We start from the raw sequence: 285,783 nt of genomic DNA, 5'->3' as shown, positions 1-285,783 counted from the left end.
AACTTGCTCTGATGATAGACAGTTGTACCCTTTTCTCAGATTTGCATGATGGCTTCAGATTAAGATGGAACATACTTCCTTCAAAGGTAACTTCATTTGTACGTTCTTTCTCCCCAAACAATTTCCTCCCTTTTAAGTAATCCAGGCTGATTTTAAAAAGTCTCCTATGAGAATTAACTTGCGTGTGTTAGTTATCTTTTAGTAAACACGAAGTGTCACATGAATGTTTATCCTTTCAACAGTGCAGCATACATCTACCTGAAAATGAGAATGTAGAAGGTCATGTTGTATCTTCATCAGACCATAATTAAAATAGTATTAATAATGAAGACGTTTTAGTATTACAATTCTTAGAAGTTGAGTAATAATTCTGTGTAAGAAAATAATTAATGAATCCTTCTAATTCAATGTGCCTCTTTCCTAGGATCACTCTGAGGTGAGTTAAAATAACTTTGCATAAAAGGTTGCTTATATAAATGTATGCAGTCTATTATTTATTCATGTTTTATTGAAAGCTAGAAAATGTTGTGCATAAAAGTTTAGAGATGAAATGAACCTTTGGAATCACCTGGTATATTTTCTTTTTCTAAACTAGTGTATATCCATTGTAAAAATAGGGAGTTTATTATGACATTTCTATACATGCGTAGAATATACGTCGACAATTTTCATCCCCTCTATTACTTTCTTACCCCTCTCTCCTTCTACATCTGTACTTGTCTGTCCCCCTTTCCTTTCATGTCTTTTTTTTTTTTTTTTTGCGATACTGGGGGCCTTCACCTTGAGCCACTCCACCAGTCCTTTTTGTGAAGGGTTTTTACGATATAGGGTCTCACAAACTATTTGCCTGGGCTGGCTTCAAACTGCGAACTGTGGGCCTCCTGATCTCTGCCTCCTGAATAGCTAGGTTACAGAAGTGAGCCACCGCCGGCGCCAGCTCATGTCCTTTTTTCAACTCAGATTCCACATGTGAGAGAAAATCTGCCTTTGTAGAACTGTTTTATTTCACTTAGCATGATAGTTCTATCCATTTTCCTGCAATCGACACATCTTCCTTCTTTATGGCAGAGTAAAACTCGTTGTGTATCTATACCACATTTTCTTTATCCGTTCATCTGTTTATGGGCACCTAGGCTGATTCCATAATTTAGGTACTATGAATAGTGCTGTGATAAAACATGGGTGTGTAGGCACCTCTATAGTAAGCTGACTTTGATCCTTTGGGGTGTATACCCAGAAGTGGTATTGCTGAACCATATGGAAGTTCTATTTGTAATTTTTGAGGAACCTCCATACTGATTTCCATAGTGATTGCTGGGTAGCAACAGTGAATAAAAGTTCATTTTCCCCCAACAGTCACCTAGTACATTTTCTATCAACTAGTCTGTGATAGAAGCAAGACTAAAATTTAGTTCTTACAATTTCTAGATCTTTGCTCCTTTCATTGTACTGACTTCCTTACTGTTCCTATTTAAACTGTTTAATTTGTTCAGAAAATTAATAATTCACCAATACTTTTTAAAAGTTTTCATCTTTCAAGATGAATTCCTAAAGTATCACTAACTAACTTCTATGAGAAAGATCATTTCATAATGTGTATTATATATAATTTTTAAGGCTAAGAAGCAATTTCTCTCCATCAAGCATCAGTTAAGAATTCTCCCTAACAGGATATGTTCTGCTTTTTACCTCCAAAAGATTTTATTTTTCTTTTATGAATTTTGTAAACTTTTTCTTCCTTGATGACCATTTTGAAGCCCTATATAATCCAAGATTAAATTCTCAAACTCATTGTAGAAACAATAAATGTTCAGTTTTGGTAGTACATCTTTAAGGAAAATCTAAAGTTCTTTCTTTGTTTTTGTCTCATTCAGATCATAATAAATATTTCATTCCCAATCTAATGGATTTGGCTTGGAGGTACCTTATATAGCCATATTGTGATGTTAGGTTTGGTTTGTTTTAAAAATTTATAGCAGTTCCAAGCAGAAGTTAGATCTGTTCTCACAACTGCCAATACCGCAGGCCATTTTCTATAAACATCTTCTGAAAAAAAAAATCAAACACACATTACCCAAAGAACGAGAGATCTGGTTCTGATCTTAAGAGACATCAACTTTTGCTTGGCAAAGTGCAAGTGAGAGAAGAATTGATGAAGTCTGATCACTTATTCCAAGGAGTTCTGCCTGGGGATGAAAAGAATGGAAGGGGATGTCTCTGACATCACTTTTTTATTTAATACAAAACTTATTTCCCAACTGAGAAAGTAGAAGTAGTGCGAGAATCCATATAATCCAAAAGAAGATAAAGCATCATTTGTTTTGTCTTTCTTGTTTTAAAAACATAAACCCTTTGAGTTAAATATATACTTGCCATATGACCCAGCAATTCCACTTCTAGGTATTCATCCAAGAGAACTAAAAACATATGTCCACATAAAGATTTCTACATGGTTTTCATTTTATTCCTAAAATCTCTGAACTGGAACCAAACCAAATGCTCAATAGTAAAGAATAGTATAGGATACAATGGAAAATATTTAATAAAAAATGATCAAACTACTGTTGTGTAAAACAACACGAATGAATCTAAACACTATGCTGAGCAAAAGAAGCCAGAGATAAAAGAAGGAATAATGCATTACTCCATTTCCATGAAGTTCAGAGCAGGCAAAACTACCCTATGGGAGAAAAACATCAGAATAGTGGTTTTCAGGGGCACATAGGAGAGAAATGGACTGCAAAGGAGCATTTAGAGACTTTCGAGGTGCTGCTCTGTCTTGATTGGGCAAAGTAGGCGTATTAGTGTATGTCAGGGTATCTCAGCCTTGGCATCACTGACATTTTGGGATAGGTAATTCTTTCTTCTCCTGTGTATTATCAGATGTCTCCTCACTAGATGGATGCCAGTCATTTTCATCTGTCCCTTCTCTCAGTTGTGAGAACCCAAAATGTCTCCAGATATTGTCAAATGTTCCCTTAGAGGTAAAATCACCCTAGTTGAGAACCACTGATGTGGCTTATCAATCCTTATCAAAGTGCACACTGATTTATACATTCATTTTGTTATATGTAAGATAAATAAAAATAAGCCCTTTAGGGGGTACGAAAAGAGTAACTTTACAATGGAGAAATCTAACAAACGTGACCTCAGCTAGGTGATCAAGGTCAATATCAACAGTGATCAGTCACACTGATAGTATGTACCCTTGGTGTGATGTGATAGGAATGAGTCTTTACCTCTGTGGCCTTCCTCCCTCAAACACATAGCCTGATCTTGAGAAAAACAGACAAATTCCAGTAGGGGGGCATTCTACAAAATGTATGACTAGAGCTTTTCAAAACTGAAGGTCATGAAAGACAAGGCAAGTCTGAGAAATTGTCACAGTCAAGAGAAGCCTAAGGAGACATGGTGACTAAATGTAATGAGGTGTCCTGGACGGGATCCTGGGGCAGAAAAGGAGCATTAAGTAAAAACCAAAGAAAAGTGAATAAATTATATTCGCTTATAAGTTGTAACAAAAGTATTACACTACTATGGGGTGTTAATAGGGGAAATGGTATGGCGGTGTATGGGAATTCTCTGGTCTATGCAAGTTAGCTGAAGATCTAAAATTGTTTCTTTTTACTGAATTGGGTTAACACTACTCAGATCAGGCTTTAAGGTCATTTATGAGATCAAAAGAACGGGTGGATGACGATGACTGAATAAAATGCTTTTGTCATATTTGTGATTATCAGTAATAAAAAATAAAATGACAATTCAGGAGGTGATGGAGGAGGCTTATAAAGGTTCTTCTCCATGCTTATGGGCAGCCAAGAAAGAACAGACTTTGATAAGGCGAGGGATAGTTTCATCAAACATAAGGACTTCTTGTCAGCTGGGGCAAGAGAGTCGAAGGATGGGTTTCTAAACAAGGGGGATGTCACCATCCCAGAAGAATTTTAAGAGGAGAATTTGCAATGATCTCACCTAAATGGTGAGATGCTATAAGTTGGTGATCCTATAAGTAGGACACTGGATCACATGACTTCAAAAATGCTTTGTGCAACTCTAAGATTCCATGAAGAGTCTTCCTCTTCTCTATAGAATATCCTGCTTTCCAATTTTTACGAGGAACTTGGAGCTCTAACAGCTGCCATCTTTATTTTTGTTGTTTTGTGTAGATGTTGTTACAGCAATGCAGGCTGATCCTGCTTTTCTACATGTTCTCTTTCTTCCTGCAATTTCACAAGGTAGCCTTATGCCTAACTTGACTATCATGATACATAGAAAACTGCAGTTAACTTTGTTTGCATCTAACAGAGTTCAATAAAGTTGAGCAAGCGCAGCAACAGGGGTTAAAATTAACTCCAATTCATGGACGAGACACAGGAAGAGAAGCGAGATGATTTATAGCTACCTGCAACTGGAAGGGTAGTGAGTTGATGAGGCCAATGCCACAGGTCTTTAATTGATGATTCTACCATTTGTATAGAAACTGTGTGTAAATAAGAATGAATGGTTGGACACAGAGTTCAGTGTGTCTATGTGATCAAGTCACAGAAAAAGAGATGGAAAAAAAATCAATTCAATTCCCAGAGTTTTTGTTGCTCAGTCTCCAACTAGTTAAGAATGTTTTCTGTGTGGTGGTTTAATGAAGGCCTTCTCTTTATGACTCCGGTGGAGAAGCTTCTATAACAAACAATACAGTAACAACAGGGGCACAAACCTCTACCTAGCAATTATCTTCTGCTGGCATGTTCAGGTCAAATCTCTGAAGCAAGCGAGAAAACAATCATAAAAATGATCTGTATGCATTTGTGTGAACTTGGCTTCAGCATGTGCCACATTGCTCTAGCTCAGGTTGTATTCATGGTGCAGGTGCCAAAGGCCCTGTGTCTTCAGGTATCTCCCAGGTGACATGCCTGTGGTGAGTCACAGGGAGGATTATAATTTGCTTAGTTTGGCCCTGTTGTTAAGGTTACCACATAGACTGTTGACATGTGATGTTCAGAGGAGGTCGAGCAGCTTCACTGGCACCAGAAGCTTTGTGACACCTGCTAGTTAGAAGGAATCAAGTGGAGGCATTGGTTTCCTTTTACAGCCTGTGCAGTGAAAAGCAGGGTTGTGTATCAATTCCACCCTGCTCCTTCTACATAGATGCTGTGCTCATAGATGCAGATACAGAAAGGAATATCATCAAGCAGACATGATTTGGGATCCAGCAAAGTACTGAACTCCCAGGGCTTCAAACCACAGCAAATGAAGGATCTCTACTGTCGTGTAAGCCCGTGATCATATCTCTGGGACATGGATGGCTCTGCAGGGTCATATTCACTTTTTTAAAATTTCTGCCATGTGATCTCCAAAACTTTGTTATTTTCCTCAACAACGTTTCTGATTTTTTTCTTGATAAAAGCAATACATTAACCATAGAAGAAAATTGGGAAAATGCTTAAATTATAAAGTAGAAAATAACATTTCCCCATAAAACAATCCCTCAGAAATAACCACTGTTAATATTTGGTGCATTTCATGAAAACTTTTTGCAATATTTGTGTGTGTATTAAAACTTTGGATTAAATATGTAAAATTTTCTATCCTATCTTCATTCAACATCGAGTTTTTACCCTGCCATTGAAAAGTAATTGTAATGCATGGTGTTCTATAGCATAAGGTATGCTGTGTGAGGACATTGGAGACAAACATCCCAATTCCCATTCTGATTCCTCCAGTTTCCAGCTCTGGAATGGGCAAATGACCTCAGTTTCATCATTCATAAAATGGGTTTACCCTTAACTCCTTCATATAGTTTGTGTAAGGATTAAATGAGGTAATATTTACGGAGCTCTGATGTTGTTTCTATAGATAAGAGATGTGAAATATGTTAGCCAGTACTTCATCACTGCCCAGTTGTTGGAAATGGACTCTGTTTACAATGTTTGCACTATAATGTTCCATTTAATTCCTAGCAGTGGAACAAAAGGCGTAAACATTTTAAACATTGCTTCCAGTCTTTCTAGTCCCCACTAGATCTGTTTGCCCCTTGCACTGATGTTGCATAACTGTCACCGTCCATCTCTGCCAACGTGAGCATGATGTCTCAACTTTGGTGACTTTGCTAATGCAATAGGCAATAATGCTTGTCTCATTTCGATATGAATTTTGATGAATACTTAGTGACTTTGAATATTTTTTCACACATTTGTCTTCTTTCTGCCCATTAATCAACATATGCTACCAGGAACCACTTTCGTGCCAGGCTGTCTACTAGATATATGATGGGAACACACTTGGGTGAAGGAAGACACGGCCCAGTAGCTTGACTCACCGAGCGTTGAGGGTGTTCCCCACGTTAAGCACTGAGTGCTAAGTTGACGATACTGTTAAACAGTTTGGATTTTCTGGTTAATAATAAGCCTCCTGTGGCTAGGCTGAAGTCTGTTTTGGCAACTTCCTTATTTTGGTCACATTCTTCAGAGTTAGGGATGCTACACGGTAGGTCCTGGATGAGGAAACTGTTATGGTATGGATTTAAATTTCACATACATATATGCAACCAGGAGGAGTGGATGGATTTACTACGAAGGGCACAAAGAAGAGATAGCGAGTACCTACGAACATTTGGGTAATCACACGCTAAAACGAAAACCAAACAAGTTTATCTTGTGTAAGGCTCTTAGCTGGGCGCCGGTGGCTTACGTCTGTAATCTAGTTACTCAGGAAGCAGAGATCAGGAGGATTGAGGTTCCGGGGAAATAGTTAGCAAGATCCTATCTTGAAAAAACCCAACACAAAACAGCCGGTGGAGTGGCTGAAATGGTAGAGCGCCTGCCTAGCAAGTGTGAAGCCCTGAGTTCAAACCCCAGTACCGCAAAAAAAAAGCGCTGGTACACTTGAGCCAAATTAAGGAGGTATCTTTGAATTCTTAGATTGAAAAGCCTGTCCTCTCTTTAATAACTCAACTGTAGACCTCTTAGAGTAGCCACCCACCTACTGTCCACCGGGGTGTTTATATCTCCTTCTGGCACATTGACACCTTCCAAATTACCAGGGTATTATTTAACAATAGTTTCAACCATAGTACAAAATTAGAAAAAAAATGCCTAAATTACAAAGTAGAAAATAACAGTTCCCCGTGAACAACCCCTCAGAAATAACCACTGTTAATTTGGTGCATTTCATGAAAACTTTTTTCCAATGTGTGTGTATTACAAAATTTGAATTAAATATGCACAATCATTCAATGTTAAAATTTTAACCTGCCACTAAAAGTTAATTTTAATACATAATAGTCTATAGTGTAGGTATTCTGTATGAGTAAGTGTGTTGGAGTCAAACATATCCTAATTCTAGTCCTGATACCTCCAGTTTCTGGCTCTGTGAATGGACAAATGACCTGTTTCATCATCTGCAAAATGGGTATACTATTAGCTTTTTCATATCATTTATTTAAGGATTAAATGAGATATCTTCAAAGATCTCACACAGGAGGTACAAGAGGCTAGCTCACAGTTATTCTGCTATTTCATACATTTTTTTTTTGCAGTGCCTGGGTTGGAACCCAGGGCCTGGTGTATACTAGGCAGTTGCTCTACCATTAAGCTACACTCTCAGCCATTTCATATTTTTATTCAAATTCACAGCCAACAACAAATTTTCACACATATTAGTATAGTGATTCCGGAGATGTTGAAAGTTGGCACCCCAAATATATAGACACAATGCCTTGATGAGAAAAAGCTAACTTTCTTGCTTTGACAGTGTCTCAGAGAGGGGAAGGCAAGGTCAGAGTTTATTGATAACGATAAGTTTGGTTTAGGTTGGGTCTTTAGATGCAGGGGGATTGATTAGGATTGGGTGAGAATTACCATACAATAGTCCAGGATAGGTGAAAAGAGCAGCAAGGAGATTTTGAGATGAGGGAGTTTAGGATGAAAACTATTGATGTTTTCTATTCAAGAATTGATGGACCTTTCAGCAATCCTATAATCAATAATCAGTGCATTTGCTTAGGCATGACAGACCCACGAAAGTGAAACCATGCTAGTGGGGACAACGGAATAGCTAAGTTAATGCAGCTGAGAAAGCATTGTTTGAGTTCTCAGTGGCCAGTTTGAAGTGTGGGGGGTAGATGGTTTTGGTTCACAGAGGAAATATGGTCGTATATCTAGTTTATAAATGAGAAAATTGAGGCTCAGGAAGATTAAGTGACTTTCCAAGGTCAAACATCTAATTAGTTCTGAGGAGAGATCTAGTCTGGAGCCCCTTCTATCTTGTCCACTAAGAACTTGCCTTTGTGTGCTGTTCATCTTGCTCTTTGTCTCAAGTTGTTCTGGGTATTGATGAGTTGTTAGGGTAAGAACAAGTTTCAAATTAATTTTAAAGTTTAAGCCACACAGTCTCACTTGAACTGGTGATTAAATGCTTTGCTGAGAATGGGTTTGTCCAATACACCTAAGCACCCTCCACTCTAGGTTGTGGATGAAGAAAAGGGAATTGTGTTCATATTAGAAGACTGATGTGACAAATTAACTGTTCATATGACACTGGCTGTTGTACCAATAGTATGTAGGGAATATGGAAATCTTCCACTGCTTTTTCTGTACTTTTTAAAAGAAATAGGGATGCCTCTAAGTGGGAATAGGAAAGAGTCAAGAAGGAAGGGACAGAGAGTGGGAAAATTTGAAAGAATGGGTCTCTCTCTTTCTCCAGTGTACATCTGAATTTTCTTCAGTTCATCTCACCTACCTGGCCCCTTTGTCATCTCTTTTTAAATATTTTTTAAATTAGATTATATTCATTATATCTGCATTCCACCTCACCCATGTCTTATGTGCTGTTTCTGTGGCTATATCCCCCGAAGGTAAAATTCCCCCAGAGCAAAAGGGTTATACATAGGAATGTGATGTTGAGAAACTGGGAAAGAAATGTCTTTGTGGGAATTCAAGTCTTACTGGAGTAAATGATGGCTACTGATTATATTTTTTACAAGTCACTTCAGATGTAAGAGGTAGAGTCGCTGTTAGATCTCCATGCTAAGAGCACACACTAGGTGCTCAAAAATATTTGTTGAAAGATGAAATTAAGAAACAGGGGAATGCCTGCAAACATTATGCTTTTGAAGTCAACTCCAGGTGCCATTTTTGTTTTCGTAACCTTGGTCCCAGACTAGCCGATCAGCGCTCATGCTAATGTCAGCAGTATGTGAACCGGGTCACAGGTAGGTAAACGGTGAAAGACTTTGGTGCTGTCTTTGCTCTGCCACTGCCTCTGAGAGTGCCAAGTACTCATCCAGGTGTGGGTGGAGATGGGAAGGGAAGTAGAGGCCTGGGTGAGCAGCAGGGAATACTTTATTAGCATAGAATGGAAGGACAGCCATGAAGAGATGGGGGGTGACTTTGGGAAAGTGGGGCTAGCTTGATTGGAAACGGAATGGATTTTTAACAAGTTAGCTAGTTCTAAGCTTTTCTGTGAGATATGCTTTAACGTGAAATAACTTAAAATTAATCCCTGAAATCCCAGATCAGAGACTTAGGCACCAGGGCTCAGTTATAAACACATTGCAGGTAACACTTCTTGTTTTTAAAATTCATCTAAAGGTACTTGTAGAAATATTATATAGTTCATTCAAATGATGAGTCCCTCAAGCGATCTAACAAATATTTAAATTTTTTAACATCAGGATATTTTGTTTTGATATCTTTGTCCCAGAGACCTCCACGTAAATGCTGTACTAACAACAATTGCACTTGGTGTTGGCTGCATGGAAGAACAACTTACCAGTTGATTGTACTTCTGTTTATTTACCTGCTCAATAATTAGATCTCAGATCTAATTATTAATTTAAGGGCACAACACTCAGAATGTTAGTAAGTAAAAGTATCTGTTGAGTCTAGTTAATTTTAACAGTTATGGGGCACCAAATTAAATATGAAATGCAAATATATACAAAATGCAAATACATGAACAAACTGATAAAATTGCTAATTGCTTTGCCTTTCAAAAAAAGCTTCTGTGTGGCAAGTGTACATAAGAAAATATCACTACTAGTTACAAAATTTCTTTGTTCCAGGCTTGATGTAAACAGATTGGGGATAGAAACACATGAAAAAGGTGAATTCTTGGGGATAATGACTGTGATGAGCAGTCTCTGGTATTGTGTTTACATATAATTAAAAAGTAACCTATTTTCATTCCCTTTTTAAAAATACAGTTACAAGACTGACAGAATAATGAATGAAGGACCAGTAGAAATGATTTAAACTCTAGTTGGTAGTCTTGATATATTTGTGACAACACAAATAAGTAAAGTCCAAATAATTGTACTGTTGAGGAGTTTCCTGGCTACTTTATGTATGTACATGCGCATACATGTATATTACATACACATAAATTGTATATACATGAATTAATCTGCATCAATTTAGAATGAGGCTTTTGGTAGTTGTTTCGAGACCTTGCCATGACCATGTCCTTGTTTTACTTTTATCAAACAAACACCCCAGAGAATTACAAGTCAGTTTTGGAAATGAACCAAAGCTCAGAGTGATGATCAAGCAGGAGTGTTGGCTAATACGTTAGGTGTCAAAATACAGATTCAAAGATAATGTTAGATTGGAAGTAGGAAACAAAAGAACAAGATTAAAACTAACAGCGATAAATGCAAACTTCTCATTAAGGGTTCATAATTTACTTATGTGAATATAAAATAGAGGCGATATCAGAAGTTCTTAGGAAAACAACCTGGGAGATTTAATTGATTGCAAGCTTAATACAAACCAGCAAGTCTACAAAGCTGTCTAAAAGCTGTAATTCCTTTAGCTATATAAATTGCTGAGGGAGGAATGGCCTGTTCTCTCCTCCCTGCAGCCTGTATCGGGGAGGAGTACTGTTTTAGATTCATCAGATTCTGGGACATGATCGTACTACATTTCCAAGTGGGCACAGTCACTGTGTGTTAACAGGTCAGCAGTTGGGTGTGGCTGTCCTACTGCTCTCCCAGAAACATGGCTGAGGCCAAAAGGCTAAGTCTCTCTGTGAGACACTCTTCCTCTCTCTGCTTTCTCTGCCATCCACATGGCAGGAGCAATAAGCCAACTCACTCAAGGCCTACTCTCCTGCAGCATCTCCATCCAACTAACTTACCTTTCTTTTTTTCTTTTCCTTTTTATTGTTTTATAAGGATATATCCATTATACAGGGGGGATTCATTGTGATAATTCCAAATAGGCTTATATTGTACATTGGTTAGCTCACCCCCACTGTCTCTCTTTCTTTTTAACATGGGGTCAGAACATGGTAAGATCCCAAATTTGGAGATAAAGGAAACATTAGCAGGTCTCACAAACTACTCTGGGCTGAAGACATTTAGGCTAAGTAACCCAGGAAAAAGATTATGGTCCACGTGGCCCAGTCTGAATGTCAGTTATACTGAGAAAGCATTAAAGACTTACTTCATTTTTCCTTTCCCATTATTTGTGTGTGTGTGTGTTTGTATCACTTTCTCGAACCCTTCCAGGAAAAATGGCACTGTTTAGAGTGGGACATACATATTCTTAGGTTCCCGGGTCATAGTGTTAATTAAGAGCAGAGTCCCTTAATCCCTCCACTGCCTGTAACAGGTGGATTGAGAAGACAGCATGAAGATTAACATCTATTTATATTCTAGACATACGTTTTTGACACTATTGTGTTCCTCTATTTGGATGTCTCATAGGTACCTCAAAATTTAGTCTCAAAATTTGACATATATCTCTTCGTACCCTCTTCCCCTGACTCTGCACTCCTAACCCTAATTTATAGGTGCACTTCTGCAGTAGTTGAATATTCCCTGTTCATTGAAGACATCACCATCTACCTTATTGCTAGGCTCGTTGACCCTCCACATTCAGTTACTCACCAAATTCTGGCATAAGAAGCCTTTTGAACACATCTACCTTTGCTCTCATGTCATTTTCCATGGCTACATGTCACCTAGATGATTTTCAGTGATGACATATTTGCATTCTTGCTACAGTATGCTTGGCACACAGTTTCCGACTGACGATGGAAAATAGAGCTGTTTAGATGTGTAAATGTTTAATGGAGCAGGATGTTTGAAAGACAATAAATTCATTTTTGGTTGCTTCAGATATCAAGGAGGTCAATTTTAATTAACATGCGATAGAACTTAGATCAAGTCCAACTATGGAGTAAACAGTTTCATGAATCTTTTATCATCTTTGGGACAGTTCAAGAAGGGACTGGGTAGGCATCAGGAAAGGGTGTTATCTAAAGGGCTCTGGCTTTGCTAAAGTGTCAAACAAGTTGATTTCTAGGGTTCCTTTCTAGTATAAGATTAGATGATTTGCATATTAATTTTAGAGATTTACAGAAAACCCAAAGTATCAATAACATTTTTTTTTGACTGGTAGAGAGATAAGAGTAATTCTCTACTTATCTATTTTCTGTATTTTAAAAGTTTTCCCAAATAGAAGTATAATACTCTCAGACTAAGAAAAAAGCATTGTGAAGTAAACACAAAAGTGGTTTGTTTTTTGAAAGAATATTTTGATCTCATTTGAATGTAAGCATAACTTTTCTTTATATATCTCCAAGAAACAGTTTTGTTTTCATCTATATGTCAAATGTTAGTTTGCTCTAGGTTTGTCAGCACAAAACAGTGGCCTAAGCAAACTACAAGTTTAGGTCTCTTATGTAAAAGAAGTTTGGATGCAGGCAACTAGAGGTGGGATGGTTGCTCTACAATATACTCTTCTTGTTCAGCTGTGTGGCTTCAGTTCCCAAGGCCACTTCATGATCCAAAATGACCACTGAACACCAACATTACATACATATTCTGAACAGCAGGAAAGAAGAAAGTGAAGAATACGGGCATGCCTCCTCCATTTAAAATATTTTCCAGAAATACCAAACAACACTTCTATAGAAATCTCACTGGCAAGAACTTAGCCATAAAGCCATACCAAACTGCAAGGAATTCTGAGGGGTGGGAATCAAGGCTTTGTTTCTACTTAAGAAGAGAGGAATGGATATTTCAAGGCTAATAGCCATCCCTGTTACCTATCAACTGAAGGTAAGCATAATACAGAATCATTAAGGGAATGTCACTTGTCACAGCTTCTTTAGGAACATTCTATTGGGCTCCATTTATTTAGGTCACTCAGCAATTATTTACTACAAATGTGCTATTTGCATCATTTTTTTCTTTCAAAAGTGTATCTGGAGAGTGGTAGAGAGGGTGAATTCAAGTATGATATATTTGATATATTGTAAGAACTTTTGTAAATGCCACAATGTACCCCCGCCCAGCACAACAATTAAAAAAAAGAAAACAAAAATGCTAGTGAGGATGCGGGAAAAAGGAACCCTCATAGAGCATTGCTGGGAATGGTAACTAGTGCAACCACTATGGAAACCAGTGTGGAAGTTCCTCGAAAAACTAAAAATAGACTCTCCTTATGACTCTACCATAACACTTTTCAGCATATAGCTGAAGGAGTGTAAATCCATATGCAATAGAAATACTTGCACACCCATGTTCATTGCTGTTCTCTTCGCAATTGCCAAACTGTGGAATGAGCCAAGATGCCCAACAACTGAATAATAGATAAAGAAAATATGGTCTATGCATACCATGGAATATTCCTTGGCCATAAAGAAAAATGAAATTATGCCGTTTGCAGGAAAATGGATGGAATTGGAGGTCATGCCAAGCACGAGAAGCCAACCTCAGAAGGCCAAATAGCACATGTTCACACTCATTTGTGGAACCCAGACCTAAAGTAGTGATGGTGATGACGGTGATAATGGGACATAAATGCATATGGGGGGCTTTCCGGGGGGAATCAGCAGGAGAAGGAAGGAAAAAAGGAAAGGATACTGAGTGGTAAAGAGGATGGAAGTACACTTCTTGTGTACACGAACACAGCATAATGAAACTCACTAAACTCTGAGAGAGGTGGGAAGAGGGGAAAGAGAAAAGGGAATATGCTGGCGGGGTGGATTTGTTCAAGGTACACTGTTTGCATGGACGGAATTATCACAATGAAATTCCCTTATAGTATTAATGCATGATAAATCAAAAATAAAATTGAAAAAAATTTTAAAAGTTTTTTAAAAAGCGCATGTATACCTTTTCTGAGGGGTTGTAATGAGTATTAAGTGAGATGATGTGTGTAAAACACTTGGAAGAGTGTCTGATATATATTAAGTGCTCAATACATGTTGCTAGTCTGGTTAATATAACTATTTGTGAAAGAATACAATTGAGATTAAAGACACAGTTTCGGCCTTAGAAGAAGATATGAAATAACTGGCAGGGAAGATAGACATGAAATAACTTCTCCTCCAGATGGTATGGAAGAGAATGTATATTTTGTAAGAAGTTACAGACTGAAAAATTCCTTAACTTCTTTGTGTGTGTGTGTGTGTGAGAGAGAGAGAGAGAGAGAGAGAGAGAGAGAGAGAGAGAGAGAGAGAGAAAGAGAGAGAGAGAGAGAGATTATGGGGGAATAAATAAGTCATGAATACCTAGGGCTTTAGGTTTCACTATGACATCTTAATTTTCTCATTTGAGTGTTCATATAATTTAGTTACATCTCCTGGAGAAGTTAATCACGCCTCAGACTGGTAAGGGTCTTTCTGTTTCTTAAAAGTTCCAGGGCAGAGGCCACAGATGCCACAATTTTCTTTTGTGTCCATTTGTGAAATTATCAGTATTAGCTTTTTTAGGGTAAATGTTCATGGATTGAAGTACTTTTTTTCTTAGTTTAAGAATATGGTACCTACTTAAAATTGCACCAGTTGAGCAAACAACAACACAGGTAAGGATGAAAATGGATAACCTATTAGAACAGATATTGCCTGCTATTTTTTTTGAGAAGAGAAGTCTTTCCTAGCATTGCATTCTATTTTATGCAGTACATTTGCTAAGAGAATTCAAAAGAAGAGATCTGGCCCATTGTCCTTCATTCCAGCAGTATTGAAGGCCCAATTTCATCTTTTGAGGCTCTTAAGGAGCATACTACATAAAAAGGAATAGACTGCTTGCTATTCAACCATAGCTGGAATAGCAATACCAATCATTATACTGTTATCTATTTGAAAAATGTGGATTTTACTTGGAGATGGTATTTATTGAAGCCTGCAAGAAATCCGTTTTCTATCTACCTGGCAAGAGCAATTTGAAATGGAAAATTCAAGCTCAGAAATCCAGTTGAAATTTGACCTTCTCTATATTGCCATGGATTTTGGTATGATGATATATGCAGGGGTGGGGGTGGGGGTGTCCACTGGCTTCCAATCCCGTGCTGTGTTTGTCTCCTGCTGCACAATAGGGCAATCTAAGAGAAACCTTCTCCAGCTTTATTAAAATGGGGAGGGCGTGGGATACTGGGGCTGATGCACTTAAAATGCGCTTTGAAACATCATGGAAATTTTGCAAAAAGACTTTTTATGTAGCAACAATTCTATTGATAGAGTCAATGAGAGTTTTGTCTGTGCAAGGACTGCAGGATGGGACCCCAAGTCACATGCTTTCAAAATTATTCTCCCTTTGTTGGATATCACAAAGGATATTTTCCCATGAAAACAAGATCTTTTGTTTCTTATGAATTCATTCTAATTGTGAAGCTGGCTGATAGGGTTACTGCATGTTCTTGTCTCTTGCTGGCAGGTGGCCTGGAGGAGCTGGTGAAATGGGCCCAATCATCTATTAAGGCTTTTCCTGGTCTTAATGTCGTTCACTTCTCATTTAAAACCATAGTTCTTCATGTTCATTTCCAAAGGAATTAACAGTGAGGTCACAGAGATTGATTTGTTCCTGTTTGGCTTTAAAAGGTAGCAGGCAAGATATCCCTGCCTTTCTGGTTCCCCTACCTTTTGCACATGGGCATGGCTAACAAAAAAAAAAAAAACCCCATAGAGAATATAGGCAGGTAGTGAAAGTTGAGACAAAGTATAGCATCAGTTTTCAAAAGAACATATTACATACTTCATTGCCTGTGCTAGATTTTGTGCAGAAAATAAAACAGAGACAGTTCTGTCTTTTTGAGGACTCACACTGAAGCCAGCCACTGTGCTGTGGGAAAACATTTACCAGCAATTTGGCAAACATACGTGTAAATGAGCTGTAGAAGATCTGTGCTAAATACTGAGGATGCACTACAGGTAGGACCTATGCTCAGCCTTCAAGAAACTCATGCAGAAAATGCTATGTAACGATGTGGCAGTGCTCCAGCAAAAAGATGAATTTAAAGTGCAACAGGAACTCAGGTGAAACAAAATTCAGAGTGTAAACATGAAGGACTGCGGTCAAAAGTCCACAGTATGTTAAGCTGGGATAGGAAATACAGTTTTAAATTTTTTCCTGTGTGATCTGTTGTGGAAAGCTTTGGCCAGGCCTTTTGCAGTGGCATCTTTTGTAAGCTCAATGATACAGTAAGAAGTGGGAGGGTGCAAGCTGTGCGAGTTACTGGATGGGGACTGGGGATAGAGACTTCTCAAAATAATAATAGTAATCTGTGGACTTTGCCTCTCCCGTCTCCCCCCACCTTCTGGAGAGCAGCTGTGTGGAGCAAAGGAAGACGAGAGGAGGGGGCCTTGCCCACTTATTTTGTATCTTTGATCTTGAGGATATTCTTTGTGCCTTTTTTTTTTGTGGTACTGGAATTTGAACTCTGGGCCTCACACATTGCTAGGCAGGCTGTCTACTACTTGAGCCATGCTTCCAGTCCCATCTTTTGTTTGTTGCTTTCCCACAGCATAAATTATGATTTCTTAAATCTCAGAACATGAACTGGCCATTGAGGTCCAGCATAGCTCATCTTTGGTGGCTTTTAGGGGACAGGAAGGGCAAGATAGATTGCAGGCAGAGATGGACAATAGATGGTGTCATATTTGGAGGTAGAAAAGAGAACTTTGGTGAAGGATGGCTGTGAGTTGTTTCCTTGGTTAGAGAAGGTAGATTTCTCCTTTTCTAGTAGGGTTAAAGAAGGAAACTATGGTTCACAGGAGTGGGCAAGGAAAGGAAGAGTTCTTGGGCCAAGCTAGAGGTCAGGTGGAATATAAGGTTAAGGGCAGCAGGAACATTTGGGCCTCATTAAGACTGTTTGATTGCAAGTTATTCTAGGACAGAGATCCACCACTGTGAGGGAGACAGAGTGTACCACTCTGGGACCTAGTACAACAGCACAATGGCCATGGTCTTGCATCAGAAACTGGGACACCTTGTCTGATGTGTAACTATGTCCAAAGAAGAATAGGAAAGAGATCTGGCAGCGAAGGCAGGGCATGTGATTTTAATAATGATGGTGATGAAATAATCAGAGAAGAATTGTATTCAAAATAGTAAAGTCTGGATTGTAAAGAGAGAAAATTACTGCCTTATGTCCACTGAGCAGCTTTGATGGGAGATGGTCAAGGTCGTTGGATTGCATTAGCTGCTTGTTATACTGCTTCATCAGACTTCAGAAGGCCCAGGTTGCACACTCACCTGTAAATACACAAAAGCCAAATTCAGTGATTGGTGTGGTGAAAAGACACTTTTCTTTGTCCCTTGCTGGTTTGAAGAGGAAGTAATGCACTTGAATGACTCCCAAGCAGTCCCGCAGTCGAAAGGGACTTGAGCCTGAAAGAGCATCTTTAAGCATTCTCCTCCCCTGTTCATATTCCCTTCATTTTTCTGACTCTAAACATCTTTAAGAAAAGCACCTAAAAAATATAAAATAAAAGCAGCCAAGGGTAAAAGTCTGTCTTGAATGTTCTTTGTCAAAGCTGCAGGCGTTAAGTGAGCCAATGCCTCACAGAAAGAGCTCTTGCTTGCTCAAGTGTCTGAGGATTTTGCTCTGGACCATTTCTTTGAAAATTTCCTCAACACAACTATGATGTATTTTCTTTCTCTTACCTGACTGTAGCTGTTCCTGACCCTTATTTTTTCACTTGCTGGAGGCAGGAGCTCACAGACACATTTTCCTAATTTCAGCTGTTTGGATTGGATTACCATCCTCTTAAGTGGACTAATACAGATTTCACAAAAGACAGAACTACACAGACTTAATCAAGACTCCAAACTTCAGGGAACCACAACTCCTTATGAACCCCCCCCCCACTAATAAAAGGAAGGCTTGATCCTCAATTGCAAAGCCTACCAGGTAAGAAAGGACAACAGATCTTTCAAAAACGTGAATCTAGTAGTGGCTGGCATAAAATACGTCCTCAATTTTCTTTTTCTTTCTTTCTTTTTTTTGTGGTACTGGGAATTGAACCCAGGGACTTGTGCTTATTAGGCAAGTGTTCTACCACTTGAGTCACATTCCCAGTTTTAGGATTTTTTTTTTTTTTGGTAGTACTGGAGGTTGAACTAAGGACGTCGAGCTTGCTAGGCAGGCACTCTATCAGTTGAGCTACTCAGCAGCGGTTTTTGCATTGGTTATTTTTGAGATAAAGTCTTGCTTATTGCCCAGGGCCAGCCTGGACCTTGGTCCTCCTATTTGTGCTTCCTGGAGTAGCTGGAATGACAAGTACACACCACTATCTCCAGCCATTGATTGAGATAAGGGTCTCATAAACTTTTGGCCAGGGTTGGCCTTGAACCAGGATTCACACAATCTCTGCTTCCCAAGTAGCTAGAATTATAGGCCTGAGCCACTATATCCAGTTTTAAATTTGTTTTTGAGATAAGGTCTCACACTAACTTTGTTTGGGGTGGCCCTAACGGTGTTCCTCTGACCTTCACTTCCTGAGTAGTTGGGACCACAAATGTGCACCACCACGCCCAGTGATCCTCAACATTTGGCTGACTGGATGTACTATTAGCAAATGGCCTTTTAGACTGAAAATCCTGCAAACTCCCTGGTTGCTACAATACTACAGAAGACAACACAATAAAAGATTGAACTGACTTAATGTTGACACACCACTAGTTTGTGCTGTCAGTGGTGTGCTGGGGCTGACTCACACTGGCTCTTAAAGGCTGTTTGCTAAATTTTTTAGAGTAACTTGAAATTGGCAGTGGTGGGAGTATTTACACTGCAAAAAATAGCAAATGCTACAAATCAGATCTCATTTTTAAAGCATTTGCCAGCATACCACTGGTTTGACTGCATTCATGGAAACCACTAGCTAATGAAAAGGCTACAGGAAACAACATGGATGAATCTCACAGACATTATTCTGAATGAAAGAAGCCATGCATAAATTATCCCATACTGTGTGATTTTGTTTATATGAAGTTCTAGAAGTAGCAAACTAATCCATGGTGAAAAGAAAATCAGGATGGGGTTACCTCTAGTGGGGGAATTAACTGTGAAGGGGCATGAAGAATTCTCTGGGGTGGTAGAAATAGTCTATATCTTAATGTGGTTATCAGTTTCAAAGGTACGTGCATTTGTCAAAAGCTTACCTAATTGGTTACTTAAGATCTGTCCAGCTTACTGTATGCAAGTTTTACCTCAGACTTAAAAAAAACAACTGGAAGCAAGTATTGTACCCTACTTAGTAGGTTTGCTTTGTGTAATCATAAGGGTTAGCAAATTTGAAATTATTTGTGCATTCTAGGTTTAAGCAAATGAGTAAAATGTTAATGACAATATAAGCCAGGTTTCTCATTGTTGGAGAGAATAGTCCTTATGTAGAGAATGCAGGACAGAATGGACAGCATAGTAAAATAATTTAACTATATTACAAATGTATGAAACAGCTTTACTGAAAGTATGAACAGGTTTACAAGATAAGCCTGGAGCATCTTGGGGAAATGATTGGATTCTATGAGACAAAAGGCAAAAGGAACTCCACATAAGCACTGTATCCTTGGGGATCTGAATTAACAATTCTGATTCTAGTAGCCGTTTATACTAGAATTGAACAATTTACTAACTTGATGGTGGATGGTGGAAGCCAGATATCTCACTGTTGGAGTGGGAATCTACAGGAAACAAGGGGCTAGAAAGATTCATGTGGTAATGGATTGCAGTTGGAGACATCAGTATGAACACATGGTTAGCTTTACATACATATATATGCATATATATTCAGATGATTATCTATAGAAATGTACACTGGTTAATCTGCATGGAATTTCTGCACCCTGTCAGTGGAGGGGCTTGAAGCCATGATACTTCAGTCACAAAAGTGTACCTAGTACTAAGATCTTGGTTTCTAATAGAGTCCTCCAAAGATACAAAAAAATAAAAGAAAGGAGACAATGGCTCTCTAGGAGGGAGCAGAAAATATACAAGATGAGCCTGGAACATCTTGGAGTGCAAAAACAACAATGAAATGCTGAAAAGTGTCCCTTGATGGGAGTATGTCAAAGAGATAAGTGTGCCAAGCTGGAAAAATTTGAGCAACAAAATAAGTAACATTGATTAGAATCAAAAGTATAAAATATCCATGAGTCCATACTGATATAAATAAGTACTTGAGTGTGTAAGTAAATGGACTAGAAGAGACAAATCTTCTGTGCAGATGAATTCCAAATAACATATATAGGTACTCAGTCTTCACGGAGATGGAACAAAACTTTCACTTCCATAAGTATGTGCTGTACGTAATGTCTTCCTTCCAAAGAATACACTATAGAAAAGAGATGCCAGGGAGAGTAACTTTATAGTGAAGAAACCTGACAAACACAAATTCAACCAGGTAACCAACAGTGACCAGTCATGTTAGTATGTACCCTTGATGTGATGTGATGAGAATGACACTTCTTCTCTATGGTCTTCCCCCCAAATCCATAATTCAAGTCTAATCATGAGAAAGACATCAGACAAATTCCAGTAGAGGGACGTTCTCCAAAATACATAGTACTTTTCAAAACTGTCAAGGTTGTGAAAGGTAAGGCAAATCTGAGGAACTGTCATAGCCAAGAGTTGCTTAAAGAGACATGATGGCTTCATGTAGTGTGTTATCCTGAATGGGATCCTTGAATGAGAAAAGCAAGTCTGAATAAAGAATGGACCCAATTCATATTAACGTAACAAAAATGGCCCATTGACTATAACCACGCAATGTACCACACTAATGGAAGCCTTTAACAACAGGGAAAATTGGGTGTCGGGTATATGGGAACTCTATTATTTGCAACTCAGTAGCTAAAGTTTTTCTGTAAATCTGAAATAACTGTAAAAAATATAGAAGGTCTGTTTAAAAACCTAAAGCCCCCAGGTTTAGGTTGTTGGAAGTCAACAGCTCTGGGAGGGTAGAGGTCAGCGCAGCCTAGATGTGGGCATTTATACCCTGACTGCTGTAAATATGAATGACCAGGCCACTACTAAGGGCCCCTTTGGGGGATTTCATATCTCCCTTGTCATAATGGTCTTCTGTTGGGGAATTTGCACTCTGTACCTTGAACGAGCCAACATAGTGAGCTCTGATTAGAACCTGCACAGAGGCCTCAGGAGTGCTGGGAGTCCCACGAGACCACCCAGGCCACCTGAGGCAGAGTCTAGAGTGCCTGCCTGTGCCCAGCTCCGTGAACCCTTCAGGGAGCAGCTCCCATGTGTGTATGGGCCTATCCTTACTCCTCGGAGACATACAGATTCTGCTCCCCATCCTGCCTGGCTAGGCTGTTTTCTAGGGCTTTCATAAGGACCCAGTTTAGATGGGCCAAGAGGATCTGCTTTGATGGTTTCATTGTATCTTTCCAAATGACATGATCTGGCAATTTAAGCTGATAGAGTCCCCAAACTACGCAGCTGACAATATATCTTGACTCTGTAGACCCTCACCATGCTGCAGTTATAGCCTGGTTAAATTTGAATATCTAAACAGCAGCAGATGGTACCAATGACTCAGTTTGTAGGAAAATTGTGAATGAACAAGTGTCTATATTTGCACTCACAGGTATTTAAGAGTATCTCTGCTTATGACTGTCTGGTGGTGTTTTGGTCAAGACTTAGTGAATAGTTATCCACCCATGATTCCTAGAGAGCAAGCTGACTAACCTCAACATGGTCAGTATGCCTCAAAGCAGCCATAGTAAACACATGGGCAAGAGCATGTTCTATGGTACTGACCATATATGGTCACTAGTCATCGTATTTGAGAATGCCATGTTTCCAGATTGTTTCAAATTTCTCTTTTGAATTTTAAAACTGGGAGCCTGTTGAATCACAGCCAGAGGGTGAGGTGTTGGATGGCAGTTAATCTAGGCCAAGGACTTGATCCATTTTCTATATTAGTTTTGGAAAAAATACTGTTGAATTATGTGTTGGACCTGCATCAGACCAGTATAAACTAGAGTAATTAAGATAGAAAGAAAGTGATAAGCCAAGAACATTAGTACTCCGTTAGAGGAGTCCCCACCCATAGAGCTAGACAAAGACTCTTTGGAAAAATTTTTTCTCTCTCTTTTTTTGTCCAGTCCATCATGGTGAGTAGATATCATCAATAAAGCTTCATTCTTAACTGACTTTGCTCCAGGCTTTTGTATATGCACAAGTAAGACCAGAAAGAGTGCTGATAAGAGATGCCAGGCTCTGTACCTATTGATCTAAGATTGGGATTTACTGCTGCCTGGAAAGTTCTACCCAATTTCAGCTTCTACAGTGTACCCAGCTGAGGAAATGATAAATATCACTGTGCCATTGGGGCTGTCACTTTAGAGAGTGGCATGAATGATGATAAAAGACAAACACAAATTCCAGAAAAAACTTGGATTGGCTTTCCTGTCAACACTACTGAAATGGGAGATGGGAAACTATTGACAGAGAGCACTGAGTGTCCCTGATGTGATGTTATATAACAGTGACTATGCTGTGCAAAGGTACCTTTGACTATCTGAAGAAACAGGAATACATCCTTCTGCAGAACCTGCTTTTAGAAAAGATTCTTGTATTTTCCTTCCAAGGGAAACCAAAGCAGAGAGAGAATGGAATTTGAAAGTTTCACAGAAACTTTAGAACTCTAATCAGAAACTGTAAGATTATGTTTGGGAATTTCTCTGACTACTCTATCTTCCCCACTACTAGAAAGAGATGATTTCATTCTGGCTTTGAAAAAGCAGATGGGACTGTTTTTCTCTTCTAGTGACTGACTTTTTTTTTTATTCATTTATTCATGTGTGCATACATTATTTTGGGCCATTTCTCCCCCCTCCCCCTTGATTATTTGCTTTCCGTATTGCCTGAAGCAGTCAGGAATGCTAAATTGCCTTCAGGAGTGCAAATGGGTTATGTAAGTAACAAAGGCAAATGTACTTCAAGACACAGCACTAAAATATTCTTTTTATTAAATTAATTAATATATGTAAAGGGTTGAGAATGGTATCTGGAACATAGTAAGACTTAATAAGTGGTAGCTGTTACAACAGACACTACTTTTTTTGGTGTTACTGGATGTTGAACTCAGGGCCTTGCACTTGCTGGGCAGGCACTCTACCACTTGAGCCACAACCTCAGCCCTTTCTGCTTTAGTTTGTTTTTCAGATAGGGTCCCACACTTTTCCCAAGGTGGCCTCAAATGGCAGTTCTATCTCCACCTATCTAGTAGCTAGAATTACAGGCGTGTGCCATAGAGCAGACACTATTGACATCTTGCCCCATGTTCCTTGAGTACTGGGCTTCCTTAGCGTCTGTGCTCTAGGGCCTCCTTAGGTACTTGTGGAGGTTGTACTTCTTGGCAAGAGAGTGTAGATTTGCTGAGGGATTGAAGGGCCCCAGGAGCAACCCTTGACTGATAGAAATGGGAATTGATAGATAAATATCCCAGCTTCCATATCCTTAGGTGGGCCAATTCTGGGGCATGTTTTACAAGTTTCCTCAAGATCCCAATAGGAATAATAAGCTTCAGTTTCCCATAGAGGAAACCCATTCATGAAAGCACCCTTTTCTTGTCTTTTCTCACTTTTTAAATCCCACTTTCTCTACTCTCTCAATAACTTCCCATATGAACTGCCTGAATCTAAGTCCTTTCTCAGGATCTTTTTTCTGGGAAACCAGAACTAAGAAAATATTGTTGACATTAACCACTTCTGAGCATGGGCCTCTGAGCCATAAAAAGTCATGGCACAAAAATTCATTATTTATGGCTACATAATGACTTACCATGGGAAGATAAATAGATACATGTTAGTTTGGGGTTTTATAAAAATGACCACCAATTATTGAAGTAATAAGAAACAGGCTTTTGGGATTGTGACTAGCTAGAAACGAAAGAAAAATGTTCATATATATATATATATATATATATATATATATATATATATATATATATAGTAAAATGTAGGACGAAGCAGGGACCACATGGTAACATGTACAGCAACTCCTGTGCCTATGGGCCATAGGCTTTAGCATATTCCAACAGGAACAACAAAACATGGCCAGCATGCATGCCCGGTGTCCTGCATGAGTACACGGAGGGAAAAAAAGCTGTTCAAGGCTTTTAGTTCAGTGCAAATTCATTCATCTAAAGGAAAATGCCACCCTAAACATTTTTTACTTGCAAAACAATCTTCAAGCTATAGAGCAATTTATTTCACATGACATTTACAGAAAATCAACAGAAGTAGCTTTTATAATGTGTGAATCTACAAATTTCCTCACTGTGGTTATGCACTGAAATCTCTTGAGGTCTCTTCTGTGCTGCCCCTGGGAGAGAGCCGTTAGAGATGATTGTTTCTGTTCACATAAGTATCCTTTTCTCAATGGAAAATTTATATGATTCCCTACTGGGTCACCAGTGCTTTTTTCATCCCCGGGTCCACAAAGATACTCATTGATAAGCATGGCTACATTCTTCCTTCATGCTTTCATTGTCAACATTTCATATGATGCTCAAAACAAAGAAATTGAAAAAGGAAGTTAAAAAAAGGAAAACTGAAGTGGATTCAAGATGTATTAGTAGAATGTAATTTAACTGTTACAAAAATAATTTAAATATGGAAATAAGGATGAGCTCAATGTGATAATTATAACAAAATCCATGGGAATTTGATGAGAGCATTGGTACCCAACCTTAGGCACATCATGATTGCAAATGACCTTTTCTTCTTTCCAAGCATTCTCTTCAATATGTGGAGGGTGGGTTTTACCATATCAGCTGAGCTCAGGGGTAGCCTGGGCTCTTACTTAAAGAGATACAATCACAGCATTGACCCTTGAGCCTGGCCTGTTGCAAGTTACCATTTAATGCTGATAAAATGGTAAGCAATCATTTTCTACTGGCTTGCTCAGAAATAATCATTGTATTTAAATTTTTGGATTATTAATTTTTTCTAATTGAGTATACATCTTAGATCTGCAGGACTTCCAGGTTTTGAGTAAAGACACAATGATTGCCAAAATGAGGATAAGTTAAATAGAATAATGGGGTGAGCTTTCAGATGAGGAAGGCAGTCTTGGAAGAACAGAAGATGTGTGGTCAATGAAATATAAGCGAACCCAGGACTTGGTTGTTATTGCTATAGTTTGTCTACAGTAAGCAAGACATTTGGCTAATGTTTCAAGAAAGAAACCCACAAAGACATGTTTTTATTGAGACTCTGTTAGGTCAAAGATGGCAAAGAGCTTGCCAGATCCTTGCCCATCAGCTAAGCTTTCTGGTGTCATTAACAGTGCTTCATACAGAAAGCTACCCAAGAGCAAGTGAGCCTAGACTGCTTAAGGCTCCTTTTGAAGAGGTTGGCTGCAAGAATTTATGCAGAAACTTTTAAACTCCAGTTACAGAAAAACAATGTTTCTTGATAACTACAGTGGCCTTCTCAGCAGGGTGGGTCTCATTAAATCAAGGCTTCCCTTCTTTATTGTGGTAAATTCACATAAAAAATTCATCGTGTCAAACCAGGATTTCTTTTTTTTTTTCATTTTTCTTTTATTATTCATATGTGCATACAAGGCTTGGGTCATTTCTCCCCCCTGCCCCCACCCCCTCCCTTAGCACCCTCTCCACCCCCTCCCGCTCCCCCCCCTCAATACCCAGCAGAAACTATTTTGCCCTTATTTCTAATTTTGTTGTAGAGAGAGTATAAGCAATAATAGGAAGGAACAAGGGTTTTTGCTGGTTGAGATAAGGATAGCTATACAGGGCATTGACTCACATTGATTTCCTGTGCGTGGGTGTTACCTTCTAGGTTAATTCTTTTTGATCTCACCTTTTCTCTAGTACCTGTTCCCCTTTTCCTATTGGCCTCAGTTGCTTTAAGGTATCTGCTTTAGTTTGTCTGCGTTAAGGGCAACAAATGCTAGCTAGTTTTTTAGGTGTCTTACCTATCCTCACTCCTTACTTGTGTGCTCTCGCTTTTATCATGTGCTCATAGTCCAATCCCCTTGTTGTGTTTGCCCTTGATCTAATGTCCACATATGAGGGAGAACATACGATTTTTGGTCTTTTGGGCCAGGCTAACCTCACTCAGAATGATGTTCTCTAATTCCATCCATTTACCAGCGAATGATAACATTTCGTTCTTCTTCATGGCTGCATAGAATTCCATTGTGTATAGATACCACATTTTCTTAATCCATTCGTCAGTGGTGGGGCATCTTGGCTGTTTCCATAACTTGGCTATTGTGAATAGTGCTGCAATAAACATGGGTGTGCAGGTGCCTCTGGAGTAACCTGTGTCACAGTCATACTCTTTGGGTATATCCCCAAGAGTGGTATTACTGGATCAAATGGTAGATCCATGTCTAGCTTTTTAAGTAGCCTCCAAATTTTTTTCCAGAGTGGTTGTACTAGTCTACATTCCCACCAACAGTGTAAGAGGGTTCCTTTTTCCCCGCATCCTTGCCAACACCTGTTGTTGGTGGTGTTGTCAAACCAGGATTTCTTAATCTTTTTTTTTTGTGCCATTGATTCCTTTGTCAGTCTGATAAAATCTATGGACCTCTTCTCAGAATCATGTTTCCAAATGCATAAAATACAATGCATGGACTCTTAAAGGAAGTCAATTACTTTGGAATTTTGCTATCAAAAGTTTAAGAATTGAATACGTGAAAAAGTAATACATGTGCTTCTTAATGAATGCATTAACAGCTACATCTGGGGGGCAAGACTGACAAAATGACATCATTTAGAAGTAGTGATGAACACATGATATTTTGACTTAGCAGTGACAACTATAATATGAAATGAACATGTTTATGACTTCCCTTGGTGTTGAGGATCTCAGATACTGCTAATAATTCTATGATTTGTTGTCACGATTCATAATAGAAGCCAATACTAAATTTTAGAGATTAGTTTAAAAAAGTAGCATTTTTCGGGTTAATTTGGGAAGAAGACACTCTGCATAATAGAGGAAGGATGAAGGAGTTGGAGCCCAGAGTGGCTCAGCCAGGAAGGAGCAAGGCAAGACCAGTGCAACCGTAGTGGGCAAGAAGGTCTTGGGCCATTTAAAGGCAGTGATTTCTGCTCTAACTCACAAAGTTGCTCCTAGCATATGATGTCAGCCACCCACCTCCTGAATTCTTCAATAAATCCAGAATGTTCTAGAATGTACAGTAGAAGTGGACTTTCTGTGGCCCTTGAGGAAAGGTCTGTTTACGTCTTTGAGAGGTAAAGTGCAGGCATCAACCAGGCAGAAGCAAGATCCTGGAGAACCTTGCACCCTGACAAATCACTGAAGTCCTGGGGAAGACTTTGAACTTCTGCTGCATATAACCCAAGGAAGAGAAAGCCTAGATGATATTCAGTTATACTTGGTTTATATGGAGTAGGTGGGATTACAGGAGGTGGGAGACAGACCCAGTGAGACCACTGAGATGCACGGCTCTCTCTCCCTTCCTCCAGCTACCATCCGAAGTCTGGAGGGATCTGTTCAGCCATGGAGTGGACTTGTAGAAACTAGGATTCTAGCTAATTGAGACGCATCGTCTTGCCTGCTCTGCCCTATACAGAAGTCACCATTCTTCAGTGTCACCATATCTCAGATACTGGGTCTGAGAAAGATAGTAACACCATAAGCAGAGGACTGCCATGAGTAAGGTGGGGGGAGGTGCAGCGGTCCAAGCTTGCACTTTGGAGTCCGAGCTTCTGAGTTTGAACCCTGGCTATGCTACTTACCTTGGTCACATCCCTTCACCGCTGCAAGTAATAGTTCCCTCCTATGTAAAAAGGGGAAAGCAATTAATTACATGGATTCATAGGGCTTTGTGAGGATTAAGCCAATGAAGTGTGTAAAGTCTCGAGTATAGCTTGTGGTGCACAGTATTCAATAACGTAGCTCTCCTTGATGTTGTTATTATTATTATTATATTAAATTTTCCCTCATAAGAGAGATTAGTCTTAGTTTTATTAACATTTTAGTAAAAGGATCAGGTGTGGTGGTGTATTCTTGTCACCCTAGTTGCTCAGGAGGTGGAAATTGAGAGGATTGTGGTTCCAGGCCAGCCTAGGCAAAAAGTTAGCAAGACTCCATCTCAATAAAAACAACAACAAAAGCCAGGCATGGTAGCATGTCTCTGTCATCCCAGCTATGTGGGTAGCATAAGTAGGAGGATCACAGTCCAGGCCAGCCCAAGCAAAAACACGAGACCTTATCTCAAAAATAACCGAAATAAAAAGGGTTAAGTGTATAGCTCAAGTGGTAGAGTATCTGCCTAGCAAGTGCAAGGCCCTGAGTTCAAACTCCAGTACTGTCAACAAAAGTAGTAAAAAGCCCAGAACATCCTTACGTAAGGATTTTAAATGTTCACAGGGATACCATCACTCCACGTTCATGTAGACGCCATCATTTTCCGTCCTCATCCCTTTCTCCTCTTCACTACCCCTTGGAATAGCAAAGGTTAAACTTTTTTCCAGAGCAAAAGGTTTCTTGAGGAAATATCCTCATCCTTTGTCCCCCACTTTCTACCTCTGTAAACAGGTGTCCATGTGCACACACATGCACGCCCTTACACACATATGCACAAACGTGTGCATGTGTACACAGTCATATGTGCACACACGGTCTCTCCTTCCCTGCAGTAAGAGAATCAAATCCAGGCCTCCTGCCTGGATCTGCAGAACATTACTGCCAGGCTGGTCCATTAAATATCATTTGAAAGTCAATTTTATCCCAGAGCGGTAAGTAGTATGTGTGCTTATGTCTTCATCTACCTTAATTAGGAAAAGCAATTTGCTGCACATTTCTTTAAAAAAAGGAGAAAAAAAGCTGATCAAATTTGAGCTCCTGATAGATTGAAACACTGTGTATATTGTGGTGGTACAAAGATGTGAAACCACTTCCCACATCGAAATTATGGCTTGGTCTAAAAACAGTCCAGCCTTCTGACTTGCATGCTTTCTAAGTAACTTGTGCAATTGCCCATAATTATGGAAATAGGGGCTGTCTCCTGAAAGCTAACCCCTCCTTATTTTGTTCCTCCAACCCAGAATAGCATACTCCATTTTGAGTCTATCACTGGAGAGGTTTCCATCCCTTCATATTTTCTGTGATTCTGAATCATTAATCTCGAGACCATTTTACCACATCTCCTTTTGCCACAATGGTTGGCATGGCTGAGGAGCTACAACTCTGTTGAATGTGGGTCTCTGCTTTTCTCATGTGTTTCTTTTAACTAGGCCAGGGCAATTTTCACTCACATGGGTGCCTCTGATGTGAGTCCTCCTGATATGCAGGGGGGGTGCCCATGGCAACAGTGCTGGCACTCCGGTGGCTTTGGAGTGTCTGGAGGGCTGCAAGGACAATCCAGCTAGGAAGTCTTTGTACTAGAGCAACTACGGAGCCTCCTCTAGGGACACAAGCCCTATGAGAAGGCTGAGCTGAAGAGGAAGCAGCCAGGCCCAAGCAATGTGACCTGCTATGAGATCCTTGGGCCTTACGAGCCATGGTCATAACCACTCCAAAAGACTGCTGTGCAGCCTCTAACACATGTGTAGGTCCTGGTGAGAGCTGACCTATCATCCCTACCCCCCATACAAACCCTTCATTCCATTTGCCAGGCAGCAGCCAAATGCCTGTTTTCAAAGCATAAATCAGAACCCTCCTCTGCTTAAAATCCTTCTATGGTTTTCCACTCCCCTTGCCTGTAAGTGGACCCCCCCACTTCTGAGAGCCCCGAAGACCCTACCTAAGCAGATGCTGCCGGCTACTCCTCCCTCATCTTGGACTTCTCTCCCTCTTGCTGTGGATTTTCAGCCATGGGGTTTCATTTTCTTCTGAGCCGGGTCCATTCCCCACTTTCTGCCTATATACTTGCTATTCCTTCTGCCTTGAATCCTCTGTCCTGGAGGATAGCTTCTCATCCTCCAGATCTCAGCATAAATATCACCTTCACATTATTTTCCGAGCCCTCTGCCTGAAGTGACTGCCCTTCTCACATACATCCCAGGCTGCCATGACCTTGTCTTTACCCTCTTGATGATGGGATCTGCCTTTCTTCTCAGAAGAAGAGCCTTAGGCAAGGGTTTGGTGTAGGTTCATTTGTGCTAGAATACGGAATCCCTTTCAGTCTTACAGAATTAAAGGGGTTTGATAGCAGAATCCACCTTAGGTGAACATAGAAGGATGTCAGGGAGTGAAGGTCAAGGAGACAGAAGCTTGGAGGTAGGGAAAACAGCCCTGGTGACTGGAGCCTAAAGCAAAGGCCCACAATGGTTGGTTTTAGAAAGTTCTCAGGAAATCATGGCACATCTGGCTTCTATATTTCTTGAGAATAGTACCATCTTGACCACCTCTGACTTCTATCCTTCCAGCCTCACTCAGGTTCCTCTTACTAGCAAATTCTAACCTATAACAAGGCAGGTAAAATGGGTTAAAACTTGTGTTTAACTTTTCACTGTAGCTGTGCTAAGAGCAGAAATGAAGCTGAATGGATATGACGTGTCTGGCACAGGAATGCTGCTTGTCATCTTTATTTGTAGGTGTCACCTTGACTGGATTAAGGAATACCTGGAAATCTAGTAAAGCATTATTTTGGATGGGTCTGTGAGAGTGTTTCCAGAGGAGTGTAGTGTATGAATCTGAGTGTATGAGGTGGGGAAGTTCTGCCTTCAATGTAGGCAGCAGGCACTATCCAATCAGCAAGGGACCCAAAGAGAGCAAAAACAGAGAAAAGGCAAATGTGTCTATCCCCTAAGCTGGGACACACTCTCCTCTTTTGTCCTTAGACATCAGAACTCCAGGCACCCAGGGCTTTGGACTCTAATATTTATACCAGTGATCCCCTGATTCCTTAGGCCTTTGGCCTTGGATTGAGAGTTACAGCATCAGCTGGGCCGTTCTGGGGCCTTTGAACTTGGACTGTGCCACACTACTGGCATCCTAGGCTTTCAGTTTGCAGTTGATATATCATGGGACTTTTCAGCCTCCATAGTCATATAATCACACAAGTCAACTTCCTTAACGATCTCCTCTTCTCTCTCACGTTCTCTCTCTCTTTTTCCCAGGAGAACCCTGACTAATCCACTACCTGTCTCTTCATTTCTCTGGAGTACCATAGATAGCCCATAAGTGCTCATTGAGTGACTAACTCACAAAAGGACTGTAAGTAGTAACTAACAGAGTTATGTCATTGCATTTGGGAACCCAGAAGCACACAAATCACATTGCTATGGGACTCCCCTCTCATAGAGAGTATTTCAAAAATCTGAAAGACATTCTTTCCATTGTTCCATACAGCTGAGCTCTGCCAGAACCTCAAGGTTCTGGGCTTTAATGGCAGGACTCAGTAGAAACTAATAGAACAAATATGGTTCCCAGTGAGGGGTGACAGATAGATGCAGAGATATCTGATCAAACTCGTTCATGAGCATGTGTGAGACACCATTGGGCCTCCTAGAACTGCTATAGATAGAGGCAGGGGTGAGTGAAACATCTGCTGTTATTTGTGATATAAGCCCATCAGGACCTCTGGCTTGGCCAGGGAAAGCTCAAGTAATAACAATATCTGTGAGAAAATGTGGGGTGAACATAGCACCCAAGGATAGGGCACATTGCTTAAAAGTTTATAAACTGCTAGAATACGTTGGCTACCCATGGGATTCCATTAACTAGTGAGAAATTGTGCTGGCTAGGAGAAGGGAGGAGGGCATGAGTTTGTTTTTTAACAGTGTCATTCCTGCATCTATTGATAATGCAGTCATGGAAGACAGCATGAGTCCAGAGGCCTAGGGCCTGAAAGGAATCAAGTGGTGGAAAGATGAATTAGAATTTAAATCAACCAAGTAATCCAAAGCACGAGTGGTGTATAGGGAAGAGCATTAGAAGTCCCTGTACCTCTGTGCTGTAACTATGAGCCTGCTGAGGTAGGGAAATAGCTGATGGGATAGTTGAGTGCTATTCCATGAGTCCCATAATGGAAATAGATGGTGTCCCAGAAGTTATTCAGATAAGATGTTTATAAACAACTATGTAGTATACATGTAGTTTACCTCCAGCTTTTATTTGAGTCCTCCTGGGCATGAAGATTGCTCTTCCTCCACTTGAATATGCTATTTCTATGTTGATTCACTCAAAAAGTATTTATTGAGCCCTTACTGTGTGCCAAGCAAAGAGCTAAGCACTAAGAATGTAACAGGGAACAAAACAGAGCGAATTTTACATGTTTATCCCAAAGAAATGAAAGCATAGATCCATACAAAGACTTGTAAACACCTGTTCATAGCAGCTTTATTCATTATAGCAAAAAATGAGTAGGACAACCCAAATGTCCATCAACTGGAGAATGGATCACCTTAACTGTGGTGCATCCATAATGTGGGATACTACCTAGCAATGAAAAGGAACATTATTGATATGGATGAATCTCAAAAACTATCCTAAGTGAAAAAAGACAGACACAAGACTACTTACTATACGATTTCATTTATGGGACATCACCCTGGAAAAGGCAGTATTACAGGGGAATAAAGTGTTTGCCATTGGCTGTAGGGGATGAATGCAAAGGGGTACAGAGTAACTTTGGGAGCGTTTGGAAATGTTTTATATCCCGACTTATGGTAGGAGCTATATGACTGAATGCACTTCTCAAATTCATTGTACTCTACACTTTAAAAGGCTGAGTATTAAAGTATGTAAATTGTATGTCAAGAAATCTAACTTAAAAAAACCCAAATATATTTATGACTCTTTATATCAGACTCATTTTGTGCTGCACAGCACTTCCCATCTGCCCACTTCTAATTTCACCTGCACTTCGCATTTCAGTTCCAGGGGACAGTGGCCTCTAAACTCATGCTCGCTTCGTGCTCATGGCCCCTCTCTTCAAGTGCTCTGCACTTTTTCATTTTATGTTCTGAGGCTTTTCAACCACAGGCAAGTGCAGCCTAGATGAGAGGCTGCATTAACTCTCATAGGTAAGCTCACCAATACAGGCTGAAAATTCTAGAAGCCATTCTGTATTATTTTTAGGAGGTCTCAGTGGAACTGGATGGCTGTGACCCAAGTGGCAATTCATGGCATCACCTCCCCAAATAAACTACCTTCACTAGAGTGCTTGTCTCAGCTTCTGTTTTAAGGGGACCCAAACTGAAATATAATGTAATTTCAGATTATAGGAAAATAAATGAAGTAGAGGGGATTGAGAGATATGAGTGCTGCTGCAGATAAAATTCAGGAAAGATTTCAAAGAAATGGGAACCTCTGAATAGAAACCTGAATTCAGAAAAGGAATGAGCCATGTGGCTATTTAAGAGAAGAATATTTGGGGCTAAGGAAACAGTAAGCCTAAACATGGAACATTCTAGAAATAACAAAGAGTTCACTGAAGCTGGAGCACAGTGACCAAATGATTAGCCCCTAGAGGTAGTAGATCAAGATTATGTACGATCTCATGGCTGCAGAAAGGACATTGGACTTCTTTTTGAATGAGCCTGAAACCAACAGAGAATTTTGAACAGAAGAATAAAATGATCTGGCTTAGGTTTGTAAAAAGGCTTTTGTGTTGAGATGAGACTAGAGGGTCAATGGTAGAAGTATGGAGAACAGCCAGAGGAGATACTGCTGATAAATAATGGTGGTGCATGATACCATGGTGTTAGTGGTAATGTCTGCTGAGAAGTGGTTGGATTCTCTATTTTTTGGTGGTACTGGGGTTTGAACTCAGGGTCTCACACTTGCTAGGCAGGAGCTCAATCACTTGAGCCTCTCTGCCAGTCTGAAGTGGTTAGATTCTGAATATAGTTTGAGTTACAACTGATAGGATTTGCTGATGATTAAAATTTTGTAAAAGCAAGAATAAGGAGAGGATTGAGTGTTGACACCAAGATTTTAGTTTTGAGCAAGTTGAAGAATGGTGTTACTTATTACACTTCCTGGGGAAGACCCCAGGAAGAATAGGTTTGGGTGAGGGGAAACAAGACTTTGGTATAAGACATGTTAAGTTTGAAGAGCCTAATCCACATCCAAGTAGAGAGGTTGAGGAATCAATTGGATTTATGAGCCTGGAGGTCAGGAGAATTATCAAGAATAGAGAGATAGGCTGGGGATATAGTCCAGTGGAGTGTTTGCCTCGCATGCACAAAACCCTGGGTTCCAACCCCAGCACCACCAAAAAGTATATAACTTTGGGAAGGGTAGAAAACAGATGATATTTAAGGTTGTAAGATCCAAGACGAGTCTACCTGAGAAGTAAGTGTAGACAGAGAAGATATGTCAAAGGAGTGAGTGCTAGTTCATTCCAGCATGTAGGGGTCTGGAAGATGAGAGCTAGACAGCAAAGGAGACAGAGAAGGAATATCTACAAAGATAGGGGGAGGTTCCAAAAGCGTGGGTGTTTGCAAGGCCTAGAAAGAAAACGTCTCCAGAAGGAGACATGGTGCCAATGGGTCAAGTTATGGGATGTCTAAAAATTGCTCTTGAGCTTAATTGTGGAAGTCATTTGATGATCTTAATAGAGCAGCGTCAGTAGAATAGTGAGGACAAAAGCCTTATTAGAGTACTCAAGAGAGAGGAGGGAGAAAGTAGAAAGAGGAGGTAGAAATAACTTGAGTTTTGCTCTAAGTAGGAGATGGAGGAACAAGTCTACCTGGAAGGAGATATGAGGTCAAAGAAGATTTTTAGTCTTCTTTTTGTTTAGGTTCATGATAATAGAGGAAGTTTTGTGCTAGTGGGTATTTCTAGTAGGGTGGGCTAACTTAATAAGGCATAAGGAACAGGAGAGCTGCCTTGACTAGGTGGGAGAAAATGTGATCAGAGCACACTTTAGAAAAGAGCATGGACAGTTCATGATGCAACAGCAGAGAAGATGGAGTATATGCTTGTAGAGGCTGGGACTTTGGTGGGGGATGATGGAAGTTCTCATCTGATTACTTCTGTTTTTTTGGTGAAACAAAGAAGACCATCAGCTGAGAGTGAAGACAAGAAGGGGAGTGATGGAGATTTGAAGAGAGAAAAGAGGAAGCATAGACTGATCTACCTGAAATTTGTGGTCATAAGTTTAAAGCAAGACCAGTCACCATGGAGCCACCTCAGCTTCCTTGAGTGCAGGTGCCAAGAAAATGGAGAGATGGGTTTAAACAGCTCTGAGGTATGAAGGTAAAGAGTAGAGATGAGGGAGTTGAGGTGGTTGAAATGGTGGGAAATGGAATGACTGTTTTGATGAGAGCCAAGCCAGGTGGGGAGGGAAGAGAGGCTTACAAAGGGGACTAAAGTTAGTAGGACCAGTGAACAACAAGAGTCAGGAATTCTTGGGAGTTGGGGATTAAAGAGAGTGGTGTGGATTGGCAGGAGGTGGTAATAGAAAAGAAATATAAAATTGACATTATATTGGGGATTTCAGGTCTAGAGTGTGACCATTGGAGTGAATGGCTAAGGAAGGGCAGGGACCTACCACTCGTTGGAGAAGAAAAGGTCAAAGATCTGGGAAACTGGAGAGTTAGAAAGGCCCACTATGTTGGATATTAAAATTACTAGTAATTATGATAGTTATAGTGGTGGAGGAAGAAGTGAACCAGAAGTGAGAAGGGGTGACTGAGAGATGTATAAGTGGCAGCAACAAGGTATTTTGCATACTTGACCTGTGCTGTTGACTCTTTCAATATATGTAGTATTGTTTTTGTTCAACTGCTTCTCACCCTGCTCCTAACTATGCTAGGAAGTCATGGAAGGAAGGGACTATGCTATCATTTTGTAGCTAAGGTATACTTATTTCAGAGGTGTTGGTTACTAGATTGACAGAGAGACCATAACCCTCTTTCCTCAGTCCTTTTTCTAGAATTTCTAAAATGCCAAACAGTATTCAATTTTCTCAAAAAGTTAGAAACGGAGCTACTGCATGATCCAACAAACCCACTCTTGGGTATATATCCAAAGGAAATGAAATCAGTCTATCAAAGAGACATGCTCTCCCATGTTTATTGCAGTATTATTCACAATAGCCAAGATATGGACTCAACCTCCGTGTTCATCAGTAGATGAATGAAGGAAGCATAGTGTATATACCCAATAAAATACTGTTTGGCTATTTTAATAAAAGGAGATCCTGCCATTTGTGACAACATGGGTGACCCTGGAGGACATTATGTTAAGAGAAATAAGCCAGGCACAGAAAGACAAATACCATATGGTCATCCTCATATGTAGAATCTAGAGAAGTTGATCTCATAGAAGTTGAAAGTGGGATGGTTACAAGAGGCTGAGGTGTTTCAGGGGTGAGATATGTAATTATAGTTAATAGGAGGAATAAATTTCGAAAGATCTATTGTACAGCAAGGTGACTATAGTTAATGATGACATATCATTTTTTACAAATGTAAAAGGAGTAAATGTGTGCTCGCACCATGTAGTTGATAACTATGAGAGGCAATGCATTTGTCAATTAGCTAGATTGAACCATTCTGCAATGTATGTATACTTCAAAACGACATGTACACAATAAAATCATAGAATGCTATCTGTCAATTAAAAAATAAAATAAAAAACGGCAGATGTCTTTTTAGATCTACTTCAGTCCTTGTAGCAATCATGCTTCTAAAGATAACACGACCAAGTCAACTGCATGTTATCATTTATTTTCCATGTTCAATCAGTGCAAGTCTCCAAGTTAAAGCAAGTCTATGTAGCCAAGTCTACATAGTTATGGATGAAAATTTAGGCTTTAGTAAACTGTGAAGCAGTTGGCGTTGGTTCTGATGCTTTTCAACTTCACCATATGCAGATTGTATGTAGATTGTGGCACCTAGTTCCCCACTTTTAGATCTGATCATCGAGACACCTTGTTTCATTTCTGCTAGAACAGAGCTTTTCAAAATCAAGTCAACAAGAATGACAGGGGGAACCTTGCCAGTTGTTGATTCTAGGTCTTCATCCTGATTAATTAAACTAGAATCACTGAGGGCAAGGCCCAGAAAACAGTAGTTTTCAATGCTTATCAGGTATTTCCAGAGGACCAAGTTTGAGAAGCTGTGCACTAAAATGGAGATTTGAAAGGTTGGATCTATTCCAGGTGTTTTCATATTTTAACAGGGACCTGTTTTTTTAAAATTTTATTTCTTTCTTTTATTGTTTGTACATTTACTCACATGTGTATACATTGTTTGGGCCACCTCCCCTCCACCCATCACCCTCCCTGGCTTCCAGGCAGAACCTGTTCCACTCTCTTGTTCTCAGATTTTGTTGAAGAGAAAACATAAGTGATAATAAGAAAGACATAGCGTTTTTGCTAGTTTGAGATAACGATAGCTATTCAGAGAGATTCCTAGCATTGCTTCCATGCACATGTGTATTGCAACCCACACTGGTTCACCTCTGCCAGACCTCTTCACTACTTCCTCGTCCCCTTCCCATAGTGACCCATAGGGGTCACCCATAGAGGTCCCATAACAGGGACCTCTTTAATGGGACATCAATCTTAGGTCCAAAAGAATGGATCTCTAATGGGGACATTTGGGGCACCTGTCAAGATGCTATTAAGAAGCAGAGAGCTGATAAAGGTAGAAAAGGAGATGCACCAGATACAGTCAGATTTTAATGGTTCTCCCCACATGGTCATTTGGAGCAGCAGCACTGTACCTGGGAACACATTAGAAATGCAGATTCTTGGGCCTTGCCACAGACCTGTTGAATCAAACACTTTGGCGTGGGGTCCAATACTCTGTCTTCACAGATTGGCTATTTGAGTTTGTGTGATGCCGTTTCCCACGGGACCAAGCTTAGTAGAGATTGATCTTAATTTCTCTATGGATCCAATAGCTCCCAATGCCTGTCACCCTGGACGTGTTCTTAGTGCAACAGGTACCTTGTTCTGATCCTTACGCCAGGTTGTGTGGCAGCAACGGCGTCTGTGCTTTCTCTGACACCGCTCTGATAGGTAGTGAGACAAAGATGTTTGTACAGAGGATAGCTCTTGCTCTCCCACAAACACCCCCAACATCCCTACAGTGGGAGGTTACCCCATGTTTACTCTTAAAGCAGATCTAGGGCAATACACTTTGCCATGTCTATACGGCAAACCATTTGTTTTGATAAAGGAGAGTTGCCTTCTGATGGGCTTCATGAATGCTCACATGTTGGTTTAGATTTCATTGCCAAAAGCCACAGGCTAATAACTCCAAGGTATTGCCTGGGCTATATCACCATAGCTGTCCTTTCCTTAAGAATGCCACTAATTTAAACAGACACTTCAATAACATCAAAGTAGGAGCGTCCACCTCATGCAAAGTCACATATAGATGATTGGAAATTACTTCCCTCACTATCTCCTTCATTAGTCCAGGAAATAAGGGTTCAATTGAATTATACAGGAGTCTTACATTGGCTGTTGATTATTTTCAAACTCATTCTATTATTTAAAAGTAATAGAGATTGCACAGTTTTATATGATCTGATTTTTATTCAGATTTGAAAGTCATTCATATCAAATTAAAATTCCTTTGGGCCCTTTCAATGCCTTGAATTAAAGTTTATGATTTAATAACTAAAGGGTACAGTGGGAATGCGAACTGACTTTCTGAATCTTCAGTGATATAGAAATTTCCAGAAGATTCACGCTTTCTCCAAATTAATGTCCTCTGTTTAGCAGACAGCAGTGTTGGGGGGCAGGGGGATGGGGCAGAATCCAAGCTATGGGCCAAGATGCACAGGATTCTGGCTAAAATTTACTAAAAGAGAGTTAGTGCAAAGAAAAGAGCTAGAATTCTTGGTCATTGTCCTTGATGGACTTAGAAAAATAGAAGAGCAAAGAGAAAAAGATGTATAAAAGGCTGGTAGTATCAAGTAAGTCACAGTGAACACAAATTGATGTGCTAACATAAACAATGTCTAGTTGTGAGGCAAAGACCTTTCTCTTTCTTTTCCTTCCTTCCTCCCTGCTTCATCCCTGGGTCCCTCTTTTTCTCCTTCTTGCCTCCTTTCCTCTCTCCTCTCTTGCCTAATCTTTTATCAGTATAAAACTGTATAACTGAGAAAGTTAATTAAACCTCTCTTTTGTTCCCACAAACGTGGGAAGCACCATCCACTAGAGCTAGAGGGACCTCTGTTCTGGGTCCTGGGTCTTCAGACCCTTGCTGTTCACAGTGTGGTCCATGAGCCAGCAGCATCAACACCAGCATCACTGAGTAATGGGTGTTTGCTAAAAATGCAGACTCTTGAGTGCCCTTACAGGTTGAAGGAATCAGAATCTATATTTTAATAAGATTTCCGGTTGACTGCTGTGCACCTTAAAGTTTGAAAAGTACTGTTTTCGAGGCCCTTTCTTCTGGACCCACCACTCTCCCCAAAGCAAAATTAGGGATAATCAAGGGGATGTGGCCACTTACAGCTTACCCTTTTCCTAGAACAAACTTTGGATTCCTGACCCCTAAATTCCCTGCCCAAAGGTCCTGAGCCTGCTTTCAGAGCCTATAACTGACTGACTGTACAGCCAGCCTTCAGTCTTCTAGGCCTAAAGGGGTCCAGGTTTGGCTGTTTAGAGGACAGAGGCAGGGAGATCTGTGGAAGAAGCTTGTCTTGGCAGCTTAAAAATCTGCATACATGGGCCCCAAGGCTCCCTCAGCGTGGGATGGACCTGTGGGGGTTGAAGGAAGAAGAAATGGCTGAGTGCCAGCTCTCTGCTCCTTCTAATTCCAGCATGGAACTCCAGTGAGCCCCAAACTCTAAATTCACACCTGGCCTTCCAAGTTGTTATGACAGTTTGTTTGTCAAGATAGAAGGAAAGAGCCTTTTTTATTAAAACATTTGTTAGCTTGATATATAACTTTTAAACATTCAGACATATGGTATGTGGGCCTCTGTTTGTACTCTTGGCTTTGTCCTGCAGATGATCAGGGCCAGCCTGCTTGTGAGGAGACATCTGAGGTTCTCCTGCACAGCATGATCACCCTGTGTCTCCTGGAGACCCACGTTTGGAGTGGCGGACTGCCTAGGATTCTCCCTAAAGCTGCATTCCTTTGTGTGTTTGGAGACTCTTCCTAAACTACCTGGCTATTTAGGGGATTTCTTTTAGGATTTCCTTATAGGAGCTATTTGTTTATCCTTTAATTAAGCCTCCCTCTGGCTTTTCTCAATCTTTCCATATCACTTGCTTTGGGTCTAAGCTCATTCTACCCTAAGGACCAGCCCAGTGCAGGGTTACAGAGCCCAGGTCCTCTAACTTAGCACTCAGTGTCCTGGGCCCCACCTGTAAAATTGTGATTGGCTAAAAGCAAGGCTCAGGGATCTGCGTTTTTACCAAACACCCTGGTGATTCTGATGCTGGTGTGGTGCATGGAAAGCCACACTTGCAAAAATCTTACTCTGCAAAGAGGATGGCCTCCCAGTCCCTATGTGGCCTAGTTCTGTTTATAGCCTAGGTCATGAGTACCAATTATCTGTACACACACTGGTGACTCACAAGGTACTTGGAGCTCATGAAATCCTGTGCATTCATTTTAACTAACATTTATTAGGCATCACTCCCTCATGGAGGAATTAATGGGTGCTGGTAACCCGCCACAGTATAAGACACTACCCGGTCATGAAGACCTTGGACTCCCATCTATTTGCACTGTTAGGATTATCAATAATATAACTTAGGAATATCTATTTTTGTTCTGTGGGTAAAGTGCTGTGTTGGAGAGAAAATAGGCAAGACAGAGTACAGATGAATGATGTAATACATACTAGTGAAGGACAAGGCATCGAATGGACCTATAGTTACAAATATTCTAACAACCCCAACTGAAATTACAATAAATCCATTTTAATCAAAAGTCATCAATTTAGAGACTAGTTTAAAAATTTTTTAAGCTGACAAAAATGGAACTTCTGGCTCATGTGAAAGATTTTTTTTGATATTCAAGGAGCTATTACTAAGTCTATATACCCACAATTAAGTGATAATGAGAAAAATATCTATTACATTATACTATCTGAATAAAGGAAGAAAACTTCTTTTTGTTTCTGTTTAGTCTGGAATTACTCAACTTGATTATCTGTGCTATTCTTCAAATTCAGATTAATCTCTTGGCCTTAGCGTTCTTTGATATAGCTTGGGTGTGGAATTAGAGATGTAAGTGGTGTTCGTTTTGCTAAATTCTGTGTATAGCTTTTGAGGCCTAGTACTGGGGCAGACATCCCTGGACAGAGCATATAAAGTCCCTGGACACTGTTGTCAAGGATTCTCTCACACAGCTTACTGAGAAAGTTAGGAATCTCTGAGGAAGAGTTTGTTAATTAAGCACCTTTTAGTCATAAGGATTATTGATACCACTTTAAAGTATATTTGGGGAATGAATGAATGGAATAGCTTATTTTCTTTTAACACCATCATTGCACACATCAGTTCCCTGACTTCTGCCTCAGAAAAACAAACTGTGTTTGTGATTTATTATTAAAACTGGAGCCAATGATTAGGAACTCCTCCCAAGCTGAGCATGGGGAGAAGGGACTCTGCTCATGGTCGCTAGGAGAGGGACAATAAATTTCTCATTTACAGAAATGCCCCTCAACTGTGGAAGATCCTCCACTCCACCTTTCTCATCTCTTTCCAACATTCAACAAGGCCTAAAGTGGACTTTAGTTACAATTCTGGGCCCTCAAAGCAGATTTCAGAAATGGTCCCCATCATGTTTTGGAGATTGCAAAATAAAAAACATGCCTGACCTGTGCACAGAGCCCCTCTTTTCAATTCTCTGGGCAAGACAGCAATCAAATTCTCTAAGATTTCAAGTGTGAAGCCACTAAAAGCCAGCCCAAGGTCCTTCCTTAGTAGGAAATCATGGTTGTAGTAGAGCTCTTTAACCAGGACAGCCATTCTTAGGCCACCCCTTTGGTGTATGAGCTCCCTGCACAACTGGTGACTGACTCAGGGACACAGTGGTGCTGGCCTGTGCATGGCACCACTTGCAGCATTTTCCAGTCCACACCTGCTGAGAAGGCGGCCAAGAAGGTGGTTTAAGAAGTAGAGAAAAGGTGAGAAGGCAGCAGGGTGAGCCAGCTGTCCCAGCTCTCCTCTTTTTCCTGCTGCTGATGACTTGCATTTTTGCCCAGGCAGCTGCCATTCTGGTCTACCAGCCACCGACAGGAATGGAAGGGCCTGGCTTTGGGCAGGGGCAACTTCTTTACGTGTCAGAGGTAAAGGGAAAGGAAAATAGGGTTGGGAGGAAATGTTGCCTTCCCAATAGGTAACTCAACCATGGCATGTGGGAGTGGGGGAAGGGTGGGAATTAGGAGTGGGAGAAGGCTTAATCAAATGTCAACATAAATCCAGTTTTTCCTCCTTCAACTTCATATGTTCTCTTGCTATGTCAGGCTGTATATTATTAGGCTGCTTTCCTAATATAGAAATCTCTCCATGGTGCCTACTGTTGATAGCTATCCAGGCCCAACTTAAATGATTCCAGTGACATGGCTTTCACTCTCTTGGGACATTACCCATTGAAGTCCACTATACAAACAGCCCAGATACCAGTTGTATACAACAGCTTTAATGTTCTGAACTCAGTTGAAGTAGCCCCTCTGAGGATAACAGGCTCGAACCAAAACAGCTTTTGTCCTTAAGATGAAATCATGAATCCTGCCATCTTCCATGTCTGACCTTGGATAGCTGCTAATTCTCAGTGAGCCTGATGCTGGGGCCTTTGCATGCATAGAGTAAACAACTCCATTATGTTTTGAATTCTGTCTTAACCACCTTTGCTTCTTGTCTTTATTGAAGTGATGGTCTGTCTTTTTGTTGTTGTTTTGGGGTGTCTAACTACTCTAGGTGGAAAGCCCTTAGGCAACTCTGAATGAATAGGGACAATTTCATGTGAAATGAAGGCAGATAGAAACTGGGTCATACAAAGAACCTTGGAGTTGAATTTGAATTTTCCCAGAGCTACTTAGAGACTAGAATACCCACTTGCCATGTTCTATGTTAAACTTTCCTCAGGCATTTGTTTTGCTGCATGCTCCTGTAGGCTCTCAGCTGTTTTTATTAATGACCTCAAAGACATTTCTGTTGCAAGAAGTTATCAGCTAAGACTCGCATCAAGTGTTTAAAAAAACTTGACTCCAACTGTCTTAAGGGAAAATTAGACAGTGTTGCTCTGCATAACTGAGAGGTCAAGAAAGGAGACTGGTTTCAGGTAAGGCTTGATTCAGGGACTCCAGTGCTGTCACCAAGACCCATGTCCGTCCATCTGGAGGCTCTGTTTCACTGACTTTCCTCTGTCCACTGACTTTATTCTCATATTTCCCAAGGTGATGGGGCGCGGGGAGTAGTTTCTCCTTATTTTCTCAGTTCCAAATCTTGCTAATGCAACCAGAAGGAGGCTTTGACAGGACCTACCAGAAACTGACTCCCTCTCTCTTTTTCTTTTTCACACCCTGGTGTGAAAGGTGGAGCTTCACTTACAACATTTTCACTTCAGCATGAGGGAGAGATCTACACCCAAAGGAAAAATTGGGCTGTTTCTGGAAGAGAGCATAACAGGTATTGGGAGTTAAACAGAATATCCACAAGAGAGACACCCATTAATTTTCTTGATTGCATCCGGCCCCTCAGAGGGGCTCACGCATACATATAGCTAGAAAGTAGCCAGTACATACGAGGGATAAATCAGATCTCTTGGAATAGAACTAGGAAAGGGGATGGAGGGAATTCCATTCTGCACCACAGGGAAAGGGGGAAAATGAGGAAAATCAGAGGACATTGTATGAAATGTTTTGGTCACAGTATCTTGAAAGCTATCTAATAATAATGAGCATGATTCTAGATGGTTTCTGGGTATTATATGGATTAATCAGTTTAATCCTTATAACCACCCTATGATGTCAAAATCATCGTTGTCATCATCATCATCACTTTACAGATGAGGAGGTCAAGGCCCAGAGAGATGAAACAACTTGCCCAAGATCACAGAGCTACTACGTGGCAGAGCTGGGATTTAAACCCTGGTGGCTCTTAACCTCCACATTACAGTGTTTCCAATGTACGAAATGAACTCACAGAAGTGATAATACCCGGATGATCCAAGAGACAGGAAGTGATTGAGGGAGTGGATAAGCCATTTTCTGGATTTGGCAGCCTTAAGGATTAGAAGGACAGAGGAACAAGAGAAAGAATCTTACTTCTTCAGTGGCAGAGGTGAAAAGGGGATAATTATGTCCCACACTGCACAATAAAGTATCAAGGTGACAGTAAAATAGGTGGAGTGTAGGGAGTGTATTAGCAATCAGAGGCCCAGGTTCTTTGCCAGGCCAACCACTGACTTGCACTGTGATTGTGGATGAGACACTTAACCTCTCTGTGCCTTAGTTTCTTCTTATGTGAATAAGGATAACTCCCTTTTGTGTCATAGACAAGATAATGTGAGATGAAGCACTGTATAGAGAACTCCTAGTCATAATTATGCTTTCTTTAGGCCCTTAAACGCCTGTTTGCCACTATGACATGATGATCGAGACACTTTTAGTAAAGAAAAGCCTGCTTTTCTAAAGAGTATAATATAGTATGTTCTGGAAATAGCTTGCATTTCAAAAATGACATTCGATGTAGATAATTTTTTTAAAAGACACGTACAGAGAAGGAAGCAAATCCCTCCTCCCAAATCTACTGAATACTTCAGCTAAAATTTTTTAAGTTGGTTTTCTGTGCCTGTTCAAATTTTTTAGCTAGTAACATTTCAATGTAGCATTTTATCTTATGACCATACCCTGCCTTTATTCTTCTGTAACCCACTTTTTTCACTAAAAGCAGTATGACTATATTCCCTTGTCATTAGTCCTCTACAATAGTGATTTTTAAATTTTCTGTAAAAAATATATTGATACCCAGTAGACACACACATATACACATACACATTCACCAGTACTTTTCCTTACAATGTATGTAATGAAACAGTTTGTTATGTAATGAAATAGTTTATAATAGGATATACTTACTCATGATTTGCTAGTAGATTATGTAAACCAAATATAAATCATAATTTGTACTTTAAAAAGAGTCAATTTTATTGGTTGTAGAGATTTGCCATGATTATTTAACAAATCTCGAATTGTTCTACTTTTTTGTTATTTTGAATATTTTGCCATTCATGCCTTTGCTCATTACATTGTTAAACATATATGTACTGAATGCTCATTTTACACCAGGCACTGTTCTAGGTGCTAGGAACCCAGAGGCAGATGTGGTCCCAACTGTTCATGAACTTGCACTCTATGGGGCACATCTAGAGACCGGGAAAGCCCAGGTACTGCTATGGGGACATGTGGGGACTGATTGGTGGGGCTACTTTAGGTGATGATCAGGGAAGGCCTCTCTGAGGGGTGGCATTGAACAAGAAGATATTGTTGACTCTCTTAAGAAGATCTAGGGTAAGGGAATCCAGGCTAAGGGAACAGCTAGTAGAAAGGTCCTACTGTCGTTGAGAGCTTGGCACATTCGAGAACCAGAAGGATGGTCCATGTGACCTGAATGAAGTGTGTGTGTGTGTGTGTGTGTGTTGGGGGAGTGAGATGAGATTGAACAGATCATCCAAGGCCTTCTGTGACGAACACGTTATATCTTTGCTTGCAGCCACAGTTCCACCATAAGGAAAGAGTTTGAGCAGTGCGGTGACCAGCAGAAGTTGTGGTAGGGACTGTTGGTTGTTAGGGAGCCTGAGAAGCTGGCTCATTTTTCTGAATGCGGGCCACTCTAAAGGGAATCCAAGCTTCATTGGAGGAGCATGACCCTGACACAACACTCTGTCTTGTTGCGAATAAGTCCTCTGTGAGGAATTTGAGCTTCCAGAGGCAGAACAGGGTCTTTGTTTAGTTCACTGCCTGGGCTCAGCACCTAGACAATGCTTGATATACATAGTAGGTATTCAATACATGTTTGTGAAGCAAACTGACGAATAATACACCGGCACCCCAAGACCTATAGGCAAAGGACAGAACCAATGTCTGATAAATCACTACTGTGCCTTCACACTTTTCTCAAATTTGATTCTTTGTCCTCATGCTATCAGAGGAGAAAGGCCTTTCATGTGGTGAAGGGGAGAGTATTTCATTCAGCTCCACTTTGGTGAAGTCACAAATAATCTCTCAGAAGCCATTATGTACTTTACTTGTTCTTTTTTAAAAAAAATAAAATGGCATGACGACTCACCAGCTGCTTTTTGCAATGGAAAAAGAGAACACATTCTGATTGCCAGAAACAGATGTTGAAGAGGCCTAGAAATCTGATTTTTCCACATCAGGGACCCTGTTGTGTATTGAAATAAATTGATGGGGCTACTGGAAACTAGATTGTTGGTGTCTTTGAGGTTGTTCATTGCCTTGAAGAATGGAAGGTGGGGAACACCTCTAGAATAGATGGGCCCTGGAGGAGCCTCCAAAGGAAGCCTTTGCTTGCTTGGGTCTCCCTGCCACATTGGCACTGACTCCATGTAACCCACAGCCTTCTACTGCTCTGTTTGCTCATCCTCATCATAAGCAAGTGCTCTGGACAAACACGGATGGGGTTAATGAATGTCTCTCTTAACTATTGTCCAATTTCTGTGTAGATGCTTAAGCCTGGTGCTTTGGGATAGAGAAGACATTCTGAAGATCAGTGTAGGGCAGAATCTGAGGACTAAAGAGTTTTCTGAGAGATTAACTAAATTATCTCCATAAGGAATTTGAACTCACTTGTGAAGTCACCAGCTAAGAAACATTTTGGTCTTCATTGGCATAATTTCTCTTGCAGGAAAAAAAAAGATAGCTTGTCTATGTGGGGAGGTCTTCTTTGTCCTTTAACAAAATTGTCTTGTACCTGATCTTGAACTTTTTATTGAAATATAGTGTCCATAGAGGAAGTGCCTAAATTGTAAGTCTACAGCTAGGTATATTTGCATAAAGTCAACACACCTGTGAAACCGGTACCCAGATCATGAAACAGAACATGACTGGCATTCTGGAAGACCCCCTCATGCTCCCTCCAGTCACATCTGGTTTCAAACTTAATGTAAATGGAACCGTGTAGTATATACTCCTTTGTGTTTGGCTTCTTTCATTCAACATCAGATTTGTGAAATTCGTGCATATTTTATGTCTACCATTGGTTCTGTTACTCTCATTGCCATAGAGTCATCTATTGTGTGTATACATCACAGTTCATTTATCCTTTCTACCTTTTTGTTTGTTTGAGACAAGGTTTATCTACGTAACCCAGACTAGCCTTGAACACACGATCCTCTGCCTCAGCCTCCCAAATGCTGGAATTACAGATGTGCAACATCATACCTGACTTCCTCATTTCTATTTTTGATGGGCATTTGGGCAGTTTCTAGTTTTTTTCCTGACATAGCTAATGCTGCTTTAAGCATTTCTCTTGGTGAACCTGTATTGACTTTCTGTTTGGTATAGGCCTAGGAGTGGAGTTGCCAGAGCATAGGTATGTGTGCACCCCACTTTAGATGCTGCTGAAGAGTTCTCTAATGTGGTTACACCAATTTCCGCTCCATTACCATACCCTTACCTTGGATAACTTCCAGTGGCCTCCCGTGTGAACATGTGAGTGTGCTTTGGTAGAATTTCACTTGGGAAAGGCTGCACTCCCAAGCTGTCTTTCTTACTTCCTCTTAAGGAGGATACTTTCTGAAGCCACAGCAATGCTGACTGCTCAGCATCTGCTCAAGTATGAAATTAATCTTTATATAATGCTGGTTGGTATTGGGGGAGGTGCAACTGCAAGAAACCATCACAGTGAAATTTCTTTTTCAGGACTATAGTTTCAAATTGTCCTTGATTCCCTGGATATTAAAAGCTTGCAGAAGGCATGAGTGAAGGCTAAATTTGCTTTCTGAAGAGGAACATAAGTGGGTCTTAAAAGAGTTATGAGAATCAGTGAGAATTGTACTTAAGGGTTGGACTGCTTGGGGTCATATTGTGGCTTCATTACTTACCCTGTGACATGGGGCAGATTACTTGACTTCTCTGTGCTTTAGTTGTCTCAGCTGCCAAGCAGAGATAATAGTAACATGTCTTTCATATGGTAGATTGGTTAGGGCTCAGTGAGTTCATACATGCACAGCCCTTGCACATGGTAAGTGCAGTGTTTGCTGTATTAGTGCTTAAGTCTTGAACTCTAGAAGTAGTGCCTGAGATGCACATTCTTGTTCAAGTTCAATTGAAAAAGTACTGTCAAGAGAAAGGGAGGGCAGGCAACAGGACAGGGTAAGGGAGGGAGCTATGCAAGGATGTGATCCAGCCAGATTCCAACTTTAACCTGATCCCACCATGGCCCTTCAAACATGGGTAGCACCAGAGATGTCCCTCTTCAAAGCAAGGGAATTGGATTTTTATGTCCCTATATCAATTAGCCATTGGCTGTGTAGGCTGCAGGGGGTATTGCATTCGTGGACTGGAGACTCTGCTCCTATTAGCTGAGGATAATCCTCCAGAGAAGGCTGAAGCTGTAAGCACTTAGCAGCCAGCAGCTCACAGCAGCTGGGAGGAGGGTGCACCTGCCAGAAAGGGACTCTGGGCAGGGCACCAACACCACCTATTTATTCTAGCCAGGCTTTTATTTGTAGTCAGAAAAGCTGCAAGGCCAATGATAAAGTGATGCTTTTTGAGGTCAAGCAGATAGCTTCCTGGGCATTCTTTATCAGAATCAAGGATATCCTTGTGCATCCGTGAGCTGTAGAAGTCTCTACCCGTAGCTGAGTGCTGGCCTTGTGAGTGTTTGTGTTTTCTCACTAGCAGCTGCTTCAGGACAGGCTGAAAGCATTAAGATCCCCTTTTGTAATGATATCCCTTCTACACAACCGCCCCTTCCTCAGTCCTACTTTTTGGGATACCTACCTTTCTAGCTCACCTTTAACTCAAATGCTTCCTCTGCCTTCTGGCCATCTCTATTTCCTTGGGGAGAAATATACAGAAGGTGTTTGTCTCTTTAAGACTCACAAGATCCTTGGTCTGTTTAATTCACAGTGAAATGTTGCCACACCAAGAGCTCATGAAATAATCAACATTTAGATAATAATCCTCTCTCTTCAGGAGCTGAGTGAGCTCTGCCAAGGGTATGTTTGACTTTTAGGAGGTGGCTCTGCTGGCCCTATCTCTCAGTAGTCAGATCCCTAATGTGACAAGGTGACATTAAAGCAAGATGAGTCACTGTATCAGCAAATAGGAAGCCGCATACTTTCTTTCCTGTCCTTGCACCTTGGAGGATGCTTGAAGAGCCTGTGAATAGTCCAGCACCAGTGGGTCAGGGTTGAAAGTGGATGAGGGGTCAACCTCACACAAACACATGCATTTCCTGCTTGGGAGGTAAACTATGGCAAAGGAAACCAGGCTGGACAGTAGCACTAAGTCAAAATCTGCAACAAGTAACATCTGCAAGCATTGGTTTGTTAAGAGGAAGCAGTTTACCCATTCATCCATTCATTTGCTCACTCATTCAGCTGATATTCAGCAGGCATCCTGTAGGTGCCGGTTTTGGTGTTTCATGCTGGACCTATGAAGGAAATCAGCCACAACATAAACAACTACACTTGTGATGAGTGTTCTGGAAGGCCAAACCCAGCAAGAATTGGGAGCCTCTAGCACATTGCTGGCTACAGCCCAGAGCAGAGTTGGGAAGGTTTCCTACTTGTAGAGACTATTGTTTCTGACACAAATGAAATCATGTGGACCTGACAGAAGGCCAAAGCCAAAAAGCCAAAAAAATGAAATTTTGTGTCCCAGTGCTTTGGATGCAATGAGTGACTACACAACTGCCTGCACTCAGTTTTGATTCTCCACGTAGCTGCATTTTTGTATTCCTTTCTTCTATCCTCCCTGAGCATGCTCAGATACTCCTGAAGCCCAGCCCGGTAGGTGAGAAGTTGAAAGTCTAATAAAAGAATGAAATGCTTCCATCGTGAAAAATTGTTAATTGTGGTTCCTAACCTACCCCTCCCATGAGGTTTTAAGGTTGGTGGTGAATTTTCATGGACAAAGCGGTCCCTTTTGTTTATGTCTTTACTCCTGATGAACAATGGAGAACTGGCCAATGTGCGTGTGATTGTTGGTCACTGCGTGACTCAGTGGTCAAAGCAAAACCCACAGGACCTGACTCCTGAGGCCTATGCTGCACCATTAGCCGTAACTTCCTCATTGCCTTTTCTGGCTGGTGAATTCGGTTCTTTAGAATAGCATTGCGTGGAGCTAGGGCAGTCATCAGTTCAGCATTGGAGCTAAGTGAAGGCAGCAGAGCCATATAGGCTCATGAAGTGATCCAGCGGCAGCAAGTGCAGCAGAAATAACAGGGTGGGGGCAGGAACCATTATGATCCACATCAAGCTCAGAACTCAGCGCTTGCATGCATCATTTCACTTAATTCTTCTACAGTCCCAGAATGCATGTGCTAGCGTTATTTTCTGACAGAGGTCAGTTAACTTGCCCAAGCCCTCAATGGTTTAAGTGGCAGACCCAGAACTGGAATCAAGGTCTTCATACTTTCCAACTCTGTCTTTAGTTATTTCGCTTGATCATATCTAAAGGAAGTGAGCTTTGGTATAAAAGAAAAATAAAAGTGCCAGTGAAAGTCCTATGACCGTAGTGAGACTATTTTAACACTTTGTCCTTTGGTTTTCTTCTCTGAAAAATGAAAGTAGCTCAGAGGGATTGTGGTGATTACATGGGATAATGAATTTAATATCTCTGGCACACAGTAGGCACTCAATAGTTCCCCTCCTCGCTGTGGACAACACTTTGGTAAGAAGTGGATAGAGAAAGCATTAGTTCAAATTGAAGCTTTTCAGAGGTCTGAAACTAATACTGCCTGAGTTTTCCCAGCTTAGGAAGGAGGCTAGCAAAATATCTGAGGCTTCAGCTAGATAAATCCTGATGGAAAATAGTGTATAGGATTGCTTTTGTTAAATAGGGCAACTGATGTGAAAATGCGAGCCATTGTATTACCATCTAAAAATTTAGTCCATGACCACACGGTGCTATAGCACCGTTGGGGGAAGAGAATAAAAAAATGTTAAAGTGGAGGGCAGTGGAAATTTTCCTTTTTGATAAAGAGCTCCTGGCAGTTTGAGACTCTCCACTTGATTGATTGTTGAAGCTCCAGAAAATGAGCCTAGTTGCTCCTTATGTCCTGTGTGATGGTTGGGCGCTGAGTCACACTCCCAACCCCACCCCTGGCCTCCACGGAACTCATTAACTAGCTCTCCTACAATCTTTCCAACCCAGGGAACAGTCAGACGTCCCACAAATATGCTTAGGACTTCCTGTGACAGAGGACACTGGAGGAACACTTGGATGAGGCATGAGTTTAAGTCATGTTTCTGCCTCAAGCTGGGCCAAACTTCCAACAGTCTTGTCCATTTTATTACATTTTCAAAGAACCAAGTTTGTTAAGTTTCTCTATTGTACCTTTATATGTGTATATATACACATATATATGGTTTTTTTTTGCTATTTTTTATTATTTCCTTCCTTTTACTTTCTTTGAGCTCAATTTGCTTCATTTTTCTTACTTCTTGGAATGGAGAATGAGATCATTGACTTTTAGACTTATTTCATAATTTATGAATTTGAGGCTACAAATTTTCCTGTAAACATGGCATTAGCTGCGTCCCACAAGTTTTGCTGTGCTACATACACTTATGAATCACTTAATAAATATACATCCTGAGAAATGCATCATTAGGTGACTTTTGTTCATTGTGCTAGTATCATAGAATATATTTACAAAACCTAGATGGTATAGATCAACAACTTGACAAGGTCTCTTAACGCAGCGGGTAGCATGATGTGTATGAGGCTGTTGCCACCATAACATGGAATGCAGTTTTATAACAATAATCTTTATAAGTAGAAGGAGTACAGTCTAAAATAATGGTAAGTAGTGTAGTAAATACACAAGCCAGTAACAAGGTTCCTTATTACCATGTTCAAATATTATGTACTGTGCATGATTGTATGTGCTATACTTCTATTCATCTGGCAGCACAGTAAATCTACTGCGTTTATACTGGCACCCTCAAACACGTGAGTGGTGTGTTGCTATACTATGCTGCTAGACAGCTGTGATGTCATTAGTTGATAGGGATTGTTTTTAGTTCCATTATAATCTCATGGACCATCATGTGTGTGGTCCGTGGTTAACTGAAATATTACTCTGTGGTACATGACTGTGTTTTCATTGTTACAAAATTAAAAATATTTTCTAATTTTTATGGGAACTTTTTACCTGAGGATTATTTGAAAGCATAATATTTAATTCACAAATATTTGAGGATTTTCTAGCTATACATATGTAAAATCTTTTATCATAATTCAAGCACTCTAAGTGATTTCAATTGTTCAAAACTCTTTCTGATGTGCTTTGAGACTGAAGCATAAACTTAATTTTGGTAAATGTTTCACGCACACTTGAACTATATAATGTATATATATGCATGCATGTGTATGACAATTAAATCAAGTTTGTTATTTGTATTATTCAAATCTTCCATACTGTTCTTAATTTTTGCCTTTTTCTCTCTACTAGTTGTGGAGGGAAATAACTAAGAAGGCAAAAATTTTGATGATGTTTCAGGTCTCAGAATAAAGCAAAAATCTACAATTTCCATTCTTTCGAACTGGAGTGAAATTGGAATTCATGTGACCATGATTACCTGGGAATGTGAATGGAAGTTGTCTGCTAGGAACTTTGGTTGTTATTGCTATTCAATTTATTATTTTTTAGTGAAACAACTCTATGGTGGTAGGAAGTTCCAGAACACTGTACTGTACATTTTCCCCGAGGGCTCACTTGACAACCCAAGTGAAAACCCAAGGCCATCAGCAAATCTTTGGACCATGATTTCCTAAATACACATCTTTCTGGCAAGCATGGATTTAGATAAAATAATTAAAAGGAATGGAAAGTAACAGTACCTCATTCTGATATATAGGCCATTGTGATCATTTCTGCCTTGCTAGTTACAATCTTAGGGTTTATCCTGGCTTCTCTCCAGAGCAAGTCTTGCTCAGCTCGGGTGATGTGACAGTTGTACAACTTGTTGATCTTTTCTGGGCAAATATTTGCTTCAGCTTCAATCCTTTTTCTTTCTGTCCTGACAGTTCTACGTTTACTCACGAATTATAGAAATGTCTGGCTTTTTCTCCCCAGGCAATTTCAGCACAATTCTTGCTACACAAAGATGCATTTGACCATCACTTGAGTGGTCCATTTGAGAAGACCACTGTGCTTCTCCCCTGTTGAGTAGTGGGTGATGAGACCTGCTTCTATTCATTCTGTCTGGCATTTGAAATAGCAGCTTTTTATACCCATGATCACATCCACTATTCTAGGAATCTCAGAATCCTGATGTCATTTTGTCTATAGGAAACCCACTGTGAATCAAATCTGCCACTAAGATCTGAACAGTACAACCAGTGACCAGGTCTCAAACACACTTGACTTACAGACACTAGCTCAGAGGGATATCGGTATGAATCGGGATCACCCATTAAAACCTGAGCTCCAACCAGCGTTTTGAATTGGACTAACAAAGTTTTTACCTGCCCTGATGGAATGGAACACTAGACACTGCAAGGGAGAATGAGACAGAAATTTCTAGACGCTGAAGTAATGGTTCTCATTGGAGGATGTGGTGAGTGAGAAAAATACTTTGAAAATGCAAATGTCAGGCTATCCTTCATGACTACTTAGTTAGAACTCAGAGTGGAGGCAACCCTTCCTGTCTCTCTTCTTTCCTTATCCAAAAGAAAACCATGGTACAAAAGCACAGGGGAGGATTTGGGTGCCTGTATGCCAGGGTCATCAAGGAAGCACCATAGCTATGATAGTTATGGCACCATTTAACCACCATTTTGATTGTGCTCAACAGATAGTCAAGAATGAAATTATTGGACAACTGAATTCCTAGATTCAGGAGACCTGGCTCAGCCATATTATTTATTCTTTCTGCATCTGGAAATAATTGACCCAATCTCTTAAACAACAATTTCCTAGATAGGAAACAGGTTAATGAGATAGGTGTTTGGTAAAAGTTTAGTATTTGATGAATTGACTTTTGTCATTGATGCTGTGGTGCTATCAACAAAAAGATGAAGAATTAGATGTTATTATCTCTGGTGCCTTTTGAGATTCCAGATGAAAACTGGTGTGTTCAAATTCGATTTATACCAAACACTTCCTCATTATGTGAACCAGATGTCTCTTAGCCAAGTTGGTTTCTCCTTCTCCTATTCTCAAAACTAGAGGAATTTACATTTACAATTTTTAATTCTCTGGGAAAAAAGTTTGATAATATATATTAACAGTCTCCAAATGGTCCTTTTCAGACCAATTAAAATTTTAGATAGCTATTACAAAGAAGTAGACAAGCTGAGAAAATTGTTTCATTATCTATGCTAAAGTATTATTTGTTGACACTAAAATATGTGGAAGAGGTTAGGGCTCCTCTTTTGTTCACTATTGAATTCTTAGGACACGGCGTAATGCCTTGGCACACAGAAGGTGCTCAGTAAATATTTGTTAAACAAATGGATTGAAAATTAAATGCTATCCGCTGGTTGTAGTGGATGCTGTGATTGGCCTCATGGACCCCTTTAAAGAATGAGGCACTCATACCTCCAGCTTGTACATGTTGCAGCTAACGGTTCTCAGCTTAATCTCCCTTTGCAATTGGCCTCTGCTTCAGGGAGCTATGGAGTCCGAAGTCATTCTCCATTCTGGGGCTATCACCCCCAATGGCTGTCTAGCACAATATATAACGGTTCAGCTCCCTTAGGCCAACTCAGGACAACTCAAATGACCATTTTAGCTCTAGAGCTCCCTACGGGGCAAAGCCTTTGATGGAACTGCATTGCAGCCCAACTTTTCCCTCCTCCTGTTTCTGCTTCCTGTGCTGTCCTTCCCCAGGTGAATAAATCTCTAGGACTGACTTCCCTGGGAATTCACAGATAGCCAAATATAATCCATGGTATGTAAAACATTGGGTCTGGCAGTCAGAAACAGGCAAGGGTCCATGAGAACACAGGGCTGTTTCTCCCAGCCGAAGAAATGGGATCTTTCTTGAGCTCTAACAGTCCTGATAGAAGTGTTTGTATTAAATCCTTGTGGATGGGGATCCTGAAAGATGCTGCAGAGGGAACCTACAGACCTATATCTGTTTGATCAATACAGTGTCATGGTTAAACAAGAGGTCTTTGGAATTAGCCCTGAGTTCACATGCCAACCTGGTGTTAACATGACCTTTGACATGTTATCCCTCTTGGCCTGAGTTTCTTCATCTAAAGAATGGAATGGATAAAAATACCTACCTCTTAGGGCTGTTATGAGAGTTAAATGAGGTGGAATAGGTAGAGCTCATAGCATGGGAGTAACTAGTGCTTAATAAAAGGAGCTTTTATTATGCTGTAACTTGAGATTTGTAACTTGATCTGAGCTGGCAAATGACCATAGAGATGCAGAGAGCTGGGCTGTGATCACATAGGCCATTGTGAGCATCTGCGTGGCAGATATAGAGGTGCATGGCCCAGATTTCCCTCCAAGGAAAGACTTTGGATCCCAGTTGTCATCTCTGTTAGGCTTTACCTCAGCTGCAGGGAACCAGCGTAGCCTAAAAGCACACTCTTGCCTTTGTACTGACTGATGGAATGGTGGTGGTAGTGGGGCAGTGTCAAGGGCCAGTCATGTCAGCCCAACACAGAGGGCCACTAAGCCCCCTAGGGGAGAGAAGAGGTAGTGAGACTTTGTCCAGCTTGCTTTCTACCTCAGCTTCTCCCTCTGCTCAATCTTACTTGCACCTCCTCCCTTCTCTAGGTGTTGATCCTCATAAATAGACTTCACCCCAAAATCCATCTCTGGAGCTATTCCAGAGAATCCAGCCTGTGACAACATCTGAAAGCACAATTAAAGCCCCACCCCCTCTAAGCCCCCACTTCTTTTGTTCATCCTTTTATCTTTTAATCTTCTCCTTTTGTCCCTGCTTTGTACTTTCCATATTCAGAGCACTGAGTTTTAATGACCTGTTGTACACAGCTTGTCCACGAGCTGTCAGGTCGAGGCAGAAGCCTATTTAGACAAGTTGTCAGGTTGAACAAGAGAGGAAAAAAATCCTAAATCAATGTATTTTCGCATGCAATCACATGTGGGCTAATTTATTTGCGGCCACATTCTACCCTGCCAGTTTGGCATGAGGGTCTTCAGACAAGGGGGCTACTCATTGGCTGATTAACAGAGCGATTTTTATTGGGAGAAGGACAACACAATTGTTTTATAGTAATTATCACCATTTGAACCTGTACACACGCTCCTGGGGAAGATTAAAGAAAAAGCTCTGTACGGATGATGAAGCAGCTTGAAACACACACAGGCCAGAGGGCTAGAACTATTTAGAATATTAACGCTCTTCACCTTGTGTAAAGCCTAAGGGGAGGCGACAGATTGGCGAACTTTTTAAATAGCCGTTGAGTCTTATCTAGGGGGTGGAAGCAAGTGTGTTCAGCTTTTAGAGTTGGGAAAACAGCAGGGTAGATTACTAGGGTGACTTGCTTAGAGATAACAGCCAAGTCCATTTCAAGGCAAAAAACAGAGCCAGACATTCTGGAGGTGCTAAACTAGGCCATGAAACGTCTTCTTTTACATTTCACAAACACAAAACCAACAATATGGCACGAAAACAAAAACACCAGCAAACATCAAACCAAACCAAACAAAAAAATCCCAAACACATACACTCATGCGTGCACACTCACAAACAGATATTTTTTAGAAAACATGCCACACACTACAAAACATGCCCAAGGTAAATTAAAAAGTCTGACTGGGGAAAACATAGACTTCATTATTTTCTTCTTTGATATTTGATACTTTTCTTTGCATCTTTGTCCATTCTCGTGGTCAACATCTGAGTTTAGGACAAGGACAACGCGAGATAAGTCTTTCATCACAAGGCAAAACAGACAAGTAGAGAGCTGTAAAAATGGTTTGCAGATTAGAAATGGCTGTTTTAAAGGTTTGTAGTATATATGATTAACTTAAAAGAAGCTTGCTTAGATTGTTAAGAAGAAATTCCTTTGGATCCACTGCTGTATCTGTGGCTAGAATTAGAAACACACAGTAACGGGGCTATGACTTTTGGACATCTTCCCACTTCTACTACTTTCTCTGCTTTTTATTTTTATCCTCTTTACAAGTAAGACTCATTAAATGATACCTCTCTCTTCGTGGCTGGAGTATGAGAGTAGAAGGGCACAGAGCAGGGGTATTTCTGACAATCATTTTGTTAAAGAAACCCTGTCTTGGGAATCAAAACAGTTCTCTTTCCCCCAAACCTAGAAGACAGATAAAAGTCCTGGTATTCTGGAACTCCCATCCAATTGAGAAATGCTTGCCCCAGAGTGGAGAACTAGAAAGTTGAACTGCTGAGAGCACTTAAAACAGATTCAGCAGCCAGGTTTCCACTCTGCCGCCATTTCTAGAATGTCTTAGAAAGACAGATTTTTATAATTGAAAATCCAAACATTTAAGATGTGAATGTAAGGATTTATTTTCCCCTTTGTAAGACCACTAAAAATTTTTGCCAAGGGAGGGAAAATCAATTCCCCCTTAAAAGAAGATGGTTGCATTAAACAAAGCATTATCGTTTTTCCCTAGAGAGGGACTTGTAAGGATGGAACTGGCAATAGGATACAGAACCAGACATCTCTCAGTTATGACGTCACATATTGATTTTTGTTTCTTTGTTTGTTTGTTTTAATTATTAGCTGGTTTTTCTCAATTTGCTAGAAAACAAGTTTTGGTCTCCATTTGATTGCTTTCAAAATCACCGAAGACTGTTTACTAACCTAATTGGTGGAGTCAGCAGTGAAGGACTGTACTGAACCCAGGAGTGGAGCTAAAAGGTGCAGCCTTTGCTCTCAAAATGCACATGGTTCAATGGAGGAGTGGACAAAGTGATCAAGACTGGAAAGTGTGGGAGTAAGGAGAGTAGACAGAGTGTGCTTTCTTTCAGGTACTTGGCTGAATGCTTATTTGTATTAAGTCACAAGGCCTCACAACCTAATCAAGTAGGTTGGTAGAGGCACAGACATACTAAGTTAGTTGCCAAAGATTACATGACTATTATTGGTAGAGCCAGAATTCAAACCCAGACAATGTGGTTTAAAGTGCATGTTCTTCACCTTGACGCTGGAGATGTGGCAGCCAACAGGGGATGGGTGGAATTGAGATGGGGCTCATCGGTAAGAGTCAAGGAAAGCGCTCTCGATGAGATGATGCAACAGCTGCAAAAATAACTCCCTTGACTATGTCGAGATGTATGCATATAGAAACCTAGCCAGTGAACAGATCAGAAAGCTGAGAGGAAGGCGAGAGATCTTTCAGAACATGGCTTCGTGGCAGAGTCCACACTGTCCTACCATGACATGGTGGTACTGTCAGGCAGCGTTCTATTGCTGTCGTCTGAAAGCTTAATGACCTTAGTGCTCCCTCAGACAATAACGGGCAGTCTGTAAAACAGGGTTCCAGGGCCAAGTAAGTTTAGGAAACACTGGGGTTCGACAAAGGTGAGCAGGTTTCTCCGAATTTGCAAAGACCTTTAACATGCTTACTCACACTGTAAAACTGCAATAGGAGATTAGAATCTGACTACAGATTCTTTCTTAACAGAAAGCTCTATGAAGATCTCAGAGAACAAGAGAGTCCCAGGGAACACAGTCTGGGAAATGCTGTCTTTCAAGAGGCATGGAAGGACTCAGACTGTCTGAAACTCTGAGGCTGTTCTACTCCTTGCTGGATGGTCAGACAAGCCCTCCATTGGATGACAGGTGGTAGGTAGTGGATGGTGGGTTTGGTGTCGAAGGCCTTTTTACTTGTCAGTACCTCTGCTCTTGCCCAATTACTTAGGTACTTTCCTTGGACCCCTACTTCTTTGTTTTCCAATTTCCTCCTCCTAAAAACTCCAGCTTTAGTTCTCCCACCAGGACCTATGAAGTGCGCCTGTTACTCCTGCACGGGCTAACCTTTTCAAACTTGAGCTTAGATCATGAAGAACCTATTAACTTTAGTTTGGCTTAGCTTCTCCTGCTTATTTCTCCTGACTATACTCCTGTCTGCTCCTTCCCTTTGTCTTTTCCTCCTCCTCTCTCTCCTTTCCTTCTGTCCTTCCCTTATTCAACAATGTCTATTCTATTGGAATTAGAGCGTTTAGTATAGAGAATTATAGCATTTAGTATAGTCGTTCACAACTTATGGTTCATATCAAAGTCCTGTTCTGGTGGTGTCAATGTAAAAAAAAAAAAAGCCTGAAACCACTTGCCAAACTCAGGTCACATGTCTGTCCCCTAGTTGGTGGACTAAGAGGGACATAATTACTGTAAATACTATGTGGGAGAAACCTTGTGAAATACTGGATAAGAAATATATCTTTCACATATGGTTTTCAAATGAATGTAGATCCTATTATAATTAATAAAACATTATATGTAGATACTACTGGGATTCACAAAATAAATATTAATTTTTAGTGAATTGCCATTGCTTTTGTCATTATGCACTTCAAAACCAATACATACTATAAAAACTATTATCTTGTTGGTATCTATGAATATTTTTATGTTCAAAGGGGATTCTTTGTGCCATCTAAACTTGGTTTTGAAATCAGCCAGACTTGGATTCAAATTGCACTTCTGTCATGAATTAGCTGGGTGATATTGGACAAATTACTTAGCTTTTAGAACCCTAATTTCCTTACCTGAAATGTGGATCATTTATACCTGCTTCATGGATTTCTGTGGTGATTAAATGAAACAGTGAATGTAAATCATCTAACAAATTGCATGGTTGCTCAATAAATGATTATTAATGTGAAAAAAATAAGAGAAAGAGAAAGAGGAAGAGGGCAACAAAATAACATCAGCTATGAGTTAGTCAGGGATCAAGGGGCTGGGGTTACCAAGGGAGATGAAAAACAGTCATATCTGCCGTTATAAACCTCCCACCATGCCTTTGGCTCTTCTGAGGCTTAGCATAAGCCCCTTAACTGAATGAGCGACCAACATACTGGCAAGTGTGCTTACCAGTGCTACCAGATATTTTCTATATTTTGGTCACTCCAGACTTGAGCTTCCTTCTTGTGTTTCTGAGTGAGACCTGGCAGGAGATAAGGAGATGTGGGATGCCCATTGTTTAGCCACGGCCATTCCAGTGGTGGTGGTGGTGTTGAAAGGTCAGGCAGTGGCATTGCTGAGCTACTCTAACTAAGCTGATATGACCTTATCAGTGCTGGTGGCCTCCAGATTTTTTGCTCATCTTATCCTCTTGCTTTTTTTTCCTCAAGTCTGTGAGCTAGCCAACAGCCCGCCAACAAATTTGTCTTCAGTGTGAATTAATCTAGGATTGAGTTTTGGTGTTTGCAACCAAGACAGCTTCCTAGCACACTCCTGGGGTAGACCAATGCCATGTAGCCTTTTCTTAGATGTGTAAGCTTCAGCTCTGAAGGGCAATGCCAGGCACTGTCTGCACAGCCCCATTCACACTGCAGAGACTTTGTGGATGGCATTCTTTCCTGGTATTACAGTCTGCCCACCAGAGTGGCTGATGACAAAAAGTTCCCATCACACCACATTTCTTCTCGGTCCCTCGTGTCTGACTGTTTTGGCTGTCAGACCAGAAGCTCAGTGAGAAAACAGCTGTTATGGTTGCCTGGTCCTAACTGGTGACTCTGTTCCACTGCTGAGTCACGTTTGCATGGCTACTTCAATCCAGGGGATATCAGAGTGGCTAAAGCGATATATGGATTGGGGGATACTTTCAGTCACTCTGAGGTTTCCTCCTTCCTCACACATCCTGCATCCCAGGGGTCAGCCCTCCAGGGTTTACAGAGACTCTTTTTGATGTATGGATGTCCTAGCCCCAGCTCACACTGTTTGTTGTGGGAAAGGACAATATAAGGGTGAGTACTGCTCCAAAAATCCCAGGCTCCCTGAAAGTGCTCTACAGATCCCAGACTCATACAAAGCACTCTCGTTTGTTTTCGAATTTCAGATGTTAATTATAAGGAAGAGAATTAGGCATATAAAACAAATTACATTGGCAGCGTTTGCTTCACTTGTGCACCACAGGGCCCAGGCTCCCCTAATGAGATGTGACTACAGATCATTGTGCTTCCTGCAAGCAGCTGACTGCTTGTAATGTAGCACAGTCTTCCCTGAGAATTAGCCACAGGTGTAGCATTTGGCTTCTGACAGCATCACCATCTCAGGGACGTGTGGCTAGGTCAACAGCAGGGAGGGAAAAGGCAGGGAGAAGGAGAGAGAGAGAGAAAGAGAGAGAGGGGATGAGAGAGAGAATATGAATGAATCAGCCAAGGTTTTGGAGCTTCCTCACAATTTCTATTAGAACTCCTCCCCTCTGATCACTGTTCCCCTAAACAAATGCTTAATCTAAGGAAAAAAACCAACGTATCTATAGCCTTCATATAGAAAGCAATCCTGCAGCTGCCGCAGGAGTCGGGCAATGAATGCTGTCTTTTATCAGTGTTTAATAATATTAATATCTCCAGCAAAAAACAAACACGTACTCTACCATGGGTCGGAAACTGTTTGTGGGCTAATTGGAAAACATTACTTAATGTTTTTCTTAATTAGAATTAATTACAAGACCCTAGTGAAGAAATAAGTCCATATGTGAGATTATAAGACTTCACACTGTGATGTTAAGTTTCCCTAAGAGAGCTGGTCCCTATTTTATCATACCCTCTAAATTGAGGAGTTGCCCTATCAGAACTAGCTCAGCAACCTATGGAATATGTGGACCTAAACATCTCTGTGTTCTTTGTGAGCATGAATCCTCCAACAGTACTGAGGGCAGCACAGATAAAATGGCTTCCTGGAGGACTAATATCCAGAATCTACAGGGAACTAAAAAAACTCAACAACCAAAGAATCAACAACCCAATGAAGAAATGGGCACATGAATTGAATAGGGAAGAGGTACAAATGGCTAATAAATACATGAAGAAGTGCTCAACTTCCCTGGCCATAAAAGAGATGCAAATTAAAATTACACTAAGATTTCATCTCATCCCAGTTAGAATAGCTATCATCAAGAACACAAACAAAACAAATATTGGAAAGGATGTGGCGAAACAGGAACCCTTATACACTGTTGGTAGGAATGTAAATTAGTACAACCACTATGGACAGCAGTATGGAGATTCCTTAAAAAACTAAAAATAGAGCTGCCATATGATCCAGTGATACTATTCCTAGGGATATACCCAAAGGAATTTAATTCAGGATACAATAGAGACACTTGCACGTCAATGTTTATTATAGCACTGGTTATAATAGCAAAGCTATGGAAACAACTCAGATGCCCTACAATTGATGAATGGATTAAGAAAATGTGGTGGAATTTTATTAGCCATAAGGAAGAATGAAACCACATGGTTTGAAGGTAAATGGGTGCAACTGGAGGACATCATGTTAAGTGAAGTAAAACCAGGTCCAGAAAGACAAAGGCTCATGTTTTCTCTCATATGTGGAAGATAGATCAAAAAGATAAACATATACACAAAAACAAGCATGATTATATACTAACTTATATGTAGAACATGTTTGTAACAGCAGAAATACTCTATGGAATTCAGGGGAGGAGGGAGAGGAAAGAAGAATGATAGACAGTCAACAATATCATAATACATAACATCTGTGCAGGTAGAGGATGTAACGATATATATTGAAAGCTGTTGAATAATGGGGGTTGGGAGGGAAGGGGTAAGGGAGAGTGATGGAAGGGGTTGAGCTGACAAAAGTGAAGTACACTCACAGAGGGGGTACTTCAAGAACTGCTTTTGAACGTTAACTTTGGAATTAATAATAAAAGACAGGACGGTGAAATCGGTACAGAGTGTGTGTGTGGGGGGGGGGTCATTGTAGGAGGGAGGAGGGTGAATGGAGTAGATGAAAATGAGGGAATATGGTTGATGGGCTTCATATACATATGTGAAATAGAGTGATGAAACCTCTTGCAATTGCTTTAAGTGGGGCGGAGAGGGGTTTGCTGGTGGGGGGAGATGGTGAGGGGCAATCTAACCAATGCACAATGAAGGCTATTCAGAATGGTCACAATGAGTCCCCCCTGTACAATGAATATATCCTAATAAATATAAGGAAAAAATTGGCTTATTGGTAAACAAAAAGGGAAAACATGCTATTGGGGCTGAAAAGGCTGTAGAGGAAGGATTTGATTTCTTGGAATGACCAGCCACTAAATGACTATGGGATCTCGAGCTTTCTTTTTCTTACCTGTCAATCAAAAGGGCAGGACTACAAGTTTGATGATGTAGAGTGGTGTGGAGCCTTTAAGCGTTGGAATCTAGTGGGAGACCCTTTGATCGCTGGGGCCACCACCCTCAGAAGAGATAAGGACATTCTCATGGTACTTCTTCTCAGTTAGGTTAGGACAGAATGAGCTGTTATAAAAGCCTGTGCCTGAGCTGGCAGAGTGGCTCAAGTAGTAGAGAGCCCGCCTAGCAAGTGTGAGACCCTGAGTTCAAACCCAGTGCCACCAAAAATAAATAAACAAATAAATAAAAAGCCTGCACCCAACCCCTGAATTGTTCTCTGGTGAAGTGATGTGAAAAAGATGTGATCTCTTCCTCCCACATGTACTACCACTGCTAATATGGGATCTGCCATGAGGTCCTTACCAGTGCCAAGCCAATGACAGTGCAATGCCCTTGAACCTCCAGAACTGTGAGCTGAATAAACTTCTTTTCTATATAAAGCTTTTTAAAAAAATTGTGACTAAAGGTTTCTCAAATTTTTCAGTCTCAGGCACTCTTGGCTTTTTAATTTTCCCAGTCCTGGGATTCTGCCTTGAACTTGCTCACTGTGAGCTACCAGAATTGAAAGAAAAGGCAAACATTTTGAAATAAAGAATGGACCGCCCCAGAAAAATTATCTTTATTGGATTTTTAACTTTATTTAGGGATAGTCAATGTATTAATCTACAGAAACTGATTCTGTCAAAGGAGCAACAAAGGAACTATTGAGCTAGGTCAAATGTGCAATTATTTTGAAAACAACCAGTTAACAACTCATGACTAAATATTAGTTTGGATGAATCAAGCTATATTCTGCAAAACCATATGTTTGTTTGCACGTAGACACAGCTATCCCTTGCTGCAAGATTTCCCAGCCATGTTCTAAGGGATAGAAGTATTTGGTAATCTGTAAGAATGGGTACAAGGAGCGACGAGGGAAAGTCTACAGTTTAATAAGCTTTGAAAATGCTGAATTGAATAAACTTATGTAAGATTTCTTCATAATATGATTCTCAGAGCATTTATCATACAGAGGGTCTTTGTGACTTTCCTAGGACATACACTTTAAGGTGTGTTATCTTATTTCAGCTTGCAACCCTTTTTAATCACATGGCAACAATTCATGAGAGACTTGTATCGACAGAATCTGTTTGAAAACAATATGCTGCTAGTGTCTGAATATTTGTGTCCCTCCCCAAATTCATATGTTGACACCTAATCACCATGGTGATGCCGTTAGAAAGTGAGGCCATTGGGGCATGATTAGATCATGAAGATTCTACCCTCATGAATGGGATTAGTGCCCTTATAAAATAAAGGTCCCAGAGAGCCCCTTTGGCCCTTCCACCATGTGAAGACAGGCCACTTATGAGGACCTCACCAGACATTCGATCCACTGGTCCCTTGACCTTGGACTCTCTAGCTTCCAGAACTATGATTAATATGTTTCTGTTGCTTATACATCAGCCAGTGTAAGGTATTTTGTTATAGCAGTTCAAACCAACTTAAACATATGCTATACGATTTGAACAGTTTATTTCACTATTCCAGCTGAAAGTCCAAGCAAAACAAGCTTACAAAAAAAGAAGAAATCCAGAATATTGAGTGATGGTGAACTTTGATAATCCCTTAGTGATAGGATTCAAATAAGTATATGAAATAATTTGCCATTAAGAATCATAATAATTAAGTTAAACTAAATGATTTCTTGTAAGTGGCAAGTGAAAGACCCAATGATATGTTAAATAAATTTGATTTCTTGAAAAGAGGTATAATTTTACCTTGTTCTTAGACTAAGAGTTTCATGTTGTATGATTTAGAAGGTGATAGAAAAGATAGAAGATGGCAGGTTGTGATTTTATTTTCTACTTTAATAGTTATTAATCAAATTCTATTAACTCAAACAAGGAATCCTATTTTCTTTGTGATGAGAAAATAATAGCAGGTAAATTTCTGAGTGCCACAAGGAGGATTGTGGGTGTAAAGTTCTTGCTTTACTAATATGAATTGTGCCTGAGATAGCCAAAGAAAATCTGTTTTAAAAATGACCGTTAAATAAGAATTCCTCCAGAGAATAAAGATAACCCTGGGATACACTTAGCAAGTCAGTAAATAAAGATGCAAGAGTCAGAAGTTCCAAGAATAAGGCTGTTTCTTAAATGGGTGGTATATTGTTCTTCCTCAAAGTCATGAGAGATGTATGTCCATCAACAGAACAGATGCCTTGGGGAGATAGCCTAAGGTGAGTAAAAGATTTCATTCTGAGCAGAGTTTTTGTGCGTATTTATTAGAAATACCATACAAAACTCAATTTATTATTTTCAATTTTGTTTAACAATGTCTTTGTTCCTCTTTGTTCTTCCCTTTCCCATGTTGCTTAGCACCCATTATCAGTGGTGTCAAAAGATGGCAGGAGGAAGAAAAAGAAGGATTAAAAAATACAAGAGAATAACTTATCAGAAGGAGTCCTTCTTGAATGCACTGTAATTTTGCTCTCAAGCAGGAATTTTAAACCTTCACAGAGTGAATCTTTGTCTCCCGGGAAAAGGAGATTTCCCTTCCTGGGTCGGTCAGAGCTCCCGTCTGCCTCACACCGCAACCATTCCTCATCATAACTGTGACCGTTATGCTTCTAGTTGAAAAGACACTGGATTTATGCTGTACAACATGCACAAATGGGACACTGGACTGTAAAGTTTGATTGATCGGATTCACAGGAGGCCATCAGAATGCTGCATGAAGCATGAGGCTGGTGTGCCCTCCCCCTCTCTATCTCTGAATGCTGGGGAATGGGCTAGGCCACCTCAGGCAGGCTACGCGATTCAAGCTCACTCAGTTCAGCTGTATTGATACAGGCCAGGGGCATCTCAAGCTGTTCGGGGCTGTGCACCAGCCACGTGTGACAGACACCTTTGCCATCAGCTCCTGCCTCCCAGCAGTCGAATCTTAACTAGAAATGGTGGAGAAACCACTCTTCTACTTGAGAGAAACTAGCAGAGGTGAGGCCTAATTTGTATTTCATATTGTAATGAAAGGATAGTCACACGCCAGCAGGATATTAAAACCATAAATATTACAAAAGATGAGTTCGCAAACATTGTTTCCTCAGAGAAATCTTTTTTTATGCCCTAGACTAGGTGAGGGGCCTCTGGTATATAATCCCCTGAATTCCTTTTGCTGGCACTCATTGTCATTGTCATGAATGAATCCATTATTTGAGGATTTATTTGTCTCTTACTGGTCCTCAAATATTTAATGTTGATTCCATAAGTATAAAGACCCTTTTTTCTGTCCTCTCCCCAGCACCCAGGGCAATATGTGATCATAGCCTTTTCTTTTGTTTGCCTTTTTTTTCCTTCCCTTCTCTTCTCTTCATGAATAATTTAGTCCTAAAGCCATTAGGTGAGGTAAAATGAGATAAGTATCCATAGTGGAAGGAGTGTAGAACTGAATATCAAGGTCCCAACAGGACGAGGGGGCATCTGCGCCTTCATACAACCAAAGGACAGACTCATTTACCTTGTTATCCCATGGCAGGAAACTCTTGACCTACTTAGTTACTTTGGGGCATGGAGGGTGGGGGTGGGGTTGGGGGAGGGAAGAAGGGCCATCAAATTATAAATGCAATTAGAAAAAAAATCTGTTGGATTGATTTTTTTTCATTGTTTCCACCAGTTCTTGTGGCATTGTAGAGCTAGATCACTGCTTAATTTACTCTGACAGCCAGTAGTATCTGGCCATCAAATTTTTGACTGGATATTTGAGAGTCATAAAAAGATGTGTGAGTGTGTGTGTGTGTGTGTGTGTGTGTGTGTGTGTGTGTGAGACCATAGCCTTTGGTCAGACAGATTTTTGTCTAAGCCTCAGTTTCCTCATTCTTACAATGGGATTGGTAATAAATTTTCTGGTGGGATTATGGAGATTACATGAAATAAGCTGTCCATATTCACTCATTATGTGCTCTTGGCATCAATTCTGAAAGATGGGGGACATCGTCTTTTTGTTTATGTGTTATGGATGCAGCGGTCAGGTGAGGGAGTCCTTCTCAAAAGTGTTTTTAAAATACACCAAAATACATAGGGCTATAAAGGGAACCAATTATACTGAAATATAGTTATCAAAATATTAGTACACACATATGTAACACAGCAATTTATGTTATTGATATATTCAACAAGATCTAGTGCTAGATCTAATAACTGCTATAGTTCTGAAGCAAAGATGAGTGTAGATATATTGAGCTACCGTGAACAACTGTGATATGGTATGAACAAATCAGTGACATTTATTGGTGACATAGGCACAGGTAATATGAATAAAAAAATCGCCTGTTTTCTACATCCATGAACAAAGAAAATGTAAATGTTAGCAAGAAGTTAGTGAAAACAAAATTCTAACCCTTTCCCTCTAAGTTCCCAGACCTCTGAATTCTTTCTTCAAATCCCTTCATGGAGTCCAGGTTAAAACTTCCACTCTAAGATAACACTGCCTTATGCAAATCTTTCTACTGATGATGGGCTGTGGACCTTTCTGTCCTCCAGCTGCCATTATGGAGTTAGTCTCAATCTGGGATTCTGAAGGCAGTGCCTAAGGCCACCCTTGTCACCCTCTGTCATATCTTTGGTGTGTTGGGGTGTGAAGTAGAGGAGCCTGTGTGTGCTTAGACATGGAGAGACCTTTGAAATATCCCAAATGTGTTTCCTCTGCTTGCATATGGAGGATAGATAGACACATGTGCGCCCCGAATCTCATACAGTCTGCATTTCCATCACTAGCCATGCTGGGCAGGCTTGCTTCTGAGATTATAACGCCACCATAGCCACTTGTGTTAAAAAAAATGAGCTCCCTTGCCTCCAGCAAGCTATTTGTCCTCTGAACTTTATTTATAAACACACCCACAGTGAAGGCATCTGTTTCTTTGTGCTAATTTCCCTGTCTTCAGTCTTCCTAGCCCAGAAGGAGAGTTTCAGCCTGCAGGTAGGCCGGGAGAGAAGCAGGTAGAAGCAGAGCTAGACAGGAGAGGAAAGGCTCACCACAGGCCGGTGGCCCAGGCAGATGGAAATGCAGGGGAAGCGCCATTCCATTCCTGTCCCTCCCCCGCCCCGGAGGTTTAGGGTGAAGGAAAGCTGCAAAGCTCTGAATGAGCATAGGTTCCATTGTCCCTCTGCTCAAGCTGCAGAAACAAATGAGGTAGAGAAATGGAGAACCCAGGAAGGAAATAAAGACCATTTCCACGTGGGGAAACAAATCAGCTGCAAAAGCTGGAATAAAATATCTTCTTGCTTTTATAATGGAAAGCAATAAATAATATTGAAGGGGGGCTTTTTTGGCTTAGGAAGCTGGTCTCTCCTGTCAGCTCTGAAGGAATCATTAAGAAACAAGACTGATCTTGGAAGTTTGCAGTTACTGTTGCTTCTCTGGCCACCTCTGTCCACTTGCTGGGCTCTTTATAAACTCACTGATGCCTCGTTTGGCGGTGAAGTGTGGAGGAAAGTAGGTCGCCTGGAGGCGAAGACAAAGGAAAGAATAGACGCAGTTTTGTACTGGGTTTTGAGGCGAGCTGGAAATCACCAATGAAATACCAGAGCAGGGCCCCCTGAGGTGGCACCTTGATGGATCACATTAACAGTGGAAATTGTCTGCTGAGAGAGCAGAGAGTGCTGTTTGTAGGTAGACAAGGAAAATGACTGTGTGCTACACAGGCACCATGTCTGTCTGAGGAAAGGGTTTCCCCTCTAAGGCACCAAGAGCTAGTAGTAGTCTGAGGCTTCTGGTTAGAAGAGGACAGAAGGATGAAGGAAGGACTAATTAAAATCCCAGGTCGGCACTGGAAAAAGATCAGATGAGTAATAATGAATGTGCCAGCCTCCTCGGCAGAAAGGGAATTACACTAAATACTTATCAGCAGACTTAAAGCCCCTTTCACGTTAGTTTTCTTCATAAAGTCTTGTAATCGTACTTGACTTTAGCTAAAATCTTAACACGTGATTTTTGCTATAGAATGTACTCAGGTCTCAGGCCTTTGGGAACGGCAGTATGTTTATCTTGACATAGAGCTTCCCTCATAAGTGGTTATAGCACCAATTGACTCAAGGGGCCTTCTGTGATAGAAGGATGGAAGGAGAGATTCTGTACCCCGGATGCTGGGATCTTGCCTCTACTTCTGCTTCTTTCAATTACGTTGTCCTTTTCTGTAGATAAAAGTCCTTTATCCTCACTGTACAACCTTAAGTATATAAAGAAAAGAAGAGAGAAAGAGAAAAAAGTCTATAATTTTACCACCAGAGCTATGCTTGGTTCACACCTTATCTTCTTTATTTTTTCTCCTTTCTTGGTTTCAATTTCATCTGTAAAATTATAGATTGGACTGGATTTAGTTAGTAGCTATTTGTTAAAAGCAAAGGAAGCAAATAGAGGCCAAAACCTGAGTCTCAAGTTACTCATTGTTCAATGTAGCACACCATAGAGTCAGTTGGTTACTTGCCTGTCCTTCCTTATTGGACAGACAGTGAGCAATTCGACTCAGTGCCTGCTTGCCATCTTATATGACCCTCTTATTGAAAACTATGAGTTCTTTAAGTTGAGCTCTCAGTACTATTTTCAGTGATTATTCTTTTACCAAATAGTTTTATAATTCCTACTTTGAGTCAGGCTCAATTCCAGGTATTTTAACATACATCACTTCATTTAATGCCATCCATTTTTATATTCCCAAGGTGGCCAGTTTCTGGAATGCAGAAGGTTGGGTAGGAAGGTATTTTGGAAGGCTTGTGAGCATTGGAGTTAGACTGGGTTTGTATCCCAGTCCTTCTAAGTCCAGCTGTGTGACCTTCAGACAGTGATTTAACCTTTCTAAGCCTCAATGTCTTCATTTATGGGTATAATACGATCTTCCATAGAGGATTGTAAAATATGTAAAATTATGATGCATACCACGTATTCTAGATATGTGAAATCAATGAATAAAGAATGATTGTGTTATTGAGGAACACAAGGGCTCTGTGGGTGTTCCAGTACAAAAGAAAGATGACCCATGCATGACAGCCTTCTGGCCCCAGGGCCTTCATGCTGTCCCTTCAAATCTGGTTTCCAGAGAGGTCCTAACACAAGCCACTGACTTTTAGGTGTAAGTTTAAGTTGACATGTCCCTCTCAAGAAACATTTGCACTTTAAGTCAAATTTCCAAGGTCTTCTTTAAGTTACATTTTGCATAATTACAGAGGGTTTCCCCTGAAACCCATATGTGAACTGTACCACCCATTAAGGACCCTTTAGGACTCCATAAATATGTATTGGGAGGTCACAGAGATAGTAGAGAAGAGACTTGTTGGGTTGGATGTATCTTAATTGGAAGCAAATAGGATATATAGTTCTAGTAACTGATGCATGGAGTGATCATTTTCTGAACTCTAATGGCACCAGTGTGAATGGAAAGGAAAAAAAATGATCCCAGAAACTTGAAATGGTGAAAACCGACAATTGTGAGGCCCAACCTGATGTGGAGAGAGGGAAATAAGAACCATTTAGACTAAGTGTTGGACCTGATCAGCCAAGGTAATAACACTTCCCTTGAAAACCATAAGACAGCAGAGAGGAGAGCTGGCTCTCTGGGGAACAGGGATAAATGTGATTTTAGTCACAATGAATTTGGGGTAGCAGAGAAGCAACTGGGATTGACAGGGATGTCCACCAAGAAGGTGGAAATGAAAAGCTCTGAAGGAAGATGATTCTTTCTAGCCCCAACATCATGATTTTGTGATGATTAGAGGAAAGAAAATTGGGGCCAGAGCTTTGGTTTGGTGATCTTCATCCTGCATGTATGGTTGGAGGGAGGGGCATGGAGGTTGATAAATTGCATGAGGGAAACAATGTAGAGTAAAATGAAATGAGCCTACATATAGGAGCAAGAGGAAAAAGTGAGCTGAGCAAAGGAGCTACAAGGTGTAGCAGGGAAGAGAGAGAGAGAGAGGGAGATACAGTGTGACCTACGAGGACTCCTCAGCAGAGAATGGAAGACCAGCCCAACCAGGCAGAGGAGGACCACAGGCACATCTCAAAAGACTTAAACAGATGGAAACCAATAGGGAGGTGCTTCTTCCTACTGATAGCAAGACAACAAGCTGAACTCTAGCCCAAGAGAAGAAGAAGGGCAGCTTGGAGTTTGAGCTTCAATCAGGATGACTGAGAAAACCACTGAAGTGTCTGACAGCTCATTAGAGATCAGAATATGTTTTCTGAAACGTAGACAGAAGCCCCAGATATAATTTAAGTCCAAGTTCTAGGAAATTTTAAAATTATAATTTTGCATACGTGGATTCGTAACTATAAATTTCCTACTGGTTGAACCTTAAGAACTCAAATGTAAAAAGGCACTTATTGTCTTTTATTGTCTCCATAAATGTATTACAAAGCACTTTAGTTTTTTTGTGTGTGTATGTGTATACCTATGCACATACATCGAGGAAGGGACAATTCAAGAATCATCTTGGAGCATGGACTTTCCAGAAGCTCTCAAAGTACAGGACATTTAGCCAAAAAGTCTGGCTCACTGTATGATTTTTGGATAAGTTCCTTCCCTTCCCATTGCCTCAGGTCCTAACCTGTGAAATGAGGGCAACAATATCTATTTTGTTGGGAGGCTAAGATTGAATGGGGTCATTTGTGTTAACACCTGGCTCTCTGATCTTCTGGTTGCAAATATACAGCTCGTGGTGGCCATTGTTTCACCAACACAGCAGTACCCTGTGGAGGGTGTCCCGATATGGTTCCATGAAATGTCAAGGATACTTGAACTGCTCAGATGTGATCTACTGTGGCTTAGGGCTTGGCTTGTAGTCCCTTTTGCAGCCTTAAGGAAAAGCCAATCAGGACAGAATGGGGAGAGATGGCTACAAAAATCAGGGCTTGGCAAAGTTATCTGGGTATAACCATTGGTGGGCCTTGCCTCACTAAAGGGTTGTTCTTGGAAAAAATGTTACTGTCTCAGAAGAAAGAAAATAACTACAGATAGCTTTTCAACTGAAAATTTACCACTTGCCCCCAAAGGAAACATCAAATAGGGTCTTGCTAACGTTATATTCATTTAAAATATATTTTTGTTTTTCTCTGTTCTATGACTGTTTTGCCCTTTTGGATCTCGATAACATTCAATTCATTCATTTTCATTTTATTTCAGAAATACTAAGATGAGGGCTAGGTATGTGATGCATGCCTGTAATCTCAGGTATTCAAGAGGCAGAGGCAGGAGAATGGCAGTTGGAGGCTAGCCAAGCAAAAGCACGAGACCCTATCTGAAAAACAAACTAAAGACAAAAGGAGTGGGGGATAGCTGAAGTGGTGGAGTGCTTGCCTAGCAAGTATGAGGCCCTGAATTCAATCCCCCCAAAAGAAAAAGAAATACTAGTATGAGAAGTGACTATGACTCCCAATATTTCTGTCCCATTCCCTTACATGTTTTAAAAAAATTCTTCAATTGACTCTTCAGTGTATATCCTTGTCAAAATCCCCTGGAGAAATTGCTGGAACCCACAGAATTGCTAAATTCTCAGAGCATCTGGGATGGAGGCTGAGAAACTGCATTTCTATAAGGTGCTGCTGATGCTGCTGGCTTGGGGACCACATCAGGAGAACCTCTGTCCTAACAGATTCTACCATCTACTTATTTCTGGTAGTTTTTGAGGAAGGACCAGGCAGCGACAGAGCCTTTCTCTGGGCCTGCAGGAGTGATGGGGAGTAGAATGGCTCACCAGCTTGTTCCAACCCTCTCTCTTGCCTATAGAAGCTCCAGAGCGACCGCTGACAGAGGGAACCCTGGGTTGGGTGGACCTTTGGTCTCCCCTGCACAGCATCTCTGCTGATTCTTGTGTCTGTCCTTGTCCAAAAACAGTCATGACTGCAGTAGCCCCAGGGTGCTCTCACGTTTCAAGTCTCGATCCCTCGTGCCCCTTCCCACCCTCCTCTCACCCAAATAGCCTTTCCCCTCTCAGATCCCTGATCTTTGGCTTTTCCCTGTCTTCTGCCAGTTGCTCCCAGCGAGCTCTTGGTACAGGATGGATGGGCTTCTTAATAACCCTGGCGGGCCGCTGTGGGCCAGGGCCTCCCCTTTGAGGCTGGTGTGTCTTTGATTTCTACACAGATTAGCAGCACACAGAAGTGAAGCCCGTGGAAAAGGCTGGAGGGAAAGGACGAGCTCTCTGCATGACACATGCTTGTAGTGCACCGTGACTGGCAGGTAAGGGAAAATCTATTTGCAGCGCCCAGCAAGCTAGATGCTTGTTCTGAAGATCCTGCATGGCCTAAAAACACAAAGGGCGAGAGTGAGAGAAAGGAAACTTTAGCATGGAATATTTTCAAAAACAGTAAAAATAGAAAGGCCTTTGGTAAATGAGTCGCCAGTTGCTGTCCCACTCACCACCTACAGGGCTTTTAGGATTCTCAGCAGACAGCCAATAGCCTGTGTGACAGGGACAGTGACATTGTTTCTGGGAATGGAGTCTAGCCACCAATAGATGGATGGCAGAGGCAAGTGTGGAGAGATGAAAGTACCATGTGGTGGGTTGAATTGATTGGGATTGACAATAAGCCGGTCTGGGAATTAATGATGTCCGATAGATGTGGGGTTTGCCTCTGACTTGAACCACTTTGTCAGGCTTGCTTAACCTCAGTCTCAAATCAGGGAGACTGTGGAGTCTGACACAGGACACTGATTCTGCTCCTCTCTTTTTGGGATGCTGGGATGTGGCACCGCCCTCTTCCCCCGGAGCCTCTTCATTCATTCTTGGCTCTGGCAGATGAAAGGTTTGCTTTGGTTTCATTCTTACTCCTTCCCTAGGAAATGCCTGAATTGGTGAAATAAACAAATATCCTCCCCATCCATGGGTGAGTTGTCTTGGTCAAGGTCCTCATAGGCAACTGGATCTGGTCCAGCACTGGCAGGATCTGAGAACAAGGGAAGCTGGGCCACGTCAACACAAGGGTTACCTTCTCTCTCTGCCAAGTCCTGGTAGATAAGTGGTGCCTGAGAAAAGAGCTGCATTATGCAGAGGAGGAAACTGGCCTTCTGCTATCTAAGGGAGTCAACAATGCAACCAGGATATGCCAAGTGAGAGGGGTTTAGAATGGAGACATGTGTTCTCCAAGAGATAGTTCCCTGGGGAACCAAACACAGAAATGTAGGCTGCACACTCTGGAGGCAATCGGATTTACTCTCTAGCTCCTTTATAGCAGCAGAAGCAAAGAGAACCCACAGTAAATGTCTACCAGTTGAGTAAATGTGTGATGGACTTGGTTAGCACTCATGCAAAACCATGACACTTCTTGTCATGGCTGTTGCATTTGCTGGGAGAGTTTTCAGTGAGGGGTGCAACTGTTTTAGGGTACTTTAAGAACTGGTTGGTTATCATCTCAACTGTGTCTGATCACACATTCCTAGCCATCAAGTTACCAACTGATGCCAGGGGTAAGGACCAGCTCCACCCACAGAGACAGTTGTCAACAATGTCATATACCCAAGCATGACCTTAAGCTGCCTTCACAGTTTGATCCTGTCCTGCTCAACCTGTGATACTGTTGTTAGGCCTGTGCATGTTTGAGAACGCCTCTTGTCACAAATTGGTTTGCTACATATTAAGGTGGCTGAATTTTCATGGCACTCTGAGAATTTCAGAAGACTCAGTATCATGGATATTCTTAAGATGTAAAACGTTGCATCGTATTAAATGCACCAAAACCAGTTCAGGATATATGGAGGTACTTAGTTGAACAGATAATTTAGATAAAACTTTACCTCTGATGGAGTTGACTTTGGAGGTGGAAGACTGGAGGACCTTCCAGTGTCCTTTGAAAAGTTTTGTCAGTAGGTTTTGTAAGGTACACCTAAGAGTAGGAAACATTTAGGAAGTATCAATATGGAAGGTTCAGAGAAATTAAGTGACTTTCTCAAGGCTCATCAGTAGTTGAAGGCCTCCTGGTGTTAAAATTAGCAACCTGGGCTTAGAGTAAAAGACAAACTCATAGGTCTTTCAATGGCATCATACTCCTTTCCATGGCTGAGTATCCATGATTTCAAGAGCAAAAATGGTTAGGAATTTTATGTAAGAGGACATTATTGAGTATCTTTTGTGTGCCTTGCATGGTGCTAGGTACTTCATATACATGAGTATAACCAATTCTTAAAATTCTCCATTTAAGTGAATATTAAAAGCTTGATTTTTCATTTAAGTAAACCAAGTTTCAAAGAAATGGCTAGATCAGCACACTGATTTTAGGCATGTTAATTTCAGTACAAAAGCCATGCTTGGTCTACGTTGTCACATACCAAACTGCCAACCAGATTAGTTCAGAGAGCTCAATAGATGGGCCTGGTTTTGCTCTTGACAAATGCTAGAATACAAGGTAAAAGAAGGGGGAGGTCACAGTGGCCTTGGTATGACAACAGAAGGCTGTGCATTCTTTCTTTGGTGATTAGCAAAGCCCTAACAAAATAAAGTTCTAGCACAGAATCAGAAATCATAAAACCTAAGACATGAAATATTATTTGCCTACCTTCTGTCTCCAATTCACCTTTTGAATGAACTCCTAAAATATTTGCAGAGTGACTGAATGAATAAAAATTAAAAACTTATTTTGAAGAGTACCAGTGTGTGAAAGAGGGACTAATAGAAGGAAATTAAAAGAAGGCAGTTTTAAGCTAAAAGGAAGAACTTTCTAGCAAATGGATCTGTATGACTGTGGAGTGAATTGCTTCAGAATGAGCCAAGTTCTCTTTCTTGGATGTGCTTAAACAGAAATTTGGAAGTACTTTGACATTTGGATACATTTTGTATTGTATGATCTCTTAGGGCCTCGAAAGATCTGAGAGTTCTTGACATGTGACACCAACAGTGAGATGATCAATAATTGACCAGGCTCCTGGACTTTTCTAATCTGTCATCACACGGCACCTTTGCTTAGCTTACACATCATCTCCATCAATTCTGATGGAAGCTGTAGTGAGCCTTAATCTGTCTTCAGTTGGAAACAGATTTAGGTCTTATCTGAGCCAACCATAGTCTACTATACAATGCCAGAAGAAGGATTTGGGGATAAGATACAAGCCAGAGTGTGCGTAGTCCTACTTGAGGCGTAGAAGATTTAAAGGGAGGAATAGGTAGAAGCCACAAGGAGGCAGAATTGTCCGAGTCGTTTGGAGATAGTAACTGGTGGCCTAGCTCAGGTCAGCTATGACGAGAGCTATGAAATGACACAGATGTCACATGGATGGTCAGATCTTGCCTTTTAAACTTCCCTTCCAATCAAAGACTGTACAGTTTTAAATGGAGAGCCATTTAGAAATAGAAGCTCTTCTGTCTGCCATGTGAACAGGTGAGGGAAACCCTTAGCATGTTCTCCCAAGTAATATATCTATAAAATGAAACATGCTCATCCTAGGACCTGGCAATCAATGTCTGGGTATGTACCAAAAAGAAATGGAAATTTTATATTTTCCAAAAGTCATTTTAAAGAAGATTTATCATAGTATTTTTATAATAGCCACAACTGGAAATAACCTATAATGTCCGTCATAGTAGAATGGTCAAGTAAATTGTATATTCATAAATGAAATATGATGCAGCATTGAAAAAGTAGTGAGTACTGATATTGAAGCAACATTGCTGTGGTTCATGGACATAATACTGAGTGACAGATATTAGACACACAACAAATAGCTACTGCACAAGTCCATTTATATGAAGGCCTCAAATGGCAAAAATAATCTATGGTGAGAACAGTATGAACAGTGGTTATGTTTTAAAGAGAGAAGATTGATTGAGATGGGATATGAAGACAACTTAAGATTCCTGGGAAATTTCTGTCTCTTGGTCTGATGGTGAACTACCATAACAAAAATTCATGGAACTGATTTTTTTCATTTAGTACATGTAAGTTATATCTCAGTTTCTAAAAATTTTGAAAAGATATAGTCATTTCTTATTCCTGGAGACTGGGTTATACTGGATTCTTCCACCATTCCTTGTTAAGAGAAAATCTTGCCATCCTGCTGCTTTGATAAACTGGTTCTAAAACAAAAGAAATTACTGTACCAATGCCAGTGCATCCACTAATTATGGAAGGTACTCATCAAAACATTGTTATTATTATGTGGATTTCAAAATGCCCTGAATCAAAGTTTGGCTCCCAGATCCAACTTCTATTATGAGCTCCACTACCTATCAGTTGTGGATAAACAATGGTTTTGTCTTTGGGGGGCCTCAATTTTCTCAGGAATGAAATGGAGAATCATTCACTCATTGAGAAAGTATTTATTGAGTGCCTACTATGTGCAAAGTACTGAGTTAGACATGTATGGGAAACAGATAAATCAGTCTCTTTCAGAGTTGAGAGCTTTGAGCTAATAGATGTAAAATTGTACAAGGGGAAAGACCTCCCATAACACAAGAATTTGCCATTAGGACATAGCAATTGTAGTCAAGGCTACATGCAGCATAACAGAGTAATTCTTTACCCCAGGAAATTAATGCTTTTGTTAAAATATTATTCTGTGTATATAAATATTTTCATCTAATTGGAAAATTGACTCTGAAGTGAGACTTTCAATTTCAAAAATCCCTTTCGATGTTAATGTGTTATGAATTGAGAAGCTTAACATCTACTTTAGTGAGTTGGATATAATACAGTTGTTTGATTTTTGGAAGCCAAATATGTTTTGTGCTTAGTTACTTTTCCCTGTGCTAAAAAACTACAAAATGTCACAAATGGAAAAAAATAAATATAGTATGACATCATTTTATGGGTTCTAAAACATGCAAACGAATAATATGATTGTTTCTGGATCTATGCAAGCACCTATGGTAGAAGTAATAATAGCATCAAGCAGTGCCTGCGATGAACAGTGTGAAGTTGTTAGAGAGTGTGTCTTAGAATGGGTGTCCCCAGAGCATAGCCTGAGACCAGGACTTTGGTGCACAGTGATTAAGGGTCAGAGTGTAATCCAGAGAGCAGGAAGAGGGAAACAAGAAGAGGGGAAAAGCCTAGAAAAACTATGTTGTTGAGGTCACTGCTATAACCAAAAGGGCTCAACTCTACCTGGAACTCTTGAAAATTGTCTGTCTTAAAGACTTTCATAAGAACACTAGGTTTCACATCCATAGAGTCAACCCACTTCAGATAGGTAATACTCAGAAAAAAAATTTTCTAGAAAGTTCTCAAAAGCAAAACTTGAATCTTCTGTGGGTCAAGTGCCATGCCAAATCCATACAAATAAAGTGGCATGCAGGCACACAGCTGTTACCTCCTGCCACTTCACAGATCCTTGGGCTCTCTCTAGCACTCATTTAAGCACTGTTTGCTTTAAGTCTTGTGTGTGTTTCTGCAAATGCACTGGGATGATATTGCTGATGTAGTAGAAGAAAAATGGTGCTTAAGGAAGTGGTGGTGCTACCAATGACCATGGAAAGGAGTATTGGTGGTTGGCCCACTGGGAACGGGAAAGACTGTCCTTGCTGTTGCTAAAGCAGTGGCTACAGAAGGCAAGACAAAATTCTTCAGATGTTTTCTTGTCAACTCTGACTTCCAAATACAGAGGAGAGTCTGAGAAACTTGTTCACCTTCTGTATGAAGCTGTGAATGTTTGAGACAGCTCTAATAATGATTCTTTGCCTCTAAAAGGGGAGAAAGTGGGTTGTAACTTTCTCAGTGTATAGATCAGCTAGGCAGGATGACATTCTGCCCAGAGTATGATTGCTGTGCCCTGAAGCCAACGTCCTTTACGAACATGAGTAATGAGTTTCTCTGTCTCTTTTCCTCCAGAGGTTGAGTAACATCTGCTGGTTTCTGGGCATGCTCCTGTAATGGGATAAGAGTTACTAGTATGCTATAAAAATCTGAACTAATCGTGCTTTTCAAACCAGTAGGCTTAGTTATGATATGGTAAATGCAGCCAAAAGATGAGAACTGTAAGTAGTTGTGGACCTCAGATCACTTCTACTCTATTAACTATACAAATACCTTGAGTTTAATGACCCAGTCTTTGGGTTAATTTCTTTGCTTCTTATTTTGAGTTTTGTCTTTATTCCACCTCACAAATCTGGGTGCCAGCAGGAAAAATGTAATTCCACAACTCCTGGTTGTGTTTGGGCTGAATTCAACCTCTGTTTGTACTTCAGAATTGTTCAACTTCACTGATTACTTCTAAGATACAGTGTGGCTATATGCATTAGGGTAGTTATACTATTATGTGGTGATAGAGACATAAATTCTCCATTGTGGTGGATAAGACTTTAGATGACCATGTTCAACCTTCCTAAGCTTAAAATAAAACAAGCAAGCTAAAGCCTTCAAAAAGTTTAGGCCTCTGATGTTTGCATCTTTACTGAACAGACTCTTTCCTTGTTATTATTCCCTACACAATACAGTATAACAACTATTTACATAGCATTTACATTGTATTGGGTAGTATAAGTCACATGGAGATGATTTAAGATATACAAGAAGATTTGAGTAGGTTCTATGCAAATACAACACCATTCTATATGAGACTTAAACATCTGTGGATTTTGGCATCTGTGTGTGTGCACGCCCTACAACCAATGAGGGATGACTATCTACTGGCTCTGTTCCCATCAGGGGATGTTCTTCCCCGAGATGTTCATTTCCCCACACTTCCTTGATGTGCCTGTGAGGGTTGAATGTACACTTGAGGATTTTGTGGAAAGCCTTTGCAGTGATGTCACTTGGGCCCTGAAAGTGGGGTACTGCCAGCATGTGTGAAACAGAGAGTGAGGGACTAATGACATGTGACACAGGACACCAATCACCTCTGTTCTAAGTTCTTACCCCTGGCAAAAGTGGAAAAGATATAAGAAAAGCCCAACAGGGAGCGTCAGTGGCTCTCTAATGTTTTATTTCTCAAGAAAATGTGTGAAGAAAATATGATAAAATGTGGATGTTTAACAAAGCTGGAGAGCAGATGTATGGGTGTTCATTATATTATTTTTGATACTTTTCTGTATTCTCGAACTATTTCAAATTTAAAAAAAAATTAGGTTGCATCCGTATTAATTTGTCTCAGGAAAGCTCTGATTGAATAATTATGCAGAGCAGTTATGTGTCAAATAGTAATATAATTTGCCACTAGTTCTTAAATTAAGTTAATGTACCTAAGTATAATTTCGGTGGAATTTGACTAACAAAATATTGAGTTTTATCTAAAATGTCATGGTTTAATTTTTATTCTAGTTGAGAGATCTCACTTGATAAACTTTTGATTATATTTCCAGTTGTCTTACTAGAGCACTTTGTAAATGGGGTGATTTATCCATTTTCTGGTTCGGAAAACTGTAACTCTGAGGAATTTACTAATTCATTTGAGATCATTCAGCAGTAGAAAGGCAGGAGAACAATGCAGAGCTCTGCCCTCTTATTTTAATCTGTGACCCCTTTTCCTGTTTCACCTAAATCTTTAAAAAAGCAACCAAAAAAGATCAACAGAGCAATCTAGGGTACCATCTGGAGTACTCATGTGTGTGATTGGGTCAACATAGGGGCATGAGCCAGAGGGGCCCATGAGTTTCATAATCTAACAACGATATGAATAAACATACCAGTCCTATCAGCCCATCCAGCTCTCCCAAGTGTGAGGCAACAGCCACTGTGGGTTTTGCCTACAGAATATCAGCTGCAGCCACCACCACGCAGCTGTTTACCGAGCAACCACAGTGTGCAGGGACTGTGTTAGCACACCTCATTTCCAGACTCTGCCAAGGTTACCAGTTCCTCTTAACCTTTCCTTAGATGTGTGCGCACTGCATTTTGTCCCCTGAGGTCGACAACTCCTTGTCCAAGGGCAATTTGTTTGTAGCAGGAGGTGTTTCAAAGAGCAAGCAAACTCAAACCTGACAACCACAAAAACCAATACAGCCCAACCTTGAGGAAAGGCCCCTTTTGTAAGGTCACTTCTGAGATCTCATAGCTCCACTCAAGTTAAACATTTCAAGTGGTTGAACTTGCAACTTGGGCTTAGATCCTTATTTTCTGGAAGGAAGTTGATTGGCTGCTTCACTGGTTAACGGGCAAATACTGCAGAATAACAGCTGCAGACCTCTGGGCCTTTGACACTTAGGATGGATGGAAAATGCCATTTGTATCCCCTGATTTGCATGTAAAAAGCCCAGTGCAAAATTATAACGGAAGGGATTATTTTTCTTCTGCCTCTTCTAGCTGAATGGCATTTTAATTGAGGCATTCTTGTGGCACAAAGGCAAGTGTCCTGGCCTCCTATATGTACTTTCCAGACCCATTGCTGAACCCATGAACAGTTAAATATCCCCTTCCATCATGCCCACCCCTGAGAGGTACACCCTAATTTTCCAAAGTGCTCTTCAACAGTTGGCAACCCCAAATGCTTCCATTTGGTCTTTGAGTTGTCAGAGCAGGCAGTATCAGAACTGGGGAGTTCTGAATTTCCCAGAAGAACCAGGTTCTCTGACAGTAGTCTGGTAGAGACCCAGATGGAGAAAGCTGGGTACTCTAGATGTCTGTGTTCTGGGCCACATACCATTGTTTGAGTTTTTCTCTTACTTTTCATTACCATCCAATTTCTCCTTCTGTCTCACTTGGCTATGTTCCCTTTCCCCAACAAGAGGGCACTTCCTAATAAACTTCCTGCACACTAATCACTTAATCAGAGTCAGCATCCTGGGGAACTGGACCTGTGACAAGGTCCAGGAATCACTTCTGTCCTGTTCCTTTTCTTATCTGCACCTATACAATGAGTCACTGAGTCAATGAGAACTTGACTTTTGTTGATTGTGACTTTGGAACATGACTTGAATGCAGCCATGGATTCCCACTCTAGTCTCTGCAGTTATGGTCCAGATGTCTGTGACAGCCTCCTAACCGCTCACAGACTCCTGCTTTGCCCCTTTGAAACACGTTCTTCCCATTGCAGACAGAGTGATATTTCTAAAGATAAATCTGATCTTGCCATTACCAATAGCTTCCTATTACCCTAAAGATAAAGTTCTTAATGTGACTTTGACCTTCAAGACCTCTAGCCCCTAAGATCCATCCAGCATGTCTCCCCAGGTGTGTGCTGTGCTCCAGCTAAAGTGAACTAATTGCTGTTTCCTAAATTGACCACAATGTGGGACCTTGTGGCCTACTCCTTCTTTTGCTTACAGGTTTGCTCTTCCACCTCCACCTACCACACACAGATGCACACACACATACACATAGGCACATAAAAACACTGCTCTTTCTTAGAAGGATTCTGTGACCACAGTGCCACAGTGCCCCAGGGACCTCCACAGCCCCGCTTTGGTATTCCACAAGTGAAGCATGTCTTAGGTTGGATTTCCCAGGAAAGCACACTGAAGTGAAGAGTCCTAGGAAAGTGATTTGCTAAGAAGTATTTCCAAGGATAACAGGTAGAGGAGTGAGGAAGTAGGAGACAGAAGAGGAGGAAGCAGAGTTAGGTGTATTATTCTTCCAAGTCCCCCAGAGGGTGGATAACTTTGATTCAGTCCTGGGGGAGCTCTAGAGACAGTGAAGGCTACACCTCAGTATAGTCTCACACAGGGAGCAGGGAGCTGTAGTATGTACACTTACACTTACTTTATACTTACATTTATGCACCTATCATTCATTCATTAAGACAAGGAGAAAGCAAAGTTCCCAGCTTTTCTGGCTTTCTGAGTTGAAGGCAAAGCAGGCTCCATTCAGCATCCTGGGGGCAGTGCTCTGGCAAAGAGACTGGGGTGATCTCTGTGCAATTAAACCATCTTGAGGGTAGGCTCATGGGGAACTGGTAAAGGAGTCCAGAGAATGTGTATGGAGACTAGCTCTTACCACACCAGGCTGTCATGCCCTGGTAACTGCCTATAGCATCCTGCCCCACAAGGCAGTGGGCTCTGATCTCACAGGGCATGCGTGCTCACAATGGAAGCCTAGTACAGATTAGGTACTCATAGGTGTTTGTTCAATGAATGGATGGATAGATGGATGGATAGGTGGATGGATGGATGAATGACTTCTCACAGCACCCTTTAAAATAGGGACCTTCTACAGTCAGCCCCAGCACACAGATACAATTTTCTTATGTTTGAATATAGGCTGTTCTTCTTGTGAGAGACCACACCACGCACTTGGTAAAGCGGATTCTTTTCCGCCCTGCCAGTTCAACAGGTCTGGAGCCAGCCAGTGCATCGGGCTCTGTGATGCGAAAGCAGTAGGTCCTCAAGTGAGGGCAGCCAGGAGCAGTGGCCTGCCAGTCCTGGAAGGGGATGTTGGAAATAAATCTGCCACCTTCACTGTCACATTTAGTACAGAGGGTGAAAGGAGTTAATTTCCTTGCCCAAAGCCTCACAGGCCGGTTAAAGGTCTGATTGACACATGGCAGAGCTGGGTTATCACCCAGAGTTGGAAGCTCTAGCCTTTTCCCACCTTCCTTTACTCTGTCCCCATTACTTACTGCTGCCCGTTCGCCAAACCTTCTTCCTAATGCTCTGAATACCAAGTTCAACTTTACTGAGGAATACTAGGGATAAAGGAAAACGGATTAATTTTAAATTTGACAAAGGGGGTTGTCAAATTTGCATGCTGGCAAGTGGTATGTAGAATCACAGCGATCTTATTACCATCCAAAAGTCCCCTGTGTCCATGTGTAGCCACCACACTCCGTCCTCCAGCCCCAGGCACCCACTGACCTGCTGTCTGTCACTACAGATTAGCTTTGTTTGTTCTGAAAGGTTAGAGAAATGGCCATCCTACACTGGGCACTCTTTCCTGTTGCCTGGTTTCCATCGGTAAGCATAATTATTTTGAGATTGATCCCTGGTGTTGCATGTCTTGTTTGTTCCTTTTTATTGCTGAATAGTATTTCATTATATCAAAATGTAGACATCCATTCTCCTGTTGCTAGTCTTTGGCTGCTATGAATATAGTTTCTATGGACATTCAATTTTTTGTTTTTTTATGACAGGGTCTCTCTATGTAACCCGGGCTGGCCTGGAACTTGATATCCTTCTGCTTCAGAGAGCTGGGATTACAGGTGTGTAGCACCATGCCTGGCTTATGGGCATTTTTTTTTTTTGGTGATACTGGGGTTTGAACTTGGGGCATTGCACTTGCTAAGCAGGTGCTCTACTGCTTTATGCTGTGGGTATTTTTGAGAGGGAGCCTTGCTTTTTGCTTGAGCCAGACTGGGCCACAATTCTTCCATTTCTGCTTTCCACAGTAGCTGGGACGATAGGCACATGCAAGCATGGATAGCTTTTTTGTTGACATGGCGTTTCGTGAACTTTTGCCTGTGCTGGCCTGGAACTGCAGTCCTCCCAATATCTCCCCCCAAGTAGCTAAGATTACAGGCATGAGCCACTGGTGCCCATCTTCTATGGGCATCCTATACGAGGCTTTGCAAGGATGTATATTTTCATTTCTTTTGAGTAAGTGCCCACAGGTGGCATAATGGGGTCACAGGATGAGTGAGTTTAACTTTGTAAGCAACTGCCAAAGTGGTTTCTAAAGTAACTATACCATTTCACAGGTTCATTAGCAGTGTAGACAAATCCTACTCGCGCTATGTTCTTGACAACACTTGATTTTGTCAGGCTTTTCCATTTTAACCTTTCTAGTAGGTACGTATAGCCACCATACTGGCTTTAATTTGCATTTCAAATTAAACATTTTTCATGTACTTGGTCATTTTTATTTTTCTCTAAAGATATGTCTGCTAAAATATTTTACCCATTTTTAATGGACATATTTATATTCTTATTGAGTTGTAGGAGTTCTATATTCTAGATATAAGTCTTTTGTCAAATATATGTATTATAAATATTTTCTCTTAGTTTGTGGCTTGCTGTTTTTCATTTTCTTAAAGATGTCTTTTGAAAAGCCCACACTTTGCATTTTGATGCAGAGCAATTTTTTTTATGCTCTACACTTTATTTTCTTGTTGACACCTAGGAATCTTCGCCTACTCCGATGTCACAGAGATGTTCTCATTTTTCCTACAAATTTTAGTATTTTAGCTTTAATAGTCAAATCTGTGCTCCACCCTTGAAGCCTTTGAGCCTCCTATAACTCAGAGAGGAATTCCATAACGATGACTGAAGCTGGCTGATCCCACAGACATCTTGCCATTAGGTCAATCTCCTTTTAGGTCTTCAGTGCACCTAGGGTCAGCCTCCAGTAGCACCAAGGTCATGGCCCTGGACATGTAGATCTGCAGAATGACATTTAATGAAGTGCTCTCAGAAGCCCAGTGGATCACTGGCAGTGGGAATGTAGGACAACCTTTTGACCTTTCTGAGACTGCCTATTATCTGTAAAATGGGAATGGCTAAAACTCCCTTCAGGACTGTTGCCAGGGTGGAAGGAGGGGCTCTATACAAGAAGCATGTAGCAGAGTCTCTCCCATGGGAGTCTCCCTTACTGCAGCTGCTGCTGCCACCCCTGTGTTGTCTGAGTATTGTTTGACTGTCAGACAGATGGTCCGGCCTGCATTTTATAAAAGTGTGTGGATGGTAGGCATTGCTGGCCCACTGAAAGCTCATTTGAACATTTTTAAAAATAGAGTTCCCGCTATATTTGGCAGGTCACTGCTCTGGTATGAGGGGACCTTTAGGGCCACGCTGACGAAGCAGCTGAGCATGGCTCAGGGCAGCCACCTGTCAGCCATGAGTCAGGACATCTTTGGCATGCCTCTTGCAAATGTTTTTTAAAATGAGTCCATGTAGGAACTTTCCGTTTATTCTGAGGAACAGGGACAGGTGGGAATTATGGGAAGGCAGGCCTTACTCTTTACTATGACAGCTTGTGGTCACATCATTTCCCTAGCCATCCACAAAGTCAGGGACTGTGCCCCTAAGGGAAATTCAAGAGAGGAAGCAGGATAGAAGTGCATGTGGATGTATTTTAAGTTTTGTAGATTTACTAAGCTTTGGGCTTAGTTTTTTTTAAACCTTACCTGCAAAGTTGAATATACTCTCTTTCCAGAACATTTTCTGGAAAATGATGGTTTAATAGTAGGATTTCTGACTGGGTACCTCGTTCAATTGGTCCTGTGTACACAATGACCACACACAAACCCATTTTTCAAGGTATGTCACCCTCTGTGACTCAGCCTTTCTCACCCATAAAATGGTAATAATAATATCTCATATTTGTGGTGAGGCTAAATTGGTTACTATGAGTGTGTTTTGAAGAGCACCAATTTCATAGCAATAAACAGTACGAGTGTCATCTTTTGTTACTTCCCCTCTGTGGGTGTGCGTGCACACACATTGGGTAGCCAGGGGAGTGTTCACGCTTAACATTTTTCCTTTGGTCAGCAGTGTCTACTTTGGAAGTCTTTAAGTAGTAGGCAATTACTAATTAACAACAGCTAGGATCCCTGCTAACCTTTTTCTTTAAATGTACTGAAAGTCTCCTTGCTTTATAAAACAACATTTCACCAAATGTCTACCCTTCATCTTGCCCCTGAACCCCAGGCAAATTCTTCTGAGCTTCAGAAAGTTTTTGGTTGAGTCTGTCAGAAGAACATTAGTTGCTGGTACTTGCACCCACGTGAAAAACACCTCCCCTGCCTTCCCAGCTGTTTGTCCCTCTACTGTGTGCACCTCTATCTCTCTTGCCCCATTCACCCAAACCTACTCTACTGTTCATCATCCAAAGTGTCCAGCCAAGGCAGTTGGAAAGTGGACTCCATTGTTTGGGTTACTGTTCCTCCTGCCCCAGAGCAATGCCCAGCTGCACAATAACTACTGTAGCTCAGTTGCTAACACTGCATGAAGCTGTAAATGAGGAAGCATGCACAGAAGACACTGAGAGGCTTCCTTGGGAGTACATGTGAGTCAGTGTCATGGGGAACCCCCAAAAATAGCTTGGAGAAGAGGGAATATTTTCAAGGTAGTAATTCTAACAATTAGGTTGGAGCAGGCTGGTGCCCTAATATTGAGGACAAGGTGGGGCTGCCATCTTATCTGAAGTCATGAGTTAACAAAAGCTTGTGACATACATTCTAACTTGTGTTTTGCTTATGGGGAGGTAAGAAGAAAATAATTCATTCTTCTTCACATCACCTTATCAAACATGGTTTCTCAGACAGTTCTTTCTAACTTCTGGATGAAATCTCAGGCAAGTCCCGTAGGTTTTCAATCCATTTTAGTCTAAAGTGTAATCTAATTTCAGTAAATAAAACATCCCATTTGGTCTAACCTGAAAACTTCAATCTTTTATTCATTTTCAAGCACCTACTCCCACTCCAGTGTGCCTGTCTCTGAGTGGGACAGTTGATGTCTTCAGTCCTCTTTTCTTTACTTCTTTCACTGCCTGCCCCAGTCTCTAGCTGCCATTTTTAGTCCTCCCATAGTTAGTGCATAGGAAGGGGGAGAGGGTAGGACAGAGAACTTGGCACTGGAAGAGTGCAGTTGTTACTGGAAAGGGCACTTGCCAGTGCAAACAATATTCAAAGTTGATTCTTATTTTGGTACCTCAGGGATTAGCATTACCTGGGAATCTCTCACTAGCAGGCCTCTGATGAGGTGAGCACCCTTTGGCTGGCTTCTCCCTTAGCCTCTGGCTTCGAAGCAGTGCATTTCTTGATGGAGCCAACTGCCCAACTCTCTCCCCTCCTGGGGAAAGCCCAGTTGGGGCCACTCAGTTCTGATCACTGCAGAGTCCACACCTGTCTCAGGGAAATATGTGTGCATTCCAGACCCTCCAGCACTAGTGGTTCACCTGAAGACTTGTACCCTCAGCTTCCTTAGGAGAGAGTCTGATGACTGCCCTTATGTCCCTCCAGCTCCAGGGGGCAGAAGTCAGATTCTCTTAAAGCCACACCACCTGACTTAAAAGTAAAGAAGCACCTTATTCTCCCCAATGTGGTTGGAGGAGCACCAGCAATCTAACTTTCTGTCTCTCCACCTTCAACTTTGAAGGAATTGCTTGGCTTCTCCCATGTAGCCTGGACTTGGGTAATAGGCAAAGTGATCTTATCTGTGGCTGTTTTTTCACTTTGTATAAACTGCTTTGTTGAAGTGCAACATACATACAGCAAAAAGGGCGAATCACAAGTTTAAAGCTTGATGAATTTTCACAAGTGACAGCATTTCACAAGTGAGTATGCTGGTATAACCAACACTTAGGTAAAATGACCAGAACATTGTCAGAACCCCAGATGCCCCTTCATATTCCTGCCTCTCCCTTTCCTTCCCCTCCCTCAAGTGGACTCACTATCCTGACTTCTAAGGTTACAGATTTATTTTGAAAATTAGGAAATTTTAAGAGTGAAAGGTAGCATATGGTACCTGTCCTCCAAATGACTGCCATCAATTCCTTTTCTTCCTGTAAACACACACTTGTGGCTCCATATTTAGAGGTGGTAACCATTTTTACATCCCATTAAATCTGGGCTGGTATCTGACTACTTTGACCCCGAGGTTCTGTGTAGAAAGTCTAGGCTACTCTACTGGAGAGAGGAGTCACATGGGAGGAATATTTCAGTGCCAACCATGTGAGTGAAGAAGGAATCTTGAGTGTTCAGCTCCGTGAAGCTTTCAAATGATTCTTGTCCCAACTGCCATCTGACTACAAATGCCAGTATTCTTGTCCTTGGATCTTTTAAAAGCATTTTTATTAGCATATATTAGTTGCACAGGGGGGTGGATTCATTGTGACATTTCCGCGTACCTACACCATCTCGCTCCCTCATTCCCCTCTCCCTACTTAAAATGATCTCAACAGGTTTCATTGATCTATATCATATGATATATAAAGTGCATAGACCATATTCACCCTCCCTTATCCCTTCCATTCTCCCCATCCCCCACTAGTACCCACCCTCCTCACAAGACCTATTTTACAGTCCTGTCTTTCGTTTTTAATTCCAACGTCAGTGTTCAAAGGGGTTTCTCAATGTATCTCAACTGTGAATATACTGTACTTTGGTCAGATTAACTCCTTTTATTACAACCCTTTACTCTTTCCCTCCCACCCTCCATTATTGCACAGCCTTCAGTACATTTCATTTATGCCTTCTTCCGACACAGATGCAATGTATTTCGATACTTTTGAATCTCTATCGTTCTCTTTTCCTCTCCCCCCTCCCCTAAGTTCCATCAAATTGTCCCACTATTGCAAATATGTTCTCTATATAACCGTGTATATAAGCATATTTATATTTATGTATACATTTACCTTTTGGGTCTATCTTTCACATATGAGAGAAAAAGTGTGATCTTTGTCTTTCTAAACCTGGCTTACTTTACTTACATGATGTTTTCCAGTTCCATCCATTTACCTGCAAACAACATAATTTCATTCTTTTTTATGGCTGAGTAGTACTCCATTGTGTACATATACCACATTTTCTTAATCCATTCATCATTCGTAGGGCACCTGGGCTGTTTCCATAGCCTGGCTGTTGTGAATAGTGCTGCAATAAACATATCACTCTTTCTTTGATCTTTAAGCAGAAATTCCCTTTGGTCCTCACCTTTAACCTCCAAGTGCAAGTAAACATTATCATCTAGAGCAGAATTGCTCACTATCCTTTTCTCCTTTTCCCTAGATGTTTTCTCCCTCTTCAGATAAGCCTTGACTCTCATTTGACCTGTACACACTTGGCACAGAAACCATTCTGTTTCTCCCGCACAGCAAAAAGGCAACTCTTGTTGACTTAGGATGATTCACTGTAATGAGGATGGCTGTCATCACAGGGACATAGAACACAAGATATCATCTGCTCAGAAGCAGACAAAGTTATACAAATGACAGACTGTGGTATGATGCTTAGTGTTGCCTCTGCAGAGGCTCAGGGGTGGCTCTTATAAATTAGGTGCAGTGTCACAGGAGAAAGGCAAGTAAAGTGCCTGCCAGCTCTGCACTGGTTCCATTCTACTTTCCTTCCACTTTTCTGAGGCAAATTGCTGATGGACCCACTTAGCCAAAGCTGGCCAGGAGCCAATGGTGGAGCCATTTCTACTCATCCTTTGGAGAAGAGCTAGTTCTCCTTTTTACAAACTAAGAGGGTGTATTTGCTTATAGGCCTTGACATGAGGCAGCAACATCTCTAGGGGGGACTGCCAATTTTTCTCTTGGAATGGAGCCTTCTTGTATAACTATTTTTTTCAAAGCGGTATAAAAATACAGGCTAATTAAAGGAGAAACAGGCAAAATAGAGATAGGACATCAGCACTTACTGGCATTTATCCTTCCATACTGCCAAATATGAGATGTCATATCAATCTCTATTCAATTTTACTGTTAACATTCTGAGCCCATGATGGTACCACTCGGAACTTTCCTTGTATTTGAACTACAGAGCTTATGATTTATCACTATTTACATGCCTCTGGTATGTGGCTGTAACAGGTCATATTCTAAGAAGGGAACAATTCACACCCAAAATTCATTTTGCATTTTATCATTGGTTATACTTTCTAGAAGGGAAATAAATACTTTGCCCATACTGCATCAGTGGTTTGAAGCATTGTGGCTGTTCAGGACTCTGTTGTGCTCTGTATATTTGTACACTGATAAGTGTTATCATTTGGATATTGAATGTCCCCCTTTGGCCCATGTTTTAAAGGCTTGTTCTCCAAGGTAGCACTATTGGGAATAGTATGGTAGATTCTAAGATCATTGGGGGGTGTAACCCCAAAGGGGAATCCTTTTCATGAAGTGAGCAGTTTGCTCTACTATGTCCTTCCCACCATTTCCATCCAGCAACCCTCCCCCACCAAAAGCCTAAAATAGATCTTCTAATTGCAGACTGGAACCTCTAAAACCCTGAGCCACAATAATCCTTTTCTGTTTATAAGTTAACTGTCTCAGGAATTTTGTTACAGTGGTAAAGCACAATATATTTTATCTATTTTACTATTATCTGAAGAAATTCCATCTTAATTTTATCCATAAGCACAGAAATATGAAGAACATAGAAGAAACAAAGGGAAATGAATAAACTATCTTCTAATGATCTGTTGCTATATAATTGAATACTATGCAACTTTCTGGCTTAAACCAATGGTTTATCGTATTTCATGATTCTGTAGGTTGGCTGGACTTACCTGGGCAGTTCTTTGGCTGTTTGTGTTTTGGGCTGGAGTCACTCATAACTGCGTTCAGCTCATGGTTGAACTTTTCCACATGATCTCTTAGTATTCTTAGCTTGGACTTCCTTATAGCATGGTTGTCTCAAGGTTCCAAAAACATGACAGTAGAAGATTCCCAGTTCTTTGGAATTAAACTGTGCCTATTCCATAGGATGTCGTTGGTCAAAGCATGTCACAGGGCAGCACACATTCAATAGTATGGGAAACAGATTCTGTTTATAAGTGAAAGCAACAGCATGCATATACGATATGGCAGGAATAGTTGACAAACATCTTTAGTGACAATTTGTCAATGATGAGTTAAGAAGAATATAAGAAAATGGTGAAGAAAATTAAATAACAATAACAACACAGGAATTGAAGAACATGCAACTGTGTAATAGGAATACTCTCCAAACATTTATTCATTCATATGTAGGTCTCCAACATTTAGGGCAGTGTCTAGCATATACAAAACTCTTATTAAATGAATAAATTTGATAACATTTCTGTGGCAGAGATGGCTAACTGTTAACCAAACTAATCCCTCTTCTTCCTGGGCATATAGACAGACTAGACGTTCCAGCCTTCCTTGCAGTTAAGAATGGTCTATAAGTGGTAACTGATGGGAGTTGAGTGGAAGCCCCATTTCCATGCCTGATCCCAGAGAAACCTCTCATGTGTTATCCTTCCTTGTTCCCCTCCTCTTCTAGATTCCTGGAATAGAGACAAACTCCAGAATGACCTTGGAAGCCACTTTGACGATAATTGAGTGACAAAATGGAAGGATCCCAGATCCTTAAATTAACAATTGAGAAGACTCACTTGATTAACTGCATGGTTATCATAGTAATAAATAACCATGTTTGGGTGAAACCAGTCAAGTTTGGGAGGTTGTTTGTTATAGCAGTCAGTGTTATCTGAATTAACACATCTGCATTTGTCAAGTCTCCTTTATTTCCAAGTACTATGAAAAAGCTCAGATTTCTTAGAACTGATGTTAAGTTCTAGTTGATGCAGTAAAAAGTATGGTCCATGCAGTGAGAGACAGACTTCTAAATGGCTCTCAATGATTCCCACCTCTTAGAACTCTCATCTTTGTATATTCCCCTCTCTTGAGTGTAGACCGGACCTAATGACTTGTTTTTAGCCAATAGAATATGGCTAGATGATGGTAAGTGACTTCCTTGATTAGGCTACAGAAAAGTGTCTTTCCTTTGTTAGCAGACTTTCTTGTTGGCTTTGATGAAGCAAGCTGTCATGTTGGAGAGACTCGTGTGGTAAGGAATCGAAGGCAGTCTCTTATCAACAGTAAGAAACTGAGGCCCTCAGTCCAACAGCCCTCAAGGAATTGGAGCCTGCCAGCGACTACACAAATGAGCTTGGGAATGGATCTTTCCCCAGCTGAACCTTGAGATGAGACTATATAGCCTTGGCCATTACCTTGATTGCAAGTTGTGAGAGGCCCTAAAACAGATTACCCAATTACACTGTGCCCAGATTCCTGACACACAGAAACTGTGAGATAATAAGTGGGTTGTTTTAAGCTTCTAAAATTTGGCATAATTGGGAATGTAGCAACAGACAACTAATATGTCCACAAACTTGGCTTTCAATCTGGGTTTTACCTGCAATGCATTGACACTGGGAACCTAGTTTAAAGAAGATGATCTTATAGATAAATGCATGTTGAACTGTTTCTGGCACCCATGTATACCTTTAAACTATGAACTTCTGGGAAAAACTTCCCTATCATGCCCTCTGGTTATTATTTACTATGATGAAACCACGACATCATTGTTTAAAATCTGTCTGTTTTGATGTTTGAAATTATTCCAGAAAAAGATCTGTAAGAAAGGAAACGGAGCTACAGAAAGAACTAAAACAAGAGTCCAGGTGATCTAGGTTGGAGAAATCTGGAACTTTCCCCACTCACCAGAAGAAGAGAAAAACAGATGCTCCAAGAATAAGAAGGAAACTCTAGAAAAGTTATCAGTGCCTTCATCGAGATCAATAGCACAAGTTCAGGGGATGAGTTAAGGTGTGTGAAAAGAACACGAAACAGCGTCCAGGTGAAAGAGCGGTTCGTGTATTTGGAAGAGGTGGCAACAATGGATTCATAGGCCTTCTAGGCAACTACTGACTGAAGTTGGGGAGAAGCTGAACTCTGGACAGAGCTTGTCCAGTTAGTTGATCAAGTATCTTACTTCTGACCCACCACACTGAAGCCATCAGTCACCATCTCTTATCCTTCTTCTAATGAGTGTTTTCCCCCTGTACTTAGAAATATTATTTTGTTTCCAGTCTCCATTGAACAGATGTTCTATGTTTATGTTAAAAAGAAAAATAAAACGGGAGCACATTCCATAATGAAAGTGAAAATTAAGTATTTAAAAGATAATTCAGTGCTTGTGAACTCAGTGAGGTTACCTATCTGGTCCTTGAAGGGATTTGACTGGGAACCCCTAGTTAAATTTCTCTACATTTAAATATCTTCTTCTAAATATAGAGATTAAGCTGGTTGAACTTTAAGGTCTATGCTGCCCTAATGTTTTATGACTCAATGACTTTGATTGGTGGAAATTTGAGGCCAGATGGAAAATTCATTTAGAAGGTTCCTTTAAAAGGAGAAAGAGAGTTGATTTGAGAAAAAAAATTATAATTAACTTGACTGATGATACCTTATGTAGGGCAAGTTCAAATTCTGCTAGATGATGAGGATTTACCTTAACTGTGCTTTTAATATAACTCTGATATCATTCTTGTTTGGCTAAGCAAACGGGAATTTTCAGTGTTCGGACTGCTGAATCTAGTCCTAAGAAAAGATAGCTGGAATTAGCCTCTTTCCCAGTGACTCAACATTTCTCAAGTGCTGAATCACTGGGAAGACTCTGAGGGTGCTGAAAATATCTAGTGCACCAGACTTCAAATACTAAAAGTACCTTCTTACTTTGATACTCTTCTAGGAGCAATCTTTACATGAAGCTATCCTTCAAAAAGGATTTTGTGAAAGTGTCTGTTCAGCCTCTTTGTATTGCAATAATCACTATAGTCCTTAAAAACAACAAGAACAACAACAAAACAGCTCATGGTCACACCATTTTATTTTCCCCTCAATTATGGCTTATACTTCTGTAAACAGCTCATATTCACCTGATATATAGACATCTTTTAGCAGCTCAACAAATATCAATCTATGGACTTTCCTCAAAGATGCATTATTGTTTCTCTTCTCTCTTCATTCAGCGTACTTTCCACGACTTATTTTACTCCGGGGTTTTATTTATAATCTATATGCAGATATCTTCTAAATGTATCTCTCTTGTCTCACATGTTAAACTACACTTCTATTTTAATCACCTTCAGGCTCTTCAAACTCAAAGTACCCCCAAACAGAATTTGTCATCTTCCCATTCAATCTCCTTGTTATAGTTTGGATCTTAAATGTTCCCCAAAGGCCATATGTTGAAGACTTGGTCCCCCCACCTATGGTGCTATTTGGGGATGGTAGAACCTTTAGGAGGTGGGGCTAAGTGGTCACTGGGTGCATGCCCTTGAAGGGGTATTGGGACCTGGTTCCTCCTCCTCTCGCTTTGCTTCCTGGCAGCCATGAGTGAGTAGCTTTCTCCGTGATGCACTCCCTACCACGGTGTGCTGTCTCATTACAGGCCTAAAGTAACAGAGACAAGTGACCATGGACTGAAACTTCTGAAATCATGAGGCAAAAGAACTGTTTCCTTCTTACAAGTTGTTTACCTCAGATATTTTGCCACAGTGATGGAAAGTTGACTAAACACATTGCTCCTTCTGACTTCTCAGATTGAGTCAATGGCACCATTGCTGACATTTTCCTTCACTCTCTTCACCTAGTTCCTATGCACTGGCAATTTTTCTTTTAACCATTATTTGAATATGTCACCTTTCCCACATTTTCTTCATTATTCCAACTCTTACAATATCTGACCTATATTGTTTTAGTGGATCCATGGACTTTCTCAGCCCACATACCCCCAGGACGAGGATAAAAATAAGAACCAGAATATCTGTCACAAACCTGCCTTTCTCTTGCTCTGCCCCCAACCATCTGTTAGAATTCCAGGTCTCCTCAAATAGGTTCAATATGGTTTCAGTATTCTCCAGCGGGTATTTCACATGTGACTGGGGACCTTCCTGACTTTTTTCTCTTGGCATCTACACAAGACTTGCCATTTTCTTATTCCTCTACTTTGGCTTGCATTTACACAAGACTTGCCATTTTCTTATTCCTCTACTTTGGCTTGCTCTAGTGACATGCATTGTCAAAAATGATAGATATTTAACTGTTGCTGATGTACCCCAATGCCCAACATCTAGCCCACTAAATCCATTGGCATGAGGCCGTTGCTGCTAATGCCAAATGTCTCAATTCTCGTGGAGAACATGGAACTAGTGCTATTGAAGGTTCACTTCTTGCTACCTCATAGGTATTTTAGTGAACTTGATCTTTTTTTTAAGATTTTATTTGTTCCTTCTTGTAAACTTTTCACCTTAGGAGTTAAGTATTAATCCATGAAGTCTGAGATAGAGGACAATCTGAGTAATAGACCATCTTTTCTTATCATAGTCACCTTACCCTTACAACTTTGTCTTTTTTCTCCTGAACAAACTTGACAGATTTATTCTTTCTTCTCTAAGGGTAGCTATCTCCCAGGATGTACTTCAATCCCTCAGAAGTAGCCTATGTTGAGCAGTCCCAACCCCTGCTATAGCCCTCCAAGAAATCAGACCTGAACCATGGGAAGAACATGGTACACACTCAACCTGGGAGGCTTTAGAACACTAGCCCACTCTCTACAGTGTGAACAAGAGTTATCGTTCTAAGGAGCCAAACAGCCCAAGTTTAAAACTTTCTTGATTAAAGTGAGCCCAAATTAAATTCCTCGGTGACTTCCCAAAGTTTAAGTCTTCAACAAAGTATGTAAAACTCCTCAAAATCCAGTCCCAGTCTTCTTCTCCAGCATTAACCATGAAGTCAGAAAACTCTCCCTAAACATGACAGGTTCTGGACCATTGTGTGTATGTCCATGAACCATCTGCAGTGTCTCAGAGCCTGGGCTATAGACTCAGACAGGCCATCATTCAAGTCCTGCCCCTGCCTTGATCAGCTGTGTGATTTTTAAGGAAGTCACAACCTTTCTAGACCTCAATCTACAGATCTATAAAATGAAACTAATAATAGTATCTACATTGTGGAGTTTTGGGCAGGAATAAATGCAATTGAAATAAATACATATAAAGGAAATTCCCAACATACAAAAACTTAATAACAGAATAAATAATAACTAGTATGATTATTTGAATAAATTTATTTCCCATTTTCTTTAACTGCTGAGCAATTATTCATTCTCTAAGATCCAGCTGAGCAGCCTTCTTCATAATAGTCAAAATGTGGAAACATTCCAAGTGTCCATCAATCAATGAATGAACAAAATGTAGCATATCAATACAATGGAATATTACTTATCCATAAAGAGGAAGAAAGTGGTGATACATGCTACAACATAGATGAATCCTGAAAACATTAGGTATAGTGAAAGAAGCCAGACACAAAAGACAAGATTCCATTGACATGAAATGTCCACAAAAGGCAATGTAGATTAGTGGTTACTGGGGCTGGTGGGGAGAGAGGAATGTGAAGTTACTGCTAATGGGTGTGGGTTTTTCTTTCTTAGGAGGGATAATGGATAGGTTTTGGAATTAAATAGAGGTGATAGTTGCACAACTTGGTGAATATACTAGACACAGATGAATTGAATATTTTAAAAGGGCGAATTTTATGGAATGAATTTTATCTCACTTTTCAAAAAAAAACAAAACACGTAGGCTCAATTGAAATACCATTTCCTTTTTGAAGCCTTCCCCAGGCACAGTCACTCTTCATTCTGTGTCCCCAAGGAACTTGGCACTTACCCTCTTTCGCAGTGCTCATCCACTAATTACTTGGCTTGCATGGCTGTTACTTCCATTAAACTTTAAACCCCCTAATGGTAAAGGTGCTGCATATCTGGAATTTTTGTCTATTGAGGGTCTTATTTCTCCTACCCAATGGCCTGCCAATTATAATGTCCCACCTCTTCTTCCACAGGGTGGACACAAGACTTTGAATAGCCTACTTGACTTCTCTATTCCACTGCCTACTGTAACTGGCTTATGGATGACCATGCAACTCAACCCAGGCCAATAAAAGTCATTTCTTATACTTTAATTAGGATTGTAAATTGCGAGACCCATGTACAGCTACTGTGCAAGTGCCTAGCTTTGCCTCCTCATGGATACAGCTGTATAAGAATGAAGCTAGTGTGTCTTAGTTCTCAACAAAGTTATCTTGTTGCTTACAAGGGATAGGCTCTCAACAATAGTTTCCAATGTGTGGGATATTGTTCTTAAGTCCCCTTTGCCTCTGACTGTAAGAAGTATGGGGAAATGTTTAGTAGCAAAGATGGTTTCTATCTTTCATTTTCTTTTGTCTGCCAGCAGCTTCCTGACATGGGAAAAGCAAAGAATAGAATGCTATGTTTCTCCAAGATCTTGGCATCACTGAGAGGCTTTTGATGTGAGAGGCCAAAGTAGTGTGCTTGTCTTTCTCTCCCCATTGCAAATACTGCCTATTTCTCTCCCTCTCCAGATTCTAACTACCTACTCTCTTCTGCCCAACCTCATCTAAAGTTAGAAAGAGAGTAAATTTGCTTCTTTTAAAGGAAACGAGCAAGAGAAAAGTTGTCCAGAGTGTGGAATTTCCTACTCTTAAAATTTCTTAGCACGCTATTTACACTCTGCTATCTTCCCATTAGATCCATGTAAGAGTCCACGGTGGATAACACATTCTATCAGAATCTAGTCAGGACAGCTTGGGAATGCCTTTCCCCCCAAAGTGAGCCCATACATCCCCACTGAATAGACTTTGTAGGGGTGACAGATCATTTACTCTCTCTCTGTAAGGACTGTTCTCCAATACTCCAATTTTTTCCTATGTCAAATAAAAGAAATAATATTCAATTATAATTAAATAAGTTAGGTATTCTTAACTTGCCTCCACTTTGGCCTCTTAGAGGGGAAGTTTCCATTATTTTCTTGGCCCTTGGGGCCTCTGCCAGCTACTTAGGGTAAGGGAGAGTAGAAGGGAGAATGGGAGAAGTATTTGTGAGTGCAGATGAAGTAGGAAGAATAAGACAAAGCAGCATGGAGATTGGGGCTGGAATGATGGAGGCAGGGAGGTAGAGAGGAAAAGTTGCATAAATTTTCAAAAGCACAGTGTGTGCATTAGATTTTAATTAGTCTTCTTGTATGTTTCATGATATAATTCCCCCATCATCATCATCTCAAGAGATCACCAGTGCTTTTAAAGGCTCTTGGTAACTAGATTTTTGTTTCTTTTGAATAGTTCACAGTGCTGAGACAGAGACTGGCTTCAAGGCAAACCAGTTTTATTTGGGTTACACTTAAAACAATCAGGTTAACCAAGAACCACAAGGTAAATGATAAGTTTCTCTCTGGGGAAACCAAAAAGTGATTGAGATGGGTATAATTCATAGAATTTTCTCATTCAATAATATTATAAGTTATCTTTGTTTTTGAATTTGGGAATTCAGAAAGAAAGAATTCAGGTTTAGAGCTAGGCTACCTGTGTTCATATCCTAGCTTCCACTTACTAGCACTAAAAGGTTGAATAAGCTATTCAAACTCTCTTGAATTCAAACTCTCAAAGCTCTCAAAGCTATTCAAACCTCTTTATCTGTAAAACAGAAAAAATGTGTATCTCATAAAGAGTTGTGAAAATGACTCAACACTGTAAAGAGCCCAGAGCATTTCTCAACACATAGTAAACACCCCATAAAGATTAGCTGTTATATTAATTATAACTATATTTCAAAATCTATAACTCACTTTAGAGCATACAAAAGGCCCTGAAAATCACTTGCTCTGTGTATATATGATTATACCCCCATCTCTCTATATATACATATATGTACACATACACGGGAAGGAGACAGAGAGAGAGAGAGAGATTATATTTATAATAATTACCCCAAGAGGCATTTCTAGCATTTATTTACTAATTCGTTCAATAGGTAGTTGTTGAAACCTACCATGAGTTCCACTAGCATGGCAAGATTCTAATTATATGCGCACCAAGTATTGCAGTTGTTGAAGTCAGCACCATCTCAAAGCTTAGAAAACACTTCATGATGTTAACAGAAACAAAAAGAAAGATCTGAAGGAGAAGATGAAGTGAGATTTACCCAGATCCATGTGTTTTACTAGCAGAATTTTGAATGTGGCTGGTCAACCCACTAGTCCTTTGTTCTCTGTTTTTCCACCTGTGCCATGGAAATGATCACAGCAGCTTCATGAAGGGATTGTGAGGATTTGTGAGTTAAATATGAACTCTTGCTGGCTCAAGAATCATCCTCTATGTTCCCTAAAACAATCTTGATTTTAAGGCACAGGGATAATGATGGAGAACATGTTTTCTATATGTTTTGCATAGGTGGTGTTGTCATGTCCTGTTTTCTACTAGCGCTCATTCCAAGTGCCCTTGGAACTCCTCTTCTTTTTCTGTATTTGAGGTGGGGTCTGCTGGAGGGGAGAGCTACAGTGAAAACTCACGGGTGAGGATAGAAAAACAGGGATGAGTGTTCTACACACTATTGAGGAGTTGAAGGCCAGCCACCTTAATAATGTATACGTGGAAGAAACCCAATCAGATAGTCCTCGGGCACACGAACCTTTTGTTTACCAGCATCTTGTCTCTTGGTGTGTTTGTGAAATATATGATAGCCTTGTATACAGAATTCTTGTTTCTGCACAGTTAGATCTAGGGCAACTCCCAGCTCTGATTCATTTGGACTCAGGTTCAATTCTATGATAAGGAAGTGGAGGGGGAAAATAAGAACTATCCTTATAAAGTCTTGGCTGTTGCATCCTCCTGAAAAGATTGCATGCAGGAGAGCACGACCAATACTCCTTCTGCAATTTCACACCTGTAATGGGCATGTTGTATGGGAACATTGTTTGCTCTCCCCCTGCAGTTGCCACTTGTCTTCCTTAAATGAAAATCTTATCTTTAGCATTGCCTTGCATATGAACCATTGATGGCTCCCTTTTGCTTTGAGAATTAGAATTGCTTCATATGGTTTAGCATTGGCCTGTCTTTCCAGTGTCATGTCCTGTCATGTCCCCTCTTACACCCTGTGATCTAATCACTCAGGCCAACTTAGGAATTAATTGAGACAGTCCCCATTGTGGCTCAGATGATAAGTTTTGCAAATGGATTCTCTTGGTTTGAATTTAGGATCTTGCTAGTTGTATAGCTTTAGACAAGTTACTTATTCTCTGTGTTTCAGGTTTCTCATCTATAAAATGGAGGATATGATACTATCACAAGGCTGCTGAGAAGGTTGGGCATGTGGCACATGTCTGTAATCTAAGCTCTCAGGTGGTGAAGGCAAGAGGATTGTGAGCTTAAGACAAGCCTGGGCTGCATAAAGAGACCCTGTCTCAAAAAACAAAAACATAAACAAAGGCTACTGTGTAGGGAGAATGAGTTACTACAAATAAAGTGTTTAGAATAGTGCATAATACATAGCAAGCATCATAGAAAATTATATAGCATTGATGTTACTTACAAGTACCAAATGTGGCCTCCTCTTTGACACCTCTGTACCTTTGCACATGTAGTTTCCATAACCTGTAACTCTCTCTCCCTCTTCTATGCCTAAAGGTTAATTCACATTCAACACGTCTTTCAGGTGCCAGTTTCTCTGCTTCTCTCTGCATATCCCATTTTAAGGCACGTATCACAGCTTTTCAGAAGCACATCTCTCTTTTCCTATAAGATTGTGACTTTGTTTTTGCTTTCAGTGGTGGGGGTTGAACCTAAGGCCTCACCCATGCTAGGTAAATGCTCTACCACTGAGCTGTGTCCCTGGCCAGAGTGTAACTTTCTTGAGAGCAATGATTATCTCTGTTTTCGTGTCTCTAGGTCCCAGATGTTTTGTTGTAAAACAGGCTTCAAAAATTGATTTATCTACAAAAAAAGTTGTACACAAATGCTCATCACATTATTGATAATTGCTGAACAGTATAAAAAATCCAATACCCACCAACAGATAAATGGATAAATAGAATGTTATATATCCATACAAGAGAATATTACTCATCCATCAACAGGAATGAAGTACTGATACCTACTAATGCATGGATGAACCTTGAAGACATAATGGTAACTGAAAGAGGCCAGTCACAAATGGTCAAATATGGTAACATTCCATTCATGTATTCTGTGAAATATCCAGATTGGGCAAATATAGACAGATAGTGGATTTGCGGTTGCTTAGAGCTGAGGGAGATGACAGAGGGTTAGGGATTACAGCTAAAGAATATAAGGTTTCTTATTTTTATTGAGATAGGGTCACACTATGTAGTACAGTCTATCTTGGAAGTTACTATACAGCCAGACTGGGCCTTGAGCTCGTGATCCTACTGTCTTAGCCTTGCTAGTGCTGAGATTTTTGGTGGGAGTCACTGCACCTAGACTGAAGTGTTTTTTGGAGGTGATAAAACTATTCTAAAATTAACTATGGTGACGATTGCACAACTCTGAATCTGTGAAAAAACCTTTGAGTTTTGCACTTTAAATGGATGAATTATATGGCATGTGAATTCTATCTTAATAAAGTTACTAAACAGAAGGAAAGCAAAAAACGGTACTAATTGAGCAAAGGGGGAAATGAGCAAGAGTGAATTTTTGCTTGTGTTGAGTACAAACATATCTAAGAGTCAACTCTGGCTGCTGCCTCCTTGAGGAAGGCCCAAGGCTAAGGCCCCTAGCCTTCCATTGCTGCTTCCCCTTGACAAAGACTTGCTTTTCTGTTTGCTCCCCTGGACCCTTCTCCCTTTCAGTCTCTCCAGTTCTTTTCAACTTAGATTCCCCTTTCCTCCTTCATAGGTAAGCAGCCCCTCAAGATCACGAAGACAACGGGGAGCTCCTTGGGAAATTGGAGCATGGGAGTCCAGAAACATCCTTTCACGGGAACACTTGTTTTACAAATAAATAAATGGAGGTGCAGAGGGATCAAGGAAGTTTTGAAACCTGGCACATTGAATGGGTGCCAGAACTGAAGTTAGAATCTAAATATTCTGTCCACCTGGTCAGTGTAATTCTACCACCCACTTCCCTTCCTCACCACCCACGTACCTACCTCCAGGTCAGAGTGAGCATGCCAAACCACATCTTAAATGACCCATTGCATATCAGGTACTTTCTGTACATTCTCTTCCAAAAATATTCCAGATAAAAGTAATACCCCATCACATTGAATTCTAAGAGGCTCAAAATTTCTTGTCATTGAGCTCTGGCTTTATTTATACAGAATACGTGATATAGTAGAAAGAATGTAGGACTGGGAATCTGGGGATCTAGACTCTAGTTTTCATTGTATCACTAAATAGCTGTGTGGCTTGTGGAAAATATTTAGCCACTCTGGGCCTCCCTTTCTTGCTATAATTAGAAGTCAAATTAGGTTTCTTCTTTGCTTCTTCTCACCTCTCTCTATGGTTCCATAATTTGCTAACTATAGGTTGAAATAAGAAGACCATCAGTTAATCTCAGGGTTCTTTTCAATGTAGAGATTGTCTTCCAGAAATGGTTGTGATAATTGATTCTGGCCAGTGTGAACCATTCTTTAGCAGCAGATGAACACAGGAATAATTGAAGAAGCATTTTTTGTTCAATGAGTATCATTACACTATTTCAGCACAGGACTGGTATGATAATAAGGGAATTAGAACCAAGACACACTTAAATGGAGGCAAGAGATATGTACTCATCAAATTCATTTCTCATTTTAATTCTATCTGCCTTAGAAAGCAAGGAGCATTCACCAACTGCACAGATATGAAAAGTGAGGATCGGAAGATAACTGTCCCAGAGTCACAGTGAATTATGGGTATCACAGCAATGTGGCATCAGGTCTGCATGTCACCCTTGAGTTACATGTTCTCTTCCCTATTAGCCTCTCAGAGCAGGAACTTTTAAATAATGGGTAAGAGATGGAAAAGACATCTATTTTGGTGTATGGATCCCTGCCTCTCTCATTGCCTCTACTGCCTCAGTCCTTCTGATAAGATCCTTAATCAATTCAGTATGTTCCTTGGTCCCAGCTAATTTCTAATTTGAGATAACTTCTTTGTGGCATTGATTGACCTAGTTTGGCTAGGCAGAGTTTGTGATTTAAATGGAAGCTGGAAAAAAATCTACCAGACCTAATCATGAATGAATACCTGGAATCCTTGGGCCACTTGAGGCTATTGGTCTGGCTGCAACTGTAGACCTAACATGAGAACTGACAGTAGGAGAGAGATAATCTTAATAAGAAAAGACCCTTTCCTGGGGAATTTCCTTAAATTTGAAAATACTTTCTGAAAGTGCTAAAAAAAATCACAACTCACATAATTTGAGTTGTTCTTAACCATTTTGTAGCTTAACCCAGGACCCACTGAGGGGATTCAGATGGTTTGTAAGCTCTTGAAATAATAGGCACTATTTTTGTATGTGAGTCTGCTTTGTGGGGGAGAAGATCCATGGTTTTCATTAGACTTTTAAAGGGGTCCTTCAGTCAAGTGTCCCACAAGTGTCACAAAGCCCTCCATGCCTCCTGTCTCTTAAAGCCATTCCTCTTGCACAGTGTGGGGCTCCTTTCCCCTCTGGGAAAATAAAGTTGAGTATGCATCCACTATGGTTCCATGGGAGTTCTCTGGTGGAAAGAGGAGGTTTGAAGTCAGGTAGATGTGCACTCTGATCCCTTCTGTACCACTTCTTTGTGTGTCTGTGAACAAGTTGCATAGCTCAAGGTCCATGGTCAGCAGATAAACATGGGTCAAGTGTTTCTGGAAGTTAAAACATTGATTGGGCTCTGATTGTATGTTGATTACATCTTTTTGGGCTACCTTGTCTCCTCCCAGGACCCTCAAGTAATTAAAAGGTTTTGTAATTCAAGTCAGATTCTAAATGTAGTCTAAAAGAACATTACTCATGGGCTAGACACATAGATGTCTTCATAGATCTAACCTAATATATATCAATTTTCTCACTGATACATGGATTTAATTATGTACTTTATAGCATTCACTGTTGATGGCTGGCCTATGTCCTTAGCATTCACCATTCTGCCATCCAATGGCATCCTAGTGCATTCCCATGTGCCAAAGCCTCTTTTCCTGAAGGCTTTCTCTCAACCCTACTCATGGGGCAAATAGGAAGTTATGGGAGGTTAATACCCTGAGAGCATCCCTTAGCCAATATTGGATGGGAATTCATAGTAAACACTTGATCTCCCTCCTCTCAGGTACGACAATATTCCATACCATCTCTCAGAGGTCCCTAACTGGGCTGAGGCCTGAATCCCCCCTGTGGCAATAAATGAATCCCTACATTGGCTTCTTTCCCCTCCTTGTCTCACTCCCTCACTTCTCAACCAGCAGAGCAGTACTTCTTGAGGTCACCTCCCAAATAAGCTGCCTGCACCCAAGTCCTTATCTCAGGGTCAGCTTTTGGGGAGACCCAGCCCATGACACATTTAAAAGTAAATATTTACACATATGTTAATGCCTACATAATATTTTATAAATGTTGGGAGAAGAAAAATTTTGATATACAACCTCCTCCCCAACATCAATAAAAAAGCAAATTGAGAAATGTGAGATTTAATATTCCACAGTGGGCTGTCAGCAATTTCAAAGCCCACAGATGTCTGATAAAACATGTAATTTATTCAACCTCATTTCCTATGATCCTCCAATATTTGCTTAACTGTATTAATACTGCGGGACTCATCTGCCTTAGTTGGAAACTCTCACCTTAAATTCTTTTTTAAATTAACTAACAAAAAAGTTCTAACAAAAACCTCTGCCTCTAAAATGTATATCATCCTATATTGCTCTGGGTTCTGGAAGGAACATGTGGAAGGTATAGTACCATATTCCTTATAGCATGAGATAGATTTTCCTTACCACTGTTCTTACCACACTGCCTGCCTGTTAGGAACTCTCCCCAACCTTTAGCATCTATCTATTTTCCAGGAGAGAAATATAACTTAACATTTGTCATTCATGGCCTATGTTCTGTATTACCCATGATTGCAGGATACTTTCCAAAATTTAGCCATCATCCTTGAAAACAGCTCACTCCTCCTGGTGAAGCCATTTTCAGATTTTCCTAGTTGTTGGAGCTGCTATGTCTACGTTAGAGTCAGCCTTGTGCAAGTGCCTTTCTGAAGGAGCCATCCATTTCCCTCCAGAGCAACACGAAAGGGAACTGTGATTGAATGAAGTTTGAAACTCCATTCTTCAGTCTTTTCAGTCTGGAGGTATCTGTGAAAGGTTAATACATGGGCCCAACATTGCCCCACACAATCCAAACAAAAGTCTTATTTATAGGATTGACAATGGCAAGGATACCTGTAACTCTTCTTTGGAGTATGTGTTTCTATGATTAGTAGAAGGAGTATGGGGAAAGAATGCTGATAGAAAAGAGCCACAGTAAAGCTTTCTTCCTGTTTGTCCTTGGCACATCCACAGTGACCTGTCTCAGGTAGTTATTGCCACAATGCTGCAAAACAAATCACCCCAAAACTCAGTGGCTTCAAATCATCACTTATCTGTTGCTTAAGTGCATATGAGTTGGCTAGAGATTAGCTGATCCAGGCAGGGTTCAGCTGGGTATGGTTTTCAGACTGTGAGTTGGATCTGGGTCATATCTCATTTCTCATGTTGCTCGAACCTGCGGAATATACATGATTATGTTCTTTTCATGACAATGAGGAGCACAAGAGAGAATGCTCACTTCAAGCCCCTGCTTGCAGCATATTTCACTGGTCAAGTCAATCCTGTAGCCAGGGGCAGGGAAGAGCTCTACCCACAGTGAGGCCATGGCAGGGTTGTATACGTACATGTATAATAACAGAGAAGTGACAAATTAGGGCCCACAATTTGGTCTCTCAAATCTCACCCAGGCACTACAGCACTATGGACGGGCCTTTTAATAGTACCAGCACAGTGCCTAAGCATATGAGTTCACATCTTTGAATCAGCCACCAGATTGGGAGGCCAAGGCTGAGATTTTTTTCATCTTTGATCTCCAGGACATAGCACAAGGATGATCAATAAATGGTCTTGAGAAGAGAGTAGAAGAGAATTGAAATAACCTGAGGAAAGCCTTAAAAATGTCTTTTATCTATCCATTAGACATTTTTCCTTAATACAGTATGCATAAAATACCTACAAGTTTCATTTGAGTCTCCTTGGATTCACAGTAAGATGCAATTTTAGATCGTCTATCAACTAATCTTTCTTTTAAACACGAGATATTTGAACGGCAACATAAAAGAGTAATTGTTAATGTTGACTTTCCCAGTCTAATCTACTTGTTCAATTTGGCCCCCAATTCTCCTTTGGTAAGAACTATTATTCTTCACTCCTTAATAGTCAAGATTCTATAGCTTATCCTTTTTTCTTTCTTCTTTCAACTCTTTTATCATTTCAAATTTGTTTCTAAAACATATAGCATTATATCTATCCTAAAGTTTTGGCACCTGGTTCAATGATTGCATACAATCCATCCAGTCCCACCTGTATTGGCTTCCTCATTCCTGTGCCCTTAGCTCTGTAATGGCTTCATTTGGAGAGAGCTAACTGTGTGCCAATGCTGAGCTCCACTGCGTGCATTACATCATTGTGTGATGAGAAGGGAGTGTACCGGCTGCCTCCCCCAGCCAGTGGGTGATGCTTTAGACTCTTGACTGTCTGGTTCCAAGGCCCACACACTTGCCTGCTAGACCATATTGCTTCCAGCTCTTTGATCTTCGGAGTATTGGTGAGAGCTTGAACCAGGAAACAGAGACCATGACTCAAGTTTTTCTCCCTTTCTAGCTTCCATTGTAGCCATGGGAAAGCACCAGACCTTTGCGAGTGGGAGCTTTCTTCCTTTGTAAGTGGGATCTCACAATTACCTATTGACCATGCAAGGGAGTTATATGAGGAGATACTTTAGAAATGCATTGTTTGGTGGTACTGGGTTTGACTTAGGGCCTTGCACTTGTGAGGCAGGTGCTCTACCACTTAAGCCATGCCCCCAGTTCTTTTTGCTTGTTTTAGTTATTTTTAAGATAGGGTCTGTGCTTTTGTCTGGGCTGGCATGGACTGCAGCCTTCATACCTATGCCTCCTGAATAGCTGGGATGATCGGCATGCACCAGTATGCCTGGCTTTTTAGTTGAGATGGGGATCTCACTAACTTTTTGCCTGGATTGAACTTGAACCATGATCCTCCAGATCTTCTTCTCCTGAGTAGTTGGGATTGCTGGCATGAGCCACTGTACCCAACTTGTCCCACTTGAATTCTAAGAGCTCTTTATTATCTTCTCTTTCAGTGTCCCCAAACTCCCATACTTCTCATTTTTCCATCAACAGTGATCTTGCTTTTCTGTTTCCTCTCCTCATTTGCTGACAAGGCACATTTGGTCTCTTGTCCTGAGGAATTTCATTTCCTTTGAGCCTTCCTATTTGTTTGTTGAACAAACCATGCATCACTTGCAATGTCATATTCCCAGGCTTTCTCGATATTTCTTGATTAATTTCCCCCTTGTCCTTGCAGATTCACCATTTTCTTAGGCTCTCTTCTCAGAAGAGTCACAGACTGTGTCTGATTGCATCTACCCTTGCCAAAGACCAAATGGGAATTTGAGAGCTTCACATTTTAAAAAAATTGGTATTTTGCCTAATTGGCCTCAAATAGTTGATTATTTTGCAGAGACTATAGTCTAATTTTTTTTAATGACCTAAGTATTCAGTTTCTGTTTAGGGCCTTCAACCCTTTCTCCATCTCTCACTTCCTGGGGAAGTGAGAACCTAATAGCTCCTTCCCTCTAGTTTAGAGAGTTTAGAGTCTCTCTCTCTGTGTTTCTTTCTCTCTCTCTCTCTCTCTCTCTCTCTCTCTTTCTCTCTCTGCCTCTCCCCCACCCCAAGTAACACTGTATTTCTACTTAACTTGTCTTGGCCTAATAAGAAAATCACAAAGGCAGACACAAATGAAGCATTTATACCAAGTGCGTGTTGCTAGAGCCACGGTTTCCTAGCAATGTGAGAATAATTTGTGAAGCACTGGAAAGATTAAGCCATTGTTTGACCTATGGCTTTGTAGTCACAGTGTTCCCAGATACTCTTAGTGCCTGTTCCAGTTTACTTTCAGTAAAACAATATCATCTATTATTTTAAACGGATGTCTTTAATTAGAAGAATTGTACAGGTTTTGCGGTTCCATTTACATGAACTTGTAAAGGTTTAAGGGCTTCAAAGACGCAGACAAACCAGCTATAATATGAGGAATCTGGCCTTATGTTTGCATGTAATAAGCAATATTTTCATTAAATACTTTTATTCAAGAGTGAACATCCAAGAGAAAAAATGTTCTTCAAAAAGTCTGTATACACTCGAGTTCAAAAACCAGAAAAGCTCCAGATTTTTCTCTGAGCCATCGCCAATAGAAAATGATAAGGAAAGTAATATCCCTCCTCTCACTTCTATTATCACCTTAGGGGGCCTGGAGATATGACCTGATTAATATGGAGATATGTCAAAGGTGACGTATCTTCGAAGTCTTTGTAACTATCTCAAAAGTCATTTTTGAAAAGTTCTACTTCCTAACATGCAATGCAATCACACTATACACTCATTTAAATGATCTGAGTGTATACATATGGCATCCTTGCCTGGAAAAGGGAAAGAGAGAGACGCATACATACATATACATAGGCCAGCACAGAGAAGGAGACAGAGAGAGAGAGAGAGAGAGAGACAGAGAGACAGAGAGATTACCACGTGAGTCAAGGATCCCTCCAGTGCAATACATCAGATTCCTCTCTGCTCATGTGTGCATTGTGGGAAGTACAGAAGAGCAAATACCCTTGGATGGCCCTGGACGGAGGGGGTGGGCTTCCTTCATTGTCCTCTGGGCAGGCAGTTCTGAGGTACATATGTCATAAGTCTCCGAAGAAAGTCCAGCAGAATAAAAAGCACTTGTCACCTGTCACGATTGCCATCTCTTTAATGCATCCTTATTAAGGCTTGCCTTCAATCCTCATTTCAGTCCAGTTCCCCTCACCCCTGCACCCGATAAACTACTTGCTTGTAAGCCTTTGTCACAGGCTGCGCTTCCTTAGGATAAGACAGCTGCTAAAAACAAGCCCACCACTTAATCAGGTGCTTGACTGCAGAAAAGATGGTTAAATATAACACGGTCATTGTTTATTTTATCCTTTTATTATTATACCTCTACATTTAACTGTCTAGAATTATAGTGAATATAATAGTGACCTATTGCTACAAATAATATACAATATCATACAATAATGTGCATATATATACAATAATACACAATAGTACATATGCAGATCATTATGACCCTTTTTGTTTTGTTTTAGACACAGGGTCTCATTATATAGCCCAGGCAGGCCTTGAGTTCCTGATACTCCTGCCTCAGCCTCCTGGGTGCTGGGATTATAAGCATGTGCAACCACACCTGGCACATGAAGTACCTGTGCATTACAGAGTGGCAAACCCAAAAACGTACTTGTGTCCCTTGAGATGTTTTTTCATAAGAAATTGAATCTGGCTTACATACTGAATTTAGAACCTCCATATATGATGTACCTCCACTACATTTGTATTTAATATTAATCTTTGCTAATTATTAATCATGGGAGTATAACATGGGAGAACCACTTTGGAAAACAGGTGGCCATTTACTATAAAATTAAGCTTGGACTTACACATGACTCAGTAAGCCCTCTCCTAGATATTTATCCAAGAGAAATGGAAGTGTGTCCACACAAAGATTTGTACAAAAATATTTAGAGGTTTTAATAATAGCCCAAACAAGAGACAACTTAAATGGTCATCAATGGAGAATGGTTAAAAAGTCTGCTATGTTCATATGATAATATGCTACTTAGCAATAAAAAGGAAAAAAACAAATACATCAACCAATGGTGATGAATCCCAAAACCACTATGGTAGGGCTGGGGAGTGACTCAAGTGGTCCGGCACCTGCCCAGTAAGCATGAGACCCTGAGTTCAAACTCCAGTACCGCCAAAAAAACAAACAAACCAACCAACCCAAAAACAACACTATGGCAAAACAAGCCGGAAATGAAAGAGCACATACTATATGATTCCATTTAAATGAACCTCTAAAAAGACAAATTTAACTTGTAATGACAAGAAGCAGCTCAGTGATTGCTTGGTACCAGAGGGAGTAAGTATTAACTGGAAAGGGGTAGAAGTAAAATTTGGGAATGGTGAAAATATTCTACATCTTGATCGTGGTGGTCTTTGTACAGGTACATACATTTGCTAAAACTCTTATACACTTAAAATTTTGTTTAATATTTCACGAAGTTGATTGTAAAAATGGGAAACAGTTTACAAATGACAAAGAAGCAATATTAAAGTAATCTTAAACTGTCAGAGGCCACTATGAAAAGGTGACTGAGAAGTAGTGAAGAGGTCGTGTAGAGATGAATTTAATTTGGGTTGTAATACACATATACATAGAAGCAATGCTAGGAATCTCTCTGTATCTTTATCTCAAACTAGCAAAAATGCTATGCCTTTCTTATTATCTCTTATGTTTTCTCTTCAACATAATTGGAGAACAAGAGGGCAGAACAGGATTTGCCTAGAAGCGAAGGGGGTGGGGGGGGCAGGAAGCAGGGGGAGAGATGGCCCAAACAATGTATGCACATATGAATAAAGGAATAAACAATAAAAAATATTCATTTTCAAGCTCAATGCTTTTTGCAAGATGTGCAGTGTTTTTACACACCACTGCCTTCCCTTGTTTTAGAAGCAGAGGCTTGCTGGTTTCCTGTTGTTCCAAAGTGACAAAACCAGTGTCCAAGTTCAGTCTAGTACCTCTGTCACTTTGCCTCGAGCCTGCTTCTGGATTTCTCAGTGCCAACTTTGTTTTCTTGACTTTCTCAACTAATAGAGAACAAAACCTCTAACTGGTTGCCCATGGAACGCAGGTTGAAATGTCTACCATTTCAGTTCAGAGTTGGCACCCAAAGGATGCTTGTGTATATCTGTATTTTAAGCCCAGGCTTTTCATGAAATGAATCAGGATTCGTCTTAATCAATTTCTTAAAATTGTCATTTTTATCCCAGCCATATTTTGTAGGAGTGCTCAAACCCTGTGTAACTTGTTTCTGTGTTCATTGCTGCTCCATTTGTGAGTGGACCTATCATGGAAGCCGTGCTGACGTTTGTGTCCCTTGGTGTGGGAAGGTAAACTATTCTCTGTGTCATGTTCAGTCTTTTTCCTTGCTGGCTGTCTTCTTCAGCAGGGAGGGCTCCTGACAACTGAGCTGGCTGCCTCATTAGAATTCACCGGCTGAACTGATAATTTAACTGATGAGGGAATTCTTCCACCAAAGGGGTGTGGGAGAGGTTCATTCCACCAGAAAGCCGTTTCCTTCTTGCTTTCTGTTGGGATGAGTGGATTGCTTAGACAATCCAAAATGGCCTAAACAGGCGACACCAGGAAACTTCAAACCACTCTTTTGCCAAGAAGTAGTAACCATCATTTCCAAGACCTGCTTATTCTAGCACGTCACACACACCAAGTCTTCCTTTTGAAAAATCACAAGTGCATTTTGCTCTCTTCAGAATACAAAGTCTTATGTCCAATTGGCATTCCTTTACTTCTAAACGCTCCTTGCACACAAAACTTTGGTCTTTTACTAAAGGGAATAGAGGAAGGACAGACCATTCCTTTAGGTCACATTGAACTTTTAGCATTCTGCCTGTGATTACACCATAGAAAACACCTTTGCAGGCTGATTTGCCTGCTGTGTTATAAAGCGGGACCTGAGCCTCTTCTCTAGCTCCGTACATTAAACTTCTTAACTACGAAAGGCCTTCAAGACCATTGAGTCAAGCCCTTTTGCTTTCTGGAAGCAGAAGAAGCAGAAGCCAAGGGGTGACTTAGTTGTAGAACAGAAGACTCTGAGACAAGCCTAAAGACCACATCCCCAAAAGGGAGGGTCGACCCTCTCCAAAGTCACACCATATTGATTCCAGGTTCTAGACTCTACAGCAATTGTTCTCCCCTTGGTTTTAGCAAGGTTTGAGCCAAATCAGTTTATGAGTGATGGCAAGACAAATTGTTCATTCATGCAGAATGATTTGTCAGCCTCAAAGGAGATGGGACTCTTGTCTCAGAATCTCTGAGGGGCTTTGCTTGTGCTCACAGCTGTTTGGAACAGGATCTACTTCTATGAGCTGACAGGAGGCATCACAGGGTAGTTTTCCTCAAAAGAGGAAGATGAATAGCCTATTATAAACCCAAGTTAAGTGAAGAGTTGAAGGAAGGTTGTTGAGGAGACTAGTGGTATGAAGAGTGCAGGAAATGTCCTCTCTTCCTAAGTTTCCCTTTCATTTTTGTTCCTTTTATTTTCAAACTTAAAGCAATGTGTTGCTTATAAAAACTCAATTTAAATGTGTTTTCCTACTTGCTATGTATCACTATGTATGTTAGTTATTGTTGCATAGCTGTGGCCAAAATATCTGAGAGAACAACTTAAGAGAGGAAAGATTTATGTTGCTTCACAGTTTCTGAGGGCTTAGTCCATGATCATTTGGCTCCAGTTACTAGATGAAGTAAGGCAAAACATCATGGCAGTGGGAGCTTGTGGAAGAGACTATTCATCTCATAGGAAACAGGAAGCAGAGAGACAGAGACAGGAAGCGATCAGAGACAAAATATCCCCAAGGACTTGCCTTCTGTGTCTTACTTCCTCCAGCTAGACTCCACCCCTCAAAGTTCCAAGAACCTCCCGAAATAGCACCATTAGCTAGGGGCCCAGTATTTAACACATGAGCCTGTGGGGGACATTTCATATTCAAACCATAACACTATGTAACAAGTCACGCAAAACTTAGAAGCTTAAGAAAAAGCGTATACTCTGGGTTTGAATCTTCAATTTAGGTAAGGATTGGTCAGGACAACATGGCTTTCCTCCTTGAGATGTCCAGGATCAGCCAGGAATGACCAGAAGGCATAGGAGCTGGTTGGGCATTTCTCTCTCCTTTTACATGTGGTCTCAAGGGCTTTCCATATGTTCTCTTCAAGCATTCTGTCCAGTGGTGTGGTAGCCACTGGATAATCACACGCCTTACATGGTAATTGCCTTCCCCCACAGCAAATCTCCTTAGAGACCTGGGCAGAAGCTGCAAGGTTTCAAATGATCTAGCCTCAAAAGTCCCAGGACATCATGTCCACTATATGCTGTTGGTAAATCAAGTCACTAAGGTGAGTCCAGATGCAACAAAAAATACATTAGACTCCAACTCTTGGAAGAACAGCAAAGAATTTTTGACCGTTTTTAATCCACCACAAGGTCATACAAATGCTTAATCACTTGCCTTTAACACTGTGGTGTGCATTTGACCATATGCATTTTCTGAAAGTGTAGACATCATTATTCCACTTGTAGGCGCCCATGCATTGAGATGTGGGTTAGATTCTGGTTTTGTTTTATTGGGCTGTGGTAAGTGGTGGGGAAGGGCATGTGCTATGAATTCCATAGTTCAGAACTTTTGATTGGCCATTGCTAAAGCTGTTTTTCAGTGATGTGGTTCTCTGGGCTCTTTTATAAATGGCTGTGCACTGGAAAATCCGTAAGTGGTCACAGTGGTGTTCATGATGCTCTGAGTAACTCAGAGAGCCATAATCACATACATGATCTCCTTTCATATTCCCAGCTGCCCCGTGATGTCAGTATAAAAGAATTGCAACCTACCTACTTAAGCAAATTCAACTGATGATACTTTTATCCTGTTTCCAGATGCGTTCAGAGAGGTTAGGCAACTCACCAAGGTCACTTAACTAGTGACTGTAAAGCCCAGCTTCAAGTCCTAGTCAGCCTGGTATCCAAACCCCATGTCCTGAATGTCTTCCATTTGTCATAATTTTATAGAAGACTAAAAAAAAAAAGAAAGATCAGCAAGTCACCTGACATGTTTCATTTCCCAGAGTATTTGCAACAGGCACAGAAACATGGTCATCTCGTTCTCAGATTCTGGAACGTTAACGTCTCATGAAGTGTGCTTGGTGTTGCCTATAGCAACTAAATTTATTGTTGCTTCTTGTGGGAACTACTTCCACAGGCTTAATATCTTGAGTAAACTAAGAGCAGTGAGAACATTATTGAGTCGAAAGGGCTGGGAAAACTCCAGTGGACTTTTTAGCAACCCAAAAGATAAACTGAGAATAATAAAACAAGATTCCAAACCATCATGTCAGAGTAGATATTTGTATTAATTGCTACTCACCTCCAATTAGAGCTATGAAGAAGCTACTGATGTATAACTGGGTCGAGTCTGGAGCAGGCTGTCTGCATTTGACTTTGATTTGATTCAACATCCATATGCCACTAAGTGCCATCCAGACTGGTCACATCCCTACCGGCCAGTTGAGCCATCAAGATCAAGCCCTTTTTGGTCCTTTCTTAGCAATTGTATAATGTTCTGAGCAGAGCCCTCTGCTTTGCTCTGTATGGATTTCTCCAACTGTGCTTCTATTGTCCACACTCTCTGCTTCCCCGGACTCCAGCTCAAATCCATGCCGAGCTGGAGTGTAGCTCTGAGTGCAGCCACAATCCACAAAGGTAATGAACTCAGCAGGAGCTTTCTGCAAAATGCTTTCTAGAAAAATGTCTGCTGCCTTTAGATGCCTATAAATGACCTATAAATGACAGACTGTGAATGTCTGCCATTGCTAAGATGGAGTGAGTGTTGGTAGATGTCTTGGGCTTTTAGAGAAAAAAGGAAATTTTTAGCTCCAAATGCTGTCTTGGAAGGTTTCCCCCATAATTCATTAATCCTTTAGCCTATAGATTATTCTTTTTTTACTACATTCATTCAACAAGAATTTTTTGAGGTCTTCTATTCCAGGGACTTGCTAGACATGCAAAGGATATGCAAGGTCAAGTAGAAAATGGTGCCTGGATCCACTCTGGGAGCTTAGCTTTTAGGTGTTTCATTGTTCCTTTCGCCTTTTCTCTCCAAGTCTCTTCCTGCTGTCAATTTTTACAATAGTCACTTCACTTGTGTTTTGCTGTTAGATTACAGAATTGTTCTAAATTTCAATTATCATCTTATAAGCTATTATGTTTATTATTATTTCAAGTCAGGTTGTTCTTTATTCATATTATCCTTTAATTTTGTTCTGATGCATATTTATTCTTTTCTTTTACTTCATTAATCATTTTATATTTTTCTTCAGATTTTTCACTATTTCCAGTGGTCTTATTGTATTCTTCCTCTTTATTGCATTGCTAACTCTTTCTTATGTTATTTCATTTCCTTGTGTAGCTAGTAATTTCTCTTATTATGGGCATTTCATTTCCCTCTGTGGGAGTCCCTAGGGTCTTCATATTTCATATTGATTTTGCTAAGACCCTAGGATTTTCCAGTCCCCAGACCAGTTTTTATGGTAATTTCTCAACTTGGGTTTTCTGTAGCCACAAGTAGTAAGTCGAACTTCACATTTATAAGAAATTGATTTTTGATTGTTCATAGATGTCTTTTTATTTACCTGATTTAAGCTCAAACACAGAGCAAGTATCGAGTATCCTGGTTGCTTCACTGAGCCAGTGGACAGAGTTATTCTGTACCCTTTTAATAGACAGTGTATTTCTGAGGCTCCAAGCTCTATGTAGGTAATTCTTTTGGAGCTTTCACTTTGCCTGGTCCCAAGGCCACTGCTTCTGTGTTGGGGAGGGTGTTCAAGTCCCTGTCTTAGTCCTTGGAGCCTACACTTGGGCTGAAGCCCCAGTGGGACACCATGACACCAGCATGTAGTTTGCTCTCTAGCTTTTATTTTCCTTTTCTCATCTAGAACTTGGGTATTTCTCTCTTTCTTTTTCCAAACTGAACTTTTACATTTAAATTTTTTATTATCATTGTATTGTTGTACTGGGGGTACATTGTGACATTTACAAAAGTTCTTATAATATATTGTAATTGAATTCACCCTCTCCATCATTCTTCTTTATCCCCCCTATTCCTGCAGTAATTTCAACATGTCTTATTTTTGCATTTAAAAATTTGAGTAGTACTTCATTTTATCCAGTCTTTCCATGTGTTGTATCTAGCAGGAAACTTTTATTTAGTTCTTAATGTTTTTAAAACATATTTTGAGTACTGTATTATTTCAGGCACTGTGTCCACTTCTATATTGTCATTGCTTGGAGCCTATGTATTTTTTGCAACATGTTTCATTTGTAAAAACAGATTAGAAGATAAAGTGACCAATATTGCTGTAGACAGGTACAGTGGCACCAGCAAACACAGTTGGAAGCTGATAATAGCAAAGGGTTGAGAAGAAAGCTATTAAAGACAAACATGATGCTTGGAGGTCAAATAGTATAAGCAAACTACCTGACATACCTGTATCACTTGATAACTGTACCATATTATATCACACTATTAATAGCTGATGCTCACAGTGATGCCCCTGTTCAGGCATCTTTCCCTAGTAGAAACTGTAGCTCCTAGTGTCATCATTTGTTTAAAGCATTTTGATATAATATATGTCAGCCACCTGAGGACTGTGAGAGGTAGGTATGTGGAGATGGGGATTGTGATTGCAGTGGTGGGGACTCTTGAAAGTGTGGGAGGTGGTCTGTTGGTCATTTATTGGATTCGAGTTGTGTTAGTCAGTCATATCTTTTCTGCAAATTGACTACATATTCTACATATTTCCCATTACCTGGAAACTGGAATTGAGTGGAAGGCCTAATAAGCGCACTGATCTACAATGGGAAGAGATGCAATTGGAGGTGGGCAGAAAGAGTGCTGTAAAAGGAGCTGAGGCTAGTCCCATGAATTCTAGGGACTATGGTAAAGCTACCACTATACTTCCAAGCTGCCAGCAAGCCTTGAGGCCAGAAGTAGCCTTGACAATTAGCAAGTGAACATTCTTTATGCATCTGGGACAAAGACAGACAGAAGGAGTCAAGAGGGAAGGCAAGACTTCCAGAGACCAGAGCATCCTTGACCTTGGTAGAGCAAAGTTGATACCTACCCAGGACCTAGCAGCCAGGGAGGACAGTGCCTTCTCTTGCTGGGGCAAGGACCAGAGGAGGACACTCCAGTTGCAGGTTGCTGCAGAAGACATGAGTGGTGTTATTTTGAGACTGAAAGGAACTTGGGTGTGTGGGGTGTGCCAAGGCCCCATTGGAGAAAGAAGGGAAAAGAAACAAACAGAGTTGGTAACCAGATTCATTTGGTGCTAGGTGAACTTTTAGAGAGGGTAAAGAATGCATTCAATAACTCCCCTGCCCCTTTTTTGTACTTCCATCCATATTTTAGGGCCCTTTTTTCCTATCTTTAGCTCAATTCCTTCAGTGTCTCTCTGGCAGTATTAAACTCCTTCCCATCCCTACCACTTCACTAAAGCTAGGCTTTCTCATATCAGTAATGGATACCAAATCCGGGGGAGACTTCTCAGTGCTGATCTTCTTCAGCACTGTGTTCATGCTAGCAGTGGGCCTGAAGTGAGTGGAAGAGAGAATGGAGGCAAGGGTATAGAGATGATCAAGGTATTTCATATATTTTTGAAAGAATAGAAGGTTCTATTAGTAGTTGGAGAATTGGGACCCATGAACACTAGGGTATTGAGTTTAGCTTGGCTTGAGGTGAGGCTACTTCCTTTCCCAAAGCCTGTCCTAGTGAAGGAAGTGAGAAATATGTGGGTAACTCTTACTCCTGGGGAGGACAAGACCAAGAGATCACAAAGGTATGTATTCCTTCCCCCAGATCCCAAGCAACATTAAATACCAATTATTTCCTCTTATGCAAATGAATTATATTTTATCTCTTACTTTTTGAAGCAATAAAATTGATTCAAATTGTGAGTCAGATGAATGTGTTGGATGTGAGTCAGATTAGATTGTAGATCGTTTGGGATTTCAACTCTAAACTCTATCACTTACCAAAACATGCCACTCGAGAGGATTCATCACGCGATGGAAATAAATGAGTTGACAGGTCTGTTTCACTTATACCTATCAACTCATATTCCATCAACCCAAAATTATCTATGGTAATCCAGAAGAAAACAACAATTGAAAACAGCTAAAATATCCATCAGTAGAGGAATGGATGAATAAATTGTAATATTTCACACAATGGAATACTAGTCAACAACAAGAGGGAATGAACTACTGATATACACAACGGCATGGATGAATTATGCAAATACTATGGTGAATGGTAGAAACTTAACACAAGAGTGAATACAGTATGAGTCCACTTACATGATGTTCTAGAATTCACAAAACTAATCTATGGTGAAAAAAAGAGCAGAATAATGGTTGAGTCCAAGGGCTAGGGCTATACTGGGAAGGGACATTATGGAACTTTCTGGATGATGTCCATTATATTGATAGGGATTAGATTGACTTGTTTTATGCCCTTATCAGAATTCATCAAATGGTATATTTAAGATGTATGCATGTATGGTCTCTAAACTGAAGAGACCACCCACAGAGTGGGAGAAAATATTTGCCAGCTACACATCAAAGGACTGATAACCAGAATATATAGGGAACTCAAAAAACTAAACCCTCCCAAAATTAATGAACCAATAAAGAAATGGGCAAGTGAACTAAACAGAACTTTCTCAAAAGAAGAAATCCAAATAGCCAAAAAACACATGAAAAAATGCTCACCATCTCTAGCAATAAAGGAAATGCAAATTAAAACCACACTAAGATTCCACTTCACCCCTGTTAGAATAGCCATCATTAGCAACACCACCAACAACAGGTATTGGAGAGGATGCGGGGAAAAAGGAACCCTCTTACACTGTTGGTGGGAATGCAAACTAGTACAACCACTCTGGAAAAAAATTTGGAGGCTTCTTAAAAGTCTAAACATAGATCTGCCATATGATCCAGCAATACCACTCTTGGGGATATACCCAAAAGAATGTGACACAGGTTACTCCAGAGGCACCTGCACACCCATGTTTATTGCAGCACTATTCACAATAGCCAAGTTATGGAAACAGCCAAGATGCCCCACCACTGATGAATGGATTAAGAAAATGTGGTATCTATACACAATGGAATACTACTCAGCCATGAAGACGTATGAAATCTTATCATCTGCAGGTAAATGGATGGAACTAGAGAACATCATCCTGAGCGAGGTTAGCCAGGCCCAGAAGACCAAAAATCATATGTTCTCCCTCACATGCAGACTTTAGATCAAGGGCAAACACAACAAGGGGATTGGATTTTGATCACATGATGAGGCAAGAGCACACAATGTAGGTATGAGGATAGGCAAGAAACCCAAAAAAAAACAAGACAGCATTTGATGTCCTCAATGCAAAGGAACTAATGCAGAAACTTTAAAGCGACAGAGGCCAATAGGAGAAGGGGACCAGGAACTAGAGAAAAGGTTAGTTCAAGAAGAATTAATTTAGAATGTAACACATATGTACAGGAAAGCAATGCGAGTAAACTTCCTGTATAGCTATCCTTATCTCAACTAGAAAAAACCCTTGGTCCTTCCTATTATTGCTTATACTCTCTCTTCAACAAAATTAGAGATAAGGGCAAAATAGTTTCTGCCTGGTAGCGAAGGGGTGAGGGAGAGGGGAGGATGTAGGGGGGTTAAGGGAGAGGTTGGGGGGAAGGGGGGAGAAATGGCCCAAACATTGTATGCACATATGAATAAAAAAAATAAGAAAAAAAGATGTATGTGTGTGTTTCATTGTATATTAGTTTAACCTCAAGAGAAAAAAAACCATAAACAAATATTGAATTTTAGTTAATGATATGCATGCAAAGGTATTTGGGGCAAAGTGAATTGTCTGTAACTCACTTCGGAATGCATCCAAAAGTAAGATGGACTGATGGATGAATAAAAATGATGAATATTTAAGAAAGCAACTGTAGCAAATGGTCATTGCAGAACCTAGGTGTTGGGTGTGTGAATGTTCACTGGAAATTTATTCAGCTTTTCTGTATATTTGAAAATATTTTCATATTCGAGGCACAATTACAAATGAGCCTCACTTAGGAACAGCTTGTGTCTGGAAGCATGAACCTATCCTTGGCTGAGTTGCCATCATTGCTAGGTTCTGTGTTTATGGCCTCTTCCTTGCTGTCATCTTTAGAGTACAGGTGATTCCAAAATGACATTGAAGCAGCAATCAAGAGTCTCCTCAAAAAGAAAAGTCCAGGACCTGATGGATTCTCTGCTGAATTCTATTAGACCTTTAAAGAAGAACTGATACCAACCCTCCTTAAACTGTTCCACGAAATAGAAAGGGAAGGAAAAGTGCCTAACACATTTTATGAAGCCAGTATTATACTTATCCCAAAACCAGGCACAGACTTCTCCAAAAAGGAGAACTTTAGGCCAATCTCCTTAATGAACATTGATGCAAAAATCCTCAATAAAATAATGGCAAACCGAATTCAACATCACATCAAAAAGATCATTCACCACGACCAGGTAGGCTTCATCCCAGGAATGCAGGGGTGGTTCAACATACGAAAATCAATAAACATAATAAACCACATTAACAGAAGCAAAGACAAAAACCACTTGATCATCTCAACAGATGCAGAAAAAGCCTTTGATAAGATCCAACATCATTTCATGATAAAAGCTCTAAGAAAACTAGGAATAGAAGGAAAGTACCTCAACATCATAAAAGCTATATATGACAAACCTACAGCCAGCATTAAACTTAACTGCAAAAAACTGAAACCATTCCCTCTAAAATCAGGAACTTGACAAGGATGCCCACTATCTCCACTCCTATTCAACATAGTACTGGAATTCCTAGCCAGAGCAATTAGGCAAGAAGAAGGAATAAAAGGAATACAAATAGGTAAAGAAACTGTCAAAATATCCCTATTTTCAGACGATATGATCCTGTACCTTAAAGACCCAAAAAACTACTCAAAAGCTCCTAGACACCATCAACAGCTATAGCAAGGTAGCAGGATAAAAAATCAACATAGAAAAATCATTAGCATTTCTGTACACTATTAATGAACAAACTGAGAAAGAATATATGAAAACAATTCCATTTACAAAAGCCTCAAAAAAAATCAAATACCTAGGTGTAAACCTAACAAAAGATGTGAATGACCTCTACAAGGAAAACTATAAACTCTTGAAGAAAGAGATTGAGGAAGACTATAGAAAGTGGAGAGATCTCCCATGCTCATGGATTGGTAGAATCACCATAGTAAAAATGTCTATACTCCCAAAAGTAATCTACATGTTTAATGCAATTCCCATCAAAATTCCAATGACATTTATTATAGAAATTAAAAAATCTACCATTAAATTTATATGGAAACACAAGAGGCCAAGAATAGCCAAGGCAATACTCAGTCAAAAGAACAATGCAGGAGGTATCACAATACCTGACTTCAAACTATATTACAAAGCAATAACAATAAAAACAGCATGGTACTGGCACAAAACAGACATGAAGACCAGTGGAACAGAATAGAAGACCCAGATATGAAGCCACACAACTATAACCAACTTGTCTTTGACAAAGGAGCTAAAAATATACGATGGAGAAAAAGCAGCCTCTTCAACAAAAACTGCTGGGAAAACTGGTTAGCAGTCTGCAAAAAACTGAAACTAGATCCATGTATATCACCCTATACCAAGATTAACTCAAAATGGATCAAGGATCTCAATATTGGACCCCAATCTCTAAAGTTGGTACAGGAAAGAGTAGGAAATACTCTCGAGTTAGTAAATATAGGTAAGGACTTGCTCAACGAAACCCCAGCAGCACAGCAACTAAGAGATAGCATAGATAAATGGGACCTCATAAAACTAAAAAGCTTCTGCTCAACAAAAGAAATGGCCTCTAAACTGAAGAGAACACTCACAGAGTGGGAGAAAATATTTGCCAGCTACACATCAGACAAAGGACTGATAACCAGAATATATAGGGAACTCAAAAAACTAAACTCTCCCAAAATTAATGAACCAATAAAGAAATGGGCAAGTGAACTAAACAGAAATTTCTCAAAAGAGGAATTTCAAATGGCCAAAAAACACATGAAAAAATGCTCACCATCTCTAGCAATAAAGGAAATGCAAATTAAAACCACACTAAGATTCCACCTCACCCCTGTTAGAATAGCCATCATAGCAACACCACCACCAACAGGTGTTGGCGAGGATGTGGGGAAAAAGGAACCCTCTTACACTGCTGGTGGGAATGTAAACTAGTACAACCACTCTGGAAAAAAATTTGGAGGCTACTTAAAAAGCTAAACATCGATCTACCATTTGATCCAGCAATACCACTCTTGGGGATATACCCAAAAGAATGTGACACAGGTTACTCCAGAGGCACCTGCACACCCATGTTTATTGCAGCACTATTCACAATAGCCAAGTTATGGAAACAGCCAAGATGCCCCACTACTGATGAATGGATTAAGAAAATGTGGTACTTATACACAATGGAATTTTATGCAGCCATGAAGAAAAATGAAATATTATCATTTGCAAGTAAATGGATGGAATTGGAGAACATCATTCTGAGTGAGGTTAGCCTGGCCCCAAAGACAAAAAAATCGTATGTTCTCCCTCATATGCGAACATTAGATCAAGGGCAAACACAACAAGGGGATTGGACTTTGATCACATGATAAAGCAAGAACACACAGGAAGGTATGAGGATAGGTAAGACACCCAAAAAACTAGCTAGCATTTGTTGCCCTTAACGCAGAGAAACTAAAGCAGATACTTTAAAGCAACCGAGGCCAATAGGAGAAGGGGACCAGGAACTAGAGAAAAGGTTAGATCAAGAAGAATTAACCTAGAAGGTAACACACATGCACAGGAAATCAATGTGAGTCAACTCCCTGTATAGCTATCCTTATCTCAACTAGCAAAAACCCTTGGTCCTTCCTATTATTGCTTATACTCTCTCTTCAACAAAATTAGAGATAAGGGCAAAATAGTTTCTGCCAGGTAGCGAGGGGTTGGGGGTTAAGGAAGGGAGTAGGAGGGTAAGGGCGGGGGAAGGAGGAAGGGGGAGAAATGACCCAAACATTGTATGCACATATGAATAAAATAAAAATTTTAAAAATTATGTATTAATATATGTATAAATATATACATTTATATATAGAAAAAAATAGAGTGCAAGTGATTCTTTTCAACCACCTAAACAACCTCTTTAAACCTATGCTTACCATCAGGCCTTCCTTGGGGCATCATCTATCCTGCCTATCCTTCTTCCAGAGGAGCTGTAGGTGACTTACAAATGTACCACCGTTGAACAGGTATTATTTGGAGATTACATATGATTACAAATATTTCCTTGGAAGCTACCTACGATCAGTCTTGATTGCACACCCAGAGAGAATTCGGACTTTGAGCTTGATAAATTGGCAAACACTACTCCCACTTCCCTCCTTCCCTATCCCCTCACCTGAACTTCGTTGAATTTGTAATGGCATGAACTCTCACCTCCCAAATTGTATTATAAAACCAGAAAACATGCACTCTCTGAAATAGACATTTGCATCTCACAGCCTTGCTTCACCAGAGGCTTGGTTATGATTTGCCTGCGGTTTCACATGGCCCTATGTGACCTGGCCTGATACCACATAACCTCCCAACCACTGCAATCTTGTACGCACGCACATGACATAGAATGCCAATGGTAGGCCAAAAGGGGCTGCCAGGAAAGCATTCCAAAATAAAGCTTCCTTCTTCTCCATGCTTGTTGGCTTGAAAACAGAATGCTGCATTTAATACTTTCCACTGTAGTCTTAAATCTTTTGTGCAGGGAGAAGAGACATAAATAAATGGACACGCATGTACATCTTACTTTGAGGCAGGGGACTATGTAAGCTAACTCCTGCCATAGCGTGGAAAATTGTTTCTACCAAACTGTTTAGTTGAGACGGACAATACTAATTTATTTGATCTCATCCAGGCCAAAATCACTTGAATAGCAAGGTGGTTGCCCACATCTCTGTATCTAAGGTAATCAGATATCATCTGCATTGACGGTTAAGATCTGCCAGGTAGAGTTGACCTTGGAGCGAAGGGCAGGTTTCAGCAAGGATTACCAAATGCATTTGCATTAAGACCTGAGAATAGACATGAAGCTCTGGTTCTGTGGCCTGACTACTTTGTATTCATTCAATCAACAATATTCCAAGGCGTGGACTTGGGCTCCTAATTGCCAGCTGACAACCCCCTCCTTGAAAAGCCAGGTGGGACCTGGCAGTGCCAATGCAAGAGACGCCAGGCTCCAGGAGAGAGAAACTTTTGCTGCAATCTTGGACTTTGAATAACTACCTCCAGTTGACCAGTCAGCGAGCATCCCCACGCACACATATTGCTGGCTTACTCAGGTGGTGGGTGGTGTCTGTTATGCCCTCTAGCCTGGGTGAAAGACCTCCAACTGACTTGATAACAGCTATTAGGGCAGAGGTTGTGAGACTGTGGCCTTGTGTTCAAGCCTGGGATCTGAGATTGACCAGACTCCCCAGGTGAGAAACTTCTGTTTCTTTCTTATTTTTTTTTTACCATCTTCTTTCTTTGTTTACCCACTACAGACTTTTCCTCAAGAGCCAGTCAACAGTGATGCAAGGAACAACCATCAACTAGCTGTAAACTAAAACAAGAGGAATGCTTGAAATCTTTCCTTGAGGACCTAGCTCCCCTGCTAAACCACTCAATGTGCTTAAAAAAAGTTTGATAAAATCTGATATCCTTTGTTTCCTCTGTCAAAGAATGCATAAGCATCTGTGAGTACTGGTGTGTGCTCTGGGTATATGCATATGTGTGTGCCTTAGGAATGATTTTTTTCAACATTCTAAATGAAAAATAAGGCCAATTCAGCATAAAGCAATGGTAATCAAGAACATGAGAGACACTGGTGGTGAAACGTTGCTGTTTGTATTAGTTAGCTTTTGGTGTGTAACAAATCAACCTCAAATTCAGTGGCTTAAAGCAATAATCATTGTTTAAGATTCTGTAGCTTCTGCTCTGAGCTGGCTCAGTTGAGATTAGATGGTCTCAGATGGCCTCACTTAAATTTCTGGAGCCATCTGGGGATGGCTGGACAGCTGGCATTTCTGGAGCCTCTCTTCCACATAGTGTCTCATTCTCCAGGGTTTTTTTTTTTTTTGTATGATAGTGGAAGAGTTTCCAACAACAAGCAAGAGCAGGCTCAGTGTATGAGTATTTTTCAAGTCTTCATTTACATCATATTTGTGAGTCCCACTGATCAAAGCAAGTCAATTGGCCAACCTTGGGATTCAGTGGGTAAGGAAATCTGTGGCCATGTCTTTATAATCTACCACACGTGGGTGATGACATAGGGAATAAACGTCAGTTTTGGAGATCGAAGGCATAATCAAATCATAGTTCATCTGCTTAATAGACGAGTGACGTTAATCACTTTCTTATTCTAAATCTCAAGATTCTCTTATAGATATGGGAAAATGACACCTACTCCACTGGACAAAATGGGATCTTTCATTTATCAGTTTTTATAATAAGCATGTGTCAGGCCTATGTGCCAGGTCTAGGCTATGCCAGGTTTGCCAGGTGTGGGATAGTGATTACCGTGATCACACTCTCACGGAGATTCCAATATGGACGCTATTTATTTATTTATTTATTTGTCTTTTTCTTGCCATGGAACTTGCTAAATAACTCAGGCTGGCCTCGAACTTGTGATTCTCCTGTTTCAGCCTCCTACGTGCTAGGATTACAAACATGCACCACCACACCCAGCCCAATGTGAATACTATTTGTGAAAGTATTTTGAAAACTACAAATCATGACACAGATTATCAGTAGTATGCCTTCTATCTTGGTTTACTGCTTTTTCCCTTTGTGACATTTACTCTGCCACCACCCCTCATAGGCTGTGAAATCATAAAGGCCCACCTTTCCCTAGCAGACCATATCCCCATGTTACAGGGTTGTGGACAGAATGTGTGTTGGCCTCACAGTGTTGGTGTGAGTTGAGTCATCTGTCATCATTCTGTAAGGGGGATGGCATTTTGTGAAGCATAGCTCGGAAACTCACCATAGAACATTGACAGTTGAGGAGACACCAGAAATGATCGAGTCTAACTTATTCAGGTTCCAGAGCAAGCTGGTCCCAATATATAAGAAAGAGCCCCAAGATGCTGGGAGACTGCAGAAAGAGAGGCAGACAGACTCAGGATTGCACAGAGTGCAATTTATTGAGAACTTCCTGACAGAAGTGTGGTCCTGGGTGACAGCAAGACAAGGTTGATTCTTGAATTTTGGACCAGAAGATGGTGGCTTAAAAAGTGATCAGGACAAAAGTGACTTTTTACAAATAGTAATGTACCTGGTTAATCTCAGCTAATAGCAAAAGGTCAGGAATATTCCTGGCACCAGGGTCTGGTTGTAAAGCTCCACATACCACCCTAGTGACTTGGTTTATTTCTAGCATGCTGGGAAATTATGTGAGGAAAAACAGTCAAGGTTACTCTAGGGCAATCATGACAGTTATGACTCAAGATGGCTGCGATCATGTCAAATGTAATTGAATCCATACAGCAATTCGTATTATAGGTGAGGGAGTTTAGAACTTGAGGGGGGACCTGGCTTAAACAAAGTCACACAGCTAGTTGGTGCTATTAGCAAGATTCCTACTGATACTGATCTCAGTGGTTTTATTTTTGTGTCTGTGCGTCCCTGTCCCACATCTAGCTTCTAATTCCATATCATACGGACACACACACACACACACCACAGTTTTTAATAGAATAGAAAATAATGAATGGAATCTGTTCTGTTTATCTTCTACAAGTGAAAAAAATAGTTTTTGCTTATCTCTCCATATCTGACCAAAAAAAGTGCTAAAACAAATATTAGTTGATCAAGATTTATACATGCGTTTAGTTTAGAAGTTATAAATTACTAGAGCAGGACATGATAGCATGTGTCTGTAATTCTACCTGCTCAGGTGGTAGAGGCAGAAGGGTCACAGTCTGAGGCTGGCCCAGGGAAAAAGCACTTGTTTATCTGAGAAACAAACTGTGAAGGAAAAAGACTGGGGTTGTAACCTAAGTAGTAGAAAGCTTGCATAGCAAGTGCAAGGTCCTGAGTTCAATCACCAGTACCACAAAATAAAAAACAAACAAACTTATAAACTACTTTCAATTACATAAGGGAGGGCACTGAGGAAATTGGGGCAAATATTGAGTCTATATTTGAAATATGTGGAAACCAAGGTCTGGAGAGGTCAAGTGAGTGGTGTGAGATTGGGGATTAACAGCAGTAGGTCCAGGACTGTGTTCTTTGTACATTGTGTGTCACTTACAAATCAGCTGTTTCAGCATATTGGGAGTAGATTTTCCTGGGAGCCAAAATAAATAAGAATTTGCTTAAAAATTAACCTGCTTAGGTGAAATGCTGGAATGAGTATCTGTGATTTGCTGTGGAGACACAGATAAAATGATTGGTGTATATAATTAGTAACAGAAAAAGAAAAGTATTTAGGGTCACTGATAACTCTCTTTTTAGTTTTTTTTTGCTATACACCCTGGATCTGTGTTCCTTTTTATCTAAATTTATCACTGCTATGTGTATTTTGGAAAAACAACCAAATATATTTTATGGAATTTTTAAAAAGTCTGTGCAAAATAACTTAATGTACCAACTTTATGAGTTATACTTTATAAAGGACAGGATCAGACAAGACAGAGGAAACAATTCAAGTCAACTCTGAATAATCTGAAAGACAGACCTTCTCTCAAGTCTTCTTCCAAAGTGAAGGTATTTGTTTCTCAGTATTGTGTGTTCCTTCGTGGACCACAGTTTTTTTGATTTGGGAAAAGTGGAGTCTGTATTTTGGGTGTGTTAAAACAATTATTAGCTGTATTACACGTATATTATATGAATCTTAAGCATTTGTTACACATAGCAAGTTTCAAGACATCTAGAAAAGTTTCATAATTGGTGTTATGAACTCTAACTAGAATTGTCTATAAACTCTCTTCACAACAGTTAGTATTTATTGTACTGACTGTTAACTATGTGTTCAGTCCAACACTGAGCATTGTTTCACCTAAATTATCTTATTTAATTCTCATGACAGCCCTAAAAGCTGTCCCCATTTTACATGTATATCCATTTTATACAGGAAGAAACTGAAACTTTGAGGGGATAACCTGGGGTATGGAGTAGAATGAGTCCAACTAATTTTGGAATCTCATTCTTAACCACTATTGCTTCAAGACTGTGGGAAAGAGAAAGTAGAAACCAATAAAATATTTGGATACACAAAATTCACGAACACTTCCCTTTGGAAAGATGATTTTTCTACGATTGCAAATGCTGGCCACCCAAACCTAGACTCATGTCTTTGGAAATGGCAGATTTCGCTTCTAGAACATGGGGAGGGGGAATTTAGCTGAGCAGATGTCTCACTTGAACACAGGCAGTCATCTCTTGAAATGATCTGGGCTGAAGAAGACATTGCCATTTGGCACTTCTCAGGTTCTGATATGTTCATGAATTCTCTGTAGGTCTTGTTAAAACCCAGACTCTGATTCCATGGGTCTGGGTGTGGCCTGAGAATCTTCGTGTCTATCAAGATCCTCATGTGACTGGAATGAGGGTGCTCAGAACATCACACTTTGAGTGGCAAGTAAACCTCCACCTACTTCAGTGCCTCAGTTTCTTCTCTGCAAAAGGTAGTTAATAAAAGCATCTCCCTCAAAGGACTATAGTGTGTTAAAATAAGCACAGTACTTAAAACAGGTTGCCATATAGCAAATAGTCCAGAAATGCTACTTATCACTCCTATTATTCATTTATGCCCTCACATTTGTCTATTTGAGTTTTATGCCAGCTTGTACCCACAAGCATTCTATTAATTGTGGCTTGTATAAACTGCACTTGCCTGCCCCTTCCCCTGTGATACTGGAACATCTGTGTGGCAGTGAATTCAAACTTGCACGTACACTTGTTATGTGTGCAGCGAGCTGCCACAATCTCCACCTCCCCATCTCACTGGGGCTCTTCCTCATGGGTTCAGCAGAGGCCCATAGAACCTCAGCAGCAGGAGGGGGCCAGGTGGACTACAGTTAGTGCCATTTAAGAAAGGGTCTCATGCCATAGCTGCCTCTGAAGTCAAGGATCTGGGCATAGGAAGGGAAGGACAGGACCGATTCCTTCATAGGTAAAGGCAGAGAGCAATTCAAAGCACCCCCCGCCCCTGCGGCCAATCTGGTTTTTGCCCATGTCTGCTCAGATCTGGGAAAAGTTTGTGTCCTATGAATCTTTGCGTCCAACACAGAAAACTGCTTCCTCTCTGGGTGGCTCTCAAACCTTCAGAGAAGGAGTCTCCAGAGAGCAGCATAAAAATGTCATGGGGTGATGAGACAGTCCATTGGGGTAGAAGCAGGAAATAGTGAAACTTTATTTCATTACTTAAAATAAGAAGAAATCAAATGCAACCAAATATCTATATCTAGGTTTGCTTAAGTGCATGCTTGTGATTTCTATATAAATAGACATCTATTGGTATATGGCCCTAAAATGTTTTAGCATTAGGTGTAATCCAAAATGTTGACAGAGCATGTCTTCAGACTACAAAGTTCACTCCTTTATGGATGAGGAGATAAAATGCTTCCATGACAGAGACAATTCCAGTGTCCACCACACTTTTGTTTTCTTTCTGGGAAGCCAACAGGGGCCCTTTTCCACCCCCCTCCTTACGTTCATGTGGGGTCATGAGGCTAGTTCTAGCCAGTGAAATGTGGGGGAAGTTACTCACTTGGCTCCTAGATGTGGCACCTTAAATAACTTGTGAGCTCCTCCACTAGTTATGAGTCTTCTTCAGTCAGCTGCAGGAGGGATTCATTTGGTTGCCTGAGGCTCCAGGGGAGGACAGAGCCATCAGAAGAAGGTACCTAAGTGGAAGGAGTGCTATCCAGGAAAACAGCCCACCCAGAAAGCCCTGTGATGTGTTTTGAGGGAGTAGGTAGCAAGCATTCATTATTTTAAGGCTGCTATGGATTGTATGTGGTTTGAGTGTGTTCCCCAAAGGTTCATGTGCTAGAAACCTGGTCTCCAATGTGGTGATATTGAGAGGTAATGGAACCTTTAAAAAGGAGAGGCCTGGTAAAATGGATAGATTCATCGGGGGCCCTCCTTTCAGAAAGGGTTGATTTAGTTCTCATTAGATCCCAGTTTGTTCCTGTGAGAGAAAGTTGTTTTAAAAAGAACTCTGGTCCTGAATCCCTCCAGCTTGCTTTCTTACCATGTGATCTCTTCCGTATGTATTCCTGCTGCCATTGTGAGGCCATCTACCGCGAGGCCCTCATCAGAGACCAAACAGATGGGGCCACCCAGATTCTGGACTTTTAGCCTTCAAAATTGTGAACTAGCCAGGCACTGATGGTTCACCTCTATAATCTTAGCTTCTCAGGAGGCAGAGATCAGGGGGATTTTGATTGGAAGCCAGCCTGGGGAAATAGTTCACGAGACCCTATCTTGAAAATACCCAACCCCAAAAAGGACTGACAGAATGCCTCAAGTGATAGAGCACCTGTCTAGTAAGTATAGACCGGTGCTCTATCACGATTCTGGCCCTGACTTTCTTACATTTAAAGACAAATATCGGTGTCCTATTTCTGCCCATGTCACTGTCTCCTCCAAGACACCCAACTACAGGCCTGTGAGGAGGGAACAAGTCTACCAGAAGCATTCCTACCCGTAACTATCTCCAGTCCCGGATCCCACATGGCAGAAATCAGTGGGGAATTAAGTCACAATGGCTTTCGTTATGGTATCTCTATCTTCTGACTGGATTGATGATATAATAATTAAGGCATGATATCCCAACAGAGACCTGATGAGAGGTTACCCTGCCTGTTACAGCACCATTAGGACTTCAAAGAATTAGTAGGGCAGCCTCAGTGCTGGGATCTGAATGTGTGTCCCCCCAAATCCTCAAAGTGATGGTATTTGAAGGTGGGGACCTTTGAAAAGTGAGTAGGTCATGAGGATTGAGCCCTCATGAAGGAGATTAGAACTCTTATAAAAGAGTTAATAGAGAGATCCATTGTCCTGTATGGACAAAGTAAGAAAGTGCCATCTATGAAGCAAAAAGCAAACCATCATCAGGCATCAAATACATCATCATCACAATCTTGGATTTCTTAGCCTTTTTTTATTGAGTTGTTTATTTATTTTGTTTTTTCTTTTATTCATATGTGCTTTCTTAGCCTTTTGAACTGTGAGAAATAAATTTCTGCTGCTTATAAACCACCCAATCTATGGTTTTTGTTATCGAAGCCCAAATCGACTAAGACACTCAGTCTCTACCCAGCAAGGATTTTTTTTTTTTTGCCCATTAAGTAGAAAACTCTCCTACATAACTCAGAAGATGGAAAGTCTTTAGAGCCTGTCCTCAAAGAGCATATAATTATGTGAGAAAATAGAAAAGGAATACACCACAATGTGTCCATGATAAATATTGATTTTGTTTCTATTATGTGTTGTGACCATCCCCAAAGACTGGTGATCCAATAGTGAGCAATATGGCACGGTCCTTGCCTCATGGGGCTCTCAGACCAGTGGGGGAGACTGACCAGTGAATAGGAAATGGCAGTCCGGTGTGGTAAGGGTGTGGAGAGGAAAAGTCACAGGCACAGTGCAGAAGAACTCAAAGAGAATTGTATAGACAAAATTTATAGGAAATAGAAGAGAAAAGGCAAATGAAGAATTAAAGGTATCCTTCAATGTTCTAGTCTAACTGAGAGGCTGGAGAGCCTAAGTTGAGGGAGGGATAGAAACATGGAGGACTGGGGAAGGGGAGTGTGGGAAAGGAGACCAGTGGGGTGAGAGAAAGGGAGAGGAAGAATAGGGAGAGGAGGGGGAGGAGCAAGAGCAAGAAGAGGGGAGGGAAAAGAAGGATAACAGAGAAGGAGGAGGAGACCAAGGAGAAGCAAGAAGAAGAGAAGAAGGAGGATAGGGAGGAACAAAGAGAAGAGGGAAAGAAGGGAGGGGATGGAGAGGAGAGGAGCATTCCTCCATAGTTAGGTCTGACATCTGGATGGGTGCTGGGTAGGTGAAGGAACACTTCAGCAGGAGTTTTGGACGTAGTGTGTTTAAAGCAGGCACTCTTGAAAGTTGTGAGAGCCTGGTAAGAGGGAAAGGAGAGCACAGCTTCCAAATGCAAACAGTCCTGGGCCTCAGTCCCATCTCTGCACAGACTCACTGTGTGAAGTTTTTTCAACTCTCTGTGAAGAGCTGACATTCCAAGGCTGCAAGCGCATTGGTGGCAGGGGCTGTCTCCTGCTCCAAACATCTTCCAAGCTGAGTGTGTGAATATTCCTCTGTTCTGACTGGGTGCCTTGGCCCCAAGTGGCAGGTGGGCTCAGGGAGTGCAGTGAGAAAAGAAAGGCTGGCGCTGTGAGGAATGAACTCATATGGAGAAAACATCCTCCTTTGTGGAGCAAAAAACAAAGCTGAAATTCACTAATAGGAAGACAGAGCCCAGGGCCTTGTACTAGCAAGAACATAAGAGGGTTTCTATTGTTATCTGTTTTTGTAGGCTATGTTGGAAAGGTGCGTGTGTGCCAGCACTACATAGATAGGGGTAATGATTTACACATGGTGTTATGATTCGAAGTAATTTTCTTTGACATTGGTTTGGTCATTCAGCGAATACCTACTGAGTGCCAAGGTAGTGCCAGACTCTTATTGTCTTGGGTATTCACCAATAGCCCTCTTAAATTGACTCTCCCTTGGGGATTTACCTTGCCTTCCATTGATGTGAATAATTAGGAGTGATCCTAATGTCTTTTCCACTTCAGCTAGGCCTGAGCAAACTTCCGTTTGTATTCCTTTCTTTTTTTTATTGTTTTATTATTCATATGTGCATACAATGCTTGGGTCATTTCTCCCCCCTGCTCCCACCTCCTCCCTTACCACCCACTCCGCCCCGTCCCTCTCCCCCCCACCCCCTCAATACCCGGCAGAAACTATTTTGCCCTTATCTCTAATTTTGTTGAAGAGAGAGTATAAGAAATAATAGGAAGGAACAAGGGTTTTTGCTAGTTGAGGTAAGGATAGCTATACAGGGAGTTGACTCGCATTGAGTTCCTGTGAGTGTGTGTTACCTTCTAGGTTAATTCTTTTTGATCTAACCTTTTCTCTAGTTCCTGGTCCTCTTCTCCTATTGGCCTCAGTTGCTTTTAAGGTATCTGCTTTAGTTTCTCTGTACTCCAGAGGCACCTGCACACCCATGTTTATTGCAGCACTATTCACAATAGCCAAGTTATGGAAACAGCCAAGATGCCCCACTACTGACGAATGGATTAAGAAAATGTGGTATTTATACACAATGGAATTTTATGCAGCCATGAAGAAGAATGAAATGTTATCATTCGCTGGTAAATGGATGGAATTGGAGAACATCATTCTGAGTGAGGTTAGCCTGGCCCAAAAGACCAAAAATCGTATGTTTTCCCTCATATGTGGACACTAGATCAAGGGCAAACACAACAAGGGGATTGGACTTTGAGCACATGATAAAAGCGAGAGCACACAAGGGAGGGGTGAGGATAGGTGAGACACCTAGAAAGCTAGCTAGCATCTGTTGCCCTTTGAGTGGTTAGTTAGTGCAGTAGATTCTCAATCCTGTTGGTTAATGAACTGAACCAAGAGGTTATGGTCACAGTTTTGGTCGCCAGGGGCTGATTTACCTCTCCACCTGTGTGCACTGTCCTTCTTTCTCTACCCCCAATGTGTATGCTTACCCTACCTTAAGACCTTTGTGCAATTTTTCATTTGGCCAGAAGTCATCTTGTTTTAGCCTCTAGGTATTGAGTGAGACTCAATGTCATTTCCTCCGACAAGCCTGGTTAGGTGCCTGGGTTTACATCCGCATGGTGCCCTTTATTTCTCTAGACTAACATTTATGAATGTTTAAAATTACACCTTTACTATTATTTCTATTTGGTTAACATAGTCTCCTTATGTCAGTGAAGGTGTGGTAAAGCTGCAAGTAACAGAAAACTTGATTGGATGTAATTTAAGTACATGGAATTCATGGATCTCCTGTAACAACACAGGCGGTCCAGCACAGGTCTCATGGTTCTGTGGTGCCCTACAGGACTCAGATTCTTTTTCTCTTCTTTCTCTGCTGTCTATAGCAGGTATATTTAATCTTCATGTTAACAAAATGACTGTTATGCCTCCAGGAATAGCACCTGTATTCCAATGAGAAATAAGAGTGGAGAGGGAACTTGAGCTTCAGTAGACTATTGCTTCTGTCTCATTGACCAGAAATGGGTCACATGACCACTCCTAGTGGTAAATGCGTTCACAAAATTAGGTTGTTTTTATGGTCGTTTTGTTTTTATTTTGTTTTACCACCTATAAAATAAAGGCAAGCCAGAGAGAGATGGTTAGCCAATTGGCATAGACCAACGTATAGTGTCTTCCATATGGCCTTCCAGAACTTCAAGACTAAGATGGAAGGAACCATGTTTCTTTTGTTCACCATAATAGGTCCACCTTGCACAATGTCTGTTTTATTGTAGGTAGCCAATAAGCAAACTGTTAAACGTAAATGAGTGAAGAAATACATTTTCTGCAAGAGCATATCTCACTTTGGGTCATAAAAGGGACAAGAGGACAGGTAGATCAATTCCATCTTGCCACCAAGGTAGGAAGAATTTAAAACAGATAACATCAGGGGCCCCACTAGCTTTTACATTGTCTTTTTTGGAATTATGAAAAGGCACCCACCGCTTCCTTAAGACATGGTTCCATCATCTACTAGAAAATTACCTTAATGAAATTATAAATTATTTGATGTTAATGGAGCCCCCTTAGATGGAGTGAGGTCACTTAGAAAAACCCCATACAGCTCTGTGCACCCACCTTGCTGTAAGTAGGGTGCATGTGGCCAATGAAGGAGCCCTTGTGCCTGTCTCCAGAAGCCTAGGAGGCAAGTATTTCCTGTGGAGTGATCCTGAAGATTTCCCCATGGCAGAGGAGAGTTGGCATAGGTAAGGACTAAGTCTGAGGTATCAGGAGTGTGGTGAGAAGGCCAGGTTTTTTTTTTTTTTTTGGTGGGATTGGTGTTTGAACTCAGAGCTTTGTGCTTGCAAAGCAGGCACACTACCACTTGAGCCACACCTCCAGTCCATTTTTGCTCCGGTTATTTTGGAGATGGGAGGGGGATCTAGAGAACTATTTGTCTGGACTGGCCTCAGACTGTGATCCTCCCCATCTGCCTCTACATTTCTTTGAAGATCAGTTAATTCTTCTAAATGTCAGTTTGTTCCTCTCTCTCTCTCTCTCTCTCTCTCTCTCTCTCTCTCTCTCTCTCTCTCTCTCGGCAGTACTGGGAGTTGAACTTAGGGCTTCATGCTTGCAAGGCAGTCACTCTATTACATGAGCCATGCCCCTAGTCCTTTTTGCTCTGGTTATTTTGGAGATAGGGTCTCACATTTTTGTTCAGGCCAGCCTGAACCATGATCCTCCTACTTATGCTTCCTGAAGTACCTGGGATGATAAGGATGTGCCACTGAGTCCAGCTTTTTACACTGAGATGGGGTCTCTTGAACTTTTTTGCCTGGGCTACCTTTGAATTTTGATCCTCCTGATCTCAGCCTCCTGAGTAGGCTGTGATGACAGGCATGAGCCACTGGCACCTGGTTTCTCATCTCTTAATTGAGGACAAGAACTCCTGCTCCAAAGCAGGAGGTTTTGTATCTGGTAAGATAATGTAGGTGAAAGGGTTGGGCATTAGAAACTTGTGAGTTACAGTTAGCATGGAGGGCTAACAAGAAAGAAATGTTGAGTGAGTGTTCAAATCTTATTTCTACCACTCTGTAGTCACTGGCATTTAATTTCCCTGGGGCTCAGTCTTCCCCTCTGTAAAATAGGTGTGATATCAGACCCTGTTGTTCAGGAAAGTAGTGAGGCTTCTAAGTAATAATTTGTCAGATAAATGTTAACTACTAACTTGAAAGGAATTGTGCTCTACATTTTGCCTTCAGTATTACACTGAAATGCTTGTTAAAATCACCCTTGAGTTTGACAAGAAAAAACAAGCAAAATGAAAATCAAAGGGTTTCTGGGTCTTTTTATGAAAAAAGGCAAGGCTGTGGAAGAGTCATTTGACACATTTCTTTGACTATGGATCTGTTGTGATGCCTCCAAGGAAATCCTTCTCTCCCCCTCCCCACCTCACACTACTCCCATACACTCTTGTCCATATCTGGTCCTACTGAGTTGTAACTGCAATTTCTCATGAAGTGGTCAGTGAGATTGATTTCATGGAAAACTCACATGATTTGCAAGTCAAAAAAGGAGCGAAAGGGAAGAAAAGGCCAGGCAGGCAGCAGAGCTGGCAGATCAGTCAAGCAGAATATTGGCCCTCCAGGCTCTGGTTCTCCCCTCCACTTGCTTCCTCCCTGCAGCCCCTCTTGGGATGGGGCCCTGTGATTGTTAAAAATCTGTTCAGATTCTGTAAGAATGAAGCAGATGGGCAGAGGGGTTCAACGTAGCAAGCAAGTAACAAAATGGCAATTGAACTGCTAACAGTCTACTTTCTCATTCACAGGCTCCCAGAGCCCAATTGGCCTAACTGTCTACTAACAATATTTTATCCTGTCCTCTTTTCCATTTGTCTACTCTTCACTGGCACGGTGTCCCTCCCTCTAATCTCTTCAGGCTATAGAGTTATGGAGGAAACAAGATGTTTTTTCTTCATTTCTCACATCACGTTTCAATAGGGTATACAGCACTTCATTTTCCTTCCTTCGGCCCCACCATAGCCATTTTACTGAAATTGTGCAGAGGGCCCAGAGTTCCTGGGCTTGGTTGCTATGTGGCCTGAAGCTGACATCTTTTGTGTGCATCATGGTTTATGGTAGAGTGGTTAAAAATCAGCTCCCATTCTGGTGACTAAATTTTATTGACTTTTCCAGGGCCTGTGGTGGGACTGACATGTCCCCTATTTAATTACTTCCTCCTTCTTGACAGCAGATTGAGTTAACCAGAGGACACGCAGGTAGCTCCAGGGCCAGAGAGCTTGGAGTGGCCTTAGCTTGGCAGCTGAGAGGGGCCCGGGCGAGCTAAGGCCTGGGGATATAACAACCTGCTGGCAGTTGTGAGTTGTGGTTTTATGGCTGTACTGGGGGCAATAACCGAACAGTGGGGCCTTTGGACTAATTTGAAGAATGCTTTGCATAAATCCCAGCTGCTCGCCATATGTCTGACCCTTGTAGAGGGGAGGGTGCTCCTCTGAGCTCTTGTTTCTTTCCCTGGAAATCAAGACCAACAAAGCCTTAGGCTGGTAGAATGGCTCAAGTGGTAGAGTGCTTGCCTAGCAAGTGCAGAGGCCCCGAGTTCAAACACACACACACACACACACACACACACACACACACACACACAAACCCTCCAACCAAGCCTTTAAATGCCCAGCCAGGGGTCTCTGGGTGGGGGAGGAGGGTGCGTCACAAAAGCTTCAGCTGATTTAATAATGACTTAGATTTATGTTATGTTTTATCAAATTTTCCCTTCCAATGATTTTGTGTCATTTTGTCCTCACAAAACCCTCAAATATAGACCAAGTAGGAATTCCCCATTTAAGAACACTGAGACTCAGAGAGATGGTGACCGATAGTAAAAGCATACATTTGGGAGCTTACGGCAGGTCAGACACTCTTCTAAACATTTGAGATATACTAATTCATTCACCATTACTGTCCCTACTTCACTGATGAAGGGCATGCGCTCAGAGAGGTCATTTAACCTGCCCAAGGTCATACAGCTAGTAAGTTTTGGAGCTGGGAGTTAAATCCAAGCAGTTTGGCTCCAGAGACTGTATTTGTAGTCCCCGTACATGCTGCCAGCCAGCTTGGCATTGATGGAGGTGGAATTCACACTCAGGTACTCACATTCTAAATTCAGGTTTCCCCCTACACCATACGACTCATCTGAAATTTGCTCCTTAAAAATCCTTTATTCCTGGAAGTAGTCACCAATAGCAATTTAGATTTGGGCTCTTTTCATCTGGTACAGCAGGATCTTTCACTTAAATTTATTTAATTAGCCTCTCTCTACCTACTTTCCATAAAGTCAGAGGCCTCTCCAGTCCAAAGGAGCTGTAATGCGTTAGAAAATTACTCCCAGACCAAGGCTTTGGAAAAATACAGGTATCTAGGTGTCGGGAGTTGCTGAAGCTTGGCGGTCCTGTGCCTGGAACAGGTATTTTCTCTGTCCGTTTCCTGGGAGGAATGGGTGTGGTTCTCAGCAGACTGGCTGATTTTGTGCGCATGCACACTCCAAAGTTTCAGACATCCAGAGTCAGACTCTCCCACCTCCCCTGACAGTTAAGAGCCACTTAGCTAAGGTGGACTCCACCTGTGCTGAGTGTGAACAAGTCAGGTGAAGGGGAGGGAGCTGTTGGAATATGACAGTATTACCAGCTGCTCAAGTTTCTTCCTCACAAGAGAAAACCAGTAAAATCTTTGTTCCACATTCATTGGTGTCCCAAGAAGAACCTTTGGGTGTGTCCACCTTTTTATATTTCATGGCTAAAACCAAAGGTAGGTCAAATCTGCATTAGAATTTGTGATAATCACCAAAAAGCAGGAGTTATGATGCCTCCATTTTCCATTCTGAATAGCCAGTTTCCTTCCTTATTTGCAAATTAACTTTGTAGCCAGGCATTGGGCAATATTCAACAAAGAACAAGATATAACTTTGGCTGAGAAACCACAACGGGAATATAGGTATTAGAGGGGGAAGAATAAAATGATTTGGATTGTAGAAGTCATTTGTTTTTGGCAACTAATCCTCTAGGTTGGATTCCCTCAGAAGTGGACTTTGAGACAAGGATTTGGATGCACGTAATTTATATGGGAGGTTATTCCAAAAAGCCTTGTTAGGGTAGGCCGAGCACTTCCCTAGCACGTACAAGGCCCTGAGTTTCATCCTAGCACTGCAAAAAGAAAGAAAAAAAAGAGGTACCACTAGGGAGTACAGAAGTAAGCTAGAGAAGAAAAGAAAATCAATTCGGAGTGTCAAAACAGGTTACTACTGTGGGTTGAAACTGAAACTCTATCCTGCCTGGGACTTCAGGTAGATGGTGTGGAACATGCCTTCAGGCCCTACTGGAGGAGCAAGGAAACTGGGTTATTTATCCACCACCATTGGTTTAGGGGCACTTCTATGTATATTAACTTACTAGCACTCTGACCTCTCCCACCTATGGGCTAAGAGTATCTTATTTGCCTCAGTGAGAAGGTATCAGGCTACATGGGAACAGTACCGAAGGGATATGGGCAGGGCCCTGACATCATCAACTGCTCTCTGCTAAAGAGCCAAACTTGTTTATGAAGGAGGAGGATATAAGGAAAGACAATTGTATATTATAATTAGAATGCTTTCAGTTGCAAGTGATAAAATCCCAACTCAACTTAGCTCGAGAAAAAAAAATTATGTGAATTATAACATGCAAAAGTTCAGGGTAAGTGGCCTCAAGCACCGCTAGATCCAGTTGTCATTGGATTAGGGCTGCCCCCTGTGGGTAAGTCACCAGCACTTTGCCTTTTCCAGTCTATGGGCATAAAATAGATGCATGGCCAGTGTCATCAGGGCTCTGTCTTCTGTCCATCTCTCATTCTGCTTTTTTCTGTGTTGGCTGTATCATCTGGATGGCTGAGATGAGAGTAGAAAAGATCACACCTCTAGCTTACATGATCCTTACTCCTGCTGATCTCAGAGAAGGAGGGCATTTTTCTTAATAGTTTGGGTTAAAATCTTGGGGAGCAAAGGAAATGGAATCAGTGTGACGAAGGAAAATGGGCATTCTCACGTTCACTGCAGCATTATTCATAATACCCGTGATATGGAATCAGCCTATGTGTCCATCAATGACTGAACTGATACATAGAAAATATGGTAAGTACACACTCTATTATACTAGTCAGCCCTAAAAAGAAGGAAGTCCTGCCATTTGCAACATGGGTGGAATCGGAGCTCATTATGTTAAATGCAATAAGCCAGGCACAGGAAGACAAATACCACATGATCTCAGTTATGTGTGGAATCTAAAAAAGTTGAACTTGCAGAAGTACAGAGCAAGATGATGGTTACCAGGGGCTGCTGGGGGAGGAAGGCTGGGAAAACATTGGCCAATGGACGCAAAATTTCACCCAGCAGAAAGAAGATCAAGCGATCTATTGTACAACCTAGTGACTATAGAAAAGAACAATGCATCATATTCTTGAAAATCCCTGAGAGAATAGATTTTAAGTTCTCACCACAAAAGATGACAAATATATGAGGTAATGAGTATATTAATTAGCTTTATTTTTTGCCATTCCACAATGTGTACATATTTTAAATCAATAAATAGGTACAATTTTTATTTGTCAATTAAAAATAAATACACATATAAAAATAAAACCCATCTTAGGGGAGGCTCTGCTTGGCTATTATAGGTCATACACTCATGTCTGCACCAAGGGGTGTGGCCAGGAGGAGGGAGTACTGGAATTGTCTATACTCTGGTCATGTTGAACTGAAGAGGATGGTGTCATCCTACCCAAACATCCTACTAAATTAGTGGAATTTCTGGACTGGAGAGAAGGATGGTTCTAGGACAGTAGTCCCTCTTTATCTGCTGGGGATACATTCCAAGACTGCTAGTTGAGGCCTGAAACCTCAACTATATATGAGGTTTCATATATATATATATATAGTTCATATATAATGAACTATATATATATATAGTTCATTTACAACTATAGCTCTATATTATATATATATAGTTCATATAACTACATTTGTGTGTGTGTGAGTGTATGTATATGCCAACTGTTTTTTCCCTACATATACATATCTATGATAATGTTTAATTTATAAATTAGGCACAGTAATAGGTTAACAACAATAATAAAATAAAACAATTGTGACAATATACTGTAATAAAAATTATGTGACTGTGATCTCCCTTTGTCTCAAAATATCTTATTGTACTTTCACTTTTTCACCTTGAGGCCATTATTAAGTCAAATAAAATTTACTGGGACACAGCACTGTGATATTCTAACAGTCAGATGGCTACTAAGTGACCAATGGGCATAGCATATACAGTGTGAATACTCCAGACAAATGGATAATTCATGTCCTAGGTGGAACAGAGACTTCATCATGCTACTCAGAGTGGTATGCAACACAAGCCTTGGGAATTGTTTATTTCTGGAATTTTCCATTTAATATTTTTGGTCTGCAGTTGACTATGAGTAACTGAAATTATAGAAAATGAAACTTTGGATAAAGGATAACTAATGTAGTGTGTTGAGATGAACTTTCAAACAAACAAACAAATGCCATGATTTTTAGGTGATTTCCATGGCTCATTTCGAGCTGTCAACAGGATGCCAGGAAACATGAAATTGAGAAAGAGCTGTGACCACAGCCCTCATGAACCAGTATAAGCTGGCTCCAGCACTCTAATGGTTGATTCCCCCTGAAGCAGGACCCTGGGCACATGGTGTAACCAAGGTCTATCGCATGGAGTCTTGGTAGCCATAAAGGTTCAGAGTAAGTACTGACAGGACAGCTTGCTTCATTTCGTGTGTGGGTGTTTGGAATGGACTGGTAAAAGTAACACTGCCTCCTTCCCCACAGTGTTGGTCGTGCAAGCTCCTCCACGAAATGCTTAACTGACAACTTGATGGCTTTAAGATGATGTGTAGCAACACGTGTCCCACTGCTGGGTAAGTTCTGTGAGGACAGGGGTGTCACCTGTTTTGTTCAGTGCTGTAGCCTCGGGATCTGAAAGAGAGCGTAGACATACAGTGTGACTGCACGAATGACTGGGGGCAGTCCACAGAGGTGGATACACTGCCCTGTACCACAAACGTACCGGCTTCTGAGTCAGCATCACCTCACATGTGACATCCAGGTGTGCAAAGCTCACTTTACATCTCACGGCTGCTGCCCTGGGCCCTCCAAACATTCTCCTCGTAATGCTGGGAGGGACCACAGTTGGTGACGGATGCCCTCCATCCGATGGACAAATGCAGCTTTGGCCCTTTGTCCGGTAATGGCCACTGTAGTCCTTGCTCCTTGATTTCTCTAACTTGGTGGTGCTTATGGTTTTGGATTAGGAGAAGTGGCTCTTCCTTCCTGCCTGAGGCTCAGCCCTTCCCAGGCAGGGGCAGACCAAGGTGGCATCTCCTCATTAAGTCACCAGAGCCTGCTGGGGCTTGTCTGATTAGAGTCTCCTTACACACTGATACAGAGAACTTTCTGCCTTTGCAGTTCTTTTGTTTCGGAACAAAAAAGCATGGCTAGGAAGCTGCAAGGCTGGAAAGTTGTTAAACACAGACACACTCACACCAACCCAGATTTGCTGATAACAGGAGAATGGGAAGGCCTGAAGCTGAGAGAGCGTTTCAAGGTCACAGGCAAGGAGGGGCCTGCGGTGGTGATGATGGAAGAGATGAATAGACAACAGTTGAATGCATTATTTAGTGTGTTCCACATCACAAAGCCAAGAATGGCTCCTTAGCACCAGAAGATTTGATGCATCAGGCTGGCTGTCTCCTCAGAGGACACCCCCAGTCTCTTCTTGAGTTCATGGAGACCTGGTTGTCTAGGTGACAACTGTCAGACAAGAAGCTGCAAGCTGAAGGATAAAATCGCCTTAGCTAATAGAGCGGCATGCTATTATGTACCTGAAGGTTTAACTGCTGTATTACCCTGAAAGAATCATTTGGAGGGGAGGAAGGAGCTCGCTTTTCCCTGGGCTACATCAGTGAATTCAATCTCTATTGAAGAGAGACTAGCATTTTAAAAACCACTGTGTGCGGGGCTTCAAGTCTTTTTCTTCTTTCTGGTGAGAAATGATTTAATAATGAACTTACAACTGCAGGGGCTCTAGTCAGCCCCCTGGAGCCCTGGAAGAGGGAAGAGGAGGTGTGCAGGGGCAGGGGCTGGCAGGCTCCATCCTGTTCAGTCCCTGCTCAGGCCCAGGCTCTGTGACTGGGGTTACCCTGGAGCAAGTTGCTTCAAACACATGTAGAGTCTGAGCGATAATTTTCCTCCCTCACAAGATTGCCGGGTGCCTCTAATTAACAGTTGTGAATTCCTTAGATGGGGTTGTTATCAGATGGAAAGGGGCTAATTGTGCCGGTCACAACAGTTAACCTCTTCCAGAAGGAAGAGTGTGTGTGTGCGTGTGTGTGTGTGTGTGTGTGTGTGTGTGTGTGTGTGTGTGTGTGAGCTGTGTGCTCCTTGGTTCTTTCTGCAAACAATGCAGAAAAGCTTGAGAATCATCAAAATTCTTTGGCATCAAGACACCAGCAAATGAAAGACTGTTTTCACAGAGACCACGCCAGAAGTGGCCAATGTTTACTGGACTCTTTCTACTGCTAAGTGCTTTACCAGTTTGCTCATGTGTAACGCTCAGCATTCCTAAGTCTTAAATGTGGTGATTATTATCCTTGGTCTACAGATGGAGAAACCAAGGCTTAGTGAGTTAGGGAGACTTGCCAGGGCCCCACCCTTTTATAAAGTGAGGGCCTTTTACATTCAAAAGTTCTGCCACTGATGGAGAGCTGATCATTAAAAGACAAGCAAAAGCCTTTATGCGAGAGTCTAGACAACTTTCCTAGGCTGTCCCACCCTCTGGGCATCACAGCAACCTCCTCCCTTACTTCTGCTCCAATTCCTGGCTCTGCTCTGTTTTCTCTCACCCCTTCCTTGGACTACAAACAATCTCTGTGCTCTACTTCCCTGTGGCTGAAGTATCTTACCTTCCCATCTCTACACCACTTCAGAGGCAACCCCATAAGACATGCCTACGTTGGTCTCCATCTGTGTTGTGGAAGGTGCTGGGTAGCTAAAGAGACAAAGGTAAGTAGCAGCAAGACACTGCTTTGGAGAAATTTGCTTTGGAAAAGGAAAGGGACAAGAAAACGAACAATCAACACAACATGACAAACACAATGATAATAAAGAAAATAGTAACAACTATTTTTGGAGCGCTTCTGCTGTGCCAGGCCTTCTGCTGAACGCTGGAAATGAGCCCATGAGGAAAGGGACTATTACTAATTTTATTTTAGAAATGAGAAAACTAAAGAAAAGGGAGGTTAGAACACTTACCTGTGGTTGTACAAGTAGGAAATGACAGACTGGGAATTTGAACTAAAGCACTTTGTCTCTACAGCTGATGCTATTAATCATGATGCCCTATTGGATATACAGACCCGTGTAGAAGCATGCATATATTATATAGAAAGCCCAGAGGAAAGATCACAAAGTCCTTCCTGAGTAGAGCAGGTCACAGGAAGAGATAGAGAAAAGCTACATTTAAAAAGGGAGGAAGGTTGTTGTGCCCAGAAAATAAAAGACCTCTAAACACCGGGTCCTACTTTTGGCTCTATGGCCTGTATCTAAGTTTGCATAAGAAATCAGTGCAAAACTAAGTGGCATATATTACTGATGATGATGACTGATTATCTTTTATGGTTTTCATGTGTTAGGGGTTCAGGAGTGGCCTGATTAGGTGTTTTTTGACTTGGAATCTCGTATGACCTTGCACTTATATGTCAGCTCGGGTTACAGCTATCCAATATGATGCACTCACATGACTGGTAGGTTGGCGCTGGCTATTGGCCAGGGATCTAAGTTCTTCTCAGTGTGTACTTCACTCCACAGGGCTGCTCCAGTGTCTTCACAAAATGGTAGCTGATTTTCCCCCCAGCAACTGGCCAAGGTAGAAGATAAATACCTTCATGAATTTAATGGAAGTCATACCCTGTCATATCTGCTATTTTCTACTGGCAATACACACCAGCTCTGATTCAACCTGCGCTTGAAATTCCCATATGTTGAATGTGAAAAACTATACAGTGCCCTCCCTTGCCTTAAATTTGCTGGTCCAAGGTGTAGGATTGAGGAGCCCAGGAATTTATGAAGAGATGGTGCGTATTAGAAGGTCTATGGTTCTGAACAAAATGGTAGCTTTGATGAAGAAGGAGGCAATAGGAAGGTGGGGAGAGGGGCTGGAACTGGGGACATGTTTAGGTCTCTTGCTACCTAAGTCAACGTGCCAAGCACTCTGGAGAGCTATTATCAGTAGACCTTTGGCCAGGTCCATGTTCTGGACTGTGAATCCTACAGGAACTAAATACATCTAACCAAAGTTTCTTGCATCCAGCCTGAACATCTGCTTGTTGCTCAATGCAGAAGGTAGCTGCTAACAATATTTTCAGTAGATGAACTTGAATCCTGTTTTCTTCCTTCTGCTTCAGTGCTTTGTGCACACCTGGGATATGTACATACGGGAGTTCAAAGCCAGTGATAAATAGCTGTTCGATGGCAAGTTAAAATCTTTTATTGGAAATAAGCATGGATTTAATTGACTCAACATTTTATGGTATCCTAATTTGGGTTGGTCTAGATACCAAGCTAGATATTGGGGGAAAGTTGTAAGCAAAAAGACATGGTCCTTGTTTATATGATGTTGATGAGAAAAAGGTATTACTCAGACAGCAATGTAGATAAATGTGTAATTATGAACTGAGATAAGGTACCATAAAGGAAAAGATAAGGCATTGGGGATTAAACACAAAAAACACTGAGGAAGTGGTGTTTGAGCTGAGGTCTGAAAGATTAATAGGTTTTAAAAAGGAAGAGCATTTTAGGCAAAAGGGAACGGTATATGAAAAATATGTTTTTTGCAACTGAGGGACTCCTAGTGTGTCCGAAGCAGAGGAGGTGAATGGGGGTACAGTGTAAGAGGAGGGTAGATAGGTTGCCAGGGACCAGATCGCGCAGAACGTTAGAGCCATGTAAAGATAGCCATGTTTTAAATGATGAGAGGCCGTGGAAAGTTTTAGAGCATTATGGCTACATGACCAGATTCGTACTTTGAAACTATCCATGTTTGACATATGGAGACAAGATTAGATAGGGAAAGGGAGTGGAACTGAAACCTTTCAGATATGCAACGGACAAGTTATCATGAGCTGCAAGATAAAAGCATCAATTCTCAGGAGTCAGCTGAGGATGAAGGGAAATGGGAAGTTGGAATGGAGGTTCTAAGAGGTAAGAGAACAAGTTGTGTAGAGAAAGAACTTAGTCTGTAGTAACTCGGGTCTTTGAGCAGTGGTCTTTGTTGCTAAGAGGTATTGGACATTTCTAGGTATGGTTCTGACATGTAAGGAGCTGTGGCCTTATAAATCCTAACTCTAATGATCAATATTATTGTTCTATTGAAAAGCAACCATATTATGTCATAAAGTTATCTGTGGAAGTCTTCACTGAGTAGAACAATTCTTCTGCTTTTTGGTATAGTTTGTAAAATCGCACATATTGTGTGAAACGTGTTTCCAGGTGGAGGCTTTAGGAGTAACCAGTAAGTGTAACTTTAACTGCACCTCTGAAATGATATTTTAAAAATATATGTAGGTGTCTATATCAGCTTTGATTGTTATAATGAGATATCATAGACTGGGTGACTTGAACAACAGAAATTTATTTCTCACAGTTCCGGAGGCTAAAAAGTCCAAGGTCAAGATGTTGACAGACTCAGTTCTTGGAGAGGGTACTTATTCCTGACACACAGATACCTATCATCTGGCTGTGTGTTAACATGACCTCTTCTTTGTGGTTTCATTGAGAGAGAAAGCTCTGGTGTTTCTTCCTTTTCTTATAGAGACACTACTCCCATTATGGGGACTCCACCCTCATGACCTCATGTAAGTGTGATTAATCTCTCAAAGACCCTAACTCCTCTTGTTACCCCATCACATTGAGGGTTGGGGTTTCAACATATGAATTTGGAGGGGACACCAACATCCAGTCCATACCAGTAGGAAGACCCAAGACCAGTGGAATGGACCATAGAGTCTAAAGAGAGAGCAGATAAGTATAGGAACTTGATTATAATGGTGGCATCTCAAATTAGTTTGGAAAATGATGGACTGATTAACAGGTGGCATTGGGACAACAACAAGCAAACAAATGATCAACTAGAAGAAAAGTTACCACTTACACCACAAAATACAAAACTCCCAGAAAAGTCGATAGGAAGAACAGTAATCAAACATAAAAATGGTCAAAGAATGTAAGCGGATATTTTATAGAGAAGAAATATAAATGGTCTAAAAGTTGTAAAAGATGCTTAACTGTACTCATAATATAAAAAATATAAAACAAAACACACCAATATACCATTTACTTTTACCTATCACATTTATTTAAAAAAAACAACCGACTACTTACTGTCTATTGGCAGAACTACAGGAAATGGGCACACTCATATCTTCATTGTGTATGTGTGTGTGTGCAGGGAGCTAAACTTGGTATGATCCCCTATAATACAAAATTTGTCGATATTCACCCAAACTAGAATTGTGTATTCAGTTTTGCCCAACTATTTAACTTTAGGATTCTATCCTGAAGAAATAGTTACTTTCTTTCCTGTAAGATGATGTTACACACTGGCTACGCATTGCAGAAGCACTTGAAATAGCACAAGATTGGAAACAACCCAAATGTTCAACAATGGAAGACTGGTTAAATATATCATATCCTTTTGATTACTGAAAAAAATGAGTGCAGGAGATCTTCATCTATTGAGGTGGTAAGATCCCCAGGATATATTTTAAAACGAAAAAAGCAACAAGCAGACAATGATGCTCTTTTTTGATGTTAGGAAGTAAAATTATATCTATACTCAGATTTGATAATGTATATATAGAGAAATTAGGGAATGATCCTCTGATAGGCATTTTTTTTTGCATTTTAAAAACTGTGAAATAAGAATATCTTCCAATATGTGCCACTTTAGAATTATAATTATCTGTATTATTTTCTTTCTTGGTGGTACATAAAATAATGATGCATCTTAAAGTTGATGGCACCTTTGATTTGATGGAATATGGTAATAATAACGGTTACCTATTGTGAAGGGAGGCTGGAGAAGGGATGAGGAAGAGTCATTTTATTTTTGTGCCTTGAATGGTTTTCATTTGAGTCATGTGAATTTATTTCCTACCCCAAAATTGAATAACTAATAATATTAATAAAAATGAGATAATAGGAGCTAATACATATGCAGACAGTAGATTCGTTTCTAGGGTCTATGTCCTCCTGAAGCAATGCTCTAAGTAAGGACTTAGTTCTAAGTGATTAAAATGGGGCACAAACTGACCTACACATGGCATGTGCTAGTTAACAAAACACAGCAGTGCAGACCTGGGTCTTCCTGGGAAGCTGGTGGCTCTTTAGCATTGCACTCAGTTTGGCCAGTTAGGGCAGGATATGTTATTTTTTTAGATTGGATTAATGCAGCTTAGGTTTGAGAGGCAGAAAAACGTTGCATCACCAAAAGCCTTCTAAGAGGCTGCTGTCAAGGTGCCTACTGTGACCTAGAAGACATGCTCAGAGCTCTTAGGTAAAAAATCAATGCTTAAACAAACATAGAACTGAACTGGGACCTTGCTTTTACCTTTTTCTCTCTTCAAAGACCAGATAAGCTCTGAATTAGATAGATTTTTCTTTTTGGCATTTATTTTCCTCTCCTCTCCAACTCCCAGAAACCTTTATTAGGCTTCTCTGGGTTAAATCTAGTTTCTAAGTGTTGTAGTTTGGCTCTTAAGTGTCCCCAAAAGGCCCACGTGTTAAAGGTTTGGTCTCTAGAGTGGTGCTTTTGGGAGATGGTGGAAACTTTAAGAGGTGAGGTCTAATGGTAGGTTTTAGGTCATTGGTGGTTGCTCTTGAAGGGAATTGTGGGACTCTGGTCTTTGCTCTTTCTTTTTCACTACCAGGCCCCCATGGGGTAAGCAGCTTCATCCTACCACGATGTGCTACCTTGATACAGGCCTAAAAGCAACAGAACCAATTGACTCTGGACTGAAACCTCCAAAATTGTGAGCCAAACTAACCTTTTCTCTTTATACGTTTTCTTATCTCAGATATTTGTTATAGTAACAGAAGGCTAACATACTAGACAAGATGTCGACAATAAGCAAGCTTACAAATGCCACAGGAAGTGGCAGATAATAGTATTGAGTTGTATTCCAAATACTTTTTCATGAAAAGTAGAACTGGGAGAAATCCTGTCAGGTCTTTCTTTTTTGAGTGGAAAGATGTATAACTTTATGGAAAGCCTAGTTTAGATTCACAAAAACAGTTCCTCAGTAAACAAGCTCAATGATTTCTCAGTATTCCTTTAGTGACTCTTTCTCTCAGATTCCCTGCCTGAAAAATGGGTGTGGTAATACCATTTCTTCTTTCTTTAAAGAGCTACCGGAGACTAAATGACAGAGTGTTTGGGAAGACATTTACACACGAGTCTATTAGAGTGATACAGGTAGAGGTAAGTTTCTATTTTTCTGAATTTATAGGAAAATCAGAGTTTGTGTCGTGTGGTCATTTGACAGAGGCTGGACATGTCTCAGCTAGAGTCCTCTTTCCCAACTGCATTGCGTGACAGTTAGGAAGCATCTCTGAACAATGACAATTTGGAGCAGGAAGGGGCTGGGCCTATCATCACCCAGTAAAGGAACAACAACAAAGTACTTTCATGTCTTTTCTGCCACATCCTCCTCCCAACAGTCCTTTGAGATAGGTACTAATATTCCTGTTTTACAGATACAGAATCTGAAGTTTGCAATAGCTGAAACTTGGACCTGGGTTTTCGGGTTCCAAAATTAATGCTATTTCCACAGGACTGTCCTGCTCCTTCTCCTCTGTGCTCTGAACTGATCTCAGCAACGTGCTGCAGAAACCATAAAATTCTGGGGCCTGTGCTGCCAAGGGGACCAGAGATAGAAATAGGGAATAGGGATCAGCCATGGAAACTTCTTCTACTTCTTACACAGGCTATTAGCACATGTGTACTAGGACACATGGTGACCATCTGGAACTGACGTGACCTAGGTCATTGCTGAAATTCAGTCTAACAACAATGTACTCATGTACTCAGGTTACATAGAATTGTAATGCTTTAGTCCCCAGTGTCATTATGTTGGTTGACACAAAGTAAAATATCAGTCAGTATATAGGGCCGTGGAACTAGTTGACCGTAATTGTTTTAAGGCAGATTGTGTCCTAATCCCTGCTAATGATCTTGCCATGCAAGATTATACAAACAAAAGGGGCATCCACAAAGGCATCAAAGTCAGTTCCATGAGTCAGGTGCCCCAAATGAAGAGTCAGATAAACAGCTCCTAGAGGAGCCTCTTCTTGAACCAAGAACACAAACTATTAGATGTTCAGAGAACCAAAGACATCCTCTAGGCCAAAAGAATGGGATGGCTTGTTCAGGGGTTCACTTTGAGGTAAGTGGTAAAGTCTTCTAAATCCTGTTCAAATATTCCCCCTATTGAGTCCCAAGACTAACATCAATCCATAGCACATTGTCTCAAATATTCAATGAACTGATTGGAGTGCTTAAGGGTTTCCCACGTCCCTTATGCTCTGGATCTGCTAAGGGCACAAATGGGTATTTAAGGGAGCCACAAACTTATGGTCTTCTCTGAAGTTCAGTTTCTTACTTGGGTTGAGATAATGGGGAGGCTATGAGAAAGCCTTTGTGGACATATGGGAGAGGAAAGAAGGAGTTATCTGCAATGGTTGATATATGGCTCTATCATAAAAGACTGGATCAGTGCAGGAGCCAGGACAGGTAGACAAGACAAGAGCAAAGAAAGGAAGCACATCCCAAGAACATTGTCAGAGTCTTTATGCTTACATAAGAAATCTTCCAGATCAGAAACAAAATCCAAGGTTATAGTCACTAAGAATACCATAGGAAAGGGAAGGAGATCCATTCTCAATGTGGGGTCAGTGTAGACAGGCTGAGGTCATAACAACAGTGTGAGGCACATGAGCTTAGATGTTCATGTGCTGATAACAACTCTCTTATATTAGCAATTGTAGTGTAGGCTCAGAGGGCTCCAGAAGGCTGGTATTGTTTCATAGGTGGCTCTGTAAAAGTCTAAAAGAAATATGTGTAACCTTGGCTTTCAGAGTGATCACTATTGCTATAAAAATATGCAGATAGAAGCAGAGTCCCCAGTCAAGGAGTTTCATGGTAGCAAAAGAACTACCCAGGGTTAAAATGGTTGCGTAATTGAGTGTCACATTCTGTTCAGTGAGAACCTACACAACCACAAACAAGCTTAGGACCAGATCAGTAGAAGACCTCAACGGCATGATGAACCAAAAGTTGTAAAAAAGCAAACTAAGGAAGCCCCTGAAAAACAGTGTTTGGAGGTGCCCTGCTGAATGTGGGTGGGGCTCTAATGCCATCTTTCCTCACCATAGGATAGGTTGAAAATCTGGCCACCCCTCTAGATCATGGAGAAAAGAGAATATGAATATTTGGAAATGAAATCCTCCATATGCTGTTGTTGATAATCAGTCTAGTCTTTGACATTTATTCCAAGGCAGTTGAATAAATTAATTGCTTACCTGTAGGCACTGAAGTCTGTGAAAGGTACTGGAATATGAACCCACATAGCCACTTCTCTCTGAGATCTTTATACTTAATAGTGGAAACAAACACACAAATGGATGATTTTTGGTATAATTTAGTAAGATTGAGAGAGATAAGGGAATATAGAGAAGAGTCTCACAGCTCAGCATAGGATGTTATAGAAGCTACTGGAAGGAGAAAAGACTTGGATCCCCAATGGGGTTAATGCAGCAGGAGGAGTCAGGGGACATAGAAAACAAGGGGATGGAGAGATTCAAGAAGTAATGAAAAGGTAGGTGGGAAAAGGTGGTGGTAAAGGAGCTTCCACAGCTTCAGTTTTCTCAGTTTACAGAGGCACCAGTATCTTTCCAGAGCCAAGGCTATCGATGCTGGAAGGAGGCCCAAGGAAAGCAGCACAGGCCGGAAGTGCCTCTGAGAGGAAGGCGTGAGTTGCTGAGCAGAGACCAGGTATGTGAAGGTCAGAACTTGCTGGTGTCTCAGCCACTATGGTGTAGAGATGGCACTGTTACTCATTTCATTCTCTGTCAAGGTCATCCCATGACATGTTACTCTGCTGTTTGTGCTCATGGATTTGACTTTGAAGTCTGTCTCCTTGTGGAAGAACACTCCTAACGCCTTGGAATAACATACAGTCTAGCCAGGAGGGCAGGAAGTAGAGTAAGGGGAAATCTTGACATCCTACAATGGAGGTTTGTCCTGCCATTCTTTAGAATGCCTCTGCCCTTCCTTTATGAGGGTTTACTCCAGCAAGCTATGACAAGAGTTCTGCGTGGAGTAGAGACCTCTACTGTAGCCATTGTCTCCAACCACGGCTCAGTCGCACCCCTTCCCTTCTAGTTTAACAGCCCACCGAAACCACCCTCCATCTTCTCTGCCCACCCACGAATGCTGTGAAGCTGTTCACTCACAGTTCAGTCTCACCTCCATGTGAGCTCAGGTTCACAGATTTCTTCAGCACCCCACTCTCCAACTCCATTCTTGTTCGAAAGAACTTCACTTAAATGCAATACCATCGTTATAATCTTTGCTTTTACCACTCTCTTGGCATTTATTACCTACTGCCTTGCTATTACTAGTTTTTCATGTTACTATATCTTATCTCCTTCCTGGCTCAATAAAACAGTGACCTTCTTGAAGGCGGGATGGAGCCTTAGACACTTGGTTGTAGCATTCCACAGCACCGCCCCATACTGGCTGCTATGCAAACACTGCTTTATTTGACTGGTAGATAAATGGGCCTGGGAAATGCTCTGCTTATGGCAAGCTGGCTCTTTTCTGACCACTCTCCCTCTCTAGATGGAACCAGGGAGAACGTTACCAATAAATATGATTTTCTTATTGAAAAGTGTGTGGATGGTGGTTAACAGGTGTGAGTTAGTGTGTCCTGATTTTCTGGAACATCATGCAGCAGGGCATTGGAAGAAGGATGTGACAGAAACCTGTACCCTCTGAGGTTTGTGCCCCCCTCCCTTCCCTCATCCTGACGTTGTTTCTAGACATTCATTTCTGTGGGCCAAGCCTGCCTGTCACATAAAGCGAAGACCGTAGTCACCCAGCACCCTTTCTTGCACTTGATTTGTCCTGCTACAAAGGTGAAACAGACTTTCTCTTTTTTTTCCACTTGATTTATGGAGCAGGAAAGAAAAAAGACTGTGTAAGTGAGAACCACAAAGATAACTATTATTTCTTCTCAGGCTTTATTGGAGAGTTTTCAAGATCAGTGCCTCATGAACTTGGGATTTGCCTGCTGAATCAGTTGTTCCTGCTTGCAGGGTTGAACTGTGGAACATTGCGAGGCTGAACTCTAAATGTTGGTCTAAAGAAAGTCGGTTCCAGGATTTTCAGTGGTGGAGTATTCCTGGATGAGTAATGGTTTTGAGCATCCTTATTAGATATGATGCTTGGATTTGGTCTTAAAAGTGGGACAAATCAACAGACATTTCATTGCTGCTTGTGGTTAGAGGTGAATTAAAATCATGGATTTTCTAATTCACTCAAGGCCAGACTATCTTTCATTTTAAGCCTCAACGTTTTTGCATTTATCTTTGTTTCTTGAGTTATTTGTCACACTTAAAAGGACAATGTAACACTTGAGCAAGGTGGAAAAAGGCTCCAAGACATTGCATTCTTCAGCTTAAAATTCTCTTTGTTTGTCCTAGCCTCATTCCAGGCCCTGTGGCAAGAACCCTTTATGTTTTGCCTGGAACAGCCTCTAAAATATCACTGAATGCCACCAATGTAGAGAACAGGGCCATGTAATTAAAATAATGAGGGAACACAGAAAGATTAGGAGTGGTGATATACTCATCTTAACCACCTGCTATGGTTTGAATGTGTCCCCTAAAGTTCATTTGTTGGAGACAATCCCCAATGCCACAGTGTTGAGGGGAAGGACCTTCAAGAAGTGACTAAGTTATGAGGGCACTGCTGTAGGAAAGGATTGATGCTTTTATTGCAGAAAAGGGTTAGTTATCACAGGAGTGGGTTCCTGATGAAAGGATGACTGCTCCCCTTCCACTCTCTTTCTCATTCTGTGATGATTTCTGCCACACAGCATAAAGGTCCTCACTAAATTCAGCCCCTGGTCTTGGGCTTTCCAGCCTTCAGAACTGCAGAAAGAAATCTTTATTCTTTATATGTTATCCAGTCTCAGGTATTCTGTTATAGCAACTCAAAACAGACTAAGACACCACCTTAATCGCCCTCTCCAGGACTATTGAACTGGCAAATTCTAGAACATTGATTTAGTCCTACGATGTTTGGGTTCAAGGATCAAACTTGCTTTCCTATCTTCTCAGACACCGCAGGTTTAGAGACACAAGTTCTCTTCAAGCTAAACTTGACTTCCTCAGTCACCGTGGAATTTCTTGAATAGCAATTGCTGAGCTTTCTATAACCACAGATGGGACGGTCTTCATGCCAAAGATCCTGTTGTATTGCCTCCATAAAGAAGCTCATACCAGTCAAGTCACGCATCCCACATTTAAATTGCAATACCTGGCTGTCGACAACCTAACTCAGCAACAAAGCCACATTTTTTTCAACTGTAATGTACAGCAGTGATTCTAAACTTTGAGTGCATCTGTAAAACAAGTTGTTAAAATGCAGATTCTGGTTCAGTAGTCTTGGGGAGGGCCTGAGACTTTGTATTTCTTACAAGCACCCAGGGGATACCACACACTGATCTAGTCTTAAACCAAGATTAAAAATAGGTATTTTAAATTTGGCCAGATGAAACCCCCTAAGGGCATTTGGCTTCTTATCTAATCTTACAGCCCCTACTCCTTAACTCAGTCCATCTGCTTCTGACCCTAAAGGACTTGAGTTATTTGGCTTTTAATTCCAGGAGACAGGAGCCTCTGAGATCTGCTTATTATTAGTGCTTGGTGAATGCTGTTTGCTCTTATTGAAACTGATTATGAGTGTCCTTTGAATGTTAGGTTAAATCAGTCTTGCAAACATAGTGGTACCTAACTAATTTGGGTCTTGTCTCACCTCCATTCTGTTGGGGCCCCCAAGGCCTTTCATCAGGGTACACTATTTACTCTGCTTCAGAGATAGCATACACGCTAAAGCCTCATTCTCTAATTCACCTTCTTCCCCAGCTCAGAAGATTCCCCATACTTAATGCAAGGTGGAATCATAGCAAGTGAAAGGCAAAAGGGACTTATGGAGGTCAAGGCCTATACAGAACACTTGTAGATCATTCTTGAACATGTTTTTGGAATTCTCTGAGAATTCTTCAGTACTTCCAATCACATGTTACCTCTCTGTAATTTTTGCTGTGATACTGCCTTCTAGAACTAACCCCTCTTGGAGTCCAGTGTCAAAATGGCATCAGCCTCTGCTGACTTGATCACAGTACTTAAAGATCATTCCCTCACTGAAGCCCACAGCCCCCTGTAGCTTTCATGGGCACGAGCAAGGTGTCCTGTGGCTTCTGACTGCAGAGAATGTGTTTCAAAACATCTCAAAGGCCCCTAACTAGGCTTAGAGTCAAAGAGTAACATTCTACAGGGTGCTGGTGGCTCACGCCTGTAATCCTAGCTACTCAGGAGGCAGAGATCAGGAAGACTGAGGTTTGAAGCCAGCTGGGCCAAATAGTTCCAGAGACTCTATCTTGAAAATATCCAACATAAAACAGGGCTGGTGGAGTGGATAAAGTGGTAGAGTGCCTGCCTACCAAGCATGAGGCCCTGAGTTCAAAACCCCAGTGTTGGAAAAAAAAAACCAAAAGAGCAGCATTCTAATCTGCCTTAAAAGCAGAAGGGTGAATTCACTACAGAGCCATAGCTCCATATCAGTTTCCTCATATACCATCCTCTCCACCCACACTCTGACCCTTTTTCATATTCTCCACATAGGAGATGGGTTTCAAGAGTACTTAAGAACAGCCATTTATGAGAGCAGTTTGGGGGCTGGGGCACAGTGGTAGTGCACTTGCCTAGCATGCCCAAGGCTCTGGGTTTGATTACCAGCACTGCAAACAAAGAAAGCAATTTGGTGCTACCGAAAAGAAATGCTGACATATACAGAAAGAGTCATGTGCTCATAGCGACTCTGCTCCCAACCTGGGTTGCCAGACAAAATCCAACATGCACAGCCCAAACTGAACTTCTGACAAAGCGTGAATTGTTTTGAGCAGAAGCATGTCCCAAAGTTTGCATGAGAAAAAAATTAATCATTTATCTGAAATCCAAATTGACTTGATGTCATTTATTTGCTAAATCTGGTCACCCTATCCCCAACAAATGCCCATCAAAAGGCGAGTGGAAGAATAGATTGTAATATATACACTCATTGGAAATTGCACAGTAGTCTAAATGAATGAAATACAGCTATCCAAAAAAACATAGATGATGCTTAGCAATATGAAATCTGAAATAATAAGTCTCCAAAGTTATAAACAACATGATGTTCTTTTTGTTGAAGTTACAAATAACTACAACTATTTGTATATTAAAGCAATGTGTCTATCTGCAATAACACTACATAAAAAGGAAAGGGAAGAATGAATGTATGATTTATGATGATGATAAATTTTCTCAAATGGAGGGGCAAGGACATAAGTTGACGGGGTGATGAGGTGTAGGCCATTACCTTTTGTTTTGGGTAGGGCTCTTAGTAGTAGTTATGGGGTCTGCATGGTGTCAGGGCAGAGAAACAGCAAATGGGTTATACAGGAGGCTATTATTGTAGGCCCAAAGGAGGAATCTCTTGGTAAAGCGGCTGCATACGGTGGAGGCTAGAGAGTGCTAAAAGAAGCAAAGCCTCGTGGGCTTTGAGGATATTGAGTAAAGAGGCAAGGGAAGGGTTATAATGATGGCTCAAACTCATAGATGCAGACTGTATTAAGTATTTTTTTTTATATTGCATCCAAAAGTGGGTGGAAAGTTTCTAGAAAGAAAAGGAAGGTAAGTCCAGCATTTTTCTTAGTTTCCTAGTAATGTGTAATCTATCATTTTACTAAACCTTGTCATTGTTTCTAAAATTTGTAACCTTCCTCCTCTCTTGTCAGCTACTATAAATATGCTGAATGATATTCTTTCAATTAAAATAAGTTTGGCATAAAATTCATAGATATATGATGACTGCCAGCTCTGAGACTAGAGATGGCGATGGACTGGATGGCAAGGGGGAATAGCAGGGAAGCCTGGCTAATTCTCCAAAAGTCATTCCAAGAAGAAGTAAAAATGATTCCCTTGATGGTACCTCTGGATTTCTTATGTCTTGCCTGCACCAGCCTGTCCTCCCCACCAAGGTCACAGAATCCATCCTCTCAATTCATCCTACTCCAGTTAGCAAAGTCTACTTTGCTACATACTACTAAGGAAGTATGTTGGGTTCTGGAAGTAGCAAGATGAATAGATTATAGATCAGGTCCTTATTGAGGTGTTAGCCAAGCAGGAACACAAACCAACAGCAAATATCTATCCTATGTTTGGAGTACTAGAATAAACACAGGCTACTACAAGAGCAAAGAAGAGGGGACAATTGATACTGCCTGTAGTAGGAGTGTCAGAGATGGGTGGCATTGGAGCTGGATGTCAAAGACTAAGCAGAAGTCGGACATGAAAAGCAGAGAGAACAAGAGCAATGACTTGGAGGTGAGGCATCCAAGGGTAGACCGGAGCCAGGTCGGGGCAGGCCTAGATCTTGCTGAGGTGATTGAACTTCGCTCTACACGCTATGGCTTTTAAGCAGGGTGGAGTCAGGAGGAGATCTGGGTCTTTGGAACAAGCTTACTGGCCACGCATGGAGGATGGAATGGAGAGAGCTGAGGCTGAGGTCACAGAGAACAGCCAGCAGGCAGCTACAGGACTTCCCGTGAGTCACTAAGAGCCCACAGAGGGGCTGTGGGAATGAATATACAGTCAGTGACGTAGGAACCAGAAAAGGCCTGGGTTGTGAGGTAGGTCACTCCCCTCCTTGCCAGCCACCTGGACAGGCTGTGTGAAAGGTATCAGCCTTTGAAGAGGTCAAGGGAGGGAAGGGGGCTGTGGTGGCAGGAAGGGTGTTTCCAGAGCACACCTGCCAAAAGAAACCTGTGACTCAATGGATGCCATGTCTGATTGCCCAGAAGATTTTACAGTCCCCAGCTATCCTGGCTCCTATCTACTTCCGCAATTCCACACAGCCTCAGAGGTGGGACACCAGCCAAGGGGTGGGGTCCGTAGGGCCTTTTAAAATGTAAATAGTGTCTCTACCAGCCATGAGCCTATCACAAGGGAGTGTCTTTGTAGGAGGCACATACCACAGGGAGATTGACAAAGAGTGGGAAAAATGTCTGTTTTGAAGCCTGCAATTCTCGTTCTGATTAGAGTGGTCTGGCTTGCGTAAGAATTGAGTTCTATCAGTCCCGTGCAATAGCAAGCAGACTCCTGTTTACAGTGCTCACTATGTGCTGGCTGCTGGTTCTCCAAAACAACCACGCAAGCAGCCACTTCTAGCTCCACTGTCTAGGTGGAGAAGTAAGGCTAAGAGAGTCCTAATAATTTGGTCATCAGATGGAGTCTAGAAATATTCTGCCTATTCAAACTGGCAATGGGATCGCTCGTAATCTGACCAGTCCATCATTTTCTTTGTTAATGACCAGAATGCTGATGGCAGTTGCGCTAGGTGAAAAACCCTTCTCTCTCTCCCATGTTATAAAGTACTTCTCTACAGCACAGTCATCCTGAGAGCCATGTTTAGCTGCAAGGTCTTTTAAAAAACCAGCCACCATAGGAATCGTGTTAGTGAAAGACTAGGGCTGCCAAGGCATTCAACAATGCCCGATATTCTGTTTGCTTCAGCTGACACTTAACAGTCCAGCGGTTAGAAGATGGAGAATAATTATTCAGTCTAGCCGGGAGATTGGGTGATAAAAGGAAACTTTAGGCTGCTGATTAAAATGTTTATTTAAGTGCAAGTTCAGATATGTCTTCAGCATAATGTGCTGTAGGAAGATAGGGATCTGTCCTCACAGAGAGACACCAGCAGGGGCAGCAGGACCCTCCCTCCCCCTTAACCTGTGCTCACTCCCACAGGGCTTTGTTTCCTGCTTGACTCTAGATTTTGTGAGGCTTGGATTGGGCAGAATGGCAGAATGCTAGAGCTCTTTGTCCAATCTCTGCATTTTACAGAAGAGAAAGTCAAGATTAGGATATGTTGTGACAGTGCAGACAAGAGCAGAGAATGTTCTGGAGCCTGGGTCCCTTGATTTCTGGTCTGTTGTTCTGTACCTTGTCTTGTGCTCATCCAAGTGTGTGTAGCCTTTATGAGACATGTTTTGCTTTCCACCCCCTCTGCCTCTTTTCTGCATTGCGCTTCCCAAATTTATCTTCCTTATTTCTTTTATTTTCTTCCTCCTCTGTGTTAGAATATTAAGTATAGTTTATAAGTAATGCATAATTTAAACCCATAGTTTGCCTATGTCTTGAGCATATATACACCCAACTTTCTAGGAAACTACTATATCCAGTGGTCAGCAACCCACAGCCCACAGACCACGTATAGCCTGTGCCTGTTTTGGTACATAAAGTTTTATTGAGACATGGTCACCCTCATTTATTTACATATTAACTATGGCTGCTTTCCTGCTATAATGGCAGACTTGGGTAGTTGCAACCAAGACTATACAGCCTGCAAAGTCTAATATATTTAATGTCTGACCCTTTGCAGAAAACAGAGAGAAGCTAGAGAAAGATATTACAGATTTAATTCTAATTTGGGTCATTCCTCCTCCAGGGAGCCCAGGCCTAACTTCTGTGCCTACAGAGAAATAGAAGGTCTGAGTCATGTTTACAGTGAACCATTTGAGAGCAGGAGAATTCAGTAAGAATGTCATGAGTTAGGACTGGATCTCTAACCTTTGATTTTTTATATTTTAAACACGGAAGAAACTCAAATTCAGTTTCTTCTCTTACTTTTGAATCTTCAATGCTTCTTCCTTAAAGCTCCATGGAGTGGAGCCTCACAGCTATGCCTGCTCTTCCTGGTGGCTTGTCTGTGTACCTAGGGACTCCTGGCTAGGGTTCAACTTGGTCCATTGGAAGCACATATTTGCTCTGGCCACGCATCTCACAGGCAGAAGTGTAGCGCATGGGATTTCATGGGTGCCAGTCATGAAGCAGGTAGTGTTACATCAATGCCACCTCACCATTCATGGTTTTCCTCTAAGAAGTGCTCTGAATGAAGGCAGTCCTTCTGGCATTTTCTTTTCCTTGCTTTCTTTGCATGTTGCACATGCTGACATGGGATACTATAGCTTGACTTAGACCCTGTTGATGCTCCCATAAGCTCATGGAATTTTGAAGATTGGCAAGTCAGCCTCCCTTATACCACCAAGAAGCTGAGGCCCATGGTCAGACATTCTCTAACAGTCATCTTCTTCTCACTCTTCATATCTTTGGTCATAAATGAGAGTCTTTCCACACAATTTGATTTTTTCTCATTTCTTTTCTGCATTTACATCTCTTTTTTATGTATGATCTTTTCCCTTCTCTGCACCTAAGAGCAGAGTCTATAAAGAGCACATTTGCACAAAGCTCTTCAGATTATGATGCTCACATTTCTTTGCTCAGAAAGATTTTCCTCCAGTTATATTAGAATTTTCTGGAATAATCTGGAAGTCAAACTCCTAGTGAAAATGTTTGGGTCCAGGTTGTTAATTGAATTGTTGGGAACCTGTAGATTTTTCTGCAGCATCCTGGGACTTCTCAGTCTGATTGCTGGAGATGAGTATGGACCTTTGCCACCTGCTACCACCACTTCACCAGGGGACTGGTGCCAGTCCAGCAGCATGCTAGATCAGAGGTTTACCACCTGTGAAGACAGATGATCAGATGTCTTTCTTACTGGTCAAGATTAAGGACAACGTGCACGTCTTTAAAACATGGAGCTTCTCAGAGAATCGAGGCTGAGACACTGGAGTCCCTGCTCCCGACGGAGACTCCAGATGCTGCAGTAACATCTGGGCTGTCTTGACATCTCAGGACACAATACAAGTTGACCTGGAATGATGTGCTGTCTTCAATGGCTTGCGCTCTTATAAGATGGGTGCTCTCAACAGTCTCCTTTAGGCAACTCTGAGATGTTGCAGGTAAGGAAGCAGGTCTGAGGTCAAAGTCACTGTGGTGGTTTTGTACGATAATAGCAAAAACTTAGAGTGCTTCTCAGAATTCTTTCGTTTCCTTTTCTGATTATGGTTGGCCAGAAGAGAAGTTAGTCTGGGATTTGAAGGTGGAAGTGAAGGAGCAGTCATTTCTCTGCTGGGAGAGTCGGGAGGAGATCTGGCAGGTGTGCTGTCACAGCTCACTGTGGTGTGGGTGGCAGTCAGGCCTGCAGCCCCTCCAGTACCCATTGGTCTTCCTCCTGGGCTTCTTGGAGTCCTGGGTCTAACATGTGTGTGGACATGCAGTAGCCTACAGGTCACCTGCATGAGTGAAGCTGAAGATGGTGCAGAACTGATTCAGTTCCTGTCTGTCCAGGAGGGCATCAGTTTGTTATTTTTTCAACTTGTCCTTGTTCCTTCCTCTTCACATCCATATTTCCTTGCTGACTCAGTCAGAGAGGCCTTCCCTGACTGCCCTATTGTAAATCACACCCTCCTGTCCTCTGTCCCTCTCCCGATGGTGTATTCTTACTGTAGTGGCATCACCTTCTAATGTGCTATGTAACTGGATTATGAGACTGGAGCTCCACTGAGGCAGAGATTTGCTGTCTGTACTCTGGCATATCTGCATGGTGGCACATACGTGGATTGTGCCCCCTAGAGTTGTGCAACTTGGCAGTAACAGAGCCCATTGGCTATTGAAAGGAAGCCTCAGGCAGTATCTCCTCTTTGCTCTCCTTCTTGGCATTTCTAAAATCCTTTCTACAGCTTCTAATTCTAATCCTCCTCATATTCTAAACCTTCCCCATGTCAGAAGGGAGAAGCCTGCATGAATAGCTGGGCTGTTTTTGTTTGTTGGCAGTTGATGTTCAAACTTGGATGTCTTATTTCAGAGATGTAAGAAAGGCACTTGATAAGCTGTCTGTCCAAAACTGTGTGGGATTTCAGGGTCTGGCTTGCTTCGCCTTCTTCAGGTAAGCTTGTTTATAAAGAGGAAACATTTGCTGCACTCAGCAGATTTGAGAGACCCTGTGGGAATGGCTGTTTATTTGTCTTTTCATCACAAAGCCTGGGGTTTGGCTCCAAGGCTGAAGGTCTTCAGCCTCTTTATTTCCTCCCCCTGGGACTTTAATCTGTCTTCTGACATTCCTTTGGCTCATGGGGTGCCTGGGGAGTTGGGGCAGGAGGGGGGCGCTTGCAGGTGGACAAAGATTCCAGGCCTCATAAGAGTGTCTGTCCTCAGTGTGACCTCCCACCAGGGACTGTGGTTCCTTTTGAGATCAGCTCCAGAGCCTAACCTTTCCCTCCCCTTTGTCCTATAAACAACCAAAGGAAGGGAAAACAAAGCCACCCACCCTCCAAAAAAACCCAGGAAACATTTATTTTGAGGAGTGACTCTTTTGTGTTTGAAGCTACATCTTACCACTTGCTTTTTATGGAATCTGTGAGGAGAAGTGAGGGGAAGGGTTGAGGCATGCAGTTCGCTCATTTTATATAAGCACAAGGCAAACTGCGGGGGTCCTGGGGCCTGTCCGAATCACACAGCTTCTCTAGAAAGGTTGCTGGGTCAGTCCCCCACCCTGTTGTGTGGCCCCCTCAGGCGGTTTTCAAGGCACCCCACAGCCCTGAGCAATGTGACCAGCCTTAAACCCCAGTGAGCAGACAATTTTCTCTGAATCAGCATGCATACCACACAGCGTTCCCCATGGAGGGACATATCGAAAAAATGAAATTCAAATCACTCCTCTGGTAGCTTTTCGCTCCCTTTCCTGGTAACACACAGAGAGAAGGCGATTCTGTAGGTGAGCAGGTGGGCAGTTATAGGACCAGACAGTGAGACCTGCAAGAAGAAGAAGGCACCAGGACATCTTCCTGTCCATAGGTGCTTCTGACAGGAGCTGCAGAGAACAGCCTAGGGCAGAGGACAAGGGGAGCCTTCACCCAGGACTTGATCCTTGCCCATCTTGCTTTCCCAAGGAGTGGAACAGCCTTTTAGGGAATGTAGCTGTGCCACTTGCCACCCTCTCCTTTGACACTAGGCCCAGTGAACATGTGGGTGCTGGGTGACCTCAAGAGACTGTGAACCAATTTTGAGCCTTATTCAAGTCATTCAGCTGTACAGTAGATGTCGTGAAGTCTCTCTTTAAAAACTAAGTACAAAGTCCTTGGCTTGGTGGAGTGATTTTACTTATGCAGAAAAAAACGTAAAGGCAAAAGATGAAACTCTGAGAGCAAACCTTTTGTGCTCTCTGAGTCTCCTGGAAAAAGAGGGCAGGCAGGGCCCCGTGCACACAAGGCAGGAGCGGCCTGTGCAGAAATGGAAACGCTACCCGTTTTTCCTTCCACATTAAGTTGCTTCATTATATTTTCAGGCGAGCGAGTCATGGGTTCCTGGTGTGCGGTGCTGTCTTTTTCAATTAATGCTTTTCACAGAAGTTCAGGTTTTAAACATCTCCCCCTCTCTTCCCAGGTCTGTTACATTTCCCAGAATGTTCCCAGCGCTGGAGATAATTCCTTTTCGGAGAACCTACATTTCTCACCTGCTGATTGCAATTAGCCACTGCCAGCTGGGGCCTGGTGTGCAGCTGAAAAGCTAACAAGAAGCGGAGACCACGCGGAACCCAGACAGGGCATAGGAGGTGCATAAATAAGGAATGGTGCCCGTGTTTATGAGATGCTCCCGTGAAATCGAGGCTTCCCGACCCTCTACAGAGCCCTCCCTCTTTTGGCTCTGGGCTGCTCACCCCTCTCTTATTTTATTTATTTATTTATTTTTGCTTCTTTTTTTTTGGGCTCTGGGTTTGTAGCCTACACTTAACATCACAGTCACGAATTTACCACTAAGTACATTTTGTTAGGCAATAAACGGCCTTGGAAGAAAAATGAAATCTGACTAGGACTTCTGTTCCAATAATGCTTGTGAATTGTGGTGGATACGGGCGGGCCCTGCATGCACATCTTGGCGCTAACCTTCACCATGAGGGCTAGAACGAGTTAGAGAGGCCTCAGGGACCCCGCATCCCACTCCATTTTCTGGATAAATAAGGTGGATGCATCGAATCCCAGATGAGGGGCATGGCTCATCCAAAATCTTAAAGGAAGTTGCAGGACTGGTGAAGTCCATGTCTCCTGACCACCTCTCAGAGCTCTAACCGCTGTGCCATTGTCTTTGACCCTTGTGGGTAGCAGAGCTGAAGGGTTTGTGAGGAAAACACCCAGTGTAAGGAGGCAATATGGTCCTCAACCCAAGGCAACACTTCTTTCCTTCCTCAGGGCTCAGGAATGTCCCTGGATCAGCATTACACCCTTGGGCAATGTCATCCAAGGTTGCCACCCATGTTTCTATGGCTCACAGATATTGACCCCACTGCCCCGCCTGCCCCCCTTCAAGGGGACTGCTCTTGGCCTTTGGGGCTGTCCTGGATTGGTACCACAGACAACAGTGGGAACAGACAACGAACCATGGGAAGTGAGCCTCTGTTCTTCATAGCTGTGCAGTGTAAATGGAGGGAGGGCAGCCAAGTGAGGTGTGTTGCTTCTGGAGCAACCATACTTGCTGGGACATTCCCTGCCCAACTGTCCTTCCACCAGGAGAGGCTGCCTTATAAGATTTAGGTGCAGGGAGTTAGATAGGCTTCAGGCAGCAGGCAGTAATGAAAAGAACCTGGCTTTGGGACTCTAAGCCTTGCTCTGTTTTGTGGTAGGCATCTTTTACTCTCTGTTTTCTCACCTATAACATGGAGACTTATACTGTGCTTCTTTTGCTATAACAAAATACATGAAACTGGGTACTTTATAAAGAAAAGAGGTTTATTTGTTCTTTTATGACAACTTTCCCTCATGAAAACTAACCGGGGTCTCATGAGAACTATATTCATCCCTTCGCAGGTGCCTCCAGTGACTTCATCACATTCTGTTAGGACCTACTTCTTAAAGGTTCTACCTCCTTAACATCACTGTACCAGAGATCAGACCATAGCATAATGCATGGCTCTTTGGGCTTTCTGGGAGAGTAGGGGAAGATACTTTCCTAACTTCTAGTACCAACTCCCATTGTAGTGATGAGGAAAATCAAGGCCAAAGGAAGTAAAGTTACTCTCTCAAGGCCATCAACTCTTCCATTGCTTCCTGTCACTTCCTTTGTCTCCCGTGAGGCGCCCAGGGAAGAAACCACAGTGAGTTTTACTGATCCAAAGTCCATTCTCCAAAGAGAAGTGCTTGGACATGCTTCAGTGTTTAATGACAGGCTGGGGGGTTCGAGGAGGGACAGCTCTGATTTGGAGAGTCGTTGACTTTTATTTTAAGGTAACTGGAGATTCGCATATAATTGTAAGAAATGGCAGAGGGAGGTCTCAAGTATGTTTTATCCAGTTTCTTCCAACAGTAACATCTTGCAAAACTGTAAAACAATGTCACAATCAGTATATTGGCATGATAGAAGCCACCTGTCTATGCTTTTCCGGTTTTACTTGTACTTGTGTGTGTGTGTGTGTGTGTTTAGTTCTATGCGATTTTATCACATGTGTAGGTTCCTGGCGACAACTCCACAGTCAAGATGTACAACAGTTCCATCACCCCAGAAGCACCCTGTTACCGCCTCCACCTCCCTCCTTCTCTGCCTTGGCTTTAACCCTTCTGACATTTCTAAAATTTTATCACTTCAAAAATTCATTCAGCATTTATGATTCATACTCCTTGTAACCTTTATGAATCATTTTGTATGTAACCTTTGGGGATGGGATCTTTTCACTCAGTATAAGTCTATCAAGTTTCATTCAACTTGTATGTATCAGTAGTTCATTCTTTTTTATTGCTGAGTAGTATTCCCTGGTATGGATGTACCTACTAGAGGATATCTGGGTTATTTATGGATTTAAGCTACTATAGATAATGCTACTGTGATTATTTATAATCAGTAAACATAAATTCTCACTTCTTTGGAAACTTGCACTATGATCAAGAATGTAATTGCTGCCTCATATGGGTAATTGTAGTTTAGTTTTATAAGAAAAAATGCTAAATTATTTGGCAGAGTGTATGAGAGATTCAGTTTGTCTGCATCTTCACCAGCATTTAGTGTTATCACTATTTATTTTAGATGTTCTGATACATGTATAATGATATCTCATTGTGGTTTTAATTTACAGTTTTCTAACAGCAATGCATCTGACTATTTTTCTTGGCTTCTCTGTCCTCTGGTGAAATGTCTGTGTCTTTTGTCCATTTTATAATAGGACTGTTTGGTTTTGTACTGCTGAGTTTTGAGAGTTATTTGTATATTCTAGGTACTGGTCCTTTGTGTCAAATACATAGTTTGCAAATATTTTCTTCTGGACCATGTATTGCCTTTTCAAACTCATGTTTTGTTGAAATCTAAACTATCAGTTCTTCATTTTATTTACTTTGGGTATCAAGTCTAATAATTCTTTGCCTATTCATATATCACAAAGATTTTTTTCCAGAGGGATTTTTCTTTTTGAGATAGGATCTGTCTATGTAGCCCAGTTGGCCTGAAGCTTGCTATGTAGCCCACACAGGCCTGGAACTTGAAATTTCCCTGCATCCATATCCCAGAGATGGGATTTTGTGATCCATGCACCACATGCCTGGCTCTTCCTGTTTCTTTTTCTCCTAAATCTTTATGTTGTTCCTGTTATAGCTTTATATTTTACATTTAATTAACTTCATGGTTCAATTTTTGTTTTGTTTTGTTTTGTTGTTTGTTGTTTTCAGGGTTGAGAATCGAGCCCATGGCCTCACACATGCTAGGCCAACGCTCACTACCGAGCTACATCCCCAGTCATTCATGATCATTTTTGCACTGTTTCTATAAGGTGGGAGGTTTAGGTCAAAGTTCTTTTTTCTTTTACCTTTGGATGTCCAACTGTTTCAGCACTATTTGTTGAAAAGACTACTCTTTCTCTGTTAAATTATTTTCGTGTGTTAGTCAATACTTAGTTGGGAGTATTTGTGGGGGTCTATCTCTATGTTTTCTGTTTTATTCCTTTCATCTGTGTTTATTTCTCCACCAATTTGCCTTCCATTTCTCACCATAGAAAATGTAACCAAAACAGTTCTCGTAAGAGAGGCAATTAAGGGTGAGACAATTAAAACTATAATGAAAACATACTATAGATGTGTGTCAGGAAGTTAATTAATGTAAGTACCGAGTTACAATTGTTATGTTCACAGAATTTTTAACCTCGTAATATTAATAATTTATTGTAATTTCTTTCTCATGCTAAGTAAAGGTTCGTTTTCAAACTTAAACAATAATCACAATAAGCCTTAATATCGGATAGAGCGATTCCTCTCATATTATCCTTCATTCTTAAGATTGTCTCGGCTATTCTAGAGCTTCTGCTTTTCCATATAAAGTTTAGAATAAGCTTATCTATGTCTACAAAATACCTTGGTGGGATTTTGATTAGCATTGCATTAAACCTATATATCAATTTCAGGAGGATAGACATCTTTACTATGTTGAGTCTTCTAATCTACTTATTAAAATGTTTCTGTATTTATTAGGTCTCCTTTGATTTCTTTTACCAGCATTTTATCATTTTCAGCACTCATACCCTGTGAATGTTTGTTAAGTATATACTTGAGTATTTCTTACAATACACAGAGCCTATAAAAGTTCTGTCAAGTGCATACCTAAGTTTTAAGTACTTACAATCGCCTTGGAGTTATTAAAAATGCTATTATGTTTTAGTTTGAGTTTCCACCTGCTCATTGTTAGTATAAAAGTGTATTGAATTTATATCCTGCAACTTTGCTGGACTCATTTCTTAGTTCTAGGATTTTTTAATAGATTCATTGGGATTTTTGCATGTATAATCGTATTATGTGCAAATGGGGGAATTTGATTTCTTTCTTTCTGATCTTTAGGTCTTTTGTTCCTTGCCTGTTGTGCTGGCAAAACCTTTCTACACTTTGGTGACTGTGGATAGTGAGACTGAACATTCTGGGTCTTTGGGAAAGGGCAGACAGTCTTTCAACAGCGTCATGCTAGCCGTGCGTTTCTTATACATACTGCTGACCAAACTCACCAAGAGTTTTAATTATGACAAGAGCTTAATTTTCAAATAGTTTTGTTTCTGTTTGCACTGATATTAGCATATGAATTTTCTGTTTTTGACTTGTTAATATGATGAGTAAAATTGATTGATTTTTTTGAACGTCACCTTTGCATAAATCTCACTTGATCATGGCATATAATTATGTGTGTATATTGCTGGATTTGGTTTAGTAATATTTTATTGAAGATTTTTGCTTCAAAGTTCATATTGGGCTATATTTCTACTTTAGTATCAATACAATGTTGATCTCATGATAAAAGTTGGAAGTTTTACCTCTCTTCTATTTTCTGGGAGCAATTGGGTGAAATCGATATTAGTTATTTAAATGTTTGCTAAAATTCTACATCTTTCAGGGCCTGAGTATTTATTTTCAAAGAGTATTAAATTACAGATTGTCTTTAGTTTCCAGATTTTATTCTTTGTCTGGTATGAATCTCTTTGAGTTTACTTATTTAGGGCTTATTCAGCTTAGCCTATTTATTTATTTATTTGCAGTACTGGGGTTTGAACTCAGGGCCTACACCTTGAGCCACTCCATCAGCCCTTTTTTTGTGATGGGTTTTTTGAGATAGGGTCTCACGAACTATTTGCCTGGGCTGGCTTTGAACCATGATCCTCCTGATCTCTGCCTCCTGAGTAGCTAGGATGACAGGCGTGAGCCACTATGCTGGGCTTATTCAGCTTCTTGACTCTGTATATTGGATGATCTGCCAAATTTGAGAATTTCCAGCCACTATTTCTTCAAAGCAAAGAAGTCTACATTCTTTTCAGTCTTGCATTCTTTCTTTTCTCTTGCTGGGACTCTGATGATATGAACTTAGATCTTTTAAAAAATTATTCCAGAGACCCATGTGCTTCTATTCATTTGTCAGCGTAGATTTCCTATAATTCAGATTGAGTAACTTTGATTACTTTTTAAAAATCAAGTGTGATGATTTTTCTCTTCTGGCTTTTCTGTTCCAAGTCCGTTTAGTGACTTTTTTATTTATGGTATTTTTTCAGTTCTGTAATTTCTGTTTAATACTTTTTGGTGTCTTTTATTTTCTTGCTGTGATCTTTTTATTTGTTTTCAAAGAAATTCATAATTACTCGTTGAAGCAGTTTTATGGTGGCTGCTTTAAAATCTTTCTTAGATATTCTAAAATCCGATTCCTCTTACTATTAGCATCAGTAGATTGTTTTTCTGGTGCAAGTTGTGATTTTTGTAGTATGATGAGTGATTTTTATCTTGGACATTTTGGATATTATTTAGGAGATTATTTAAATCTATTTTAGCAAGCATCTTTCTTGTTTGGATTTAGCTTGTAGCTTCTCTCTTACTTTTGTGGACTATAGTTCCAATGACAATTTAGTTTTCTGAATCTTTGTGATGATATTCTAGTCTGCTTTATTCATCTGGTTCTGTTTGAGCATCTGTTCTGTCTGTGCTGGTGCCACTTTCAAGAGTGAATGGTGCTTCCCTGGACCTCTCAGTGTTGTTATATAGGGAGTGGGGAATGCCAGACCTGTCACCTTATGACACTGGTGACAATTGGCTTCCCACTGTATTCCCACAGATGCCTCTCGGGGAGCAAAGAGACTACCTGGATGCCTTCTGCCACTGAGTGGAGGTCCAGGAGCCACAGGGTCTGGGTGGTTTTCTAATTTTAGGCAGAGAGCCTGTAAGTACTGACTCAAGGTCAACTTGTGCCACTAAGTCAATGGCTAGGAAAGATGGAGCCTGCTGTTTCCACTGATGCGTATATAAAAAGACCCACCTACTGATGGCTGGTATGGGGATTGTCCCATTCAGGACCCACTTGTGTCCACTGCTTTTGCTGGTTGTGGGTCAAGTGATGGACTGACCTCTTGAGCTCTGATGGTACCACTGCTATGAGCAGATTGGCCTACCGTTGACCTGGATGAGGGCCTCCTTGCTAAGTCTCTGATGGATTTGCCTCTTCTTCGTAAAAAGTGAAAAATAAATAAAGAAAACCCAGGGAACTCACTGCTCACCACACTGTCATTCTTCAAGTCTTGTGTGTTCCCCAGTCAGTTCTTCTATCGAGTGTTCAGGGTGCTTTTATCATTTTCTGTTGAACTGTTTCCAGACTACTTAGTTATACTTAAAGTGGAAGACCAAGAAAAATTGAATTTATGCTGTCTTGTCTCAGAACTGGAAGCCATTTTCATTTTTAATTAGTGTATATTAATTGTACAAAGTAAGGGTACATTTCCACGCATGTCCATAATATACTTCGATCACATGCATGCTTCTTCTCATACGCCTGCCCCTTGCACTCCTCCCCTTCCAGATCCCTAGTCGTCTCCTTTTTGCTTTCATGTTCCTGCTGTATTCCACATATGAGAGAAACTGTGTCACGTGTCTTCGTGGGCCTGGCTTATTTCATTTTACATGCTGATCTCCAGCTCCATCCATTTTCCTGAAAACAAAAGAATTTCATTCTTCTTTATGGTTAAGTAAAACTCCATTGTGTATATGTACCATGTTTTCTTTATCTGTTCATCTGTTGATGGGCACCTAGGTTGATTCCATAGTTTGTCCATTGTGAGTAGTGCTGTGATAAAACGTGGCTGTGCATTTGTCTCTATTGGTGCTGACTTCATTTCTTTTGGGTCTATAGCCAGGAGTGGTATGACTAAATCATATGGAAGTTCGATTTTTAATTTTTGAGGAGCTTCTATATTGATTTCCATAGTGGCTGGGCTAATTTACATTCTGATCAACAGTGAATAAAGGGTACCTCCCTCCTCCCATTTTCTCCAGCATTTGTTGTTGCTTGTTTCTTAGCTCAGGAAATAAAAGCAAGAATTAACAAATGGGATTGCATCAAATTAAAAAAGCTTCTGTATGGCAAAAGAAACAACAGAGTGAAGAGATAGCCTGCAGGATGGGAGAACATTTTTGCCAGATATTCATCTGATAGGGGATTAATATCTATTATATATTAAGAACTAAAAAAAAAATTAAACAACAAAAGATTAAGTAATCCAATCAATAAATGAGCAATGGAACTGGACAGTTTTCAAATGAAGAAGTAGAAATGGCCAATAGACACATGAAAAAATGTTCAACATCTTTAGCCACCAGGGAAACACAAATCAAAACTGCACTGAGATTTGCACTTCACCCAAGTCAGAATGGATATCATCAAGAAAACAAATAAGATCAAATGGAAGTCATTCTTTAAAAACCAAAATTATTGCTCAAAATAGAAAAGTCTCTCCAGGGTGACAGATATACAAGCATTCATTTTATATTATTATTAATACATTCCTGTGGGTTTGAAATACCAAAAATGGCTAAACGTAAGGGTATGTCAGATATAAGGTAATCTCCTACTGCAAATACACTTTCTCCTGTTTTGGTTTACTTTATTGTAATTATTTTGATCAAGAAAATACATGTTAGGCCAAGACTCATTAGCCAGAAATGATTTAAATCAATGCTAGTTTTGGATGATCTTCTGACATAATAGATTAAAAATGAGGCAAAGAAATTTAATGCAAATTTAGACATTATGCCTGGGGGCTTAGGCCTCGTAGCTGCAAGGGTTAGATGTTGATATAAGCTAGTCTTTTAAGGACCAATTTAAAAAGCAATGCAATATGCAGCCACTTTGGAGGTCGTAAATATAAACTTATAGGATGAATTTTTTCAAAAAATTGTCTTCATATGAGGATAGGAGCTAGAAGCTTCAGATATTTCCAGTGACAACATCGTTCATAGATTAAAGTGTACTATATGTCAGCTTTAAGGGAAATGAAGATAATATGACCTAGAGAACTACATTAGATGACTCAAAGATATCCTTATGGTATTTGAGAGAGTCAATTATGTCAAAGATTAATGATTAGTTTAAATACAATTGTTTCATAAGAAAAAGACAGTATTTCCAAATTAATATTTTGTTTTATATAAAATGTGTTTTAAATATGTATATATAACTTTATTAGAAAATTCTATATTATAAGTAGATCTTTCACTTCTATTTTTTTTAAAAGATCATTTCACTTGGAAAATTGCAGGTTACATTAAATTTGATGTAGACTTATCTATCTATCTTTGTATCTATCTATATATGTGTATATGTGTGTATATATACTTATAAATATATATTTATACATATACATGTATAATGCATATATACATATACTTACATGTATTATACATATATAATGTATAATATATACATATATAAATATATATGTATAAGTATAGATATAGCTATTACAGTTATTTTAGTATTTCAAATGCCCAGAAAATTATAGCTGTGAGCCCATCATCCAGGTTTATGAAATATTAACCCATTGTTATATTTACTACACAAGTTTGAAAATAAAGTGGACAGTCCTCTGTGTACCTCACTTCATCCCCTTCTATTCTTCCTCCCCCAGTGTAGATATTTATCATTTCACGAGTATCTAATGAGATTACTGTGTAGATGTAGATCCGAAAATAATACATGGAATTCCTTTATGCCAAAACATTGCACAAATGCTACCATGCTGCTTATATCATTCTGTATTACTGATATATTTAAATTTATTTTTGTCATCTTATTTTGTGTTTTCTGTTTACCATACTTATATTCTTTCCAGGCTTATAATAAATTGAAAAAAAAAATCCCTTTTTATCCCTTCTACTTTGTAAGCTATATATTATAGTTCTATTTTGTCTTACCAGTTATCCTTATGTTTTCAACATGCATACTTAATTTTAACTTTTTTCAAAGTCTAAAGCTATTTACTGTCCCTACTCTACTTCCAGAAATCTTTAACTGCTTTCATTGTATCTTTTCATCTCTTTCTACAAGACCATCTTGCAATTCATTAATTTTCTATTCCATTATATACAGCATAGAACTAACTTCATTCATTATTTGGTTTATTGGTTTGTTTTCATAATTATTTTTTATTTCCAAGATTTCTAGGTAGGTCTTTTTCACTTCCACTTGTTCCTATTTCATTTTAGCAACTTTGTCTACTTAAACATTTCATAATTTTCTATTCTCTCTCATTCTTTCCTTTATTTCTTTGAGGAGCCTAGATAAACTAATGTATTAATATTAAAGTTGTTTTCATATCATGATATTAGTTTCATTTCATCCATTTATTTCCTAATTGTGGATTGTGTTAACTCTCTTTCTTAATGCTTGCTTCTTCATTTGGGATGTGAATTTTCAGGGTTATATTGAGTAGGAGTTTGGTGTCAGCATTCTTCTTACTGTTTTTCTGTGGCCAATTCTCCCTGTCTGGCGGTTTTGGAATTGCCTCCATCTGACCCACTACAGCCTAGTCTTACGTAGCTTGCTTAAAGTTCCCATCTGATGATGATAGTGGAATGTCACCAATTCAGTCACAGAGCCATGAGTAACTTAGACCAGGCTGTAGTTATAAAGCACTCTTACTCTATCCTGTAGTGACGGAACCCTGACCCTATCTCTCAACTTTAACCAAATTCCCTATTCCTGTCTACTGGCAAGGAAGCCCCCAGCTTTTGTGTACTTACTGCTTTGAGTGTCTGCTTTATTTCAGCTCCCCCCCTGGAAGAATTTTATTATTTTTGACCTTGCAGTGTTTTAAATTTTTTTTATCTTAAAATGGTTGATCTACCATCCCTGTTGATCTATTAGAAAAGAAAGAGGTATCATTCTGACTTTATTTTTTGCCTTTATTTTCTCTTGATGTCTATTTCTACATCTATTTATATATTAACTTATTATGCCAAATTGTTTATAAAAAATTCCCTCCACTCTTTCTTTGTTTTATTAGTAGTATGGATATGGGGTAAGTAATGTATGCACGTGTACGTAAATGCAAAAATGATACCTGTTGAAACTCTTCCAGGAATGGGGGGGAGGGAGATGAAGGACAGCAGTGGAGGGGGTGAATTCAAGTATGATATATATTTGATACATTGTAAGGTCCTTTGTAAATGTTACAATGTACCTCCACCCAGCACAACAATAAAAAATAAATAAATAAATACAAAGAGCTAAATAAAAAATACAACTATGTTTCATCTATTCCATCTACAGATTGCTGTGGTTGGTAAGGTATCAAAGCTCCCTCACTTCAGCCCTGTATGTTTGGTTGCCAGAACTAGCTCTTCAGATGACCATCCAAATGTGGTTCTAGTTCCCCTACCTCCCTGGTCTAGTCCTGGGGTTTGCTGTGGGCTGTGGGGTCCCTAATTATCCTTTCATTCCCAAGATACAAATACAACGAGAAGCAGTTTTTACATTATTATTTTTTTACCATATGAAAGGGAAAAATGATCATTCAACAAACATTTGTCCAGTGGTTAATTGTGTCTCCAGTACTATGATGGGCATTGCACTTACACAGATGAATGAGTCCTGCCCTTGCTGAAGCCCACATTTAGGAAGACAAGCAAGTTAACAAGCAATTTCACATGGTGTCTCACAGATTTATAACAAAACCACGGTGTTTTCTAGGTATGAGGGATCAGTGCTTGAAAACCAAAAAGGACAGTGCTAGGTAACAGCTACCAGAACTGAATCTTGCAGGACAGGTAGATGTTTTCCAGAAAGTTATGCCTGGAAAAGAGAACAATGGTACAAAGTAGAGAAGGAATTACTGTGTAAGTAGCTGAAGAGGAGGCACGGGGAGACTCATGGGGAGGAGGGAGGTGTGTGATCAGGAGGTGGGCAGAGAATCGCTCATGAAGGACTTGTGCACTCTCTACTTGAGTGTGAATTGTTCCTGAAAGCAGTAGGGAGTCATTTAGAATTTTTAAGCAGAGAAATGACGTGATTAGATTTGAATTTTAGGAATGTTAGTCCAGATTGCAGGAAATTGAAGCTAGGTACAGGAAATGATGAGGCTAGGGATGGTAGCAGCAGCTAGAGGGGTTGGACAAGAGGGGCTGAGTGAGAAAGATGCATGGGAATGTAGCCATAATTGAGCTTGGTGATGGAGAGGCTGAGGGATCTGAGGTAAGGCAGAGGTTAAAGGTGACACATAAGTCTGTGGATTTTGTAATTAGGCGGACAGTGTGTATCACTACAAATAAAAAAGAGGAGTATATTTGTGGAAAGGGTATAGGAACGATAAAAAATCAGAGTTGGGACATGTTAGATTTAAGGAGTTTGTAGATCTTTTGGATAGAGATGTGCTATAACAGGTTCACATGAAAATCTGAAACTCATGAGAGTTATTAGAGGCATAATTTGAAAGCAATAATTAGTATCAATGGCCAAAACCATAAATGTGGATTGGGTCTCCAAAGGAGGACATAGAGAGAGAAGAGGAGAAGGCATTTTATACTGTTGGTTCTTTGAATACACATAAGTCATTAGAATCACCTCGATGATCATGGCTGTTTTCCACATCTAGTCCTTCTCACAAATAAAGGTTCTAGATTCCCAGAATTGCTGATAAAAGACGGTGATAAGGCCTGCAATCATTGTTCCAAGGAAGACAAAACTGGAGACAATCTTCCCATCTCTCTTGGAGCACAGTAGAATTCCAGTGTTGCTTAGGCCCTGTTTACTGGTTCTATCAGGCCCCTACTCATTCAATCTGCCACATGGAACAAAATGCACAAGGGTCTTACCTAGTCCCTCCCAAGACTTTTCCACTGCATGGGGAAACCATAGTAACTAGTGCATATTAAGTGAACTAAGTAAGCGCAATGAAAAAAGTACAGTTAGGATAAGTAAAAAGATCTAAGTTAGACACAAAGGAACCTTCCACGAGGAGCTTGGCTAAGTGCAGGAATGCTTTACGGAAGTATCAGGGAATCCTCTTCCTCAAATGTTTTGAAGAATATAACAAATATTCATTTCATTGGAAGAAAACTTTAGGTAGTTCAGTAAAAGCATAACATTTTTAGTAAGCCTTCCACTGCCCACTGGAGGAAATACAAAATCTCAACAGGGTTTACAGAGCCCATCAGGTTCAATTCCCTATTGAACTTTCATCCCCTACTTCCCTCCATCTCGAAACTTATTGGGTTTTTGCTCTCTATAAAGCTCCATGCCCTCTCCCCTGTGTCTTATGTCTATTTGGAATCCTCTCCTTCTCTACTGCCTGACTCAACCTTCACGTTTCAGCTTAGATGCTACTTCCTTATGGAAAACTTTCTTGACCTTCTAAATCATAGCTGTTCCCCCTATGTGTACATGTTAAATAAATCACTCAAGAAATGTTTTTAAGACACTGTTATGTGTGTGTCAGGCACTGTGCTACATTTTGAAAAAATAAACCTACTCCAATAGAATACTCTGGGGAGTGGGCATCAGCGGCTCAGGCCTGCAATCCTAGCTACTCAAGAGGCAGAGGTCAGAAGGATCACGGTTCAAAGCCAGCTCGGGCAAATAGTTTGAGAGATCCTATCTTAAAAATACCCAACACAAAACAGGGCTGGGAGAGTGACTCAAGTGGTAGAGTACCTGCCTAGCAAGCATGAGGCCCTGAGTTCAAACCCTAGTACTGCCAAAATAAATAAATAAATAAATACACTGGGCAAAGGAGCTAGTCAACCAACAATATTAGTGCAGAAAATGAATGGATACACTAAAATACCCAGCAATAATGTGGCATAAAGAACAAAACAGGTGGTACACGGTGGTACACATCCCAGCATTCATGCTCCAGGGCTGATGCAGGAAGATCATGAGTTTGAGGCTAGCTTCAGCTACATAGCAAGACCCTGTCTCAAAATGAAAGAAGACAAAAAACGCTTTATTTCTATTTCATGAAAATGGAGGTGAGTGCTCTAGGCCAATAAGCTATGTGACTTCAAGCAGTGCAGGAGCCCAGCTCAACAGCAGCTCTGTCATCTTCAATGCATGTCTTTCAAAGTTGCTCTGGTCCCACACTGTCTAATAAAATATTCCATGATGGAAATGGTCTCTCTATATCTTTATTGACAAGTATAGTACTCACCAGTCATATAGCCATTGAACATTTGAATTGTGACTAGCACAATGGGAGACTTGAAACATAAATGTTAATTAAAATTTAAATAGCTGCAAACAGCTAGGAAATGGGACAGTGTGACCTTGTTGTCTTTACAGCCAAGGGGATGAATAAAAAGTGTTATTCTGAAGTCTGGGATCTTCTCTTAAGCAAACAAGGCCAAAGTGGCTCTCACGTCTTCTGCTAAAATTCCATTGGGCCTACTGCATCTAAGTTGACATCAATTGTGAGATGGGCCATGGTTCTTGATGCCATCAAAAAGAGGAATGCTAGCAACTAAAATGCTATAAAGCATTTTGAAAATCATATAAACCTTTAATTTTGTAAATACTAAAATAGCTTTTTAGATATACTAAGCACACATACATGAAAAGAAAATACAGGTGACATAAATTCCTAAAACTTCTTTGCATGGAGTCTAACTCTTCTGAAATATTTTTCAACTCAGAGTTATCAGTGTTGTGGTTTTCCATAGATCTTTCCCTATGTCTCCAAGAACATCAGTGATGTGGAACTTCTTAGACAATGCTCATATCATTTGGCGAGTTTAGATTCATTTGACCAAATTAAGAGTATCATTTTCTCCTCCATTGAAATAAGTGTTGCTGGAAGTTGAACAGTTTATGATGAGCAGATGTTCACTGTCTTAACAATGGTCCTGCTTGACACATGAATTGGTCACATCAGCTTCTCATGGCTTTGAAATTCCCTTTGTTCTGAAGGCTTTGGCAATTTCTCTGCTTTCGGTTGCATTGTTCAATATGAGATAAGGCAATCCTTTTGCTCGTACGTCGGAAGCAAACTACAACATAGCTTCATCTACTTGTAGGTGCCTTCCTTTCTTAGGTCTTATAAAGCACTTTGCTGTTGCTTTGCTAGAAAATATATAATTGCTGCCATTCTTTCAATGATGAATATTTGCTTCACTAATATCAAATTTATGCACCATTGCTCTGTTTACATGCCTTTCTGTGTACACGATACCTTTTCATTTCAATGCTAAATCATGATATAATCTTTCTGAAGACATTTTAAACAACAATTCAATTGAGCAAGTGCAGCACTAGTGATGCACAGATCTCAATTGAAGTGACAACAATAGGAACAGCTATGACCAACTTTGCATATACAAGGGCAATGACAAACCATTTCGTGAATGCCATCTAGTCTATAGGTAAGAAGCCACTGTTTAGGAGACAGAGTCAGTGCCGGAACAAACCAAGCCAAAGCCAAGCCAGGAACAGCTGAGCTAAGGATTCAGAGAAGAAACCTCCACATATGCACAGAAGAAGGCAAAAATGAAGGGAGAGCAGGAGGAAGGAAAGGAAAATTGTTTTCTGAAGCCTTCTCAACTTCAGAGCAGTAAAAAATACATATATATATATATAGCGCGCACACGCACACACGTCTTACTTGAGCTGCTTCCACTAGGTTTCTGCACTAGAAAACAAAGACACACACGTCTTTTAAGATCTGTTTCAGTTTAAGGGCTGACCTTGAGAAAAACTCCAAAGAAGCACATCTGAACCACAAAGGCAACTGCACTGGTTGGGTCAGTTGGAGGGATTCTGACTAAGAAGAACCATGAATTTCATGCAGCTTAATATGAAGTGACACACAAGCACATACCCTCTATAGGATTTCACCCGTGACTAACAAGCCTTTTAATCATGGCAAGAAGACACGGGGATTTTGCAAACACGCTTTCGCAGTACCCACATTTGGTGTTCCTGACCCTGTTCTCTTGCCAGATTGTGAGAGGCACCTGCTCCTTTTCAAGCGCTTGTCAGATCAATATTTAATCAATTGCCTTTTGATATTTGGTAGCGCTGAATAAATGGGATGCCAATATTTCTGCTCAGAGCCGTTCCTCTGGTGTAACTCATTGCGTTTCTGTGAAAGCCTTCAGGAACTCTGAACACTAAGCGGCACGTCGTTCTCCCAGCTCGGTGGCCTCCCCCCTCGGTGGCGGAGGTACTCTGTGGCTAGAGGAAGTGAGGGATGCTCTCGTCTGTGCCACACTTATTAAAGCCACGTCCACACCGATGCATGAAAGCCGGAGAGCAGAGCCGCATTCGGGACACTGGGGGGATTTGCCAGGTGAGGGCTATTTAATAGACCAGCCACATTAAAGAAAGGCGATGATGTAGTGAAAGGAGCTAATGAGCAGAAGTGAGGCTACCGTATCCAAAGAGAAAAATAATGAGCAGCGAACTATCCCCCAAGGCGAGATCGCCAGCCTTCTGCAAGGAGGTCTCAGCCTACAGGTAAAAAAGGCTCCTGTGGTCCCGTCTCCTCGCATGCTAAACGCAAGTTCTGTGCGCAATTAGAGCCCGTGCTGAATGTGAGACTTAAAACCCGAAAATGATGTTGCCGGCTCTTTGGAGATTTCCACACCCAGGACCCCAGCTTTAATTCCCAAAGAAAACAGGGAACCAGTGAATAGAAATGAGGACCAGCATCTCATCAAAAATAACGCTCTCAGTGTCTGCGCGGCAAACGGACATCTGGATGTTAGTTCCAGAAATGGCAGGGACTGGCACTACCGCATCCTTGTAAAGCCGTCTGCAAGGACCATGCCTTGGGGCTGCCTGGAGGGCAAAACCACCTCCTGACGAGACCCTCTTGGTCTTTCAGTAATGACCCCTCCTAGAAGGATCCGAGCTGGGCATGCCCTCCCGTGATTCTATTTCTTTTAGGTCTGTGGGAGAATGCTAAGCCACATTTTGGTACATCTGGGTAGAAAACACAGTTTTACTACATTAAGAAATGTACACACCTATACCACATAGACAATGAATCCCTTACAGAGCAACTTTTCAAGTTCACATAGTAGAAAAGAGGATGTCGCCTGTGTTTCCCAGGTGAGGAAGGAGACAGGACAAGGAAATACACATAAGGAAACTGTAAAGATAATATAGCTTTACAGTATAGATTCTTATCGTTTATAAAGTGCTTTCTCTTTCATTCTCAAGTAGGTGCTTATAGCAATCCTATGACACAGACAGGTTTGGAATAAGGTCCCTGTCTTACATGAAAGAAACTGAAGCTCAGAGCCAGGTTCTTAATCTTTTACCACAGGCAGGGTAGGGTCAGAACTCACATGCAAGATGCACTCCCATGGCCAAAGCCAAAGTTAGAAGTAATGCAAATTTCTAGTACCATAAACTGGTTGTTGGTGGTAATGCAGGGATAGGCATTGTATTCATAAAAGTTTTATGAAATCAAGCATGAAAAAAATCAAAATAAAAAACTTCACAGTGAAACACCAGTGTACAATTAATATATGGTAATAAAATGGGAAAAAAGGAAAAAAATTTTCAGGAAAAAAAGTCCAGAAAGATGGCCAGTCAGGGCTCATGGTCACTATTTTATTTTGAATCAATCCAGCAATCCATAGAACCATTCATAAGTCAGTTATCATGGTGTGTTCTATCACAGTTGCTCTATAACAATTTACACCAAAACTTAGCTCAATATAACAATAATTTTAATTTTATTTTTATTCACATTTTTGGCTGTACTGGGATTTGAACTCAGGGCTTATACTTGCCAGGCAAGTGCTCTATTACTTGAGTCATACCTCCAGCCCTTTTTTGCTTTAGGTGTTTTTCAAATAGGTTCTCACATTTATGCCCAGCCAGCCTGGAGCACGACCCTCCTATTTACATTTGCCATATAGCTGATAAGACAGAAGCCCAGTCTTTAGTGGTTGAGATGGGGTCTCATGAGCTTTTTGCCTGGGCTGGCCTCAAACCATGATCCTCCTGATCAATGCCTCTCGAGTGGCTAGTATTACAGGTATGTGTGACCCACTACACCCAGCCTATTCACATATTTTAATTGCACTTATTTATGGGGTCCAGCGTGGTATTTCAATACATGTATTAAGTGTGCAGTAATCAAATCTGCCTTCTTTTCTCTACTTGCCCCACCCCATTCTCCACCTCCACTGGTTACAATTTTATATTCAGGTCAACTTTTTCAAAAACTTCCACTTACGACAGAACATATGGTGCTTGCGTTTCTGTGTTTGGCCTTTTCACTTGACATAATGATCTGGAGTTCCTGTAAATGACAGAATTTCATTCTTCTTTACAGCTGAATAATACTCCATTGTATTATTCACATAATTCACTCCATTGTATATATGCCACATTTTCCTTATCCATTCATCCATTGATGGGCACCTAGGCTGATTCCATATCTTGGCTATTGGGAATAGTGCTACAATAAACAAGGGTGTGATGTATCTCTTTGATATGCTGATTTTGTTTCCTTTGGATGTATACCCAGAAGTGGGATTGCTGGATCATATGGCAAATCTATTTTTAGTTTTTAGGAACCTCCATACTGTTCTCCATAAGGGTTGTACTAATTTAAATTCCCACTAACAGTGCATAAGAGTTCATTTTTCTCCACATCCTGCCAGTATTTGTTATAATTCATTTGTTTATAATAGCCATTCTAAGGGCTGGCAGAATGGCTCAAGTGGTATAGCACTTGCCTACCAAGCATGAGGCCCTGTGTTCAAAGCCCTGGTACTACCCCTGCCCCCCTCCCCCGTGCCCAAATTACTGCTCTAATAGGCACTCTGATTGGAGTGGGATAATGCTTCATTGTACTTTTGATTTGCATTTCTCTGATGATTAATGAGGATATTGAGTATTTCTCATGTATTTGTTGGCTATTTTATTTCTTTTGAGAACAGCATATTCAGATCAGTTATCCATTCTCTGATTGGTTTACTTGTTTTTCTTGTTTCTTTTTGAGTTCCTTATATATTAAGGGTATTAATCTTTTGTCAGATGAATAAGTGGCAAAACATTTCTCCTGTTGTACAACGCTCCTCTGCTGTGCAGAAGCTTTTTTAGTGTGATGTAACCCCATTTGTTTAATTTTGCTTTTGTTTGATGTGCTTTGGAAATCATATACAAAAAAAAAATTCCCTATGTCTATGTCTTGAAGTGTTCCCCTGTGTTTTCTTCCAGTAGTTTCAGAGTCTCTGGTCTCATAGTTAGGTTGTGATCCATTTGGAGTTGATTTTTGTACAGGGCGAGAAATAGGGGTCACGTTTCAATTTTCTGCATGTGGAGATCCAGTTTGCCCAGCACTATTTATTGAAGAGACTGTCCTTGGTCCATTGTATGTTTTTGGCACCATTATCAACAAATAGTTGACTGTTGATCCGTGGGTTTATTTCTATAATCTCTGTTCTGTTCCATTGGTCTATGTGTCTGTTTTTATGTCAATACCATGCTGCTTTGGTTACTGTGGCTCTTCAATAGCCTTGAAATCAGGTAATATGGCCCCTCCAGTTTAGCGCCTTTTGTTCAAGATTCTCTGGCTGTTGGGGTGTTTTGTACTTCCATGTGAACTTATTATATTTCATTTTACCTGGGGTGGCTATGGCGCGGTATCTCTCATGAGGGTGCAATCAGGTGGTGGTTGGGACTGGAATGTCTGGAAGTCCCTCTTGTCACAGAACCTCATGGCGTCTTCATGTGGTTTTGCCATGTGGGCTAGCTTAGGCTTTCTTACAGGATGGCAGTTCAGTGCTCCAGCTTGAGTATTCCAGGAGCAAGGCAGAAATTGCATCAGCTCTATTGACCTAGTCATAGCATATCAATTATAAGTGGGTCACAGTCCCACCCAGTTTCAGTGGGAGGGGACAGAGATTCCACTTCTCTACTGGAGGAGTGTGTAGATCATATTAATGATAAGCATGTGAGAAGGAGATATTGTTGCAGCCACCCTTGGAAGATATAAAGCATATCTTAAACTAAAGATTATCATTTACCTGATTTTGTGCCCATAAGCTCCAATATAAGGAAAAACATGGTCAGTCAAGTTTTCCTGGGCTGGTCATAGTGACTCACACCTGTTATCCCAGCTACTTGAGAGGCAGAGATCAGGAGGATTATGGTTTAAGCCCAGCCCCGGCAAAGAGTTAGTGGACCCCATTATGATTCTAAAGTGTAGCCAAGAGAACACAAGGAGTCCAAGGACAGAGTTCAAACACCAGCACTGCTGTAAATTAATCATATAACCTTGAGTTAGTCACTAATCTCAGCAATTCTTATCAGAGGCACCCAGAACATTCCAGAGTATCGTAATCACTGAGGCATTCATAAAGTAAATAGTTAACAATCATAGTCAAGTATTGAAGTTTGAAAGCAATTTAAAGTACATAAATAGCTGGGGGAGAGGAGAGAGGAAGAAGGTACGTGGACATGATCGTTGCATTATACAGACGTGTTTAGAAATGTCGTAGTGAGCCCCATTAATTTGTATAATTTACATGTGTTAATTATAATAAAACACATAAATTAGAATGGATTCAAACTGATGCTAATGATTATATCATTCTTATTTTCCTGCATTATGATGCGTAAGAGAACATGTTAGCAGGATGGGGATGGAGCATCAACTGTGCACTGCCTGTTGAACAGATGTGAAGGATGTGCAAAGCAGTGTTAAGCCATGAATAGATGTGGCCAGTCAGTGTTAAGGGTGGTATCTAACATGTCCCTTTGATATAAAAAATAATAAAAGTGATGCCTTCTGGAAGAGAAAGTAAAACAAGCATGAATTTTCAAGATCACCCATAGATTCGAATTCAATGTCTTGGAGCAGTGATTTGAGATGAAACATATCATGTTGAAGAGGCTCTGCTTTTTATGCCACGTTAGACTTTGTGATCTCCACCTTCCCCCCACACTTCTGTGGTGGTACCGCTCCATGCTGGCCCCCACATCCTATGCCTGAGGGTATTGGTGATGACAGAATTCCTCTGAGCCTTACTATGATGAAGCAGAAATGCCATATCATTGGGAGTGTCACGATCTGCTGGAGTGCAGTCCCCAGTAAGGTTGCTTGAGCTGCAAAGTGCCACAGACTTCCTTCAATTCTCAACAGGGAGAGGCACTTCAGAGAGAGCAGGGAGTGTCAGGATCCTAGCACTATTTTCCATCATGGCCCTAGAGCCTCATGTTGTACCCTTGACCTCAGAGGCTTAGGTAGTGCTGTTGGATGGGCTTCATTTCTTTCCTCAGGGAAAATCTCTACTCTGGGGTTCTCTTTTCCTCCATAAGTTTTTGCTTCTACTCTGGGGTTCTCTTTTCCTCCATGAGTTTTTGCTTCTACCGGAAACCTTCTAGCTGAATATCATATATATTTTTGTGCCTTTGCACTTGTACGTGTGTGTGTGTGTGTGTACACCTTGCAGACTCCTAGCTCCTCTTAAAACAGTGGAAGCAATAGATACAGGGAGAACGGATGTCACCCGAATCCATCAAAACCACTGAAAATGTGGAATAATGCCATCATTGTTGTTATTTGCTATTATATTTTTCTTTGTCTTCATTTTATAAGACTTGAGGTGTTTAAAACTCCTGGAAGCCCCAGGCCTGGGTTTTCAGTCCTCATTCTCTTGAACTGTCCTGGCTATTTCCTTTGTCCTCCTGAGCTTTGGTCTCTCCTGGTTCTTGGAGGAGGAGCCTGAATGGTCTCTTAAAGACCCTCCAGCCCTCTAGCATTGTGGTTCTAGGAGCCTGTGAATTCCTCAAAGTGATCCCAGTTGCTATGAGATTCCGGGAAAGCCTCCTGCAAACTCCACCAGAGTGGCATTGGGAAACTAAGTCATGTACAAAGTGCTCCAGGCTCTGAGTATCTAATGGGGAGCCTTGCAGAAGCCTGGAACTTGGACCCATTTGTTGCATGCCCTTCATAAGGATTAATGGATAAAATTTGGGGGGGAGGAGAGAGAGAGAGAGAGAGAGAGAGAGAGAGAGAGAGAGAGAGCTGGACTTACGCTACCTGCAAAAAAATCTAAAGAAAAGAGAATAGAAGCAACCTATAATACGGAGGTAAGAGGTTATATTGTAGAAACAAAGTCCCAGAAAGCAATTGTGAGAAAAATAGCAGCTGTTTTGAACCTTCTGCAGAGTTAATAGACTGAGTCAATGCCTTCCTGGCGCAGGTTTTATTGAAATTGTCAGCAGGGCAAGACAATAATGCAGTGAGTTTCTAAGAAGACTTGCTTACTTTGCTCCTGGATCCCAAGTCCCTACAGGATGCTGGTTCAACTCCTGCTCAGTGCTGGAACTCTAGCAGGTAAGTGTCATCAGGGAGAGGGCCTACTATATGGCCTTGAGTGATCTGACTGTGGGTTTATAGGCCTTTTGGAACACCCAGTAACAGCCCAGGGATCAGCAATTTCTTCAAGAAATCCAGGCTTTTACATAAGGAAGAGGCTTTCCAGTCTCACGCAAGAAAAGACCCCAACCTCCTAACTAGCTCAAACCCATCTAAAGCGTCCAGGTGCAACTTAAATAAGCTTATATATTGCCAAGTTGTGTCCATTCTTCTGCTTGATCACTCCTCACTTATCCACCAATACACAGTTCAATGTCCCATTGCCCTAGAATTCCCAAGTTCCCCAGAAAGGAAGAGGAATTCTATTGCCTACTGCCAGATCCTGGAAATCTTACTATAACCCATTCCTTTGTCATAGGACAGATCATGTTATATTGCAATTATTTCCTTTTATTTTTATGAGTTAGAATTTTTTTAAATTTCAAGTATCCAAAACCAAAATGAGAACTTACTGATTAATGTCACTGGAAATTCAGCTTGACTTGATTCAGCTGTCCAGCAGTATCACCAAGATCTGCCTAAGTGAGTGCCATTCTCACGTTTCCTGTGTTCTCTGGCTTTGCATTTTGTCCCTGAGGAGCTTCAAGCTTAAGTCACCTCGGAAATCCTGCCAAGAAGAGAAAGAGACTCTTTTATCCTGAGACTAGTCACATGTCTTCTTGATCCTGATTGGCCTGACTTGCATCATGTACCCATCTGTAACCAATCACTGTGGCCTGGAGGATAGAAGTCTCTAACTGGCTTGAAAGAGGTCATGTACCCCACCCATGGTGTCCAGAAGTAGAGAGGACTTGCCTGAGCCTTGAGGGCTGGGAGCAGCAGAGGGATAGTTATTACTACAAATAAAGTGAATATTGGAACCGCAAAAACAGAAGAAGAAAAAAAAAAAAACAGGTGTCCATCCCAGCACTGTGAGGCCTCAGAATATAGCCTTGTTTCTGGCACACAGTAGGCACTTATTAAGTGATGATGGCATTTGTGAATAAAGAAAAGAATGACTACAACCTCTTTTGCCCACTCTCATGGCTTTCACCATAGTCAGTGGAAGCCATCAACCTTCTAGAGACAGCAGCTTAAACAATTGACATCCTTCTATACTTTTCTCCTTCCTATAATTGTAGGCAACATGACTTTGATGGGTCATAATTGAATTGCTTTTATTCAGAAGACTCAGAAATGATTTCTAGCTAATATTCTTGAAGGATTTTCCACAGACTGATTAGATTATTGTTAATTTAATAAGACACCATATTAATGGTGTCACTGATAATGTTATGTGATTTTTTTCCAGCACTCACGTTGCTCACTCAAGGAAAATTTTTGAAAAGTTCATTTCTGAAAAGTTTTGGATGACCAGCTATAGATCTAGTTGTATTACTCTGCAGCCATCTTACAGCAAGTTCATCAAAACAAGCAAACAAATAAATAAAACCTCTTTATCCCTACCCATGTAGTGGAATTATGTGTTTTATTTCCTTTTTAATGCTCATCAGCATTTTTACTTCATCTACAATGAGTATTCACCAATTCATACTTTGGATCTTTTTCACATGGAGAATAGGAGATTGTTCTCTCACCCACTCAATCATCACTGTGAGGAAGACACTTTCCAGATTGAGATGGAGATGGATTGCATTCAGGTGCTCTTTGGTATGTCCCCTAAAGTACTGTCCCCAGGCCCAGGCAAGCCTCTAACATTTTCAAAATCAGAATATAAGTACAAATGGAAGCCTGGATACCATATCTCTAACTATTTTCAAGGTATAATTAGCACTAATATATTGTTAAGTAAAATACATCTGCCCTCCAATTTAACAATGTACCTTGAAAATGATCTGGAAATTCAGCTTGGTTTTCGAATCCTTGGACTCCTCAGAGTTCCTTGCTGGAACATGGCACCATGGAGGGTAGGCCCCTGTGCCTCCTTCTTTTCTACTCCTTGCAAGATTTTTCACATGTATGCATGAAAATACTTGAGTCTACATGCCTAAGATTCATCACTGTGCCTAGGAACCACCCACTCCTTGGCCACCTTTTGGGGCCTGGAGTTCTTGTCAGCTGTGTGGTTCATCTTCAGGGGAAGAGTCTGGGGAAGAAGCCTTAGGTACATTTCCTTGCTCCTCTGAATGCCTCACCCCACAAGGAAGGGTGTGACTGAGGAAGGCTAGAAAGGGATCCTTTGCAGAATAGGGCCCAGAACAAGGGGATGGAATAGCCTCAGCTATCATGGCTGCTGCTCCAGGGACCTACCCTTTCGATACACACACAGATGGGGCTATGGTTGAATGTGCAAGCTGTTTATCAGGAAGCCATGTGGACATATCTACTCTCTGATTGGGGTCCCTGGGTCATTCAGGGCTCTGCTAAGTGGACAGCCCACAATGACCAGAACAAGCCTCAATGAAGCCTTCTAAGTTGTTGTAACGGATATTGTTGCTACCCTGCCCATATTTCCTCAGCACTCACTATTGCAGGCCCTTCCAACAACATCATTTTGTGAGCACCCCAACTCCCCCCGAAGCATTCTGTTTGCTGGATTGTGAGCATGCCAGAGGCTCAAGGAGTTGACAGCTCCAGGGGGCAACATTCAGCTAATAATGGGTGGAGCTGGAGGGCAAATGCCTTAGCTTCCTCATCCCCTGGGTGCCAGAGTTCTATATCCACTCCCAGAGTGCCCAGTGGCATTGGGTCTCAGTTGTCCACAATGGTAGCGGAGCATTCACAGACCCTTTCTAGGTTCCCTTTTCTTCCCTGTCACATGCACCACTCCTCTACTTGTATTTCCTGGGATATTTGCTTAGAATTTTTCCCTAATGAACTCCACGCACCCACATCCTTTCGGCAACTGCTTCTGGGGTACACAATGTAAGACAGTTCTCCATTTGTAGTCCCACTAATCTTGATTGCTTACAAAATGTCAGGCACTGCTCTCTTCACTTTACAATCACCATCTCAGTTCTACAGATGAGGAAATCAAGGCTTAGCACAATTGAAAACCCTCCCTGAGCTTTCACAGTTAGAAGGCGGCAGAAACAGCAGTTGACCACCACATGGCCAGACCTCCAATCCCAGATAATTGATGATTGAACTCTAATCACGTTATCTGTCACTCTATGCACACACCTAGCTTAGACTTAGATTCAAACAGAAGAACCATTCGGGGTATTTGGAATCAGAATTGAGACCCTAATCTACCATTTTCTAGTTGTCTGACCCTCCATACTCCTCTTTATCCATTGGAGATAATAGTAATAGTAACTAGCTTTCACAATTGAGGAAGTTAAGTGACATGACACAGTTTCAGCGCTTTACACCTTGCTGGGGACATAGATTGTGCCCTGTACACCACTTAGCTGGCTTTCTGCCACCCCTCCTCCTCTTCATCAGACCTCTCACCTGGATTGACAGAAGGACAAATAATGGCATAGGAGATTGTAGCTTCAAATGCCTGATGTTTCCAGAAAGTATCTGGCTAATTTATTTCAAAAGGTTTTGCTTCTATGAAGTTTAATAGAGTTGATGAGTATTAAAGGAATCATTTAATCTTCATTTGAATGTGAGCAGTAAATGTGTTTTGGAGATTATATTCACTCCCCAGTGACTGTAACTGCTTTCGTATTCCAGAGCTGATTCTCATCCATCAGAACAAAAGGTTTTCAGCTGTGTGGAATCATCAGAATGAAATGTAGTGTCACAAGCAAGGTAGCAGAGTTTACTCCTGGATATGGGACACAGACACCGAGAGCCACAGTGCAGACATTTAGTTCTTTTCTAACCCATCTCCTACTGTCCTAAGCTGTTCTTGAATATATACAAGGCTTTGGGTCCTGGTAGAACAGGCTTCAGAAGCACAGGGCTGAGTTAAGGAGCCTACCCCTTCCTTTGCAAGCTTCTGGCTCTTCCACTTTGCTGCCCCTAAAGGAAGGTCAGCCCATCCACTAAATGTGGCTGTCAGGGGAGGCATTTTACCAAATGAATGTTAATATCTTAGAATCAAATTCAATTCATGAAGAAGGAAAGACAGGAAAACTTACTTGGAATCAAATGTGCAATACTAAAGTTTTATATTCTGTAAGTTCTTGGGGTGTTGCTCCACGGATGTGAAGAATTTGTGTTTCCCTGTCAGGAACAATTCTAATTTCCCTTGGCCTAGTATTATCTGAGGAAGGGCTTGGCGGTTAGGGGTTCTTCTCTGTACTAGTGAAACATTCTCAAATCAGGAAAGAAAAAGAAGGGTCTAGTCACACAATAAGTACAGACACTGAGTCCAGTGGAGCAGTGTGAAGGACGCTTGACCAAGAAAGGTAGCTGCCAAGGGAACTTAGGGAGCCTCATGTCTTCTCACATTGGGTTTCATCCTCACGAGCACCTTCTGAAGTATACCCCTAGGCACACACTCAGTCCTGTTTTGTCAAGTGGGAGTGCGTAGTGAGAGAAGTTAAAAAAAAATCTGGCCAAATTCCAATCTCTGTTGGGATTGGAACCCAAATCTTTCTGTGTCCAAAGCCACAGACATTCCACTATCTTGTTGGCCAAGAGGGACAAGACGTGAAGTGTAAGGTCAGCTCTGGTACTCATGTGGCCTTGACCTAGTTTCTTACTTTGTTAGCCAAACAGTCCCATCTACAAAATAGGGATAATAATTCTTATTTAACACATTATAGGATTGTCAGGAGGCACGACTCAGGTAATATATGCACAAGCCTTTAAAGGCAGTTAAATGCTATTCATTGCCGTTCATGTTATGATGATACTGACTGCAAGTTCATGTTATGATGATAATGACTGCAATGGTGGTAATCACTGTATCACCAGAGACAGCTTCTAAAAGGACATTCTGAGGCAGGCTAGAAGTAGGAAAAGTTTGGAGTTCATGTAGGTTGCCTGGGGATGGTCCGGACCTTCCACCCCTGGCCCATGCCCCTCCCCACTTGTTCATTATTGGGTGGGAATCTCCCGGGTCTTCCCTCCCCATGGGTTAGTGGAGGTTTCAAAAGCACCTGAAAAAGAAAAACACTCTGTCTGCCCTCAGACTCCACCTGCACTCACCATGCTCCCTTTGTATTTCCTTTCCTAACTTTTAATTAACCCCATTTCTACACATGTGTTCTGCTTGGATTCTCCCACGTGGAAACACAAGGACCAAGGTCTTCTGAAAACACCATTTTGCTGTCAACAATTCAAGTAAGGACAGTCAGTAGCATGAGAATCTTCATTGAGAAAACCATGGGATGTTGTACTTGGGGAGGTTGCTGCTCAACAACTAGAAGAAGCCAGACCCTGGGAAATTCAAGGTAGTGTGATTGGGAGGAAACGCATGTGTGGTCGAGATCTGAATTCAGACCAAGAAGAAAGAAATCGGGCAGAGGTTGGAGGGTCTGGTAAGACAGCAAAGCAAAGGAGAGACTGGGGAGAAGTGGGACCAGGCTGCAGCCCCGAGCGGCATTGAGATCCGAGGGTCTTTGTTTGCTGTCAGTTTTAGGGCATGTTTTGGAAAAGAAGCAAGAAGCCTTATGCCCATACCATCTGGGCCTGCTCTGGGACAAGCCTCCAGCTGCAAGAGCACATGGAGGCGGAGTCTTACAATATTTATGGACTTCAGATGCATGGCCCCTGGAGCTCCAGGAGGCGAAAGCACATTCCAGATGCATAAAGGCTGAGCAGTGGTGTGTGCTACACTGTGGGAGGCTCTGTGTAAGAGCATACCAGTTGAGACCGGGTTGCTGCAGATGAAAGCAAGGAATCTGGGGCCTCGGGACAAGTGGGTTTCAGGGCAAATGGGCTCTGAGGTGAGTCCTCATGTTGCTTTTTAAGGAGATTCAAGAGGGCGGTGTTAGCATTCTTTTGTAGGGGTGGGAGTATAGCTGTTTGTTGGCTTTTTTCTTCATCTGAAAAACTGAACCCCTCAGGGTGAGAGAAATAGGCTACCCTGTTTGCCAACGGTGCTAGAAGGAACTCGAGCACTTCACTAGGCTTTCTTATGCAAGAGGTGGCTGTTCCAAGTGACTGGGGTGGCAGCAATGGCTTTCGTCCCAGACCTTGGTCTCAAGCCATTTAGGCAGAGAGAGTCTACAAAGGGCTGACTGTTTGATAGTATAAAAGGCCACAGTCTGTTGAAGGTGAAGAAATAAGGGGAGGGGGGACCTTTTGTCTTTTCTGAACCATCTGGGGCTTCTCAGGTGAGACTTTCATCTGCCAGTGACTCTGATAAGGTGACCCCTCTCCTGACACATTGTCTCTCCTGTTTCCACACCAGCTCTTCCCAGCTGGAAGAGGAGCTGGGGCTTTGTAGAGGCCATGAGGAGAACACTTGCTGTCAGAATGGAAATGGGAAATAGGGCACTTTGCTATTTCAGTGAACCTAGAGGCTAGTAGGTAAAATGGAAATGAGAGTAAGGCTTCTCCTCAAGACAAAAGAGAAACACCCCGGGTAGTCCTTCTCAGTAAGGAGGGAGGACAGGATGGATCCCCAAAGTATGAGAGAGGACAGCCTTTTCCCACAAATTTGAGATCTTTGGAGTTTTCCAGGCAGGCCTCTTATGCAAGGAGGAGCAGAACCTCCAAAGAAACAAACGATACCTAAAAAGTCAACACTGAAAATAATTTCCACAACCACAGGAAATGGTTTTACCAGTGGAGACCTCTGGAGAATAGGAGGCAGAGACCCTGGCTCTCAGTTTCTTGAAGCCAGGCCATTTTCTGTTGTTCCTGTGTGTCTGTTATACTCTGCAGGGTGCTTTGAGGATATATGCAGAAAACAACACATCAGCCATGACTTCAATGTCATCACTTTCTTAGCTGAATTCATCCAATGTCAGTGACTCTAAGAAATCTTGATATTCTGCTGCTCAAGCCCCCAGTCTGTACGTATTTCTCCCTCCTGTGGTCTGGTTGCTCAGATCCTACAGTATGTAACATGGAGCACTCTTCTGGTAAATTCCTGTTCATGCCACTGTTTATTTCTGGTGTTTCTAGTTGAAGAACTCTGATGGGAATTTCAACTTATGTTTCTTTCATTCATTCAGTCATCATTTAGACAACACCACTATCTGCTAGGCATAAATATTACAGAAAAAGCCTACTCTCTGCCTTGAAGTGCCTCTAAATCTAATGGGGGAAAGACACAAGTGGGAAGAATGATACAATGGAGTTATTAGGTGGGTTCTGGGGAAACAAAGGAAGTGCAAGCAGCTTAGACTTGGTGGAGATTGAGTTCAGTTTTGATGGGCAGGTAGAGGCTGTCTAACCATAAAGAAGGGGGAAAGCATTGTGCAAAAGCACCCAAGGTGTGAGGTACCACTATCAGGCGAGCAGGGACGTAGAACAAAACATAGAAATGTGATAGGCAGGGCAGTTTAAAGAGGTTACTGATCCTCTCCCCTTATTTTTGGTTTCATTTTCTACTGTTTCAGTTATCTGTGGTCAACCATGATCTGAAAATATTAAACAGAAAATTCTGGAAATAAAAAATTCGTTTTGAATTGTCTGCTGTTCTGAGTAAGCAGGATGAAATCTTTCATAGTTCTGTTCTGTGCCACCTGGGATGTGAATCATCCCTTTGTTGGTTGTATCCACTCCGTATATGTTACCTGCCTATGAGTCACTTAGTAGCTGTCTTGGTTAACAGATTGTCTTAGTATCACAGTGTGTAAAGTAACCCTTACTTAATACTACTTTAAGTCATTGTTGTTGATCTCTTACTAGGCCTAATTTAAAAATTAAACTTTGTGAAATGATATGTATAGGAAAAACATAGTATATAGGGTCTAGTACTGTCCACACTTTCAGGCATCCACCAGGAGTCTTGGAATGTATCTCCTATGAACAAAAGGGTGGGGGAACTGTATTGGCAATTAGCCAAAGTGGCTGAATATTCTCTCAGAGAGTCACAGAATAGTTTTAAACATTGTACACTTTGGTCATGCTTGCTTTTTGGAAAGCTCGCTCTGGCCCCAACTACAGAGTGATTTAGGAGGGGCCTTGGTAGAGGAAGAGGGCCCAGTATCGAATGAGCAAGGATGGGGGTCTGAACCAAGTCACTTCTCATGGGGATCAGAGAGCTAAAGTTCAGATAAAGGAGAGGGGCATTTAGAAGAGATTATTGAGAGTGTGCCCATCTAGCTGGGGAGAAAGAACAAAGGGAAACCCAGAAGATAGACTCCCACTGTGCCACTGTGCCCTTTCTTCTCTGTCACCTCCTCCTTCTAATCTGATCTTGTCATGTTCTGGTGAAAATCTTTCCATGACTTCACTTGGCTTTCAGGAAAAGTTCAAATTTGTAAGTTAGTTAAAAATAGCCTTTTCTAATCTGGTCCCTGATAACCTTTGTGCTAGCAGGAGCAGGAGCAAGGTTTATTTGCTTGTTTCCCAATATTTTACTTTGAAATTTTTCAAACCTGAAGTAAAACCGAAAGGTACAATGAATAACTCTACATGCCTCTCCTAGATTCAATAATTCTACCTCTCTCTCTCTCTCTCTCTCTCTCTCTCTCTCTCCCATATTTTCAATGTGTGCACACTACCACACATATTCATTTTTAACTGGACCATATGTAAGGTTGCAGATTTGCTATCCAGTGTCTAGATACATTGATGTTCAACTCCTAAGGTCAAGGACATTTTCCTACAGAAGTGCAATACCTAAGACATTAAAAACTGATCCAATAATATCATCGAACACATAGTCCGTGTTTAAATTTCCCCAAATGTAAGCTTAAAAAAATAGAATCCAAGAATCGTGACTTTCATATGTTGCTGTAGTCATATCTCTTTAATCTCCTTTAATTTTCAACAGTCTCCTCGCCTTTTTTTGTCTTTCATGACATGACCTTTTCTAAGATTCCAGGCTGATGCACTGTAGAAAGAGCCCAATCTCAGGATAGCTAATTGTTTCCTGTTGCTTAGATTCAGATTGCACATTTTGTGTGAGAATTCTGCATAGATGTGGTTATATCCTTCCCGATCTATCACTTCAGGAGATACACAATAGTTGTTTGTCCTATTATTAATGATGCTCAGTTTGATCTCTCCACAATAAAAACAGCTTTCCCCTTTTGTGATTAATCAGTAATGGGGGGGATACTATGTGACTGTGTAAATATCTTGTTTTGAACAACTATTCACCCAGCATCCTCTATTAATGATCCTTGCCTGAAACAGTTATTCTATTGCTGGTTGCAAAATATTGATTTTGTAAATCCATCTTTCCTTATACATTTATTAGCTGGCATTCATCTGTAAGGAAGAGCTTTACCTCCGTACTTCTCCCCCCGCCCCTTCACTATTTAAAAAAAAAGTGCTACTACCAACTCCTGGATTTATGCACACGTACACATGACGTGTTATAATCACTATTGTCATTCTTTCTGGTGTTCTAATTGTTCCAAGTCTGGCCAATGCAATTTCCTTTGTTGTGTTCTTCTGTCACATCCACAGTAGCTTTTGAACACTTCCTTGATTTCTGGTTTAACATTATTTCCGGTGGCATTTGTCACTTTCCCGAGGGCAGAGTTTGGGGAAAAGAGGATGAGCTTTGTTTTCAATGGGTTTGAATGGTCTTTTCTCTTAGCAGGCTAGGCAGCCCTCGCTCACTCCTGCTGCAGCAGTGGAAGAGAAAGATGAATTGATGGTGGACTGCTGGCTGTCTCTGTCATCGGGAGTAATGGGTTTGCCAATTATTAGTCTTCAAGAAGGAAGTAAGCAAGATGATCAATTGAGAAGGAGAATAAATAATTAGATCTTCTATTTAGCTCTATCTTTATTTAATTTCCACACTTGTATGATATACAGGTTCTAACAACAATGCATGCAAATAAATACCTATACACACAGAGGGATCTATATACAATTTAAAAAATGATAGCATAGATAAAAATGTTTGCAGAACCCTGGCACAACTGTGCTTGGAGTTATGGATTAAAAGGACTCATCTAGAGGGCATTTGTAGAATAAAAAGAGCAGAGGAGCTAGAATGGAAATTCAAGAAAGCCCTAACCTTTAGGAAATGAGAAAAGAGCTAAAGTAGACACCAAGAAAGGAAATTAAGGGAAAACTAGCTGAGAAGCAGGAGAAAAAACCTGGAGAGTGGTATTACCAAAGCACACAGAATAGTGAAATTGCCAGAAGTTCCTTATGCCAATGACAGGCTAAGGAAGAGGGTCAGCACATGTGTCCACATGGTTGCTGATTGGTTGCAGTTCCATGAGGAAGGAATATCAGCAGAATAACTGAAGAACTGTGGCTGGGATGGGAAGGAAAGAGAGCTGACAGATCCTGGAAGAGCATATGGAACCAGCTAGCATGATAGCTAGGTTAGCTGCTGTGACAAATACAGTCTGGCTGTGAGACTGGAGTGTTACTAGACTATGATCTGGGCTTAGGAGAGACCTTTGAAGCATTCAAAAGCTTTGAGAGGGATTGTAGAAATCTGATTTGACATAACTAAAGGCACAGAGCAGCTCAAGCATACTTTGGGGCATGTGGACAGCACAGTACCAGGCACAGTGTGTGCTCAATCTATATTTGCTTAGTAACAGTGACCTTCAACTCTTCCCCATCGTGGCTGTGCCCAGTCTGAGGTGTTCTGTATGATGGTATGTGGCCCAAACTGGTCTGGAGCAAACTTGTGACAGCCTTTGGTCTGTCTTTAGAATAACTTGGTCTTCTATTTTCGGTCCTCATCTCCTTCCCCCCCCCACCCCCCCCACCCCCCGCCACATTCATAGTGGTCTCCCAGCAGGCTGCCTGAGGGCCCTCACATTTGTTGTTCCCTGTGCCTGGAATGCTCTGGCCCCATCATTGTGTAGCTTAAGGTCTCTCACTTCATTTAGGTCTCTACTCACAATCACCAATGCAGGGAGATCTTCCCAGCACCTATCTCAATTCACCTTCCCACCCATTCTACCCTTCTGGTTACTGTAAGGGGGATGGATTATAGGGTGGGCAAAATGGAGCAGGGACACGAATTAGGAAGCTCTTGCAAGCATGAGGCATGAGATGCTGGTATCTTGGACTAGGACAGAGCCAGTAGACATGGTTGGAAGTGGTCAGATTTAAGATATGTTCCAAAGTTAGAGCTGACAGTGTTGGCTGACAGGTTGCAAGAGGAAAGGGAAAGAAGTGGAATCAAGGATAATACTGAAGCTTTAGTTCTGAGTAATGAGGAAAATGGTAGTGACTATAGTTTGAATATATCCCCCAAAGTTTATGGTTGAACACAATCCTCAGTGTGACAGTGCTGAATGGTGGGGCTCTCAAGAGGTGACTATGTTGTGAGGGCTCTGTCCTCAAGACTGTATTAATGTTGATACTGTGGGAGTGGATTAGTTATCAAGAGGGCATTCCTCATAAATGGATGAATTCAGTTCTCTCTCTCTGTCTCTCTCCTTCCCTTCCTCCCTCCCTTCTTCCCTCCCTCTCTCTTTCTGTCACATCCTCTTGACTTCTACCACATAGCAGGAAGATGCAGGCTCTCAACCTTGGACTTCCCAGCCTCTAGAATCATGGGCCAGATAAATTTCTTTTCTCTGTAAATTACCCAGTTTGCAGTATTCTGTTATAGCATCAAAAAACAAACTGAGACAGTAGTCTCATTTTTGGGGGATTGGGCATATTAGATACTATCTTAGCAGCAATATCTTGCAATATCATTCACCCATAGTCTTGAGAAGCTATGTGGTCCAAACCATGGTGCAGGAGGTTGCCAGGAGCAACATCCACTGACTTGGGGATGAGGCTGACCTGATCCTTAGCTTCCTTCTGCAGTCAGCTATGGAAGATCCGATGGGCTGACACATTAGTTCCAGGTCCTTGGATGGAGTAATCCTAGATGCTTGCTTGCACGCGGGCCCCAAGGTAGCAAGAAGCAACTGGGACAGTGTATGAGGTCTGAGCTGCTCTTGAATGGGAGTGCAATCAAAGAAAATGGGCTTTGATCCAGAGCTTCAAGTGTGCATTGCTGCAGATGGCTTACTCTCTGTGCTCTGGTCAGGGTCTTTGACACCAGCTTGGTGGCCTTGAAGTGCCCCTGCCTCTCTTGATGGCCTTCTCCCTCCTCTGTCCTTGTGGTGTGTTGTGTGCGGTCAGTGCTGCTCTCGGCATGGCTATTTTCCATTTCTCAGCCCACCTGACTTCTCGGCAGCATGTACCATGTGGCATTGAGAGAACACTCCATCTTGAAATTCATTTTCCCCTCTGCATCTGTGATCTTGGATCTACTTTTTGCTCAGTGGCTCCTTCCCCATGACCATTTCTTAAAGGTTGTTCCTCGGGATCCTGTCCTTGTCCCTTTCTGGGATTCCAGCCACAATCGCTTGGGTTCTGATGTGTCCCAACCTCCACCTTCCATCTGTCTCCTGGAGCTACATCCTACAACCACCCAGAGTCCCATGGCTCTCTCAAATACAGCATGTTGGGAATGTGCTCAGCCTTTGTTCCTGATGACAGTAAATTGCTCCACCCTTCTTCCCTGCAATTCCTCAAGCCCAGCCCCTGCACGCTGTCCTTATTACCCTGCCCTCCCCCTCCTCCTCTCCCTTCCCTTCCTTCTCCACTTCTCGTATCATTCACTCACCCAGCTTGTCAAGTCCACCAGGAAACATGGACCTCTCTCCAGCTGCATCTACCCCCGGACAAGACCCCACAAGCATCCCCATTTCCTTCTCACACTCTTAGTCCATCTGTGCTAATGATGCCTATTACTGCCAGGTCAGCAACCATTCATGGGCCACTTCCTCTCTCCATAATCTGCTCTGTCTCACCACGTACCTACATTCCTCTTTGCTGGCTCAACTCCTCTTCCTTGAAGTCTCAACGATTTCCTCGCCTGGTGTTCAAGGCTGCTCTGGTCTCGACCATACTGTTGGTGCCTCTTTTATTGCCTGGCTTCCACTCCAGCCATGTGTGTTCAGTCCTATTCACCATAACAGTCCTTGCACTCTTCAGTGTGTCTGGCACATAGTGACATGGAATGAGTAAGTCAAAGTGGCTACTTCCCAGCACACTTTTAGACTAAGTCTGGGAACACTCTGGGGCTTAGAGCAAGGTGTGCTCACAAGGAAACTCTTGCTGTAGGGGCTGGCAGCTGTTCTCCCTCTCCCCTTTCTGTGGGCTTTCTCTCTATGATCTGCCTGGCTATTAGCAAATGTAGAAAAGAAGACCCAGCAAGAACTGCAGGCACCCGCAAGCTCCCTTATTCTGGACAGACAACCCTTACAGGCTGCTGGACAGAAACCAGCCTCCAACACTTAGCATGCAGTGGTACAAAGTGCCCCCATTTGGCTCAGTCATCTTTGGCCCGTGGAGAATGAAAAAAAATGACAGGTGTTTCCAACCCTTTTTCTGTGGAGACTAGAAACTTCTTCCTCTTATTCCTTTAGCTAGCAAGTCAAACACCCCTGCTATGGCATTTGCCATATTTGTTTGCAATGGTTTCTGGGAGCTCTTCTAGGGTCGGGACCAGATTTACCAAATTTTACTCCTCTCTTGGACCTCAGCTGGTGGCACAGAGCCTGGCACAGACTAGGAACCATGAGAGTTTGCTGCATAAACATCACAAGCATATTGTAGTTTCTTATTGGATGTGAGCTAGGGGTGGCAGTGATGAATTACTGTTTGAACCACATTCTGATGGCCTGCATTCTCTCCCTCTGTGTTGGGCATAGGATGTCATGAGCTCTTTTCAAGGGATGCTGGTGCCACTAAATAGGGACTAACAGCTCATGATGCAATATTACTGGGTCCAAGTGTGACACAAGGGCCTCCCTGCAACACCCAGCAAGGAGAAAGCCAGTGTGACAGTGGACAGGGTAGATGTCCCTGGCTCAGATCCAGGGCCTTAAGAGTTTATGTTTCAGGGATTCTATCTGCCTCCGTGAATTTCACAAACCCGTGTGAAGTCTCAGCAAAGGAACTCCAAGCCCGGACCTCCCTGTGTGCAGCATCAGGACAGATGTAAACCTGGTTCCAAGGTGCTACCCTTTTGCTTTTCTAGGAGATATCTGTGTAGGTGATGTAAATTCAGGAAGGAAACTGCCCTCAAACAGGCCCCACCCACTGAGCTACAGTCCCTGCACCCAGGTATGCAGCCAAAAGCAATGAGGAATTTTAGGTTGGGTTTCCTGAGAAGCACATTCTGAGTCAGAGACAGGCACGCGATGAGTTTACTGGGAGCACCCTCAAGAGCAGCTCCTCTCAGGAAGGGAGGGCAACAGGATGGTATGGGGTAGGTAGAAGTTGAACTGCAGTGCTGTTGCCACAGAAGTCTCAGCCTGACTGCTCAGGGAGCTCCAGAGCTAGCATAGCCTTATAGAATTATCCTGAACAAAGGGTTCTGGGCCTTGGTGCTGCCCCCCCAACCCTCGGGGAGGGAGGCCAAAAGAGCTCCTATCAGCTACAGCAGATCCCAGAGAGAGACTCAGCGACTGACAGTTCTAGTGGCTAGCAAGGAGGCTCTGGTGAGGCCATTTGGACACCACAGGCCAGAAATGCAAATACCCCTGAGGGAAGTCACAGACTGATGGCTGTGGTTATAAGAGGAGCGAATGACTGGTACCAGTGCCTTCTGGATGAGGTTTGGGTAAGGGTCATGAAGTGGATCTGAGGTTGAGGTGAACAGGACCAAGGTCAGGAAGGAGGATAAGAGGATGTGCAGAGGGGCAAGGCGGGAGAATGTGGTCTCTGACTTCACAGGCATAGCTGTGCCCGGGGCTTCTACCAGCAGTGGCCGCATCCGTCATTCATGGGAGCCTCACCTTACCCTCAGAGAGGCTTGGGGCAAAAGTTTATCTGCTTCAGCTCTCCCATGTGGCGAATGAGAATTGGGGATGCCAATATCATCTAGGGGCTTGAGCCTTTCGGAAGGAAAAGGGCAAAACACATCATGCGTATTTGCAGCAAGAAACACACACATAAACATGAGCTCCTTGTTATTTGAAATGTTATTTATTTGTTTTTTATAGTACTCAGGGCCTCAGTCCACCACTTAGTGATGGCCCTAGTCCTTTTGCTTTTAGTTTATTTTCAGATAAGGTCTCATACTTTTTGCTAGGCCTGGCTTGGGACTGTGATCCTCCTACCTCTACCTTCTGAGTAGGTGGGATTATAAGCATGTACCACCACACTCAGCTTGAAATAAATTTTACACCATTATCAGAATCACAGAAGCTACAAGGGCTAAGTTCAACCTACTCATTTTGCACATGAGGAAACTCACTCATGTGCAAAATGGAGTGTAAGCGGCTTGCCCCAAATCACCCAGATTATTAGTGTCAAAGTCAAAAATGGGCCCACAGCCCTTATCCCATGGTTCAGGGCTCATTCATAACACTCAGCATCTATAAATCTGTAACAGGGCTGTCTGTCTTCTTAAAATCAACCCCAACTCAGGCCAGCTCCTATACTTCATGGAGTCCTGTTGCTACAGGCCAGTTGAAGGCCCACCAACCAGAGAGGCCTTGGGGACATTTGCATTTAGATGAAAAGGGTGATGATGTTGGACCCAGAGCTGAAGGTTTGGTGGGATGGAAATTCAAATGGCAGCAGGAAGCAGAATGTGACCTAATTAGCAGTTTGGTCTCTGAAGCTGACCTCCTTTTGGGAAAACTGGCACTCATAGGAACATAAAGCAGCTGTCGCCTCTTCTCTTCCTGGCCAGGTGGGTTCCAAGCAGTGCCAGCCCAGCCATCACCCCATGCCAGATGCCCTCCTGGAAAGAATCTTACCTCCCCCCCATCCTGCCCTAAGTGCCAAGGAGGGGCGTGGAAACAAGCAGTACTGTTAGCATGAAACCCATTAAAGAGCAGGAAAGAGAGGACAGAGGGCTTTAGCATCTCTGGGGGAGGTTTGCTGCTTTGGATCTGGCTCAAGAGGTGGGCGCAGAGGGTGGCACTGTGGGTTCTGGATATGTTCACCATCATCTCACCTGTTGTCTGCTGTGACCACATGTGCAGGCCACCCCAGGAGCTCCAGCTAAACAGGCAACGAGTGTAATTAATCCATTGTTTAGCATTATTGGAGCTTACCGCTGTGCAGATTCTTCCTGACAGTCCTCCCAGCAGAATAAGGGTGATTCGTCAGCCTGATGGTGGTGGCAGAGGCAACAGCTCGGGGAGAAGCAGCAGGAAACAGAAGGATTGAGACATCAGATCTGGAAGGGCAGTGACTTATTAAGGGAGATTCCTTCTTACTGGCAAGGGGAGGACAATGACCAGCTCGCATCCCTACCAGAAGTAATGACTATCTGGCTCCTGCTGAGAAAACCTACTTCCTGCCTCGGTCTGCCTCGGTCCTTAGAGGATGGCTGAGCTGTGAACACAGTATGGTAGATGTTTGCCACAGGCCGGCATCTGGTCTCTGCGTTAGACTGAGCTGCTTCCTGCCACCTGACTTCTTGTCTGCTGTGTGGCCAGTGGCTTTCACCTCACACCTCATGTAAATGACCTAGCGTCAGCCTTGGCCAGCTCTTAGGAGCCTCTCCGGGAAAAAGAACCAACCCTTTTATAGCTCTTATTAAATGCCAGGCCTGTTCTAAGCACTGGACATGCATTTTTCTCACTGACTCTTCACAAAGATCCCGTGAAATAGGTGCTATCATTATCCCTATTTTAAAAAGGAGGGAAGAGAGTCACAGAGAGACCAAGTAACTTACCTAAAGTAGCACAGTTAAAAAGTGGTAAAGGTGGAATTCCAAGACAGTCTAGGTCCAGAGTTTGTATGTCCAACTATTACACTATGCAACTACTTCCTGGGGTCACGATTCTCAGTTTACACACCTAGAACTCATGGGGCAAGTAGAACTTTTCTTGATTTCTCAATCTTCGTGTCTACTTGTGGGGGGACATTTTCATTTTTGCTTTAATGGGTTGGGATTATCCAGAGGAGTGGTGCTGGTTTGGATGTTTTTTGGCCCCTCCAAAATTTATGTTGAAATTTGGTCTCCAATGTAACAATATTGAACAGTGATGAAACCTTTAAGAGAGGTTTGGTTCATGGGGACTCCACCCTCATGAAGGGATAGACTGTGTTCTCACTGGACTGAGTTGGTTTTCTTAAGAGCAGAGTGTTAGAAAAGTGAATTTGGCTTCCTCAGCTTTTTCTTGTTTCCTCCCTTGTCACACAACCCCTCTGTTTTTTTTTAACCACGAGATTCAGCAGCACAAAGCTCTCACCAGGTGCCAATGGACTGTCCAGCCTCCTGAAATGTGAGCTAGATAAATCTCTATTTACCAATTCACCAGTTTCGTGTTTTGTTGTAGCAACAGAAAGCAATCTAAGCCAGCCTTGCTGGCTCTTTTTAAACAAGCACTTGACCTATTCATGGTCTGGTGCATTTGGGACATCCTGGTTCTCAAATTTAGGTGTGAATGGCAAACACCATGGTTGTTATCAACACTTCTGGTTCCTAGACCCTGGGAACCATGATTGCTGGTTTTAGACCCACTGGTAGGGTTTCATCACTCCCTCTCTGCATTGGACATGATAGGGCTAAGTCAGCATTCATCTTCACTCTGCGCCAGTGCCTGTGGCCGGGAGGGCCAGAGCAGCCTTCTGCATCTTGATTGCGTTCTCAGAGCAGAGAAAGGCAGGCTGACGGACTAGCTGAAGGGTCAGAAAGCAGCTCCGGCAATTGCTGTCACTTAATTGGATGGTTATTGGATTACCAGGGCCTCCTTGCTTAAAAGCCCCAGAAGCCCTGCTTGAGACAGTGAGGGAGGCTCTGCTTCACTGGACCCGTGGACAGTGCTCTCTTTTCTCACCCAATTCCTAGGAACACATTCCTGGAACTTGATATTGTCAAAGAATAAAACAAGAGGCACCCAATCCCCTCTGTGACTCATCAGGAGTTTTAAGTGCCACACAGGGAAGCTGTTGGTGGTTATACTAAGGGAGGACGAAAAGCTCATCCTGAGGGTTGGATGGTAGAGGACAAAGCTATGGTCATGGATGGTTAAAACACATACAGTTGCTCACAGATTAGAAAAGTGTCTTCAGTGCTGTGCAGTGAGAGGCTTGGCCTCCTGAGTTCTTTGACCACCCAGCATTCAGTTTAGATATCTCCTAAGGAAGTGCCCCTGGAAATGAAAATTTGGCCGTCTACAACTTGCTGGGACTGTAGCTGCTGCAGGTCTGGAACGACCTAAGTCTGTTCCCTCAGGTCACTTTGAGCCCCACCTGGGCTGGGTCAGCCACCTGCAGCCCATCAGAGGGGAGTGCAGCTGCTGTCTGTCTCCTAAGGCCTAAGTTGTTGATCCTTTCTACACTGGCTAGAGGAAAGCCAGCAAGGCATCTAAGGGGCAAAATTTAAGGAGGCCCTCACTTTCAAGGTCGTGCAAAGGCAGAGACAACTTCTGAGAGACAGTGCCTCCTTAAGTACTGCAATCTCCTCAGCCTAGTCCAGCTGCCTCTCAAGCAGTAAGGGAAGTTGCCTCGCTATAAAACATTCCCTTGGAATGAACTGTGACTGCATTCATTCCAGACACAAGATATTTCCAGTTACTCTTGTTTACCCCGTCCTAGAAATAGATAGGGTGTGTTTCATGGGATCAGGAAGAACGCAAGAAAGAAGGTTCTTAGGATGTGTCAACTCTTGATCAGAATCTGCCTAGTTCCGAGGCTTTTACTCATGTGACCAGATCACAGTGCCCAAGCAAGCCGTTCCATTGCAGAGCTGCACTCAGCGTCCTCCCATTGTTCCTTCAGCCAAAGGCATTTTGTTCCTAAGACATTTATATGAAGTTTCAGGACATTTGGAAGTTATTCATCTCAGATCTTACCACGGGACCCTTTCCAGCCACAGCAGGAAAAATGCAAGAGAATGGCTTTGTGATTCCAGTTTCCTCAGTGTGGCCCCTCCTACAGTTTTCTAGAAAACTAGTTGAGTCTAATACCAGATATACAATTTATAAATGACTATGGACCTCTGGGGGTCTCCTCATACAACTGAGTCATCCATACCTCCCTTTGGGGTGACCTGGGCCTCAGCTGCTCTGAGCAGACAAACCTGTTCTATTTCAACAGCTCCACAGTAAGGCAGGCAATAGCTATGACAGTCCTGATTGCGGGGGCTACTGAGCCGACATGTTGGACTAATGCTATCTCACAATATCATTGTCATCCCTGGAAGAATCAGACCTTTCTGTACAAGTTAAATTGTCCCTGTTAGTTTCCCTAGTCTTGTGGCTATTTTTGACTGTTTCTTCTTATTCTGTCCTTCAAAGACACAGGGAGAAACTGCTTGGTAATATTCTTTCACATGTGGCATCTGAGAGACACAAGAAAGTGCAGGGTTAATACAGGAGTCATATTCCAATTTATTCATTCAGGGACCTCAGGAATTTTTGTTGTTACATTTTTTTTTCTGAACATCAACTAAGCATAATGATGTCAGCCCAGGATGGGCTTCAAGTCCAAATTCACTTGCTTTGGGATTCGTCACTCAGGCTCCTATATTAAATTCACCTTGGGGTCTATGGTAAATTTTATGAAATGTTACTTTTCTCTTTACAGCTAGCATAAACATTTATTATACATCCTGTGATATATGTTTCCAGGAAGTAAAGAAATGCTGCTCTGGAAAGATATGATTCCCAACTGATTTGAAATATAGACGAATAGCATGTTTTAGAAAGGGGCCAGGACTTTAATAGAAAAAAAGTAGTTATCAGATTTTTTTTCTTGTCTTTCTCTGCCTTCTCTTCTGGCACCAGTTAAAGGAACATTTCTCATCACTTCTCCCCATGCACACAAAAGATGATACCTGATATGAAATGCTGTCAAATCCTGCTTCATTAAAGCCCACAAAAGCTAATGCACAGCTCCCCTCGCACTGCCCTAAAATGGGAACAAAGAAGCAGAATAATGTCAAAATAGAACGTAAAGGAAAAGAGTTTGTCCTCTGAGCCTGGGAGATGAAAGCTACCAGGAGTCATCTGTGAATGCTGGGCTGCACCAGTGTTTCTAGGGCTTGTTTTAAAGATGATGGGGGATTGCCAGGCGAGGCAACTTGTGTAAATGCAGCAGGAGTACAGGGAAGGGCCTCCTGTAATGGCCCACGCTCTTGTCAACCATGCAGTTGTCACAGGCAACAAAAGGAATTGTTTGCCTTAGGCCAGGGACAGCTGAAACATCAGAGAATATGGACTCCCCACTTACTCACAGGGCAGTGGAACAATCCTTGAAGAAGAAAGTGGTCTGGGGACATGAGTTTGGTGGGGGGACCCAGGAGACAGACAATGGTGATGGAGAGTTGGGTTGGTTCTTAAAAGGAAATAGCTGTAAGAAAAAAAGCAAGCCATGAAAAAAGTTCTGGTAGCATAAACAACCATGAGGACCAAGTCACTTGAGTTTGTGGCTTATTAACAGGACTCAGCAAATCACAGATGGGATAAATGTGTTCTGCCAGGTCAGAGTACCACTTGGAAAAGTGAGAGGGTCAATTCAGAGTAACTAAGGTGATGCCACCAGGAAATTGAAAGTAAAATCTAGCACTAGGGGATGCAGTGCTGCCATCACTATGTCACAATGCCTGCTCACTTTGACTCCTGGTCTCTCTGTCACCTTTTTCGCTGTTCTGGATCCTTAACTAAAGCCAATCCCTGGGGTGCTTTCCCTGAACCCAAGGAAGAGAAACAGTGAAGGCCAGACAGCCACTGGGATAACACCTTCTTTAGTTGGCAAATAAGGTTGTAGCTTCCTTAGGTACCACAAAGAAGAGCCTAAAACAATTATTGGAGAACAGGTAGTTTGTTTGGGAAGTGATTCCAAAGAGCAGGAGTGAGAGTGTGAGGTAGTGATGGGGAGAAAGTCAATATAAGGGTGAACTACTGGGGCCTAGTTCTGTCAGGACATCCTAAAAAGTACTCATGGAATGCCAGCTGTCACCAGAAGCTGGAAGAATTCTCTTCTGAAGCCTCTGGGTGGAGCACAACCCTGCTGACACCTTAAATTCAGACTTCTGGCCACTAGAAATGCATGAGGATACATTTCTGTTGTTTTAAGACACCCAGTTCATGCTAATTTGTTGTGGCAGCTTGAGGGAACTTGTATATTAGATGTCTCTGAATGCTTTAAATTCGAAAAGAGAACCATTCCTCTGTAAGTAGTGGCATAAAATATTACTTATTTAAAATAATGATTATTATACAACAGTTGTTGTAGTAGAATTGTGTGCAAAGGGATGGTGGAGTGAAGAGCGGCTCATACAATGATCACGTAATCAATTCAGAACCATGTAGTGATTAAGAGAACTGTCTGAGTTCAAATCCTGACCCACTACTTATTCTACCATAAATAGCTATGCACCTTTGGTTATATTGTTTAACCTCTCTGATCCTACTTTCCCAATCTGGTTTGCAGGGATGGCAATAATGATACCGTCTTAATAAAGGCTATTTGATGCTTAAATGAGATAGCATATGTGAAGTGCTTAGAATATAAATAATATATGCTAGGTACTCAGTAGATACTATTCATGAGGAACTTCCCTATAATGAGGTGTTCTATATAGGGTTTCACAGAGAAATTAAAAACTTTAGGGATATTGTGGAGAAGGAGAAGCTTATGAAAAAGACTCACGAAGGTGTGCATGAATTGCTAGGATCATCCCAACACCTGTATGTGCATGAATCCAACCCAAAACTGCATAACTAATATTTTGAAAAATAAATGAAGAGATACCAATGTAGAGCTCCAACACTAGCCCCTGGGTTGTGTACAGTATGACAGAGCTAAACTGTATGATAAAGGTTGTGAATACACAGCAGGCATTGAAAACACAATCCACATAGGACTGGTCAGAATTTGCAGACTGAACACAACCAGGTTGACTGCCTGATGAAACAAACAAACAAAAAAGCAACAGTCTTCATTGGCTATAAAGACCCAGAATCTAATACCAGAGTGTTCAAAACATCTAGGATACAATCCAAAATTTCTCAACCTGCAAAGTACCAAGAGATGATGCTGAGACAACACAGAGGCTAGAATTCTCTGAATAAAATTTTAAAAGAGCTTTTATAAAATACCCTAAGAAATAAGAATGGACACTCTTGAAATAGATGAAAAGCAACTGCACATACAAAATAGATTAGGATGTGACTAGAGCTGGTGCCGGCGGCTCACATCTAGCTACTTAAGAGGCTGAGATCAGGAGGATTATGGTTCAAGCCAGGGCAAAAGTTTGCAAAACTCCCATCTCAATGAAACAAATTGGGCATGGTGAACATAAGCCTGTCATCAAATTACTGCAAAAAGTGTAAATAGGAGGATCATCGTTCAACTGGCCTGGGAAAAAGTGAGATCCTATCTCTAGAATAACCAGAGCAAAAAAGGGCTGGAGGTGTGACTCAAGAGGTAGACTGCTTACCTAGCAAATGCAAAGCTCTCAATGACCACATGTGCCCACGGAAAAGTACAGATCCAGAAAAGACCTGAGAAGACCTTAAGTTTACATCTTAGGCTGGTCCTTGGTACCTACAGCAGTCAACACATCAAAAAGAATAAACAGAAGTAATAATAAAACGTAGCAAATCCTGAGGTAGGGGAGGATCTAATTTCCAGTATTACCATATAATTAGATTCAAATGTCCAGTTTTAAAAGTAAAGAACCCCAAGGCATACAAAGACACAGAAATGTATGGCCCAGTCAAAGGAAAAGTGTAAATCAACAAAAACTGTTCTTGAGAAAGACCAAATGGCAGACTACAAGACAAAGTCTTTATTACAACTATCTTAAACATGTTCAAAGAACTAAGGAAGATGTGACAAAAAATCAAGAAAATCAAAATATGAGTTAAGACATAGAAATCTGAAAAAGAAATGCTTGAGTTGAAAACTACAATAAGTAAAATGAAAAAAAAATGCTAGAGGGATTCAAAGATAGAAGAAGGAATCAATGAACTTGAAGACAGGACAATGGAAATTAGGCAAAAATGAGATAAAAGTGAAGCAAATAGAGCCTATGAGATCAGTGGGCTACCATCCAGTGGACTAGCATACACATCATGGGGTTCCCAGAAGGAGAAAAGAGAAAGACTTAGCATAAATATTCAAAGAAATAATGGCTGAAAAATTCCCAAGTTTGGTGAAAGACATCTAAGAAGCTTAATGAACTCAAATTAAAATGAACTCAGACACCCACAATAAGACACATTATAATCAAACTTTTTTTTGAGACAGGGTCTAGGTATATAGCCCAGGCTGGCCTCAAACTTGTAATTGTCCTGCCTCAGCCTTCCAATATAATCAAACTTGCAGAAGACAAAGGCAAAGAATTTTTAAAACAGAAAGAGAAAAGTTACTTGTCACATGCTGGGAATCATTAATAATTATATGAGCAGATTACTTTGGAGGCCAGTAGGTAACATAGTTAAAATGGAAAAAAAAAAAAAACCTGTCAGCCAAGTATCCTATATCCAGCAAAAAACTGTCCTTCAAAAGTGAGAGCAAAATTGAGAAAGTTCCTAATACACAAAAGCTGAGAGAATTCATTACCACTAGACCTGCTCTGAAAGAAATGCTCAAGAGACTCCTGCAGGGAAATATGAAAGGATACTAGAGAGTAACTTAATGCTGCATGAATAAATACAGATCATGACAAAAGCTCAATACACAGGCCATTATAAAACCAGTATTGTTGTAACAATGGTTTGTAACCCCACTTTTTGTTTCCTCATGATTTAAGAGATTAATAACTTTTCAAAAATTATTAATCTCAAAACCAGTATTATTCTAATTTAGGTGTGTAAATCCACATTTTGTTTTCTACATAATTTAAGAGATTACAGGCTGGGGTTGTAGCTCAAGTAGTAGAGTACCTGCCTAGCAAGTGCAAGGCCCAGAGTTCAAGTCTCAGTACTGCTGAAAAAGAGTATTGTATTTAAAAGAATTATTAGTTTATGTTTTGCACACATAATTTATAAAGGTATAATTTTGCAACATTAACAACCAAAAGGAGTGAGGATGGAGCTATTGAAACAGCAGGCTTTTGTATTCTATTAAAGATAAGCTGGGGACTGGCAGAGTGGCTCAAGTGGTAGAGCACCTGCCTAGCAAGCATAAGGCCCTGAGTTCAAACCCCAGTGTCATTAGAGTGTTATTACTTTAGGATGTGAAACCTGGTCCCCTTGGTAACCACAAGGAAAATAGTTACAGAATATATACAAAATGAATGCAAATGTTTCACTACAAAAATAAACAAATCCCCCAAAGACAATAATGCAGGAAATGAGGGATAAAAAGCTATAAGACATATAGAAAACAAATAACAAAATGACAGAAATAAGTCCCTCCTTATCCATAATTACTTTAACTGTAAATAGATTAAACTCTCCAAGCAAGAGACAGAGATTAGCAGAATGAATTTTTAAATGATCCAATTATATTCTGTCTACAGGAGATTCACTTTAAATCCAAACACACAAATAGATTGAAAGTGACAGAATGAAGAAAAATATGTCATGCAAATAATAATAAGAAGAAAGTAAGGGTGGTTATACTAATATCAGACAAAAAGATGTTAAATCAAAAGAAGTTATAAGTGGCAAATAAGATTTTAATAAAAGGATCAATAGAGCAAGAATGCATAATGATCATAAACGTTTTGGCCTACTAAAAGATAATTAAAATATATGAAGCAAAAAACAAACAGAATGGCAGAGAGAAATAGATAGTACAATAATAGTTGGCTACTTCAATACCCCATTCTCAGTAGCAAATGGAATGACCACACAGAAAGAAGGAAATGAAGAACATAAACCACACAATAAACCAAGTAGATCTAAGACACATACACAGAACACTCTGTTCAGTGACTGCATGCACATTCTTCTCAAGTGCACATGGGACATTTCTCAGGACAGACCACATGTTAGGCCACAAAGTAAGTCTCAATAGAGAACAGGGCGTGGTGCATGCCCATAATCCCAGAACTTGACAGGCAGAGACAGGAAGATTGTGGGTTTGAGGCCACCCCAGGCTACATGGTGAGACCCTATCTCAAAAGATCAAAAAAGAAAAACAAAGTCTCAATAGCTTTTAAAAAACAGAAACCACAGAAAGTGGTGAATGAGATGAAATTAGAAATCAATAGCAGAAGTAATAGTGAAATGTCTGTGGAAATTAAATGATAATCTTCAACAACCAATGGATCAAAGAAGAACTCACAAAGGAAATTAGAAAATTCATAGAGATAAACAAAAATGAAAATACAACATACCTAAGCAGTGCCAAGGCAGAAATTTATGGATATATTAAAAAAAAAAACAGAAAAGAAACTGGATGTGATGGCACATGCCTATAAGCTTAGCACTTGGGAGGCTAAGGCAGGAGGATTGTGAGTTAAGAGGCCAGACAGAGCCTGTCTCAAAAAAAATAACAACACCCCCCCCCACCAAAAAAAAACAGAAAGGAGCTGGGCATGGTGGTACACACCTGTAATCCCAGCACTTGGAAATGAAGAAGTAAAATTATCTCTGTTTGCAGATAATATAATCTTATATGTGAAAAACTAAAATTTTCCCAAACCCTTTTAGAAGTAATAAATGAATTTAGTAAAGTAGTAGGATACAAAGACAGCACACAAAAAACAGTTGCATTTCTATACACCAACAATGAACAACATGAAAACAGCTTCATTTATAACATCACAAAAAATAATAAAATATTTAGGAATTATCTTAGGTGGTTAAAAATTTATAACACAACACATTGATAAGTACAACACATTGCCAAAATAAATTAAGGAAAGCATAACTAAATTGAAACAAATCCCATGTTCATGGATTGGAAAACAATATTATCAAACTGTTCATACTACCTGTTAGAGATTTGATATGAGACTCAAAGGGCTCATGTGTCACTTGGTCCCCTACACAATGTTCTGAAGTGGGGCCTTTGAGAAGTGATTAGATCATGAGGAATGTGACCTGTTCCTTGGATTTATCCTTTGATGGATTCATAATTTGGTGCCATTATTGGGAGATGGTGAAAACTAGGAAGTGTGGCATAGGTAGGGGAGCTAGGTCACTGAGGACATGTGTTTGAAGGCCAGATCTTGTCTTCAGACCCTTTCTCTGTCTCTTTGCTTCTACCACATGCCCCCTGCCATGGTGCCCAGAGGCAACGGAGCCAAGCGATCATAGACTGAGCCCTCTCAAACGGCGAGCTAAGACAAATCTTTCCTCCCTTAAATTGTGTCCTCAAGTATTTTGTCCTAGTGACAAAAATCCAACTAACTCCATGCCCAACATCAAACCACAGTGACATTTTTTGAAGAAATAGAAAAGCATCTTAAAATTGATTTGGAATCTCCAGAGACCCCAAATATCCAAAACAATCTTAAAAAAGAAAGAACAAGGCTAGAGGACTCACACTTTCCGATTCGAAAACTTACTACAATACCAAGTTATGGAATCAGCATAGGTGCTGGTCGGTGGATGGATGGATAAAGAGAGGTTGGTATATATACAATGGGATTTACTCAGTCATTAAGAACGAAACTATGTCATTTGCTAGAAAGCAGGTGGAACTGGAGATCATGTTAAGTGAAATAAAGCAGCCTTACAAAGGCAAGCATTGCATGTTTTCTCTCATTTGTGGAGCAAGGAGAAACAAGACAAAGCAATCAAGGTCATGAAAGTAAAAGGGGGATGGCTAGGGAAGTGGAAAGGGAAGAGAAAAGGGAAGGGGAGATAAGAAAGAGCAATAGAGGGGGTGAATGGAACCCTCATGCACTGCTGGTGGGAGTGTAGAAAACAGTATGTCAGTTCCTCAATAAATTAGAAAGAATTAAAAGCAGAGCTTTCAAAAAAGATATTTCAAATCTATCTTTTTACATCCATGTTCACAGCAGAATTATTCACAATAACTAAAACATAAAAGTGTTTATTGATAGATGAATGGATAAGCGAAATGTGGTATGTTCATTCTGTGGAATAGTATTCAGCTTTAAAAAGGAATGAAATGCTGCCATGCATTACAACATGGCTGAACCTTTAGGACATTCTGCAAAGTGATATAAGTCAGTTACAAAAAGGCAAATACAATATGATTTCACTTGCATGAGGTCCCAAGAGTCATGGATACAGGTAGTAGAATGGTAGTCTCCAGGAGCTGGCAGAGGTGGAAGTTAGTTGTTTAAAGGGAATGGGGCTTCACTTTTACCAGATGAAGAGTTATGGAGATAGCTGTTGGTGATGATGACTACACAAAAATCATAATTTTAAATATTCATGAGCTGCATGGTCAAAATGGTTAAGATGGTAAATTTTATGTTATGTGTATTTTGGCACAGTAAAAAATTGGAGGAAAAAAAGAGAACAACATATTAATCCCACACCATGATATTGGTGCCAGGCACTGCTCTAAATTCTATGTATTAATTCACATGTGGAAACTAAGATCCAGTAATTTGCTCAATATGGTATTTCTCCAACTTCACCTGGGGATCTTGTTAAAATGCACATTCAGATGCAGTAGGGATTGGATGGATCCTGAAATTCTCCATGGGCTGCTGCTGCTGGTTTGTGCACCACACTGTGAGGAGCCAGGGCTCCTGCTCCACACCTAGGAAGTCAAGTCCAAGATTCTTACTCTGATCATCAGAGATGGGGCCCTGTGTTTCTTTCTTTTCCACTACTGCTATCTCCAGAGATTTTTTTTCTCTCCTGCTGCAGTTTGATGGAAGGCAACTCGGCAGTTAATTACAGGCTGCCAGTTTCAGGGAGCAGTGCTGTGCAGCAGAAAACAGAAAGCACCCCTTTTCATAGTCAGTGCTTTACTCCACTGGCAGCCCTGGCTATGAGGAGTTGTCTAACCCCAGCAGACTTGACCACAGGCATGTCATGCTTTAAGATTGAACTTTCAAAAAATAATGTGTTGAGACGGAGAAGCCTGTGGTAGGCCATACTGGACCCTCAGAGCAGAAAGGAGAAGGGGAGGAAGAAGTGAATAAGAAAGGAAAGAGAATGAATGGACAGTGGAAGAGGGTGGAGGTTGGAGGGGAAAAGTCCAATTTCCTGCTGTAGTCTGCTTGGGAATGATTGCTATAATAAGGGAACTGCTGGCAGGCCACTAATGCTTCCTGGCTGGGAGCAAAGCACAGCTGTGTAGGTGGACTCCTGAGTGCAGCCTCTGTTGATACACCCTGCTGATTATTTCTCTGCATCACGGCGTCCTCATTTTGCAGGCCTGGCTGTCTCAGCCAGCCTGCTGACTGGCTGTCCAGATGTGGGGCCATCTCTGATGATGATGGATTTCTGAGTTAGCTGCCTTCCTTTCCTCTGTGGAATACCGCACACTACTACATCAGCACGCAGGAGAGCTGTGCGTGCCCTCCTGCTCCTGAAATAGCTAAGGGCTAGTGAGATGCCCATGACCAGCAGGGCCTGGCTCATTGGACATATACACAGAGCCCCTTCATTTTTGCTGGATTTCAACAAAATTGGATATGCTGAGTTATACTGCCATAGACTTTTTGCTTTCTTTTCTTATTTACTCTCTTCCTTCCTTCCTTCCTTCCTTTCCTTATTTTTTGTGTACTGGGGTTAAACTCGAGGCTTTCCACTTTCTGGGCAGTCACACTACCCCTTGATCCACATCCCTTAACCCATTTTGCACTGGCTATATTTAAGATAGGGTCTCACTTTATGCTGGGACTAGCTTGGGCTGTGATCCTCCTATTTATGCTTCCCATACAGCTTGGATGACAGGCATGAACCACCATGCCTAGCTTTTATTGGTTGAGATGGGGTCTTGCAAAGTTTTTCCTTTCTCCCCAGGGCTGGCATAGAGCTGAGATTCTCTGGCTTTCTACCTCCCAAGTAGATAAGACTGGTCTTGAGCTACCACATTGGCCATTCTTCCTTATTTACTTTTAAAATGAGCTATAACTCACATACATAGAGTAAAATAAATTGGAAGTGTGCAGTTTGAATTGTTACATATATATTTATATATATGTATAGGCTTTTGAAACCTATTATATGATAGACATATGCTCAATGATCACAGTATTGTAGCTACTAATGGAAATCACCTTCTAGGCAATTAATCAAATTTCACTAGTACTTGGTCCACCACTGTTAAAGGGCCCCTCTACAAGTGATCTTTCAGCAGTGATCCTTTGAGGGCACAGCACAATGACCTAAAACCTCTCACTAAGCCCCACATCCTAAAAACTCCATCACCTCTCAATAGTGCCACCTTAGGGGCCAAGTCTTTAATATATTGACTGTGGGGAACATTCCAGAAAAAACTATAGTACTCTTTCATGGTCTCAGCTACCCTATTTCCACTATTGCTGTATACAAATTAACTCAAAAATCTTCAGACATTCACCTCTAATATTTATTTTTCATATAGCTGGAGGGTTGTATAAGCATTGGCTGCTCTAGACTGACTCAGAGGGTAGTTCTGCTAGCCTTGACTGAGTTTCTTACACTTTTGAGCCAGAGAATCTAAAGCTCTAAGCTGGGTTGTGCTAGGATGACTCAACTCTGCTCCATGTGTCTCTCTTCTTTCTGAGACCAATGGTAAGCCTAGTCACATCTTTCTCGTGGCAATGACAAGGATAAAAAAGTGTATGTGGAATTGACACATCATCACTTCTGTTTCATTTTATTGATCAAGGCAATCACATGGTTGAACCCATAATCAAGGAGAAATACACTTTGCCTCTTGATGGAAGATTGTGCAGATATAAGAAAAGAAGAAATGTCATGGTCGTTAATGCCATTGTACCAATCTTGTGAAGAGTCACTCATCTCCATCTTTCAGCAAACACCAGAATCTTCTATCAGGTGCCGCCACTGCTCTGCACCACAGCCAGGACCATTGTGGCAGGCGCTTAGTGCTCCCTTCTTTGTTATAATCTGAGAAATAGATACTTGTAATCTTCAATTCTTTTAAAAACCTTGATAAAAACAGTTTTTACTTAATGTCTTCTCTCCCTAAGAAACCTTAGAGAAGTGATAGAAATGCGCTTACGTGACATCTGCTCCTCTACTCAGAACCACCCTCATCTTCAAGAATGTGGTCAACGCACAGGAAATCAATGTGAGTCAATGCCCTGTATAGCTATCCTTATCTCAACCAGCAAAACCCCTTGTTCCTTCCTATTATTGCCTATACTCTCTCTACAACAAAATTAGAGATAAGGGCAAAATAGTTTCTGCTGGGTATTGAGGGGGGGGAGAGGGAGGGGGCGGAGTGGGTGGTAAGGGAGGGGGTGGGGGCAGGGGGGAGAAATGAACCAATCCTTGTATGCACATATGAATAATAAAAGAAAAATGAAAAAAAAAAAGAATGTGGTCAAACTGGAGCCTTTTCTCTTTTCCTCTCAGGAAGACTTTAGAAAATCCCAGCGAGGTTGTACCATGTTTCTTTGCTTCATTATCAGATCTTCAGCAGGATTCAGACTTAAATTATGTTTTTACATCTCATAACCACCATTTAGTTATGACTTTTTGTCACACAGCGTTTAGAAAGTTGTATCACTTTTAGAACAATTGTTTCCTATTATTATTCTACTTTCTACTTTATTTTTGTGTAATAAGTTTTCTCACATCAAGACAAACCAAATAAATACACTGTAAGAACTGATATTTGGTATTATAGTTACAAGAAAAGAAATACACACCACGTTAATTGACAGATCAATTTTCAGTCAGAGTATATTATATGGCACAAATTTGTATTGCATGACATGGTTGGGTGAACATATATAGATTTAGAAAGGAGGATGAAGAGGTAGCATCTTTGTGTACAACTTTTCTGGTTGTTCATGTATGCCGCTTAATCTTTGTTTGAACCTTGAGATGTTTTTCTATGCTATAACTATTTTTAAAGCACTTCAAATGAAATATAACCATAAGCCTCAATAGGATGAAATTTTGGTGAAGAAAATGATAAAGAAAAAGTTCATCTTCCAAATAATGACTCACTCACACACTTCCTCCATCACTTACCACTACTATTACATCTGTTCTTCCTTTGGGAAGAACACTAAATCTACATGACATGATATTTTGCATGACTGTTGTATTTATTTATTTTCAGATCATTTATTATTAATATGTACTGGTTTTTACTTTTTAATTAATATATATTATCTCTCCTGTGGATATCCCTTCTGTATCTTGGATGAGGTAGAACATATAATAATGTTCTTCATTAAAATAAATGGAACTTTTAGTTTCGGACAAAATGGAATAAACCCATCTCACCTTATTCTTAAAAAACTTCTAAAACTATATGAAACACATACCAGAAAGACATTGAAAATAAGACAGTAAAAAGTGGTCTACCCATAAACCTTGCAAGTTAAGGAATGAACCATTTGCCTTTTATGTAGCTTGGTATGGATGCCATAGAAACTCGTGAACCAGAAACATTAAGCACAGAATAATTAAATCAAAACAAAACAATAAAACAAGATAAGCTTTCTCCCTCTACTCAAAGGGCTGGGGAAGTGGAGCATCTCACAGAACAAAATGCTTTTGTCAACATGAACCTATTCCACTTGAACACTCCCTCCCAAAACATGTGTCCTCCCTAAAGGAACTGTACATGGAAGTCAACAATAGCAGTGCATGAGGACAGCCATGACTACCACCCCAGTTTTGCAGTAACAGGCAGCTCCTCTGCCTCTTGGCAGGTGGGCATCAACAGAGCCCAGGTGTGAGCAAATCCCAGCCCAGCAGTAATGAAATACACATTACTGAAGCTCTGAATTCATCCTGCCCCAGCAATTATGAGATAGGGTCCCTTTTCCCTCCGACCTATGGACATCTGCAGAGGGTAGGTATGCAAACAGAGTCCTATTTACCATCATGGACTGGAAGTAATGAATAACAAGATGTTATTATGTTATTCATGTTATACGAACCAGAGCTAAGACATGACAATTGTCCTGGATAAAATTGAAAATCATCCATCATATCAAGAACTATGAAAATTTGCAATAAGAATGACAAAGAGGATGAATAGATGCTAACACCAAGATGACATAGATGTTGGAATTAGCTGATAGCAATTTTAATATAACCACCATAAAATTCTATGATTAATATTTACAAATACGTTGAAAGAAATGAAGAAAATAAAACATCACAGCAAAGAAATGGAAGACACAAAGGAGAACTGAATAGAAGCTCTAGAGTTAGAAGAATAATTGAAAATAGTTCTTTGAAAGTTTACTGGATGAGTTCGATAGCAGAATGGAGATGACAAAGGGAAAAATTAGTGAAGTTAAAGCTAGAGCAAGATAAATCACAGTCAACACGAGAGAAAATAGAATAAAAAGAAGTACACCTTCAGGCTCCTGTAGTACAATCACAAAAGTATCTACTAGTCATAGCATTAGTACCTCAGAAGGAAAATAGAAGTCTGAGATTGAAAAAAAAATCCACAGAAATAATGGTTGAAAATATCCTGAATTTGGTAGAAGACAAAACTAAAGACAAAGAAAGAATCTCAAAGTCAGCTAGAGAGAAATGATACAACACCACAGGGCAGAAGCAATTCCAATGGCAGTCTATTTCTCATCAGAATCCATGGAGACCATAAGGAAGTGACACAGTATTTTCCACACACTTAAACAATTGTCCACACAAGTTATGGTTTGGATCTGAAATGTCCCCCAAAGGCCCACATACTAAAGGCTTGATTGTCAACCTGGGGCACTGTTGGGAGGTGGTGGAACCTTTAGGAGGTGGGGCCTAGTGGAAGTTCATTGGAGTGTACCCTTGAAAGGGTAATCATTAGGACCTCTTCCCCTTCCTCTTTCTTTGCTTCCTGGATGCCATGAGGTGAGCAGCTTTGCTCCACACATACTTCCTTCCATGATGTTCTGCCTCACCACAGGCCCCAAAGCAACAGAGCCAACTAACCATGGATAGAAACCTCTGAAACTAAGCAAAAATATATCTTTCCTCCTTATAAGTTGATTTTCCCAGCTATTTCTTTCACAGCAATGCCAAGCTGACTAACACAACCCACAATTCTATATCCAGAGAAATTAGACTTCAGGAATGAAGACCAAATCAAGGCACTCTCAGGCAGAGGAAAGCTAAGAAAATTTATTACCAGCAGATCTACCTTAAAAGAATAGTTGAAGAAAGTTTTTGAATAGAAAGAAGTGATAAGAGAAGGAAACTTAGAGCCTCAAGAACAAAGAAAAAACAGAATGGATAAATATATTGGTAAATGTTATGTATTATCATTTTCTGTCTGAGTCATTGACATTATAATATTGAAGGCAGAATGCCAAGATTGTCTTATATTGTCTCAACACATGGAAAGAAAATACTTCAGAAAACTGAATTACAAAGGAAGAAAATGAAAGAGACAAAATGGATACTGTTGCTACATTTAATTCAAAATGGCAAAATATTGATCCTAATAAACTGATAAGTTATATATGTATACTGTATGTAATCCCTTGAGTAACCACTAAAAACACTGTAGCTAGGTGTGGTAGTGCACATCTGTAATCCCAGCACTCTGGAAGCAGAGGCGGGAAGATCGTGAGTCCCAGATCAGCCTGCACTACATAGTGAGATACTATCTCCAAAGAACAAAACAAAACAAAAAAAAGAGATATAATCAAACCTAAAGATAAACAAAACATATTGCTAAGAAACATTCAACTAACACAAAAGAAAGCAAGAAAAGCGAAACGAAGAAATAAAAAAAAACCCCAGAAAATATTTAATAAAATAAACATATCAATAATTGTTTTAAATATAAATGGTATTAAGAGCACCAAGTGTGAAACTTAAGAAATGCAACTGAGTTTTGTGTTGATTTTGTATCTGGCAACTTTACTGAATTCACTTATTTATTATAACAGTTTTTGGTGGAGTCTTTAAGGTTTTCTACATAAAACATTATGTCATCTGTAAGCAGAGACAGCTTGACTTCTTCGCTCCTGGTTTGGATGCCTTTTTTTCTTTGTTTGGCTAGGACTTCCAGTACTATGTTGATTAAAGTGACAAGAGCAGGCACTTTCTCTTGTTCTGGATCTTAGAGAAAAATCTTTCATCTTTTTATAACTGAGTATGACACTAGCTGTGAACTTGTCATATGAGGCCTGTTTTATGTTGCGAAGATGCCGTCTATATCTAATTTGTTGAAAGTTTGTTTTATCATGAGAAGATACTGAATTCGGATAAATGTTTTTCTGCATCCATTGAGATGATCATGTGATTCACATTCTTTGTTTTGTTTTTTAGATTTATAGATTTGCATAAATTGAACCATTCTTACATCCCAGGAGTAAATCTCACTTGGTCATGGTGTATCAACATTTCAATATGTTTTCTTTAACTCAGCTTGCTAGTATTTTCCTAGGGATTTTTGCATCTACTTTCAATCAGGAGTGTTGGCCTAGAATTTTCTTGTCTTACAATGACCTTGTCTGGCATTGGTTTCAAGCTAAGTTGACCTCATAATAAGAATTCTCTTCTCTTCTCTTTTTGTTTTTTCAGTCTTCTCTCCTTTTAGTCTAGCTAAGATATCTTCAATTTTATGATCTTTACAGAAAGAACTGAGTTCTGTTGAGCTTTTCTATATTGTGATTATTTTTGCTCTAATATTATTTATTTCTTTATAATAACTTGGGGCTTAGTTTGTTTTTCTCTTTCTCCTTCCTTGAGATAAAAATTTAAGTTGTTGGATGAAATATTTCTTCTTTCATAACGTAGGTCTTTTCTGCTACAACTCTTTAGTACTGCTTTTGCTGCATCCCATAAGTTTTGATATCTTCTGTTTTCATTTTCATTTGTCTCAAGATATTTTCTAATTTCCCTCTTGACTTCTACTTTGATTCATGAATTCTCTAAGAGTGTGTTGTTTAATTCCACACATTTGTGGATTTTCCAGTTTTCTTTTTTGCAATTGATTCTAGGTTTATTCTATAGTAGTCAGAAATGATCCACAGTAAGCTTTAACTCTTCTTAAATTTGGTAAGACTTGTTTTCTGACCTAATGTGATTGATTCTACAGAATGTTCCACATGTACTAGAGAAGAATGCATATTCTGCTGTTTTTGGTTGGAGTGTTCTTTTTTGTCTATTAGGTCCAATTTGTCTATACTTGTCCAAGTGTCCAGTGTGCTTATTGCTTTTCTGTCCAGTTGTTCTGTTCATTATTGAAAATGAGGGATTGAAATCCCCTACTGTTATGGTATTACTATCTATTCTTCCTTTCAGTTATGTCAATGGTCACTTCATATATCTGAACACTTTGCTGTTAATTATATTTTTATAATTATTATCTCTTCCTGGAGAATTGACCCTTTTATCATTATGTAATGTCTTTCTGTGTCTTGTGTGAAAGTTTTTGACTGACATTCTATTTTGTCTCATACAAGTATGGACACTCCTGCTGGCTTTAAGTCACCATTTGCATGAAGTTATTTTTCCCTTTTATATTCAGTCTATTTATGTCTTTATATCTTAAGAGTCTTTTATAGATGGCATATAGTTGGATCTTGGTTTTCTTAATCCATTCAGCCACTCTGCCTTTTGATTGGACAGTTTAATCCATTCACATAGTAATTATTGATCAGAAAACACTATTACCATACTGTTAATTGTTTTCTGTGTGTCTTGTTAATTTGGTGCTGTTTTCCTCTCTTGCTGGCTTTATCTTCATATTGTATTTATTTTATAAGGATTTGATTTGATATTTCATTTTCCTTTGTGCATTTTCTTTCTTTGGGTACTTTTTGTGGCAACTATGGGGATTACATAAAACCTCATATAGTTACACAGATCTATTTTAAACCCATGACAGATCAGTTTCAATCACATGCAAAACTCTTATATCTCCCCTCCCCTACTTTGTGTTATCAAGGTTACAAATTTTGTATTTTTATATTTTGTAGCCATTCACATAATTCATGGTTAAAGTTATTTTCTTATGCTTTTATCTTCTAATATATAATTGAATTAAGTTATATATGTACCAAAATTGCAAATTTAATAAATTCTGAATTTGTCATATATTTACCTTTACTAGAGAGCTTTATATTTTCATATGCATTTATATTGCTATCTAGTATCCTTTCATTCCAACTTTAAGGACTCCCTTTAACAAATTTGTTAGGCAGGTGTAGTAGTGATGAATTGTTTTGTTTTTTCTTTTTTTAATCTGGGAAGGTTTTTGTTTCTTCTTTATTTTTGAAGTAGGATTTTGTAGAATACAGTATTCTTGTTTGGCAATTTTTCTTTTATCACTTTGAATATTTTGTCCACTCCCTTTTTGCCTATAATATTTCTCCTGACAAGTCTACTGGAATTTCTCTTGTGCATGAGAGTTGCTTTTCTTGTGCTACTTTCAGGATTCTTTGTCATTAAAAATTGATTATTATGTGTCCTGGTATTAGGCCTCTTTGGATATTTTTTTTTTGGAGTCCTTTGAGCTTGCTGACTTTGAATATCCACTTCTTTCTTTAGATTCTGGAAGCTATTATCTCTTCAAATAAGTTCTCTGCCTAGTTCTATCTTCTCCTGAGGCTCACAGAATTCATATGTTGATCAGTTTCATGGTGTCCCATAATGTCTTTAGACTTTCATACTATTTTCTTTTTTTTCTCTTTGTTTCTCTAACTAGATAATTTTCAGTGATCCATTTTCTTATTTTTTCTTCTTTTAAATCAAGTCAGCTATTCTCCTTTAGTGAACTTTTAAATTCCATTATTCTATTTTTAAGTTCCAGAATTTCTGTTTCATTTTTAAAACCTAGTTTTGCTTTGTTGATGTTCCAATTTTGTTAAAGTATTGTTTTTCTGATTTCATTTGGTCATATGTAATTTCTTATAGTGCCTTGAGTTTCTTTAAGCAGATTATTTTGAAATATTTACCAAGGAATTCATAAATCTCTTTTTGGGGGGTGGTTTTCTGTGGATTTACTTTGTTCCTTTGATTGGGTCATGTTTCCTGATTTCTTCATGTGCTTTGCTATTGTTTTGTTGTGATTTGTGCATTTTTAAAAACAGGCACCTCACCTAGTCTTTATGGGCTGGTTATATACAGAGGAAGACCTTTACCAGTCAGCCAGCTAGAGATTCTGTTGGCCTCTCAAATATTCTCTGGCCTGTGCCCAGAGAATTTCTCAATTTGAGAGGTTTGCTGGTTTCATTTTCAGTAGCTTATAATCTCTTGTTCTTTTGGTGTCTATTTGTGATACTGAAGTTTCTCTGCTGCAACCACAGGGTACTAATTTTCTTTTGTTCTCTGTAGCCCCCACACATTGAGACATTCTAGTTCCCCATCAGTACTCTACATCAAGCAAGATGGAAACCAGTCCTTTGATCATGCCCCTGAAAATCTGGAATGTTGGACATGTGCTACATTCTTATCTTTCTGTACAGAAGGAAAACCCATGCCCTGGGTACTTTCTCTTCATCACATGAGTTGAGGCCATACTAACTTTTTCTTTGATATTACAAATTCTCTAATTCTACAACAAGCCATTGAGCTCTCTTTTGTTCTCAGAAGCCCCCAGTTATCTAAACTATGTCATTGCCCTATCAACACTGAGTCACATGGATAGAAAACATTCCCTTGAGCTTATCTCCCAAAAGCTGGAACACTTGATGTATGTTTCATTCTTCTGTTTCCCTCCCAAAGGAGAAACCATGAGTTTGAATTTTTCTTCCAATAGTGCTGAGCTGTGCTGGCTTGGGGAGTGGCTGACACAATGAAATGAAACAGCTTTTCTTACTGTTTCAATGCAGCTGTTTCTGGTTTTGAGCTTGCCAGGGGTACTGTGACTTCCTATCTTGTTTCTAGAGTCGTAAAGGATTTTTGGATCATATATTTTTGTTAAGTCAGTATGTCTTTAGGGTAAAGAAGTCTGGGGTTTCCTACTCTGCTATCTTATTATCTTTACTCTGAAAGTAGGGTCTAAACTTCCTTTCTTAAAGTTAACTTGCCATATATGATAACTTGATCCCAAAAGTGATATCTTACCTTATTATAAGCCACAGGATTAGGGCAGGATATCTTAGGGTCTAAGTTAGAATTCTGCCTGCCACATCTCCCTAAAACTTAGTGTCTTAAGAAAAGCAACCATTTCATTTGTTTATCATCCTGTGGGTCAGCTAGTTAGTTCTCTGATCTGAGCTGGATTGGCTGGAGATGATATCTAGGCTGGCCTCATTGACATGTCTAGGGATTTAGCTAAAATGTCTGGGATGGCTGGACCACTAAGATACATAGTCTTTCATTCTCTGTGGCATTAAAATAATGAAGTCCCAGTGTACAGCACTTTTCAAGTTTTTAATAGAAGTTAAATTTACTAATGTCCCATTGGCCAAAGCAAGTCACATGGCCAAGTCCCAATGCAAGGGTAGAAAAATAGGCTCTGGGGTTTGAACTCAGGACCTCATGCTTGCTAGGCAGGCACTCTTACCACTTGAGCAACTCCACCAGCCCCAAGGCTCTACTCTTTAATGGGAGGAGTTATAAAGATTTTTATGAACTTTTTTCTGCAATCTGCTGAAAACTCCCAAATAATAGCATCTTTATTGTGAGCAATATTTTATTCTGTGAAACAGAATACAACCAAATTTTTGGGTAGTCCCTTGAACACTGGGCTGATTTTAATCACCCCCACATAAAGTATATAGCTCTAGAGTTTCTGACTTGAAATACCAAGTGAATCACCTTGCTTTTCAACTTATTTTTGGCAGGGGAAGACTTGGACTCACAAATCATTGAAAATTATAAATAGCATTTGCATGTGTATGGGTTTATCATTTGATTTTATTACACTGGTATTTCTTGCCATCTTACTGACATTAAGATGCACACTTGAAATCTCAACAGCCAAAATGAAGATAATGATAAGAAATTCTTTCTGTTTTGAAGAGACAAAATAGCTGCATTCCATGCACTGGTTGTGAAAGACATATAAAAAGATGTAACTACTAACAACGATGATAAGGCAAAATTGTCACTCAGATGATTTGAATGGACTTAGGGGAAGGCATTTGGATGCCAAAAACTACCATAAGGGTGCTAAGAAACCATGAACACTACCAGTCAACTCACTTAGATCCTGAACTGTGACTGAATGTGTGAGTAGCTTGGGCCGTTCTGTTCAGGATGCAACTGTTCAGTGAATAACACATCACGTGACTGTGCGTATACTAGGATATATGATTGTGTAAATATATAATAATTGCCAATTGTTGTTAATTATTACTTTCTAGGCACCTAACTAGGTACTTTATTAAAATGAACTTATTTAATCTTTATAACACCCCTATAAAATAAGATACTGCTATTATAAGACAAGGAAACTGAGGCTCAAGATGTTAATTTGCCCAAAATTTACACTGCTAAAGAATAGCAGAGTAGGCATTTGAACTCAGATAGGTCTAGAAAGGCACACAAGAATTCAGGACTCACTATTTCTAGATGGTGAGACTACATGTGATTTTATCTTTGTTTATTTAACTGCATTTTCTAATTTTTTAATAATTGTAATTCTACTTGTATAAGCCTATTAATGAGTTTTAAAGATCAAACCATTAACTGCCTCTTCCCATACTCTGCCTCACCTTGAAACAAGAGTTTTTTAAGATCTCAGGCAGTAAAGTGATGTCATTAGTGACCTGCACTTTTTTCTCCTTTCTGCTCTGCCAAGCACTGTGCATTTTGCCCTCATTTTGTAAACTCAGAGATGAAAGATGCTTGCCACAACTCCACGCATCACAATGTCACTCAAGGACAGAGAGTATGTTGGTGACCAAGGAAACATACAGAAAGGATTTTACATTCAGTGACCCTCTTTGTATCACAGCAGCCCTGTAGAAGACTCCTCATTCAATTATTGGTCCAAGCTGGGTCACATGTCCATTCCAGCTATAAAAGAGGCCAGAAAACTGAGTGTGTATGTTTTCCAGTTCCTATAGTAGAAGACAGCAAGGGAAAGGGGGCTTGTGAATGACTGTTGGGTTAGCCAACATTAGTGTTCTGTCACATTCCGTGACTAGTAGGAAATCTATTCCCTTTCCCAGAAAGACTCAATAGACAACTCATAAGCAGAGGACAGCCAATACCCTGGTCAAGGATTCAAGAGATCTAGGTTTAAGTTCTGTTTCTGACAACTCATTTGCTTTGCGCCTGGAGAAATCACATACTTCCTCCCTCTGGATCTCAGTTTATTTGCCTGTAAAATGAGGGGATCGTGCTAGTTGATCATGGAGACACCTCACATCATAACACCTGACAGCACTAGAAATCAATGGACCCTGCACATATTCATATGGTGCGGCAAATCTGCAATAAATCCCACTCACAGAAGAGCCTCCCATTACCTTCATGGAAAGGAAAGGAATCCAGCCAGGCATATCCACATCCAAGAAAGAGCAAGTCCTATAAACACAAACATCTGTCCCAAAGCAACAGCGAAAGGTAGGCAATTTGAGTCACAAGTGAATCTTAATCTTCACAAAAATAATGCCCGTGCCAAGCTCTAGAATTCATGGACGTAACAAGCCTGCTCAAGAACAACAGATGTCACAGAGATGGCCATTGGTCTGTCCCTTTGGAAGCCACTTCTAATGTGTTTTTTTCAACCTGCATCACTTGCCCCTTGTATGTGCGTGTGTGTGTGTGTGTGCGTGTGTGTTGATTTCATGGATGAAGTCACTTACCTTTCATGATGGGATACTCGACTTTTATCCCCCTTTCTCAGCTACCTTTCCATACCACATAGGCGGTAAAACTATATTTTCCTAGAATCCTTGGAAACTTGGATTCTGGATGTGAATTTTAGGTTCTGCTGACTACATGCACTCATGTGAGTTCATCAAAGCAGGAATGAGGCAGAGGTCATAACCCTGCCTTTTAGCTACTTTTTTGCAGGCAAGAACACTTGCAAAATGTGAGGTTCCCATGTCCGTGCTCCATGCTTCTGAGTGTTGAGAGGCACAGACAACAATGGGTTCAGGAACAGTGAAGCACTCTTCACTCTGGTTTTCTGATCTCTGGTTCACTGCTGCAATGCTCTGTTCTTGAATTCCATATTCTAGTGGTGGGTGATCTCAGGGTGTGCCACTCTTGTGGGTCAGTACTGTATTGTTCGTGGTTGTAGCTTAGCAACCACTTCCAGGCTTTCCAATAGTACTGTAAGCCCTCAATTCTCTGTGCTAAATTTCTTCTTGGGCATAATGCAAGGGTTTCTGTTTTCTACAATGAATTCTAAGTATTGCTTCTTCTGAAATATCTATCAGTAAAGCATACAAGCTGAAGCCAAAATAAAACAAGGACTTCTTTGATGTCAATACTGACCAGGCATTGGTATCATAGCCTGCTTATATCATAGCTATGCACCTATCTGTCATCGCTCTATCATTCTTTTGTGTCTTTAGCCAAGCAGACCCAGAGGTATACTGGAAGGGCCACAGACAGAGGCAAACAGGAATCTCCCTTGGGGATAATTTCTTTTAAGCATCCAAAAAAAAAAAAAAAACTGGCTTTGAAGGGAAGAGCTTGCTGAGGAAGAATTTTATGAGTTAGTGTTTGGTGCCACATTAGGAAATCAATTCCTTCATCTTTTTTGCATTGTTAATTTCTTTGGCACAGGTTTTATGGGAGCTCAGTTTAAAACATGGAGTAGACATGAGCCAGTGTTTTGGTTTGGAGATGCTAAGGGACTCCTCAATTCTGGTGTGAAAAGCTAAGCATTCATGCTCTATTTCCACCTGCAATTTTTTTCCTGTCAGTTTCCAGATTTCAGTAAAAAAAAAAAAAAAAGGAAACTCAGAATATGTATCTAAGAGAGAGATCCCAGAAAGGCAAGAGGTATATTTCTATGTGCCACAGAAACATGTGTAGCTAAAAGGCCCACAGGAGGTGTAGATAGGCCATGGGGCCTTTTAATGAGTGACAGAGGTCCGTGCTGTGGGAACACAGAGGGGTGAGATACTTTAGGAAGAGGTCCTTTTGATATTTGAAACCAAAATGCCTTTGGGTAAGTTTTTCAATCAGACCTCTTTCTTCGTATTTCACTTTGTGATAGTTTCAAGAGAGGATTAGGTAAATTAATGAAAGAACTAAAATATCTTTCTTGTTAGGCTGGAGCTGTAAAGACCAAAGTTGCTCTTATATATATATTTTTTAAATCTGCAAAGAAAAGAAAGTTATATGGACCATTGGGAGGGGTTTCTAGAAATAGTTGCCAAAGAATTTTATTTTAAAGAACTTGACAGTGTGAGGAAGTGGACATGTTTATACACTGTTGGTGAATGTGTACACTGGCACAAGGTTTCTGAATGACAATTTGCAATATGTATCAAAATTTCAAATGGGCACTTTTTGATTCACAAATTCAACTTACAGATATTTATCCTAAGGAAAGGATCAGGTAACTGCAGGAAACAGGTTCAAGGGTGCTTACTGAAGGAGTTTTTATAAAATACAAAAGACAGATATATATAGTGAACAGGGTATTTATAAAAGCTAGGTAGTGAGCATTTTTTGGTATATTCTATATATTTTGAAAGATTTGTATATTGTGCTAACCATTTATACTTGACTCATGACAGATGCTTAATTATATTTAGTGAATTAATTTATGTCAAACTACTTTTATATATTTACATTTGCATCACACATTCTGGAAGGATATATGCCTATCTATTAACAATGATTATGTTTTCATTATTGGGTGAAGCCATAGTAGAGATTATTAAAAAGAACTTGGTCAAATACTGAGTACACATGTATGTAAATGGAAAAATGAGACCTGTTGAAACTATTTCAGGAGTGAGGGAAGGGGTAAAGGAGAATGATGGAGGGGATGAATTCAAGTATGATATATGGTAAAATCTTATGTAGATGTCATAATGTACCCTTAGCACAACAATGAAAAAAGAACTTTTATGATTTTTCTTCTTCTGAATTATTTGAACTTTAAGAGAAACACATCTTATTTTATAATTTTTAAACTGTATTTATATTTTGAAACAATACTGCCTTCTCAAATTTTGTAAAAGGTAAAGGTAACCAGAACATTCTAGAATTCCTTCAAATCAAATAGGAAAATAAAAATAGCCCAGCGAAAGAATAGGCAAATGATATGGACAGGCTATTCACAGAAAAGCAGAAGGGGCAAGAAATAAATGTGAAGATGTCAAAGTAAATAATGTGCTACCTTTTATTAGCTACCAGATTGGCAAACTTTGACAATATCACAGCCTCTCAAAAACGTAGGGAAACAGACAGTCACTGCAAATTAATATAAGCACTTTGGAAAACACCTGATAAAATGGAAACTGTGCCAACAATTGTACTAATTTTCTGCCTTAGAGAAAATATCTCTCCTCTGCAGAAAGAGATGTGCTTCATTCATTTGACATGCTTGCAGAGCACTGCAGTGATTTATGAAGAAAGTGCTCCCCCTAGAAGCTAGTGAGGGACCAGGGGAAACAGGCTAGAGGGGGAGAAGGAGCCAAGCACTGGTTGATTTCAGGCCAAGCCCAGAGAGTCTCAGCTGATGCAGAAGGGGAGCTTTGGGCTCTTGTACCAGTCAGTCAGTAGCTAAGGGTCTCTGGGGGAACATAAATGATCAGATACTTTCAAAACACTGTAACAGCACAGTGGCTTCGGGGACCCACAGGCAATCTCCAGAGCCTTCACTGTGGCCATTAGGTGCAAAATCCTACATAAGGCAGGAAGGGGTGCATGGAATTGGTAGAAAAGATCCTGGAAGTCTGAGTAGAGTACCAACAGCACATGCAATGGGTGCCCAAAATACACTGGAAAAATACTGAACAAATTCATGGTTCCCATTGAGAGGTAGGAAATGAAGCAGGACCTTATTTATCTATAACAATTTATTTATTTTATTTTCTTTAAAAAGATGAAGCCAATATGAATATAGCAAATATAAATAATAGCTAAGTCCAAGTGGTGAAAACATGGATGAAACCAAGGTCTTTGTATGTGTCTACACAGGCATTGAACTCACCCAAGCATGGCTGGTGGAGAGGTGTAAAGGGAACCCATGACTTGGTTTACAATAGGAATTGGAACTCCTTCTAAGGGTATTCGGCTAAAGGTTAAGTGCTGTCAAATGCTGTCAAGTACTATTGAGGATGGTAATTCCATGATAGGTCTTTATTGTAAACAAACTTTTTGTTTTTTTTAAAAATAAACAAGCTGTTAGTAGTGGGCCATTTAGTCTCTTGAATGACAGCTGACAGACCCTTACCTTATTCCTGCCTGCCTGACAGTGAAGAGCTGTCAGTCAACCAGCCCCTTCTTTTGATAGTCTAGCTGTTTTGAACATTCCACAATCACTTTGAGGAAACTCCACTCCAGCTGCAAGGACCACTGCAACCACTGCTGCTGTTGAAGCCACAACTCTTGCTTCAGGAGGACTTGCTCCAGTCTTGACCACTCCAATCAACTTGCACCTGCTTTGGAAGACTCCACTCTGGGCAAGACAGGTCTCAGTGAACTCTAGGTGACCCTGCAGCTATTCTCACTCAAGACTGCAGGGAGAGTACCTTCCCAGTGATGCAGCAGAAGCCCTGTGAGTTGGTGCAATGTGAAGCTTGCGATTGGTCCTTATGTAAGGCTTGTGATTGGTGGAATTACGATCTAAACACAAGTGTGACATGCTCCTCTTCTAGCTATATATAAGCAGGCTGTTTACCACTCCTTTTGGGTTGGTCTGAGAAGCTTCCGTCCTGTGCACTACCTTCTGATGTTGTAACATTAGGCCCCAATAAAGGCTTTTCCCAAATGGTCTCTTTGCCTACTTGTGGTGTTTATCACAGGTACAGCAGGCTGGGTTAGTCATGCAGAGAGCAGACAAAATCCCCAGGCTTCCAGCAGTGGCAGCGGTAGTGAGGAGGCAGCAAAGAGTTCCAGAGGTCACAATACTTAAAGCTAAGAGTTCCAGAAGGCTACTTAGAGCTTAAGGGCCCCATACCCAAAGTTCTCAGCTGTAACACTAGGAAACGGCTGAGGAATTGTAGAGATCAACCAAGGGCAGAATCTACAAGAAGCTAAGACTATGAAGGATGGAGAAAAGCAAGAGGTGATGGAGAAGCTGAGGCTACAGAAGATGAGAGGTGCAAAGAGCCAGAGGCAGGAGCTGAGGTTATGAGGACTGCAAGCCCCAGTTGCTAGAGGAGTTCTAGAGAGCTGTCAATGGTTAAAGAACTGAGGGTGCCAACACCCAAAGCTTGGAGCTGTACCTGTTGGGCAATAGGCCTTTTCCTTGAGCACCTAGCGCAATAAACCTCCAGTTTTGAAAGTTGGAGCCATAAGACTAGTTCTCAAGGGTTAAAACCATAGCTCTAGATTTGGAACTCTAGCTAGTGAACCCCTGCAACTCTGCGCTGTTAATGTTAGGGAGCTTTCCCTTCACCTATCCATAATTTCTATGCAGATAGAGCAAAGAACCCCCAGTCAGCCATTTGTGACAGAACCAGGGAATTTTCTGCCTGGAAACTTCATGTGGGCCTTGAATGTCCAGTGCTAATATAGAACCCTTCACGTAGCAAGTGTACAATAAAGAGCTAATGAAGAATGGAGCTTTGGGACCCCTTTAAAGATTGTTCCAGACCTCCTCCCATCCACACTCTATGCTGAAGACTATGCCTTAACTTTGGCACTTTGAGGATAGCATGTATTGGTGGCAACACCTGGCAAAGATGTCAGAGTTTGAGAGGAGATGTGCTCATACACACCGGAGGATACCCTGTGTGTGCCCACAGAAATGCCTGGGGCCAGGGAGGCAGGAGCTCAGTCCTTCGGTAGTGGTTGATACACCTCATAAGCAGGAGTGGACTAAAAGGGAGTTCCTTGGGGGGGTTGATGGAAGAGGCTCTAAAATTAGTTTGTGGTGGTGACTGTACAACTCTGTAAATAGGCTAAAATTCATAGAATTGTTCACTTAAAGAGATGAATTTTATGCTATGTAAATTATAACTCAAACTGCTTATTAAAAATTGAGTCATTTGTTCTTAAGGAAATCTTACTAAATGGCCGAACTAAGACCAAGAGGGGACTTGTGGCTCTGAGAAGAACCATCTGTGTTTTGTCCTGAAATACACTGTGACTTTCTATGGAATAAATTCAGAATAGTTGGTAATACGCTGTTGATACAACTGGTATACCACATAGGTTACAGATATGCTAAGATATTACTGGTCCTTACAGTTCTTAGGGCCTAAGGTGCAGAAAATTCTCTCTCAATTGCCTGTGGCCAAGAGCCTCCTCCTCCATTTTCTTTGGCATGTCAAACACATATTACACATTTACTTTGGGTCTCATGATGTGAAAAAGGCTAGAAAGCACTGCTCTAAGAGAAATGCCATACCTGTCAACCTTTTCTGTAGAGGTATTTCTTAATGAGTGCCTGGGTCTCGTGCAAGTGAGAATGACATGAGGCCTCCTGCTATTGGCAGATGGGGGCTTCATTGGACCAAAGGAAGTGGGGCTGAGAAGCTCGGAGAGGGTGCCGTGGGTAAATGTGAGGGCAGCCAGAACCAACTGTGGGAATGGACTTGTTTGCTTCCTTTACCTCTGCAGAGAATTATGTTTATTCACCTGGAAAGCAGAAACTGTTGCTAACTGGAGCAGAAAAGTAATTTCCATTTAGATGCGGCAAAAGAAGACCAGAGCGTCAAGAAGAGGAACCCTCCTATAAAAGAGACAGGGTCACCTCTGCCTCCATTTTCAAAGGTAGAGACTGCAGACCAGGTGTAATTCCAAGGGTTCTGGAAGTCACCTGTGAAGTACAGGAGACATAGTATAAATTCTATATTTTAGGTCCACCTCCAGTCAGATTTTAAAAGCCCCTACTGGGCTTCTTTGAATTTTTCTTATTTCTATGACTTACCTATCTTTGGGGAAGATTAGAAGGAGGACATTAAGTTGAGGGCGAGTAATTTTATTGGGTGGTGGAGGAAACCCAGGAAGAGGTGCAAAGAGGGAAGGCTGAGAAGAGAAGGAAGGAAGCTAATAAAAGGTGTGTTAGCAAGCAAGTCACCACTCTGGACATCAGAAGCTACCCCACTAGACATGTCTGGGAGACAGGGTAGATCACACCTCTCAGAACTAGGCATTAATCCCCCAACATGCTGGGCCTCTGAACATTGGCTTCATGGCCATTCTGTAAAGCTCGGCAAATTAGGGCCTGGTGGGGGCAGGATAAGAAAGTTTTCAGGGGATGTGGATGCTGGTTGCACGTTTGGCCTGTGTAGACTGAGGCAAGAAGGGAGGAGCCATAGGCGGGCAGCAACAGCCTCTGTTGCACATGGTTAAGGCCTTGTGTTCTGAGCATTTGCTGCCTTCCCAGAAGTGAGTTTCTATGAACCACTTTCTCTCAGAGCAGGGGCCCTGGCACCACTGACTTCTGGCCCAGCACAATGTGGAACTTGCAGGTACCAACGGTACTCAAGTGTGCTATTGCCAATTCTGAGAACAGCACCTGTGATTGACTCAGAGAAGGGCTAAGGAGGGAGGACCACTGTTCTGGCCTGTTGAGGACGAGTCATCCATGTCTATATACTGAGGTCACCTGTGCCTCTGACAGCAGGAGCCAGAGCCTCCAGCTACAGCCATCAGATCTGATTTCTAGCCTGATCTGTCTCTAATTCAGAGGAGACTCTGTGGCCAAAGAAAGTGGGTCACTCTGAGCTTTTGACAGACGTTTTTCAACTGTCATGAAATTGTTCTTCTGAGGTGACAATGGGAACTTTGGTACTTCCTGACATTCCATCCCTGACACACACACTTTAGTAAGGCAGTGCAGCATAGCAGGTAAGAATGTGTGGATGACACTCTTAAACTTCCAGCTTCAATGCCAGGTTTGCTACCAAGTTGAGTCACTTAACCTCTTTGAGCCTTGGTGTCCCTCTCATAATATCACCTCAGAGGACTAGTGAAAAGATGAAGTTATAGCAAACATCTAGAATGTTCTAAGACCACCTAGCAAATAGCTGGCAAATGTTAATTTTATATATATATTTTTTTAATTTTTATTTTATTCATATGTGCATGCAATGTTTGGGTCATTTCTCCCCCCTTCCCCCCTCCCTCCCTTTACCCCCCCTTCCTCCCTTACCCCCCCTTACCCCTTGCTACCAGGCAGAAACTATTTTGCCCTTATCTCTAATTTTGTTGAAGAGAGAGTATAAGCAGTAATAGGAAGGACCAAGGGTTTTTGCTAGTTGAGATAAGGATAGCTATACAGGGAGTTGACTCGCATTAATTTCCTGTGCATGTGTGTTACCTTCTAGGTTAATTGTTCTAGAACTAACCTTTTCTCTAGTTCCTGGTCCCCTTCTTCTATTGGCCTCAGTTGCCTTAAAGTATCTGCATTGACGGCAACAGATGCTATCTAGTTTTTTAGGTGTCTTACCTATCCTCACCCCTCCCTTGTGTGCTCTCGCTTTTATCATGTACTCAAAGTCCAATCCCCTTGTTGTGTTTGCCCTTGATCTAATGTCCACATATGAGGGAGAACATACAATTTTTTGTCTTTTGGGCCACGCTAACCTCACTCAGAATGATGTTCTCCAATTCCATCCATTTACCAGCGAATGATAACATTTCGTTCTTCTTCATGGCTGCATAAAATTCCATTGTGTATAGATACCACATTTTCTTAATCCATTCGTCAGTGCTGGGGCATCTTGGCTGTTTCCATAACTTGGCTATTGTGAATAGTGCCACAATAAACATGGGTGTGCAGGTGCCTCTGGAGTAACCTGTGTCACAGTGTTTTGGGTATATCCCCAAGAGTGGTATTGCTGGATCAAATGGTAGATCAATGTTTAGCTTTTTAAGTAGCCTCCAAATTTATTTCCAGAGTGGTTGTACTAGTTTACGTTCCCACCAACAGTGTAAGAGGGTTCCTTTTTCCCAGCATCCTCGCCAACACCTGTTGTTGGTGGTGTTGCTAATGATGGCTATTCTAACAGGGGTGAGGTGGAATCTTATTGTGGTTTTAATTTGCATTTCCTTTATTGCTAGAGATGGTGAGCATTTGTTCATATGTTTTTTGGCCCATTTGAAATTCCTCTTTTGAGAAAGTTCTGTTTAGTTCACTTGCCCATTTCTTTATTGGTTCATTAGTTTTGGGAGAATTTAGTTTTTTAAGTTCCCTGTATATTCTGTTATCAGTCCTTTACCTGATGTATAGCTGGCAAATATTTTCTCCCACTCTGTGGGTGTTCTCTTCAGTTTAGAGACCATTTCTTTTGATGAACGGAACTTTTTAGTTTTATGAAGTCCCATTTATCTATGCTATCTCTTAGTTGCTGTGCTGCTGGGGTTTCGTTGAGAAAGTTCTTACCTATACCTACTAACTCCAGAGTATTTCCTACTCTTTCCTGTATCAACTTTAGAGTTTATGGTCTGATATTAAGATTCTTGATCCATTTTGAGTTAACATTGGTATAGGGTGATATACATGGATCTAGTTTCAGTTTTTTGCAGACTGCTAACCAGTTTTCCCAGCAGTTTTTGTTGAAGAGGCTGCTATTTCTTCATCGTATATTTTTAGCTCCTTTGTCAAAGACAAGTTGGTTATAGTTGTGTGGCTTCATATCCAGGTCCCCTGTTCTGTTCCACTGGTCTTCATGTCTGTTTTTGTGCCAGTACCATGCTGTTTTTATTGTTATTGCTTTGTAATATAGTTTGAAGTTGGGTATTGTGATACCTCCATCATTGTTCTTTTGACTGAGTATTGCCTTGGCTATTCTTGGCCTCTTGTGTTTCCATATAAATTTAACGGTAGATTTTTCAATCTCTTTAATGAATGTCATTGGAATTTTGATGGGAATTGCATTAAACATGTAGATTACTTTGGGGAGTATAGACATTTTTACTATGTTGATTCTACCAATCCATGAGCATGGGAGATCTCTCCACTTTCTATAGTGTTCCTCAATCTCTTTCTTCAGAAGTTTATAGTTTTCCTTATAGAGGTCTTTCACATCCTTTGTTAGGTTTACATCTAGGTATTTGATTTTTTTTGAGGCTATTGTAAATGGAATTGTTTTCATATATTCTTTTTCAGTTTGTTCATTATTAGTGTATAGAAATGCTAATGATTTTTCTATGTTGATTTTATATCCTGCTACCTTGCTGTAGCTATTGATGATGTCTAGAAGCTTCTGAGTAGAGTTTTTTGGGTCTTTAAGGCATAGGATCATGTCATCTGCAAATAGGGATATTTTGACAGTTTCTTGACCTATTTGTATTCCTTTTATTCCTTCTTCTTGCCTAATTGCTCTGGCTAGGAATTCCAGTACTATGTTGAATAGGAGTGGAGATAGTGGGCGTCCTTGTCTGGTTCCTGATTTTAGAGGGAATGGTTTCAGTTTTTCTCTGTTAAGTATAATGCTGGCTGTAGGTTTGTCACATATAGCTTGTATAATGTTGAGGTACATTCCTTCTATTCCTAGTTTTCTTAGAGCTTTTATCATGAAATGGTGTTGGATCTTATCAAAGGCTTTTTCTGCATCTATTGAGATAAATGTTAACTTAAAAAAAAGTCTGCTTATAAAAAATGAAAATACTGGAAGTGGAGGGATGCACCCAAGGTCACTGTCTTAGTCTGTTTCTATTGCTATATCTTAACACTTGAAACTGGATAATTTATGAAGAACAGAGGTTGATTTGGCTCCCAGTTCCAAGAGCATGGCACCAGCATTGGGTGAGAGACTTCTTGCTGCATCATGGCACAGTGGAGGCCTTACATAGTGAGACAGAGTAGCATATTACCTCTAACCTTTCTTCCTCCTCTGATGAAGTCACAAATGTCATCATGCTGCCCCACCTCCTGACCTCATCTAATCCTAATTGTCCCCCAAAGCCTCATCTCTAAATACCATCAAAAGGTGAATTTAAGAATTAAGCTTCCAAAAACTTAATGAGCTTTTGGGGGGAACATATCAAAACCATAGCACTCACAAAGCAAATTGGACTTACAGCAGAAAAGAATTGGGCCTGGAAAGCCCTGCCCAACCCCTGCCCTAGCAGTTCTCCTTCTCCCCACTCTTAGGGTCAACTAACAATCTTATTCTTGTGGCTAATCCCCATTGCTGTAACAGCTCCAGTTACAGAGCCTGGGATTTCAACATTGACATCCTGTAGCTAGGATGCCAACAATATGTGAGTCCCAGTCCCAAGCCTGACTCTCCAAGCCTCATCCCCACATGCTCCAATTCCCCCATAGTCTCCATTCAGCACAATGCCTGTCACTAGGAAGGTGGTCTGGTAAGGGGAGTTGGGTACAATAGTCCACCTAGTGAGTAAGTATGAGGACTGATGCCATTACTCCTTCCAGAAATTAAAGTCCTGCCAGCAGCAGGGGCTACTGCTCACTGCTGGACCACCGGTATCATATTCTGTTTGCTTGGACTTCAAACCCAGGTCACCACAGATTCCTAGGACCCATGCTCAGCCTCAACTACCTTGTCTCAATGATCGGATGTTTGCCGAGATGTAGAAAAGAAGCAGCTGTAACTTCCGATGCCAGACTCAACCTCTAGAACAAAGTTCCTCTACAGCACTCCCAGAATTCACCTCAGTCCTGTGGGTGGGCCTGTAGCCCCCTTCCCACCCCTCCGCATCTCATCATTTTGGTAGCTGATAGAGCTAGTGGTCAAGGAGACGCCTCAGCCCACACTGGCTGCACCATACTAATTTCTTCTCCACCTATGATAAACAAAGTGCATCTGGTTTCAGAGTCCAATCGTATTTCCATCCAATCAGACATTGGTTGATCCTAAAACCATGAAATTTGCCAATTATCTTCAAACTGGAGTTAATCTTGAAACCCTGCAACATGTATCTGCTCAAAGTCACCATTAATTTTTTTCACCACCAATTCTAGGTGGCAGAGGTGCAAAAATTACTAAGTCACATCAGTTATCTACTGATGGAGAGGGCAGATGCGTAAACAAATAGTTATTATGTGAGGTTATAACGCTAAAATAAAAGTATCGTTAAAATGCTATGGAAATGTCAATAAAGGAAGAATTAATCCAATGAGGAAAGGTCAAAGAAAGCCTCGTAACAAAGACGATGTCTGAGCAAGCCTGAAAGGTGAGTAGAACACATCAGATAGAGAATGGGACGGGGAATTTGTTTTGATTTTTCTTTCCTTTTAACCTCAGGTCAGGAGGATGTTCTTAGCTATATTTCTATTTGCAGACACTATCTTTATTGATATATCAAAGTTTCCCCTTTTGCCGTCTTTCTCTTTCCCTTTAACCCTTCAGTTCCCCAGTCCATTCCCTTGCAAACATACCAGCAGTTTCCTTGAATATAGTTATCCATATCCTCGGGGAATTTGTGCCAAGAATCCTGGGAATCCTAAGACCTGTGGACACTCAGGTCCCTTATGGAAAATGGCATAGTGCTTGCATAGAACTTGTGCAGATCTTTCCACATACTTGAACTTATTTTAGATTACTTACAATATCTAATGCAATGTGAATGCCATGTCAATAGCTGTTACACTGTATTTTGGGGGAAAAACAAGAATAAAATCTGTACATGTTTAGTACAGATGCAATTGTTTCTGAATATTTTTTAAGCCACAGTTGGTTGAATCCATGGGTATGGAACCCACATATACCTAGAGCCAACAGAACTTGCATTTGGATAAAACTGTTTTATGTGTATGTGCTTTTCATTTATGTAAATGGTACTATGCTATAAATGCCATCCTCTTTCTTACACTCAAGACTATTTTTAAAGGTCTCTGAGTGTTGGTGTACGTATATCTAGCATTTTCTTCAGCTGCTGCATGGTGCTCTGTGATGGGCACGCACCTCATTTTTCTCGTCAGCTCCTCTAATAACAGACACCTAGGTTGCTTCTAAGTCTCTCCCCTCATAAAGAACAACCTCACATATGTCCCTTTACAGACCTGTGCATGAATTTTCCTGAGCTATCATCCCAGAAGGGGAGATTGCTGGGTCATGGGGTGTCCGCATACTGAAGTCCGTAAGAGATTGCCAAATGCTTTCAAAATGCATGCCTTCAGCAAAGATTTATTGAAAACCAACCACCTTCCAGGCACTATGCTGCTCATAGGAGATGTAGCAGTGAACAAAGACCCTGTTCTTAGTGAACTTACAGTTGAGCACAACAGACTGCAATGACTAATAAATGCATAATGAAATAGCAGGTGGTGAAAAGTGCCAAGAAGTAAAGCAAACAGGGTAGGGCTCAGACAGTGCTGTTGTAAGTAATGTCCTCAGAGAAAAATCTCTCTGGGAGGTGATATTTGATGAGACGCCCGGATGAAGTGAGAGAACAAGCCATATATTGGATCTGGTGGAGAATTCTGCAGGCAGAGTGAGCAGGGTGGGCACGTGTGGTTTCAGCAAAAGGACAGCATTTGGGGTTTTTAATCAATGGATTTCAACTAAACAATAACACTAGCAGAGTGATTAGCACAATGTCTGGCAGCATGTGACTATTACTGTTATTGGAGTACACTGATTAGATTGGAGGTTTGGAAGGGTCCTTTTCACAACAGAAGGAAAGAGGATAGGGGTCTGGCCTGGATTGGGGCAGTAGAGTTTTAGTTATTTAGACAGCCTTAGAAATGTTTTTGTTTGCTTCCTTGCTTGCTGTTTTCTGAATAACTCTTGAAACCTGGTTTTGGAGCTAGCAATTGAGCTGATGCTTCTTATCCACCCTGATGAGGAGAGGGAGCGCACCCAAAATATGGTCCTTACAGGAGAGGCATTTCCTTCAAGGACTGAGGAGGTACTTAGAAGATAAGCTGGCCCCAAGTGCATCCTCTGCTCATTGGGAGTTCAGAGCAAGCAGCATCTTGGCAGGATGTTCCAGCTAAATGCCCAAACGATCAGCTAATTACTTGGGTCTGAACACTGCTGAACAAATCCACCTTCCCAAGTCACTGCCAGAGGTTTGAGCAACTTCATTCTGGCTGGAATTCAGCACCACAACCCAAAGATCAGATGACTGGGCCAGCAGCACTTTCCTGCTTCTTTCTAAGACTACAACACAATCAGTTTTCTTACCTAAGGATTTGATGGAGGTTATAGAAAATATGAGGACATAGTCAGCCTCACTAGAAATCAGTATGATGCAATTATAAGCAGAAACGAGGGGCCATTTTTCATTTATTGGGTTGGCAAACATCAAAGGGATTGATAACATCCAGTGCTGGGAAGAGTGAGAGGGAAATGAGCTCTGTTGTACACCTTGGTGTGAGTTTTAATTGGCAAAGACATTTTGGAGAGCAATTTGGCTCCTTCTAACAACATTGAAAATAGTCAGAGCCTTTGGCCCAGCAAGCCCTCTTTCAAGCCAGCTTCTTAAAACTCTGTCCTGTAGATACACTTATGTGTGTACCTAAATATATACAGTGAAAAATGCAATTGACCCAAATGTCTATCTGTAGGGGAGTGGTTAAATAAATTGTGGCATATCTGTACAATGGAGTCCTTGGTATATACTGACATAGTAATATAGACATGGTAATATGGAGATTATGTAGATTAGAATCATATATGGAAATCTGTATCTGCTCATTTATGTGTGTAAATACTTTCCTAGAAGTTCTGAACTTCAACTGTTTTCCCCAACAATTCCTCTGGGGAGGAGAGTAGAAAAGGGCAAAGGTGGTTTAAAAGATTTTTCTCTCTACTTCTAATTTAGCTCTTATGTGTCATCTGAGCATTTAAAGGCAATTGACAGACAGGACTGTATGTCATTTGTACTGAATGTGCTTCATCTTCCTTCTCACTGCCACCATCACCCTGAGCATCCATTCAAATCCTTAAGCCTTTTCTCTTCCTTGGCACATGACAAACCCTGAGTGCTAAGGACGCTCTTACTCTAGCTGATAGCTCTATTGGCCGTTAATTATTCATGCTAATGGAAGGGGCTGGAGGCATGGATAATGCAAAATGAAGAAGAGGAAATCTCTGAGAGTCCAGTCTACTCCCTCTTGGATCCCCCTGGGAGCCACTTGCATACTGTAGATATTTACTCAGCAAAAAATATTGACTGATATGGATTGATATTTTTCTCTGCAATTTCAGGTTCCCCACATCCTCAGACCTGCAGACTCATACCCACCATCAGTGCTCTCCTCAGATCTCTACCAGCCTGGCCCTGCTAGCTGGACAGACCTCTGTGCTGTTGGGAGGAGAGGGGTGGAATTCCCATGAGGTTTCTCCAGCCCACTCCCAGTCATTATCCACCAGTAGGCTAGTCCCTTCATGGATAGAACAAATTACGGAGTCCTTGTTATTTGTTAGTTCTTATATAAACTGAACTGGTGGCTTTGCCTCTCTGGTAGGTTTGGAGCCACCTTATGCTCAGAAATCACAAACAAATTGTCACAGTGAATCTTCCCTGTATAACGAATGTATCCTAATTAAAATATATATAAAAGAAATCACCAATTCAAACAAGAATTTCACATCTATTGGAATCAGAACTCATACATTGCTAGTTAGAGTGTAAAATGGTACAACCACTTTGGAAAACTGGCAGTTTCATATAATCCCACATATATTTCTATGACCCAGTAATTCCACTTACCCAAGAGAAATGAAAATATAGATTCATAATAAGACATACACGAGCATTGATAGCAGCTTTATTTGTGATAGCCACAACTAAGAAACAACCCAAATGTCCACCAATTGGTAACTGAATTAACAAATTGTGACATACCTACCCAGTGGGATATATTCAATGATGAAAAAGAATAAAGTGAAAATTCTTGCAAAAACATGGATGAGCCTCAGAAAGTGTCTCATTGAGCAAAAAGAGCCAGACAAAAAGTATGTATTATACCATTCCATTTTTATGAAGTTCTAGAACCAGAAAAAGTACTCTCTACTGATAGAAGTCAAAATGTGGTTGCTTATGGGGTGAGGGATATTTACTAGAAAGGGTCACATGAAATCTTTCTCAAAGTTCTGTGGGCTAGAAGGCCAAGATCATGGTGTCAACACAGTTGGCTTCTGCTGAGACCTCTCTCCCTGGCTTGCAAGTGGCTGTCTTCTCACTATGTCCTCATATGGTCATCCATCTCTGTGTCCTATTCTCTTCCTATAAGTACTGCTGTATTGATTTGGGTTTAATGTAATGTCCTCATTTTGACTTCATTACCTCTTTAAATGCTGTATCTTTAAGGACAGTTACATTCTGAAGTACTGGGGGCTAAGGTATCATGTGGACCTGGGGGGAACACAATTCAGTCCATAACAATAACTGTGCATTTTATCATACATAAATTTTTCTCAATAAAAATAAGTAAGGATCAAAGATGCAAAGTCCCCTGTATTCCTCAATATAGAGGAGAACTGGACAGTGGTAAAATTGTCATCTAATGTTAAAAGCACAGCAATACTACACCAACCATTTGTTGAATGGAGCCATTTTCATGTATTAACTGATTTAAGCCTTAAAAAAATCCTATGACACATAGGTACCATGATTATCTACATTTTTTAGATGAGGAAACTATGTCACAGAGAGGCTAAGTTATTTACTTAAAGTCACAACAGCTGTGAAGTGATCAAGCCAGGATTTAAATCCAAGTAGGCTGTGCTCGGAGTCTGTGAAAGCACAGCTCAAATATCCCTCAGTGGCTAGAGAAGAGACCAATGAAAGTTGGGTGCCTATGAAGGCAGATGTGTCCAGAAGTCATGGGACAGTCCTAAAGAAGAATAGGCACTCCAGGTTAGAGGTTAAATTTAGGAGAAATTAACTGACCACTGTGTTGCCTTACATAGTGGTTGGGATGTAGTGAACTTTTGATACTATTTTTGAGTACACTTGAAATGTTTCTCTACCTATTACATACAAATCCCCTTAGGAAATCTGGCCCCACCTGTAACCCAGAAGGCCATAAATATGTGTGTGTTAACTTTTCATTAAAGTATAACACACAGAGAAAAGTGCACAAAACCCCTCCTGCCCCTTTTCACACATCATCCCACTCACCAAGGGTAACCATTTCCTTGCTTTTAGTAGTGTGAATTGTTTTGCCCTCTGTATTAGCTTCCCAGAGCAGCTGAAACAAATCAGGTGGCTGGCTGAAGCCACCACAAATCAAGCAACTTAAAATAACAGAAATTTGTTGTCTTACAGTTCTGGAGGCTGGAAGTCTAAAATCAAGGTGTTGGCAGGACCAGGATCCCTCTGAAACCTGGAGGGGAGACGCCTTGCTTGTCTCTTCCTAGCTTCTGGTGTTCTGCCAGAGATTCTTGGCATTTCTTGGCTTGAAACTGCAGCTCTTCCATCTGTGACTTTATCTTCATATGGCATTCTCCTCTGTGTGTCTGTACCTCTCTGGCTCTTCTCTTTTTATTAGAACACCAGTCATATTGGATTAAAAGCCTACCCCACTCCAGGAAGACTTCACCATAGGTAATGACATCTGTAACTACCCTATTTCCAATTAAGGCCACATTCTCAGGCACTGAGGGTTAGGACTTCAATATGTCTTTTTTGGTAATGCCATTCAATCCACAACATCATCCAAAAATAAAATAAAATCATACTGAATGAACCTTTCTGTAGCTGACTTCTTTCACTCGATGTAATGTTGATTCCTTCATATTGAACTAAACAATTATGGGTTTTTAAAAATCTTGTTGTTGTGTAGTATTCCATCTTGTGAAGGTACTATCGTTTCTTTATTCATTCTACTGTCGATGAACATTTAGATAATTTTCTGTTTAATTTTTAGTATGCTATTATGGATATCTGAGTACATGGACTTTGGTGAACTTACGTGTGCATTTCTGCTGCTGCATTTATACGTAGGAGTGGAACCCAATGTAGGCCTATGGTCAGCTTTAGTACATACAGGCAAAGACTATTGCAAAGGGATTTTACCAATTTACCCTTCCACCAGCAATGTATAACAGTCCCGCCTGTTCTCCATCCAGTACTTGGTATTGTCTTTCTTTTGCATTTAGCCTCTCTGGTGGGTATGTGTTGATATCCCATCATGCTATGTTTTTAATTTTCTTTTTTTGTTGTTGTTGTTTTTAATTCCAGTTTCCCATCTCTCTTTGCTGATCTTATACACTTCCTGGTCTCTTCATCACCCATTACCACAATTAGTATCTCCAAATCCCTTCCTTCCAGCCAGGTGCTTTGATCTATAAGGAAACCAGTGTCTTTTTCCACTTATCAGCCTCTTACAGAAGAAGTTCATTTGCAGCAAGTTTGAACTGCCTCTGAACTTACTCATGCTACAGAAGATCCATGCTTGTTTGTTGATTGTTTTGCTTTTTTTTTTAATGCCTTAAGAGCACGACTGGAACAAACATGAAGTTGGAAAGTAAGATTCTTACCATAACGAATCTACAGGGTTTGTAGAGCATGGATATCTACTTGTAACACCTTACCCCCCAACTGTTTTGCTCAATGGAGCTTTTTTTATTGTGTGATTGTTATATGCATTTCACATTTATGTTAGAGTGCCAGATCACAGACAGAGATAAAGCAACTCCCGAGCATGGTGGATGTTCAAATCACCATCAGCAGCCCTACAACCTAGAAGAAGAATCAGGTCTCTCAGGCTGGAAACCAGGATGGGACCTTGTCTTTCCTTCCACTGGTGCTCTCAGAGGAGTTAACAAGCCCAAGTCCATTCTAATTCTATAAGGAGGCACAATAGTACCCTGGAAAAGACATAAGCTTGTGAGTGGGCACCAGTCACCTTCACTCCATGCTGTGTCCTGCCACTCACTGGCTCTGTCAGAGTGGGGCAGGTAGCTGGGCAGATGGCAGTCTGGAGGAAGCAGGTGACTAAACAACGGACCAGAAGCCTGCCTCGTGTGAGGCACAACAGGCTGCCTCTTGGTATTTCTTGGACTGGGTCCCTTTTTGCTCCCGCAAGTGATCCGTAAAGTCTCTTTGGAGGGGCCAGTGTGTCTGGGGCACTGTCTGGACTGGGCTTGAAACTTCAAGGGCAGCCACACCTCTGCGGCCATCGTTGTGCTACATGTTTAAAGTGAACCATCTCTCAGTCCAATTCTTCCTTTGTCTTCAAGTGTCTCCCTGCAGACCTGATAGAGAAAGAAAGGCAAATGTCTACCAGCCCTCAGCTTCAAATCTGTGTTGGCTCAAAAACTGACCTTGAACAAATCAGACTCTTGATATTTGACATACCAGTGCACGGGTATGATGTAGATGATAAATATATCATAACCTGGTCAAACCCCACCTGGCCAAGAACCTTACCTCTGTAAAGGGACCCCAGAAACCATCCACACCCATCCTCACCACAGGGCTGACAAAACTTAGGGAAGTGGACTAAAGACTTTCACAGGCCAAAAATAAACCAATGCTAGACTATGACCATAACATGGAGCTATATGATTTCTGTCATAATTTTAACTTTAGCTTTCCTGTCTAAAAATAGCTTGTGTTTGTGACTTATTTAGGTATAACTTTCCCCAAACATTGTGCTCTCATATTTATCTTCCAAAGGGGAGAATAATTTTGTCCTGTTGCAGAAGTTTTATGAGAAGCTGGGTAGTAGTGGCCTGTTCAGGGAGGAAAGCATTAGAACAGCTCATGGGCTTTGTGTGAGGTGAGAGGCCAAGAAGTCATTGTGGAAAGGTAAACTGGAGAAAGGAGGAAGTAGTAAAACAAATCTCACAGCATTAGGGATTACTTAGGTTTATCTGTGGCTGGTGCCAAATAAATGCCATTTTGGTGGCTCCCCAGATCCTCCCTTGAAGGAAGGGAATGATCGAGGGTTTTTGTCATACCCACTGTAGACTAAGCACTGCCCACCTAAGCTTCAAGACAGGCCTACCACCCAATATCAGGAAAACAAGATAGAAAGCTACTTCACAGTTGCTACTTCTCAACTTGTCAAGATATCAACATTAAAGTTGCCAGGAACCAGTGCCAACTTTCTCAGACATTTTTCCCACAATTTATGCAATGATTAGAAAGTAAACTAAATTTTAAGAATATTCATTTTCCCACATGGGCATATTTCATTTATATAAATGCTATTAAGAAGTATTTCTTCTTTCTTAAAACCTAAATTGGCAAGAGTTTGTTCATCATGGTTCTATTCCCCTATCATCTCTCTGGACTTCCAAAAGGATTCCAGAGTAATCCAGAACAGTCACTTCCATTTTCTGAGTTGGTCACCATTCTTAGAGCTTGTGGTAGTTGTTGTTCCTAATCCTTCACCTCCTTCTTATACTTAGACCTTTTGCCATGTGACTTTGCAGCGCCTCTATTGTTCTTGAATTTGGCCATGTGACTTGCTATGGTTCACAGGATGTTGGCAGATAAGATGCAAATGGGCTTGTGCTATTGGCTTTGTTCTCTCATACTTGCGCTGTTGCCATGGGAAAAATTCTCCCCCACCACACTCCTGATAACTGCTGCCCCTTTATCCTGACCCCAGAATGAAAACATGGAGAAGACACAAGTGTCCCCTTATTGCTTGGAGCTAAGACCAGCTACACCTGCAGCTTGCAGTTGAGCTACGTAGCTGGGCCAAGTCAAGGTCAGTTCATCCACAGATACCTGTAGACCCACAAATATGAGATTCAAAGGTTATTGGTTTGTAGTTAAATTTGTAGTAATAGCTGACTATTTTAGAACTCTGAAAGCATTTTCTCATTTTTAGCTCGATAACGTTATATGTGAGTGGTACTACTATCGGTCCCATTTTAAAGCTATGGAAACTGATTCAAAGAAAAGTCAATTAATTTGCTCAGGTTCAAGAGCTAGGAAATGTCAGAATGGTAATTGAATCACAGGTGAGTGAGAGTCTATCGTTTGGACTGTTAGGAGAAACCAGCTATGTACTTCACTTCCTTCACAGCTTAAATCCCAACCAGTTGGATTCCTGTTTTTGCAATTCTGGACAAATTGGCATGTTGAGAATTTGAACTTCTTATTTCTATCCTCCACAGAAGATGGGTCCTGTTCTTAAGACAACTGCAACTTAAAAGTGTCATTGACTCTCCAAAATTCAAGAGAATTCCCTGGTGAATTCCCTGTATTTGCTTACAGAACATAAGCCATTTACTCACCAAGAGATGCAGGAGCTGAGACATATATACCCCTGGCAACTGAGTCAATCAGGAGTGAGGACAAAGAACCTCTGAGGCCTCTATCAGTGAAAAGCTAAGATTTTATGTTTCTGTTTCTAATTTTCTAGGACTATTAGTAAATGTGAAGTCACTTGGCTTTGCTTATACTAGTTTAAATGTGGGTTTGGGAAACAGATAACTGAGTCCAATAACTAAGTGGCCTTGGACAAGTTACTTAAACTTTCTGTGCCAGATTTTCACTTCAAAATGGAGATACTAATTCTATCTCCTCTAGGGCTGTCTAAGAATAAAACGAAATAACACATATAAAGTAGTCACTTAACAATATCTGGCCTTAACATGCTTTTGGCTACACATGACAAGAGATCCTGAGTCAAAATGGCTTAAACAATTAGGGAATGTGTTACCTCACATATTCCAGTGAGGGAAGAGAGCTGTACGTGGGACCCAACAAGAGTCTGGCCAGGATGTATCATTCATATTTTTGTTCAGCTTTTTCTGGGCTGGCCCCCATGAATGCAAAAGGGCTACTGGTATCAACTGGGGCAGTGAGATTGCTAGTCCATAGCCAGTGGAAGACAGAGAACAAACCACTCTCAAACATGGAAAAAAATGCCTTTCCTTCAATCCCTTTGGGCCAACCACCCTCCCTGTGAATCAATCACTGCTGCCAGAGGAGTATCCCATGGTGACTGGCTTTAGCATGGGCCTTTGAACCAGTCAGGGAAAAAGAGGAATGGATTATGGTGATTAATTAACATGAGTCAGGATTTATCTTTGTTGCCGAGGGTAGGGCTTGCATTCCCCTAAGTGACATGGGTTAGGTGGAAAGGGGGTGATTCCTTGAGCAACATGACAATCTTGTTAGAAAAGAGGAAGGAAGGAATAAATTTGAGAAAGTCATTCAACAGTGAAGGCCACAGCTAGCCAAATGTAAATGCTCAGAAATTATCAGCTGATTTTGCTATTCTGTTTTTGCAACCACGGGTTTGTTTTGTTTTAATAGTCAGTTGTGGTGTTTATGATAAGACAACTAACATCTGACCTTTAGCCACCACCTAAAAGACAAATTTGGGAACTCAGGGATGATAAATCATTTACATTGAAAGCTTCCCCCTCCCTTTTTTGAAATTAATCCACCTGGCAAACAAATTCCATGAACCTGTAAGTTCAATTCTTCACGTCATTGTCACCTTGAAAAGACAAGGTTGATAGTGCACAGCAACTTTTCACCTTCTTGGGCCAAGCAATATTTTCCCTTCAAAAATACTACACATCAACAATTGCTTTTGTGCAAAATCCTGACATTCTGTGGTGGACATCTGTTATTTTTACCTACACATTGAACTTTCTTTCTTCTCCACTGAACAGAACCTCTTTTTCCAATGACAAACCTGTTTTGTGTGGTTTGGATGAGGCCGGCCTCATCCTTATATGTCCATGCACTGCAGCCAGATTGACCAATCAGAACTCATCATCCCTTCCTTTGGAGGAAATGATTAGTTCCAGGATGAGTACATGATCTAAGCCCAGCCAATAATATTCTCTTCCTGAAAATGTGAAACTTAAGCTTAGTGAACAAGTATCAAAGAAACCACAACTGAATTCTTAGATAGTCAGTGCCTGGGAAATACACTTTATACATTCCTGTTATCTATACCCAGATCTGACATGGTTTCCACTGGTCCCAAGTTCTGATTGTCTTGCAATTCAGCTCTGTGAACTTCCCAGAATTTTGTTAATAGATACTGCTATGGACTAAATTTTGTTCCCCCATAATCTTGTACATTGAAGGAACTCCAACATAACTATATTTGGATACAGGCCTTTTATGGAGCAATTCATGTTAAATGAAGTCATAAGGATGAGGTTCTAATCTCATAGGACTAGTGGCTTTATAAAAAGAGGACTAGAGAGTTCTCTCTTTCCACATACAGGAACCAAGGAAAGCCATTTGAGGACACAGCAAGAAGGCAGCCATCTACAAGCCAGCAAGTGCGCTCTCACCAGAACCTGACTGTGTAGCAGCCTGCTCTCACATGTCCAGCCTTCAGAACTGTTAGAAAATTAATTTCTGTTGGTTAAGACACCCAGTCTATGGTATTTTGTTCTGACAGCCTGTACAGACTAAGAGCAATGCCATTCCCCTCTTAAGATAGCCAGTATCAATTTCTATTGCTTGCCAAACAAGTCCTCATTTCAGATAAGTTCTAAAGTAGCAAAGCAGTCTGGTTAGATTGCCACTCCCTGAGCCAGGGGCTGGTAGCTCATGCCTATAATTCCAGGTACTTGAGAGATTGAGCTTGGGAGTATGGCAGTTCAAGGCCAGCCCGGGCAGTGAGTTACTGAGACCTCATCTCAACCAACATCTAGGTATGGTGGCCCACACCTGTCATCCAAAGCTACGCAGGAGGCTGAAATCAGGAGGACCATGGTTCCAGGCTGGCAAAAAGGCTTGCAAGATCCCATCTCAATGGAAAAAAGCTGGGCATGGTGGTGCACGCCTGTCATCCTAGCAACAGTGGGAGGCATAAAATAGAAAGACTGTAGTTCAGGCCAGCCTGGGTAAAAAGCAAGACCCTGTCTCCAAAATAACCACAGCAAAAAGGGCTGGAATCTCGGTTCAAGCAGAAAAGCACCTGCTTAGCAAGTGCAAAGCCCTGAGTTCAAACCTCAGTACTGCCAAGAAAAAATTGTCACCCTTATATCTTCGGATAGAGATGATCTCCTACTTATACTGGTGCTCTTGGGCTTAGTAGGAAAATACCAGGATGTTGGTGTGTAGGGGCTACCTCTTATCGTTTATCCCAAGGTCCTCCGAGAAAGCCTGTTCCATCTGGAAGCAGAAAGGAAAAGTATAGACCTTTGCTAAGATAGACCCCTCCTAACGTGACCAGCAAAGTCAAATGCCTGAGAAACTTGCTCCAGAGCCTTTAGCAGAACTGAAAAAGCCCTATGTTATGCCCTGAGCTAAAGCTAGAGCTCACTAAGGTAGGGAGGAGGGAAGCACGAGGGGATAAAATTATTCCCAGGAAGAGGTCTGTAGAAAATCAGAAATCCTTGGCTCCTTCCAAATATCTCCAGATGAGTACTCTTTGCCTGACAAAGGTAATGATTATCCTCATTGTAATAAGCCATTCACTCAAATTGAATGTGAGCTTTGAACTTGGAAGCAAGGGACAGATTAACCAGGCTAGCCTGTTGTTTTTTATTGCCCAAATGCAGAGGCCAAAATGGAAGCTGTTAGACTAAGAATGAAGGGTTACCTGGTGCACACTGAGACCAATTATGAAAAAAAGGAAGCCACCAGGCTGGAGTCCAGGTTCAAGCACTATAACTCAACAAGACCTGCAGGTTTAATTAACGTCACCCCTAGGTCATGTGGAGACCCTGTGCAAGTATTTTTGGAGGGGGCAGGGGCTAGCTATATAAACAACTTAATTTATTTTGTGGGAAATGGAACCCAGGAAATGGAACCCAGGACCTCACACATGCTAAGGCAAGAATTCTACCATGGAGCCCACTCTCTGCCCTTAATTTAATTTTTAAACATGCTACAGAATTCATGGGATTATATGAGGTATAGAGATTTATGGATGAGGAACTCACATCTCTGTTTACAATCCACTCAGTACTTGCAAAGATTCTTCATGGTAATGCCGGCACCATCTCTTCCTGCTTAGTGCCAGGAACCATCTCTCTGTGTTCTTTACTGCCAAATGCACCATTTCTGGGTAATTTCTTATCCCTCATTGCAAGAAAAAAATAGCAGCGCTGTTATTACTCACAAGGCCGTGGTTCTTTAGAATATGTATTGAGACGTCATAGACCTTGCCTCTTTGGGCCTCTCATGCCACTTATTCTATTTTTTTCAGAGCTGTCTCATGATCCAGAATGCCACCCATAACACTGGCTTCCAATCACCATCTCAAAGGTCATTACTGTGCTTCATCAATGATGATCACAAATGCAAGTCATATTGAGAATGTGAGAAGATGCAAATGATAAGTCATTGTGTAGTCATGTCGTGTTTACTATTTGGAATGTTGTACTCAAAATGTAGAGCAACACATCTTCCATTCATGTCTCCCCTTGATCTCTATAGGCCGTCATACCTGCATTCCTAAAGTGTGATCTCTTCAATGTTGACTTCACCCCTACTTTTCACACAGCACTGCCAGAGTGGGGATGGGGAGGGACCCATGGGCAGCAAGAGAAGAGCAGTCTCTTTTGGGCCAGGAAGATCCATCCCCTGAGCTGCATGGCTTGAGACCAATCCAGGAGAGCATGGTGTGACATAAACTGGAGGCAAGAGAGAGCATCCATCAGAAAAGACCATTGCTGTTGTGGGGCAACTGTCTAGGGGAGCCCTTAGAGGAGATATCTATGCCCACCACCCAGAAGACATGTGATGCAGAGCCTGAGAAAGAAGCAGGTGGTCACTTTGGGTGCCAGCTGCAGGAGGCACACGATGTAGCACTGCAGTCAGGACAATGATAGGTGACAGCTTGTCAGATTGCCCTCCTATAGGCAAGAGTCCCAGAATGCTTTAGAGAATCCGGCCAACCCCTTTCAGGGGGGGATGTAGGTTGTTGGAGAGAGGCCCAAAGTGGAAAAACAGGGACCAAAATCCATGCTGATCCTGCTCTGGGCTCAGGGAACCCTACCCATGTGGGTGGTGCTGCTAGTTCTGGTAGGTCCAAGATACTGGAGGTGGGCATAGAAAATGTTGAAGTGACCAGGGACTAGCCTGGGGAAGGGAAGGCCCTGCCGAGGTAGTACTGTGGGCCAGTTCAGTCACCAAAGGCGTAGCTTTGGATGCAATTCCAAAGCACAGAGCCCCTTGGGGCAGGAAGATCAGAGCAAGGTTCTGTTTGCTAAGTCTAAGGTCCACACTGGTTTTGAGTAGTAACCAGTCCTCTTGTTGAGAAATTCAGTGGCTGGCCACTTGTTGAGATTTTGCATGACACAGTATTGCTAAAGTGTCTCAAAGTTTCAAGGCAGGGATATGTGACTATTCAGTTTCTAGGCAATCCACAGGCCCCAGTAACTGTCATGTCTGCATCCTCACTCTCCCCTCCACCTCCCACCCCTCAATTTGGAAGTTCTCCTAAAGGCTTCAACTGATGGAGTCATGTTCTCATTCCACAGAGCATGGAGTCTTGTGTCTGCCTCCAAAGGAATATGGACCATGAGCTATGTTTCAGGATTCCTTGTAAATTGCTGTCCCTTCTCCTTTCCCAAAAGGGAAACAGCTTTTAGTATGGTCTTATTTTCCTTCCCATTACATATGGGTAATGGTACAGGTGAATAGATCCACTATTTATATTTGAGGTCATCTTTATTTTCTCTACTATCAAATTAAAATTTAGCATTTCTGTCACATATCATTATAAACAAGAACCCGTGGAGGAATTAGCAGTCCTGGTCACCGATGTATCACAGATGTTGTATTTCATGTGAGATTTATGGTCGATCTCTCACAATGCCCTTTGGGTCCTCACTTTCAAACATGTGACAGCTGCTGCACCCGCCACTGGATCTTGCTGTTTAATGCATTAAGAAAGAAGTCTATGTAATATAATATGTACGTATGTATATATCATTAATTGGCTTACAATGTTTTGCTAAGTATATTTCAAGTATGTTTTATCTTGTTATTTATAAGTATGATTCTGAGAAGGAGCTTATTACTACAAAGCCAAAGAGTTCATGGTACAGAAAGTGTGAGAAACCCTGATATAGATGGTGACTGGGCTACACACACATCGGCTTGAGGATCAGAAATCCAGGACTTGGAGATGAACTTAGTATTTGGAAAAGTCTGCTCTTTCTTCTTTAGTCTCTTCATCTCTCCCCGCCCTCCCTTCTTCCCCTGTGTTCCTCTGTCCCTCCTGTTCCTCCCTCCCTCCCTTCCTTCCTCCCTCCCTCCCTTCCTTCCTTCCTTCCCTCCTCTCTCCCTTCCTTCCTTCCTTCCTTCCTTCCCTCCATCTCAAGCTGTGAACTTATTCATTTTTTCATTATGTTTGATCAGCTATCTTATTACCTCAGTTCATCAACTTATTGACACATCACATACCTCTCTCATTCTCACTTTCCACCTCCCCTTCTTGGTGATTCACTCAAACTACCTTCATTCTGACTTTAAGGAAACCTGAATTGCAAAGGTTATAGATTTGGTATCAGCAGTGTGTTTGGAGAAGGGAGATTCCATGGCCTGGGACTGCCCACGGAAAGAGTCTATTGTCAGAAATGGTTTGTCTAATCCTACCCATCCTGAGAGCACTGCACATATCAGCTAAACCCTTTCTGTTGTGTGAATGCCTAATCAACTCATGTGCTGATTTGTTCTTCCCTGCCGAGGGCTTCAGACTAATGATTACCAGGTGCCACATACAATATCTCTTACGTATCTTTAATAAAAATAACAATGGTTACAATTTACAGCAGCCTACAGTGTCCAGGAGCCGAGATAAACCCTTCATATTCCTTACTTCATTTTGCCCTCCTTCTAACCGTCTGAGGTTACCCGAGCATATATGCTTCACTGTACAGGAGAAGGAACTGGGGCTCAACCAATGTCAGTGAATCTCTCAAGGTCACACCGCTGGAAAGAGGTAAGGCAGGTTTCACACCAAGGCTTGTTTGATTTCATAGCACTTAACCACTTGCTATCATGCTGTTAGGTTTTAATGGCAAGGGTAAGTGAGAGATTTAATAATAGAACTTGGACACGGTGGCAGTCAAAATGAAGGCGCGTTGTTGCATCACTCTCATAGCTAACCTTCTGTCAATTCCCTGCCTTTACACTCCCGAGGTACTGGGAATACTGATGGGGCTCAATGAGCAAGGGTATAGCCAAGAAGGCAGCAGGCATTCAACGCCAAGATCAGCTCAGCCAGCCCAGGGTGAGGTGCCATTCCTGCCTCAACGTTCAGCAATCACTTACCAAACAAATGTAGGCGTGGTGTGGAGGGCAGGGGAAGATGGGGTGGACTGGGGTAGACTGAGAGTTTTGACTGATCTACAAGGTGAAACATCAACCAGCTCTGTGACTTTGGGAATATTTCTTTAACCTCTCTGAGCCTGCTTTTATTTAATACCACAGGGAGGCTAGGCCACATTTGTTGCTAGTTCAGGCAGTCTATGATGCCATGATTTCTTTTGTTTGTTTTGTTTTGTTTTTGAGACAGAGTCCCACTATATAATCGAGGCTGACCTCAAAATCTCTGTGTGGCCCAGATCAGCCTGAGATTTGTGATCCTCCTGCCTCTGCCTCCCAAGTGCCAGGATTACAGGCACACGTCACCACACCTGGCTTATGCCATGATATTTAAGGGGAAACAGAGCATATTGTCCTAGAAGACACATTGTTGGGAAGGTCCTGAGCTAGCCAGCCTCCTGTAGATGGCTACCTCTCCAAATGTCATGTCAGCTCCCCACTGGCTTTCTGACTGCTTTGTGTCACCATAGGAGTGGTTCCTCTCCACTGTCCTCTATCAGTCTTAGACCTCTAGAGTTTCACTTTGACATGGTGGTGAGGAGCCCAGGAGTCAGACTGTGGGGACTCATGTTCTCACTCTGTTGCTTACTCTGTGTCTTAGTTTCCCCATCTGTAATAAGGGGGGGGGGGCGACAGTGGTGCTTTTCTGATCTGGTTGTCTGAGGTCTAAAGAACCCATTCCCATAAAATGCTGTACTGCTTCACTTGGTGCCAGGCTCATGGACCCACTCCTTCAATGTCAGCGATTGCTAGCAGCAATTGAACTTCAATCACCAAGCATTTGTGGGGTGCCTCCTATGAGCAGGATCCTACAAGTAAGTGCTGGAATGGGGCAGAGAAGCACAGTGGTGATTCCTTAATGCAGAGCTACAGGTGGTGCTCCCCAGATAGACACTCAGACATAGTATGAGGTACAGATGTCTATTGGGAATCAACAGCTGTGAAAAGAAGAGGAAGACAGTAAGACTGCAGAGGACCATCCAGACCTGTGTGTGATGCAGACCCCAAAAAAACCTTGGCCACTTGGCACGGACCTCTGGAACAAGAATGGGCCCCTGGAAAGCACATGACCTTGGATGAAACAGCTCTCAGCAGCTTTGACAGACCCTGTCTGCAGGGCTGGACAGGAAGTCCTTCCTTGAGTGGGGATCTGGGCAGCACCGTGAGCACCCACCACACAAAAGGGGTTTATAAATGGTCAAGGACTCAGGGCAGACTGTTGCCCCAGGAGTTCCCACAGCTGGGCTAAGCTAAGTGGTGATTTACTCAGGGCCACCAAAGTCAAACTGACTACAGGGAGGAGTCAGGTCCATTTAGAGAATGGATGGAAAAGTGTAAGATTCGTGCCCCATGCCACGCTGGAGGGGGCAGAGTGAAATTTAAGGCCAAGGTAAGCATCCTGGGGGTGGGAGTTGGGAGAACACGAACCCAGGGCAAGCATTTTATGTGTGATTTTATTAATTTGGGTTAGTCACATGGTGGCTAATGTTTAATGTTCGAGCATGAGCACATGTTATGACCAATATGAAGGCCGTGGATAGGTGTCCGCTGCGTGACGCTCTGGGAAGCCTGATAACCCAAAGGCTGGACAGAGGCTCTATTGGTTAAAGACCCACCTAACCAGGTGTAACGAGAAAGAGTCCATAAAATCTTCTATGGTCCTTGTAAGATGCTTGTAAGTAAAAGTGAATCCAAATTCAAAATTCAGAATTTGGCTCTCTATTCAATATGTCTCATTGTCCACCTGTCACACCCTTTGTCTATTATCTTTGCATCATGCATAGTCTTCAGCACAATGATGTCCACATATTAAAATGGCCCACTTTGGGGGAATGTGAAAAGTCGGGGGAGAGAGAGTGGCCTCTCATCTTGGCCCTCTTATAAATTTGGAGGCACAACCTGGAGGCATGTGGCAGGGATCTGGGCTGCCCAGACAATGAAGGAATTCTTTTCCTTTGGGAAGAATTTGGGATCACTGAAAACTGTGATGGGGGGGGTGCGGAGAAAATAGACCTGGGCAAGATCCTTTTGCCAACAGTGCCCTAGCTATTCCTGGACATGGGAGGTGGGAGGTAGACACCTAATGATGAGGCCCCACTGCTTAGTCCATCCAGGAGGTGAGGGAAGGGGCCTGAGCTGAGGTTAGGAGTAGGGAAGAAGGGTTGGGTCAGCAAGGCAATGCAAACACCCAAGTTTCTGAGCTTAGTGATGAGGATAATTGTGGGCTGCTCTAAAAGCAATAGAGGGATATGGAGGAGGAGCTTGTTCTTTTTCAGGGGGGTGGGGTAGAGAAATAGAGAGAGGGAGGGCACACAAGCATTTCTTTTGGCTATGAGGCATTAGTGGGAGAAAAACAAGATTTTGTATGTAAAACCTAGGTTAGGTTGCCTTCAGAAGCAGACCCTGAGATGAAGAATGGTGTGCAAGTGATTTTTTAAGAAGTACACTCAGGGGAGAACTGCGAGGAAGTGGAGAAGAGAAGCAGGAAAAAGAAGAAGCCAGACTAAGGCACACTAAGGCAAGCCCCAGACTCAGCCTGACCTGCATGGGCACTTCAAAGGGTATGCTGTGACTCCCCAGGCAAAACAGCTGGGGTTTCAGGCACCTGCTCCTATCAGTGACTACAGGCCACCTCAGGTAGGCGAACTCCCAGGTCCTGGCAGTTCCAGCACATGTGTGCCCAGTGGCACTCTTCTCTCTGTCTGAGCACTGCTCTCCTAAAGCGAACCACAGTAAGGGAAGGAGGGTCCCATCCACAGGGTCAAAGGGAGCCCAAAGATATTGTGTGCTTCACAGTGAGCAGTGTCTGGGGAAAGAAGAGTGCCTTGCAGCCATGGTTCTGGCCTGGCTTGTCCTCTTCCCACTCTAGCCATCTGCTGCTTCCTGTACAGCATTTGGAATCCTGGGCCAGGGTCTGTCGCAGCCTTCACCTTGGATTCACCCTTTGCCATGGAAAAGGGGAAGCCAGGATGCGTTTCTCCATGTGACGCATCCAGCGGGCTGGGATTGTCCCTGGTTGTTGGCACATCCGTGAGCTCTGGTTTGGGGGGGAGGGGCCTGCAGACATCTCCGAGTTCTAGCCCATTGGCAGTCTCAATGCTGTGACTTTCAAGATGAGGCAGCCATTAGTGCTTTTGCCTCCTGGCAGCCCTCTTTAAGGATGGCCACTTGTCTGCAGTCAGGACACTGGTCCTCACCCACTGGCTGATGCTCTCGGGCCATTAGTCTTGCCGGAAGACTCGGGAGGTGGAGGATGTAGACATGCTGTAATGACATGTGAATTGCTTTGGCTAGAGGACACTGAACCTGAACTGCAAAGGGCAGGGGGATGGGGCGGGGGGGGGGTGCTCCTTCCTTCTTTGCCAGTATGAAATAAATAAGCAACAATGAAAGCAAAGGAAATCCCAAGTACCATTAAAGAGTCTCCCTGTCAGGCCTACTGTGTGACTTCCCATCCATTCAGGTTTGAACCTGGGCCTGTGCTTGCGCCATGCATGTTGGGTGAAGCTCTGTGCCAAGACCTCAGATGAACCAGCAACTGAAAGGTTAACCCCTGGCACAAAGGGAATGTTCGGGATCCTGCTCCAGCCTCTGGCCGCCTCCTGTTCTGGGGCTACTCACCTCTGCTAATACTGAATCCCTAACACAATCTCCCACCACCAACCCCCCCACCCCATGCACACTTCCCAAGGAACTCCCAGGAAGGAAGGGAAGCAGGCTTGGCTTTGCCCTTCCCTTTCAAACAGCAAAGGAAGAAAAAACAGGAGCCAGCTGGGAGCCAGCTCAACAGCCCTGACACCCATTTCTCTGTGCTGTGTCTCTTCCTATGGGGGAGCAGCTACCTTGATACCACTGGGGCTAGCCTGGAGCAAGCTTGTTGAGGTGGCACCCTCTTCTGGTGTGGACCATACCAACACCCCTCAATCGCCCCTCCCCCATACACACCCTGTGCATTGCCACTCTCCAGTTTCTCTCAGGCTTGGCATCCGTCCAATCCCACGGGAATTCAGCTGATAAATGAATTCATATTCAGAGGTTATTGACTTAATTTGTCACCTCCATTCAGGAGCTATTTGCACAAAAAAGAGACCCACCAGGGAGGCCATTCTAATGGTGGGGTTTCAGGCAGAGTTGCCTTTGGGCAGCCTCCTTCAGATCACACAGAGATGGTACAAGGATTCCCCAACTTCAGAGTACATGGCAATGACCTTGGGGGTTGTGAAAGACTGAAGATTCTTGGACCCTAGAGATTTGATTCAGTAGGGCTGGAAGGAGTCCAGGAATCTGCATTTTAGCTCACCCACCCATCACTTTCTGATAAAGTAGTCCATGGACCATATTTTGGCAGAATACTTTGGCGTTGTGTTGGTTTGCTAAGGCTTCCTTAACAAAATATCATACTGGCCAGGTCTGTTGGCTCATGCCTGTAATCTCAGCTATCAGGAAGTGGAGATGGGGAGGATCCCGGGTTCGAGGTCCAGCCAGGGGAAAATGTTAGCTAGTGACAACCCATTTTAATAAATAAGACAAATATGGTTGGCACACACCTGGGGTCCCAGCTATGCAAGGAAAGTATAAATAGGAGGATCACAGTCTGAGGCTAGTCTGGGCCAAAAAAACCCCACATGGAACTCTACCTGAAAAACAACTAAAGGAGAAAAGAGCAGGGGGCATGGCTCAAGTGGTTGAACACCAGCCTAGCAAGTTCAAACCCCAGTACCACCAAAAAAACAAAACCAAAAAACCTAGACTGGACGGCTTAAAGAAAAATCAGAAATTAATTTTTCTACACTGCGAAGGCTGGAAGTGGAAGGTGGAGGAATCAGCAGGTTTGGGTTCCTCGAGGCCTCTCTCAAGGTTGGCTGCCTTCTCCATGTCCTCATGTGGTCTTTCCTCTGTGCACGCACTCCCAGTGTCTTTCCGTGGGTCCATATTCCCTTCTCTTGTAAGGACACCAGTCATACAGGATGAAGCCCACCCTGGTGGTTTCATATTAACTTAATTGCCTCACCAAATAATCACGCTCTCAGATCCTGGGGTTACAGCTTTTAACGTATGAAGTTTGGGAGGGGTCCAATTTTGCCAGTAAAAGGCAGAGAGGAAGCAAAAAATAAATACAGGCAGAGAGACATTTATGAAGGGGCAGCAAAGACCACCAAGTTCTCCCCTGTTTTCAAGAAGCGCGGGGAGAACACATACCCAGGTCGAAATAGACCGCACAGATGCTTGTCATCTGCCTTAGAAGGGAGGTACAGCGCCCCCTGTTGGCGCCACCAGCCACGGATCAGGCAACCACCTTGGCTCACTCTCTAAATTGCCTTTCCTGTGGTTGTTCCTGGCTGGTTTAGAGACAGTCTTTCTTCTTTCAGCTTCATGGCAGAGAACAGTCTTAGGCGCTGCCGGCCGCCTGAGGCAGCCCTTGCCTCCGCCTCCGAGGATGCTTCTTTTCCCCAGAAAAAAGCGGAGACCCTTCACCCTGCTCATTCATCATCACCACGGGCAATCTAATTACAGCCTTGTCTTAAAAGAGGAACTCATTTACAATTGAGACTTCTTCCTTATGAAAATGTAACATCTTGAACTATATTTTCATGGTCCCCTTTTACAAAAATAAAAAAGGAAATTAATTAATTTCCTTGTACACAGGAAAGACTCATGAGGTCTTGCCGATTGTGCAGGGGGGAAAAGAGTCTTCTCTCTCTTCTCTCTCTCTCTCTCTCTTTTTACTGTGTGACAGTGAAATGCTAAAATGATTTTGGCAGGAGAATATTCTCAAAGGCTGTTTTATTTCAGTGGCAGAAGTATCTCAGAAGGCAGGCTGCACCTCTGCCCGGTGGGGCTGTCTCTAATTGCAGGAGGTGAGGAGGCAAGCTGCAGCCACCCTTCCACTAGCCGGCTGGTGAGAAAATGGGAAGAAACTTAAGGAAGATAACCGAGTCTGCCACCCTCAGCACTCTCCACTTAAAGGAATTAACTTGTTGGAATAAAATATTTCTATGGGTGCAGAAAACTATGCACTAGCATAAGGAGGCTGACCCCTTCCTCACGCCTTGCAATCGCTGGGCTTTATTTCTTCCTTCTCCAATCACAACATATTATCTTCCTCCTTGCTCACACCACTGTAGGCAAGATTGGCTGGGAGTACTTTAGATTATCACCTTCTCATTTTCAGTGTGAAATAATTGCCCAAGGAAGGAAACTGACAAACAGAAAAGTGGATTTTGGAAAGCAGCCCTCCGTGTTATTTAGGATAGCCAGCATAAAACAGAGACAGGTGGGTTATGTCTCACCTTCTTCTCCTATTCTCCAACTCATCCCTTTAGAAACAGACTTGGGTTTTGGCAGACCTGGACTGGTTGGCAATCTTAACATTGATTTGTTTTATTAAACACCTATACTACAGCAGCATAAGGGTATGAGGTTCTGGGGGTAGACCTTGTGGGTTTCATTCTTGCTACCACCACTTATTGACTGTGTGACCTTGGGCAGATTGCTTAACCTCTCTGTGTCTCAGTATTTTCCCCTATAAAAATGGGATGGTAAGGCTCAGAAGACCAAAAATCATATGTTCTTCCTCATATGCGGACTTTAGATCTAGGACTTGGGTCACATGACAAGGGGAGAGCACATACGGGAGGTATGGGGATAGGTAGGAAACCCAAAACATGAAAATGTGTGATGTCCCCCACTGCAGAGGAACTAATACAGAAACCTTAAAGCAACAGAGGTCAACACAAGAAGGGGATCAGGAATCAGTGTAAAGATCAGTTAGAGATGAATGAACTTGGGTTGTAATACATTTGTACGTGAAAGCAAAGCTAGGAATATTTCTGCATAGCTATCCTTATCTCAGCTAGCAAAAACGCTTTGTCTTCCTTATTATGCTTATGTTTTCTCTTCAACAAAATCAGAGATAAGGGCAGAACAGGTTCTGCCCGGAAGCGAGAGGGGGAGGGTGGAGAGGGTGGGGGTGGGGGGCAGGGGGGAAAAATGACCCAAACAATGTATGCACATGTGAATAAGTGAATTTAAAAAGCCCATATTTTACTAACTAAAAAAAATGGGATGGTAATAATAATGCCTTATGTGATAGTGAGGTTTAAATGTGGTAGTTTGTGTCTAGTGCTTAGAACAGTGATCCACACATAGTAAACACTTGCTAAATGGCAGACCCGGAAAAGGGAAGAGGACTGCCTTCCTCCTCCGTCCCCCTCTCCTTCAGTAATATTTACCAAGTATTGTGCACAGACGTAAGGAGAAGTAATGAAGGATTCTGCTCTCAGGGGACTTCATTGTAGTTCATATACACCAGACATGTACACAATTTATTATACACAGAGCTAAATAAATGCCCAGCGAGGGCAATAGGAACACAGTATGAAGGAGATAAGGAGCAATGCTGAATTGCAATAGAAGACATGAAGGAGGTGGCATTTGAGCTGGGCCTTGCTAGGATAAAAGATCTCTGTCATTGAGGGACAAAAGAAAGGTGTTCCAACTGTGGGAGAAGCTGGGATACAAGCAAGCGAAGGAGAGGACACCCCATGGAGTTTTCAGATAAAGATAAAGGCACCTAGGATGCTGATGCAAATGAAAGCAGTTGGAGGCCTCCTCCATCTTACAACAGCCCCTGAACTGTCTCTTCAGGTAAAAGAACCACAAATGATATTCAAGTAACTAAGTGTCTGTCTATTCCCCCACCAAGAGTCTGAAAAAAAATTTAGTGATGATCAAAGTCTTACAGTGACCAAATAGAATTTAACAGAAAAGCCCCCAGTTCTGTCCACACAGGTCACTTATTAGACCCAGAGAGCTCTTTGTAGTCACCATAAACATGCAGCTACCTCTGGGGTACGATGTGGCCGCTATTTAACTGTCATGTAACATGACAATCGAGTGTCCTATTAGAGCTAAAATTTAATTGTGAAGACGGGTACCATATTTAACTGCAATCCTGGGGGGAATTTAGGTTGACAGGCTGTAATTACCCAAACTGGAACCTGGCCAGGACACACCTACTCTTTGCCAAAAGAACTACGGGGTTTTAACCACCGCAGGCAGGCTGGCTGGCCTGGGAAGCGGGCGGTTCTGTAGGTGGGGACATGGCTCTTGCAGCTCCACAGCGCCCCCTAACCGAGCTCCGGGTAAGCGTAGGCGTCAGGGGAGCAGACCTCTTCTGACCCGCCGCACTTGGCAGTTTCCCGGCAAAGCCCCTCTCGGCCCCCCCACCTGGCTCCAATCCATCACGGGTTATCAGAAACGTGCCATTTAAAGTTGTGCTGCTGGGGGTGCTGCGTCTTATCTGTGTCTGTCTGTCCTGTGTGTCTCGGCCCAGGTCCTGCTGCTTCTCTTATCACAACAGAAGGGCTTGCCTGCTGAAGTAATTATCCACCCAAGAACTGGAGTTTTACAGTTTCTACATAGACACCAATCAGAGGCATCTTTGTATGGTGGGCTGATCAGGCCAGTTTACTAAAAGTCCCATTAGGATCCTTCCCGTGAAATGGAGAGGATCATTTCCATTACTAGGAAAAAAACCAAAACCAAACAAACAAAATGGGTCCAAATGTGGCTTACCCAAAGCCACTGAAGGGTTAAAAGGGAGACAGTTCTGGCCTGCAAGCAGCAGTGCAAATAAATGAAGTCTTACTTTAAGGTTATGGATTTTTTTAAAGCTTAATTTTTTTGTCTTCAGAAGTCTCTGCATTCATATCAGTTAAAAAATAATTTAGACAGAAAATAAATGTTGGAGCAAACTCAAATTATTATGTGCATTTTAAATAAACCTGTGTTTTCTGCTGCAAACAGTGTATGAATAATAACAATAACGATCACGATAATTTGTCAACTAATGATATTTTCCATCAGACTTTCCAGGCTGCTGGTTCCTGGCCTTTCCATTTAACGTAGCCGACCTGTCCTTCACCAGAGGAGCTGATGATAACAGCCCTTATGCCTCCTGCAGGGTGACAAGGTAGGAAAGTCCAGGCTTCCAGTCCCAGCTCTGCACTAATTAAGCTGTGTGGCCTTGGGAGGTTGCTCAACATCTCTGGCCAGCTGTCAAAGATTCGGTCTCAAGGAGAATGAGCAGAGATAAAATGAGCAAAATCATAAGCACAACAGTAATGTCACTTGGGAAATTTTTCCTTTTTAAGCAATACAAGTTCTAAAAAATAAGAACAAAAAAGAGCAGAGTCAAAAAGCAACTTCAACCAAGCAGTTATGGGTCAGGACACGGTCTGAAGTTAGATTAACTCTAATTTTTTAAAATGCGTGGGATGGGTTTCTACTTGTTTTCTAAGGACACACGCACACATATACACGTAGGTATACTTTGCTCAGATATCCAAATAAAATGTGTGCTTTTCTGCTTCATTGAAAAGGTATGGCTGTCCACTGCTCCACACAGGCCACCACAACATCATCAGAACATTAGTGCCTATTTAATTTTTCTAATAGTGTCATCCTGCCCAGGTACTACCAGTATACCAAAACCATATAAGATTGGGCCATATGCAATTACTATTTCAAGAGGTCAAAAAGAATTGAATATTAGCAATTTCATACAGATTCAACTAATATATAATGTGTTGTAGTTTGGATCTTCAAAGGTTCTTCAAAGGTTCCTGTGTGGAAGGCTTGGGCCCCAGCCTGTGGTGCTATTGAGAGGTGATGGAACCTTTAAGAGGTGGGGCCCAGTGGGAGGAAGTCAGGTCATTGGGGGCATGCCCTTCAAGGGAATATTGAGTCCCTAGCTTCTTCCTATGTCACTCTTTGCTTCCTCCATGAGGTGAGCAGCTTTACTCTACCATGCCACCACCATGTTTTGCCTCACCAGAGGCCCCAAAGCAGTGGAGCCTCTCAGCCATGGATATGGACTGAACCCTCTGAAATCATGAGCGAGAATAAACCTTTTAACCTTATATACTGCATCTGTCACACTGATGGAAAACTGACTAATGCATAGTGCATATCAGATGTATGTATAATACACACACACACACCTTTTGATAATAATATGATTCCAGTCCAGAGAACTATGCTGCTTCTATTTTCTTGTTTCTCTAATAAATTTTAGAAAAAGACTGAAAAATTCTTATTTCTGTCCTAACACTTAGAATGACATAACACTTAACTGGAAACACTTTGGAGTCCCAGGTCACATCTAAAACATGGAGACAAGCCCGGATTTGATCCTATAAGAATACGAGCAGAAGCTGGCATGAGGGAAGCTCACTTAGAGGCACTGGTGACACTGTTGGCTCCCACCTGAGCGGAAAGGTACCTGTACAACTTTGTGTCAAGGGGGACCCAATGGAGATGGCTCTGTGAGACCTCACTGCAGCATCACTAGGAGATGTGATGTTGCAATGTATGTCCCAGAAAAGTTTTTTTTTCTCATTAATAACTTATGAGTTAATTGGCAATCATTTTTATTAGCAATTTTTAAAATACAAATACAACTATTATACCCAATAATGATTTCAGGGGGCAGCTAATGTGATAGAATGTTCCAGGATACTTTCAAAAGAAAAACGTGGAGCTGAGTAATGAATTAATGATTCCAGATAGGAGCAATTCAATTTACCAGTGGTTAGGAAGTTTTCACCTCCTAATATTTATTTCTATATTTTGATTGCTTCTTCAACTCCTGTGCAACAACCAGACAAGGTGCTCCCTAAAATCTATTTTTCAATGATGATAGCTAGATCTCTTCATTGCAAAAGAAGCAGTAAATTATGGAAAAGTATAAAAGAAGAAAATAAAAATCGCCTGTATTCTCATCATTCAAAAGATGTTGCAGAATACTTTTACCTAGATTTATTCTCTCTCTCTCTCTCTCTCTCTCTCTCTCTCTCTCTCACTCCCCACCCCCGCCACACACACTTTTAAAATGCTCACAGTCAACCTTCTTTTTTACTTAGTGGCAATGGCATATCGTGGACACTTTTCTATACCAATTGGCATTGAGCTATTCATCCTTTTCAGGTGACAGCATTGTGGTCCACCGTAAGCTGAACCAATCAGGTACTGTTGCACATTTAGATGGCTTCCGGGTAGAAACTGTACACCTCACTGACATAATGAATCTCCTTATACACACCTTTGGATACTTTTTTATTATTCCTTAGGATTCATTCCTAATGGTGAAATCTGTGTGTCAAAGAGATGTGTCGTCAAATTAATTGCTCTTCCGAAAGGCTGAACTTACTTCAGTCTCCTTTCTGGCAAATATAAGTGCACCTTCCCCTTCCCCTTCCCCTTCCCCTTCCCCTTCCCCTTCCCCTTCCCCTTCCCCAGGTATGATCAATGTGTTTATTTGTACCATTCCAAGCAATGGAAGTCTATGGCATTGTTTTCTTTGGCATCTCTTTCATTACCAGTGACACAAAACCCCTTCGGTTTTCATTTCTAGTTGATTTGTAATTTTTTCTTTTGTGGGTTTCCCACTCATGCCTTTTCCCCATTGTACCATTTGGATGGTACTTTCTTATGGCTTGTAAGAGCACTTTACATATTAAGGATACCCTTCTTTCAATTACTACCTATGTAAAGAATATGTTCCCCACTTTTTTATTGGTTCTTTAATTGCTTCTGAGTTTTTTTCAGTGTCAAAGTTTTACATTTTTATGTATTGCAGAAGTTGGCCTTTTGCTTGAGTTTTCAGCCTTTCAGGTCACTGTAGAAAGGCAGCATATTCATCTGCATTTAATTTTTCCAGACATATTGAGGTACACCACAATTACAGCTATCTTTTCCCTCCAAATCACGTTTCTTGTTACTTTTCAGAGGTTCTGGAGTGAAGGCACAAGGGACCTTGGAAACCAGAGCAGAGGAAACATGACGATAAATGGTAACAATTGACATTTGTATTTTCAGTGTGCCATACAATCACTAATTAGTGTCCCCTCCTTAGCTTAGTCCTAGGGGTAACCTGTCTGTCATTCATTCACCCTTTGGTACACTGAGGCACAGAAGTGGAAGGCTGTGGCATTCCATTTGGTGGGGGTCACTCTCACTTAAACCTGGGCTCCAGACTCATCGTCTGTGCTTAAACCACGGGCAAGCCATTTCCACCTAGGCTGACAGATTCCCAGGACCAAGTGAGTCCATCCAAATGACCTCTGTAGGTGATTAGTCACTGCTGTCCCCCCTTCCCCAGAAAAGGGAGTCATATGGGATACTTTACAAACTGGGGTCTTCTGACTTTCGTAACTGGAGTTCTAGGCCAGAAGCCCAACTCCAGGAGTTCCATAGGTCAGGTCTGGCCACTCTCCCCAAAACGCAAAAAATAGAGAGAGAGAGAGAGAGATGAGTAGTGGTACAGGGCAGAGAAAGGAGGTTTATGACATGGCACAGGCACAGCCATCAGGAAGGGCGAGGCAAGGACTCAGGCCACCTTCCCCGCACAGATGTGAGCTTTAAGCTTACACAGAGGAAGAATTTGTGTGTGGGGAGGTGTGCGTAATTGTTGAGCAGTCAGACACTCAGTGTCTCAGAGGTGTGGTCCCATGGCTCGTTGTCTCAGGATTGGTCAGGTGGGGCCTGGTCACAATAAGAAAGTCATTGGTGGCTGGGGGGGGTAGTTTCAATTCTTGTCACAAGATGTTGTGGTCAGTCCTGCCCTTCCTGAATTCCAAGAAGGCTGCAAGGTGACTGCTTAGGGTAAAGACCCATGTAAAATGGAAGCAGCGAGGCCAAATTTTTACGCTTCCAGTTACCTTGTGGGCCCAAGTGAGGAGTTGGTGCTTTTCAGCAAAAGCACTTTCTAAGTACCTAGTATACTTTGTGTTTGACTTTGACCACAGAAGGAATTATACTCTTTTGTTCTTTCTTTCTTTCTTTCTTTCTTTCTTTCTTTCTTTCTTTCTTTCTTTCTTTCTTTCTTTCTTTCTTTCTTTCTTTCTTTCTTTCTTTCTTCCTTCCTCTCCCTCTCCTGCATCCCCTCCTCCATCCCTCCCTCTGTTTTTTTTTTTTTTATAGTACTGAAGATTGAACTCAGAGCCTCGCACTTGCTAGGAAAGCACTCTACCCCTTAAACCATGTCCCCAGCCCTTTTTGCTTTAGGGTGTTTTTCAGGTAGGGTCTGTACCTTTTTGCCCAGGACTGCCCTCAAACTGAGTTCTTCTTACCTAAGCCGTGTGTGTGTGTGTGTGTGTGTGTGTGTGTGTGTGTGTAGGCACTGATACTACAGGCATGAGCCACCATGCCCTAATTCACTTAATTTTTGACAATCAGGATGCCTACTTCAAGAGTTAGGGTAGGCAAGAAAAAGGAGGAAATGAGTGGAGGGGAAATGCCTTTGAAGAATGGAGTGCCAGAGGGTGACCCCATGGCCATCTCACATGGAACTCTTTCACACCACACAGCACAGGTTGATTGGGCTTCCCCTGTGTGTCAAGCCCTGGGCTGGGGACTGGAAGCCAAGGTACTCGAAAGCTGCAGTGAATCTGATATGGACTGTTAGGGGCAGCACAGAGGGTATGCTTTCTGGAGAGGGGGGCTATCTGCTGAGATCTAATAACTGTACAGGAGTTCAACAGGGATGAGAAAATCTGTAGTGCTGAGAGAGACGAAGGCAAACCATGGAGTAGGAGCCAAGCTAGAAGAACTGGAATCGGAAAAGATAAGTGCTTCTTACACTAAGGAGAAAGACCCAGATTACACCTCCCCTCAACTTTGTGGCTGACCAATACTTAGGTAATAAAATGCAATAAAAATGAATTTTAAAATCTATCAAAACATTTCAAATAAAAAACCTTTTCTATTAACAGATTCAGAAGACAAAACCATCGGTCAAGTTCTACAGAAGTTTCTGTCATTCTCAGTTTCTGTCACCATCTCTTTACAGACCAGCAGCAGCTTGCCCACTGGGTCCAGTGCATAATGCATGCTTTTTTTGAGTGGTCCTGAGCTGCAGCATTCAGGGCAGGAGATTGGGTTGTCCATGTCAAATGCTTAACACCAAGGTGTTAAGTAAATGAAGTCTGCTGTGTATCTTTTGAACCTAGCAACAAATAGAAATTTGCAAAGAGCCGTTTCAATGGAGTGGTTGAAACAGAAGCCAGACCAAGTATGCTCAGGAATTCCTCAGCGTTCACAGAAACGTAGACACATGAAACTTAACTCTCTCTCTCTCTCTCCTGCTAGATAGCAAAACAGTTAACGAAAATCTATGTCGTGACATGGACTAAGAACAGATAGCAATGGGATAAAGTATATAGTTTAAAAGACAATGTATCAGTCTGCTCAGAGGCCTGGATTGTCCAGAGTCAGGTGATCATAACCCTGTGACATTGCATGTCATTCATCCCCTCTGACCCTCAGTTTCCTTTTCTGCCAAATAAAGGGGTTTGTGCAAGAGCTCTTCTCTGTTTTTGCATCTTTTACACTCTGTGATTTTAATTTAAAATAATCATGGTAAATACTGATGCTCCTGAAAATCTGAAAATAACCTGACTGATTTAGAGTCTGTAAATTTTCTAGTCTCTATGACAGAACGCCTGACAGAAACAATTTAAGGGAGGAAGGATTTGTTTTGCTCACAGTTTCAGAGGTTTCAGTCCATCGTGGTAGGGTGGGCATGGTGGAGCAAAGATGTTCAACGCAGCCAGGAAGCAGATCAAGAGACACAGAGAGAAATGGCCCAAACAATGTATGCACATATGAATAAATGAATAAAAAAAAGAGAGAGAGAGACACAGAGGAAGGCTGGCAGAGTGGCTCAAGAGGTAAGAGCACCTGACTAGCAAGCATAAGGTTCTGAGTTCAAACCCTAGTACTACCAAAAATAAACAAATACAACCCCCCCACACACACAAACTAAGGAGACACAGAAGAGTCCAGGATGAGATACACTGCCAGTAACCTACTTTCTCCAGCTAGGCCCCACTTCCTAAGGTTTGCAGAACCTCCCAAAATATTGCCACCAGCTGGGACCAACCCTTTGATACATGAGCCTTTGGAGGGGGGCACTTCATATCCAAACCATTAACAGTTGTTGAGTTCTATTGGATCTGGCTAAGCCAACCCATTGCCTACTGACAGGTGCCAGCAAAAATCTCAGTTGCTTATAGCTAGTAAGACAAAACTTCCTCTCTCCCAAAACTTTTAGGAACCAGAAACCCTGTAGTTAAAACTGTAGGTTCAACCTGGAACTTAAGGATGAAAACCCACCTAGATCCTACGAGCATCAGCAATGCTGAGAATTCAGCTTTGGAACCACACGAGGAGGCCATAAACTGCTTAGATTTCTAACACTCTGTTAGATTGGCTTGTAAAAGAGCCATATTTCTGTTGCCCTAGGAAAAAAAGCATAGAAACCATGGGTTCCATGGCCTTCTCCTGGAAGCCAGGTGATCTATGAGAAGTTGCCATAGGTCTCTGGAGTTGGAGAAGGTCAAGTTGAAAGCCAAATTTTGTCTTGAAATCTTGTCAATCCAGCCTCTTCATGCTAAGACCCTAATGTTTGTGGGCATGGTGTAGAACCCACAACGTGGCCAAGCAGGAGAAGAGCTTGTTTGGGGCTTTGCAAAAGCAAAAGCCAAAAGCAAAGGCAATCAATAGCAAAGTTACAGTCTTGGTGACAGCTAGAGGAGGGGGCTGTCTGTAGTGAGGTGATTTTTCATTTTTCTGTTTCAAATCCCTCAAGTGTCACAGATGCTGACTGGATTGTTGGTCCTCATCCTTGTCCTTTCTATAGCTAAGAAATTGACCTGTCTACCTATCTTTATAGTCCTTGATGTCACAGCGTCCAAATTCATCAAATCATAAAATGTCGCTGCTGGTCTTTCTCATGCTCCCCCTGCATTATCTTTGAACATTAGTCCTAGCTTTACAGACCTTACTATAGCTGTCCCCATGCATTTCCTTTTAGGCAAAGTTAGCAGAGCCGCTGTGTGATCACACACACACACACACACACACACACACGTGCACGTGCAAGCATACACCCGCTCTATTGAGGCAGGAGAAAGGCACACAGTGAGCACAGGTAAACAGTGAATTGCCGCGTGCTCCCTGCAGAGCCACTAGTTCCCTCATCATCAGCAGGGTTGAAAGCAAACACTGTTTTCTGGAGGTCCCTTGTAGCTTTCCACTGCCCTCTGCCTATTAGCGAAACGAACAAGCCATTCGGGTGGCTGTGACCAGATCTGGCTGAAGAAGCGCCCAGCTGTTGCTCTTTCCTCTCTCCAGCTTTCAGTCTGCATGATGTGGACTCATTATGGCTGTGATCGTTGCTGATGACATTAATGCACTGTGCTGCTTCTCTGTCGCACGTGCCATCTGCTCCCATCAGCCCTGTGGGGTAAGTGGTAGGTAATTGTTTCCCATCCGTAGTCCATTTTCTCAGATAAAGGATGCGAGATTCAAAAATAAACATCCACTCTGAGTCATTGCAACAAGGCTAGTGTGGATCTGGGGGCAGCCACCCCATCTACTGCTGGTAGTGGGTGAGGCTGCTATCCCGGGTAATTCAAGTCGAAGGGCAATTTGATTCATTAACAGTGACTCTCAGGGAGGAGGAGGTTCAGGGAGAGAGCAGTGATGAAAAAAAATCCTGAGAGTTCTTCTAAACCAGCAGGGTCAATGCAAAAGAGAAGGTTTGAGATGAGAGAGAAATTGGTGATTCATCAGCCAGGGCTGGCACATGGATGGGAATGAGAGATAAGAGCCGGCTCCCCCAGCTCAGCTTCCTCATTAGCTAGGACCATGGCTGACTCACCAAGGACCACAGGTTCCAGACCAGAATTGAAAATGGAACCTTCGGGTGAACACGCCCGGGCTCTGAAAGTGAAGGTGGGCAGGCAGAAAGGGCAGGATGGGGGCTTACCAAAGAGGGCCCCCAAACCCAGCTTACAGAAATTCTCCTGGGACAGAAACGTGACTTAGTTACATCTTCCCAGACCCCCAGGATGACCGACAGACACTGGCTTTTTTTTTTTTTAAGGAAATTGCATCTTGTGGTTTACTTTTAACCTGTTTTCCTTAAGCATTCCCGTGGCGTCCTCAATTTGACCTTCGTCTCCCCTCAAAGCTCATCTCCACATACATCAGTCATTTATAAAACAAATAATTATTGTGGTCTTGCTGGATGCCAGGCTCTCTAGAGCTAGCCAGGCCCAGATCTGACATTTGCTGGCATTCCCCTGTGCCAAGTGTAACCACTCTGCAGTCTGTTTCCTCTTCCTCATCTATGATGAGATAACTGTGTGACTTTCCCAACGGGGTCAAGAGAATCAATGGACTCAGGCCAGAGATATAGAAGCTTCCAGAAACATGGAGGCTAGGATGACAAACATCTTCCTGCCTCTCCTTTCATCCTCGGGCCCTCTCGTGCCTCTTTCCCCAGTCCTGACCAGCTGCCCCCCAATGATGGTTGAGGCCCTGATTTCCCACCTCGTGTATGCAGCTGCTTGTTCCCACTTGTGGGGCTGCCCATCCCTCCCTGGGCATCATGAAGCAGTTTTCCTCCTGGGGGCCCCCTGGCAGGTGCCCTTCTGCCAATGAATTGCCGTTCAAATCAGGAGAAAGATGTTCCCTAGCACCAGCTTTGCTCCAATTGCAGCCAAGACTGCTAATCGATTCATGTTATTTTATTTTCTGTACTGGTGGTTAGGGCCTCAAGCAATTTTATGCAAATTTATGAACCTTATGCAAATGAGGGCATCCCTAGACTAATTACACACAAAATGGAAGCTTCTTCGGCACCTCCCCCATTCAACTGTGCCCTGACTCTTTCTCAGTCCTAAATGAGTCCCGAGTTCCTCTACCCCCACCTGCTCCCATATCAGTGACCTCCTCTCCTCCCTGCCTCCCCACCCTAGGCAGGCTCCTCGTGGTCATTTGGAGAAGTCTTAGGGACAGTGTCAGCCCAGCTTGTAAATACTACCAGCTGCCCTGACACTCTCCAGGAAACCCTTGGGGCTTGCCCCACCCAGTTTATCTTTATTTTAAGGTGTTTGAATGCCACCAGCTTCCTCTTTCCATCCGAGCCCCACAGATCTGGCCTACCATGGTTCCTCTTGGTCAGGCCGGGATTGGGTGTGGCCCTCCCACCTCAGGTCACCCAGCCCCTAACCTTGGGCCCATTCCCAGTCCCAGTTCACTGAGAACTTAATCTTCAGAGGAGCCAGTCTTAGGTGGGCCTCCCTAGAAACACAACCCAAGGCAGGAATTGAGTGCAGAGCTCTGGAGGCTGTGGGTGCCACACAGTTACCCACCTTGTACAAAAACTTGACCCCCCTTTTTTTTAACTGCTTTTGCTGCCAGTAGCCCTAAGCATTTTGAGGCAAGGGGGGGCTCCCATTTGGTGAAGGCAAATCAGCCTTGGGAGACACCTCCACGCTCCTATGGCATTTTTCTTTGCTTGTTTAACTTAATTTGAGTTTCACCTCCCTAACAAGCAGGCCCACATTGTCCCCATGTTATAAATGCAGCACCTAATGCTGGGGTATATTGCTACCTGCTTGCACATAGCGTCCAGTGAACCTCCCTGACACAGCAGGTGGAATATGGCACTGCCTATCCTGCCTGCCTTACCACTCTGGCTGTGGACTTGTGCTTGTCTCCAGCTGCTCCGTGTTCCCTATTATACACCTGTGTTTCTCTACAGCCCTCCTTCCCTTCCTTTATTCTCCCTTTTGTATGGCTTCTTTTTATGAAATTCCAGAGGGGAGAGAGAGAGAGAGAGAGAGAGAGAGAGAGAGAGAGAGAGAGAGAGAGAGAGAGAGAGAGAGAGAGAGAATGTGTGTGTGTTGAGGTGAGGGGCACTGGAGTCACAGGGGACAAGAAGCAGAGTCAGTGCTTTCCCATTCTCTCTATCCTCTTCCTTTGTGCTCCCTTCCTCTCCTCTGTCTCACTTCCCTTCCCACCTCCTTATTCTCCTCCACCCTTCCTTCCTTTCCCTGCTTTCATTTTCTTCCCTCTGTCTCCCCTTCCTCTCACTTTCCTTCCACTTCACCCTCCACACACTCCCCTTACCCTTCCCTCTCCTCACCTCCCTGGCTTCCTCCTTCTTCCCACCGCCTCCTTTCCCTCCCTTCTACTCCCATGTCTCTTGTTTCCTCTCCCAGTTCTTTCCTATCAGCTTTCTTACCCCTTCTTCTCCTCCTTCTCCTCCCCCTCCCTCCATTTCTACCTTATCCCCTACCTCCCACCTGCTCTCCTTCATCTTCCTAGTTCCTTCCTTCTTTCCCATCCCTCCATCCCTCACCCTCTGCCCCTGCCCCACCCCCAAATGTACCCAGGTCTGTCCCCAGCAGCTCAGGGCAGATTTGACAAAGACAACCCACAGTCGATGGTGGCCTGTCATTTTAGGACAGCACTCCCTGCCCTTTCTGGCTACATGAGGAACTGGGGACAGAAAGGAAGGACTGAGCAGTCTAGGGTATTTGGACAGTACATGGTGCCTGGATCTCTGGGGCTTCCAGGGTCTGTGAGGAGCAGGAGGTAGTACCGGGATCCTCCTGGGAGTGGTAGTCTCCCTAGGTGTGGAGTAAGAATGGGGAGCTAGGTGGGCGATGAGAGCTCTGGAAGTAGGGGATCCTTCTGTTGTGATCTGTGGGAACAGCCTGCTGCCTGGCAGCTTAAGTCACAGAACAGTTAAAGGATGGAGGTTCTGTGGCCCCGTGCATGCGCCATCTGCTAAGGGACAGAAGTGAACCATGATACCCGGTGCTTACCCATAGCTCCCATACTCACCACTCCTTGAACAGACAGCAAGGCCTGCGCCAGCCCAGCCCTCCTATGCTCACTTCCGCTCCATTAGGCTCACCACAGGCTGAAGGAAACCCCTAGCCCAGTGCCTCCCCCCAGATCTTCCTCTGCCTACCCTTCTGGGACTTCTTAATCACTCAGCCCCAACTTCCCTTCCTGATTTCTTCCCTTCGAGAACCCTCTTCCTGTTTTTGAATTTGATTCCCTGCTTCTCTGGTTGAAACTGTCTACTCTCTCGGAGTCCACCATTAATCTCTAAGAAGAGCCTGTCTCTGGAATTTAAGAATTGCTTGCATGCGAATTAGCTCATGCTACTTGTATGGATATCCACTCTAGCAGTCAAGGCAGTCATTAGCTCCATTTTACAGATGTGGAAAATGAAACTCTGAGGGAGTAAAGGCTCTGTGCATTCCCTTTGGCACATGATCTCTCAGTACTGCCATGTGAGGACACTCGGATTGTGCACTGCACGAAAGCTCTGCATTTAAAGGAGGAACTGGTCAAACAGGAGAGATGTGCTCACACATGAGAGTGCTCTAGCAGGTGTGGAGTGGTTGGGCATCCAGGCCACGTGGAGAAACAGTGAAGGAGGTGCCCATTCCCTCCCTCCAGAAACCCACAGAACTTTTGCACATCCTGAGAACATGCATATGGCACAAGTGGAGCCTTGAAAAGCACACATACATTCCACATTCGTGCTGCCTTTCCGCAAGATTGGGTTTCCTCCCTCTTTCTCCTGTGCCTTTACCAAGGGAACAGCAGTAAAGGGAATCTTCCAGACAACCAGATGAGTGAGGCAGAGTAGAACTGGCTGGTTGTTCTGGTCAAAATGGCCAGACATTTACAATCTTGGCCCAAACATATTCTAGCTGGTGTACAGTCGAGCACAGACCAGGAGCCAGCCTTGCTAAGCCCAGCTCACATCAGTAGATCCACACAAGCCACCATACTTTGTGATGTTTGTCTCACAGTAATAGCTGACTGATGCAGGTATGGAAAAACTTGTTAGAAACAGCAGAGGGCTGGATGTCTCACTGAACAATAGTCCAACAGAGTGGGGGCAGAAGAGTGAAGATTCACAGAGCACGGTTTGCCTGGCACTTTCCAGCTTGCAGAGCGGTTTTCACAAGCACTCATTTTAATGCCCCTGGGGTACAGGATAAGCAGTCCTTTTCTAGTCCTTTTTTAGTCCATTTGCTAGAGGAGAAAAGTGAGTTTCAGGACTTGCTTGATGGTTCAGTAGCTAGGAAGGGACAGAGCCAAGACTGCAGCTAGCCTTTTCAGCTCTGGTCCCACGCTGTTGCCATTGCCCTGTGCAAAACACAGGGTTTGTAGGAACAGGGGCTCAAGACATTGTTCCTGCTGCTGCTGGGGCCCAGGAAGGTGGAGCAGAGGGGTAGGTGAGAGAGCTCTGGAGTGAGCATACCTGGAGGGGAGAGGAGGAAGCGGAGAGGGCCTGAACGGAGGGTTCCCATCTCATGACTGACAGGCCCCTGTGAGGCTGCAATTGAATACCAATCGACTCACGTTGCTCCACAATATTTTTCCCCATGCAAGGCAACAGGTCAGGGGGTGTAATCACAGTCTTATAAAGGACATTGTAGCTAGGCATGGTGATGCACACCTGTGATCCCAGCACTTAGGAGGCTGAGGCAGGAGGACCACGAGCTTGTGGTCAGCCTGAGCTACATAGCAAGACCCTGCCTCAAAAAATAACAAAATAAATAACATTATGATAGCACTTAGCATGTGTCTGGCATTTTGGGAAGCTTTCCTATTTTACAGATGTGGAAATTGAGACACCATGAGATGAAGTTACCCAACTGGCAAGCCAGGATTCAAACGCAGGGAGGCTGGCTTTGGACTCTGCGTCCTTAACTTTAACGCCACATTGACAATGACCTCTTCATCTTAGTGTTTTGCTATTCAGGATGCTCCAAGAGGCTCCAAGAATGGGTGAGAAGTGAGCTGTGGAGGCAGCCCCATGTTCATGAGGGCAGCTTCTCTGCCTCTGCACCGCTTGGATAGGCTGTGTGCCTAAACGTTCCTGTGTCTCTGGTCCTACCTGGTAGCTCTAGTTGCACCTCAAACCTTCAGGAGCCTGTTTTCCAGGAACAGGAGGAAGCATGCATCCTTCTCGCTGGGGCACTTGTCCTGGAAGCTACCCCCTCCCACACACACACTCACCACTGTATTGACTACATATACTACTCTCCCCAGCCTTTGCATCTCTGTGGGTGATAGTGCGTTCTACAACCACTGTCACCCTTAGCTATAAAAGAAGGTCCTGTCCTTTGTAGTCCCCTATGAATGGGGCCAAGATTGACACCTTCCAAGATCCCTTCTCATTTAGACACCAGTGATGATAGCAGCGATTCTCTGGGAGAAACTAAGACAGTGGAGAGAATGTTCCATTCCTTTGTCCCACCTCCCTCCAAGTCCGGGCTCAGTTAGCAGTGCCACAGCCAGAACAGAAGCAAAGGACATGTCGGTAAGTGTGTCACATGTGAATGAGATACATAAGTGAGTATGTGTGTGTCCTGTGTGAGTATGCATGTGGGTGAGTGAGCATGCACCTGTGTGTCAGGGTAGGCCATTTTGACCCAGGATTCATAGGGAATGACAGACTTCTTTATCCTCATCCCCTTGATATCTGGGACCTTGGAGAAAGAAAATGGTGCTTTTTCTTTCCAAGAGGCTTTGCTAAGAGGACATGAAGAGGTAGGTGAAGCTCTAAAAACTGTTGGCTCTGACCTCCCAGCCATTTGGCTCAGCAGGAAACTGAGAGAAGAAGGTAAAGTGGGAAGGCCCAACCCCCACATCCTAGAAAGGTTCACATTGTATAAGTGCTGGTTCCCAAAGGCTTGGGGAAACCTCTCTGTGTGGTCCAACATCACCCCTTTATCCCCACTGCCATCCCTGTCCCTGTTAACTAGGCTTGACGAAGTACTGGATCCCTCATGGGCCTGGACCCCACTCACTGCAAGGGTCACCATCTGCAATGCAGGGGCGAGACTCCCCCTGTCCAAGTGCTGCAAAATAAGTCTGTTTTGTGGCGTAGCTTTGTTCTCAGAGCAGGCTGCTTCTGAGAGTTGATGCACCAGCAACAGGCAAGATGACTGTGTCTGATGCATAGGCTGGGCCTAGGCAGATGCAAGCATGCTTCCTGAAAACACAGCAGGGGTGCATCCCCGGTGCTTCATCCTTGGCCAGCTTCAAACACTTCAGTTATTAGGGAAGTATAAGAAGACAAATAAGTAGCCTCCACAAGTCCCCTTACCAGGAAGACAGGAAAGCCAGGGCCAACCATGTTGGAGGCTTCTGCTCACTTCCTACTTGTCAGAGCCGGGAGTGCTTCCAGGGGCTTCGGCCCCACGCCTGACCTATGTTGCCAGGCTCTGCCAAAAGGGAAGTTTTTGCTGCTACTGCCCACGGGTTTTCTTGTTTTCTTTCCTCTGTCCCCATTTACAGGAAGGATGAGGGATAGAGTGTTCCTCCAAGAAAGCCACAACTGCCCAGAGGGCCTGTCTCCTCAGGCCACTTTGTCACTCCAGCTTCAGAGAGAATTTCGAATGAAATTGAGGTAATGCAGGGTGAGTTAAGCTGCTCCTTTTCCCTCCTGTCTCTGGAGAGGCTTTAGAACCTGACCAAAACACTTGCATGCCCATGAGGTCTTCAGGAAGTTTCTGGAATGTACCTCCTTCTGCTTTTCTCTCAAGTATATGCCCTCTACCTCCAAGTGAGAACCCTAGTCACAGTCCAGCCTACGTGGTGGGAATTAAACACAGAACACTGGGAAGGGGGAAGTGACTCTTTGTCCTTGACTCTTCTGGGTAAGAATATTGTTTTGATTGGGCTCAGAACCCACAGAACTGCACTGGCCATGACTTCAAGCTTTGTGCCTTCTTATCTGGCTACACTTCCTGCATACCAGGCCAGGCCAAGCAGCCAGACTCACTGACCTGCTTGCAGAACTCTGGCCTCCCATCTGCCTGGTTCCAGCAAGACACCATTACCATATTCTCTGGCAATAACTAATTAGCGATTAGAAAGCTCTTTGAAATATGAAGTGCTGCATGATAATATCTGTAATGAGCCCGATTCTTTCCCTCTTGCATGAGGGAGCGGGAGTAGGTTTTGCACCAGTAAACAGGAGTTGGGAGGAAAGGCAGTCCCCTTTCTCTGATCTGCCTTGGAGTCTTGGTCTCACCAAGTGGCCCTGGGGAAGGGCCTTGAGGTCTGGTGACTGGCCTGGGAAAACAGTCCCCTGACAAAGCAGCAGTTTTACACCTGTTCCTCTCCAATCTTCTACAACCCTGCATCAGCTGCATTTGCCCTCCCCCGGCTGGGGAAAGGCGTGAGGATGATGGATGGGGGTGGGGGAGAAAGGTGGAGATAGGGTGAGCAGAACAAGTTGGGCTCGTGGTATCCTTAATGTGATTTAGAATTTCATATTAATATATCACCTCGGAAAAAAATTAATGAGAAACGTGAAGAAAATAGGATAATGAATATGATAAAATATGAGGAGTGCTTTGGGCTTCTTGGAACAAAGGTGCAAGGAATTATTGCTGTGATTTTCTCACGGTGCATATATATTTTTATTAAACTCTAAAAAAAAAATGCCAGTAGACTCACTTCTTTGCAAGGTATTAACGCTCTGCAGAGGAGTCGTTCTTCAATTAGTTCTCTGAGCTGAAGCCCACCTCTTGGCTACTTTCTCGTGGCTCTTCTGCAGACTGCCAGCTTAAGGGACACAGAAAGTAGATTAGAACAGTCAGTGGCTTCACCAAGAGGTACCCGCAGCACATGTGCCTGAAGAGATGGCTTCCTGAGCAAGTGGGGCTCAAGAGGGTGGTGGAGGGAGGGGAGGGAGTTGAATGCAAGGCAGAATCAGAAGTCAGGCCCCCAGTGGATGAAAACTTGGGGGAGCCAGAAGGAAACAGCAACACGCTGCTGTTCAGTCTACTGGCTTCTTTCTCTTACCCAGGGTCCACTCAAGCCAGATGTCTTTTTGATGATTTAAGTATAATTAAATGTAAGTTCCCAGGTGGAAGGGAATTTTGTGGGGCACCTTGCCAAGGGACCACAGAGACTAGAACTGAGAGGACAATGACAATCTCAACCCATCTGTCACTTCTCTATACAGTTACTCCTCAAATTACAATGGGGTTACATCCCAATAAACCCATTGTTGTAAGCTGAAAATGTCATAAAGGCACTTAATGAACCTAACCTACTACACGCCCTAGCTTAGCCACATAACACATGGTAGAGCACTGGTTGTTTCCTCTCGTGATCACGGGTTTATTGGAAGCTGCAGTTCACAGCCAGCATTACCAGATACCTCACACCATAGTGCTAGCCTAGCGAAAGATCGAAATTCAAAATCTGAAGTATGGTTTCTACTTCAGAAACCATGTTTAGTCCCAAACTTTGAAAGCAGGATGGCTATAAGTTGAGGACAGTCTGTACATTGGTTCTCACAGAGTGGTCCATGGACACAGCATCCATTTCACCCCACGCCTCAGCCCAGCCCTGCTGAACTAGCAACTCTAAGAGTGTGGCCAGGCAAGCTGTGTTTTAGCAAGTTCTCCAACCTGCTCAAGCTGGAGGGCCCTGGGCTGGAGCAAGTACTCCACAGGAAGCCACAGACTGTCTTGCTCCAGGAGAAAATCAAGGGACCCACTGCCTTGGTAAAAGTGCATGAGCTATGTGCAGAAGCTAAATGGTCTAGGATACTGAATATCAAACGTCACAGGGTAGGCTTCTCAGAAAGCAGACTTATGTGGGGTGCTTACTAGGGAGTGCCCTTCAGATTCAGGTCTGTGGAGAGGAGGGCACGGAAGGAGGAGTGGGAAGAATGGGAAGTCAGACCCATCAGAGATATGAACTGAGCTAGGATGGTCAGACCTTTATATCTCTCTGCAGTAAGTTATTGAGGGTGGGCTAGCCTGGGAGGGCAGTGCCTGTGTCCTTCAGCCACCTCAGAGGCAAAGAATGATGCTTTGTACCCAGCCAGCAACCACACAAAGCCAGCATCTAACAAAGAAGCTGCTGAGAGCCGTGAGGGCATAGGTTGCAGAAGGCCACAAGCCTTACTCTTGGCTCTGCCACCAGCTAAGTGACCTTGGTCAAATTTCTCAACCTCTTTGAGTGTATTTCTCAGTAGAAATTGCTATGAGTATTCAATGTGGTTGCAAAGGACCTAGAAAATTATAAATGTTTTAATTCATTCAATAAATAGTTATCGAGGACGAACAAAATATCAGGCTAGAGATTTGACCCATCTTCTAGGAGTTGAAAGTCTAATGGGAAAGTCTGAAGTTCAATAAACAAATATTTAACTACACATTGCCGTGTTACAAAGGAACAGAGGAGTATGTCAAAGGTGTTAAGGGATCTGATTTAGATGGGGCCAGTGGGAAGGAGAGGCCTTTCTCTAGATGTGACATAAAGTTAAAGAATGAGGATGAGGAGTCTTCTGGGAGGCTGTGGAGGATGGGGAGGTCCTTTTGAACAGTGAGAGTAGCAAGTGCAAAGGGCCTGTGGCAAAGGGGCCTGGCTGCTAAGGAATTGGGACCAGGTCACCTTGGAGATGAGGTAAGCAATTTGTATTTTGTGCACAGCGAAATGGGAAGCCATTGAAATATTTCAACTAGGAGAGTGACAATTGCTCTGGATGCTGTGTGGAAAGCAGATGTAAAGTCGAGAGTGAGAACAATGAGGGGTTATGGTTACATCCTGGCAGGAAATAATGGTGACTGGGACCAGATGGTGGTATTATGGAAGGGAGGCGCTGTGGACAGGTTTCAGATACACTATAGGGAGAATGAACAGGACGTAGTGGTTTTTGGAAGTGAGGGATGAAGGATAGGAAGACATCAACTTCAGTTCCTTGGCTTCTGGCTTGAGCGGCTGAGTAGAAGGAGGTGTCATTCCAGAAAATACCAGAGCAAAAAAATTAGGATAGGTAACAGGAGGGCCCCGCTAATGCACAGTGAGAAGAAAAAGAAAGGGAAGAAGAAGGAAGAGCAGATGAGGCAGACAACCATGGCTCGTATTCCTTGAGTACTGAGCATGATCCATTGCCAGTCTACACACTTTACACACGTTATCGCCTTTACTCCTGATTGCTACTTGATGAAGCATAGAAAAATATCCTTATTTTACAGTGCCAGAAAATGGAGGACCTGAGAAGTCATGTAACTTGCCCAAAGTCAAACAGCCAGAAAGGAGTGGAGTTAGCTTTCAAGCAGACTGTGCCTACCTTGAGCCTGAATTGAGCATACCATCCCCTTGCTCCCTGTCATCAAACCAGCTGATGGTAAGAGTCTACATGGGCTCTGTGAGTAATTTCACATAGGCAGTCTTTACTCGCCCCACAACTCTCATTCCCTTAGTGGGGAACCTGGGAGTCACCCAACCAGAAAAGGGCTGGAGCAGAATTCAAACCTGCATCTGATTCTAAAAGCCCTGCTGTCACCACCATGCTGTACTTTCCCCAGAGGCATCCAGACTGTTTTTGAAAGTAAGGGTATAAAACATATTTCTTATATTTCATTCCAGTGGCTGGCTTTTAAGCTTGTGACAGTAACAAGGACACACCAGATATCAGTTCTCCCCTGCCTTTACACTTCTTGATCCCTTCTCAAAATCTTGGGATTCAAAGTCTTCATTGCTCACCCATCCATCTAGCCATCTCTCAATGCAGGCATCCAGCTGGGCACAGTCTTTTTTGAGAGTCAGCTGTGTGCTTGGACCTGTTCTAGGTTCTATGGTACATTAATATAATGAGTATAGTGCAGTGGCCCTGACTTTGGGAATCTTACAATCTAGTTGGAAAATAGTAAATGGCATTTATATAGTTCCTTTTCATCTCCCTGACACCTTCATGTGCCTTTCCATGCTTTCACAGATGAGGGAACTGAATTCTGCAAATAACAGCAAGCACTTGGGAGACAATCCTGAGCCCCAGATAGAAACCATGACTGCGGCCATATGAGACTCTGAGCAGGGGACCCAGGCAAGCTGAGCTCAAATTCTTGACCCATGGGAAGAGTGCAAATGTTCACTGTGAGAAGCCACTAAGTTCGTGGTAATGGGCGATGCAGCCTAGAAACCAATTTTGCTGGCAACAGCAATATATCCCATCCTGCACTCTCTGGTACCATGTGACCTCAATGCTCCTCCCATTGAAGGGCAAAGTATTATAGCCCAGGTGAACTTGTGACTCCTTGATAATTGAGGACAGTAGAAATGACACTGATTTTCAAGACTGGGTTATAAAGGTGATGTGGTTTCCATCTTGCCAGTGGGTCACTTGCACTTAGAGCCCTGAGCTGCTGGGTAAGAAGTCAGACTACTCAGACTGCCATGTTGTTAGGAAGCCCAGGCTCAATGAAGAGGCCCTACGTAGGTACTCTGATTGGCTGTCCTAATCTTCAGGTTATTATCCCAGGCTTTGGACACGTGAGATAACGAACGTTCAGATGACCCCAGCTCCAGCCATTGAGCCTGTCCCAGCCTTCTAGCCTTTCCAGTTGAGGTTCTAGACAACCTGGAGGATAGGAAAACCATCCCATTGTGTGCTAACCCAATTCCTGAACTGTAGAGACCACAGGCATCACAAAATGGTTGTTGTTTGGGGGCAGTTTGTTCTGCAATAGTAGTCACCAGAAAACATAACCAACCCCCAAATCCATGATGTGGAAGAGTAAACTCTGCCTGCTTTCTGGTGAAGAACTTCAAATTCACATGATGAGGGGCCTTAAATATATCATTCTAATATGGGAAGGGCCTAGCCTAAAAGATTGGAAGCAATGTCACAAGCTGCCATGCAGCCTTCTATCCATTTATACTGAAAATTCTATGGAGACCCAGAGAAGTTTCTTGCTTTATCCATGATCACACAGTGCCTTGGTGTCCAGGCATCGGAATCAACACTGCTGGGCATCCAGGACTGTCCACATCTATGGATTTTGTGGACTCTGGGCTTGGATGGGTTGAATGAACTCGACCTGGGAATGACCTTCTTAGTGAAAGAGGGATCCAGTGAATGTAGACCATGGGCGATTTCTTTAGCTTTTGAGAAGCCCCGGGCTGATACCTGCTATAAATGGTTGTGCAGTATCGGTGTTTATTGGACTTTGGCATTCTATGAGTATGTTTTGTGGCTGCTCACTCATGATGGCTCACCATTTTTTTAAAGATTATAAATGTAACATGCAAAACTCATATTTGTTACATTTATACATATTTATATCACACATTTGCAGTATATAGAGGCACTCAGAATATATATTATTTATAAGCATTGCCGCGGCTCAGGTGAGAGCATGTTTGTAAAGTGCTCCAGGGCCCTCTGGGATGAGGGCAGCTATGTAAGTGTAAGTCATTATCATTAAACTAAGCTCCCTTCCTCAGATTATTGACAGCACCGAAGAGGTTCTCCTGCCTCCACGGCCCTGTGCATGGCCTGGTAATGCTGGGATAATATAAAGATAATATTACTGTAATAAGTGCTTTGCAGCAGTTACGCCTTTATTAGCAGCAGCCATATTGTAAGAAAGGGAGAGTCCCTCAGAAGTGCTGGGGGTTGGCGCCGAGTGTCCAAGCGCAGTGTGGGTGCAGTGTGTAGCATGGTCTAAAATTCCCACACCTCATCCCTTCCGGCCGAACCTATTTGCAATTTCATGTAACCCCCTCCCCCAAATAGGCGGTTGAGTCCAGGTGGGTCTGAGGTTGGGTAGGAGGTGACTAATACAAGGAGTCTCCTGGAATTCTATTCCTGGGGTCACCCCACTGCATTTTAAGGATCCCTCAAGCCCAGAGGAGGCCCTGAATTGGCTAGAGAGACTCTCACTTTGATTGGGATGTAAGTGAGAGGGCTGTGAAAACTTGGGCTTCCTATAATGAAATAATTGTCCATGGCTGAGCAGCCACTTTGGTTGTCCCTTGTAACTATGATAGACCATTAAAAAAAGAAGGCGCTTTGGAATAGGTCCCGTGTTTTGCAGACAGCCTCTTAGACTTGCACAGAGTTGTTCAAGTCCACATGTATGTGACACTTGCTGTGTAAGCTGCATATATCTTTCTGCCACACACTTGCAATGAGGAGACCCTCAACAGAAACATGTCGATGATATCACTCATACCTCAGGGCATCAAGAACTCTAGGAGAAATGGACATCACTCACCTTGTCATTTGACCCTACTCACATCTCTGTGGAGCCTGACTTATCATATCATCCCCATTTTATGAATGTGCAAACTGAGGTTCAGGGGGTTTGAATGACTGGACTAAAACAACATGTGGGGAGGATCAGAACTGGAATCCTGACCTTGTGACCTGAGATAAATGGCCAAGGGGGGATTTGTACAGCAGGAAGGGATCTACCTTCCACGGTTTTACTTTGGAGAAGACAAAATCAGAATGGAGAAGGCCACTGTACAGCAAAGTACCCCAAATGTAATGGGGTAACACAGTGATGATCACTTTATCATTAGCTCTTGTGGTCCTGGGGTGACTGGGCTCAGCACCGTAGCTCTTACTTGAGGTCTCGTGCAGTTGCAAGTAGGTGGTTAAAGGTGGGGTCTCAAAGATGAAATAGCTGGGCTGCCACAGCTGGGCTCCGGGTCTCTCTGTGTGGTCTCTTTACATGGCCCTCCAGCAGGGTAGGGTTGGGACAGCTGGATTTCTTACATGGCCCCAGGGAGAGGGTCCCGTAGAGGGAGCCAGGAGGAAGCTCTATGGCTTTTGTAGCTGTCCTTGTCAAAGAAACTGGAGACGGGTTTTTAAATAATCATGACTTTGTTCCGACCACTTCTCATGGTTTCTCCTTTCAGGATTCCACCCAGGACTCAGGCAGGGGTTAACTCTCCCTCCATCCCCACCCATCCCGCCTGCCTCCTTCAGCCTGCCAAACTGCCAGCAACCCCAGCATGATCTGTGAGGTGACCAGGGCACTGGCTGATGGTACCACGCTCACATACTGTGACACCGAAAGCCCCATGACCATGCAGGGATCCCACAGTGACCTGTGTCCTGGTTAAGGAGCCACAGCAATCCTTAGCGAAAAGCCCCAGTAAGAGGGGCTCTGAGGAAGCTGCTCTGGGGGAGAAGGCAACTGCCCCAGCAACAGTCCCCCACTCTGCGACAATTCTCAGGCCATAGCAGATGAGAAGGTATGTTTGCCTTTTCGCAAAGACACTTTAAAACCCCAGCGTCTCAGTTTCATTTTGAACCTGACAGATAAAAGGCCGACTTTGACTGAGAATATTAACTTTCTGGCTCCCGCCCAAGAAAGCTGAACAGATGAGGAAATAATATAAAATAAAAGCGCCTGCAAACACTGATTGTCGGCTGCTTTCCATAAAATACGCCCACTGTTATGTGTGACACTCTCCCAGGCTTTCATTTCTAGGCCCCCTCCCTCTTCTGTGCTCTTGGTGGTGAAGGAGCTGCCTTCTCTTATTTAGGAAAAGAGAGGCAGGGAGAGAGGAAAGGGGGCTTGTGCTACAAACAGCCCCGAGCTCCTCTCTGGGAGGTGCCAAGCAGGTGCACCTCCAGACTAAAGCCCCAGGAGAGGTCAGCCTCCAGACTCTCCCCCAGGGCTTTCTTGTAGCTGCACGCAGGCACCAGCCAGCAGCAGTGGCTCTTAGGAAAGGGCTTCTAGCTGCCAGGTGAGGCATCCTTCAGGCAAGATGGAAAAGCCTGCAGCCCTTCATGGGCTGCCCATGACTGCCCTGCCATGTAGGGAAAAGGAGAGGGGAGGGTTGCCGGGGGCAGAGGCTGTGGGAAGTGTTGCCCACTCCCCACTCCATAGTCCCTGTCTGATGGCTGCCCCTTAAGGAGACTTTTA

The 285,783-nt window shown here is 41.7% G+C and overlaps 2 long non-coding RNA genes across 4 annotated transcripts; both read left to right on the top strand.

The window, feature by feature from the left end:
- The first annotated feature begins 42,278 nt into the window (after positions 1–42,278).
- Positions 42,279–125,517, top strand: LOC141419856 (uncharacterized). The gene is made up of 5 exons (XR_012444564.1): positions 42,279–42,412; positions 58,911–59,071; positions 73,706–73,801; positions 124,027–124,110; positions 125,398–125,517. It is a non-coding gene; the product is annotated as an uncharacterized lncRNA (long non-coding RNA).
- Positions 125,518–128,185: 2,668 nt separating this feature from the next.
- On the top strand, positions 128,186–164,778 carry LOC141419581 (uncharacterized). Of its 3 annotated transcripts, XR_012444222.1 has the most exons (7): positions 128,186–128,605; positions 129,358–129,525; positions 142,217–142,417; positions 142,505–149,760; positions 150,135–150,209; positions 152,658–152,780; positions 164,399–164,778. It is a non-coding gene; the product is annotated as an uncharacterized lncRNA (long non-coding RNA). The 3 variants fall into 3 exon arrangements; XR_012444220.1 differs by having other exon boundaries at positions 142,505–150,209; XR_012444221.1 differs by lacking the exon at positions 142,217–142,417 and having other exon boundaries at positions 142,505–150,209.
- Positions 164,779–285,783: the final 121,005 nt, after the last annotated feature.

This window comes from Castor canadensis, chromosome X (assembly GCF_047511655.1).
Source record: "Castor canadensis chromosome X, mCasCan1.hap1v2, whole genome shotgun sequence".
Taxonomy (NCBI): Eukaryota; Metazoa; Chordata; class Mammalia; order Rodentia; family Castoridae; genus Castor; species Castor canadensis.
Note: the sequence above shows the minus strand (reverse complement) of the source record. Positions and strands in the feature narration are given on the sequence as shown.